General features: G+C 39.3%; 5 protein-coding genes, 1 long non-coding RNA gene and 1 other non-coding gene across 14 annotated transcripts; 2 read left to right on the plus strand and 5 right to left on the minus strand.

The window, feature by feature from the left end:
* Positions 1–15,804: 15,804 nt before the first annotated feature.
* On the minus strand, positions 15,805–42,442 carry mafga (v-maf avian musculoaponeurotic fibrosarcoma oncogene homolog Ga). Its single transcript, XM_077230640.1, has 3 exons — positions 42,296–42,442; positions 18,916–18,989; positions 15,805–16,971 (listed from the first exon to the last, which is right to left on the minus strand). The coding sequence occupies exons 2-3, from the start codon at positions 18,949–18,951 to the stop codon at positions 16,564–16,566; spliced, it is 444 nt and encodes a 147-aa protein (XP_077086755.1). The 5' UTR covers positions 18,952–18,989; positions 42,296–42,442; the 3' UTR covers positions 15,805–16,563.
* A 7,210-nt stretch (positions 42,443–49,652) lies between these two features.
* Positions 49,653–84,260, minus strand: LOC143738601 (sterile alpha motif domain-containing protein 9-like). Its single transcript, XM_077230593.1, has 4 exons — positions 84,172–84,260; positions 83,983–84,075; positions 55,231–55,292; positions 49,653–55,146 (listed from the first exon to the last, which is right to left on the minus strand). The coding sequence occupies exons 3-4, from the start codon at positions 55,232–55,234 to the stop codon at positions 50,564–50,566; spliced, it is 4,587 nt and encodes a 1,528-aa protein (XP_077086708.1). The 5' UTR covers positions 55,235–55,292; positions 83,983–84,075; positions 84,172–84,260; the 3' UTR covers positions 49,653–50,563.
* An 18,991-nt stretch (positions 84,261–103,251) lies between these two features.
* LOC143738600 (sterile alpha motif domain-containing protein 9-like) lies at positions 103,252–120,365 on the minus strand. The gene is made up of 4 exons (XM_077230592.1): positions 120,277–120,365; positions 120,098–120,179; positions 108,559–108,622; positions 103,252–108,474 (listed from the first exon to the last, which is right to left on the minus strand). Exons 3-4 carry the CDS (start codon positions 108,560–108,562, stop codon positions 103,799–103,801), a joined length of 4,680 nt encoding a protein of 1,559 aa, XP_077086707.1. The 5' UTR covers positions 108,563–108,622; positions 120,098–120,179; positions 120,277–120,365; the 3' UTR covers positions 103,252–103,798.
* Positions 120,366–122,586: 2,221 nt separating this feature from the next.
* Positions 122,587–167,940, minus strand: ern1 (endoplasmic reticulum to nucleus signaling 1). Its single transcript, XM_077230594.1, has 22 exons — positions 167,718–167,940; positions 160,394–160,514; positions 155,872–155,905; positions 154,670–154,742; positions 154,369–154,441; positions 150,996–151,118; positions 149,411–149,512; positions 149,071–149,332; positions 147,736–147,814; positions 146,792–146,957; positions 145,829–145,944; positions 143,905–144,093; positions 140,809–141,055; positions 140,113–140,203; positions 139,113–139,302; positions 138,627–138,726; positions 137,626–137,825; positions 137,260–137,407; positions 131,559–131,686; positions 125,769–125,892; positions 125,282–125,349; positions 122,587–124,596 (listed from the first exon to the last, which is right to left on the minus strand). The coding sequence occupies exons 1-22, from the start codon at positions 167,787–167,789 to the stop codon at positions 123,979–123,981; spliced, it is 3,324 nt and encodes a 1,107-aa protein (XP_077086709.1). The 5' UTR covers positions 167,790–167,940; the 3' UTR covers positions 122,587–123,978.
* Positions 167,941–169,766: 1,826 nt separating this feature from the next.
* Positions 169,767–170,639, plus strand: LOC143738559 (uncharacterized). Its single transcript, XR_013203904.1, has 3 exons — positions 169,767–169,977; positions 170,217–170,252; positions 170,440–170,639. It is a non-coding gene; the product is annotated as an uncharacterized LOC143738559 (long non-coding RNA).
* Positions 170,640–170,710: 71 nt separating this feature from the next.
* On the plus strand, positions 170,711–170,843 carry LOC143738704 (small nucleolar RNA SNORA50). Its single transcript, XR_013203954.1, has one exon. It is a non-coding gene; the product is annotated as a small nucleolar RNA SNORA50 (small nucleolar RNA).
* A 969-nt stretch (positions 170,844–171,812) lies between these two features.
* tex2 (testis expressed 2) lies at positions 171,813–241,322 on the minus strand. Of its 8 annotated transcripts, none has more exons than XM_077230614.1 (12): positions 241,120–241,322; positions 199,078–200,602; positions 191,078–191,278; positions 189,608–189,926; positions 186,882–187,090; positions 185,979–186,122; positions 185,791–185,890; positions 180,810–180,930; positions 180,160–180,264; positions 177,288–177,497; positions 175,222–175,342; positions 171,813–173,866 (listed from the first exon to the last, which is right to left on the minus strand). In XM_077230614.1, exons 2-12 carry the CDS (start codon positions 200,575–200,577, stop codon positions 173,738–173,740), a joined length of 3,159 nt encoding a protein of 1,052 aa, XP_077086729.1. In that variant the 5' UTR covers positions 200,578–200,602; positions 241,120–241,322; the 3' UTR covers positions 171,813–173,737. The 8 variants fall into 8 exon arrangements, with proteins under 8 accessions (XP_077086729.1, XP_077086724.1, XP_077086727.1 ...); XM_077230609.1 differs by having other exon boundaries at positions 180,160–180,270; XM_077230612.1 differs by lacking the exon at positions 241,120–241,322 and adding an exon at positions 240,431–241,090 and having other exon boundaries at positions 180,160–180,270.
* Between the last annotated feature and the right edge of the window lie 4,784 nt (positions 241,323–246,106).

Consider the following 246,106-nt stretch of genomic DNA (forward strand, 5'->3'; position numbering starts at 1 on the left):
ACATAAATCTAATAAGAACTCCAATAATAAAATGTTCACACATTCAGTACACATTCAAACCCCAAAACAGTAAACAACAAAACAATTAACAGCGTATAAAATGCAATGAATGATATATAAATTAATAAAATAAATAAGCAAATAACATAAACATATGTAAATGCAAAAAAATAAATAAGAAAAAAGGGAAAACATAGATTCTAAACCCTAAAAAAACACAAGCTTTTTTTTATTCATACACAAATGAATAAAATAAATAAGCAAATAACATAAATATAAAATAAATAAATAAGAAAAAAGGGAAAAAAAACTACATCCCATCTCCTTTTTATTCCCCTTTTCATTCTAATGACTTTTTCTATCAGAATTTTTGACTTGCTTCTTGAGTTGCAAAGTCCTCTGGATGTCAATGTTAAATCAATGGATGTTGATTTAATGATATAATGGATGGATGTTGAATATTGATTTTGGACAGGTTTGAGGTAACCCTAAGGTTCATTAGTTAACATTAGTTAATTACATTTGTTCACATGAACTAATAATGAACTGTACTTATACAGCATTTATTAATCATAATTAATATTAATTTAAACATTTAGTAATACATTATTAAAATCAAAGTTGTATTTGTTAACAAACAATGAACAGCTGTATTTTTATAAACTAACATTAACAGAGATGAACTTAAAATGAGCCATAAATTTGTTACTGTATTTGTTAATGTTAGTTAATACATTAACTAATGTTAACTAATGAACAGTATTGTAAAGTGCTAACGATTTGAAATCTGAATGATCCTTTTTGACTGGGTCTCAGTTCTTGTGGCAGCGTCATGTTTTGTCTCTGACTGTATCAGTTTGGTAACGTATAGACTCAATGCTGATAACTCTACTCATATTTTCGGGATGGGAATCTTGTCTCACTCCATGATGTGAGATTGATCTGGACATGCTGGTTAAGAATGGCCCATATGAGGAGCAGTAAAGTAAACACAGACTGATGGTCTGAGAGAAATAAAGTCAGTCTGGTTATAATAAGTGCAGCTGGTAATGCTGTATGTGGAGTTGTTTAATCAGATCTTCAGAGATTTAATGTATTTTATCTTCAGTTCATCGAAGGCTGTGCCTGAAGAAAGTTGTAGTTTGTGTTCTTATTTCTCTTTCTCTCAGTGCTTGTTCACAGCCGGTGTTTGAATGATTGAAAGAATGTTTCAGGAACATTATACTAACCTTTAAATAACATTATATTAACATTCAGGAAACTAGACATTTTTATGTTCTTGGAATGTTACAAATCAACGTTCCTATAATATTTCATTGTTAATGAAAATGAAGTTAAAGAAGCGTTTGAGGAACATCACACCTTCTAAAACACGTTCCTCTGACGTCAAGACATTGTTTACGTTCCCAAAACCAACACTGGATATTTGGAGAACGTTCTTGTAACAAAACTCAGTTAGCTGAGAAGTTGTAAAGCCAGAGAAACTGATGATATCTACAGATGCTTTGCTGAATCTGCAACCATTAGATTTAGGGTGTGTTCCTTCCGCACGGAGCATGAAGTGAATTCAACTCAATGAAGAAAGGCCAAGGCCAGTGCAGTCATACTGTAGGAAACCCAGAAAGTGCTCTTTAATCTCTGGATGTTGACGAGGACGTGGTGATAATTCTGACAACAACATCCGAAAGAGCAAAAGAGATTCGTAACATCTTTAGTTGATTGGAACTTCTCCATTTCCACCATCAGGGCAAACATTACGATTTTTAATGCTTTAGCTATTGTCTTACAGCCACTTTCTATTACCATAATGATTTATTCATGTTTCTTTTTATTTGAATTAATTATGTATTTATTTTATATTTAGCCTGCCTCTGCCATCCAGCACCACCGTATCTTATCTTATCTTATCTTATCTTATCTTATCTTATCTTATCTTATCTTATCTTATCTTATGTAATATCCAATATCAAATGTCATAATCATTTGTTAACAAACAAGTATTCATTACTTAAAGCTGCTTTGAACCAATCTACATTGTTAAAAGCGCAATACAAATGAGGATGACTTGACTTCAATGAGCTCATTGTTTCTGCATTAAATTATTATATTGTTTAAATTAATACATTTTTAGCTAACTGTGATTTTGTATATGTACATTTCTGAAATACATAACTTAGACAGTTTCCTCTAATGACAGATCACTGTAAATTGTAATGTGGACTCATGCACTTTCTGTAAAGCTGCTTTGAAACGATGTGTATTGTGAAAAGCGCTATACAAATAAGTGTGAATTGAATCTTGCATTAACAATGCTGCTCATATTTTACTTATTTGAGGAGATTCCCACTTCCATATAAAGCCCTTTGAGTACCTAGAAAAGTGCTATATAAATGTAACGAATTATTATCCCGGGTTAACAATTGATCCTGAGTTAGCTGACATCTCACATTGTACATTCCTAAAACCTGGGTTAATTTCTTATTTGTCACCCGTCAGTGTTGGTCGGCTCTCGTTATGCATTTGTTGGGCCATGGAGTTTCTGAGAAGTGATTGTTGGCATTGTTTGCGTGAACTGGCCTTTAACAAGTGTGTGTTTTAAATTCACACATAAAAACCGAAGCACCAGCCATTATTGTGAAATTTCAGCAAAGATTTATTGCATGTAAATCTTATAAAGTCAGCATTGGCATTACATTTTATTTTCCATTGCTGGCAGCCTCCTGCGTCCTAAATTGTAATTTTATTAGTTAGGGTTAAAGCATTGATTTATTTTCTAAGTTTTAGGGTTTGTTTCTCACCTTAAAGGCAAAGTTCACCCAAAAATAATATTATGTAATTTACTCATCCTCATGTTGCTTCAAACCCATATGATTTTCTGCTCTTGAAAACGAGAAGATAAACAGAATGACAATATTCACATCACTGGACTTAATGACACAATGTTACATTTTTGTATGAAAATCCCTTTAAGACCACAGGAGAAGCAGACTTTATCCAGCAGAGGGCACTCTTGGTTTTCTTAAAAACTAATCTGCTTTAAGCAAATATCTTAGTTTATAAGTTAAAGAGGATAACTAAGGCTGATAAGAAAGTAGATTTTTCACCTTTAAATCAACCCTAAATAAACAGCAGATGATAATAATGACAATACTGGCAAGTGGGATAAATCACAGAATGCACAAGCTGTGTTTAAAATAGATTACTATTATTCTTCTGCTTTTTTCACTATTTCTGCTATATTTTCAGTGTACACAGAATATTTGTACATATGTTGGCTTGACAAACCCATACTGACCTACTATTTAAGCTTCTACTGTTTCTTCTTCTGAGACCAAAGTTTCTTAAAGGGATAGTTCACCCAAAAATGTAAATTAGCCCATGTTTTACTCACCCTCAAGCCATCCTATGTGTATATGACATTCTTCTTTCAGACGAACACAATCTTAGTTATATTAAAAAAATGTCCTGGCTCTTCCAAACTTTATAATGGCAATTAATGGGAGCCAAAAATTTGATGCCCATAAAAGTGCATCCATCCATGATAAAAGTGCATATATCCATCATAAAAGTTCATCTATCCATCATAAAAGTGCTCCACACTGCTCCGGGGTTAATAAAGGCCTTCTGAAGCGAAGCCATGCGTTTGTGTAAGAAAAAAATCCATATCTACAACTTTATAAAGTAAAATATCTAGCTTCCAGCGCTTATAAACAAGGTTTTGTCTGGATTATCTGACTGTGAGGTTTATTTGCACGATGTGGTTTTTTATAGATATCTTTGGGAAATCACCCGGCAATGGGGAAATTCAACATTTTCCCAAACAACTACAGATTTTCATTTAATTTGCTCCTGTCCTGATCAACCTGCGGGAAGTGGATTTTATTGATGGAGTTTAAAACATTTAGGAGACTTTCTGTGTTGTGCGGCCCCAGGACATTATCGTTTTTGTAATTGAGGATGGCAGTGTAAACAATTCAGAAATGTGCATGTCTTGTGTTGTGTGCATTACAAACTCACCAGATGTTTATTTGGGGCTAATTGAGAACATTCCAAGTCCAACTGAGAATTTAACAAAACAACAGATTCGGGTTTGGAAAAATGGTGCACAAATTATTATGTTTTTTGTAAAAAACATTAAAAAGAGCTGCAATTGTTTTTTCCTAATATATTAAAGTTTTGTTTGTGCTAAACAGGTTGTAAAATTTGCTTCATTTCAAGCAAATTGTTTTCAAATTAGTTCATTAATAAAGTGTCCAGATTACTGTGTTACTCTTTTGCGAACAGTGACCTGAGTTTGGAGAAATATGTCAAATCAATTGAGAAAAACTGTAAAACATGTTAAGGACATAGCCTATTCTTATCATGTTTTAGCAGTCTGCTAACAACATTCTTAACAGCATGATAAAAATGTGCTAAATGTATTAACAACATGCTAAAACATTGTAATGTTTAAACTGCTAACAAAACCTAACAACATGCCGGCGACTCATAACTAAGAGTCTGCTGTTGTTTCTTAACATGTTACTGTCTAAATTTAACTTAAAAATGCAAAATAACCATTTAATTTCCAAGATGATAACCAGACTGAACATCATGTAGCACACTATTGTTTGCTACAAATATTGTTGCATTATGTGATCCATTTCACATACTATTTGTTACGAATCTTTAAGCATTTTTAGTTCCTAAAAACAGCCAAACACTTTTATTCCTAAACACAGCCAGACACATGCTATTTTTCTAGGGTGCTAGAAAATAGCAGCTGCTAGGGTTTTAGATATGAAATGAAAATCTTTATTTCGATCTATTAAAAGAAAGAATGATAAGCTTAAATAAAATATAAAAACAAGTAAAAAAAAATAAAAAAAAATAAAAAAAATTAAACAAAACAAAATGTCAACAAAATACTCAACCCGTTAGAAAAGGGATAGGTAGAAGCTTATTAGGACCCCTAATACTTACCAAAACCAAATCACAATCAAACAAGAAAAAAATCAGGCATACTATTTCAAACACAAAAATACTAAACCAATTTACATCCTACTTTATCTATCTATTAAGAGAAGGAATAATCAAACAAAACCAAAAATCAAGCAGCATTAACAAAAGTCCCCACTTTTGTACTTTTTAAAAATAAATATTTTGTACCTTTTTTTTTAAATTGCAGCATATTTACACTTTGTTTAACCGATTTGTTCAGGCTATTCCACAAACGCACCCCACAAATCGAAATACAAATACTTTTGAGAGGGGCTTTAAATTTGAGACGATCGAAAGCTCGAGTTATAACCCCCCTTTCTATCTCTGAAAGTTGTTGTTTCCAGGCAGCTGTTTATTTTCTGATATGAGAAGAGATGAGGAAGAGTGAATGTGTAGGTGGTGATGGTGGTGCTTGAGCTCCATTAATCGTGCCAGTGTCTCCAGGCTGAGAGATCTGGGGCGAGCACCTGCTGCAGAAGTGGGTGAGAATGACGAATGCTGTCCTACATCACCTCTCATTTGGCATGAGCCAAATTACTCACATGAGGACGGAGAGCAGTCTGGGCTCTCCTCTGGGGGACATCGTTTCTCTCCGTCTCACGAGCTGTTGATTGGTCAGCCACTGTGCCCTGTGGTCATGTGTGAGATGTTTCATTCTTAAAGGAGTAGTTCACCCGAAAATGAATATTAGCCCATGATTTACTCACCCTCAAGCCATCCTAGGTGTATATGACATTCTTCTTTCAGACGAATATAATCGGAGTTATATTAAAAAATGCCCTGGCATTTTGAATGGCTGTTTCGGTTTTGAAGTCCATAAAAGTGCATCTATCCATCATAAAAGTGCATCTATCCATCATAAAAGTAAAATCCATACGGCTCCAGGGAAGGCCTTCTGAAGCGAAGACATGCGTTTGTGTAAGAAAAATATCATTTTTAAAACTTTATAAAGAAAAATTCTAGCTTCTGGCCAAACGGCCATAGGCAATCTACTTGCACCTAAAGCGCAAGTCACGCAACTCTTGAAGTTGTAAAGGTTTGTCCAGATTACTCTTTTGATCTTGTTTAACTGAAGGTAAATTTAAATTTTTCAGGAATATTGACATAAAAGCGTTATCATGTGGAAATTCTGAGGTATACAAATCTGAGAAGTTTACTGAAAAGTAGAATTAATTTCTTGGGGATTCACCGTAATTTATTGACATGTTTTCCTAATCTTGGGAATAAGATGGGATGCTGATTTACTTTTTAACTATTGGGCAAGAAGACGACCTACCTTTTCGCCATGTTGACAGATGCATTTTTATGATGGATAGATGCACTTTTATGGACTTCAAAACAGAAACAACCATTCACTGCCATTATAAAGCTTGGAAGAGCCATGGATTTTTTTTAAATATAAATCTGATTGTATTCGTCTGAAAGAAGAAAGTCATATACACCTAGGATGACTTGAGGGTGAGAAAATCATGGGCTAATTTTCATTTTTGGGTGAACTATCCCTTTAAGAATAATGTTTCGAAACAGTACCAAATTAGGGTTTTTCGGCTTGTAACAATAGCAGAACCCTTTTTGGTGCTAAATGAGAACCCTTTTTCATAAAGAACCATCCTTTGAAAGTACGATATAGGACCTTAATTGTTTTATAAATTACCTTTTCAACAATATTTATTTTCAGTAATATTAGTATCTTCATATAATGAATACTACTATTGTTAAAAGTAATGTAGCACACTATTGTTTTTTAGACTGTATCATAGTACTGAGACAGCTCTCATTAGAGTTACAAATGATTTGCTCTTATCATCCGAGTTACAAATAATTTGCTCTTATTATCCGATCGTGGTTGTATCTCTCTCTTAGAGTTCCTCGATCTTAGTGCTGCATTTGACACTATCGACCACAACATTCTTTTGTATAGACTCGAAAATTATGTTGGCATTAGTGGAATTGCACTAGCATGGTTTAAATCATACTTATCTGACCGTTATTAGATTGTAGCAGTAAATGAAGAGTTGTCTTATCAGTCAAAAGTTCAGTATGGAGTACCACAAGGCTCAGTACTAGGACCGTTGCTGTTCACTCTGTACATGCTACCCTTAGGAGATATCATTAGGAAGCATGGCATTAGTTTTCACTGTTATGCTGATGATACTCAGCTCTATATTTCTTCACGCCCTGACGAAACTTACCAATTCACAAAATTAACGGGATGCATAGCTGATATAAAAATTGGAAAACTAGAGTTTCTAATAATTGGGGGGAAAAAAACTCTGGACGTAATAACCTAGAATACTGTTTAACACTTGATGGCTGCTCTGTTAAGTCTTCGTTGTCGGTTAGGAACCTGTGTGTGCTCTTTGATACCAATCTTTTATTTGAAAGCCACGTTCCTAGCATCTGTAAAACCGCATTCTTCCATCTTAATATATAAATTACGACATATGCTTTCAATGACAAATGCGGAAAAGTTAGTTCATACGTTCATGACATCAAGGCTAGATTATTGTAATGCTCTACTGGGTGGTTCCCCTGCACGCTTGATAAACAAACTACAGCTGGTCAAAAACGGAGCCGCTAGAGTTCTTAGCAGAACCAGGAAGTATGACCATATTAGCCCGGTTCTGTCAACACTGCAATGGCTCATTAGATATATATTATTTTATTCATATTGTTTTTTAGTCCTCTATCTACCTGGTCTTATTATATCTTGTTGCCTCTAGGTTAAACTGGTAAAACAATAATTGGAAATCCAATGAAGAGATCAGAGTAGTTGTCTAATCTGACTGGTTCCCTGTTTATTAATCACTAATCTGAATATTAGGAGTGACCAGTTGCCCCTGGATATCTATGGTAGTGGTATGGTAGTATACATTTGAGTAATTTAGAATACATTTAAAAAAATAAATATATTTCACTCAGACATTTTTCAAATACTAAAGTATCACTATTGTACATCAAATTACAGTTTTATTTATATTTTTTAGTGTTGCATGTAGCTGCCTTAACATGTATATAATCAAGCCTTAATAATTCGGACAAGTACCTGAGCCTATTTTTATTGCGATTCAGTTTTTAGGCCAAGTTTAAAAGCTGAGTGGAACAATTATTCTTCTAATGAGAAGGATGCTGCATTTTCTCCATTTGAAAGAGGCTCCGGGCCAGTGAACAGCTTCTAAAGATAGAGGGAAAAATTGCCTTGTATGCTACCGACCCAAATTTAGGACAGACGCACCTCAACATCGCTCATGACTCCAATGTTTTAGTTGCGTCATGCCAAAAATATGTTCTCAGAGGTTGCTTGAACTAGGTCAACTGACATCTTTTTTTGGATCACAGAGAGAGAAATTGTGCCATCTAAACGATAGCAGTCTCCTTAAACCAAGATGAACAGCAATAAGCCTTCCCTGACGGTTTATTTGGGTCAATGACAATACCATGGAGAATAACCAAAAATAACAATACCATGGAAAACAACCAAAATTTTGTTATTGGGTGAAATATAACAATAATTTTTCTTGAATTTATCTAATGACAATTTAAGAGAAATTATGATTATACATATTCCCTGAAGTTCGAGATCTTTCTCAAAACATTTTTATTGGTCATATACAAAATAAAAGAAGCTGTAATTCAACAAACATACATTATATACAACAGTACATCAATAAATTAGCCACATCTGAGAAATGGTTAACTGCATGGTTCAAATCCACAGTCATTAAATAGGAATACAGTGTTGTATCTAGATTGCAAAAAAGTACAACAATTTAATCAATAAATAGTTACAATTTACCCAATGTGTTACTGTGTTTCATACAAAGCACTGCAATATATCTTATTACAACCCATTGAAAAAATAACCAAAACATATTCTATCAATGTTCACCAATCATAAACTCACATAGCTTTATTTGATGACTCACAAATCTAGTGTCAAATATAAAAACCTGTACAGTCACTTGCTTACCAAACAATGCGATGAACCATTAGACTAAAGATTGAGAACATTGCCATTACTTACTGAAAAAACTTTGCTTTTTAATAGGATTCATTGATAGACCCATTAAAACAATGGCAGGTCCTGTTGCATAGCCTAACATTAAATTAATATAGTCACACAAGAATAATATAATAGCAATGACAATAGCTCTGTCCCAAAACTTAGTGAGCTTCCATGTCAGCTGCTCACACAGGTGTTTGCGCAGGTCATTGTTACTGATTTGACACAAATGGTGCGTCTCACAGTAGGTGCGTAAGAGTCTCTGGTTACAACCGATTCTGACATTAGGGCCTTTCCCACTTTTCCATTGTTTTCCTATGTAAACACACTAGTTTGACCATTGCACTCGCATCTTTTGCAGCATCTCACAGATGACGTGCCGCTCTAAAACAACGGTACCCAAGTTAAAACAAGTTTTAAAAAACATGTTGAGACCTAGTGTTTTTTCCAAATTCCATTGCCAGCATATTGCGTTTTTCAAAGCATAAACGCATTTTTTATGGATGGCACCTACACCGTTTCTACACTTGACTGATTATAATGCATTCTATTGTGTTTTGTCTAGTGATGCTGTCTACACTGGATGCCCTGTTCAATTTCTGAAGTACTTCAAGCACTTGCGCTACTTCTGACGTAAGTTACACCATGTTCGCTGACAGTTCAGCCGCAACAGCTTAATTCGGTCTAAACTGGATGTGACAACTGGTAAACATCGCTTGACTGTTGCAAATCCAATTGTTCTAATGTCAGGAGTAGCATGAGCACCATAGACTGTTAAAAAATATGTACATTTATATATGCGTCACGTCACCCTTATGTTTCTGAAGAGCATTTTTGAAGCCCATCTTGGCAGCACGTCACTCCCGGATAAACGAAAAAGGGTTAAAGAGGCAGATTAGCTGAGGTGACGTGACACTAACATACAGCAGACAGACGGCTAGTAGTAACATCAGCGGCAATCCACTTGTCACTCAAGTGGCCACGCCCTTAATTATGCAGAACTTTAAGGCTTAATATAATTTAAACACATGAGTAATAAAAAAAATTCACCCCCCTCACAGTTGTCATGAAGGGCAAAGTTAGCTTTAAAGACCAAAACCACTTTTTGCACCAGGCTGTAAACATGTTTTTTTCTGCTGTAAAGTTGGGCATTTTAACATAGGCTCCAGAAGAGAGTCAATTACATAGAACCCCCTGTCTCTAGAGGCCTTTCGATGAAATGTAGTTTAAGTCACTTTTGTGTTGGATTCAAGAGAGGGAAAGGAAGGTTGTGAAGTACGCATGAAGTACGTCAGAAACAGAGTGAGGCATCAGTTTAGTCTGGGATTTGTCGTGTTGCCACATCCAGTGTAGACAGCATCACTGATTAAAATGGGTTCTGTCTGCTGTTGTAACCGCTCACATCTAGTGTTGACACGCTGTTAGAGCCGGCTCAGTTGAACTTCTTTTTTAACTTGAGTGACAGCGTCATCAAACACATCCGTCTAGCACAAGTTTACATGGAAAAACAATGGAAAAGTAGCGTAGTGGAATGGAAAAACTTTTGTGTGAATGTTTAGCACACTCTAAAAAATCCTGGGTTGTTTAAAAAAAAAAACTTTTTTAAACCAACGGTTAGGTTTGTCCATATTTGACTCCAAGATGCATTGAAACAACCCATCATTTTTTAGTGTATGTTTATCTATTATGTCCAATACTGAATAAAACAAAAGTATGCTTTAAGTGTGAAATATGTCCACCATGTTTAATTCATTTTTTTGAATGAGCTTGTCAAAATGCATTTTGGGACTGGATATACTGTATTTGGTCAAATCCGGTTTTCGTTGTTGCGTACCTCTTGAAACAGAGTCAGGAATGGGTCTACGATGATACAAGCTAGGGTTTGGAATAGAGCTAATAAACACACTTACAGAACATTTACCTTCACAGTGGTGACTGTATCTCACTGAAATATCTTTCTCCTCAGCACTCATTTTACAATAGTGCTAAAATACAAAATACCACAAACATAAAAAAATCAATACTACAGTATATGTGCACATAAGTGTACAGTGTGGTACTTATCCAAGAATACATTAAACACCACACAATGAACTCTAACAACAGTCATCAAACTGCTGAAAACGTTGTTTCCAGAACACTGAAATACTGACTGGTGTGGCCTTGAATCTGTGATGTGAGGTGATGTGTGATGTGAGGCAGTGCATTCATGTCACAGAGAATCAGTTTCAATCGGTTTATTTTCATCTTAAAGCAATAGTCCATCCATAAATGAAAGCTGTCATACTTGCCCCTCTGGTCATGACTGCAAAATAAGGGCGATCAAGATCAGGCGCCATTTTCATAAACATAGGCATTATGTTAAGACTGTCTGACTGACCAACTAGCAGTGCCAAGAGGGAAGCAGTCTTACTTTTCAGTATCAAATTAGGCCTACTTTATGTAACTGATTTAAAGTTATGAACAATAACAAAAAATTAGGGTTGCACGATATATCGGTCATCATATCGGTATTGACCGATATTTGTTCATTTTTAATGTTATCGTTATCGGCCTGATAAGAAAATGTAGCAGATATATTAAAGCCGATAAATAATGTGTTATTTCCTGCAGTTGAGACACTTCAGATGCTCATGTTCAACATGATGGTTTTGAATTGCTTAAAATACGATTAGAATCACTTTAAAAAAAGAAAATACGGTAAGAATAACTTTAAGAAAAGAGAATACGGCAAAGTGTAACAGTCTGTCATATCGGCTACATACATTTATAATGAGAACATCATAATTGTGTGTTTGGGACATGGATTTTAATGGTGAGACTTTTGTTTTGTAATCAAGCTCTCAAAAATTATATAAAATTTTTAATTTTGATTTATCAGCCAATAAATTGATTATCAGCTTTCAAATATAAAGATTTACCGGTATGGCCAAAATGTACATATCAATGCATCCCTACAAAAAATTTATGAATAAATTGTAACAATGACACCTTAAAATAAAGTGTAACCAACTTGTCTTACAGTGTAATTATATATTTAAGTACGGAGTAATATTAATTAACTACATGTACTTACTATAGGGTTAAGGTAGATTAGGATTTGGTTGAGGGTTAGTTGCATGTAATTATGCATAATTTACTGTTATGGTAAGTACATGTAACAAGGACACTGTAAAATAAAGTGTTACCGACAAGTTTTATTTAGTTTAAAACTCTTTTATCACCCTGAATCCTTCATTTTGCTGTCTGTACATTATTCTGCGTATTACCCGATTGCTTATTACTTAATATTCATCAATATTATTGATTTGAATGCACTGACACTATCGGTCAGCTCAGTTCAGTTCTCATCCAATAATGTTTTCTACAGAGCTATGTTAGAGCTGAATTGAACCAATTTCATTATCGATGAACTTTACAGTTATTGAACCAAACTGAATCAACATTGAACTGATTTTAGCAGAATATTGTCTCTTTAGAGCTGCTTTACAGTAGAATTGAATTCTGTTTGCATCATTGATCGTTATTTTCCTGTTTATCTGTGTAAAACTGCTTTGAAACGATCTGTACTGTATAAAGCACTATAGAAATAAAGGTGACCTGACTCGATTTTGAAATTACTTAAATTTCATCGTATAGCCACAGATGACTTGAAGTTATAATGAAAGCATAGTGTGTATACTTGTGCCTCTATATTCCAAGTAATTGTTTCCTTTTTGGAGCTTGGTAATAATAAAAAAAATCAGTCATAGTGGTTTGGATCAACATGAGGTTGGGTGTATGGCAGTTTTCATTTGCGGGTAAACTATCACTTTAAATCAACTGCAGTCAATGATCTGAAAGTTCTCAGGGTTTTAACAATTTGCCTACATCAGGGCTATAAGTCGAAGAACTTCTGGTGCTTTTTGTGTGTGTAAATCACACTGAACATTTGTCCTGAGAAAACAATAGGGAAGAGCATCTCAAAATAAGCCCATTTCATTAGTGCATTTCACTTACCCTGATCAACTCTTACAGAGAAATCTCATTTCAAATGCCTGTACATAGTCAACATCTGTCCATCAGGTCCAGAACATGACCAAGACAGGGTTGACAATCAAATAACGTTTGAAATATTATAGCTCTGTTCCAAACCCTAGTGAGGGAAAGCCTTGCTATGGATCTGAAACGCAGCCTTAAACTGATCTGTACTGAAATGAAACAGAGCAACACTGTACTCAATATCTGCAAATTCAATAGAGTTTGACGTTAGCATGTTGCTAAGCTAACGCAACAATACTTCTAAACAAAATAACAATAAATAAATACCACAAACAAATATTGTATAAAAGAATTCCTTACGATCCAGACATCTGAGCAATGATTACAGTTACCATAATGTAAAAACCATCCACTTTTCAATCCCTCCCCAATCAAATCAACTCCCAATGGATAAAAGTCCCACTCTACTGTAATTTTTTCTTCTGCATATGTCCCTCAGTAAGTATATAACTGATATTTAAGGTGTATTTTTCCCTGCCTATACAGACCAAGATGATGGGAACGAGCCGGCCTTACATAGGACGAGCAATTTGGAGAATGGATGGATAGATTCTTTTATTTTTCAGTGAGCTTGTTAACTGTACGTGAAGGACACATGCAATGTTCTTAATTTGGTGTTTTTATGTTGGGGGCGCGGAAACCAGACAGAAAGCCATTATAATCGGAGATGCTGTCTACACCGAACAGTAAACGTATGCCATTTTTTTATTCAACCATCCTGTGGAGACACCGTGTGAAAATGCTGGTCAGTTCACTAGGTTTTGGAACAGATCCATATCTTCATCGCTTTGCAGAGGATTTAAACTCAGCTCTTGTTATTCTTGTTCAAACGTTGTCCCAAAACAGATAAATTGTGTTTTTCCAAACCACCTGTGCTGGAAGAGAACCACAAACTGGCTACGGTAAAGTTTTATCATCCAACAAAACCCAGATGTTCTGAGATATGGAAGGAGCCAATATGAATGTACACAGTCTATATTACGTTATAATATTCACTAAAGAATACAGCAGGACACTTACACAGTGAACAACACTGTCACCTGACCACATACACACACAGCACGCCCCATTGCACGTGTCTATTTACTAGAAAAGCAATCAGACTTCAATAATAAGCCACTTTTGGTACAATTGCAAAATTGATAAAACAATTTTTTTTGTTCATATAAATAACAGTTTTTTTTTCCTGTTTTCATTTTCACAACAAAGTTCTTTAGTTGAAGACAGACATCAGAAACCCTTTTGCTAACGATTCAACAATAAAGCCTGTGTTAAGTTGCTTCTGGAAATTAAATGCGACCAGCCCATCCATACAAAGCACAGAACAACAAAACTAGAGCTCTACGACTGAACAAAGCTATGATCAACACTTTACCAACACGGTTTACCAACTAAAAGCAAATAAATGCCTCATCTCTGTGATGTTTTTCAGGAAAGACTTTTCCTCATAAGTCATGTCTGCAAAAGATGAACGTCACCTGCCAGACTGCTCTCAATGCATAAAAACTGTAGTTTATTGCCTCTCCTGCTCGTATTCCTCAGAATATAACTTGTAACATCATTCCACTAATGGAATTGAACTCAACAGGAAAGAAATTTGATAACTGAAAATAATTGTTACTTGCTTTGTGAATTACAAGATCCTTACTTCTTATACCATTTCTGATAGAACAGTGAATACTTTTAGTTTTTCCCATCAGTATATCAGTCAGTGGACAATAACAAGCACAGGCGACTCAGGTTGGAGCTAAAAGTGGACCCAAAAACTTAAACCTGCATGACTAACTTTCTTCCATGGGAAAAGAAAAATGGAAGTTTTCGCAGAATGTCCAGGCTCTTTTCCATACAATGAAAGCATCTAGTTACCATATCTCACATAGAGGATCACTACAAGGATTAAAAAAGTACCATGAAATGATATGACTTGCACTACATCAATCTGATAGTTCTGAAAACATCTGACAATCCATATAATAGTTTTCCATCAGGAAAATTCAAGTGGTTATTCATGAAATATGAACTTCATCAGTGCTTGCACATTAGAGGTCTTCACGGGTCCACATTGACTGGAAAACCCGAGGTGCGACCCGACACTCCGAGGGTTTGAGTCCAAAACTTTGACGAGAGCATCGGACACGGGTCAGGTCTAATTTTAGTTGCCCCGGTCTCGGGTAATTTGAAATAAATGTGCTTTTACCAAATAGACCAGAGAAGACTAAAATTATTTTAAAATGTGCCAAATTTCCATTATTAGTTTTGTGCGCTTAATATTGTATTATTTAAAAGAAATACATATTAAAAAAGTCTATGAGAATGTTACTCAGTCAATCTGTTCTACTGTGTGTAAATGCTTATTTGCTTATTAATATTAAGTGCAATATAGCTGTTTATCTACTTGTTCGCCCAAGCGAGGTACTCAAGCGATGAACTGTTAAAACATCTAAATGCAGGTGATGCCAAACTAATCGCAAACAATTAAGCCATAACTGTTTTGTTTGAAGAAAAACAAGAAATGATACAATGTGTGAAATCCAGAAAAAACATATTCTGCACATTTTTGAAGTATAGGCTACATAATCTGGGAAATGGCTTACTTAAATGTTGCACAGATGGATTGGAGAATGAACTTCATCTACAAATACGCTGAGAAGAGATGGGCATACTTTTACCTTAACAAGTGTTTCTCTTCATTTTCAACCTGTCAAAGATGCCACTGGCGTACAGGGATGCAAGCATGTGAAGCCTTGGGTCTAATATTATTGGGACTGGCTCTGGTTAGGTTTTTCTTTTTTATAAATGCATTTATGCATGTCATGTTTGGGTAGAGAGTGATTCGGGTCGATCCATGCCGGGTACAGATCATGAATGAATGAAGAGGCATTTATACAGCGCTTTCATATGTGCTACTGTACACCCACAGCGCTGTACAATTATACCAGGGACCCGGGAAGATCTCAAATGCACATATTTGACTTTGGTGTGCCTAGACGTTCCTCGTCAGGTCTGATGTCAGTGACGGATGGTATCAGTTTTTGTCTTTCTTCAATCACAGGCTGTTTACATGTGACTTTTCTGTTTGACTTTCTCTGGTCAGTGTATGGAAAAATAAACCAGAACAAAAACTTCTCCTTTTGTGTTCTATGGACCAAGTAATACGGGTTTAGTGCCCAACGATAAAACACAACTCACAAGTCTGTGTAATATTCTAATTAATGAAATATTGATACAAATTGAATCTCGAAAAAAATGATAAGTCCTTTATCTTTTTTCTGAGAGTTTTGAGTGTTTGTTTACATTTCAAAGAGTAGATTTCTGAATGTTTTAGCGCGAGTATTATTTGATCTGATTAATGAAATGTTGATAAAAGTTTGACAAAACAAGGGTTGTGACTGACAGATTAATCTCTAAATAGAACCGATAAGTGTGTATATCTTTTTCTGAGAGATTCTGTTCACACTTTTCTGGACATAGAGTGGATTTGAGCATGAGTAAACCTGTGCCTGATGGATCCCCTTACAGAGCGGCTCCGGGTCAGTGCATTAAGACCGTGCTTGAGTCTTGGACTTGACGATGGTGATGACGCTGGTGGTGGCCACTTTGGTGACGGGACCCCTGTGGGCCACAGTCCTGGCGAAGCTCTGGAGAGCCTCATATTTGGAGCGCAGCAGCTCGAGCTCTGCTTTAATGCTGGCGTTCTCCGAGACCAGCTGCTCCACCTCGTGCTGGAGCTCGATCTTCTGCTTCTCCAGCTCCTCCTTCTGCGTCACGCGCTTGACTCGACAGCTGGCGGCATAGCCCCGGTTCTTCAGCGTGCGGCGACGCTGCTTCAACTGCAGGATTTCATCTTTGGTCAGACCGCGCAAGTGCTGGTTCAGCTCTCGCACAGACATGGACACCAGTTCATCATCTGTAAGACTCGTGCCATTCTCACCTGGCTCACGCTTCACCTGCAGATCAAGACACCTTCATTTATATAGCGCTCTTAACAACATAGATTGATTCAAAGCAGCTTTACAGTGATAATAAGTAATTGATTATATTAACTTTGCAATCTCTGTTTCTTTAGTGTAATTTCTGTTGGAGGAGCATCACGATTAAGAGTTTGCAGACATTAAGCAACCAGTCTACTAATGCTCTGACTTTGCAACTACAAGTCAACTAACTCTCATCAGAGCATTAGTAGACGGTCTGTTTTAAAGGTGCAGTGTGTGATTTTTAGCGGCATCTGGTGGTGAGGTTACGAATTGCAACCAGCAAAAGTTACGGTGGCCGACAGGAAATGATGTTATCGTCTGAGACAGCAGAGAGTAGCCAGTTCAGCAATGAGGTTTCTTTACAAGGAAACATTAAGAAATCATGTTTACTTAATTATTCAGTAAAACAATATGTTATTGCGAATATTATTGTTACTTGTTCATCATTGTGTCAGTGTTTTATTCGCTGAACTAAGCTTGCTTCCTTGCACGAAGAGCAACATAGTAACGAAACGCGTTTGTCCGTTTAGGGCCACTGTAGAAACATGTCGGCGATTTCAATGTAAGGGGATCCGCGGTGTATGTAGACAGAAACTGCTCATTCTAAGGTAATACAAATATAACGGTTCATTAAGTAAGGTCTTTATACACCACTGAAAACTTATTTTTCAAGGTAGTGAGGAAACGCACTCTGTAGCGCTGTGTGTTCACTGTCGGCTACGGTAGAAACATGACGACACAATATGTCGGCCTCCTATGAAGGGGGGGCCCACGGTTATGGAGATATAAATGTCTCATTCTAAGGTAATAAAAACATAACGGTTCAATTATGCAAGGTCTTTATACACCACTGAAAACATAGTTATGGATCTTATATTGCATTTCTGTCAATAGATCCTCAGAAATATTACACATTGCACCTTTAATATCTGCAAACTCTTTATTGTGATGTTCCTCCAACACACTTTATATGGACTACAATTAACTTTGCAAGTACTTGTCAACTTATTCTAACCCAAGCCCTACTAATACTCTATTAGTAGAGTATCAGTAGAGTATTAGTAGAGTATTAGTACTCTACTAATACTCTAATGAGAGTTAGTAGACATGTAGGTGCAATAATACTTATAGTCAACAAAATGTGTTAAAGGGACCATCAAAATAAAGTGAAACTGATTTATATTAAGGGATTGGAAAGCCACTGCTCCCTCTCCCTGTTTTCAGAGATGGCTTACTGTAATGGTCTCTGCTTCAATAAACCCTATTTTTTCAAGGTTTAAGACAAAGTCTCGTATTAATTTCCCCAAGGTCTGGGGTCGCTACCTCCAACATTTACATGATAGCAGAACTTAAAGATTTTAACATGTATTACTATGATTTTTGTGATGATTTCGATCCCCCTCTTTACATGATTTATCTTTCTCCTTTGTACTTTATTTAGGCACTTATGTCATTAGTAATGTTGTCTGGCTTTTTTCTTTTTTTTAGGGGGGAGAGTGTGGGATATGGTTGTTTATGTTTGTTAACTTTTGTTGTTCTTCTAAAACTAGTAAAAACCTAATAGATCAAAAGACCTAGCGGCGAATTACACTTCCGGGTTCTGACGTCATATCTGCAAATAACTAACAATGAACAAATGGCGATTAATTGATGTTAAATTCATCATTTTCGAACACATTTTTAAAATGAAATTTGCATTTGAATTTGTTAACCAGCATGCACTAACATGGACATGGTTGAGACATGAAGTTTTTATTAACTTATATTAACAACGATTTATAATAAATGCTGTAACATTTTTAGTTCATGATTGCTTCGTTTCCTGTTACTAAAAGGAAATATGTTTTCTTAAGTCTTAAGCTTTGAATTGGGATATGGAGACACTTGCATTTGAGACCTCACGTGAACATACAGTACCTTGAGTGCTTTGTTTCCCTTGTTTGTAGTAGTCATACCACGAGAGCCGCTCTCCACTGCCCCGCTCGACAGGTCTGAAACACAACAGAGATACGGTCACACACACGCGCTTCTCAGATCATCAAGCTCACAACTCTATTCAAAAGGTCATCGAAATGCATGCAATGAAATGCTATGTTCATCTAGAATATGTTCATTTCAAGCAAAGTTTGAAACAAGAAACAAACAAGGTGTTTAACTTTAGTGTAGTTCTATTTTATCATTTGCTAAGTGAAAAAAAAAAAAGCTTAAAAGGTAATTGTACATCTCTTCTCAACAAGCCACGCTATTTAGGGTATCATCCATGTCAAATCACTAACCCCAAGTATGAGCAACATTAGCGGTGGGTATGATATGACCAAAATCTTATATCACGATATGAGTAATTTTATTTCACAAGATATTTTTACTTTAAATAAGGTTTTAATATAATTTCTTTTATATTTTTTGGATTCCCGTCAATAATTTTAATATCACAAAAAACGAATACTTGCATAACCTTGGTGTAACGTACCACATAAAACAGAACAGCAAGAAATAATGTGGGCCTGAACTGTGAAAATATGTACCGTTGCCTTGAATAGCATTACTAAAGAGAAAATTCAGTAATACTGTTGCTTTGGGTGGACGATATACAGACACGATAAACCAGTAAAAATCTATTAAACGGTTGACATTTTTGATTATCGTCTCCTTCGCAGTTACACTCACATGATGTTGTGCTGTGCCATCACGAAAATGTCTTTGTTGCATGCATTTTTAAGCCTTGCGGTTTAAAAACAAGTGATTTGAATCCTTTCACACGCAATAAGCAGTGAAAGGGAACTCGTTGGGTATATGCACTCTGAGAGACGGTTTCTAAATACACACCTGAAACCCGCGCACATACAGCACATAAAGAGTACTAAAAGGAGTTCTGGTTGGTGTCTTATTTTGCTTGAACTGTGAAATACAAAAACGTATGTGTCAAAATACCCATCTTTGCGAGTATCCTCATAAACACAGTCGTTTATATCTTATTCCAATATAAACTGTACATATGTATCAGAATATTAAATCAGTGCATTCGGTCTTAAAGTGACAAGAGCCTAATATTCCTGCTGCTGTTTTTGTCATTAATGTTAATCAAAAAACAAGAGAGAGAAGCTCTCTCACTGCTCTCGACTGAATCACTTTTGTAACTTTAAGACGTCACACACACACACACACACACACACACACACACACACACACACACACACACACACACACACACACACACACACACACACACACACACACACACACACACACACACACCTCCCCCTGTAGGGTTGTAACGTGAAAGGAACAGCAATAAAAAGCAGTTACTGCAAACAACCAAAAGTGTCTCAGAAGCACCAAACTGATGCCATCTGGGAAGATCACAACTAAAAGCAACAACACACTGAACTGAAGCACCAAGAATTTACCCATTGTGAATTCAATTCTTCTGTGGGGATGAAATTGAAGCAGATGTGTCACAGTGGGGATGTTGCAGCAGCATCTATCAGACATGCTTCTCTTTACACACACACACACACACACACACACACACACACACACACACACACACACACACACACACACACACACACACACACACACACACACACACACACACACACACACACACACACACACACACACACACACACACACACACACACCTGGTTCAGTGGACGGCACATTACAGGGCTTAGTTTTATGGTAGGTGTCCTCTCTGACTGCAACCGTGGAGAAAGGTGTGCTACATTTGATTCAATCTTGATGGACTAGCACAATCAAATGTCCAACACCATCAGAGAAGGATGCAAGAACAACTGACAGATTCCTCTTAGAGAGTAAGAAGACCTCAAGTACCAAGTACCCAGGAAGAACAGGACTTCTCAATGGTCCACAAGCAGTTTCTGCCAATCATGTGACTAATAATCCCTAAGGTTTAGGCCCGGACAACCATAACAATACCTTAGGACCTTTTGGATGTAGATTACAGCAGTGTTAGCTGAAACAAAGACAGATCACAATGATCCATCCAAATACATTCATCACTATTTTTGAAAACCTTCACATCACTTCCATTTCCATTTCCAGACCTTAAAACTGATGTAAACTACAACAAATTAATTTCATACTTATTCAGTGAAATAAGTATTCTCAGTGATCGCTATTTGTATAACATCTTGCCATGAACCCATTTGGTTTAAACAATAAGAGTATTTTGCTGAGAGAGAAACAGATGTATGTGTGGAAATATCATATATTGTTTTTAAAAAAACAGTTCCAGTCTCTTTATTTTCTATTAATTTATTTTAATCTGTTTTTGCTTTTTTTTTTTTTTATCAGATGATAAGGCATCCTGAGAACATCCTTTTGCCGTTTACCGTCACTGTCAGGGACTTCTTTTCTAGCAGAAGGATGACATTCATTGGTTTAACTTAAAAAAAGTAGCCCATTAATGCATTAATATTGCCTTTAATACACGGTAAATGCATTGTGTTTAACCGTAAACACTCCATGTCGTGCCAAACAAGTCCTTTTAGCTGTTCTAAATCAAGTTCAGCGAAGGAGGAGGCGGGAACCAGCGACGTTAATCACAAAATAAACAAACCACTAAATAAAAAGGAAAGCGGCAGAAACAAAACAACAACATAAAGTCCAGGCCTGGGGCCTATACCATGAAGCCGGTTTAGGTGGCTAGCCAGCTATGTTTCAGTTCAGTTTGCGTCAACCCTGGGTTTTAGGGACCATGAAAGTGGTTTGGCTTTTAACAGTGTTCATCGCCATAGTAACTTACGCTCCGCGGCTAACCTGGTCCGGGGCAGGTTATGTTCTAGGTAAGAGGTTGCAAACTGAACTTGGACCAATCAGCTGTGAGCAAAGTGACACATGTATGATGCGATAAAGTGACTCCACCTGTTTATACTCCAAATTAAAGGTCACTACATTGCAAATGATTTTTAAAGACAAAATCGTCTGGTTTTTAGTGATGCTTATTTAGAATAATAAATTGTATGATTTAGATATTATTTATGTAATTATTATACCCTTTATCAATCACACAGGTACAATTTTAGTTCATCAAATATTATTACGCAGTTTAAATGAATAAATATATAAAAGGTAATATAAATACGCTTTAGCATCAATAGATGAAGCTATAAAATGACTACATGTGAGCTTAAATCTTCAATTCTCTCTATACCTTTATCAGCTGTATAAAATAACTTCACAACTTTTACTTGCACTGATAGAGTAGCAAGACTTTTTCTTTTAGTTGTCCTCTTTCATAGACAGCTGTTTTCTTCTTGCTGTGTAAATTTGTTTAAATTCTTACTATTTTAATACTTTTATTTAATAAGTGAATTGCGCTGCTTCTCTCGCGAGAAATTAATCAAGGTTTCACTCTTTCTCAACATGTGATTGGCTGTTCGCTACTGAATTCACACTTAAACTCCTAAACTCAGGATCAAAGCCTGAGTTGGCAGAGAAAGTTGATGATCAGCATCATGGTACCAACAAAGCCTGGTTGGATTGGTTTGGTTTTCTCAACTTTAAACTAATCCTGTAACCCTGAGTTTGTTCAACTTCCATCATGGTACAGGCCCCTGGTCCTCTCTCTCCATCACTTTCATCACTCCTCCTTTTATCCTTCCAGAGCTCCTCTGTAATGGTGTGTTCACACCAAAAGCGGTACTCGCTCTAGATTACTCGCGGGATGTTTCTTGTTTCTCACGCCAATAAAAACATTGCACGATTAGGAGCATCAAGCACATCAACAACAACATTTCTTTCTGCCATTTTCTCCAGTGCTACTGGAGGATGACATGTACCCAGTGCACAGACTTATCAAACTGATTAGCTTGCGCGACAATGTGTCATGCGAATTTTACACTCAAGTTGAAATGTTGAAGACAAACGATTGAGGCTAATATGTGTCAGTATATGAAAGCGAATATGAAAGTGTTTGCGGAAACCGTGTCGCCCAATTCCCGTCTATTCGCGTCTTTCCATTGACTTTGTATGTAATCTACTTGCGCAAATATTTAAATTTGTGTTTGGTGTGAACACAGCATACCACACAATGCGCAAGTGATGCTCATTAGCACTCGTCCCACCAGTCTCGCTCCGTTCTGCTTGACACGCACAGCTACACAGGGCTTATTGCTTTAATCTACCGCCCATGTCTTAACCCGCTTTGCGCTTGACATGGCTTTCGATAGTTTCTGCTAGGAGGAGAACAGAGAGCACAAGATAGAAGGGAGAAAAGTTGTTATCGGAACATGTTGTTTGCCAAGCCACATTATTTTTAATTTGCTGCGTATGTGTTGTAAATAGATTACCCAAACCTGATGATATTATGCTTGTTTGCGACCCTATGCTAATTAGCGCTGCTCTTTGTAGATTGCGTCAGTCATAATGAGCTGTATTCTTTAATTTGCGCATTATCAGTAGATTAGCTGCAGAACTTTCCACTCCAATCAGTGCTTTAATTGGTCTTGATTCTAATTTGCCTGTTTAGTAAATCTGGCCCTTAAGGCCGGGGAATACTTCATTTTTCAGCCTAGGGCTGTGAAACAATTAATCACGATTATCGGATCCAAAATAAAAGTTTGTGTTTACATAATATATGCGTGTACTGTGTATAATTATTTAGTGTGTGTATATATATATATATATATATATATATATATATATATATATATATATATATATATATATATATATATATATATATATATATATATATATATAAAATTACACACACACTCTTGACAGAGGCCTTAGCAAATTCACACTTTTGGAGATTTAATGTTATAGACGCAGCAGCTAAACGGCGAAACACATCTTGAAGTACTCGTAGTTGATACATGTTCAGCCCATGTGCACGAACAAATGATTATGTCAGAAGTGCGCTCTGTTAAAGGATCCTGCCAATAACCTTTCAGAAGGTCTAACTCCGTAATATACTTCACTGCCCCAAGGTTGTCAATACAGTCATCAATACACGGTAGAGGGAAAACATCAGGTACAGTGACAGAATTAAATTTCCTAAAATCAGTAAAAAACTATCCATCAGCTTTGGACCCAAGATGCATTGGGAGCTCCACGGCTACTACTCAGGACAGCAAAATCGTTTTGCAGTACTACACGTTTCATGTATTCTCTCTTACTCACCCTACAACGATATGCATGCTTTATTGGTAGTGCACCAATACCGACATCGATGTCATGATGAATGACAGAAGGACATCACTGAAGAGATTGTCCTCTTATGTCCTCCTGACTCTTTTCAATAGACAAATAAGACAGTTGAGTGGAAAGCTTTGATAAAACTTCAGAGTTTTTCAAACAACCACCTTTTAAGACTTCCATGGATACTTTCAATCCATCATCATCATCGGTAGGCAATGAGTAAGTAATTGGGGTGTAATGATACCCTCATGTCCCGATTCGATTCATATCACGATACTGAACTCACAATACAATATTAAAAGGTTAACAAAAAATGTACTGTTGAAAATGCTAGATTTGGTATGACATTGTGTGTGTAAATGAATAGTCTTGGACTTGGTGCTGGAAACCCAAAGCACAGGACAATAGAGACAACAAAATACACATATTTATGACTATGAAGCTGAAACCACAGAATAATTTTAGACGAATATGCTTGCACTCTTTCACTGACTAGATATATTCAAAATAATGTATAGGCCACTTTTTACTAGTAACATAAAACATTTGGCATTATCAGGGCCCTCAGATACTCCCCCATTGCATTATTATACATTATATTCAACATTATATATAGTAGTTTAATGTAGTACTGACACCAAAACGCCGTAAATTTGAATTTCTTCACACAGTACTTTTTTATTTCGGGTGAACTATCCACAATACAGGTTGTCACTATCCACGATACATATTGATGCATTTTTTTATTGCGATATACACTCACCTAAAGGATTATTAGGAACACCATACTAATACTGTGTTTGACCCGCTTTCACCTTCAGAATTGCCTTAATTCTACGTGGCATTGATTCAACAAGGTGCTGAAAGCATTCTTTAGAAATGTTGGCCCATATTGATAGGATAGCATCTTGCAGTTGATGGAGTTTGTGGGATGCACATCCAGGGCACGAAGCTCCCGTTCCACCACATCCCAAAGATGCTCTATTGGGTTGAGATCTGGGGCCTCATTTATAACCATTGCGTACGCACAAAACAGGCCCTGAAAGAGGCGTACGCCACTTCCGACGCACAAGTTGTGATTTATAAAAGCAAACTTTACGGGAAAATTTGCGCACCTGCTCGCAAACTCTGACCCATGCGTACGAACATTTTGGAGATGGAGCAGTTTGGCGACACCGATGGTGAGCTGGAGTTAAATGTCTTTTTGGTCACTTTTGGACAGAAAATCTAAAGAAAATTATATACAGAAAGATAATACAAATATAATTTCACTCACCAAGCCTATCACATGAAGCAAACATCCATCCCTTCTTAAATGTCTGCGACAGCGAGCGCGTTGGGTCGTTTAGTGAAACTGATGCATATATGCCTATCTAAAACCGTATCTTCATTATAAGTCCTAATCATAAATACAGTGCATGTTCACAATAACAGTTTAAATAAATAAAAGAATGATTTAAACTGTTTTACTTCTGATGTAGACATCTAGATTAAATATGCCATTCTGATTAATGGAGTCAAACACTTAAATTACATGAAATCATTACTGAGAAGTTACAATATTTTTTTTATCTTCAATAAATAGAAATATTTGTTGTGGATGCAATGCTTTCGAACACTTTTCCTCTGGCATGCTGTGTTTTAATGTTTTATCTACATAGATAATTGCTTATCATGATAGCAGATTGTCTGAGAAAATAGTTTCGTGCAAATAATGCACAACAATGTCTATCTGTTTCCATTAAAAATATAAATCAATTAAAAATACTCTTTGGCCAGTGGGAAAGTTTGAGAAAAACTTCCTCTGAAATGTATTTTACACTATTTGATTTATTTATTCAAAAACAAGGCAAGGATATGCTACTAAATGTTTTTTATTGATGTAACTAATGTGACAGCAAATCCGTATTTCATATTTTCCTAATGTCTTGCACCGTTAAACATGTTATCACGTGGATGAATAATCATATGCAAATGATACGCAGATGAGGATATACATAGTAAAACTAGGCGTTCTAAGCTCCATATATGGTTGTTACGGGGAGGAGATGCATGTGCGCACAATCTTCCGCTAACTGGGATTTATAAAGTGAATTCTGCGCAGGTTCTGGCGTACGCACGGTTTTATAAGTCTTAATATTATTTTGCGTACGCCATTTTTGGCTTTCTGGCGCACATACACTTTTAGTAAGGATCCTACGCACAGTTTTATAAATGAGGCCCCTGGTGACTGTGGGGGCCATTTTAGTACAGTGAACTCATTGTCATGTTCAAGAAACCAATTTGAAATGATTCGAGCTTTGTGACATGGTGCATTATCCTGCTGGAAGTAGCCAACAGAGGATGGGTACATGGTGACCATAAAGGGATGGACATGGTCAGAAACAATGCTCAGGTAGGCCGTGGCATTTAAACGATGCCCAATTGGCACTAAGGGGCCTAAAGTGTGCCAAGAAAACATCCCCCACACCATTACACCACCACCACCAGTCTGCACAGTGGTAACAAGGCATGATGGATCCATGCTGGGTCTTCTGCTGTTGTAGCCCATCCGCCTCAAGGTTGTGCATTTTGTGGCTTCACAAATGCTTTGCAGCATACCTCGGTTGTAACGAGTGGTTATTTCAGTCAAAGTTGCTCTTCTATCAGCTTGAATCAGTCGGCCCATTCTCCTCGGACCTCTAGCATCAACAAGGCATTTTCGCCCACAGGACTGGCACATACTGGATGTTTTTCCCTTTTCACACCATTCTTTGTAAACCCTAGAAATGATTGTGCGTGAAAATCCCAGTAACTGAGCAGATTGTGCCGCCTGGCACCAACAACCATGCCACGCTCAAAATTGCTTAAATTACCTTTCTTTCCCATTCTGACATTTAGTTTGGAGTTCAGGATATTGTCTTGACCAGGACCACACCCCTAAATATATTGCAGCAACCGCCATGTGATTGGTTGATTAGATAATTGCATTAATGAGAAATTGAACAGGTGTTCCTAATAATACTTTAGTTGAGTGTATTGTGACACTATACAACCCCCTAGTAAGTAAGCAATGAAACGCTCCTTTAACTCAATCACTGGTTCACATACAGAAGCATTAACAGTCTTGTCTTTTACATCACAACATAAATATGGCTTCAGCATATTCACATGACATGAACGAGTTTTTCGCCTACCTTCTGGAGTATTTATATATGTAGTCTGTCTCACTATCCTTATTTTTAATTACATAAGGACCCGAAGAATGTAAGAGTACATCCAGGAGTAGGAATCAATACTAAAACTTTCTCCCTTGCTAGAAAATTACACACAACTGCCTTTTTTCATCTAGGCAGTGTTTCATTTTCTCCTGCGAAAGGGAAAAAGCTTCTTTTGCTACCGTGCAAGCATTACATAAACGTTCACGAGTATCAGAGACAAAATCATGAACATTCGTCTTCTCAGACGGACATGTACAGAGAAATTCCTCCTTCAACATTTTTAAAAGGTCCTCGAACATTATACCCAAACACCAATTCTGAAGGACTAAATCCAAGCGAATCCTGTCGTGCCTTGAATAAAACTAAGGCAACTTCCTTGTCCCAGACCCTACGCAATACTTGTGTAGCGCAGATTTTAACGTCTGATGCCAGAGCTCCAAAGCTTGACACTACGTGAGACACTCCGAGAGCCATTACCGCATTAGGAAATAAGCGACATAAGAAATTAGAACCTTAATCCGTTTACGGTAACCCAAAAGTCGTGAAGAATTTCGTAAGAGCTTTTGTCACTGTTTTACCAGTTATATTCCTTAACGGAATAGCTTCTGGATACCGAGTAGCAACACACGATCGTCAATACTGACAACCGGATTTAGTGCAATCCACAAGAACACATTCAAACGGTTCACCTACTACAGTTATAGGACAGAGAGGAGCAGGCGGCAGGAGCTGGTTAGGTTTTCCACTCACCTGACAGATATGGCTTGTTTTACAATACTACGAGACATCAGTTTTTAATCCTAACCAAAATAAATGTTGGAGCAACCGGTTATAAGTTTTGGTTATCCAAATGTGTCCAGACCAAAAATGATCATGGGCCAGACTCAAGACATGTTGTCGGAATTCCAAGGGCACCACAATTAACCTATCGGTAAACCCCTCCCCTCGAACGCAGATGAGCCAATGGTAGTTGAGAATCAGTTGCACGGGTACTGAAATGCAGGCATCTTTCGGTTTTAGCGCTATGGAGAAACATTGGAAGATCCAAAGCTCTCATCGGTTTAATGGGGTTTATGCTAGGAAATGCTAAAACTATGAGCCTGAGGTACTTGTAACACTGATTCCATGTATTCTGAGAGGATGGGCAATGGAATTTATTTTATTTCATTTCCTAAACCAAAGCAAGAAAGAGCAAAAGGTCTGCTTTGGATTAAGCTGTGTATTAATCCAATGATGTGGGAGCAGTGACCTGGCTCCTTAAAAGGTGGGATCAGTAGTTTTTGAAAAACGCTTTTGTAGGGACCTATAAAATCCGTTTTCTTTTTTTCCAAATTCAGTTTAATTTTTTCCCAAATTCTGTTTTTTTTTTCGTTTTAATTGGGGAATTCAGTTTTTTTTACCCTTTACTGTTATTTTAGTCGTAAAAAGAGTGTGCTTTTAATGTTAATGATTAAAATTTACACAAATAAAACGTCTCAGGTTACGTATGTAACCCTGGTTCCCTGAGAGGGAACGAGACGCTGCGTTGAGACGCGGTGGGAACGCTCTGCGTGATTGCGTCGTGAAGCACGTGTATAATCAGTCCAATGGAAGAGCGAGACGTCATAGGCGGTGACGTCATAGACCAGGAAGCTATAAAGCACACCAGAAAACAGACCGCGACAGCTTCTGAAAAAGCCTGAAGCAAGTCGATCAGGGCATGCAGGAAGTATGGCAGGAGAACGCAGCGTCTCGTTCCCTCTCAGGGAACCAGGGTTACATACGTAACCTGAGACGTTCCCTTTCAAGGGAACTCGAGCTGCATTGCGACGCTGTGGGAACCCCATACCCACTACGCCATAAGACAAATGCCCGTTCTGTGTGAAGTCCTTGCGCACACTAGAAGCAAGCAACCTAGCCCCGGGAGTGGAGAGGTGTAGGTCATAAAATCTGACAAATGTATGAGGTGAGGACCAGCCTGTCGCATTACAAATATCCTGAAGGGAAACACCCGAAATTAAAGCCTAGAGGCAGTCATACTCCTTGTAGAATGGGCCTGAACAACCACAGGTGAACGCTGTCCGGCCGCTTCATAAGCAAGTGAGATAGCCTCAACTACCCACTTGCTCATTATCTGTTTAGATGCAGGGCAACCTATCTTAGGTTACCAGAAGCAGACAAATAATTGTTCTGATAAACGCCACTGAGCAGCTCTGTGGACCTAAGCATCCAAAGCCCGGACAGGGCATAACAGATTTAAGATTTTCCTGATCTGGGGTATTAAAGGTGGAGGACAGAAGGCCTGGAGCACAAATGACCCGCACATTTAGTAGGGACCTAGAAATACAACCCGATCTGGGGTGAAGAAATACTACCACCAACCAGGTGCAAATCCAAGTACGTGCAGGCCTCAGCCTCATGTACCACGGAGAAGACGAAATTAAGGATCTCTCCTCAGAGATAGCCCAGCAAAGAAACATTCATTACAGAAATCAAGTACTGTACCAACAGGGCAGAAACGAGATTCAGAAGGCGTTCTCTGCACCAGGCAGAGAACAGCATATTAGTCTTCTCGTGGAGGGAGCTCTAGACTGGAGTATGGTCTCCACGACCTCAGTCGAGAAACCTGAATCTATGAGCTGGGCCCCCTCAGAGGCCGAGCCCACAGTATCCACAACTCCAGAGCTCCCAGAAGCAAAGATATCGGGAAAAGCGTATAGGTGTAGCGGCAACCACACCTATTACATTACATCCAGTCCAAGCGGAGCTGGATGCGTGAGGGAGAACCACAAGGGCAATGCATTGTACAAGCGATGCGAAAGGTCGACTTGTAGTTTGACCGAAGTTCTCCCTAAGAAGCTCCACCACCTCGGGGTGAAGTCTCCATTCCCCGGGCCACAGCCCCTGCCTCAACAGGATATCTGCTCTGATATACGAGACCATCAGTGTGTTGTCCGGACCCTTTGCCGACCAACCACTCATGATTGCCCCCGACTTGTGAGAGAAACATCCGTCGATAGCATTATGCGTCGACTAGAAGCCCCCAACACTGGGCCTGGGCTTCGGCCCTGAAAGCAAACCTCAGGAACCTCCTGTGATGAGGATGGATAGATAAGTAAGCGTCCTTTAAGTCTATTGTGACAAACCAGTCCTCAGACTGAATCTGTGACACAATCATATTTAGCGTAAGCATACTTTGAACTTAAGATTCTGAAACCTGCTGTTTAATTGACGCAGTTCTAGAGTAGGACGCAACCCCTCATCCTCTTTCGGAACAATGAAGTAATGGCAGTAAAACCCTGACTGTCTGCCGGGAGGAGGAACCCCTTCTACAGCTCCTTTTGCAGAAGTGTCAGTACTTCCTGCTCCATAACCAAAGCCTGCTCGGGGTCCACCACAGTGGGTAGGACCCCTAGAAATCTGGGCGGACAAGAACCGAATTCTGAACCCTTTTCTATAGTGTGCAGGACACACCGATAAATATGTGGCAGTAGTTTCCACGCTGCCAGAAATTCTACCAGGGGAACCAGTCTCTCAAGACTGGCCTCTGGATTTGGTTGAACAGTCACTACGGTGCCCTGAAGCGGCGAACCGGCAGGGAACAACCGAACTGACCGTTCTACGACCCTCCTCGGAGGATCGTATGGGGACGCTGACACCTCGGTGCCCTGAACGGCGAACCGGCAGGGAACAACCGAACTGGCAGCGCTGCGACCCTCCTCAGAGAGTCGCACCCCAGAGGGCGCCGAGGAGAAACGATTTCTCATAACCGTCCCTGCCCCGGAGGAGCCCTCAGAAGCTTTATTAGAGATGACGACAGTCCTCAGATCTTGCCTCCCTTTAAATAACTTAGTTCCAACGACCCTCCTCGGAGGATCATTGGAAAAAGCAGGCACCTCGGCACCCTGAAACGGCGAACCGGCAGGGAAACCGAACTGACTGCTCTACGACCCCCCTCGGAGGATCGTTTGGGGACACTGTCACCTTGGTGTCCTGAACGGCGAACCGGCAGGAAAACCGAACTGGCAGCGCTGCGACCCTCCTCAGAGAGTCGCACCCCAGAGGGCGCCGAGGAGAAACGATTTTCTCAAAACCATCCCTACCCCGGAGGGGACCACCCTTTAGAAGCCTGATAGCCTCGGCGTCAGGGCTTCCTATTGTCCAAGCTTTTTTAGAGATAAAATAGTCCTCAGATCTTGCATATCTCTAACTGGCTAGACTGCTACCGCCACCCAAGTCCCCTTCGATTGTGGAGGAGCCCAAATGGCGATGCTCGTTCTTGCACTCTGTGCTGCGAGGAGCTTAGTAGACTGAGACTGCTCCGCCCAGCAGTCTCAGGAACATTAGATTGGTGAGGAGGAAACCTCTGGAACGCCGCTGAACGGTTTATTCTTAGTTTTTTGTTTTTTTTTGAAAGCGGAGCATCCAGAAGAACAGACATAATTTTATCTTATTTTTCTTTATTTTTAAATCAGAAAAACGTATATATATATATATATATATATATATATATATATATATATATATATATATATATATATATATATATATATATATATATATATATATATATATAAATATATCACTCCGTGGCCACCAGCAGGAAAACAACCGAACTGGCCGTGCTGCGACCCTCCTCAGAGAGTCGCCACCCAGAGGACGCAGAGGAGAAACGATTTCTCGAAACCGTCCCTCCCCAGTATAGTTTATCTGTTTTTGCACGACGCAATTCTCGAATAGCGTCAGTGCTGACAACCTCACATTCATCCATGTCTTCATAATTTACCGTCGGGGTAAAAAATGATGACGCCGACTCGGGAGACGGCTTAATTTTATTATTTCTTAATATCTTTATATGTTTTGTTCTCTTTTTCTAAACACTAACGATACCAATTCCTCGGAACTGGAAATCGCCAGCACTGGATCTGGCAGGTGAAAGCTGAGATAGGGCAGGGCCCGTCCCAACCCCCGCTGTCAGATCCGTTTGCGAACCCCAAAATGCGAGTCGCCGCCGTGCATCGGCAACAGCGGGACCCGCACAGGGAGCGCGAACCGAACCGTCCTCCTCGAAGAACGCCCGGCGGGAGCGGAGCGTCCTCACGGACAGCTTCTCGCAATGCTCACAGAAAGCCCCCTCGAGAACTGACTGTGGCATGCTCCACTCCCAAATAGTAACAAAAAGCTGATGTGTGTGTCCCCACCCGTGATATAACGTGGGCAGGGAACAACACAAAAGCTGCTTGCTCTCTTTTGCCATAATATATATATATATTGCAACTTGACAGACAACAATAAATATGACAAGGACAGAATACACAGATCGCTTGCTGAAGGCAACAGAAGCTGTCGCGGTCTGTTTTCTGGTGTGCTTTATAGCTTCCTGGTCTATGACGTCACCGCCTATGACGTCTCGCTCTTCCATTGGACTGATTATACACGTGCTTCTCGACGCAATCACGCAGAGCGTTCCCACCGCGTCTCAACGCAGCTCGAGTTCCCTTGAAAGGGAAAGATCACATTTAGTTTTCAGGACAAATACTGCATGATGCAAACACTGCACTCAAAGTACTTCAGGTAACAACAAAATATTAACGGTTATGAGCTTTAAATTGTCCAGTAAAATAAATTATATTAGTTTATATAAGTTTAAATAAAAGTCACACAGTCTCGGCCTCTTGCGCACTATTGAGTGCGCTCTCGGACACACTCTGTTTCTCTTGCGCACTATCGAGCACGCTCTTGGACACACTCGGTCTCACTCACGCAGTGTTGCTCGCGGAGTTCGCTTCGCTTTTGTCCAGTCCTCGGAGTGCATGGAGGGAGTGTGAAATGAAGTGAGAGAGACGCGTGAGTGAGAGAGACGGAGGGAGAGCAGGGAAAGGAAATGAATAATAAAACGCAATATGTGACAGCCGGTGTTGATTCTGTGGTGCATTAGTCTATTCGCGACGAATTAGTTTATGTGTGGGAAGCACTGCATAAAAGTCACGTGGGAACTGCTTGGCATGGAGGGCTTAGCTTCAAGTTTCTTAACTTTTTCGCTGACGAAAGGAGAGCCGTGGAGAGCCACTTCGCCATACTTTCGTTGTTTTGAAGGGGGAGAGGCAGCTGAAATGACCGGAGGGGTTGTGCTGCCCAGATTTGCTTCCCCCGGTCTGCATTTTCTCCAGACATACGTTCTTCTCCCACACAAAAACATAATTTCATTCCAAATATTTAAAATTCCACGAAATTCCACATTAACACTAGATTCCGCGTTAATTTGCCATTTCTGCGATTCCGTCCGTGATTCCATGATCGCGGAAATTATAGGGCCCTACTTTTGAAAACTCTGTAGGACCGAGTACCAAAACACACTTGTAACCAATCAACAGTAAGGGGTGTGTCTACTAATGACAACTACAGAAAGAGAGATGGCAGATAAAAAACAAGATAGTGTGAAAACCTTGTTTTTCACAAAAAACCTAACAGCTGTGTGCCATTTGAATGACATTTACCAACTCTGTTTGTTTGTCCAAGTTCGCAACCGTAACTAAGGGGGGCAGGGCTTACGATAGGTCAATTTGATGCACCACATTACAATCATCCGTCTGCTCAACGTTTAGAGATCTACACCATTTACGCATCAACACAGCATCATTCCTGTAGAACTGTTGATTATGCGGTGACGACAAACTATTGTCAGCACTCACAACATTATTCTAACGTCAGATCATTTTTCTGCGCATCAATCAAAGCTTCACATGATACTGATGCATTAGCAACGAAATCAAAACAAATGGGTGAACTTGCGGCATTTTAGCTGCATCCGAAAACTACGGAAAAGTATTTTTCCCCAGAATTTCAGGGAAAAGAGAATCGCTAAGGTTATTGTTCTCTTGAACATCACGTTTATGCATAATGGCATACTCGTCTGCTAACACAGCAGCTTGTGACACTGTACTGACTCTGTTAATTTAGATACAAAGCAGTACGCTCTGGAACGCAGTTCTTAAATTCTTCAATCAGCATGAGCTCATGCAAAGAATTATAATCCGTTACTTTGCACGCTTTAATCAACTGTCGGAAACTCGATCCAACGAGTTTCAAGAGCAATCTCGACATAGGTTTGAGATGCCGATTTCTACATGGTACGAAACCCCTGTCGATCATGCTTGGGAACCAATTCCAAAGAATCGCAATTTTCAAGCCATCGTACTGAACCCCTTCTTCCATAGAAAGAGATGCACACACCTCTTGCGCCTTACCGGTTTAGTTACACTTTAACATTAATGCCCAAACCTCAGTTGGCCTCAATACGCCTCAACTTCCTTCTCAGGGAAAGGTGGATCTATAGCCACATCAAAATGTGTAGACGACGGCACAACTATAGAATTCAGTACCAGCCGAAACAGAATTACTAGAGACAATAGCCACAGTTCCTGGAGTGTCCTGATCACCGACAGGCAATCGTGAAGGAGAGCTTCATGCAAAACTTGTCACTGGACCAGATACTTGTGCTTTACTCTAACTTGCTCCGCTCCACACCAATCAAATCAATTGAATTACTTACTGAATTACTTGCTGAAGCCTCGGGACACAATAATTACAAAGAATGGGGACGAGCCCCCATTTATGTTACGAACCCCTCTCGTAAAGTGCTCGTTAGACAAGGCGATAAGCAACATAAGGACACACAAGACAAAAAGATAGTTTAATTGTTTATTGGTATGACTGCGCGACTCACGTATCACCTTCTTTAGCTCATAACAAGAGCTTAAACAGTGACCTTAACAATTACGCGTCTGGAAACAGGTAGTCGAAGCACAACATCAGCTCTCCCTCCCGTGTCGACACTCTCCCATCTTATATCCAACCCAGAACGTCATTACCGAACAGGGTGCAGGTGCAGAACTTAACCTCATAAGAGAAAATGAACTATATCAGCACAGAGAAAAAAAAACTCAACAAACACACAAAGCTTAGGCTATAACAGTAGTCTTCACAACTATTACAAAGGTGCGTATTGCCACCAAGTCAAGTCAAGTCACCTTCATTTATAAAGTGCTTTTAACAGTATGGATTGTTTCAAAGCAGCTTTACAGTGACAATAGAAATTACCGTAACAGATTGTTTAGGCTTTACCACAGCTCTAAGATAAAGTTATTGTCCAGTTAAAGTTAGTTTTGATTGATTCACTTCCATTGCGAAGATCCTTAGTTATTAACTTAGGGGCAGCTAACCACACCGTTCTAACAGAAAACCCTTAATGCGCTCCGGCCGCCCATCCGCATAAAACAGTGCCTGGTGTCGAGAACACACTCCCTGAAATAAAGGAGTACCAAGTGGACTCTTCGGTCTCAACATTTGCCTAGCGCATGCGCTGTTGTACACGTGCCATTCGCATGGGAAAACAAATTGGTCTGCACGTGGACGCCGTGAGTGTATATCTTCTGACCCTCCTGATGATGAAAATTACAGCAAGCTGACCTTCGCAGAATGTGGAAGGTTGAAGTATGCTTTGTGCTTTAAATCACTTGTATTTTATGTATCTTATTAAACTTTATTTCTCTATCATTCATGGTATGCATTTATTAATCGGAGTCTCCAGGCTCACGGCCCTAGAATGCTTGAACCTGAATGAAAACACTGAGTTAAGGCATTAACAAGAGGGCAGGTGAATAAATGAAGAGAAACAGAAAGGAGGAGAAATAAAAGAACAAATAGAGCAAGGGAACATGGGGGAGGGGGGTTGGTTGGAGGAAACAGCCTTGTGAAAAATGCATCCTCAGCACATTTGGGCTAGCTTGCAAAATGAAGGGTAAAAACCACTGATCTCAGCAAGGACCCCAACCAAGGCACCAATAAGGAAGTTGTGTAGCTGAACTTAAATGACTAGAGCCTTCAAACCCTGGCAGCATTCATAAATTTAGAGGATGCAAAGATACATAAATGACACTATGCATACATATGATAAATGCTGAGCCAACAAAAGCACCGTGGCCTTGTGGCCCTGTGTCATGTGTTAATGATTGCTTTCCTTTACCGTGGCCTCAGGGACTAGTCCACAGATGGATGCCATTGGGCCGGGCTATGCTAAAGAAACACTGACCTGCCCCATTTACCTGTCCTCTACAGCACAATGTGACCCATCAATAAAAAAAAACACTGAAGATACACACAGCTTTGTGAAGTATTTCTTTATAACGAGTGTAAAACCACTTAACCACTCCCTCATATGACTCCATGATTGCTTCTCACATGATAAAGGAGCATGAAACAAAAATCTGAGTTGAAATAAGCATAATTTTGTAAATTGCCACGTAATAAGCACATTAATATACAATAAAGTCATTATTTGATTATTGCTGCTTTGAAACAATCTGTATTGTAAAAAGCTATATATTTAAAGGTGACTTCTCAATATACTAATGTATATGAGTGTTTAACAACAATAATAACAAATTATATTAATACAATGTTATAATAAAATAGTATTAACAGAATAGTTGTTATTATTATAACAATAATAATAATTAGTATTATCATGATTTCATTTTATTTTACAGAGCTCAGTAAAATCACAATGCTAGCATTTATGGTTGTCCTTAATTTCTTTACTTTCAAACCTTAAACCATTGAGCTTTTATTAAAATACCGCAGGAATTTTTTGAGATGTGAACAGATATTTACAGGCTGCACATCACTGAAAACACTGAAAACACTCATAAATTTTATTAATAAGTGGAAATTGGTTATTTTTCGGAGCAATTTCGTTCTTCCAGGTTGAAAAGTAAAGTCGAAGTAACATCACTAAATGGTAGAAGCTGGTAGAAGCGTGCCAGGCACGACGTCAGGTCTGCCCCAAAAGCTTTTCCAATTGTCTATGAACCCTATATTATTTTGCGGACACCACTTAGACAGCCAGCCATTGAGTGAGGACAGTCTACTAAATATCTCATCACTCCGGTAAATGGGAAGGGGGCCAGAGCAAATTACAGTGCCTGACATCGTACTTGTGAGTTCACACACCTCTTTAACGTTAATTTTAGTGATCTCCGACGAACAAGTCGAACATCACTTTTAAATTTGCTTTGATGTCAGGCGCTCTGGCTTCCAGCAAACATGTAACTATGGTGGCTGGTGTCTCTATTTTCACGTTCCGTGTAATAGAATCGGCAATTACTAGGGCACATTCAACAGGATTCACAGTGGGTGTTTCACTGAGTGGGTAGAATCTGTTTAATGTTGTAATCGGAACAGAAGAGCGGTGTTTTGTCCCGCGACTACAGCGTCTCACCGTCACCCAGTTGCCCTGCTGCACGGGCTCTACAGCCGGGACCAAAAAACAAGGCTCTCAAGTGTCACGAACTGAGCGTGACAGTCACTCATTTCAGTCTTTTGTCATGCACTCCTACCACACATTGTATTTCTCACGCGGAAAAACTATTTATAATATATTTAATATGCCGCAGCTGCATGTGTAGCCCTCATCGCTGACAGAGAAGACTATACCTTACTATGCTATACTATACATGTGGCAGGCAGTGAAAGTGACAATAAAAGGAGAAGACCTGACTCAACGTGTTTTTTTATGACCCGACTCACCACAGTTGTTTGATGGACTCGTAAAAGTCCATCAAATGTCCATCAGCGTGAGAGAGAAAAAAGACTGTAAGCACGGATGGGAGGTTAACATGCTAATGCGTTGTGCTAGAGATTTAGATTAAAGCTAGCGATGTCAGATTATTGGGACAGACAATATTATATATATTGTGATGATTAGGTTATATTAAGACATATAAACAGCAAGGAAAGATAGGAAATAGAGATTAAAAACAAAGCTGTAGTCCTATGGAGCAACAAATGCAATCCACTCAGGAAGACAGGAAATCAATGTGCAACAGAAGAAAGTAAATCATTGAGTTTTGGAATGACATGAGTGCAAGTAAATGATGACAAAATTATCATTTTGGGGTAAAGTAAGCCTTTAAACCCCATTAGCCCATCCCTAGTGCTGTTCATGATACAGAGCACAGCTAGAGAGAAGTACAGTGAACGATCATAATGGAAATAGACGTTTAGTGAAAGCCATTATCAGGTTTCAGGATACTAATGTACATGCAAGTCATTTTCTAACCTGCTGACCTCTCAGAAGCCCTGATGCCCCTTAATGAAGACTGCCACTGGCTTAGAAACCCTGCACTTCATTTCATGCATGATCAGCACCTCTCTCTGATCTGCCTCAAGTACAACCAGAAAAGATAAAAAGAAGAGGAAACGAGTAGTTTTATGCAGATCTAATCACCTCTCCTTTCAACAGAGTCAAGTCAATTATCAAACAAGCTCCGTGTGTCGAGCACCATTTCACTGCAAATTAAAAATCAGACTCGGCTGATGGCTAGGGTTGTGTTTCTTCAAGACGGGCATCAATTTATGCACAGAGAGCAGGGAAGCCGTAAACTAGCGGCTATTCAGAGCGTGAAAAGGAGATGCAAATTATTCTGAAGTTTCAGCAGTGAAGAAGCGACTATGCACCATTAACAGTCAATAACCCAACGGTAGCACTGTTGATAGACAGTGATAGAGGAGTGGGGCTGGCCAAAAACATCTCGAGAAGTTTTCTCTCAAAGTCAATTCTGCTTACATTGCAGGAAAAAAGCCTCATTAGTCAGCTGTAAACACAATGGACCCTAACTTTTGTGAAGAGATTGAATTTGAGCACTCAATGAAAGGTAGATTCATTATTGACATTTGGAGTCACCTTCAAACATTGTAAAAAAGATTAGAGTCTCTTTCTAATGCTGTATTGATTTTGCAGGGCCACCCGCACACCTGCGTAAGGCTTGGAATGCAAAAAAGCTTTTATAAACTATAAGCTAACATTTATTTTCGGAGTTAAAATACAGGGCAGAAGTTTGGACTTCTGGTAAATCTGGCAAATATTACTTGGCAGGGTCAAAAACCGGAGTTATCAAATAATTCAAATGTACTTAGAACGGTGTTTGAAAAAAAAGAGAACAGGACACGAGATGTTTCATAGCAGCCTTTAATAAACAAGTCTGAATGACCTGTTGACCAGCTAAAAGAGGTCATCGGCAAAAAAGTACTGATGATCTGACATTTATGTTGAAGTTTAGCGTAGCAATGTCCATTGTACAATTCTGCTGTAATGAAAGTGTCAGTGTTCCCTCTCGAGGTTGCATCTTCAATTTGCTGATACTCAATCTGCGAGCGAAACTTCTCCGAAAAACTGGAATAAATGCAAACATGAATCTCGACCATATTGATTGCAATCAAGGTTGGTGAATAAATGCACTCATGCAACCTTAAAAACGTAACATTTGAAATTATTGGAATTAATATTAGGAACCACCGTTTTTCTATTATTAGTATTATTATTATATCCGTTTTAGTCCATGCGCCACCTACAGGCCTATTAAGTGAAGTGATGTGAAAGTATATAATAAAATTATATATATTTGGTCTTTTACTCGATACAACACTGAATTTTCATGTTGTTTGGTTCCATTAACAGTTCTTGAACACCTCAATGAAAGTACATGGTATGTGGGGAAAAGTAAAATAATAGTTAAGGACCTGAAATTACAATATAGGAACCAAAATGGTTAAATTACCTAAGATTTCCAGTCTTATTCCAGACTAGCTAAAACTAGAAGTTTTATTATTTCTGCCATATATTGTAAGTTATTTGTCTTTAAACCCAATTGTTTGTTAAATTAAAGCTCTTTGGTGCAGGCTACTTCTTCATTAATTATACAATACATTAACAGCTTTGAATAGAACATTCTTGCACAGTGTTACATCTCAAAGAAAGAAAAAACACATAGCAACAGCAAGAGAAAGACAACTGCGGTAAAAATAAAAAAAGCCGCTCTCACTTACACTGGGTTTCATCAGACACCCCTCCCAACGCCCCCCAAAAACACTATTGATCTCTCCTGGAGTCCCGAGCGCTGCATTCAGAAACCACTGCACCGAAGGACTGAGAGACTGTTATTTCTGCAGAGACCGCATTAGAAACGCAGATTTCAGGAGCACCTCCTCCACTCATTAAACACTTTATTTAGGTTGCATCAACTCCTGTCCCAGCAAACCTTCAGCCGATGAATGGTAGAGCATTTTGAACAGAAATACCAGTCTCAGACAAAGGGAAAGCTGGAATGATGGAACCATAGACCATAGTACATCTTTTAAATGAATCTAACCCCCTGCTGCTTGAAGAAGGCGCTCATCTGTTCAGGTGCAATTACATACAGCTGGATGGGGTTTATGACATGCTTATTAATGCCAGGCAGATTCAGGCTTGCCCAAAGTCATTGCTGATTAGGTCAAAAGTCTCATTACACAAATTTATCCAAACACATGAATGTGGACCACACAAAACAACACCTCATTCAAAATCCTCTGAAACTGGGATAATTTTTTTGTTCCGTCTTCCAAGCTGAAATTTCAATATCTTCATATTTTTGTAATAGCGAGTGCGAACAATAAAATCACAATGGCATTTGAATAAAAGGTTGAACTGTGTTCAAGACATTTTCATAGCATTAGCAGGTCAGGGCAAATAAAATTGTAAAATATTTTAAATTACAAAATTTGTTGACTATTTCTGATATTACAATATTTGTTCACATTAAAATGATGTAAAAATGTATTTATGCTTGTCATAACTGTATTGCTGAAAACCCTACAGTTGAATGACATTCAATTCAATTGTTACAGCTTATATCATATAGTGACAACATATACCACATTATTGGGCATGTTGCTAATGTGTTTATTGATTTTTTTGTGTGTTAGTTTTACATGTTTGTTTTTTGTAGCAATGCAAAACTCCACAAAATATAATGCCAGATTAGAGCCATGTTCAAATATTTAACTCCTATAGTGTAAAAAAATAACCCAAAATCAAACATATTACATGCATATTTCCTAAATTAATGAGCAATATTTAAAAGCTTTTAGTCACTTTTTTTTTTACAGTCTCTAACCATCAGCTCAATACAGATGCTAATTGCAATAATGAGTGCTGGAGATGCTCGGATACATGTTTTATGCGTATGATATTGTAACAGCAAGCAAATTCAGAGAAGCAGCCTCAGATAATTATTAGGATAATGATCAAAAATGTATCATTTAAAACGGAACTCACTTGAGACAGAATTAAAACTCTGCAAACACACACGCATTCAAACAGGTCTTTTTTAAAGGTCTATGAAAAACGCTAAGCAACGTTTATTAATCGAAACGATATACCCACTAACAACAACCACTGATATTCATCTGTTTTTGTGTGTGTCATATATAAAGCACATGAACATCACGCCGACAAATTTGGAATGTAGATCCGGCAAATGATTCCTGAGCTGAGAAAAATTAATAAACCGAGCAGCATTATGATGAATCAGCATCTACATTCTGATTAAATCTTCTTTCACTCGGAAATTTACCTAGATCTGAAAAACTGCATAGTAAAAGAACAAATTCCCCCTATCAGAAATCAATATATCTGAATACAGCATCATTGCATATTGACAAACACACGCGCCTTACCTGGTGCTGGAACACACAGCGCCCTTATGATGAAACAGCAGCTTTGTACTGGTGTGTGTGTGTGTGTGTGTGTGTGTGTGCTCGCGCGCACCAATCCAAACATTTCTGCACATCCCCCTAGCTGTCACTATAATACCTCTAATTCACAGCAACACACACAGGGAATCCCCATAGACCGCGCGCCTCTGATTCCAATCACGCTTATTAAATATGTTTGCGACGCAAAGCGGCTCGTTTGCAGCTGTGAATCAAAATAAATGCACGTGCGCATATATAGAGCAGCTTCAGGTATATGCTATTGATATAATATGACAGTAAGTGGAGGGGTGCATGCACACTCAGCACAACAACACTCTCACACATTTCGCGAAACAATAATCGAGTCGACTCACCTGAACAACAGAAGCCTTTCTCTATGCGGGTGTGGAGTGAGTACAGAATCCAAAGTGTGTTTGAGTAAAATCAAATGTGTAAATGTGTTATTGTTGCTCGGATTCTCTTTCTCTTGTACTGAAATCATCAGACGTCATATGATGTTTGATCACGTGGCTTCATTCATGTAGGCTCTACGACACCGCTCATTTAAAGGAGCAGTCTTCAATACAATTTTAATCATTAAAATGATACATTTTTGGTTTTTAATAATTCCTCATTTATGGTATATGGAGGGTGCTTCTAAGTAACAACTCAACATACCAAAACCTTTTTTTTAAATTAAAAATACATAAGAGTGGTTAACATTTTACATTACGTGTAAAGGTGCATCAATTGTTTCATTTTTTGGGGGGGATTTTTTTTATTCCTGAGAGACGTTTTTTATATTTTGTTTTATAATTGATATAATAAATTACACATTAAATACTGTGCAAATGTCAGTTTAATTGAACCGTTGATAATATACAGACGATTCCCATACAGCAATATAGTGTTGGCCCATATCCGGCCCACATCTGTGACCGTGGAATACGCATGATTTTTTTTCCCAAACCACTTCAGCGGAAATCCCGCCCTGCAGCCGATATCATTGGTTTAGGTTACATTTACGGGTAGGTTCGTTTAGGGATCAGTGTTTGGTGTAGGCGATCAGTACAGCGATTGACATGACCAATGAAAACTTTAGAATCAGCTGCAGGGCGGGATTTCCATTGAAGTGGTTTGGGGGAAAAATCACGCGTGGAATCCACATGTACCAAATGTGGCCCGGATCTGGGCCGACACTATATGTTGCTGTCTGGGTTGAAGTGTCACGCCACTGTAAATTGACAAAAAAGAATTACAATCAGTGTTTGTTAAAAATGACAATTCAAATTAGCTTCCTAATTGCAAAACACCTCTGTTCAATCAGTTAGGAAAAAATTTTTTTGGGTAAGCAATATCTTTTTTTAAATCAAAGGCGTAGCTGGCATGACTTCCTTCAATATGTGTTTTTTTTAAAGAGTACATTTTCTCTGTCCGTTTAAACAAACTCAAACAGTATAATCTAGTTTGTGCAATTACTCTCTCTCTCTCACACACACACACACACACACACACACACACACACACACACACACACACACACACACACACACACACACACACACACACACACACACACACACACACACACACACACACACACAGGGTTCTTCAGATCGAGCAGGACTCTTAAATTGAAAGTATCTAGTAGCTCTAGTAGTTTGCTGCTACTGGCTTCACATCATCACCCAGAGTGAACCACTTCATGTGCTGACAAAAGTGATGTGAGCACACTGAGTAGAGTTGCCTCCATAAAATTCAGAAGAAAGAAAAAAAAACTTTAGACCAGTTCCGTCTGCTGGGGAAGATGCTTACTTTGGATCTTTGATAGGGAATATAAACACGTTGAGTTGATAGTTCACTGGGGAAAAAATGAAAACTGTCACCATTTACCATTCCAGACCTTTACGCATCTGTTCTTTTGTGTACGGAACACAAAATAATTTATTTTCTAAAAATGAGGCTGAAGAAAGAAATGCATACAGGTTTGGAACAAATTTTGAAAAAGTTATAACTATCCCGTCCAGTGTTGGGGAAAGTTACTTTTAAAAGTAATGCATTACAATATTGCGTTACTCCCCAAAAAAGTAACTAAGTACGTTACTTAGTTACTTTTTATGGAACGTAATGCGTTACATTACTTTTGCGTTACTTTTTCTCACCTGCATGGGCTTGTTTGTTTGTTTTTTAATAACAGCTAAAACAATCTATTTTTGCCAATTGTTAAGGCACTTTCACATCAAAAGTTAAATGAATAAGCCTAAGGCTGAAGGAAATGCATATTTACTACTGTACAGTAGAGGGCGCCGCTCAAACAAACCTTTCAGCTGCTGCTTTTCTTGATTAAATAACAATAGGATACAGGAGAAGGAAGTTCAACACTCTTATTTCTAAACCTAATCTAAAGTAATTTTTGCTTATTAGTATGGTTGAATTAGATCATTGTAGGTCAGCAGCAAAGACATTGGTTAATAAAGTGAGATTAAATACATAAAGTATATTTGTGTAATTTAACATAGGTAATTATAAAACTTTTGCACAAAATTCTGAAGTTGCATTTGACTGTTTTTATTCATTTTGAGGAATACTGAATGTTTTTGTGCAAGTGAGATGAGTAAATGCATGTTCAATGCAAATGCACACAACACCTCACTTTATTTCTCTCAACAAGGGGACAGGAGAGCTGTCAGTCAATAAATGTGAAAAAGTAACTAGCGTTACTTATTTGAAAAAGTAACTCAGATATTTTGTTGTAAATTGAAAAAGTAATGCGTTACTTTACTAGTTACTTGAAAAAGTAATCTGATTACGTAACTCAAGTTACTTGTAATAAGTTACCCCCAACACTGATCCCGTCATGAAAATCCTAAATCTGACTTCTTCAACACGGAAAATTCAAACAACTTCCAGTTGTTAATATAATAAAATAATATACTACAGTACCTTGAGGTAATTCCCTGAATACTTACTATTTAAAGGGATAGTTCACCCAAAAATGTAAATTTTGTATTTAATCACCCTCATGTTGTTCCAACCCCGTAAGACCTTCGTTCATTTTTGGAACATGAATTAAGATATTTTTGATTAAATCTGAGAGCTGGATCACTCCTCCATAGACTTGCCAGCCCCGAAAAGTTATTAAAGACATTGTTAAAATAGTCCAAGTGACTACAGTGGCTCAATCCTAAGTTTATCAAGTGACGAGAATACTTTTTGTGCGCAAAAACAAACAAAAATACTGACTTTATTTCAACTATTCATTTCCTTCTCTTTGGGCCTCTAGTCAGTTAGCGTAGTGTAATAGCGTAGAGCTACGTCACACGTAGGCTCACTATTGGCCGACGCTTGGTCATGTGTGTGATACGTGTGACAACTGAAGCTTACGCTGTTACACTAGTGAACTGACTCGAGACCCACATAGCAGGAAATTAATAGTTTAAATAAATTCGTTATTTTTGTTTGTTTTTGCGCACAAAAAGTTTTCTCTGTCTCTGCAGTCTTTTGAGCTTAGAAACCTTAGTACTTCTATTCCTCAGCTGCGCAGCAAACACCTGAAACGACTCCCAAGTTGCTTTTGCAGGAATGAAGTTTTATTCACGGCCGGGATACCACTGGTCTCAAGGCACCTTCATTTATATAGCGTTTTTAATAATATGGACTGTTTCAAAGCAGCTTTACAGTGATAATAGGAAATTAAAGTAAAGGAAATTGTTTTGGCTTTACAGCAGCTCTAGAATAAAGTTATTGTCCAGCTAAAGTTAAGTTTGATTGATTCACTTCCGTCGCAACGATCATTAGTTATTAACTTAGGGGCCGCTAACACGACACCGTTCTAACAGAAAATTCTTTAATGCGATCCGGCCACTCATTTGCATAAAACAGTGCCTAATGGCTCTGAGAATTTTTTATCGCTTCTGCGTAGCCACGTTAATTGGAATTATCTCGACAATGTTTTATCAGTACAGAGGTAAAGGGAAGGAGGCCTTCACTAGGGAGAGACTAGTGACACTTCAGGGATGAGTTGTTGACGTGTCCAGGTGCAGGTCCTTCATCAGATCCGGATATGGCCTGGATCCGGCGGACTGCGGTGAACCTCGGGATAAACAGAGAGACTAATATTAGTGTAGACACCATCCTTCTTATGATGTACCAAGTACATCACGATTTATGGGAAATGTTCCCGGTTCCGGCTGATCTAATCTATGCAGCCTAACATTGAATTATAGAAGTCTATAATGTGTTATGTGTATGCTAAGCCAAAGAAATGTGTTTTTAGTCTAGATTTGAACTGACAGACTGTGTCTGCTTCCCGGACAATGTTAGGAAGATTATTCCAAAGTTTTGGTGCTAAATAGGAAAAGGATCTACCGCCAGCAGTCGATTTTGATATTCTAGGTATTATCAACTGGCCAGAATTTTGAGATCGCAATAGGCGGAAGGACTATAATGCGTTAAGAGCTCACTCAAGTACTGGGGAGCTAAACCATTTAGTGCTTTGTAAGTAATCAGCAATATTTTAAAATTTATACTATGTTTAATAGGGAGCCAATGCGGTGTTGACAAAACCGGGGTAATATGGTCATACTTCCTGGTTCTGGTAAGAACTCTAGCGGCTGCGTTTTGGACCAGCTGTAATTTGTTTATTAAGCATGCAGGGCAACCACCCAGTAGGGCATTACAATAATCTAGCCTTGATGTCATGAACGCATGAGCTAATTGTTCTGCATTTGTCATTGAGAGCCACTCAAAAAAATGATTCAAGCCCTTCTTAGAGGTGACACATTTAAATCTAATTTGCTTTATTTAAATATATCTATTTAAGATCATATGTGTAAATATATTTAATTGGTTTAACTAAAAATGTATTAATAGCTCCACTCAAAAAAAATATTCATTGGATGAACTCAATTAGGTTGTAGGCAGGATTTCCATCCAATAAATATATGTAGCCCCAACTCAAACTGAGTACATCCATTCAACAGAATGTAAATCAGTTAGCCTAACTCATTTGTAATAAATAGATGCAAAAGAATATAAACGAGAGAGGCTAGCTTATTTTTATCAAATACTTATTACTAACCAGAATTACTTTATTTCTGTCAGATGTCTACAAAAGTTTTTTTGAAAATTAACATGTAAGTTTTATTGAGAATTCACAGGGGTTCTTCTCTGTTTTCCATTTGAAGTCACCATAACAGTGATCAATGATTTCATTAGTTGGGCTCTTAACTCTTATTATATCTATTGACTTTTTTGGCTGCTGTGACAATGTGTTTGTTAAACACATTTGGAGCAGCAAAGAATGCTAAAGTGAGATGACATCAGCTGATGATGGTTAACAGTTGATGGTTTTATAATCATCATGAAGCAGACTGATTCCCTGAGGTATTTTAATCTAACCATTATGTTTTTTTTTTCACAACAAACCATGTGTTACTGCAGCATGCGATCAAGCATTATTATAACAATAAGTTTGAAGACTTTAACGAACATGAACACAATAAATCAGTTTCTGATGACACACACAGACATCAACAATCAGCGTATGAATCTCAACAATGGTGACAATCACAAATATTTAGATAAACAGATTAATTCAGAACATAACTGAAAAGCTACTAATTCACAACAAATACAACAGCATAAAATAAAAGCAAATATTTAGAATCAAACAAAATGATAGGACAGTTCAGCTGCATAATTTATTCATGTTGCAATGCATGCTGGGAGTTTTGTACTATGCTGGTACCCAGCATGCATTGCAGCAAAGTACTTTTGATTGTCACCATTGTTGAGATTCATACGCTGATTGTTGATGTCTGTGTGTGTCTTCATAAACACTTTTTTGTGCTCATGTTCGTTAAAGTCTTCAAACTTAGTGTTATAATATTCATTGATCTCATGCTGCAGTAACACAAGGTATGTGTTGTGAAAAAAACGTGACAACATAATGGTTAGGTTATAAAAACCTCAGTAAATCATTCTGTTTCAAAATGATTATAAAACCATCAACAGGTAACCATCATCAGCTGATCTCATTTCACTTTAGCTTACTTTGCTGCTCCAAATGTGTTTAACAAACACACTGTCACAGCAGCCTAAAAAGACAATAGATATAATAAGAGTTAAGAGCCCAACTAATGGAAACACTAATCACTGTTATGGTAACTTTAAATGGAAAACATAGAGTTAAACCCATGTTAATTTTCAAAAAAACTTTTGTAGACATCTGACAGAAATAAAGTCAGTCTGGTTAGTAATAAGTATTTGATAGAAATAAGTTAATCGAGTCACTCGTTTATATTCTTTTGCATCTATTTGATACAAATGAGTTAGGTTAACTAATTTACATTCTGTTGAATGGAGGTACTCAGTTTGAGTTGGGGCTACATATATTTATTGGATGGAAATCCTGCCCACAACTTAATTGAGTTCATCCAATGAATAATTTTTTTGAGTGTATGACGTAATTTAGATTTATTTTTAAGATGGAAGAATGCGGTTTTGCAGATACTAGACATGTGACTTTTAAATGAAAGATTGGTATCAAAGAGTGCACCCAGGTTCCTAACCGACGACAAGGACTTGACAGAGCAGCCATCATTAGACAGTATTCTAGGTTATTATGTGAGGATGTTTTTTGTCAATAATTAGAATCTCTGTTTTTTCAGAAGTAGTAGGAAATTACTAGTCATCCAATTTTATTTATTTATTATTTATTAATATATATCAGCTATGCATTCCGTCAATTTGGTCACAGCAACCAAGTGAGTCTCCTGAACAGAAAGACATTTAAGTCATACCGTTGAGTAAAAATCAATGTCACTCAAGTCTTCTTCACTGTGATTTGTTCTGGATATTGGTTTGTAATGATCTAAGCTAATCATATGACTGGTAGTTTTACTGTGTTAAGCACTTTTGGGTAAGTCCACATGGTCTCTGACCTGAAAATCCTTAGTCAGCATTTTTTTGTTTTTTTTACATTTTATGTTGAAAATACCTTTTTGACCACTTCTGAGGCCATTACATTAATGTTAAAGGGATTGTGATAAAAATATTTTAAGGCACGTAACACTTCCTGGACTTTTAAATATAAATTCCTTTATTCTTATACAAAGCACCATCATTCATGAGATATACTAAGAACTTTAAAAAAAAAAAAAAGTAAAAAAATTACATTACAATTTTTGAAACAAAAACCTGCACAGACGAAAACAAATAGTCAAATCAATTGCCATCCATCCTTATTAGTAGGTTTTTAATTCCCCAAGAATCAATTCCTTACGATATCAAAAAAGAGCTACAATAATCATTTGCAGTGTCTACAAACATCTTGCATTTAAAGTTTTACTTTGAAATACAAATCTCAGTATATCTATATGCATTTATGACATCTGTGAGGGAAATACAATTAATTGTACACAAAATATATCAAGTTACCAATCACACTGAACAAAATAACAAACAATTTCTCACTATCAATGTACAGTGCTAATGTTAATATACAAGGGAAAAATTCTTTTCAGCTAAAGCCTGGTTCACACGGCAGGATAATTAGGCCGATTTTAGCCCCGATTTACCCCTTCCGACAATCTTAAGGATGCTCCGATTATCGTAAAATAATCTGATCAGATATTCCTGCCGTATGTGGTGTGTTGAGACTGCTCTCGTCTGCTCGGAAGGACGTCGGGACCGCTCCGATCTCAAAACGGGGATATCTAACATGTTGGATTTTTTTGGACCGATTTCTCCTCGTGTGTGGTGTCCCCCGGGGACAAACGAGCCTGTGGACGGTGGCGTGTAGCCAATCAGAAAGCAAGGTGACAAGGCGCAGATGAAGCACCGGGAAACAAAATCAAAACAGCTGGCAGCATGGCGCACCAGAACACTAACACTTCTTTGACCATCGCCTTTTCCTTTAACATTTTTTTTTTTCGGTTAAAAAAAAACTACAAACTATCGCCAATGCATCCTCTTCGTCCGCCATGAGTGTTTACTCTGAAGTCACGTTTGATCTCGAGGGATTTTCCGTCTGACCTGGGAATGCTCGGGAGTCAAATCAGTTTGTGTGTGATGTGCTGATTTTGCCGTTTGGCTGCGCACCACACACTGTACGACCAAAACTGTTAAGGCTGATTTATACTTCTGCGTCGGACCTACGCCGGAGTCTCTACGCTATAGACTACGCGTTGGTTTTCATTTATACTTCTTTATACGTTGTCCGCGTACTTTTACCGCACAATTACACATGCAGAGGGAGCATGTGAAACCCGAGGGAGGGGTTCTAGCAGACCAATCACAGCGCTTGCGGCCGCGTAGAATTGACGCGTAGTTACATTTTTGGAGAGGTGCCCGTCAGGGTACGCCGAAGGGTACGCGCGCTACGCACAGCCTACGACGTAGCTACGCCGTGAGTTTGATGCAGAAGTATAAATTGGGCTTTAGACCCGTGATTTTTTTTTTTTTATCGCCGTGTGTGGGGTCTTTCAGGTTTGGAAAATCGGCCAACAATTTTAAAATCGTCCCGCGTGAACCCAGGCTTAAACAGGACTTAAACATTCCCTCCACATTAAATGTAATTTGCACCAAAGGACAGATATTGGGTCATTTGCCTTGTCTATCCCAAACATACATAAGTTTGTCTATGTTTGTACAGTAATGTTGTATGCAACAGGTCCTTTAAAAGTGAAGCCCAGGTAAAATGTGACATTCTCATTGTTATGGGGTACTGAGGATGACTTGAGAGCTGGGATATGAAATTTCATTCCTTTGGGACCCTCTAGAAAAACCTTCTCATCCTCCGTCCAGCCTGTGACACATCTCAGCAATTTAGAGATTTCAGGCATTTTCCATACTTCTCCACTAAACCATTTCAGGCGTTTTTCTGAAACAGACAGCAGTTTTGTGATTTTTTCAACCTTGCTCTTGTGGACAAACTTTTCAAATCCAGTCCCATTGCTCAGGAAGAAATGAGTGTAGATCCTCTTTTTCCTTGGAGGGATGTCCTTCAGTTTCTTGTTGTAGTTTCTCTGGAGATGTTCAACAGCAGAGAGAACAGTTTCATACTTGTGTTCTTTCTCCACTTCTGTGTCATGCTCTTCTGGCCAGAAAAGTAGGATGAGTAAGAAAAGAGCACTTGGCAAGCATCTCAGTTTCTCTTTAGGGAATTGGTGACTCAGTCTTTGTAGATCCTGAAATGCAGCCAGTTTAGAAGACTGAGTTGAGAGGCAACTTAAAGCAAAGTGGGATGCTATGTACTTGACAACGTCTGCTGGTAGCATTTGTGCCCTCATAGGATTGCTTGGGTAAAGTGAAATAATGTGTTCCAGAACGGTCACAGGGTTGCTATCTTTCTGGTTTGTTAGGAGGGAAAAAATTGTTGTGATGTTTCCCCCACCATGATAATAAATCAACATGCGTTTCATGAGAGGACTTAAGTTCCCTTGGTTTTGATCTGTAATAAGAGAAGCACCACTGAAATATTTGCCATAAGCAGAAGACTTATTCACCAGCCAGTGCATGGGATACTTTATGGTCCTCTCAACAGTGTCAGATTTCTTCTCCTCATCAGTGTTTAGGTCAGTCTGGAAGTAACTCAAGTCTTCCGAAATCCATTCCAGTGCTTCCAGCATTATTTTTTGGAGGTTTTTCAGCTTCCAATGATAATTTTCCCATGGTTCTTCTATCTCAACAGGAATGTAATCTGTAAGAAGGTATTTAATTAATTCTGAAGGCTGCCTTCTTGAGAACACACGAAGAGTGCGCATTAGATTCAGCAATGAACATCCTACCTCTACTACTCCAAAAAAGCCAGCATTGTTCATGGTGTCATTGTCCTCAACTGCTGCATTCTTGCATTCCTGGAAACATTCAATGGCTTTGAGTGCCGTTTCCAAAGCATCTACTGTGTTTTCAGGTGTTTTTTCATCCTGCTCCATGGCTTTACATTTAGCTGCAAACCACTGCCTGTACACCTGACCTCTGGTATCAAGAATGTAGGAATTCTTCGGCCTTTTTTCTACTGCAGTTTTTGCCCACTTTTCTGCTTCTTCAAATCTGTCATGTTTGTAATTGAGTCGAGCCAGTTGCTGAGCAAAAAATGCATCCTCATTAAAACGCTTGTAAGCTGCTTTTAGAAGCTCAATGGCTTTATCTGGACACTCTATCTCTCTCACATGCTCAATTAGGGGAGAGAAAAAGCTGTCAAATTTATCACCTTTGCTGATCCTGTGGCGTGTCATAAACAGATCTCGCAAGAACTTCATGTACTGATCTTTACCAAACCTATGCTCAAAGAGCACATCGTTGTTGAGAAGATCCAAAGCAAGATCACTTTGTTGTTGTTTGTCACCCAGAAATTGGAGGATTTCCTTTGCAACCAGTGGATGAATGATTCTGACGGAGTTAATGTAGGTGTTTTCATCCCTCAAGTGTATTAAGACCAATTTAGCCTGCTCACTTAGAGAAGTCTCAAAGGCATGTCGTCGAAACCTATCCACACAGATGGACAGAGCCAGGAGAGCTTCGCAATGTGACTGAGAGATGAAAGAGTTCTGCACGTAAGTGTTGAGCAATGCCACATACAGAACAAGCTTAGTAACCACAGACTTGTGGTCAATGTCTTGCAGTAAATGCTTGACAAACTTCTTCACATATTCAGCAATTTTGTGGCTCTCGAATTCCTCACTCATCAGGACAAATGTTAGAATGAATTCTGGCTTGAACTGCTCTTCAAGTCTTTGTCGTTTTTTGGAAAACTGCTTTTTTTCAGTCTCTGAAAGTTTATGAGTAATAGAAACATTCTGTTGAGGTGATTCCTTGCACATCTTCTCTGGATTGTGCGATCGCCTACAACTTAACAGAATGAAGCAGAGAGTTCCATGTGCTATTTTCTTGGTATTGACAGCCACTTCCAATTCATTCTTTATATCTTCTAAATACTCCTGATCACAGTCTTCAAACAGCAGGAGAACAGGGAGGCATTTTTGGGGATCCTTTTCTTCGTATTCCCGAAGCCAAACGGCATCTTCTGAAACAACCGATGCAGATTTTGAATGATTTACAACGGCACACCTTAGATCCCTTCGGTTATTCCACAGTACTTGCCTTGCCACTGTACTGCCACCACTGCCAGGATGATGGTATATGTTGATGCAGCTGATGGGTGCCCGATCCAAACTCCAACAAAGACAGTCTTTCATCATATTGTTGACTTCATTGTAAGCATCTCTTTGAATAACCTCCCCAATTATTTTTTTATCCGCAAGCCACAGATTCATCCAAGTTACTTTTCCTCCATGGTAAAACTGCTGCTCAATCTTCTCCTTTTCAGATTCCATGACATCGGGACTAGTTTCTTCACAGTGGTTTAGACTCAGAATCTCCAATGAACATCTTGTTTCCTCCTCTCGAGTATCAAGGAAACACTCCCCTTTGACATGGATCGGTAATCGTTTGGTGGCCCTTGTAGTGGTTGGCTGGACCTGTTGGAGGGTTGCATTTACCTGACTTATTGTCATCCCAACAACACTTGAACTGTTTACTGTTTCCATGTCACAGGATCCTAGAGCAAACCTCTGCCAGTCCTTGAAATTCTCCTCCGATTCAGCAAGGCAGATAATGTCTTCATGTCCTTCCATATCAGTGAAGAACTCATAGAACGTGTTGAGGAATGGTATGTCAACAGGGGAAGTAAGAAGGAAGATCACTTGAAAGGTTCCTTTTGGCAAGATATCTTTGCAGATCAATGACACACAATCTTTTAGAAGAGTTCTTTTTGTTTTGACCCAGGTCTTCTCATCACAGGGAGGCTCGTTGCCTTTGAAATCGCTCCGGCCATTGCAAAATATCCAGCTGGTTTGATCAAACAGACGCAGATGACTCTCGAGGTCACGGATGCTCAAGCCGCTGGGAATTTTGTAGTTCTGCATGAAATGGCGGTTCACTGCATGGTGCTTATTGTATTCATGGCATAACCCAGACACATTGGAAGCTGGATCAAAGTCAAACACACAGAAGATGTTCATGTTCAGCAAAAAATCAATGTGTTGCAGATCCTTCTCCTGAAATCGATTGGTGACAAGTATGTGCCATTTTTCCTTGTCCATTATTTTCTTTCCACCTGTTATGAGCATTTTGAGCTTTTTTCCCAGGTTCTGGCACAGTTTTGGTGCTGTGAAATTATCAGTTTTCTCTGCCTCTTCTCTCTGGGCATCCCTAAACTTGATCTGTTGGTAGAATTCAATTAGGTCAGCCACTGGTTCTGTTTTAGAACCCACTCTCCGATAAGCAGTCTTCTTCTCTAACTGAACTTTGTTTGCCTTCTCATTAAAATTTGGCAGGCTAACGGAGAACACCTTATTCTTCACTATGCTCACTGCTGGCTTAATATCAACCTCCACAACATAGTGTTCCACATTGCTGTTTGAACAAACTACTTTAACAAACTGAGGTTCACCAATACATAGTCGTACAAGTTCGCTATCAGAGCTCGAGAAACTCCTCTCAATGTAATCTAATGAATCATAGTATACATCTTTTTCCTCGACAGGAACACCAATGATTTCACCATGTACATAACCAGAGTCACCTCTACTGTCCATGACACCAAAATGTATTGTGCCATTTGTACGAACATTCATACAACCAGTAGCAAACTTCAGCACTTCCTTTGCGAACTTGGCCTGTAGTCTTTGGCGGTCCAGTGTTGCAGCAGTGGCAAATGACTTGTACTCATGACATGGAGTAATAAAATCACTAACCCCTGATTCTGGTAAGAGTACACTGTTCTTAACATATGTAAAATCAACACCTTTCATATCAAAAGGTCGTAGTTTTGAATCTCTCTTTGTTGTTACCACAAGTACAGAATCTTCTTCCTTGTTGTTCTCTTCATTGACATCGGCTCTTGCGTCAATACTTTTAATTGCACTTGCTCCATTGTCCTTTTTCCCAGAAGACTGTTTGTGTAAATTATCATGTTGTCGTTGGGCTTTTTGTGAAATAATTACTAACTCATCTCTTTTTTTGATGATCAAAAGCGCAGGCCCGGATTTCATTCCAGTCTCTTTTTTCAGAAATTCTTCAGATAGTTCACGTAGGATCCGACCATCTACTTCCTGTTCATGAAGTTTTTCGATGTATGTTTCTTTAATTCCTATTGATCTTAACCAGTTGCTCACCATAGACTCATTCCATGTCTCCAGTGGAGGATCCTCTGGCTTTTCTGCAAACCAAAAAATAGCTCAAGGTGAGATATTTTACTTCAAAACAATGACTGGTAAGTGTTATAAAACAACATTATACTTGCCCATTGTTTAATTAGTCTTCTAATGATCACAGTGCAAATGCAGACACCTTTACATTGCAGACCTTGAAGAACAGAAATGACATTGTTAAAGCAGAGACATTTTAAAGCCGTCAACAATACATTTATCTGTATTTTATCTGGCAACAACTGGGATGTATTTCAGATTAATTTCATCATTAAATAAATGCACAACAAGGGGTGTAAACATAGAAAGGTGCATCCATTTTACTTATCTGTTAATTGCTAATGCTTCAAATTCACATCTGCATGAACAAAATGCATGGTATAGATTCAGAAATAGGCATAACCATAAACAAAGTATGAAAAATTCTAGATTTTCAATATCAGTTATTCGGGTGATTGCATGGACATGCACAGGAGCATGGAGAACGTAAGCACATTTTTATCTGTACTTCTTGTGTATACAGTATATTTCACTACTTGAGGTAGCATCACTGATATTATACACTATATTGCCAAAAGTATTGGGACTGTTTTTTCCAAGGTTTTTTTTCTTTTTCCATTCTGTCACTGATGGAGTTTTGGTTCCTTGCCACTGTCGGCTCTTTCGCCTTTCTTCGCCTTTGTCGCCATTGGCTTTTGGCTTTTTTAGTTGGGGACATTTAATTTTATTACAACATTATTTTCTTGTTATCTCTGTAAAGCTGCTTTGAAACAATCTGTTTTGTTAAAAGCGCTATATAAATAAAAGTGACTTGACTTGACACCCCTCCAAATCATTGAATTCAGGTGTTCTAATGACTCTCATGGCCACAGTTGTCACCTGTGCAATAAGTCCATTCATGAAATTTCCTTTCTACTGAATATTCCACGGTCAACTGTTAGTGGTATTATAACAAAGTGGAAGAAATTGGGATCAACAGCAACTCAGCCACAAAGTGGTAGGTCATTTAAAATCACAGAGTGGGGTCAGTGCATGCTGAGGTGCACAGTGCGCAGAAGTCGCCAACTTTATGCAGAGTTAATGCTACAGACCTCCAAACTTCGTGTGGCCTTCAGATTAGCTCAATAACAGTGCATAGAGACCTTTATGAAATGGGTTTTCATGGCCCAGCAGCTGCATCCAAGCCTTACATCACCAAGTGCAATGCAAAGTGTCAGATGTAGTGATGTAAAGCACACCTCTACTGGACTCTAGAGCAGTGGAGACATGTTCTCTGGAGTAACAAATCACGCTTCTCTGTCTGGCAATCCGATGGACGAGTCTGGGTTTGGTAGTTACCAGAAGACTGGTACTTGCCTGACTGCATTGTGCAGAGTATAAAGTTTGGTGGAGGGGGTATTATGGTGTGGGGTTGTTTTTCAGGGGTTGGGCTTGGCCCCATAGTTCCAGAGAAAGGAACTCTTAATGCTTCAGCTTTTTGGACAATTTCATACTCCCAACTTTGTGGGAACAGTTTGGGGATGGCCCCGTCCTGTTCCAACATGACTGCGCACCAGTGCACAAAGCAAGGTCCATAAAGACATGGATCAGCTAGTTTGGTGTGGAGGAACTTGACTGGTCTGCGCGGAGTCCTGACCTCAACCTGATAGAAAACCTTTGGGATGAATTAGAATGGAGACGGCGAGCCAGGCCTTCTCTTCCAACATCAGTGCCTGACCTCACAAATGCGCTTCTAGAAGAATGGTCAAAAATTCCCATAGACACACTCATAAACCTTGTGGAAAGCCTCCCCAGAAAAGTTGAAGCTGTTATAGCTGCAAGGGGTGGGCACACTATATTAAACCCTACGGATTAAAGTGTAAATTGCAGGTTAACCACCACAACCAATTAATGTGTAAATTAAAGTGCTCAATATGTATATATTTAAAAATTTCAGTCTTAAAATACGTTAAAATAAAATTTATTGGGGTTTCTTCAAAGGTAGCATGTTTTTTTACCGTAACTGGGTGATGACGTCATAAGAGGTAGTAGCAACCCATACTCTGCTAAATTCCTACTGTAGGGTATGGACCAATCAGACACATACTATTTATTCATTATTAACAAAGGTTTATGAAACTCCTCACACAGCCCAAATGAACAAACACAAGTGAAAGAAACAGTGTCATGTTACAGGGCATGATAAGGAGATTTTACGACCTCCGAGGAATGTGGCCACATACTCAAGAGAGAGACTATGAAACAGAAACCCTCTTTAAAACAGACTTTGCTGCGTTAATCATAGACTAACTGATCTATAAATGAACATGCATAAAACTGTGAAAGAAACAGTGTAAATGGTTTACTGTCTCGTGTACTATTAGGTATATATTATGGTATGTATCCTGGTATACAACCAACTAACGATCAATGTAACCTCACCTGTATAATGCCTCCTACCTAAATAATCCTCATTTAATGACTCACACTTTGATGTACATCACCTCCTTCTAGAATGCAGTGTGGATGTGTTATAGCTATTTTAGCATTAATGAAGGTATAATCATATTATGGGACAAAGATCCTAAATCAACTAAGAGCCACTTTCCCTCTCAGACATGTCCCCTTTCTGATTGGTCGAGTTCAACCCTTAGGGGAGGATCTTCCCAAGCCTTATTAGAGACAGTCCACATGTGACCTCCCTCTCTTAGTTCTTTCATCCAGCCGCAACACTGTTCTGGGGATACTGGGGAAACCCCTCCCCCTCCACGGGGGCCCAAGGGCCCAGCAGGCCTCGATTCCAACCAGAGGTGGGCTCAGGCAGGAGAGAGAAGACTCTCTCACAAAGAACCAAGGACAATCTCAGGAGTTTTGGAACAAAGACTCCAACCAACAACGACTCCAATCACCCATCCTTTTGACTTCCTCACTTCTCCTGGGTGCTCGGCGTGGCCTCAACAGAGTCCCAGGCCTTGACCAAACCAATCATGTGTTCCTGGAGAAAGAGAACGCTCAACCAACTTCCACTTGACGCTGCCGGAACCATCAACGACTTCAATTTTCAACAACTTCAAGAATTGTTCCCATTACAAATGCAAGTATTCAATTCAATGAAATGTGAAAATGAAATTCTGATGGTTCTCCTCATAGACCCTCTTCCGGTTTCCAATTTCATCCTATCACTAACCTATTTATGTATTCATGTGTGTATGTTGTTTAGTTTATTTATATTCATATAAATATCTATATTTAGTTAATAAAACTTGTACATAATATGTATTTGGTTCTGTTTTGTTTGCAATACAAGTCACTTTACGATCACGGTTTTTGCTACTGGCTCAAAGTGCTGTACAGGCGAAGAAATAATTATTCTTCTGTGGCCATGGAAGATACCCTTTTCTTAGAATAAATTAATAATCAAAATAGTTCTTTGGACGAACTGATTAATTGATTGTAATATTAATTCAGCCACATCAAGTTAATCCAATTAACTGACCCAAATATTTATAATTAATAATAAAAAGATATTATTGATTATTAATGTTTCCAAAAAGCTGAGTTCCTTACATATATGGTGGAGAATTTTAAGGCATCGTATTAAACATTGTATGCAAGCAGACAGTAATCAATCATATGTTGTCCCATAAGTTTTATTAACATCTCATACATGCACGTACAAGTTTCTGAGTAAATCAGCAAAACTATAGCTTGAATATGCCTTCCTACGAATGGCAGAAAGTTCACAAATGCTATAATGCATATTTAAATCGTACGATAAGAAACTCCTGATATTAGCGAAGAAAGCCTAATTTCAGATATAAATCGAGCATAAGCCTTCTCTGACGAAGAAATCTCAGATTAGCCGCGCGCATAAATGGTACCAGAACTAATTAACCTGATATGGACGAAGAAATCTCCATTTTCAGCATTTTTGAATGTGATCTGAGCGATGTTCCTCAATCACCGATTAAGGCCTTATTATGCGTTACGTCATTGTATTCATATTAAACCGCTGAAGCGCTCATATGAAACAATCGCGTCGAATTAGTGGTATAAATTCTAGCTTAGCTAACTAGTAATTTGCCATTGTCTGTGAAAGAATGGTGCTGTTTTGATTTGTTAAAAAGAGTCACTCACACGCAACGTCGTGTCTAAGCGAGAGACTCAGTGCAAACTGTCAGCACAGCTCGCCCGCTGCTCCGGCCGATCAGTGTTGTTGGTTGGCATTGCGTCCGGAACGCGAGCAGGCGTTCCTATCTAGTTTTTCTGACAACAGCACCAATCTCACAGACCCTCGTGTAAACAAGCGACGGTTGTAGCCAATAGCTCCCTCAATCCTAACTTACACGCATGACTTACAAGTAAAACCCTCTACCTCGAGTGATAGTTTTAGCACCGCCTAAAAACTTAGACACGTTAGAGCGTAAAGTGTAACCTTAAACCAAAGACTATAGATTTTGCGTGATTTGAACTGAGTGATTTGAACACGAGTAATGAGAGTCAAAGCTCTTCGAGGCTTTGAATCAAAGGAGTCAACTGAGTCACAAATGATTCTTTGTTTGAAGCGCCCTCGCTGGCGACCCCTGCTGGTCAAAACAGTGGAAGTGTAGCGGAAACTCAAATCAACGGAACACCTTTTACAAACCAATCGCAAAGGTTTTATCAAAAGGTGTAATCAGGTAATGGCAATCCGCGAGCTACCTAATATCGTTTAATATGAGGTGTCTTTCAAGGCATAATATCTTAGTAAACCGTAGGGCTCGTTTTATGAAAGCTTGACTTGAAAGTCAATCAGACCCTTTATCAAATGCGTCATTAAATGTGTACGAATCTATAAAGTGATACGAGATCACATAGAGACCAGATACACAATGGTTCACGAACCGTTGAAATTTAAAACAATTTCGAAACAGCTATGACGCGTAACGAAGCCCAGTTTAATAAAATCACGTGACCTTAGCAGTGATACACTCCGAATGATTTGAGACGAATGATTCATCCTGGTGTCAGAGCTTCACGAAGCACGTCTCATAAGAGGGTTAAACCACCCTCTTCTCTCTCTCTTTCTCTCTCTCGACCCCTTCCTCTTGGTTTCACTTTCAGATTGAAACCCAGATACTTTGGGTTTTTATTTGTGTTTCTTTTATTTTTACTTAAATCTACCCCTATTTTATTTTGTGTATTTACACCTGTTGAGCCTGAATAGTCCTATTCAGTTAAATTGAATTTAATTAAATTGGGAATTTAATTAAATCAATTTGCTTAGTCAAGTTCCCCTCTAGTTACCAGAGCTATGAGAACACACAATGTTTACATACATTTTTTTATTTTTTTTTATTTTATTTCAATTTAGTTATTTACGTTTGTTTCAGCCTGAATTCTTATATTCAGCTAAAGAAAAAAAGAAGGGCTTAACTAAATTTGAAATTTAATTAAATTACTTGATACGCTTCCCTTTCCTTTTAGTTTTCTTAGAGCTATAAGGACGTTCTAACTTTACCTTTACCTTATTTTAGATCACTAGTCACTATCCTCATCTTCTCTCTCTCTATAGGATTACAATATCTAGCGACTGTTGTTTCCTTAGCGAGTTACACAGGTCATTAATATCCTACTTCCTGTCTGTGTTTTACCCATCCTCACTCCTTAGCACCAAGCTAAGTACATGAAGTACGGCTAAACACAAACGCACAGTAGGCCCCAGACAGAACTGGAAACACTTCCCATTGTTTCTTCTTCTTCTTTTGGACCTTGAGATGTCTGATGTGTGCCTGGTAGCTTAGTCTAACAGCAGCATAACCCATAAGTGACTCCTGTTTACCTATGTCTCCTAGCTAAACCTAAATAGGTAAAACACTCCTTTCTTCCTCTTCTTTTCTGGTTTCATCCCATTGTTTTATTTTGGTTTTGCTCTATCTGTTACTCTCGTAGCACAACATGTGAGAAGAACCATCAGCATTTTTGAGTAATAGGTTATGACATGTAAGAGCCCAGTCATCAGTCGATGCTGCTTAAAGCACGTCAACTAAGATACTCAAAACTTTTTTTTTTTGTTGTGTGTGCTCACCAACACTAAATTTTAGCTGCTCCACATAGCCATTCTCCCACACAGATAGCTCACCACCTCTGTAGAAACTTGCATTTGCCTTTGCCATTTCTCTCTCGTGTTCCCACAAGTGTTCCAGTAGGCCCCAGACACCCAGCCCTGCCACCAGGACCACCTGAAGACCCGGCAGAGCAGTGTCATGGACATCCTTCAGCCTGAAGCAGGCAACGACCTGCCACGGCAGAGGAAGGAACAGTTAGGCAACAATGAAAGCAGACGTCTGACACCCAGCCTGAGCCACCAAGAGCTGACCAGCATTATCTTCTCCTTGGCCATGCTCCCGCAGGCCTCAAACAGGAGGTAAATGAACTAACGCTGCCAGCCACAGGACTCCACAGAGAACGAACCCTGCTCAACGGGAGAAGGCACAGGACAGATGCAAGGACCCTGACAGAGCAGAGCAACTGAAAGAGATCATCAGTTTTCAGGCGGACGACAGCTCTGAGCACCTGCAAACCGACGGGTAAAGAACTGTTTCACTCAAAGAACTTAAAGAAATGGTTGAACTCAAAGAGAGCTAAAGCCATCAATGTGCAGCGGAAGTCCGAACACTGACTTAGCGATGCTGTAACATTATTGACGCACTCCATGTGGTCCAAAGAGAGCTGCAACAGTCCAACCCACTGCAAATGGACGACACAAGAAAGATGGACCCTGCTGACCTTCACATTAGCAGCGTAAGCTTCCCCAGCCCTGCACAAAGGGGGGGAGGAGCCAAAGCCCTCGGCTTAACACTTCACCAGACAGTGTCCTGAGAGCCCCTGCAGCTGCAGGAGGAAAAGGTAACTCAGACAATCCCTGAAATGGCACATGAAGTGACACTCAACAATCTCAAGTGAAAGGTCAGAGACATCCCTGCCAATCCACGAGACATTGATTTTCACCTGCAGTCTGCACCTGCAGCCGGTGTGGCACACCGAGACAGACTCCATCTGATCTAGACACATCCAGCCCAGCTGGGCCCTGCCCAAACACCAAGCAGGACAGACCTAGAAGGGCCTGTGCTACCACCACCGACTCCGAACGAGTTTTCTGTGGAACTTACAACGAACCTGTGACGGAGGAGGACACCAGCTTCAAGAAACTTTTCCTCCAAAACCAGTTAGTCACCATATTTTCACCTGCCCCCACGCAATGCCCACTCAACGATGCGTGACCTGATGCAGAAGGCCTCTAACACAGAAGGCCTCCCCAGAAAAGGTTCCTAAGACCCCATTGATTCTGAACTGCAAAGCCAGAAGGCACACAGCATGAAAACAATGCAAGACTCTGCTAAAAAGTCCCTGGTCAACATAGGACATAAAACGTTTAAAGTAGATGAAAATGTGTGCTCAAAGAGCAGCAAGACTCTGCATTAGTAAAAGTAGAATTTTACTGATATAAAGAAAATCTTGAATGGACGTGTAAGCCTCACCTGCCAACAGACTATGCACGACTCTTTTGAAACAAACATTTGCTACATGCTGGTTGAATTGGCACTGCTACACATTAGTTTCCATGACAATGAAGGGTTACAGGAAACACTAGCTCCAAATAGGGCATACCTTGACGCCATAGTGTAGGAAAACCACCTGAGTTTTAAATTACTGTTAACCTACAGGCGTGCATTTGACCATTGCGGTCCAACTGGAACACAACATGCGATACGCATTTTGATCACTGGTTGCTGGCTTGTCTAAATGCAGATAAAACGATAGCGGGAATTGACATCTCTACTGTAAGTGAAAGAGTCTTAGATTTCCAACTGGTATCAGTAAGTTCAGCATTAAAGCGTAAGTCTGTTTGACAAAGGAATCTCATCTCAGCAGCTTGTAAACTGTACCGATATCTATCCTGCTTTGGTTAAAGAAATCCAAATTGCAGTATTGCTAAACCTGTTTCTGACAAAGAAAGCTCAGGACAGTGTTATATATACGTAGACCTGGGTGACGCTCCCCTTTCTACAATGTAAAGGCCTTACAAATTATTGTTAGATTGATGTATTTCACCTAAATTTTTAGCTGCATCCACAAGCAGAGAGCTACCTAGTGATCAAAACTGTTCACTCGCTGAAAAGTCAGCATTTATGCATGAGAGGGACGTAACTATATAGGCTCAGACAAGCTTTGACTTACAGCAAATCTATTTCCTTACTCTGTAAACAAATAGAATAAGTTGTGTAAAGTAAAGAGAAGAGTTCCATGAGTAAAATTAGCAAATGCCAAAACACATTAGCATTTTACTGAATGTAACATCAAGTTCTTGAAAGACTTAAAGTATAGGCGCCCCCTTTTAAACCGTTTAAACATTCATAACTCAGTAAAATGTGTAGACATTCTTCAGGTACTGTTGAATTGTTCTGACATGCACTGGTTCCCATGACAACGGCTTGTCACAGGAAGTGCTAACTCGTGACGTCATTTTGTAAACAAACCAGCCTAGGTGGCTAAGCTAACTTAACCTAGCGTCCATCCAGCTTAGGCTAAGCTAAGCTAACCTAGCATCAATCCAGCTTAGGCTAAGCTACATAATAACTTCTACAGTTAGCGGTTAGCATCATTTACTTGAAGCCTTAATTACAGCTTTTATGTATACAGCGCAAAGTATTCTAAAATACTTTCTTTAACCCCATTTAGGGTTTCTAATTTTTCTCTTTCCTTACTTTCAATTCTTCTCAGCTGAATTTCACCTTCACTAGTTTAGGCATAGTCCTTGCTGAGCGCTGTAGGCTAAATTTGCAGATGCCCTGTCAATTAAACCCAAGTTTAATTACATGTAAGCTGTGTAGCTAGAGAAGAATTCTTATAGTTATGAGAATTTTCATCAGCATGTTGACTAAACCTTTGGAGGGACACACACGGTGTGGTCTTAAACACGCAACAGCTGTGACCCACTATGGAGTGTTGGTCCAGGCAAATCTAAAGGTTAGTCACTAGTGCTATTGATTACTCTCAATTTCAGATCATTCCGGCTGTTTTGATCACTTACTTAAGTCCTTTTTATTTTTATTTTACTTCGATAATAATAGCAGTCAGCTATTCACTTGTCTATACTGTCATGTATATGATTTATTTCCATTTCTTCTCTTGTTCAAATGTGGTTCCATTTCCCATAGGGCCCAGAAAGGAACCAGAGACACCTTTATTTGTGATTTTGTTTATTTTCAACAAGTGCACTAATTTTTATGACCCTGCAACACAAGTAACTTCAACGATTACTAGGGCATAACTATAGTCCTGAGGATTGATAATAAGCATAATTTGAATAGGAAAGTTGTCCTTTTTCCTCCTATTCTTCACTTCGTCAAGCCGTAGTGAACCACCAGTTAAGTCCAGAGAAATATTTTAGTCATAAGAACCATCTTAAGTCATTTATTTCATCTCGGCTATGCCCTTTCCAGGAAATACTCTCGGAACCACACAAGTCTTAGCCTCCTAACATTCACAGCTAAGATGATAAGGATACAATACACACTTCACTAGCTAGCTACACATGAAATACCTAGCTTTATGCTACATATCTAGCGAACCCATTAAACCGTGGCTCTGAACTTTCTAGGGTCATGCATTAGTCTCTCACCACAGGTGTGCCAAAATGTTGCAGATCCTCTGCCTAACCTGACCTTAACCGGTTAGGAGAACGAAAAGACTGACAAGCCATCGCGAGGAACACTGTTCCACCCATGGCTGCTGACATCCGACCCATGACCCAAGCCAGAGTTACAGCCACACCGGGGTGATCAAGATTCTCATCTCCTTACCCCACCTTATGGGTATAAAACAGAAGGTAAACAACCTCACATAATAGATCACAGCGTCCCACAAGGAGCGGACCTGTGCCCAAAGCCTTACAGACCAGCTAGACACTGAGGTTCGAACCAGATTCAATGCAGCTGGACTGAGCATGCCCAGGACCAGCACAGAACTGTCACCATGGCAACAACCCAGGTACCAGCCAAGCCCCTTGGAGAAGCCATGGAGGACAGCACCCTCAACCTGCAAACACCACAGGAAGACCACGGCTGTCAACGACAGCATCCTCTTCCATACCCTTCACACAGGTGTCAATCTGAGGCTCCGCAAGGACAGCTGGACGCACCTGCCTCAGAGTTACTGGAGCCGCTGACACATGCAAAATAGCTCCCTGCACAGGACTCACCCGAGGAGTCCTGTAAGGTACAAGCTTCCGACTCCTTGCCCACCCCAGCTTAGGCAAGCTTGCGTCGGCACCACCATAAGGACAGAACAACACTTCAATCCTTCAGACCTCTCGTGACTGAGAGGCTAACAACCACCTTCTGACCTCCGGCCACCAGCACCATGTCAGCTTGAAAACCTCTCTATGCTACATAGAGGCCTAACCACTTCCTGCAACCACAAGGAAACACCTGCCCCAAAACTAATGAACTTCAGAATGTCCCAACACCTGCTACCTCAACACCTGCTGCAGAGACCTGGACTTTGCTACTGTCCACATCACCAGCCGTGGAACGACCACCGCTCCAGAAGACACGAGCAACCAGAGGCCACCATGGCCTTCCAGCCTTCTATGACAAGTGTGTGTCCGATCTCTCTGCACTTCCAACTTCGCTCGTGGTTGTCCTTGAGGGGGGACAACAACGATCGAGAGGGGGGATCTGTAGGGTATGGACCAATCAGACACATACTATTTATTCATTATATACAAAGGTTTATGAAACTCCTCACACAGCCCAAATGAACAAACACAAGTGAAAGAAACAGTGTCATGTTACAGGGCATGATAAGGAGATTTTACGACCTCCGAGGAATGTGGCCACATACTCAAGAGAGAGACTATGAAACAGAAACCCTCTTTAAAACAGACTTTGCTGCGTTAATCATAGACTAACTGATCTATAAATGAACATGCATAAAACTGTGAAAGAAACAGTGTAAATGGTTTACTGTCTCGTGTACTATTAGGTATATATTATGGTATGTATCCTGGTATACAACCAACTAACGATCAATGTAACCTCACCTGTATAATGCCTCCTACCTAAATAATCCTCATTTAATGACTCACACTTTGATGTACATCACCTTCTTCTAGAATGCAGTGTGGATGTGTTATAGCTATTTTAGCATTAATGAAGGTATAATCATATTATGGGACAAAGATCCTAAATCAACTAAGAGCCACTTTCCCTCTCAGACATGTCCCCTTTCTGATTGGTCGAGTTCAACCCTTAGGGGAGGATCTTCTCCAGGCCTTATTAGAGACAGTCCACATGTGACCTCCCTCTCTTAGTTCTTTCATCCAGCCGCAACACTGTTCTGGGGATACTGGGGAAACCCCTCCCCCTCCACGGGGGCCCAAGGGCCCAGCAGGCCTCGATTCCAACCAGAGGTGGGCTCAGGCAGGAGAGAGAAGACTCTCTCACAAAGAACCAAGGACAATCTCAGGAGTTTTGGAACAAAGACTCCAACCAACAACGACTCCAATCACCCATCCTTTTGACTTCCTCACTTCTCCTGGGTGCTCGGCGTGGCCTCAACAGAGTCCCAGGCCTTGACCAAACCAATCATGTGTTCCTGGAGAAAGAGAACGCTCAACCAACTTCCACTTGACGCTGCCGGAACCATCAACGACTTCAATTTTCAACAACTTCAAGAATTGTTCCCATTACAAATGCAAGTATTCAATTCAATGAAATGTGAAAATGAAATTCTGATGGTTCTCCTCATAGACCCTCTTCCGGTTTCCAATTTCATCCTATCACTAACCTATTTATGTATTCATGTGTGTATGTTGTTTAGTTTATTTATATTCATATAAATATCTATATTTAGTTAATAAAACTTGTACATAATATGTATTTGGTTCTGTTTTGTTTGCAATACAAGTCACTTTACGATCACGGTTTTTGCTACTGGCTCAAAGTGCTGTACAGGCGAAGAAATAATTATTCTTCTGTGGCCATGGAAGATACCCTTTTCTTAGAATAAATTAATAATCAAAATAGTTCTTTGGACGAACTGATTAATTGATTGTAATATTAATTCAGCCACATCAAGTTAATCCAATTAACTGACCCAAATATTTATAATTAATAATAAAAAGATATTATTGATTATTAATGTTTCCAAAAAGCTGAGTTCCTTACACTACTGTTCGTGGCTTGACTATGGACAATTTTGAGCCAGTCAGGCATGAGAGAGGGGAGGAAATCCTAATCAGAGCTGTGTGATGCACACACTGCACAGGCACAATGGCGCTTTTGCTGGCATCTGCAAACAGAACACGATATTGCGTGTGCTAAATCGCAACTAATTAGCGATGCTCATTGTCAGAAAGAAAAAAGAGATTGCTGTGTTTGACAGGTGTTTGTGTGGGCTATGCCACCCAATGGAATCAGCAGGGGAGAGTATGTGCTGCCGTGAGGTGAACACGTTTTGGAGTTTAGTGGGGCAGCTCGAGCCGCGACCGGCAAACCTGACGATTTGTGCTGCCTTGTCGAAAAATGCTACCCAAGCGCGAATCGATCACAGAGAATGTCGATTCATTCTCTATTGTTTCCATAATGGTGTAAATCTCACAATATTATGACATTGTTATATCATTTAAAACAGGTTAAGTGTATGGGGAGCATATTTTGACATTTTAAATGTACTAGCAATTATCACATTTGATATAACAAGTAAAAATGACATTATTGTATATTACATTTTAGCTGATTTAGCTGATGCTTTTATCCAAAGCAACTTATAATAACATTGATTATTGTTACAATGGCACCTGTCGAGGGGTGGGATTAATTAGGCAGCAAGTGAACAGCCAGTTCTTGAATTTCATGTGTTGGAACAAAAATGGGGTTCCAAGTGAAAAGGTGTGAGTGACTTTGACAAGGGCCAAATTGTGATGACTAGATGACTGGTCAGAGCATCTCCAAAATGGCAAGTCTTGTGGAGTGTCCCGTGGTTAGTACTACTAAAAGTGGTGCAAGGAAGGACAACAAGTGATCCAGAGTCAGGTTCATGGGCGCCGAAGGCTTACTGTGTGGGGAGCAAAGGCTCTCCTGTCTTGTCCGATCACACAGAAGAGCTACTATAACTCAAATTGTTGAAAAATGTAACGCTGCCCATGATAGATCTTCCTACTTCCGATCGATTGGCCAATCGATTGCTCCTGACTGCTTTCCTGCTGGTTTGCGTCTGTAAGCACCATATAGCTTTCTGCTTTGAATCTCTATTTACTATCATTCCTTGTTGTGTATATTGCTCAATATAAATTGCTCATCAACATATATTAGATATAGTATAATATTGCCTATCACCTGCCATCCGTGCTTGCCGTCTTTTTTTTTTATTCGCTCGCGCCTTTTACAAATCTATCAAACAACTGTGGTAAGTAGGATCAGTCAACAAACATAATAATGTAATGTCTTATCCTGTTATTGTCACTTGCACTTTGTGTCACATGTATAGTATTGCCTTCTCTGTTAGCCACTCAGTGAAACACCCCCTGTGAATCCTGTTGAATGTAGAGACATCAGCCACCATAGTCACATGTTTGCCAGGAACCAAAGCGCATCACATCAAAACAAATTTAAAAGTGCTGGCTAATGCTAATCGTAAATTCTCTACGATTATTATTCACGTCGCCACTAATGATGTTCGACTTCGCCAGTCGGAGATCACTAAAATTAACTTTAAAGAGGTGTTTGAACTCGCAAGTACGATGTCAAGCACTGTAATTTACTCTAGGCCCCTTCCTGTTCGCAGGAGTGATGAGATACTTAGTTGACTGTCCTCACTCAATGGCTGTTGGCAATTGTTCGGTTTTTGTTGACGGGGGGGGGGGGGGGGGGGGGGGGGCTTACATGCGCTTCATGAGGCACACACGCACATTTGCAAACATACGTAAGGTCTCTCGCTCTCTCCCTCTCTGCCGCGCACGCTACACGGTTTGGAGCTCGCAAGCTCTAGATTCAGGGAGATTTGAACTAATTTGCTGGCATCAGAGAGCCGCTATCAATATGCGGGAGACTCCTGGAACTTCCGGGAGACTTGGGATATCTGTGAATGCATACCTTTCTGTCCAATCATCTTTCAAAACTCTATTTTCTTCGTCAACTTTTCTTTTCCTGGACAATGACATCCTCCACACCCATTCAAATGCTTACTGCGGTGAAGTGTCGAGTCGCGCCCGATTACGTCAAAAGTCATACGTTCACTGGATGTCATGGCAACTAAATCACGGAGGAAAACTTTAAATATCTCGCCTTCATTTTAATTTCGGACCATCTCAAAAAATACATAAAAAAATAAACAAATGATTTTAACATGCGTTTATTAAAGTAGGAAATCCACACTTTTAATCCCTTACACAATTAGTGCTCTTGAAATACGAAATGGATGCGGGTCCGGATTGAATTCCCTCCGGGTCCGGATCCGGACTGGTGTCCGGACTTGGAGAAGTACTGATCTAGAGGGTAGGGATGCATTTTCGGTCAATGAATCGTGCCTGGAATTCGGGCCGGCTAACTCTCATGAGAATCTGAGACCCCGGGCTGGATATGTGCCCAAGGTTCCTACCTCTCCTACGGAGCCTGCAAGCGCTGCCCTGGAGGAGGCAGACCGAGCCCTGGCTTTTCTCTGTCCATCCGCTCCATTGCGGTTATATGTGCTCAGAATACAAAGCCTGGACCTCAGACCAGCTCTTGTCTGTTACGGAGACCAGTAGAAGGGAAGGCTGTTTCCAAGCAGAGGTTGGCCCACTACATGTTGGTTGCCTTCATCTAGGTGATTTCCCAAGATGCACGTGCCGACCTGGGCTCCTCCTAAGTGAGAGTATTGCTCCCTCCTAGGCATTGACACAGAGTGCCTCGCTGAACAGATGTTAATAGAGTTGGGGGTTGGGCGACACCTATCACGTTCGCTAGAGAACTAGCCTATGTGTCGAACCGCTGCTTCCCGTGGGCTCCCTTCACATGAAGCCAGTTTTACTGTAAGCCTGGTTCGAAGTGTCTGCTTGCTGCTCCATTCCCGACATTATGGACTGGATACGTGCACAATTCTTGCTCCAGGAGAGTTCGCTTTATTAGCCAAACCCTGTTGAGTTCCTCCATACCCTTCGGCAACGGACGTGGCTGAACGTCCGAAGCCAGGCCTATAACTCATATTAGGGCTGGGCGATATATCGCATCACATTGTTATGCGCATCTCCTCAGTAAAGCAGGTTCCTTGATTAGTAGTAAATCACCATCACCTGCTTTCAGATGGAGCGGTATTTACTACACAGCACAAACTCCAGTGTTAAATTAACACTCAAGAGTGTTAAAGTTAATGAGATAATTAAGTGATTAATTTCGTGATGTTTGAGCATTATTGAAGACACCTGATGTTAACAAGCAGAATCACTGAAGGAGAAAATCTCAAATTGTAAGCCATCGTTATGGCGATAAGTGTTTGCTTTAGTTGGGCTCTTAACCTTTATACATTCACTTTAAATTTGTTTGTCTGCTGTTATTTATTTATAACAGTCAAATGAACAAAAAAAGTGTGATCTGATAGTGTTGGTTGTGTTCTGGCATAATCATGCTGTGATCTGAAAATGAATCTTATTCAGATAGTTTGTTTTAACTTGTTGGCAACAACTTTTTGATTCTACAGCATATATGAATATAGTTATGTTTCTTATAATCCAAAGTATTTAATAAACATTGATCTGATCAAAACACTTTCAAATAAATTTATTTAGAAACACAGACATCAATAATCAGCCTGTGAATCTCAACAATGGTGACAATAATAAAGCATGTTGCAGTGGCTGCCACCAATCACAACTCATTAATGGCTCCCATCATGCATTGCGATTTGAATAAATTATGATCTCAATTTTCTATGTAATTTACTTTTCCTAATTGAATATTCTGCTCGTCACCATTGTTGAGATGCATAGACTGAATCTTGAAGTCTGTGAGTGCCTATGAGAAAGATTTTTATTTTTATTTTTTTAGAAACAACTTTTAAGAAATCCTTTATATTATAGCTAAAATTCTGGATATTTATTCACAATCACAGTTATGCTGTAACCAACAACATAAATCAAAATCATAAAGTTCAAATGATGATTGTAATAATATAACCAACACCATTAGATCACTTTTTTTCTTTGTTCATCTGGCAGATATAACTCAGATACATCAGCCAAACAAAATCTAAAGTTAATAATATAAGGTTCAAGAGCCCAACTAAAGCAACCAATGATCGCCATAACGGTGGTTTACAATTTGAGATTTTCTCCTTCAGTGATTCTGCTTGTTAACATCAGGTGTCTTCAATAATGCTCAATCATCACTCAATTAATCACTTAATTATCTCATTAACTTTAACACTCTTGAGTGGACTCATATACACTCACAGGAGTGTTAATTTAACACTGGAGTTTTTGCTGTGTACAAAGAGCCGTAGTTAACTGACAAGCTGAGCCATATCGCATTAATTATCGCTGGCGATACGTCCGCGATATTGATGCGATATGGCTCAGCTTGTCAGTTAACTACGGCTCTTTGTAGTAAATGCCGCTCCATCTGAAAGCAGGTGAAGTTGATTTACTACTAATCAAGGAACCGGCTTTACTGACGAGATGCGCATAACAATATCGTGCGATATATCGCCCAGCCCTAACTCATATGCACTGGTGGAACCATATGCACTGGTGGAACCTGTGTTAGGCTGGGTCCATATGTTGTGATCCCTACGGCGATCCCATATGTGTATTCTTCCACAGTACGGCTCCCTGCGGCGAGCCCGTGTCTTCCCTTGGTAGAACCTGCTCTGCCGTCACTGTCCGGTTGAGTCTCCCCCCCGTCAAAGGCTGGAGCCACCCCAGTGACATTCCATATGTTGTACTGCTCGGTCATCCGCCCAGTCCATGTGTCTATTCTCAACATATTACCTCCCTTCGGGCAGGATGTGACTTCTGCTGCGTATTCCTTTCCAACGAAAGAGAACTCTTTCCTAGTGATCTTGTGGGACAGCAGTGACTAACCTGGCCTAAGCCCTGTCCCTTCTCCGGCTCAAATAATGCGGGGGGATCAGAAGGCTTTTGTCTAGGCACTGGAAGGTGGCAGCACTGGTGGCATTTTAATTGGGATCTGAATCAATACGTTAAATGTGAGCGACTGAAAGGGAACGTCTCGGTTTACGTACGTATCCCTCATTCCCTGAAGGAGGGAACGGAGACGTAGCCCTGTCGCCACTATTGCTGGACCACCACTGACTCCGAGTTACGCTTGGCTTCTCAGCAGTGTTAATTTTGTCAGCAAATTTTGATTTAGTTTTAGTCTTAGTCTTTTGACTAAAATGCAATTTAGTTTTAGTCATATTTTAGTCATCTGAATTGTTTTAGTTTTAGTCTAGTTTTAGTCAACGAAATACAATAACATTTTAGTCGACTAAATCTACAGATTTAGTCGACTAAAATATAATGGGTTTAGTTCAATTGTAATGCATTAATTTAGAATTTCTCTAAAATTTCCAAACCCATATACTCCCGGAGAAAACATCTATTAACCTATTAATATGAATGATTTTTAATTTTGAACATGCAATACAGATACAGATTTAACTGCTGTTACTTAAAAAATATCTTAAAATGAAATAAAACCACTTTTCCTAAAGTACAACACAGTCTTCTTTACAATGAATGATATATTCATTCCTTATAACTACTTACACATCATTCTTTATTCTTTCAAGCAGACATATTTATTTGTATGAATTAAATATAATTAATCCTTATTAAAGCTATTAACAAACAGTGAATGCTTTTCTTTTTCTTTTGTTGCTTGATCAAAATTAAGGACACGGACCGCATTAGGTTTATTGCCACTGTCACTTTAAGACGTCGGATCATGTCCAATGACATGCGGATACAATTGCACTGATGCACATCCGACACACTCACAGTTTAAGACATAACCAGCATAGTTTACATGAATACTCTCCAAAAAGGACATTTAGACATACTGTTGTGTATTTCTCCATTCAGACATGAAAGAGAGCTCAATTCAGTAGCCTACTCACGCGCTGTAGGTGTATTGTGCATGACTGCACAGTTGGGGTTAGGTGTGTGCGCAAAGAAAACCGCACCGAATAGAGCTCTTTTTTGCATCCTCACTCTTATTCAGAGATCTATATGTCTGCTCTACTCATTCTCCCAGACGTTCACATTTTTTAACGTTTTATGACTATGTATGGTAGATCACGTTACAGTAGCCTACAAATGTGCGCATCTACCACACACGCAGGAGATCAGTTCTGACGGATCGCTTCCCAAATCGTCACTATCTAACATTTTCGTCTAGTTTTTATTCGTTGACGAAAATGTCAATAGATTTTCGTCATAGTCTTTGTCATTCAAAACTAGGTTTTATTTAGTTATCGTCTCGTTTTCGTCTGTGAAAAAATGTCGTTGACGAATAATTTTCGTCGTTATTTTCGTCAACGAAATTAACACTGCTTCTCAGCGAAAAACAACTAGTGCGTGCATCCACTTCCGTATTTATACCCGCGCCACGGTGCGATGCATTTCACGCACGCCAATGTGCATTGGCTCGTTTTAACAGTATATGAAGATGACAGGCTTCCTAAGTGTGATCCCAATCAGTCGACACGTCGACTACGTCTCCGTTCCCTCCTTCAGGGAAACGAGGGTTACATACGTAACCGAGACGTTTCAAATATAATTGTTTTGAAGTGTTGATGCTTAATGTAACACTATCTAGTGTAAATGATAAATCGACATTTGTGCCAGCTACTGTATATATGCCACCAGGGCACCATACAGACTTTATCAAAGAATTTGCTGATTTTCTATCAGAGTTAGTACTGGCTGCAGATAAAGTCCTAATTGTTGGTGATTTTAATATACATGTAGACAACGAAAAAGATGCATTGGGATTGGCATCTATTGGAGTTAGACAACACGTGTCAGGACCTACTCATTTTCGTAATCATACTCTAGATCTAATATTAGCCTATAACATGGAATCAATGTTGATGCCGTTGAAATTCTACAGCAGAGCGATGACATCTCAGATCATTATCTAGTCTTGTGTATACTTAATTTAGCCAAGGCTGCAAAGTCGACTCTGTGTTACAAATATGTTAGACCTATCACTTCTGCCACTAAAGATCACTTTATTAATAAAATTCTTAATCAGTTTCATCTCCTCAGCATCCTAGATAGCTTAGAAGAACTTGATATTGCGACAGAAACTTTTGACTCTCTCTTTTCTAGCACTTTAGACACAGATGCCCCTTTGCGCTTAAAGAAGATTAAAGAAAAGAGTCCGACGCCGTGGTACAACGAGCACAATCAGGCCCTTAAGAGAGCAGCCAGAAAAATGGAGCGCAACTGGAAGAAAACATAACTAGAGTTTTTTTTGCATTTCTTGTAGAGAGCACGATTGCGTACAGAGGTGGCCTTAAAAGCTGCTAGATCTGCTTATTTTTCAACCCTATTAGAAGAAAATAAACAAAACCCTAGGTATTTATTTGAAACAGTGGCTAATAGGGCTGGGAGAAAAAAATTGATTCACCAAGCTATAGCATCTAAAATAGCAATTCTAAAACTGATTTTTTTTATTTCAGAATCAATATTAATTCAAATTCAATTGCTTTATTTTTGTCCTTGCTTGTAGATGAGGTTAACAGAAGTTAGCCACTTTCGTTTCAACAGAGGATGAAATGTGTCGTTATCTATGAGTGACGTAATATCCCAAGTGGACACGTGGAAGAGACTTGAGACTGAAAGCACTGAAAAGCCCTCGAGCTACTAATATGCTGAGAGAGATATAAGACAATAGAGCTCCACGATTCATCTTTTAAAGACGGTGATCTCGATTCAAACACCCACGCGATCTTTCAATTCGTCTGTCTATTAAACTTTAACAAAATCATATTGCAACATTCAAAGCTGTGTTGGCGCTGACCCGGAGAGAGTTGTCATGAAACAGCTTCACAAAAAGTCTTTTCAACCTCATAGTATCATTATTTCTGTGATGCTATAGTTAAAATTATCATAGAGGTACTTGGATAAATGTGTAAAGTTCAAATATGAACACTGATGTCTACGATAGCGATCAAAAACAGCTTTTGATAGAAACTTGGTGCTTAAAATAACGCATTTATCGATTACATTGTTTCGCCACTAAGAGGCGACAAGTGACTGTTAAAAAATGTATTTGTTATTGAATAATTTATTCAAGAGAATGTAGTATTGTATGATGCTTCTGAAATAAGTCAGAAAGATGTGATTTGTTTTTGTAAATATGACTCATCTTATCCATTATGTAAGTGTATGATTTAACTTTCCCCTATATATAGAAATCGCAATACTTGTAGAATCGCAATTCTTAAAAAAATCCCAATACATATCGTATCGGCACCCAAGTATCGTGATAGTATCGAATCGGGAGATAGGTGTATCGTCCCAGACCTAGTGGCTAAATTAACAAAGAATAAATATTCAATCCCAGACGTTTACAAGCAGCACAGCAGTAATGATTTTATGAACTTCATTACTTACAAGATTGATCACATCAGGGAGAACATTTTAACTATGCAACCGTCTACTACAGTATCGCATGAGACTCATTTGAATTTGATTCATTCATTGCTATAGGAAAGGAAGAAGTTTCTGAACTCGTTAAATCATCTAAATCATCATGTATGTTAGACCCTATACCGACTAAGCTATTGAAAAAGATGCTTCCAGAGGTCATAGGTCCTCTTCTTAATATCATTAATTAATCTTTGTCATTAGGATACGTACCAAAAACTTTTAAGCTGGCTATGATTAATCCGCTTGTTAAAAAAATGCAACTTGATCCTGCAGAATTAGTCAATTACAGGCCGATCTTGAATCAACCTTTTCTGTCAAAGATTCTAGAAAGGCACTATCTTCACAACTATGTTCCTTTGTAAGTCAAGTCACCTTCTTTTATATAGCGCTTTTAACAATATGGACTGTTTCAAAGAAGCTTACAGTGATAATAGGAAATTAATGTAACTGAGATTGTTTTGGCTTTACAGCAGCTCTAGAATAAAGTTATTGTCCAGCTAAAGTTAGTTTTGATAGATTCACTTCCGTCGCAACGATCATTAGTTATTAGCTTAGGGGCCGCTAACACGACACCATTCTAACAGAAAACCCTTAATGCGATACGGCCGCTCATTTGCACAAAACAGTGCCTGGTGGCTCGAGAACGCAAACCATGAAATAGGTTCCAAGGTACAAGCCTTGAAAAATTTATAATACAGAATTTTGTATCGCTTCCATGTAGACACGTGAACCGGAATTATCCCGACAACATTTTATCTGTACAGAGATAAAGGGAAGGGAAGGAGGCCTTCACAGGGGAGAGACTAGATGACACTTCAGGAGATGAAACTGCGGTAAACCTTGAGATAAACAGAGAGATTAATATTAGCATAGCCATCCTTCGTATAAGGTAACAAGTACATCAGACTTTATGGGAAGTGTTCCCGGTTCTGGCTTACCTAATCTATGCAGACTAACATTGAATCATAGAACTCTAAAATACTATGCTAGGTCAAAGAGATGTGTTATTAGTCTAGATTTGAACTGAAAGACTGTGTCTGCTTTCCGGACAATGTTAGGAAGACTGTTCCAAAGTTTTGGTGCTAAATAGGAAAATGCCAGCAGTCGATTTTGATATTCTAGGTATCAAACTTATCAACTGGCCGGAATTTTGAGATCGCAATAGACTATAATGCATTAAGAGCTCGCTCAAGTACTGGGGAGCTAAATCATTTAGTGCTTTGTAAAGTAATCAGCAATATCTTAAAATTTATACAATGTTTAATAGGGAGCCAATGCAGTGTTGACAGAACCGGGCGAATATGGTCATACTTCCTGGTTCTGGTAAGAACTCTCTACTGCGTTTTGGACCAGCTGTAGTTTTTTTATTGAAACTAACGGTTTCAGTTTAGAAAGAAATAGTATCTGAGAGGATTTTCAGTCAGGATTTATACAGTACCATAGTACTGAGACAGCTCTCATTAAAGTCACAAATGATTTGCTCTTATCATCCGATAGTGGTTGTATCTCTCTATTAGTGTCTTAGTGCAGCATTTGATACTATTGACCACAACATTAAGACTCAAAAATTATGTTGGCATTAGTGGAATTGCATTAGCATGGTTTAAATCATACTTATCTCACCGTTACTAGTTTGTAGCAGTAAATGAAGAGATGTCTTATCGATCAAAAGTTCAGTATGGCGTACCACAAGGCTCAGTACTAGGACCATTGCTGTTCACTCTTTACATGCTACCCTTAGGAAGCATTAGTTTTCACTGTTATGCTGATGATACTCAGCTCTATATTTCTTCACGCCCTGACGAAACTTACCAATTCACAAAATTAGCGGGATGCGTTGCAGATAGCCTATAAAAAACTGGATGACTAGAAATTTCCTACTACTTAATTCTGAAAAGAACAGAGATTCTAATTATTGGATAAAAAACTTCCTCACGTAATAACCTAGAATACTGTCTAACACTTGATGGTTGCTCTGTCAAATCTTCTTCGTCGGTTAGGAACCTGGGTGTGCTCTTTGATAGCAATCTTTCATTTGAATGCCACGTGTCTAGTATATGTAAAACCACATTCTTCCATCTTAAAAATATATCTAAACTACGTCATATGCTCTCAATTAAAAATGAACAATTAGTTCATGCATTCATGACATCAAGGCTAGATTATTGTAATTCTCTACTGGGTGGTTGCCCTGCACGCTTAACCCTCTGAGGTCTAAAGGCATTTTTTCACTTTTTCCATCGATTTTACATATCTTATTAAATTCACCTTTTAAAGGCAATTACATAACATAATCCCATATGTTTTATATCAAAATGTGTAGAGAAAACCCAGCTCTCTTACTGGTGAGTTCCCCATTTGTCCTAGAGCATTGTGTAAAGAGAGAGAGAGGGATAATCTGGCTCTAAAAGGTGAAAAATTTAAGTCAGATTTTTGAAATTCTTCAAATCTCTTGTGGAAACATACCATTACTCATGTGGACAAATTATTTTGGTCTTTGAAATGGGTTTCCCAAAGTCTTAGCGTCACAAAACTAGTGTAATATATGATTAAAATAGTAGATAATGAATAATAATTGTCTAAAGTGACATTTTTGAAAAATCGTTTTTTAGTACAAGTTTTGTCACTGACTCTACCTTCACCAAATGTTAGAGGGACTGAGATAAAATAGGACTAAAATAACTTCCTACTACATATCAAGCTTCTCTCTCCATGTCAGCTGGTATTTTCCTCACTGTGAGGAGATGCGAGGGTACTTAGGGATTTCAACCGCATCTATTGGTTGGTTTCACACAAAATGCAGATAGGCCAGCTAGCCCACCAATCACGCAAGGTGAACGACCATTTTGTCTTCCCTCTTGCTCTCTGTGTGAGTCACGTATGATCTCGCGAGAATGAGGACGTTGAAGCTGAGAATCTACCGATTACGGCAAAATCAGAACCATTTATGTGTGCTGCACAATCGCGGAGATATTAATAGAAACATTTAGTAAACATCGAGTTGACGCGCCCACGCATCATCCAACCTCAGGGGGTTAATAAACAAACTACAGCTGGTCCAAAATGCAGCTGCTAGAGTTCTTACCAGAACCAGGAAGTATGACCATATTAGTCTGGTTATTTGCTCCCTATTAAACATCATATACATTTTTAAATATTGCTGATTACTTACAAAGCGCTAAATGGTTTAGCTCCTCAGTACTTGAGCGAGCTCTTATTGCATTATAGTCCTTCAAGCCTATTGCGATCTCAAAATTCTGGCCAGATGATAATACCTAGAATATCAAAATCGACAGCTGGCAGTAGATCCTTTTCCTATTTAGCACCAAAACTTTGGAACATTGTCCAGGAAGCAGACACAGTCTGTCAGTTCAAATCTAGACTAAAAACACATCTCTTTAGGTTAGCATACACATAACACATTATTGATTTCTATAATTAAATGTTAGTGTGGCAAGCAGGACGAGGCTGAGGGACCCACGAGACTGCGCTCTACTCCCCCCCCCCCGGCGGCGGCTGCGATCCCTGAGGGGTATGGACCGACGAGCCAAGGGAAACAGAGACGGAAGCATGAGGAGCGACAGATCCGAGAGAGGGGAGAGAAAAAAAGAAAAAAAAACTTGGTCCGGTTCCCACAACGTGCTGTCATCTGGTCCCCCACCAGCTGGGCGATGATCTCCGCGGTGTCTGGCGGTGGCGCTGGATAGCCCTCGGTGGACGGCTCGACACTCCTCCACTGCCTGGTGGACGGCAACCGCTCCTCCGGTTTCGGGCAGCCGGCAGGAGTCCCCCACTCCCGGCTCCTCTCCCTCCAACACCCAGGCAGCCGGCACCAAGCTCGACCGTCCCCCCGGCAACTCACTCCAGCGCACCGCCTCAAGCGTCCATGGACGGACTCTGCCCATCATGCTCGATGGCACCGCGGATTCCCCACAGCGGTGAGGACTCTATGACTGCGCGTTCCTCCTTCCCGGGACAACCAGTTTAAAGAGGTTTAAGATTAACGGAAGGAGGCGGGAACGAGCGAACATTTAACATTTTAATAATAAAATAAAACAAATACAAAAACAAAAGGATCCGCCAGCACCCCCTCGTGGATGCAGAAACAAAACACAATGTAAAATTAGGCATGTTCTTCTCTCGATCTTCACAGTCGTCGCTCCTCCTTTATGCTTCCACTCCTCCGTGAGAGATGCGAGATCGGTGCAACTCACAGGTGTCATACATTAAAGGTGCAGTGTGTAAACATTTTGAGTATCTATTAACAGAAATGCAATATGACATCCATAACTATGCGTTCAGTGGTGTATAAAGAACTTACTTAATAAACCGTAATGTTTTTATTACCTTAGAGTGAGACATTTATATCTACATAGGCGCGGGAATCCCCTTCTATGAAGGTCGCCATATTGTGACGTCATGTTTCTACCGTACCCGACAGCGAACAAACAGTGTTACAGAGCGTGTTTCGTCACTACTTTGAAAGAGAAGCCGCAGAAAGCTAGAAGAAGTTAGCCATAAACACCGTGAGTAGTGACTTTTCCCTGGTCAGTGGCGTAAATATGTAGTTGGATCGTTTCATGTTACTTAATTCTTCTCCCTCGCTGTGTTATGGCTTTGCTATGTGGGGATAAATGTGCTGGTTACGTTCGTGAGACAGCTGATTAGTAGGCTACTCTTGTCATTGACCGTAAAACAGTTACAGGAATCACCAACCCCGTCGATCTTGGAAGCATTTTAAGTCGAACGAGTTTCCAAAATCAGAGAAAAAAGCCTATTGTGTATAGTAAGTGGTGTCTAGGGGATGCGGAGGCGCCCACGCGCTGTTACAATCATGTCATTTTTGCCGCACGCACCTTTGGGCTCATGCGGACGCGTCGAGTATAAAAAAGGCTTAACGCTTTAACCAGCTCAGCCACAGTAACAGCTCATATTAGCAAGCTAAACTTTTACTACCCTGTTAGAAAAAATATATAGTTGCATAGTTTCATGTGGTTCTTCTCCCTCGCTATATTATGGGTTTGCTATGTGGGGAGAATGTGCTGGTTACGTCCGTGAGACTATTATTATATTATGTATTAAGACCCTTGATCCTCACCTGACTATGGCTTTGTAATCTTTATCCAAGATGTGGTTTATAATGGACTGTGGTACAGAAACTTGGTTTACTCTGGCTATTCTCTGCTGTCTCAGACGACGATGTTTGTCCCGTTTTAGCCACCGTAGCTTCTTCGAAAGGGAGGGGTGAGCAGTGGGCTGAGCCCTTACTGCAAACTCGCAACCGAACCGCTAGATGTCGCCAAAAGCTACACACTGCACCTTTAACTCTCATGCCACCGGCCTCGCGCCGTTCTCTCACGTTAGGCTGCATAGTTTAGATCAGCAGGAACTTTGAACACTTCCCATAAATCCTGATGTACTTGGTACATCATAAGAAGGATGGCGTCTACGCTAATATTAGTCTCTCTGTTTATCCTGAGGTTTACCGCAATCCGACGGATCTAGGCCATATCCAGATCTGATGAAGGACCATTGCATGGACACGATGACAACGCATTCCTGAAGTGCCAGCCTCATCAGCCCTGTGTAGTCCTCATGGACATCTCAACAAACTCGTCTCCATGCCGGCGGGATGACTCCGACCCCAACCAGATGAAACTTGATAAATATTGTGAAAGTTCTGATCCAATCTGACTTCTGACCTATAATGCTGCCTAAATCATAATCATACACTGTTGGTTCGTTGGTCAGAGAAGGACTGGACCCCTGACTGAGCCTGGGTTCACCCAAGGTTTTTTTTCTCCATTCTGTCACTAACGGAGTTTTGGTTCCTTGCCACTGTCGCCTTTTCGCCTTTCTTCTCCTTTATTCCACTGGCTTTTGGTTTGCTTAGTTGGGGACATTTAAATTTATATTTAACAATATTATTACAACACTATTTTCCTGTTATCTCTGTGAAGCTGCTTTGAAAAAATCTGTTTTGTAAAAAACGCTATATAAATAAAGGTGACTTGATTTGACTATACTGTATTCTATATACAGTACCAGTCAAAGGTTTGTACACATGAACGGGAAAGTGTGTCCAAACTTTTGACTGGTTCTGTACTATAATACACACATAAGTAATATTGCTATTTTATTATAATATACACAAAAATAATATCACCCGATATACCGTTATCTGGGTTTTTTTACTCCCTAATATTGGTATCGGCATTGGCTCCCAAAAATCCATAGCGGTCGGGCTCTGATCTTGACATTGATTTGTATGGTTTGTCAACGGACGTCAGCGTGTTGTCAATTCGCCGGGTAACTTTGACAAGAACGAAGAACATACGCATATCGCTGCCACTATACTGTTATTATTACGGCATTACTGCATGCAGCACCAACTTTACTCGAGGCTAGTTCAAATTCGGCAAATGAACGTCCTTGTTGTGCCAACATTTAATCGCCGCCGGTAGGAAAGGAGGAGAAGACTGCAAGTAATCCTGCGGGAACCACCGGAACTTCCTGTAAATAGTCTGAAAGTCCGAAGCATACTGAAAATGCTTTCACACTAGAAATGAACCAAACCTTTGTTCAGTTTAGTCCGGACCGAGACTAGGCCTACCTTTTTTCATCTGACCAAATTTCGTCTGTTTGGTCCGGACCGTGGTCCAGGGGAGGTTTCACACCTGTTAGTTTGATTTGGATCAAACTGAAAAGTCAGAAAATCCGGACAAAACAAGGTAGGTGTAAAGGGCCCTGAATTAATAACTAATGATCTTTGCAATGGAAGTGAATCAATCAATCAATCAAAACTAACTTTAGCTGGACAATAACTTTATTCTAAAGCTGCTTTGAAACAAAATACATTGTTAAAAGCGCTATATAAATTAAGGTGACTTGACTTGATTTAACTACTGTAAACTATGGTACAGTAATTTGTATATATCTGTCATATATTCATAATCAAGTTTATTTTTAGCAAGTGTTTAATAGAGACTTTGGTTACTGTATGCCTCTGTTTGAGGCCAACACTGGTAAATTAGTACAATGTGTCTTTGCATTTCCCCCCCCCATGTATGTATCAGATTGTATTGTAAGACTTGCAATGTTTTCTTAAATATTGACAAATACTGAATAAAAAGTTTATATGTGGTATAAACTGTTTTAACATGAATGTGGGGATAATTCTACAATACAGTTTCAAATGCATTCTGCAAAATAAAAGTGCTATTAGCTCTAGCTTTATTAGTACTCATTTGTGTTTAGATATTCAGCAGTAAATGAAATACACTTATTATATTTTTGTTTTAAAATTATATAAGGAGTTACAAGTACTTGTGTGCATGTTTTAGGGAACACGTACTGAACTTGTTCTGCAGGATCCCATGTAAGATTAAAATTACTGCAGATTTATCCAAAACGAACACTAACTATATAGCTGTATGACTCAAAAGAGGCACTTACAACTGCTTATATGTCGGTATGCTAGCTAGCTAGTAAGTTAGTGAAGGTAGGTAATAAATTGTTGGAAATCCTTAAGTGTGTAAATTAATCTTTTCGATTGTGCCAATTAAGTTTATTTACGTATTTATTTATTTAATGAATCAATCAATAACTCAAACTACATTTTGAATCCTGCAGGGCTCTTTTAATTTCATAGGATGTTATGCAATCCTGCATTACATGTCAGTGGACAAACCTAAAGGATTGCGTTCAGGTGTCTAAAAAATCATATTCAATTCTACAGGACAGTATGTCGACAAACCTACAGGACTATGGCATATAAAAAACCCTGCAGGAATGTACTCTCCTGTGGGATTTTCATTCTGTTTTGCAGGATTCCTGCATAATCTCTGCACAATCCTTCAGGATTCCTATGGGATTTTTTGTAAGGGAAAGTCAGAATTTGACGTTTTTAAAGCAAGGTTTAACAGTGTGCTGCAACCTGCAGATAATATTATCGCTAATCACGAAAGTCGACATTGCAACAAGATAGAAATCCCTTTTATTTGCCAAAAAAAAAAAAAAAAATCTAACGTTAACCAGTTTGAACAGGAACGCCGTACCCCTTAAAATCCACTCCTCGGACTCCGTCCCCAGATGATGCACCCCTCCATAGAATAAACGCCCCCTGTTCTGCAGTTACAAAATACGAAGCTTGGTAAACTGTATTTTATTATTAAACAAACAAACTCACAGTCGTCGAGTCTCTCCTGAACTGACCGGAGTTCAGCCGCCTCCTCCATCCAAATTTACATCCATCAAAGACGAATCTTCCAAAGGGACAAACCTTTGAACAATGAATTTAAAGCAATGTTGAACACCACCAGTGTAAATAAAATACATAATTCAAAGTTGATAAATATTTTTATATCACAAGGTTTACCCAATAAACGAAGAGCGTGAGAGTGCAGTTATCAAACGCGAGACTTCACTGTGTGATAGGCTACCGCCAAAGCCAGATATATCCGGCACGGAAACAACGCTCTTAACTTTCGATTTCCTGAGAAAGAAAGGAAGCGTTTCCTGTATGGGCTAGTCAATATGTTTTATATAAACAACAATTCACAATAATAAAGATACAATAAATATTAGTAACCGAAAAGAACACGAAACAAAGTAAAATGTTAAATAATAATTTGATAATAATAATAAAGCACCCAACCATAAATTAGGATTAGGCTTGTTGCATGTAATTATGCATAATTTACTGTTATTACTATAGTAAGTGCATTTAACGTGTAACAAGGACACAAAGTAAAATTTAAAAAAAGTTAAAAATAAAAAGTTTTCATCACAATCATTTCTCAGCTTTCAAATGTGTGCAGCCCTAATCCATAACCTATGATATTATCACCAAACACATGGTTTTCCATGTTAATATTGTGCATGTGGACTCTCAGTTGGAAGAACAGAGACAAGCCTCTGTTTAACCTGATCATTAAACTGATGACATCCAGTTAATGCCCACAGTGTTCAGCACTTAGTTCCTCATGTGATGCAATGGGGAAATGACAGTCTGATCTTGAATAGGATACGTAGGCTATTAATAAATATGTATTCCCACACACACCTCACCTTTCTAATGGCGAATGAAATATCGCGATAGTAAAAAAAATCCGGTATTTATGAGGACATCTTTATGATTGTGTTACTCATTTTCATGTAATCTGATGCATCATAAATACATTTTCCTTAATACAAATATTTTACGTAATTTCACAAGTGTCATTTCTCGGGCTGGCAAACAATTAAAAAACGTAATTGCCCAATACACAGGTTAAACAAATCACAAATAATCACATGCATTATAATTAGCTTGAGAAGGGTCTCCAAATGAAGATGACTAAAAAAACAACATTATATTATCGCAGCTAATTGATAGGAAAATGATTTATTATTGACTCTATTGAATTGCTTATCCTCAAAATTCCTCAATTACTAAATTCATAAATATTAATCCAGTTACCTGTTAATCTCTATGGGGAAAGCAAAGAGAAATATTTAGCTATTTTTATACAGAAATAAACTTGCAAAAAGTTTTTTATTATCCAAGTAAAGTGAATATATTCACTCTGATACATACACTCGCAATACACCATATTCTGGTGTGGTGGAAAACAGTATAATAAATTCACTTATTCTTCAGAGTAAATATATATTGATCATCGTCAGTGATTTCAGCTGTCACAACATATAAAATATGATGTATGTTAATAACAGGGGCGTCGTTAGGCCCTTTTTAGGGGGGCTTCAGCCTAGCCCCCCTAAAAATCAGTGGTTAATGTAGGCTACACAAATTCGTGTTCGCTTCAGTCTTGTTATAATCAGATTCAGCGCGTTCTTCATCTTCAATCTAGCCTGGTTAAAACCAGACCATTCTCAGTTGTAACTGAGTTAGGGTCTGGCAAAGCGTCATAGACAAATCATTTCCAGAGGGGCGTCACCAAAGGACGTCGCGGATAGACCTAAAACCAATCAGAGCGATGAAGGAGATGACGTATGCAGAGCGGCGGAGAAACATCTCCCGAGTGTTGTTCTTTGCTCGGTTTTTAACAAAAAGGAAACGTTCAAATCGCTTAAAACAGACGCGATAGCTGATTTGAACGAGTGATGTTCGATGGCGGCATCCATCTTTGTAATGTAGGTATAACCCCCCTTCGCCCGGGTCCCACTCGACCCGCTCCGAGCGGGCCTCGAACCCGAGTCTCCGGCATGAGAGTCAGGCGCTCTAACAAGGAGGCTAAAGACTGCAGCCTCTAACATCTGTCGCCAGAGCGTCTATTGAGATCAGAGGAGTGAGGTTTACTCACACAGCAACTACTAGCTGGCCTCCGTTACACTCACCCCCCTAAACCTCACTCCCATCCGGGTCACGGCACCAATGTAACCCCCCTTCACCCGGGTCCCACTCGACCCGCTCCGAGTGGGCCTCGAACCCGAGTCTCCGGCATGAGAGTCAGGCGCTCTATCAAGGAGGCTAAAGACTGCAGCCTCTAATATCTGTCGCCAGAGCGTCTATTGAGATCAGAGGAGTGAGGTTTACTCGCACAGCAACTACTAGCTGACCTCCGTTACATAGGCTACAAAATCTGCTTCAAAATCCCAGCGCTGTCGTCATCGTGTAAAGCCCGCCCCAACGTTTCTGATTGGTGCCTCGATTTCGACGGATTGGAAATGGGTTTGAATGAGCTCTTTGCCAGACTAACTTTCAGAGCAAATCTAAATTTGCCGGAAGTTGTCTGGGTTTTCCCAGGCTATCTTCAATCCGCAGCGGCGCCGCGCAGAGAGCACGTCAGAAACAGAGGACAGGGTGTGTGTGTGTGTGTGTGTGTGTTCATCTTAGCCTCATTGGTCTGTCACTGCTCGTCAATGTCAGAATATTTGAGATCACCAATCAAATCAAAGTAGGCGGGCTTTATGTTCACAGACGCTGCTGAGCGCGAATTTGCTGCGTTCACAGCGGACGCGAATAGCGCGTCAGGCGGGAGTGATTTCAATGTTAAGTCAATGCAAAGACGCGTTACGCGCGTAAAAAATTCCTGCGCCGCGAATGAGGCGTAGAGCACGGCGCGGTAGACGCGAATACGCCTCATTCGCGCGTCAAGTTCGAGCGAATGGCGCGAATTGAGCGTCTGGCGCGTTACGCGCGAATGGTGCATTTTGTGCATTCACGCGTTTGACGCGAATTCGCGTCTGCCGCCCGAGTTGAAAAAACTGAACTTTGCCGTCAATTCGCGCCGCGTTAACCAATCAGGAGCCTAGCTGCTTGCTGCTGTCACGTGGTGAAGTATCTGGATGCTTCAATACATTATTTTGTAATGGTTTTAATGCACAACAAAGCAACTATTTTATCACATAAAACTTGATTTCAATATATAGACATTCATTTTGTATTGAATGCTATTTATTCCATATCTAGATTATATTAAATAATATTATAATATGAAGACAAACATACTGCATTATAAGTTCATGTCTGGACAGTGTTGTGTGTGAGAGAGAGAAAAATCACAGGACAGATTAATCACTTTTGGAGGCTGGCTCCATCATCAAAACAAAAATAAATGACAGATTAGGTGGATGAGGCCGAGGGTGATCCTCGCTCCGATGCGGGACAACAGGTCATCAAGCTGGGCGCGGGACAGGCGGAAGTACCGCTGAAAGCGGCCGTCATCCAGGCGCAGCTCCTGGAGCGAGCAAATGGTGAAACTCGCCACACTGGGTCGAAAGGTCAGGTGGACACAAATACGGCGACGATGACCCCTACGCCGCCGTTCTGCTCTCCAGATCAAATACAGAGCTGTGACTCTCTCGGTGAATGCTCGATCAAGATAAAAAAGATGGCCGCCAACGGGTTTCGATTGTGTTTACGCGCGTCAATTTCGCTCTTGACGCGCGAATGGATTCAAAGTGGTCAAGCGTATAACTAGAATTTGACGCGCTATTCGCGTCCGATGTGAACGCAGCATAACAGTCTTGAAATGCACATCAGAGAAATAAAAAAATTGTACCCCCTACCAACCTCAAATTGGGGACCTCTTTGATTATAAAGCCCTGTCTACGGCCCTGTATTAGGCATAAGATCACTAATGAATGTGTAGCCTACATATTGTGAATGCATTTAATAAACTTAATTACCTTAGTAGCTTTCAGTAAATAACGCTTCTGAGAAAATGATTCAAAGACAAAATAAACCTATCACTTGACCCTATGTTTACTTTCTTCACTGATAGACAAAAATGAAAAGCCTCAGTCAAAGCTCAGCTTTAGGAGGGGAAGATGAAGGGCAAGAGAAAAACAAAGAGAAAAAGAGTGTGATGCTGATGAGGACAGAAAAATAATCAACTGCCCACTGACATGGTTTTAAAGCTGTTATCCAAATTTTTTGGCCTTCAAAACATCTTAAAATAAGTAGATCTGAGAAATCCCCCCTATCTGCCCTACCTCACATTTGGGACCACAGTGATTATAAAACCCTGCCTTTGCATGGTAATGAAACTGGTTAATAGTGAGCATTAGATCCTTAACTAAAGTGTTACCTTTTTTTATCATTTAAAAAACAAATCATATAATCATTGGGGGCTTAGCCCCCCTAAAATGAAAATCCTAGTGAGGCCCCTGGTTAATAAACCTGGTTAACCCTGGTTAATAACCTAATAAAGTGTACTCAAATGACTTGACCCTTGTGCAACCTTGTGGGCATTTTTGTCTTTTTCAGGGTTTTTTAAAAATAATTTTGGGAATTTTAACATTTCACCCCTATTTCCATTAATCTTTTGGTCAAAAACTAATCCCATTGAAACACATTAAAACAATTTTGAATCACAGGGCCATTTAACTATAAAATGATGCAATCTTTATTAACAGGCTTTCACTCTGTTGGTAAGGCTTCAAAATTTAAATATTTACTTTTTTTTTACCAGATTGTGCATTTTTTTCAGACTTGGCCTTTGTAAGGCCTCCCAATCGGTCCAACGACAGTTTCCGATAGGTAGGCCTATAGGTGAAGGTTTCTGTCTTTTCAGTCTGGCAAAGTAATTTAATTACCTCTTTGTTTCATCTGACTCCAAAAATGAATACTCCATTCATGGTTACTCCAATAAATTGATGTTTGTTAATCATTAAATTTTGGTGAATGTTTGATTAGTCTATTTAACACTTTATTGAAATTACATTAATTCATCCAGATTCTCGCACTGGCCGGGTTTACGATCTCTTAAACATAAGCTCGTCAGTCTAGAATATATTTATTATTATTATATATTTATATTTATAATTAAGGTAAGATTATATCTAACCAAAGGCCAAAGCCATTAATATCGAAACAAGCTGACCAACTTAACTACTTCTAATGGTAACTTTGTATAAACATGGATAATATTACAATAATCAGAGGTTGAGGCTCACCGAATTTAGATTGGTCTAACAACATTTTGTTGCTCCAAACAGAAAACCCATTATTAGCCTCTTCTTCAGTCTTAGTATACATTGATAAATGCCAATGTGTTAGGCGGAGCTCTAAAGCTTCAGTTTGCTCCACGAAACTGAGCGTTAGTCTGTTACTAACCTGAGCGTAGACTTATGGTGTTATGGACTTAATATAATCTACTAGAATCAATAATTTCAGAGTAAGTCAGAATTAATCCAAATGTAACAATTTATTATTAGTCAGGTAAATGTATCATGCCAATTATATAATCAATTCAAAGATAATCATTACAATAACACCAAATGCTCAGAGATAAAGAGTAAAAGATGTACTTGACTCAGGAAATACATATTAGTTGTCTGGAGGACACTCAGCATTATGGGTCGATCAAGAGACATTTCATTATATACTCAGACCAACAGACCAAGACAAAACATCCCCCAATGTGGGGAATGAACTTACAATAGGAATTTGCATTGACTAGAGTTATAGACACATGGAGTTCACACCTTGTTGAGGAACAAGAGTTGGGAAAAAGTGCACCACCAATAAGCAAAGTATCTCCAAACCCTTACCATTTGGTTTACTTCTGTTAAGATAAGACCATTCGCACTGAGACATTTCAAACCATACCAAACATGTCTGTTGAGTCACTTATATTGACATAGAACATTATAATTTTATATATAATCTTTGTAAGTGAAGAGAAGAAGTAAAGGGAAATAAGTTTTCCTGCTACTTTACTCTGTGGGTGTCGAGACAAATGGCAGTTTGTGTTTGTGTTGTCCATATCTCAGGAGATCGAAGTATCTGAGGTTCTGTTTGTCTTTCAGCTATAAAGCAAATTATCGCTTTATTTCTGTTTTCTGCTTCTGCATAGAGCCAATTTGATTCATTATACAGCTATAATTGTGTGTGTGTGTGCGTGTGTGTGAGTGTGGGCGTGTGTGTGCGTGCGTGTGCGTACGTGTGCGTGCATGTGTTTCAGAGTGTGGTCTGTATCTGTGTAATAAAAAGTGTTTGTGTGTGCGTGTAACTCTACTGCAAATCCAAAGTCTTTGGATTTGCAGTAGAGTTATACGCACACACAAACATTTTTTATGTTTGAAACGGATTTTATGTTTTTAAAATCCGTGAGTTTTGCTGCATCCAATGGGGAAAATCTGGTTCTGCTCCCAAATAAACTCTCACTGAAAGCTCATTTTTAAGATATCAACCTTGAAGATTTATAGCTTTGATTTTCTAGCAGTTTTACATAAAATATAAATATATATTTAATAAAATATATTTTATTTATTTTAAATATATTTTAAATATATTTTATTTAATAAAATATATTTAATAAATATATATATCATAAAATATATATTTTATATAAAATATTGTTCATTAATCATTTTCATAAACTTCTATAATTTTTTTTGGTTTCGCTTTTTAATTTTTTTTTACTTCAACAATAATCTACGACGGGTCTTCCTTAAAATTAGACCAAACTTAAGTCTGCGCTCCAAAGCTTCAAATTTCGATGATAGGTTTTTGACACATTGTTGACATTTTTGTCCTCTATGGACGTATGTATAGTATGTGTAACTCATTTAATTTGAGGAAATCGATTGGTCAATTGCCATTAAATATTTATAGTGTGAGCTTATTTCATTTAAGTCCATTAAGAAAAAGACTTAAATGAGTTAACTAGAAACATCAATTTAACTAAATCCTGCTAGTTAACAACAGGAAACATGCATGAGATGAAGAACGAATCAATGCATCAACAAATTCACAGTCACTGCCTTTAAATAAAGCAACACACAACATAACATCAGTGTGTCTCTGCTCATCCTGAACTGAAGCACTTGATCACTATGCATCACTGATTGATGATCTTTTTGTTAAGTTCTTCATGTGTGCTGTTGTTAACTAACAATTATCTGCAAGAGGATTGAGTTAAATTTATGTTTTGTTAACTCGTTTAAATTAATTTTATCTTAAGAAACAATCTTTTTTTTAGTGGACTCAAATGAAATACGATCACAGTATAAATATGAAATGGCAATTGACTAATTTAAGATAATTGGTTTCCTCAAATGTAATTAGTTTACACAGGTTTTAATTCATACTATAACAATTACAGCAAAGAACTGTAAATTCACAGGTGCTCTTGTTTTGCTGCTTTTACAGGTGTGCTGTATTTTTACAGTTTAATTATAGTTGATGATTTACGGTAATCTTGTAAATGTACAGGCTTTTACAGTAAATTTTTACAGTACATGTGAAAAGGCATTGCATTTGAATCATTTGTCCCTCAAAATCTGCTATTTAAAAATATTTACTGAACATTAAAAAACATGTAACATTATAAAAGCTCCATCTGGAATATTTCAGCTCAAAACGGCATGCCTTTCATGTCACAATGCCGTCTATGCACTGTACATCTGCTGGAGAGACATCTTCATAGATCTTTGAAAAAAAAAACGTCTTTCCTGGAATTTCAAAAAACCCACGAAAAGTCCATTAAAACCAAGAAAAATACACTCTAAAAAAAGATGGTTCTTTAGAGATTCTTTACAACAGTTCAATTTAATACGGTATCATCCTGAAGAACCTTTTAAATGCTGAAATGGTATTTTGTATTGGAGTTTAGGGTTCTTTGTATTATTGCAGATTTACTGCTCAACTATACAACTACAGTACACAGACTGTCAACATATTCTCAACAGGTTTTATTCCTTAGCCCTAAAATGGTCTTCATATCCTGTTTACACTTCTGGGCCAGTATTCATAAAGAATCTTAATGCAAAGAGTAGCTCCTAGTGACACAATTCTAAGAAAATTCTTAGAAATGTGGGCGTTTACTCTTTTCATTACTAGGATTTTTTCTTTAATTGAAAAGTAATTCAGAAAGCATCTTTACCCTTAAAAGAGGTCTTAAGGTCAAAATTGTTAGGAGCACGGACAAGGGCTTTTAAGAGGCTTAAGGCAGATGAGAAAATGGCAGAAAGACGAAGAGGGAAAATAAATGTGTTGCAGACAATAGATGACAGTGAGTTAATAAGACACTATAGATTAGATCGTGCAGGGAACATGTTTGTGACCGATTTTATTAGAGACACAATAACATCTCCGACACAGCGCAGGAATGGCGTAGTGCCAGAAATTAAATCACTACTGTACATTAAGATATTTGGCAGCTGGGAAAATGCATCAATGCAGCAGTGATGATTTGGGTCTGTCACAACCTTCTATAAGCAGAGTGATCACAACAATTACAGCACTTTCAGAACCTCTTATTGTGTCGCAGTTTATTTAGTTTCCAATGGACATTCCCACAATGCAGGCTCAAAAAAATGCATTTATGAATATAGCAGGCTTCCGCACAAGCAGGGGGAATGAACCGTAAATAATGTATTATTAACCGCTATAAGCTCCCACGTCTGCTTCTGTGCTGTGACACCCGGCCTGAATTTTCCTTTAAGGATGGCCTTGTGTTCATTCACTAACTGGGCTCACAGTAAACACTGTTCCTCTGTCCAGTTGAGCTTTCTTGTTTTTTTATTCAATGTTTGCTACATTAAAACCAACATTCAAACCAACACTTAAATAGACTGGAACAATTTTTATCATTCTAATCCAATCAAATAACTTATAGGAAATTAACAGTATGGTAAATTAAAAAAAAGGATTTATATACACATATATAATGTGTGTGTGTGTGTGTGTGTGTGTGTGTGTGTGTGTGTGTAGATGAGAATGGTCAAATAGGAAAAATTACGCATGTAATTTCAATGTGAAGGCTTAGAATAGGCCCTATACTTAAAATCACTCTTTTTTTCCTTCTTGGACAACCAACCAATCACAGTCTTCAAAAGATTGTGCCATACATAGCACCCGGTCAGCCCCGCCTCCTCACTAAGATAAAAGTTTTTGTCTTTTCCTTACTCAGAGTTGCTCTCAGATCGGTCCCGAATCGCTCTTAAGCTAAGACTCCTACGTAAACGATTTTAAGATAAATTAAGAGTTTTCTGAGAGGATTCTTAAATCTTCATGAATACGGGCCCAGGTCTTTGGGGTCCGTATGACCCCAAAAATTGATAGAGTAATTGTACAAAAAATATATACATTTTTAATCATAACAATAAAGTTTTTTTTGTTGTTGTTGTTTACTTCTCATCTATTCATTAATGTAGTGTGTTTTGGGAGATATGAAGCACTTTTTTTTACCTATTTACTGCAGAATTCCTAAAAAAAAAACACACATTAATGATGATCAATTTTAAATATGAGTTGTTTCTGGACATTGATCTAGGTGTTAGATGCATAATTCTGCCATCTGCTGGTAATATGTTTTTTTTTGTAGATAATATAGTTTTAGCTAGAAAGTGTAATTACCATATGCTTCCAGCAGAGGCTCCAAAGAGATCCATTCATTTTCTGGATGTGACTTACTTTTAACAGCTTTTGTTATGAATGTAAATATTTAAACATTTTAAAATACATTAAATCAAAGTTTAGAATTATTTTTGTTGTTGTTTGAGGTCTTTTAGCATGCCTTGTTATTGCAATAATGCTATAAATTTGCAGTAATGCCAAATTAATTTGCAATAATGCCACATAAGTTGCCACTGAAAGAAAATACTTGATTGCAATTACATATTATTTCAATAATCGAAATGTATAAAATTATTAACTTTAGAATAAGAAATTAATTTTTAAAAAGTAATAAAAACAAAAAACATACAGCTATAGGCGGATATGAACAGGAGTGAAGAGTAAACACACCTGTGTGTCTGTGTGTGTTTGTGTGCGCGCACGTGCATGTGTGTGTGTGTGTGTGTGTAATCATGCTCATTCCACATTATTTTTTTCTCTAATGCCAGGCCTTCATTTACATTTTTAGATTCATGCTGGAATAATTGATTTTATTTCCCAATTTCTATAAAAATTGTTGTGAATCATCAGACACAGTCAGATCCATTTGCAGACAGTTTATTCAGATTAGACAAGGTTGACAGGCAAGGGTCAGAACCAGCGAGAAACAGTGGAGCAGATCAGACAACAGCGAAAAGGAAACCAGGCAGGAGATCAGGGCAGGCAGCAGACAAGACGAGATCCAGGAAACAGGCAGGGGGTCAGTAGGCAGGCAGCAGTCGATCAGAGACGAGATACAGCAGGGTCGTAACAACGGGCTGAATAACAGTCAGGAAAACGCTCAGAAATGTACACAGAGTGACAAAATTTGGGTGACACACAAATATGTTGTTTGCTGTTGTGGAACAATATGATTCATGATCGACCTATAGGGCTGCTTAAGAAAACCGTGCACTCACAATCCAGACTAGATCAACCTGGATCAAATTAGTGGGATTGCGTTGAAACCGCTTTAGCCCCGACTTTTTGGCAAGGTAAGTTTATAGTTTAACCCTATATAGCACATTCCATACACTATGACAATTCAAAGTGCTCTACGGAATAAAAATAATCACAAAATAAAAGCAAGGAAAATTAAAACAATTCGAAATTCTTCACATAGAAAGGAATTAAAATATCACACAATGGCAATTTAAAGTCCTTTGCATAGAAAATAAGCACAAAATAAAAGCAAGGAAAATTAAAAATTAAAAGGAGTTAAAAAAGATACATGATACAGTTATAAAATAAATTAGAGTAAAATTAATGAAAGTAGTAAAAATATGATATATAGAATAAACTTCTCATCTGGCAAAACACTGGTGTATCTTATTTTGCATATAGTTTTACTCTGACACTGTGTCTGTGGTCTTTATTCTGCGAGCCTAAGAATTCTATTGGACGTCTCCGATGGACCTGATTTTTCCCTAAAATTTGGACAGGAGGAGGTCTAGGACAGACTCACGGGGTAACCTCGGGTTCACTGACACATCAGTCCAAACCCCAAAAACCCATTTGTACGGAAGCTCTAATTGAGTCGATCCAGTCAGCACCCCACAGAACCTCGAGTTTAATCACGTCAAACTCACTACTCCACCACAGATCCAGGTCATCATGGTTTCATCTCTCAATTTATTCCAATTAAGTAACTTATTTTTGTCTCTTATCCAATTTTCAGTGCCATTTCAGTTCAGAATCAAAAGGAGGATGCAGAAATAAAAAACACACAGTGGCACAGTGCTCATTCAGTAAATGCACAGCTAAACAGATGTGTTTTTTAAGTCTGGATGTGAATGTGACTGTAGGAGCACATCTGATCTCTTCTGGAAGAGTTCCAGCATAGTAGCTAAAAGCAGACTCGCCATGCTCACGGTGAACCCTTGGTGTTTATAGTTGTTGATGTGATCCTAATGATCTGAGTGATCTGTTGGGTTTATATTCAGTGAGCATATCTGCAATGTATTGAGGTCCTAAGCCATTGAATTATTAATATACCAGTAATAATACTTTAAAATCAATCCTGAATGTAACTGGGAGCCAGTGTAAAGAGCTGAGGACTGGTGTGATGTGTTCATATGTTCTGGTTCAGCTCAGCGTTCTGTATGAGCTGCAACTGTCTTATGGTGTTTTTGGGAAGGCCAGTGAGGAGTCCATTCCAGTCTTGACTGAAGAAAGATTGGGCACATCCAACTGTTGACTTCATCAATGCATTGGCACAGGGAGTCAATAGGCCTATGTCACGAAAAAATTGAAGACCTGAAGTACGTCTTTTAGTAGGGATACTCCTCTTCCGGTTTGCTTTTTACAATGGCGGAGTCCGATAGATACCGCTGGACCAAATCTCTCCGCAACCTGTTTTCTGATTTCCTGATTTCATACGAACTTATAGCTTCTACAGGAGCAAAAACCTTTGTTTCACAACCTCATGGCTCGTGGTCAGTCTACCTCGGATGGTTTAGACATTATGGCTGATAATCTAAATCCTTATCGAGAAATACTGTTGACCGGAAGTTCTGTATCCCTACTCCGTATGACCTGAACCATTTTAGGACTATGCCAGAAACCACTACCCAGTTTTCCAGCCTGTCAAGAATATGTTATGATCGACAGTGTCAAATGCAGCACTGAGTTCGAGTAGTACCAGGTCTATATGCTCAATATGTTGCAATCCAGATTGATCTTTTTCAGGAGGGGCTTGACAACTGTTTAAGGGAGTTTAGAGAAATAGCAGAGAGAAGTGAGGCATTTACCACTTCTAGGAGATCTGCTTCTAAACAGTTTAACACACTTGTGAAAAAGGAAGTGGGGATTGTGTCAAGGGCGCAGGTTGATATTTTAAGGTGCTGCACTGTTTCTTTAAGCCTAACATTAAAATGTTGTCTGACATATGAATGTTGGGGTTTGTCACCTAAAACCGGCAAAGCAGCTTTCATATACGTTCTCTACTGCTCATCGACCGCCACAAGGCCCTCCTGGGAGGAGACTCGATCCCAATCGCATAGGCAGACCTGTAAGAATTTCATGTGGGCTGAGGGCTGTCCTGGTCCCTTTTCAGGCTCTCATGGCCATCAAGACTAGTGGAAAGGCTTGAACGCGTGTCTTACCTGTTCCTGCCATAATTTTACGCAATTTGTTTTTTACAGTCTGACTTGTCCTTTCCACTTTCCCACCACGTTTGTGAGTGAGTTTTCAAATTTATTCTCAATCCGTTTGCCAATTCTGTGATTACTTTAAAAAATGTGTCCCATTATCACTGGACAATCTTTCTGGTACTCTAACCTTGGAATAACTTCTCTTATTAGAGCTTTATTATCCAAGAGCTGGATAAAAATCCAGTAATGCGCTCATATCAATTTCACAGATGGTTTTGTTGGGAGAATACAGCATTAAATCATCTACATACTGAATTAGGGTACTTCCCTTTGGGGAAAGGAAACTTTTCTATATTTTGGGAAAGTTCCTCTGAAGCACTTTTAGAATCAAAATGGGGTAGTGATAAATAAACCCCTGACTGAGCCTGGTTTCTCCCAAGGTTTTTTTCTCCTTTTTTTCACCTGATGGAGTTTTGATTCCTTGCCACTGGCTTTTTTTTGCCTTTTTTTGTGAAAGCCTTTGTCGGTATTGGCTTTTGACTTGCTTAGTTGGGGACATTTAATTTAATATTCAACAATATTATTGATCTGCCTGCATTGACACCATTTTATAAGAACTGAACTGAGCTGGACGATGACATTACTGTTTTCTCCAGAGTAGCTATATAAAAAAAATTAATTAATTTTATTGTAAAGAAAATATTTATTTTTATTTTTATTAATTTAGTTAATCATCACTGAGCTTACTTAAGCTGGACTGTGACGCTATTTTCTTCTGGAAACAAAATTTGTTGCAGGATTTTCTTGTAATCTCTGTAAAGCTGCTTTGAAACAATCTGTATTGTAAAAAGCGCTATATAAATAAAGGCTGACTTGACTAGTGAGCCAGACCCCTGCGTTTGCCCACAAACCTTCTTTCTTTCCCACAGAGATGTGGGGCTGGACTGGTGTCTGATGGAAAAGAGCAGATTTAGCTGGTGTTAGTTTAACGGAGAATGCAAAGTATTGCTGTGGTACCAATAATATAAGATACAATTTTTTTCCTGGTGGTCCATTAAACCATTCCTCCAATATACATTGTTCCTATCCTAGTCTAAAATCATGAGGTTAAATGCAGATGAGGTGGTTTTTAAGCCCAATTATAATACCAGTTTGGCGTAATTGGCATAAAAGCAGGTCCGGAATTTAACACTTCTATACCATTGTTTGTAATGCAAATGATCAATTCCGATTTGGACAATAGGCTAAATCTACAAGGCATGTTTCAGAAACCAGGAAAGAATGGGTCACTCGTGGCAGCTTGTTTGTTACCCTCAATGGCATAGTCAACTTATCAACCAATGGTATGCCAGATAACCCATATGTTTTTGGGTTTTGAAAGAATAAGCTAAATTGGAAAATTTTTGAGCGGTCTCTGCAGTGATCATAGAAAATGTAACACCTGTGACCAGGTAATGAAAGTCCTTCAACTTTCTTTTGTCTTGGGTTGTCGGTTATTTGTAGTAGTTGTTTTGGTTGAGTGTCTCCCGCCTTATCCTATTCGTGGTCTCTCACATTTGATGATGGAAACCAAGGGCTGTTGGAAGGAGGAGATAGTTCATGTGTGAGATATTTTCTCTCTCGTTGACAATCCTTGGCCAAATGTTCTCTTTCACCACAGACGTGACATCACAGACGCGACATAGGCTACGTTTACATGCAACCAAATAATCAGATTGAAGGCTCAATCGGACTGAAAAGCCTTTATGTAAACACCTTAATTGATCCGATTGAGCTCGATCCGAATAATACTTTGATCGGATTGAAAGGGGTGGTTTATTCCTTTTCTAATCCGATCGAGAGAACATGTAAACACTTGATCGGATTGAAACCCCAAACTGAAAGGACTGCGCATGTGCAATGGCGTTGAAATAGCGCAATGCAAATGACGTGAGTAATGAGCTGTTCTTCCTGATGAGTAAAGTGTAATATAAATGAGTGTCTCGTCATCCTAAACTTCTCCTTTCACTTTCTCTCAGCGTCAGTGAAGTGGAGCAGGACGACGGCCCACCAGTCCTTGTTTCAGACTCTCATCCACAGACGACTGGTTTTGGGCATTTTTACTGCGTGATAAATATAAGACGCATGGCAGAATGGTTCTTATGCTCATTGTCTCCAAATTAAGACCAGAAATCGATAAATATTAAGTCTGCTGTTTAAAACAAATAAAGAACCAATGTAGGAGAATAGTTATTATGCGCAAACAGCAGGAAACTCTACGCATGTCAAAAAATCTATCCCGATTTGAAGCTTGTGACATAAACGCACGCATCAACCCGATAACGTGTTTAGTGTTCATGTAAACATTACATTCGGATTCATCAATCGGAATGAATTCAGTCCGATTGAAACAAAAGTTTTGCATGTAAGCGTAGCCACTGATCGGCAGCAGTTTCCCACTGATATGATGTTCCTTGATGATCTCTCTTGGTGATGGCATACTGTCGGTCTTTTTGACTGTTTTGACCTCCTCTTCTTTTCCCAGTCCAACGACCTCGGCCTTTGACCTCTGTTCTGCTTCTTCTCTCCCTTCAGCTGCTTTGTTAGTGATTGCTCCCCAGTCAGGAAGTGTGGGGTATGCCAGCCTCATTCTAGCAATCATCCTTTTCCAAGCAGTCTGCCACCATGGAGTGTCAAGTTCATTCTGCATCAGCATTCGTTCTCATAGTGCTTGGGTTAACAGCATCTTCACAAGGTCCACATACCTCAGTCCATTTCAAACCGAGCTTGTTGCTGTAAATAGCTTCTGAGTCTCGTCCTGTGGGTTTGTATGTGGCATCGATGTTCCCCACTGCTCTGCCCTTTTCTGGGTCTGGAAGTGCAGCAGCCACAATTCAGAGTTCCTCTAAGTATCAAGGTTGTTCCACCCATATGGACCCTCCTTCTCCAGGAAAACTGAAGCATTGGCAGGTTGAGGGCTTCTTGACTCCCCAGTCTGGCCTTGGATCTTGTTGTTATATTTCTCATCAAGGTTCCTCACTGTGACTCCTTTTTATCTGAAAAGAATGGATAAAACGAAAGTCTCTTTACATTTTCTCTTACAATTTGAAATTGACTTGTGCAGGCCTTATCTTCCTCTTTCTGTTTCTAATTTGTAGTTTGTATAGCATTAAGGACTGCAGGTTCTGTGGCAGATTTTCTTTGCTGTTTTTTGTTGCTCTGCCCCTCTCTACCACTTGTTGAACAGGATCCAGTCTACCCCCTTTCGCTTCTTCGAACTGCTTTCTGGTTTCTTCTAGAATTGAAACACTGCATGAGTCAAAATACCCATTGTCAATTTTGACAACCATTGTATCTGTTCAATTTGTTCATTACTCAAATTCAAACTTTTTTCCAAGGTTCCACTCAATTCAGGGACCACATCTGGTTTACCACAGCAATTCCCCATTCTATTTAAGCAATTCTTCTTTGCAGAAAGGAAAACGATAGAAACTCACAATCAGTTAATTCAGTCAGTTAATTGTATTAACTTGATGTAGCTAACTTAATATTACAATCAATTAATCAGTTCGTCCAACGAACTCTTGATTATTCATTTATTCTAAGAAAAGGGTATCTTCCATGGCCATGGAAGAATAATTATTTCTTAGCATGTACAGCGCTTTCAGCATGTAACAAGATCAAAAATCGTATGAGAGACTTTGTTTTGCAAGCAGTGAAGTCAAAACAAATACATATTGTGCACAAGTTGTATTAACTAAATCACGAACATAACTAAACTAAACAAACATACATACATGTATACATAAATAGGTGAATGATAGGATGAAATTGGAAACCGGAAATGGAACTATGGAGGAGATCCATGTTACTATGAAAAGAACCATCAATATTATCATTTTCAAAGCCCCTTCTTAAATGTATACTTGCATGGCTTTGCAGTGGACACAATTCTTGGAAGTTGTTGCAAACTGAAATCGTTGACGGTTCAGTAAGTGTCAAATGTTGAAGTTGCAATCGTTTTCTTCTCCGTATGATGAACTTGCATGGGTAGTTCGACTCTGTTCTGGTTGGAGGTTTTCTGTCTCTCCATGAGCACATTGCTGAGCACATGCAGATTGTGTGACCTGCCGGCCCTGGGCTGGAGAGGCCATGCAGGCAACCAAGGAGTGAGGAAGTTGGCGTAGTTGGTTGCCCACTCAGTGATGGTAAAGTGGTAGTTTTCTTCTGAGTTGAAATGAAGAAAATACAGTCTGACTCTGTTAGGAGAGTGAAGGCATAGCAGGCTGTGGCCACAGCCTGCCGGGGCCCATGGGCCCCAGTGGGGGTCCCCCCCAGACATCAACCAGCAGTCGAGAAGCAGGAGCAAGAGAGAGCTGATCTTGTGATCAGTGATTTTTAACATGAAGATGTCACACCCTCTGGGGGTCTGTGAGCCAATAAGAAGTGTTTCCTTTGGATTGAAAATTTTACGACCCTTTGTGTTAGAGCAGGACATTTGAATCTGTAATTTCATTGGGTGTTTAAGAAAAAGAATCTTCAAGATTTCCCATGCGTCCCCAAGTTAGCAAAATGTAATTTAAATTAACAAATGGGGAACGAAGATTGGAGTTTATAGAGATCAAATATGCCACACATATTTGTATGCAAAGTCTGAAACATGAACCCATTAGATTTACCCATTTACAAGAAAACATAGGCCAAAACAATATCAGAAGGAAAATCATGAGATGTGAAAATTAGATACGTTTATACATTTCTCAAGTGGTTATATATATAGGTCCTTCTAAAAAAATTAGCATATTGTGATAAAGTTCATTCAAATATTGTTCACAAAGTTCAAGGTCTGGAATCGGTCCTTCTCCACAATCTTCCTCAGGGTCCGTTCACCTCTTCTCGTTGTGCAGCGTTTTTTGCCACACTTTTTCCTTCCCACAGACTTCCCACTGAGGTGCCTTGATACAGCACTCTGGGAACAGCCTATTTGTTCAGAAATTTCTTTCTGTCTTACCCTCTTGCTTGAGGGTGTCAATGAAGGCCTTCTGGACAGCAGTCAGGTCGCCAGTCTTACCCATGATTGCGGTTTTGAGTAATGAAACGGGCTGGGAGTTTTTAAAAGCCTCAGGAATCTTTTGCAGGTGTTTATAATTAATTAGTTGATTCAGATGATTAGGTTAATAGCTTGTTTAGAGACCCTTTTCATGATATGCTAATTTTTTGAGACAGGAATTTTGGGTTTTCATGAGCTGTATGCCAAAATCATCAGTATTAAAACAATAAAAGACCTGAAATATTTCAGTTGGTGTGCAATGAATCTAAAATATATGAAAGTTTAATTTTTATCATTACATTATGGAAAATAATTAACTTGATCACAATATGCTAATTTTTTGAGAAGGACCTGTAGAATATATAGGATTAACAGGGTTTATTTCTGCTTCTCAGGAGAATTAAGTGTCACATCTCTCAGGAATTTACTTTTTGAGGTCGTAAAAATCCTTATCTATGTAACAGGACACTGAGTTCTGCCAGTGGTGTTAGTTTCAGGGGAAGTTGGCCACATATCTTAGTTGGGAGAGTGAGTTTGCCGGACTATGCGTTAAATATAATTAATAATTTGTGTGTGATTGGTCCAGACGCTACATATAATAAAATAATATACTACTACAGTTCCTCGAGGTTATTCCCTGAATACTTACTATACAATACAATATTTCCCCTATCACACATGATTTCAATCACACATGAGCACACAGGTCTTTAGCATCTATACGCTCTCATCGTCCTTCTCAGGAGTACGCTGGTCCGACACAGGATCATTAATACTGTGGGTATTAATAAAGTATATGTTTATTTACACAAAATAAAGCATTACAGCCTCACCACGACAGACTCTAGTCTGTCTCTGCGGTGGTCTTTTGAGCTTAGAGTCTTTCGTACTTCTATTTCTCAGCTGCGCAGCATATACCTGACACGACTCCCAAGTTACTCTTTGCAGGAATGAAGTTTTATTCACGGCTGGGAGATCACTAGTCACAACAACCATAAATCATTAAAATCATACAGTTGAGTAAAAATCATTGACTATGTTTACATGCAGCCAATATTTGGGTTATGGTCGGGTTAAGGTCACTATTCGGGTTTCTGAAACATTAGGAATAACCCGTTTACATGCGTGAGCAGAGAGAGTTACTCCTGTATACATGGAATTGCAATATCCCGATGTAAACGGCGACACACGGTTAGCGTCTGGACGTACGGACAACCTTAAGACCCAATATGCGTAATTTCCGAGTCTTCTTCCTGTATCCAAAGACAACAATAACAGCAGCAGCACGCGGATAATGAATAGTTCAGGGCAGATAGCGATCGCCTTTGTTTTACTGTGTTAAGCACTTTTGGGTAAGTCCACATGGTCTCTGACCTGAAAATCCATAGTTTGCATTTTTATTTTTTTTACATTTTATGTTGAAAATACCTTTTTGACCACTTCTGAGGCCATTACATATATGTTAAAGGGATTGTGATAGAAATATTTTAAGGCACGTAACACTTCCTGGACTTTTTAATATAAATTCCTTTATTCTTATACAACGCACCATCATTTATGAGACACACTAAGAACTTTAAAAAAAGTAAAAAAATAACATTAAAAATTTAGAAACAAAAACCTACACAGACAAAAACAAATAGTAAAATCAATTACCATCCATCCTTATTAGTAGGATTTTTTAATTCCCCCAGAATCAATTCCTTACGATATCAAAAAAGAGCTACAATAAATCATTTGCAGTGTCTACAGACAACATATTGCGTTTAAAGTTTTACTTGGAAATACAAATCTCAGTATATCTATATGCATTTAGGACATCTGTGAGGGAAATGCAGTTAATTGTACACAACATATATCAAGTTGCCAATCACACTGAATAGAATAACAAACTATTTCTCACTATTAATGTACAGTACTGATGGTACAGATGCCAGGGAAAATGGCTTTTCAGCTACACAGGACTTAAACATTCCCTCCACATTAAATGTAATTTGCACCTAAAGACAGATATTGGGCCATCTGCCTTGTCTAGCCCAAACATACATAAGTTTGTCTATGTTTGTACAGTAATGTTGTATGCAACAGGTCCTTTAAAAGTGAAGCCCAGGTAAAATGTGACATTCTCATTGTTATGGGGTACTGAGGATGACTTGAGAGCTGGGATATGAAATTTCATTCCTTTGGGACCCTCTAGAAAAACCTTCTCATCCTCCGTCCAGCCTGTGACACATCTCAGCAATTTAGAGATTTCTGGCATTTTCCATACTTCTCCGCTAAACCATTTCAGGCGTTTTTCTGAAACAGACAGCAGTTTTGTGATTTTTTCAACCTTGCTCTTGTGGACAAACTTTTCAAATCCAGTCCCATTGCTCAGGAAGAAATGAGTGTAGATCCTCTTTTTCCTTGGAGGGATGTCCTTCAGTTTCTTGTCGTAGTTTCTCTGGAGATGTTCAACAGCAGAGAGAACAGTTTCATACTTGTGTTCTTTTTCCACTTCTGTGTCATGCTCTTCTGGCCAGAAAAGTAGGATGAGTAAGAAAAGAGCACTTGGCAAGCTTCTCAGTTTCTCTTTAGGGAATTGGTGACTCAGTCTTTGTAGATCCTGAAATGCAGCAAGCTTAGAAGACTGAGTTGAGAGGCAACTTAAAGCAAAGTGGGATGCTATGTACTTGACCAAGTCTGCTGGTAGCATTTGTGCCCTCATAGGATTGCTTGGGTAAAGTGAAATAATTCGCTCCAGAACACTCACAGGGTTGCCATCTTTCTGGTTTGTTAGGAGGGAAAAAATAGTTGTGATGTTTCCCCCACCATGATAATAAATCAACATGCGTTTCATGAGAGGACTTAAGTTCCCTTGGTTTTGATCTGTAATAAGAGAAGCACCACTGAAATATTTGCCATAAGCAAAAGACTTATTCACCAGCCAGTGCATTGGATGCTTTATGGTCCTCTCAGCAGTGTCAGATGTCTTCTCCTCATCGGTTTTCAGGTCAGTCTGGAAGTAACTCAAGTCTTCCGAAATCCATTCCAGTGCTTCCAGCATTATATTTTGGAGGTTTTTCAGCTTCCAATGATAATGTTCCCATGGTTCTTCTATCTCAACAGGAATGTAATCTGTAAGGAGGTATTTAATTAATTCTGAAGACTTTCTTTTTGAGAACACACGAAGAGTACGCATTAGATTCAGCAATGCACATCCTACTTCTACTAATCCAACAAATCCAGCATTGTTCATGGTCTCATTGTCCTCAACTGCTGCATTCTTGCATTCCTGGAAACATTCAATGGCTTTTAGTGCCGTTTCCAAAGCATCTACTGTATTTTCAGGTGTTTTTTCATCCTGCTCCATTGCTTTACATTTTGCTGCGAACCACTGCCTGTACACCTGACCTCTGGTATCAAGAATGTAGGAATTCTTCGGCCTTTTTTCTACTGCAGTTTTTGCCCACTTTTCTGCTTCTTCAAATCTGTCATGTTTGTAATTGAGACGAGCAAGTTGTTGAGCAAAAAATGCATCCTCATTAAAACGCTTGTAAGCCGCTTTTAGAAGCTCAATGGCTTTATCTGGACACTCTTTCTCTCTCACATGCTCAATTAGGGGAGAGAAAAAGCTGTCAAATTTATCACCTTTGCTGATCCTGTGGCGTGTCATGAACAGATCTCGCAAGAACTTCATGTACTGATCTTTACCAAACCTATGCTCAAAGAGCACATCGTTGTTGAGAAGATCCAAAGCAAGATCACTTTGTTGTTTTTTGTCACCCAGAAATTGTTGAAGGATTTCCTTTGCGACTAGTGGATGAATGATTCTGATGGAGTTAATGTAGGTGTTTTCATCCCTCAAGTGTATTAAGACCAATTTAGCTTGCTCACTTAGAGAAGTCTCAAAGGCATGTCGTCGAAACCTATCCACACAGATGGACAGAGCTAGGAGAGCTTCACAATGTGACTGAGAGATGAAAGAGTTCTGCACGTAAGTGTTGAGCAATGCCACATTCAGAACAAGCTTAGTAACCACAGAGTTGTGGTCAATGTCTTGCAGTAAATGCTTGACAAACTTCTTCACATATTCAGCAATTTTGTGGCTCTCGAATTCCTCACTCATCAGAACAAATGTTAGAATGAATTCTGGCTTGAACTGCTCTTCCAGTCTTTGTCGTTTTTTGGAAAACTGCTTTTTTTCGGTCTCTGAAAGTTTATGAGTAATAGAAACATTCTGTTGAGGTGATTCCTTGGACATCTTCTCTGGATTGTGCGATCGCCTACAACTTAGCAGAATGAAGCAGAGAGTTCCACGTGCTATTTTCTTGGTATTGACAGCCACTTCCAATTCATTCTTTACATCTTCTAAATACTCTTGATCACAGTCTTCAAACAGCAGGAGAACAGGTAGGCATTTTTGGGGATCTTTTTCTTCGTATTCCCGAAGCCAAACGGCATCTTCTGAAACAACCGATGCAGATTTTGAATGATTTACAACGGCACACCTTAGATCCCTTCGATTATTCCACAGTACCTGCCTTGCCACTGTACTGCCACCACTGCCAGGATGATGGTATATGTTGATGCAGCTGATGGGTGCCCGATCCAAACTCCAACAAACACAGTCTTTGACCATATTGTTGACTTCATTGTAAGCATCTCTTTGAATAACCTCCCCAATGATTTTTTTATCTGCAAGCCAGAGATTCATCCAAGTTACTTTTCCTCCATGGTAAAACTGCTGCTCAATCTTCTCCTTTTCAGATTCCATGACATCGGGACTAGTTTCTTCACAGTGGTTTAGACTCAGAATCTCCAATGAACATCTTGTTTCCTCCTCTCGAGTATCAAGGAAACACTCCCCTTTGACATGGATCGGTAATCGTTTGGTGGCCCTTGTAGTGGTTGGCTGGACCTGTTGGAGGGTTGCATTTACCTGACTTATTGTCATCCCAACAACACTTGAACTGTTTACTGTTTCCATGTCACAGGATCCTAGAGCAAACCTCTGCCAGTCCTTGAAATTCTCCTCCGATTCAGCAAGGCAGATAATGTCTTCATGTCCTTCCATATCAGTGAAGAACTCATAGAACGTGTTGAGGAATGGTATGTCAACAAGGGAAGTAAGAAGGAAGATCACTTGAAAGGTTCCTTTTGGCAAGATATCTTTGCAGATCAATGACACACAATCTTTTAGAAGAGTTCTTTTTGTTTTGACCCAGGTCTTCTCATCACAGGGAGGCTCGTTGCCTTTGAAATCGCTCCGGCCATTGCAAAATATCCAGCTGGTTTGATCAAACAGGCGCAGATGACTCTCGAGGTCACGGATGCTCAAGCCGCTGGGAATTTTGTAGTTCTGCATGAAATGGCGGTTCACTGCATGGTGCTTATTGTATTCATGGCATAACCCAGACACATTGGAAGCTGGATCAAAGTCAAACACACAGAAGATGTTCATGTTCAGCAAAAAATCAATGTGTTGCAGATCCTTCTCCTGAAATCGATTGGTGACAAGTATGTGCCATTTTTCCTTGTCCATTATTTTCTTTCCACCTGTTATGAGCATTTTGAGCTTTTTTCCCAGGTTCTGGCACAGTTTTGGTGCTGTGAAATTATCAGTTTTCTCTGCCTCTTCTCTCTTAGCATCCCTAAAATTGATCTGTTGGTAGAACTCATTCAGGTCAGCCACTGGTTCTGTTTTAGAACCCACTCTCCGATAAGCAGTCTTCCTCTCTAACTGAACTTTGTTTGCCTTCTCATTAAAATTTGGCAGGCTAACGGAGAACACCTTGTTCTTCACTATGCTCACTGCTGGCTTAATATCAACCTCCACAACATAGTGTTCCACATTGCTGTTTGAACAAACTACTTTAACAAACTGAGGTTCACCAATACATAGTCGTACAAGTTCACTATCAGAGCTAGAGAAACTCCTCTCAATGTAATCTAATGAATCATAGTATACATCTTTTTCCTCGACAGGAACACCAATGATTTCACCATGTACATAACCAGTGTCACCTCTACTGTCCATGACACCAAAATGTATTGTGCCATTTGTACGAACATTCATACAACCAGTAGCAAATTTCAGCACTTCCTTTGCGAACTTGGCCTGTAGTCTTTGGCGGTCCAGTGTTGCAGCAGTGGCAAATGACTTGTACTCATGACATGGAGTAATAAAATCACTAACCCCTGATTCTGGTAAGAGTACACTGTTCTTAACATATGTAAAATCAACACCTTTCATATCAAAAGGTCGTAGTTTAGAATCTCTCTTTGTTGTTACCACAAGTACAGAATCTTCTTCCTTGTTGTTCTCTTCATTGACATCGGCTCTTGTGTCAATACTTTTTTTTGAATCTCTCTTTGTTGTTACCACAAGTACAGAATCTTCTTCCTTGTTGTTCTCTTCATTGACATCAGCTCTTGTGTCAATACTTTTAATTGCACTTGCTCCATTGTCATTTTTCCCAGAAGACTGTTTGTGTAAATTATCATGTTGTCGTTGGGCTTTTTGTGAATTAATTACTAACTCATCTCTTTTTTTGATTATCAAAAGCGCAGGCCCGGATTTCATTCCAGTCTCTTTTTTCAGATATTCTTCAGATAGTTCACGTAGGATCCGACCATCTACTTCTTCTTCATAAAGTTTTTCGATGTATGTTTCTTTAATTCCTATTGATCTTAACCAGTTGCTCACCATAGACTCATTCCATGTCGCCAGTGGAGGATCCTCTGGCTTTTCTGCAAACCAAAAAATAGCCCAAGGTTAAATATTTTACTTTAAAACATTAACTGTTAAGTGTTATACAACAACATTATACTTGCCCATTGTTTAATGTCTTCTAATGATCATTCACAGTACAAATGCAGACACCTTTACATTGCAGACCTTGAAGAACAGAAATTACATTGTTAAAGCAGAGACATTTTAAAGCCATCAACAATACATTTATCTGTATTTTGTCAGGCAAAAACTGGGATGCATTTCAGATTAATTTCATTATGAAATAAATGCACAACAAGGGGTTTAAACAGACAGGTCTATTCATTTATTTAACAGTTTTTTGCTATTGCATCACATCTGCATTAACAAGGTGCATGCTATAGATACATAAAATAGGCATAACCATAATTAGAAATTCTAAACAAAGTATGAAAATCATAAATTTTCAATATCAATTATTCGGGTGATTGCATGGACATGCTGTGACGATCTGCGGCGGGAGTGCCCGCTTGAGCCTCTGGAGGGCACTCCTTCCTAGTTTATTGTTTCCATTATGTTTCACCCTGGACTGATTATGGTTTATTTGTTGCACCTGTTTTAGAATGAGCGTCCCTGATTTAAGCCTGAGTTTTCCCTTTGTTCGGGGCTCAGTATTGTAAGTGTTTGTATGTGTCTGACTGCATTACCTAGCCTTGTTCCAGTTTCCTTGTATTCTAGTGTTTCGGTTCCTTGATTATCTGCCTGTTCCCGGTTTCCCGTTTGCCTTATCCCTGCACGGATTTGATGTTTGTTTGGACTGCTTACCTGGTTTTGACCCCTGCCTGTTTCCTTGTACCTGTCTCTGGATTCTCCTCTTAATAAAGCCCGCGTTTGGATCACCTCTGTCCATGTTCCATGTGCAGTTTCATGACAGAATACTGAGCCACAACTGATCCAGCGGCTGAGAGGAACACGGACCTCGATATGGATCCCACAGCGCAGATCGTAAGCCTCCGTCAAGGAGAACGTCCTCTCAAGGTTTTTGTGACAGATTTTTTGAAGCTCTCTCGTCAGTCCTACTTGAATGATTTCTGTTTGATGATGCTCTTTCGGGGAGGACTGTCTGAACCGCTCGGCTCTGCTATACCATTTCCGTGTTCAAGCTGGACTCTAACCCAATATATTGACCTGGCCCTTTCCATGAGCGGTTCGGCTTTTACTGTGGATTTTTTGAAACTTTAGCTTCACAAAGGACCCGACGATTCGCCACTTTACAAGGTACCCACTGAATCCACGCATCAATTGTCTCCCGGTGAACCAGCGCATCACACGTGCTCCGCCGAGTTTGCGCTACATGAAAGCCCAGTTGAACCAGCGCTTCGTAAAGGGTCCGCCGTATCCACGCAACATGTGAATCCCGACGTTCTAACACTTCACGTAAGCTCCGTTATATTCCTGCCTCAAGAGTTTTCTACTGAGTCTGAGCGCGTGCCAGCTGAATCAAGTGAGTCAAGTGAGTCAAGTGCCGCCGAGTCAAGTGAGTCAAGTGCCGCCGAGTCAAGTGAGTCAAGTGCCGCCGAGTCAAGTGAGTCAAGAGCCGCCGAGTCAAGTGAGTCAAGTGCCGCCGAGTCAAGTGAGTCAAGTGCCGCCGAGTCAAGTGCCGCCGAGTCAAGTGAGTCAAGTGCCGCCGAGTCAAGTGAGTCAAGTGCCGCCGAGTCAAGTGAGTCAAGTGCCGCCGAGTCAAGTGAGTCAAGTGCCGCCGAGTCAAGTGAGTCAAGTGCCGCCGAGTCAAGTGAGTCAAGTGCCGCCGAGTCAAGTGAGTCAAGTGCCGCCGAGTCAAGTGCCGCCGAGTCAAGTGAGTCAAGTGCCGCCGAGTCAAGTGAGTCAAGTGCCGCCGAGTCAAGTGAGTCAAGTGCCGCCGAGTCAAGTGCCGCCGAGTCAAGTGCCGCCGAGTCAAGTGCCGCCGAGTCAAGTGCCGCCGAGTCAAGTGCCGCCGAGTCAAGTCCCGAGTCAAGTGAATCTAGTGCCGTGTCAAGTGAATCAAATGAGTCGAGCCAAATAAGTGAATCCAGTCAAGTCAGTGTATCAAGCCCAGTGACTCGCCGTCGCAGGAGGAGGAGGACTCGTTTGGTTCGCCAGGCTCCGGTGGGTGTTCCCAGACGCCTCGCCCTGCCGGCCCCGCCTCTGCGCCTCGCCCTGCCGGCCCCGCCTCTGCGCCTCGCCTTACCTGCGCCTCTAAAGCTTCGGGAGCCTTTTCCAGTAGCGGTTTCCAGCCCGGAGGCTTTAGCTTTCAATTTCCCCATGAACTTTTTTGGGGGGGGCAATAGGTACCCTAAGAGGGCCATGGAGGTGGCATCTACGTGGACCCTTGCACTACCACCTACACCTGAGAGGGTCATGGAGGTGGGGCCTACATGGACCTTTGCACAACCACCTTCGCCTGAGCTTACCATGTCACTGGTCCTGTCCAGCCCTGTGCTCCCCACGTCTTGGTCCCCTGTTAAGTGTACTCTGCCCTGGTCCTGTGTTATGTGTACTCTGTCCTGTTCTCCTGTCACTTATGCTCCAGCCTGTCTTCCTGCCAAGCATGCTCCGCCCTGGCTACTTGCGGAGCGTGCCTCCCCGTGGTCTCTTGCCCTGCTCTGGTCTCCAGGCCCCAGGTCTCTCCATGGGCCTGGCCCCCTGCCTCTCCACGGGCCTGGCCCTCCATCCCACCCCCCGTCGACCTCCCTCCGGAGCTCTTAGGAGCGTCTGGAAGCCGCTCCTTAGAGGGGGGGTTATGTGACGATCTGCGGCGGGAGTGCCCGCTTGAGCCTCTGGAGGGCACTCCTTCCTAGTTTATTGTTTCCATTATGTTTCACCCTGGACTGATTATGGTTTATTTGTTGCACCTGTTTTAGATTGAGCGTCCCTGATTTAAGCCTGAGTTTTCCCTTTGTTCGGGGCTCAGTATTGTAAGTGTTTGTATGTGTCTGACTGCATTACCTAGCCTTGTTCCAGTTTCCTTGTATTCTAGTGTTTCGGTTCCTTGATTATCTGCCTGTTCCCGGTTTCCCGTTTGCCTTATCCCTGCACGGATTTGATGTTTGTTTGGACTGCTTACCTGGTTTTGACCCCTGCCTGTTTCCTTGTACCTGTCTCTGGATTCTCCTCTTAATAAAGCCCGCGTTTGGATCACCTCTGTCCATGTTCCATGTGCAGTTTCATGACAGAATACTGAGCCACAACTGATCCAGCGGCTGAGAGGAACACGGACCTCGATATGGATCCCACAGCGCAGATCGTAAGCCTCCGTCAAGGAGAACGTCCTCTCAAGGTTTTTGTGACAGATTTTTTGGAGCTCTCTCGTCAGTCCTACTTGAATGATTTCTGTTTGATGATGCTCTTTCGGGGAGGACTGTCTGAACCGCTCGGCTCTGCTATACCATTTCCGTGTTCAAGCTGGACTCTAACCCAATATATTGACCTGGCCCTTTCCATGAGCGGTTCGGCTTTTACTGTGGATTTTTTGAAACTTTTGCTTCACAAAGGACCCGACGATTCGCCACATTACAAGGTACCCACTGAATCCACGGATCAATTGTCTCCCGGTGAACCAGCGCATCACACGTGCTCCGCCGAGTTTGCGCTACATGAAAGCCCAGTTGAACCAGCGCTTCGTAAAGGGTCCGCCGTATCCACGCAACATGTGAATCCCGACGTTCTAACACTTCACGTAAGCTCCGTTATATTCCTGCCTCAAGGGTTTTCTACTGAGTCTGAGCGCGTGCCAGCTGAATCAAGTGAGTCAAGTGAGTCAAGTGCCGCCGAGTCAAGTGAGTCAAGTGCCGCCGAGTCAAGTGAGTCAAGTGCCGCCGAGTCAAGTGAGTCAAGAGCCGCCGAGTCAAGTGAGTCAAGTGCCGCCGAGTCAAGTGAGTCAAGTGCCGCCGAGTCAAGTGAGTCAAGTGCCGCCGAGTCAAGTGAGTCAAGTGCCGCCGAGTCAAGTGAGTCAAGTGCCGCCGAGTCAAGTGAGTCAAGTGCCGCCGAGTCAAGTGAGTCAAGTGCCGCCGAGTCAAGTGAGTCAAGTGCCGCCGAGTCAAGTGAGTCAAGTGCCGCCGAGTCAAGTGAGTCAAGTGCCGCCGAGTCAAGTGCCGCCGAGTCAAGTGAGTCAAGTGCCGCCGAGTCAAGTGAGTCAAGTGCCGCCGAGTCAAGTGAGTCAAGTGCCGCCGAGTCAAGTGAGTCAAGTGCCGCCGAGTCAAGTGCCGCCGAGTCAAGTGAGTCAAGTGCCGCCGAGTCAAGTGCCGCCGAGTCAAGTGCCGCCGAGTCAAGTCCCGAGTCAAGTGAATCTAGTGCCGTGTCAAGTGAATCAAATGAGTCGAGCCAAATGAGTGAATCCAGTCAAGTCAGTGTATCAAGCCCAGTGACTCGCCGTCGCAGGAGGAGGAGGACTCGTTTGGTTCGCCAGGCTCCGGTGGGTGTTCCCAGACGCCTCGCCCTGCCGGCCCCGCCTCTGCGCCTCGCCCTGCCGGCCCCGCCTCTGCGCCTCGCCTTACCTGCGCCTCTCAAGCTTCGGGAGCCTTTTCCAGTAGCGGTTTCCAGCCCGGAGGCTTTAGCTTTCAATTTCCCCATGAACTTTTTTGGGGGGGGCAATAGGTACCCTAAGAGGGCCATGGAGGTGGCATCTACGTGGACCCTTGCACTACCACCTACACCTGAGGGGGTCATGGAGGTGGGGCCTACATGGACCTTTGCACAACCACCTTCGCCTGAGCTTACCATGTCACTGGTCCTGTCCAGCCCTGTGCTCCCCACGTCTTAGGACCAGGGCAGAGTACACTTAACAGGGGACCGTGTTATGTGTACTCTGTCCTGTTCTCCTGTCACTTATGCTCCAGCCAGTCTTCCTGCCAAGCATGCTCCGCCCTGGCTACTTGCGGAGCGTGCCTCCCCGTGGTCTCTTGCCCTGCTCTGGTCTCCAGGCCCCAGGTCTCTCCATGGGCCTGGCCCCCTGCCTCTCCACGGGCCTGGCCCTCCATCCCACCCCCCGTCGACCTCCCTCCGGAGCTCTTAGGAGCGTCTGGAAGCCGCTCCTTAGAGGGGGGGTTATGTGACGATCTGCGGCGGGAGTGCCCGCTTGAGCCTCTGGAGGGCACTCCTTCCTAGTTTATTGTTTCCATTATGTTTCACAATGGACTGATTATGGTTTATTTGTTGCACCTGTTTTAGATTGAGCGTCCCTGATTTAAGCCTGAGTTTTCCCTTTGTTCGGGGCTCAGTATTGTAAGTGTTTGTATGTGTCTGACTGCATTACCTAGCCTTGTTCCAGTTTCCTTGTATTCTAGTGTTTCGGTTCCTTGATTATCTGCCTGTTCCCGGTTTCCCGTTTGCCTTATCCCTGCACGGATTTGATGTTTGTTTGGACTGCTTACCTGGTTTTGACCCCTGCCTGTTTCCTTGTACCTGTCTCTGGATTCTCCTCTTAATAAAGCCCGCGTTTGGATCACCTCTGTCCATGTTCCATGTGCAGTTTCATGACACATGCACAGGAGTAGGGGTGTCACGATTTTCCAAATCCTTGATTCGATTACATTTTCGATTCTAAGGTCACGGTTAGATTCGATTCTCGATTTTTTTTTAAGCACAGGTTGCTGTTGCTCCTAAAAAGCTGACATCAGTTCATCGCAATCTCACACATCTCTGTTATTATCAGTGAAGCTGACTGTACAATGAATCTTTCATAGTATATATTCTACACTTTGTTTGTTATAATTAGAGGATTTGCCAGCTTACAGAATTCAGCACTGAACAAAAAGTCCGTTTTGAGCGGTGAGGAGAGTCTATCTTAAATGCTTCTGATTGGCCATAGCGTTCAAGAAATCAACACATATGTCTGTGATTGGCTAAATCGCTCAACGCTGCAAACATGTTATAAATAGAAACTCTGGCCTGTAAATCGTTTCTATTTTGTTTTAGTTGTTCTTGTTGCTTTTCTGCAACAGATGAAAAAAATGTATTAGTTTTTATATGTTTTATTCATAGATATTTCTAGTTTGCGGGAGTCCCGCGAATCGTTTTATTCTCCCGCACACACAGAGTGAGTGCAATACCGCCCGCGCTGGCACTCGGCCATCAAATCTAGTCCCGCGCCGCACTCTATTGCGTTGGGAGTGCACGTCTATAGATCAAGAGCCCTGCCCGAGGATAGTGACGGGAAATATCGGCCAAGTTAGGGCTCGGGCATAGAATCCAAGTTAGAGGACTCACAGCCTTTCAACACGTGTGTTTTTTTTCCGCGCCGTGATGAGTCGTTCATGAACGATCCGTTCATTGCCTCTGTCACGCGACAAATGAACAAAAGACTCGGAAGGTCAAGTAATTATTAATGTTCCCTGTAAATTACTTTTGACTGCATTATAATGATTTCTTAATTCAGAATATGATCAAGATTGTGTTGGTGGATGTGCTCGGGGAATTTGCCTGTTAAAAGTATAACATTTAAAGCCCCTGAAATGACTAGAAAAAAGATTAGTTAATTTTGATGAACGAGATTTAACAATAGAGTCAGTAAAACGATCCGAACTTTCCATCACGGGCGCGACATGGGGGCGTGGCAGTATCGACGATTCCATTTTTTATTTCGATTTTTGAGTTTGTGAATTAATTTCGATTTTAAATCGAAATCGTGACACCCTTACACAGGAGTATGGAGAATGTTTAGGTTACTATTGAAGGAGGGAACGGACAAGTTACGTCAGAACGAATTGGGATCTTGTCTGAGAGCCCATTCACCTTTGAGTGTAAACAAAACAAGCCAATGGACATTGGCGAGTGAGATTGGCGAGTGAGACCCCGCTCGGCGGTTTCAGCGGTGATGCGGCAATTGTGGTGACGGGACGTAACGTCTCTGTTCCCTCCATCAGGGAACGGGAGTTACAATAGTATTCATTCAGTCTTGTTCGACGTTACGTCAGAACTAAAAGTAAGAATTGGGATCCCTACCAAAACGCCACAATTGCTGACCTTTCCAGCGCCCCGAGTAAGCCTCCTGTATCCGCACCTGTTGGGACAGAAGAAAGGACAGGGCTCTGAGATAGCCAGTCACTGCTGTTTCTTTGACCCACACAGAGAGAATATTGGATAACACTGGGAAAGTGTGCCTATTCCAAATGGAAAGAGATGCTATGGAGACCCCATCCTGCCCGTAGGGAGGTAACATGTGGAGATTACACATATGGACTGACCATTTGGGCAGTGCTACCTTTGGAAGGTCTCTGGGGTAGAGCCAGCCTCGCTAAGGGTGGAAGTCAATACCGGCAGAGCAAACTCTGCCATGGGAAAGAAACAGGCTCACCGACAGGGACGCCGTACAGTGGAAGAATACACATGTGGGGAATCACAAGACATGGGCACCTAGTCTAGTAAAGGGGCTGACATTCTGGGCATACACACGAGTGCTAGACCTAGCATCAGGTCTCTGCCGCGTATAACTGCCGAGGCAGCTGGAGGAACTCTATCAGGATTCACCAGGTGGGGAACTCACCTGGGGAGCAATATAGGCGTTTGTATCCCATCCTTGAAGGCGAATGGCACAACAAGCAAGACACAGAGTGAGTCCCCTACTTTACTAGCTACTTGTAGCCAGTACATGGGATGGAACTGGAAACGGAGATTCTAAAACCTCGCAAACGTGTTAGGTGTCGCCCAGCCTGCAGCTCTACAAATGTCTGCCAGCGCCCAGGAGGCGGCAACACTCTTAGTCGAGTGAGTCCTCACTCCGAGGGGGCACGGCTTGTCTTGATACTGATACGCTAAGACGATGGCATTCACTATCCAGTGGGCCCACCTCTTCTTGGAGACCTTTCCCTTCTGACGTAACAGACAAAGAGCTGGTCTGAGGTTGCAAAGCAATTTGCCTCAGCAGAGGTAAGGTTGGGTCAGCCTCCTCCAGGGGTAGTGCTTGCAAGTTGGTTAGGAGAACCAGCTCCAGAAGTTGGTTCAGTTCCTGAAAGGAGTGGTGGGAACTTTGGGTACGTATCTATGTTAAGGGACAGGATTTTAAGCTCTACTGACTGCAGTGGCTCGAAGGGCACTCTCTTGCAGAGCCGCTAAGACCAAGGAGAGGTCTCAAGAGGACACAAGTTGAGGCAAAAAAATCCCCTCAGGAACAGATCAGGTTGTGCTTGCCGAGAGACTTACCCTCTACTGCGTCATGATGTGCAGCAATAGCGGCGACATACACTTTCAGGGTGGAGGGAGACAGCCTTCGCTCCAACCCTTCTTGCAGGAAGGAAAGCATAGCTCTGACAGAGCATTTCCAGGGGGTCTTCTCGGTGAGAAGAGCAACACTCGATGAACAGGTTCCACTTCAAACCGTAAGCTTCATGGAGGGCGCTCTCGCTGAAGTGATGGTGTTAAATACTGTTGGGGGTAGGTCACCTAAGTCCTACTTCCTCAGGGGAATCTGCCAGGGAGGGGCTGTTAAGATGAACATCAGTTCTAAGAACCTAGTCCGAGTGGGCCAGTAAGGCGCAATCCCCAAGACTTGCTCCCCTAGACTTGCTCTTCGTCTTACATGACCTCTGTGCGTGCAGGCTAAATGTGGGAAACTCATATTTGTGTAGGCCCTGGAGGGCCGGCTGTGTGCCAGCACACGTAACCTCGGTTCCTTGAGATAATGGGAATGAGTATTGCGTAGACGGTCATGCTATGACGCACACGACTTGCCGTTCGTCAATTCAGTCGAAGTAACCTGAATCGTATGGCGAAATGAGATGCTTCTATAGGCAGATGCCCCGCCCCCTTTGACGGGCTCAGCGCTCGGTTGGGTGGGATACATCCCTATTGGTTTATGCAGATGCGCTGCTTCGCCATAGGCTTGTGCAGTTCCCACTGCTCAGCCAATAAGCGCGTGCAGAGCTCTGCACTGTTATGGCAGTGCGATAGCACTGCGTTATTGAAAAAAAGACTTCAATAAATCAGAGAAAAAGTTTTCCCCATAGCATCTAGCGACGCAATATTTGTTCCAGTTATCTCATGAAACCAAGGTTACGTTAGTAACCGAGATGTTTCTGCTGTTTGTAGTGTGTTTGTAGTGTGGACACTAGGGCTGAACGATTAATTGCATTTGCGATAATATCGCAATATGATGAAATGCGATTTTGTAACCGCAAAAGCTGCGATAATACTGGTCACGTGACACGCGAGAGAAAAGCAGTCTGCAGATCAAGCATCAACTTGGGACGCTACGCATAGGTCTGGCATACAGGAAAGAACAGTTTATTTTTTATGTATGTGATATTGTGTTATTTATTCTCTCTCCAGCAATTCTGGATCGATTCAGAGAATTTCAGAATCGAGTCTGAGCTTAGTTTTTAAACACAGATGCGTGATGACGCTGCGGGTGCTTTAGAAACAACTGTATTCTGCTTGCTTCTAATTTCTCTCTCTCTCTCACACGACACCGCTCGAACCTTCTGAAAAATATACTATAGTATAGTATAGAATAAAGTTCGGGGTTTAAGCGAATTACAAGGACAGTCGCGGGCTTCATTGCACAGGTTTTGCTGCTTTAATGTTACTCTTGCAGTAATGTTGTCTTGGCCGCCGGAATTTTCCTTACAAATGCTCCACAAAGGCATTATTTATGTCTTTTGGAATGCAGTTGGCTTATATATTAAAAATATGAAAATCACTGAGAAAGCTGCTTTCATTTTAAAATACTTACGCGCACTTTGTGAAGAGTGCTCGTGCATGCGGCTGTGAGCGACTCATTGGTTAAATGTACTTGCATCTCAAAATGCTTTTGACGCAAAATTAATGTAAACACGGTCAGTTGTATCTTAAACCAACAGGACAAACCACATTTACAATTTAAAAAGAGATATGTGCATTAGTGTGAATGCAGCTTATCGTATAGGGGGAAAATCACTCCAGCTCTTGAATGGAAAACGTTCAGACAGCCTACTTTTAAATACTGAAAGCACTCTTTGTTTATTGCTTGTAATGTTATTTTTGGGTTCCTCTTTATTTACTAGCTTTTATATTTTGAAGCTATATTAGTTTATAGCCCATTTAAAATTCTTAACATGTAATTGGTTTAATTGTTTAATTAAATAAAAAAATATATATATATTTAAAGTATGTATTTACACATGTAATTAAATACATATTTTAAGTGTTATTAAGATTAATTAATAAGAAAAAAAATATGAGCTGCCTAAAGATTCCCATCCCTACTGTACAATGATTTATTGCTTGTCTTTGTCGACTAATACAGAAGGTAAAGAACTTAAAGTAATTGCATATTAAATCGCATTCGCAATATTGGTTAAAAAAATCGCAATTAGATTATTTTCCATAATCGTTCAGCCCTAGTGGACACTACAGGAGTTCCCTGTGGCGTTGAAAGGGTTATTTAACAGTCAATTAAGAAATGCAATTGTGTAGTTGCTGATCCGGTGAAAATATTTTTTTTTGTGGTCTCAAATGAAATAAGTTCACACAGTAATTATATGCTCACATTATTAGTGCATTATAAATATAAGTTTTAAGTTAGGTCGAGTTAAACCGAGTTTTAATTTAATGCATGGTATTTCAACATTAACACGCTGTAGATTACAGTAAAGAACTGTACAATTAACAGTAAATTACTGGCAGCAGTGTTTCAAGTATTTTACCATTAATTTGCGGGACAAAGTTTTACAGTGTGGGTTGCGTGTGTCTTGGTCCGGACTCGACTGATGGGTTTTACAACATTTTCAAAAGTCTCAATTTTGGAGGGTCATAAACTCCAGAGTAGTGTGGATGGCAGGTGTAACCGTAGCAAAAGTTATGCATTTTAAAACAAAAATGCACTAGTGTAAGTGTAGGTTTTCCACAGTCTGATTATTTTTCAATAATCAAAGGTAGTGTTGATTAAGTTAAAAATAAACATATTGAATATTTTAAAATATTTTGTCAGTTCCAGTTTGAATCCAGCCTCCTATAAAGACTTCAGATGCTCCAATACCTTTCAAGAGACAGCGCCAACTACTTCGAAGACTTTTTTTCTATCCTAATCATTTTTAACATACTACTTGTATTCATTAGCTACTTCAATGGGCTCATTGTTTCTGCCTTAAATACATTATTAGCCAAATGTGTGATTGGTATGTAAATTTCTGAAATGCATCACTTTTCACAATTGTAATGTAAACATGCATTTTCTGTAAAGCTGCTTTAAAACAATATGTATTGTGAAAACTAAAGTGCTATACAAATAAATGTTTATTTAATTACATTTTATTAAAATATTATTAATTGATAGTCAACAACAACAAGTTTAAATTTCACTGGACAATGTGAAGTGGAGCGGTTCTTTTCCAGTCAGTAATTTTCCAGATGGACAGACGAAGCGATCTGAATCTGCGTCGTTGAAACAATGGATGATAACTGCCTAAAAGCAGAAGCACTACACAAAACCAGGACCAAAAGACACATTAATGGTAAGTTGTAGGCTATTCAAGTTGTATTATGCACTGTCCAGGCGTCTCCAGCCCTATTTATATAGCTCTTTTAACAATATAGATTGTTTCAAAGCAGCTTTACAGTGATCATAGGAAATTAAATATTAAATTAAATACGAAGCTTGGTAGGCTGAATTTTATTCTAGGATATATTTTGGGATTAAACAAACAAACTCACAGTTGTCGAGTCTCTCCTGCACTGGCCGGAGTTTGGCCGCCTCCTCTTTACATCCAAAGACGAATCTTCCAAAGGGACAAACCTTTGAACAATGTAAAGCTATGTGTAATACGAGTGTAAATCAAATGTATCTTACAAAATTTGTAGATTATTTGCACAATGCACATCACAAGATTTACCCATTAATCGACGAGTGTGTAAGCAACAGCACTGTGTTTTCAGCTGACTGGTCAGAGAAAAACACAACGCTCTTAACTTTCGATTTCCTGATAGGAAACGTTTCCTGTATGGGCTATAAACTATAAACATATAAACAACTATTTAAAATAATAACGATCATAAATATTAACCGAAAAGAACATTAAGCACAGTAATGTAAAATAACTAAATAATAACAATAAAAAAGCACCCAACCATAAAGCATTGTTTGCCTTTTTGTTAATTATGAAGTTTTGGTTACACTTTATTTTACAGTGTAATATTTATGCAGGCCTACTATAGGGTTAGGATTATGCTAGTAAATTGTAAAATGCATCATTTACTGCACTAAAAAAAAAAAAAAATCATCAGGTGTTCAGGTGTGGAGACAAGGAGGATTCTGGGAAGTGTAGTGCAGACGAAAACAGACGGGTGGAGACGATGACTGACAGTAACTTAAGATAAATTAAGAATATTTTTTACAGTATTTTTTTTATATTTTTTAATATTATTTATTACTATAGTAAGTGCATATAACGTAACAAGGACACTGTAAAATGAAGTATAACCCAAGTTTTCATCACAATCATTTCTCAGCTTTCAAATGTATGCAGTCCTAGTCCATACACGACATTATTACCAACACATGGTTAATATTGTGCATATGGACTCGCAGTTTGAAGAACAAGACAAGCCTCTGTGTAACCTGATCATTAAACTGATGACATCCAGTTAATGCCCACAGTGTTCAGCACTTTAGTTCCTCGTGTGATGCAATGGGGAATTGACAGAACCTGATCTGGAATAGGATACGTATTAAATATGTATTTTCACATTCACCTCACCTTTCTAATGGCGAATATGCAGAAATAGTGCAATAATAAGAAAACTCTGCTAATCCGGTATTTATGAAGACAACGTTATGATTGTGTTACTCATTTTCATGTAATCTGATGCATCATCATGTGTATTTTCTTTAATATGAAAATGTCACGTAATTTCACAATAAACATGTCATTTCTAGGGCTGGCAATCAATTAAAAACCATAGTTGCATAATACATAGATTAAACAAATCACAAATAATAACATGCATTAAAATTAGCTTGAGAAGGGTCTCCAAATGAAGATAACTCGATTATTGCAGCTAATTGAAAGGAAAATGCGTTATTATTGACTCTATTGAAGCACTTATCCACAAAATTACAAATCCCACTCCAAATTCATTAATATTAATCCAGTTATCTGTTCATTTCTATAGGGAAAGCAAAGAGAAATATTTGGCTATATTTATAGAGAAATAAACCACACCAGAATATGGTGCATTGCGAGTGTATGTATCAGAGTGAACATATATTGATCATCGTCAGTGATTTCAACTGTTACAACATCTAAAATATGATGTATGTTAATAACATAGACTACTTGTAGTAAAATGTCACTTTATGGACAAATAATCGCTTTATTCCTGTTTTTTGCCTCTGCATATTATTGAGCCAATTGGATAAATTATGCAGCTATAATTGTGTGTTGGTGTCAGGTTGTGGTTTGTATGTGTGTAATAAAACTTTTTTGTGCGTGTAATATTTGAAAGAGAAAAACTCTACTGCAAATCCCCAATCCAGCCACAGTGTCCCAGTGAGTCTTGCTGGATCTAATGGGGAAAATCTGGTTCTGCTCCCAAACAAACTCTCAGTAAAAGCTCATTTTTTGAGATATCATCCTAAACACTGAAACAAAACTTTTTCAGATTTATGTCTTTGATTTTCTAGTACTTTCAACATGTTTCATAAAACATCTATTTTATATAAAATATTGTTCATAAATCAATTTCATAAACTTAAACCTCTATAACTTTTTTTACTTAAACAACAATCTACCACGGGTCTTTTTTAAAATTAGACCAAATTTAAGTCTGCGCTCCTTTTTGTCTTGTCAAAAACGACTGCGATGGGTCCAGCATTGTTTTGCTGTTGGGTGATAGTGCATCTAAATAATGGTAATGAGAATTGAAATTCAAAGTTTTGTGTAAACTCGCTTTATCTAACCAGTTTAAAAAACGTTAGGCTAATAATCTCTGTGTATTTTCAGGATCAATGTTTTGTGCTAATCCTTCTGTTTTACTTCACTACTGAATTGCAATGAGGTAATGCATACTGGTTCTCCACTACTGCATTATACACAGTGTAAACAGAACATGTCATTTAAACTAAAGGTCAAATATCTGAGCGATGAAGGGTGGAGTGAATAAGGTGAATAATAGTTCCTGAGGTTGGTAAAAACTCGCTTGGCTTTGCACAATAGCAGCTTTTATTAACACTACATGTAAAAAGGCATTGCATTTGAATCATTTCCCCCTCAAAATCTGCCGTTTAAAAATATATACTGAACATTAAAAAACATGTAACATTATAAAAGCTCCATCTGGAATATTTCAGTTCAAAACGGCATGCATTTCATGTCACAATGCCGTCTATGCACTGTACATCTGCAGGAGAGACATCTTCATAGTACTTTGAAACAAAAAAACGTCTTTCCTGGCATTTCCTAACAAAAAGTCCAAAGGTTTTAAATCAGAAGTCCACTAAAACCATGAAAAATAGTTAAATTACTTTCCATTATAATAACCATTTAAGAAAATCACCTAAAAGCTTAAAAACGTATCCGCAATATCCAGAATCCAAGGGAACAAATTCATAGTTTACCATGTTTTGTTAAAAAATGCCAACATATAAAAGTGAATGACTGAAGTTATGAGCACAATACAGGATAATAACAAAGTTTGTCATGAAAATACATCCAGAACTTTTGAAAGCGTAATACCTGTAATGTCATACAGTTGGTTTTATATTAGAGACATTGAAGGAATAGCTCACGCAAAAATTAAACTTTAAACCAGTAGTATCACAGAAGTAGTGGCGAACTGCATTTAAAGTTTCCTGAAGCCATACGATAGCTTGGTCTGAGAAACACTTGAGAATTCACGGATTATCGTTCACAAACATGATTCACGCTTACATATATTCTAGACATGCTTTGATGTGATTGATCACATGATGCGTGAGAACCAATGCACTTTGGCTTTATTGGTGTGACGTCTTTTCACTTTGAATGAGAATTAAGAAATGCAGTGAATAATGACTTAAATTTGGATGCGGTCTTCAGAAGATTTACACACAACGTTTATGATTATGTTTGGTAATTTTGGGGCTGTATGGAAACTATGAATTTTCATTTCTGGTTGAACTATTCCTTTAACATCTCTCAGCAGCAAAAGCATTTATAAAGCAAATATCACAAACATTAGACTCTCTTCAGAACTGAGACACAGTGTCATTTAAAAAAAAGGCACAATCAATGGCCACTTCAACCGATTATCAATGATCAAAATATGTACAAAAATATATATATTCAATAACACGTTCTCTCTGAACATTGCACAGTAGAATTTCTTGCGTTCACTTCAAGTGTTCAACAAAAAAAAAATCCCTCCACTTAAAGAAGGAAGGAATGAGTATAGGGTTTCTCTTCCAGCAAATGATCTCGGCTCATCTGGAATGAGCATGTAAGGCACTAAACGATGCGATGGCGTCCTCTGCGAGACACAGCCCAGACACTGCAGGCCCAGGCTGCACACACACACAGAACACATCCCAACAACGTTTGTGAACGGGTCATGTGACTCTACGGATCTACAGCCTCCTGTGGGTCTGTCTGTATGAGCATCTCTGTGCTGAGCTCAGGCTGAGTGGGCGGAGTCTCTGTGTGCAAGCTCAGAGTGGGCGGAGTCTCTGTGGGTGAGCTCAGAGTGGGCGGAGTCTGCGTGGGCGGAGTCTCTGTGGGTGAGCTCAGAAAGGGCGGAGTCTGTGTGGAAGGAGTCTCTGTGGGTGGGGTCAGAGTGGGAGGGGTTTGTGTGGTAGGAGTCTGAGTGTGCAGGGTCTCTGTGGGCGGGCTCAGAGTGGGCAGAGTCTGAGTGGGAGGAGGCTCTGTGGGCAGGCTCAGAGTGGGAGGAATCTGAGTGGGAGGAGTCTCTGTGGGCAAGCTCAGAGTGGGAGGAGTCTGAGTGTGCAGGGTCTCTGTGGGCGGGGTCAGTGTGGGCGGAGTCTGAGTGGGCAGAGTCTGAGTCACTTCAGAAGAGTGATAGTAAGGCTGGAACGGTCTCTCCGCTGCACAGGAACGCATGGCCAGATGTGTGTGTTGCAGAAGAAGAGGGAATCGGGAGGTGAAGTAGGAGACAAACTCATCTGGAATGGATCCCAGCGTTTCCTGGACTTCATCGGGTAACTCTCGGTAATGGTGTTTCTAGAGAGGAAAAGAGATGAGAGAACTGAGAACGCTGAAGAGAGAACGTTTTTGTGAAATGGTTTGCAAATATATATATTTTTTTGCATCATGGATGTAAATTGTAAGTTAAGTTATGAATTCAAATCAATTAATTATTTAGTAATTATGGTAACACTTTAAATAATGTTAACTAATGAACCTTATTGTAATGTATGAACTAACATGAACTCACAAGGAGCAATACATTTGTTACTGTATTTATGAATCTTTGTTAATGTTCGTTTTATATAAATATAACTGTTCATTGTTTGTTCATGTAAGTTCACAGTGCATTAACTACTGTTAACATTTACTAATCCGTTATTTAAATCAGAGGTTGTATATGTTGAAATGAATATTAACTAAGATTAATAAATGCTGTTTATGTGCAGTTCATCCTTAGTTTATGTTAACTAATGTAGTTAACTAATGTATGTTATTGTAAAGTGTTACCATAATTATTGTAACTGATTGTTTATTAACAGCTATTTGAAAAAAAAAAAACCCAAAAATAAAAAATATGTGATATCCAACAAAACAATTAGATACAATGTATTGAAAAAAAAACAATTTCATGTACAACCTGTACAAAAATCATTCCACGCCGCTGTAAACTGTGTTGCTATAAACACAAGATATTTGTGGTGTTGGTAAACTCATGTACCTTATTCCTCATGGCACGTAACAGATCTCTGACCGATCCGCCTTTGTACGAACGAAATCTGCGTAGATCTGTGAAAGAACACTATAATTTAATGGTTTGCAGAGCAAAATTTTCACACTAAAGATTCAAACAAGAATTGCATGTGGTTAATCTATTTACAAAGTCTTAAGGTCCTTGCACACCGAGTCCGAAATTTTTAGTATGTGTTTTTTTCGTATTCGTGATTCGGTGGCTTTGAATTGTCAAAACACCATTCATAATGCTTGTTACGGATGCGAAAAACGCAGAAAATCGAACCCGATCAGAATTTTTTTTTAAGACGCGTTGTTTCGCAGTCAGTGTGTAAACGTGATTGACACAACGTGAGGTCGTGTTTATTTTTTAACTTGTGAAAATTTTGGGTGTGAATTTCGGACTCAGTGTGCGAGGACCTTAAGAATTAAAAAACTAATAGTAAATCCAGTAATCCAGATGCATTAGTGCTCACCGGTCTGTAGAGGAACAGTGATATGATCCCTCCAATCAGTTTTGACAACAACCCGCCCTCCTCTCTCCAGCTGCCTCACGATTGGTCCATCTAACGGCTCCTTCTCGATCCTATCGCTCACATCCTGCGAAACAACACCAAATATGCCATTTACAAGCCATTTTAGGAGAATCTGCTGCTAGTTTTCTTTCCAGTTGGCTGAGTTTCTCTGAAAAATGATTTGAAAAGGACCGTGAACAGCATTTTTTTATTTTATAATGTTCATTGTCCACTTATAATGTTGGTTGGATTTTTATATCAGAATTTGTAATAATTTAGAAATAAATAGCCATTTATAATTTCTAGAAGAATCTGCTGCTATTTATCTTTCTGCTTTGGCCGAGTTTCTCTGAAAAACGATTTTTCGGTAACACTTCATACCTTGTTATAACACTTTATAACATGTGTCCTTGTTACACTTGTGATTAGATTTCAGGACTAGAGACACGCATTCAAACTTTAATCGAGGATAGTAAGAGTGCAAGGGCTTTAGATAGGCTACTAATTTAGATGCGACTGCCTTAGAGAACACTGTACATTGTTTGGTTACGGCTGTAGAGCCCGTGCAGCAGGGCAACTGGGTGACGTCGAGACGCTGTAGTCGCGGGACAAAACACCGATCTTCTGTTCCGATTACAATATTAAACAGATTCTCCCCACTCAGTGAAACACCCACTGAGAATCCTGTTTAATGTGCCCTAGATACTGCCGATTCTATTACATGGAAGGTGAAAATAGAGACACCAGCCACCATAGTCACATGTTTGCCGGGAGCCAGAGCGCCTGATATCAAAGCAAATTTAAAAGTGCTGGCTAATGCTAATCATAAATTCTCTAAGATTATTATTCACGTCGGCACTAATGATGTTCGACTACATCAGTCGGAGATCACTAAAATTAATATTAAAGAGGTGTTTGAACTCGCAAGTACGATGTCATGCACTGTAATTTGCTCTGGCCCCCTTTCTGTTCCTGACACAACACGTGTCAGGACCTACTCATTGTCGTAAGCATACTCTAGATCTAATATTATCACATGGAATCAATGTTGCTGCTGTTGAAATTCTGCAGCAGAGTGATGACATCTCAGATCATTATCTAGTCTCGTGTAAACTACATTTAACCAAGGCTGCAAAGCCGACTCCGTGTTACAAATATGTTAGACCTATCACTTCTGCCACTAAAGATTGCTTTATTAATAATCTTCCTAATCAGTTTCATCATCTCAGCATCCCAGATAGCTAAGCAGAACTCGATATTGCAACAGAAACTTTTAACTCTCTCTTTTCCAGCACTTTAGACACAGTTGCTCCGTTGCGCTTAAAGAAGATTAAAGAAAATAGTCCCACGCCGTGGTACAACGAGCACACCCGGGCCCTTAAGAGAGCAGCCAGAAAAATGGAGCGCAACTGGAAGAAAACAAAACAAGATGTATTTCGCATTTCATGGAAAGAGAGCATGATTGCATACAGAGAGGCCTTAAAAGCTGCTAGATCTGTTTATTTTTCAACCCTATCAGAAGAAAATAAACATAATCCTAGGTATTTATTTGAAACAGTGGCAAAATTAACAAACAAATAAGATTCAAGCCCAGAAGTTTGCAAGCAGCACAACAGTAATGACTTTATGAACTTCTTCACTTACAAGATTGATAATATCACAAAGTCAAACTGTTTACTGTGTACACAGTCTGACAGTAGTATTTAGGAATAGAAATTAAAAATTAAGCCTAAATGTAAAATAACACCATTTGTTTACTGTACTGTAGAAATTAAATATAGTTTAATCTTTGTTAAAGCTGTATTTTGTTGTTTTATTTACATTAATGACAGACAGAATTAGGAATATTAGGCTGTTGTCACTTTAAGACCGAATAAATAAAAGACCTGACACGCTTCGGGTTTCTTTCTCAACTGTTCACTTATGACATAACCGGGAGAATACTTGCTGGGACGGGTATTGAGACGGGTATTTAGATATCATTTTGTGTTTGTGTCCGTTCAAGGGCAAAGAAACGCGAAAGAGGAATCAATTCGGTGTTCAAGCGCCTCTCTCTCTCTTTTCTCTCTTTCTCTCTCTCTGAAGCGCGCGAGTCTCGATTTTCGCCTCTTCTTCTGCATTTACAATTGTTTGAATGTGTAAATTGGCAAGACAAAACACGTTCAAATTTATAAACTTTCACTCTATGATGGTTAAATTTAGCAGTTAATCCGCGAATCACACGCTCTGATCCGTACAGATCCCGATCAACTGCGATCCGTTCCACACCTATGATGTATTCTTTTCCATTATGTAATAAAAACCAGGAAGTAGTAAATGAGCCCTTTTTGGTAGCTAGCTTTCAATAAAAGCTGTTTTTGGACTAACAAGGACGTTTTGAGTTTGGAAAGGTACAGCATGTTTTTTATAGGGTTGCCCCCTAATAGTCGATTTACTGTTAGTCGACTAGTATTTTTATTTTATTATTATATTTATTTTATTTTAGTTTGATTAGTAATTTTATTCGTCGGTTAATTGCAGAAAAAAATAACTCCACAGAAAGTGGCAAAATCGAACAGCCTGTGACGGAAATATGCAAATATGGCTTATCAATTGAAACATGTAAATAGTAGCAGCTTTACATGTCCATGATTGCATTGCATTTAAACTTAAAATACTCCATCATTTTTCAGTCATACAGATAAGAGTAATGCAAACTGTAAAGGGAACTACTTTTATTTTTGTAAACTCACAACAACAAGAAAACGTTGTGCCTTTGTAAAATAAAAAATCGAAAAAACAAGATTTCTGCTGTCTCGGTCTGAGTGAACTTGAGCGTGTCACAATAATGAACCGAAACTCAGTGTATACTTGCCTCACAGACATGAGAAATATAACTATAGAAAGCTTGAAATGCTACTTTTGGATGGACAAATTCAAATGGAAAATAAATATTCTCAAGTTTTGTAATCCGTATGAAACAAGCATATGGTTAATATATGATATAAAATGTTAATAAAATGTTCACTACTGTGGTGACTTAATGTTTTTTGTGTTTTCGGCTGCAGAGATTATCAACAAATTAATAAAATTTTCCATAATGTAATGATAAAAATTAAACTTTCATATATTTTAGATTCATTGCACACCAACTGAAATATTTCAGGTCTTTTATTGTTTTAATACTGATGATTTTGGCATACAGCTCATGAAAACCCAAAATTCCTATCTCAAAAAATTAGCATATTTCATCCGACCAATAAAATAAGTGTTTTTTTAATACAAAAAAGTCAACCTTCAAATAATTATGTTCAGTTATGCACTCAATACTTGGTCGGAAATCCTTTTGCAGAAATGACTGCTTCAATGCGGCGTGGCATGGAGGCAATCAGCCTGTGGCACTGCTGAGGTGTTATGGAGGCCCAGGATGCTTCGATAGCGGCCTTAAGCTCATCCAGAGTGTTGGGTCTTGCGTCTCTCAACTTTCTCTTCACAATATCCCACAGATTCTCTATGGGGTTCAGGTCAGGAGAGTTGGCAGGCCAATTGAGCACAGTAATACCATGGTCAGTAAACCATTTACCAGTGGTTTTGGCACTGTGAGCAGGTGCCAGGTCGTGCTGAAAAATGAAATCTTCATCTCGATAAAGCTTTTCAGCAGATGCAAGCATGAAGTGCTCCAAAATCTCCTGATAGCTAGCTGCATTAACCCTGCCCTTGATAAAACACAGTGGACCAACACCAGCAGCTGACATGGCACCCCAGTTGACACTGGACTTCAGGCATTTTGGCATTTCCTTCTCCCCAGTCTTCCTCCAGACTCTGGCACCTTGATTTCCGAATGACATGCAAAATTTGCTTTCATCCAAAAAAAGTACTTTGGACCACTGAGCAACAGTCCAGTGCTGCTTCTCTGTAGCTCAGGTCAGGCGCTTCTGCCGCTGTTTCTGGTTCAAAAGTGGCTTGACGTGGGGAATGCGGCACCTGTAGCCCATTTCCTGCACTAGCCTGTGCACGGTGGCTCTGGATGTTTCTACTCAAGACTCAGTCCACTGCTTCCGCAGGTCCCCCAAGGTCTGGAATCGGTCCTTCTCCACAATCTTCCTCAGGGTCCGGTCACCTCTTCTCGTAGTGCAGCGTTTTTTGCCACACTTTTTCCTTCCCACAGACTTCCCACTGAGGTGCCTCGATACAGCACTCTGGGAACAGCCTATTTGTTCAGAAATTTCTTTCTGTGTCTTACCCTCTTGCTTGAGGGTGTCAATGATGGCCTTCTGGACAGCAGTCAGGTCGGCAGTCTTACCCATGATTGCGGTTTTGAGTAATGAAACAGGCTGGGAGTTTTTAAAAGGCTCAGGAATCTTTTGCAGGTGTTTAGAGTTAATTAGTTGATTCAGATGATTAGGATAATAACTCGTTTAGAGACCCTTTTCATGGTATGCTAATTTTTTGAGATAGGAATTTTGGGTTTTCATGAGCTGTATGCCAAAATCATCAGTATTAAAACAATAAAAGACCTGAAATATTTCAGTTGGTGTGCAATGAATCTAAAATATATGAAAGTTTAATTTTTATCATTACATTATGGAAAATAATGAACTTTATCACAATATGCTATTTTTTTGAGAAGGACCTGTATATATGAAAATATGATTTATGAAAATGTTTTTAAACCATTTTTTAAAACTGTTTTGTTTTGACAAAATTGGAAAATAAACAGTATACAGATTTTTTTTGCATATACATTTTTTTCCTTTCCTTTTCCTTTTTTTTAAATTTTTTTTTTACATTTTCTGCTTTGAACATCGTAAATGAAAAATAAAATTTTGCTTTATAGTGAAAATTTTTAATTTTCCTTAGTCAACTTTTCCTAGTTTCCTAAGACCTAGTTCACTAGTTCCATTATTCACTCACAGGGAAGTGAGAAACCAGACATAACAAAAGCATACATTCAATACATTTTTTTTTTTGGTTCTGTGAAGCTGCCTTTGAAAATCCTACATAAAAGTTTTGGTTAAAAGCTAGGTATTTTAGATATCTTGAATATTGAAATTATTATTATTATATATTGTCTGACACAGATAGTAATTACATATTTTCATCTGTAATTTGCAAATAATTCTGAACACTGTGATTTTAGCTTTTTGAAGTGTGTTTGGTTAGGGTTAGATGACTTTTAGATACACTTTCATGTTAGAACTAGAGTTGAAGTGCCCTGACATACAGAAAATAAATGTTTTTAATTTGTGTCTGTACAGTTGCTTTTGAATGGCTGTCTATGTGGGTCAAATTGACCCGCGAACATCACGAACGTAATAGTAATTTTGTTTGTATATGTCAAAACACATCAGCATGTTGAAACTTTGCATGCATGTTCATCATGATAAATGAGAAAAAGTCACAAAATATCAAGAAAAAAAACAAAGGTTAACCAGTATTTCCAACAACTAGAAAATCAAAATGGGTCAAATTGACCCGCAACATAACACAAGGGTTGAATGAATGACTAATAGTCGACTATAAAAGAATTTACTGGAGGGCAGCACTAGTTTTTTTTATAGTCCAAAAGCTCAAGGAAATTTGATTTCTCAATTCATGACCCCTTTGATAGTACGCTTCAAACAATACTGTCCTGCCCTCACTTCTGGAAATTGAAAGAATTGAAATTATCTTATCTATGGTATTTTGCTGTGATTTTCTGCGTTCCTGGCAAGGCATTGTTTGCATAAGATGTGTTTTCCCAGGATAGATAAGTGTGTGTGACTCTCACACCTGGAAGAAGTGCAGCTGTTTCTCCAGACTCCAGAAGAAGGGGTGTTTCAGCACTCGCTCAGACGAGGGCCTCTTCTCCGGGTCACTGCTCAACATCTGCTCGATCAGGTTTCGGCACACGATACCCTCTGCATCAACCAATCACATGATCAGAGACCGGTCTGAGATATACAGCCAAACCACAGTTTATTCACACACCTTATCACAGTTTATTCAGACTCCTTCAACATTTCTCACATTATCACAGTTTATTCGCTATAGTTTAGAAAATGGTAATAAAATATGAGATTAAATTAGTTGTTATTTCACTGGTTTTGTCCATCCTTCTGTTAGACTTCTCAGATGAATTATGTTGAATATCTGTCAGCTGTTAAATTTAACTACACAATTAGATAATACCAGTTCAGATCAAACAATTACATTGGTCGCATTAGCAATTAAAGAAAAAACACGTATAATGCGATTTCATGTTTTTCTTTTTCTTTAGTGTGTTATGTAGCTGTTAGTGAAGTATAAGCTCAAAGTGTCAGAGCTAAAGAGATATTCTTTATAAAAGTTCAGGCTCAGCCACACATTCCTAAAACGCTTCGTTCACACACGCCTCCACATCTCTACGCTAGTGTGTGTGAGGAGAGTTTTATAACACCGCCCACATGTACACGCAGAGAAAGAAGGCGTAACTTTTATGTGTGGTCAGTAATTGTGTCCCCGATGAAATATATGACCCCTTTAAAGGACAAGTTCGGTATTTTACACTTAAAGCCCTGTTTTAAGATCGTTTCTGATGAAATAGAACGGTTAAGATTGAAATTTGGACAAATGCTGCTGTCCCGAGAATTTTCGGTTTCTGTATTAGCACCCTGTAATCATAAAACGCATTTAACTTTAGTTTACAAAGACGTGAAACTCACCGAGTGGTCTGGGGTGTTCACTGATATGCTCACACAAAAATCGCTGCAAAAGATGCTTTCCAACAGGTTTTATCGTAGTTTTTGTCCAACCCCATTGACTTGTATAGGATGTTCTGTGAGGTACGGTATTACTCCACCGCCGGAAACGGAAATGGGGTTGTTTGTATTCTTTCTGCAGTCTTCCAGTCGCGGTATCGTAAGCTACGCTATCCAAACATTGGCAAAGGTGCATTATCGCCACCAACTGGGCTGGAGTGTCTATTATTCAAGTTCTCAACGGAAGAATGTCCGCTTGTGAGGCGTTTGGAAAAATAGGTCCGAAGTTTTACAACGAAAGGTAAAACACCTGTTGGAAAGCATCTCCTGCAGCGATTTATGTGTGAGCATATCAGTGAACACCTCAGACCACTCGGTGAGTTTCACGTCTTTGTAAACTAAAGTTTAATGCGTTTCATGAATGATTCTTCTAGTGCCCTATGAAACCATTGTGGAGGTGGGGGGGTGCTAACACAAAAACTGAAAATTCTCGGGACAGCAGCATTTGTCCAAATTTCAATCTTAACCGTTCTATTTCATCAGAAACGATCTTAAAACAGGACATTTAAGTGTAAAATACCGAACTTGTCCTTTAAGCAAAACATGGTCAGGTCAAAGTGTGTGTTTCTGGTCAGGCTTTGTTTTGAGTGTGTATTTTTGGACAGGGTATATTTTGAGTGTGTGTACTGGTACCGTGTGTGTTCGGCTAGTGTGTGATATGAGTGTGTGTGTACTGGTACCGTGTGAATTGGTCTGGGTGTGATATGAGTGTGTGTGTAGTGGTACCGTGTGTGTTGGGCTGGTGTGTGTTGGTCAGGGTGTGATATGAGTGTGTGTGTTGGGCTGGTGTGGGTTAGTCAGGGTGTGATATGAGTGTGCGTGTAGTGGTACCGTGTTTGTTGGGCTGGTGTGTGTTGGTCAGGGTGTGATATGAGTGTGTGTGTTGGGCTGGTGTGTGTTGGTCAGGGTGTGATATGAGTGTGTGTGTTGGGCTGGTGTGTGTTGGTCAGGGTGTGATGAGTGTGTGTGTGTTGGGCTAGTGTGTGTTGGTCAGGGTGTGATATGAGTGTGTGTGTCGGGCTGGTGTGTGTTGGTCAGGGTGTGGTGAGTGTGTGTGTGTCAGGCTGGTGTGTGTTGGTCAGGGTGTGATATGAGTGTGTGTGTAGTGGTACCGTGTTTGTTGGGCTGGTGTGTGTTGGTCAGGGTGTGATGAGTGTGTGTGTGTTGGGCTGGTGTGTGTTGGTCAGGGTGTGATGAGTGTGTGTGTGTTGGTCAGGGTGTGATGAGTGTGTGTGTGTTGGGCTAGTGTGTGCTGGTCAGGGTGTGATGAGTAGTGATCGACCGATATTGATTTTTATAACCGATACCGATACAGATTATTTGCATGTGTATGTGCCCGATAACCGATATGCAGAACCGATATTTATTTACTGTTATACTTCTGTTTTGGCACAATTATTACAACACAAATGAACTGAACAAACCATTTTATTTATAACAATCACTCCCTCCTTGCATACAAAAAAAAAACCTTTATATTTATACACAAATAAATAGAGGGGTCTGAGTCTAAAAAATAAAGCACAAAAACTATTCTAACATATTTGGATATGTTTATTTGTTTTCATAAATGGTAAACTAATCAAATTACAATAAAAACATTTATATTATTACATTATATAATTTATATCTAAATTATACATATCATTTATAAGCATCAGCAGCAACAATGTTAACAATAGGCAAAATAAATGTTAAAAGTCTAATGTTTTCATATGGAAAAAATAATTGACAGGGGAGTCATATCACCTTTGCAGAAATGTAATTCATTTTAAACAGTTTTAGAAGGTTTATGTGCCGTTTAATAGGTTTAAACTAAGAGTGAGGAATAATTCACTGGATAATATTAATTCACTGCATAATATTAGCTGGAATAGCCTATAACATCAGGAAAGTAACAAACAAAACAGCATATACATCATTGCATTTTCCAACTAGTATGTTATTAATTATTATTAATATTTTTGTCGGTCTAGATCATGAAATGCTTTATGACAAAGTGCTGTTTATCTATGCATTTACACATAACTATAACATTAGGCTATACGTTACTCAACCGCGATCGCGCGTGCAGATAATAAATAATTAATTTCCACAAAGCGGTAAATTTAGATGTGTATTAGCGAAATAATTGCTATGTAGTAAATGATAATATAATCTAGGGTGTTTAAACAAGACAATCTTGTCAAAAGTTTCATTCAGTGGCCGTGCTTGAGCATTCCTGATCATCAACCCAGTGAGTGCTCAGCAATATGAACAAACTTTTTTTCGAGACTAATGGTGAGCAAATACAACAGATAGAGAATTAAATTCAGCGCTTTTATTTTCAACATGCACTCATTCATGTCTGTTTTATTTAATTCATGTAAAGTTACGTCTTTATTGGGGAAGGACATGACGGATTACGCTACGTGGCTCAATGAGTTCGTCTCAATTTTTTAGAACCAAGCTGCATAAATAAACTATATCAGGCATTTATGTCTCAAATCTCATTTCTGCATGCATGTCTCTTATGTTAAATAAAGTTGAATAATTAAAGCAAAGCAAGTAGAACATATACTTTACCTGTGCACAGAGTTGTTATTGACTGATCTCCTCAGACGCGGGGTGCAATGGCGGAATTCTCAAAACGGCCACAAGATGGCGCCGTTTATCGGAAAATCCGATATTACAAAACCGATTCCCGATTATGGGAAAATGCTTAAATATCGGGAAAAATATTGGTAAACCGATACATCGGTCGATCACTAGTGATGAGTGTGTGTGTGTTGGGCTAGTGTGTGTTGGTCAGGGTGTGATGAGTGTGTGTGTGTTGGGCTAGTGCGTGTTGGTCAGGGTGTGATATGAGTGTGTGTGTCGGGCTGGTGTGTGTTGGTCAGGGTGTGATATGAGTGTGTGTGTCGGGCTGGTGTGTGTTGGTCAGGGTGTGATATGAGTGTGTGTGTTGGGCTGGTGTGTGTGTGTGTTACCGTGTGTGTTGGGCTGGTGTGTGATATGTGTGTGCGTTACCGTGTGTGTTGGACTGGTGTGTGTGTGTGTGTTACCGTGTGTGTCGGGCTGTAAGAGCTCGAGGGAGTAGGTGCTGGTTTGTGTGTGTGTTACCGTGTGTGTCGGGTAGTAAGAGCTTGAGGGAATAGGTGCTGGTGCGTGTGTGTGTCGGGCTGTAAGAGCTTGAGGGAATAGGTGCTGGTGTGTGTGTGTGTCGGGCTGTAAGAGCTCGAGGGAATAGGTGCTGGGGTGTGTGTGTGTGTTACCGTGTGTGTCGGGCTGTAAGAGCTCGAGGGAATAGGTGCTGGTGTTTGTATGTGTGTGTTACCGTGTGTGTCAGGCTGTAAGAGCTCGGGGGAGTAGGTGCTGGTGTGTGTGTGTTACCGTGTGTGTCGGGCTGTAAGAGCTCGAGGGAATAGGTGCTGGTGTGTGTGTGTGTGTGTGTGTTACCGTGTGTGTCAGGCTGTAAGAGCTCGAGGGAGTAGGTGATGGTGTGTGTGTGTGTCGGGCTGTAAGAGCTTGAGGGAATAGGTGCTGGTGTGTGTGTGTGTGTCGGGCTGTAAGAGCTCGAGGGAATAGGTGCTGGTGTGTGTGTGTGTGTTACCGTGTGTGTCAGGCTGTAAGAGCTCGAGGGAGTAGGTGCTGGTGTGTGTGTGTTACCGTGTGTGTCGGGCTGTAAGAGCTCGAGGGAGTAGGTGCTGGTGTGTGTGTGCGTTACCGTGTGTGTCGGGCTGTAAGAGCTCGAGGGAATAGGTGCTGGTGTGTGTGTGTGTGTATTACCGTGTGTGTCGGGCTGTAAGAGCTCGAGGGAATAGCTGCTGGTGTGTGTGTGTGTGTGTGAGTGTGTTACCGTGTGTGTCGGGCTGTAAGAGCTCGAGGGAATAGGTGCTGGGGTGTGTGTGTGTGTTACCGTGTGTGTCGGGCTGTAAGAGCTTGAGGGAATAGGTGCTGGTGTGTGTGTGTGTGTGTTACCGTGTGTGTCAGGCTGTAAGAGCTCGAGGGAGTAGGTGCTGGTGTGTGTGTGTTACCGTGTGTGTCGGGCTGTAAGAGCTCGAGGGAATAGGTGCTGGTGTGTGTGTGTGTGTGTGTTACCGTGTGTGTCAGGCTGTAAGAGCTCGAGGGAGTAGGTGATGGTGTGTGTGTGTGTCGGGCTGTAAGAGCTTGAGGGAATAGGTGCTGGTGTGTGTGTGTGTGTCGGGCTGTAAGAGCTCGAGGGAATAGGTGCTGGGGTGTGTGTGTGTGTTACCGTGTGTGTCAGGCTGTAAGAGCTCGAGGGAGTAGGTGCTGGTGTGTGTGTGTTACCGTGTGTGTCGGGCTGTAAGAGCTCGAGGGAGTAGGTGCTGGTGTGTGTGTGTGCGTTACCGTGTGTGTCGGGCTGTAAGAGCTCGAGGGAATAGGTGCTGGTGTGTGTGTGTGTGTGTGTTACCGTGTGTGTCGGGCTGTAAGAGCTCGAGGGAATAGCTGCTGGTGTGTGTGTGTGTGTGTGAGTGTGTTACCGTGTGTGTCGGGCTGTAAGAGCTTGAGGGAATAGGTGCTGGTGTGTGTGTGTGTGTGTTACCGTGTGTGTCGGGCTGTAAGAGCTCGAGGGAATAGGTGCTGGTGTGTGTGTCGGGCTGTAAGAGTTCGAGGGAATAGGTGCTGGTTTGTGTGTGTGTGTGTGTGTGTGTGTGTGTGTGTGTGTGTGTGTGTGTGTGTGTGTGTGTTACCGTGTGTGTCGGGCTGTAAGAGCTCGAGGGAATAGACTCCCAGCAGAATGTTGGCCTGTCGCTGTAAGGACTTCCCGAACGGGTGTTGTCCTTCAGAAAGCACGTAATAAAACACACAGCCTGCGGAGAAGATGTCCACCATGCAGGTCTGCAACAGAACAAACACCACAAGATAAAAAACATATATAAAAGACTTGAAACACGCCTCTAGAGATGAGCACAGCCCCTTCTCGTCTGCGGAGAAGTCTCTGTTTAAAACCCAGTTTTTTGAAAGACATTTTTGTCCTCAATGGACCTGTGTGTAAGTTTTTCAAATGGATGCAGAAGGGTTAAAGCCGCGGGACACACGGGCTGTTTCTCGCTCACCGGGTTGTGCTTGGCGTCCTCACTGAGCACCTCGGGAGCGATCCAGCCCTCGGTTCCCGGGACGCCTGACTTCCTGCTGAAGCTGTGTCGGCCCACCGCCAGCTTCTTACACAGCCCGAAGTCTGAGATCATGGCCTTCACGCGCCCGTGTGTGTTCGGCATCGACACCAGGATGTTGTGCGGCTTCAGATCTCTGTGGACTATCGACACACGAGTGTTACCAACTCATTCATTCTGATTACTTGGCCTAAAAAAGCAGACTAGTTAAAGGATTAGAATTAAAATTTCCTGATAATTTACTCTCCGCCACGTCATCCAAGATGTTCATGTCTTTCTTTCGTCAGTCGAAAAGAAATTAAGGTTTTTGAGGAAAACGATCCAGGGTTTTTCTCCGTATAGTGACTTCAATGCGGTCCAATGCATTACGTAATCTGGTTGAAAGGTCATGCTTGACGTAGGGGAAAAACTCAATCTCATTTTCTGCTCCAACTTCAAAATCGTCCGACATCGTTGTTTTACCTTTTATTTATATATTTTTTTTCAAATGGCGTTTGACTTAGTCTTTGCACATTGGCTTTGTAAACACTCGGTCGGTTCTTCCGTCGATGTCACGCTTGGTCTTTCAACAGTGTGTGTCGCGTCGCAGAGCTAGTGCAAGACGAGCGTTTGTGGTTAAAAAGTATATAAATGTTCATGTTTTTTATAAAATGTCCACTGGTTTGTCTAGATAAGACTCTTATTCCTCGCCTGGGATCGTGTCGAGACTTTGAAGCTGCACTGAAACTCACATTTGGACCTTCAACCCCTTGGACCCCATTGAAGTCACTATATGGAGAAACATCCTGGAACGTTTTCCTCAAAAACCTTCATATCTTTTCGACTGAGGAAATAAAGACATGAACATCTTGGATGACGTGGGGGAGAGTAAATGATCAGGACATTATAATTCTGAGGAGAACTCGTCCTTTAAGCAGCGTCACTGATGTCACAGATGATGTTACCTATATTAAGGGAATGTAAATGAGACAGTCCAGACATGGTTTGCTCTAGCAGTGTCACTGGCTCCAGTCCGTGCCGGTCAAAATCCTTTCGTTCCACGTACTAAAATAAATAAATAAGCAATTATTTAAAAATAAACAACAATATATTGCATGACACACACACACATACACACACACAAACATGTGTGTGTGTTTGTGTCAGAAACAGGTTGTGTCTCAGAAACAGGTTGTGTGTGTGTGTCAGAAACAGTGTGTGTCAGAAGCAGGTTGTGTGTCAGAAACAGGTTGTGTGTGTGTGTCAGAAACAGGTTGTGTGTGTGTGTCAGAAACAGGTTGTGTGTCAGACACAGGTTGTGTGTGTGTGTCAGTAACAGGTTGTGTGTGTGTGTGTGTGTGTGTCAGAAACAGGTTGTGTGTGTGTGTGTGTGAGAAACAGGTTGTGTGTGTGTGTCTGTCAGAAACAGGTTGTGTGTGTGTGTGTGTCACCTCCTGCAGTGTGTTGCTGCACAGCTCGATGGCGATGTACTGGAACTGCCGGTCTCTCTCAGTGCAGAAGTAGCGGATCACGTTCGGGTGCTCGTCTGACTCCCGCAGAAGCTGAACCTCACGGTCAGCAAAACTGAAGCATTCTGGGAGAATCCTCTTCACAGCCACGGGGCGGTTATCAAACTGACCCCTGAAACACACACACACCACACACTCACAATCGGAAAGAGTGAAGGCACATACAAACACTACTAAGATAGGGCTGGGTATCATTTTAATTTTAGCGAATTCGATTCGTATCGATTCCTAATTTCGATTCCAATAAGGCAAAAAAAAAGTCTTATTGCAAAACATTTAATTGTAGCTGAATATCATAAACAAAAATCAACAGGCTAAACATGAACAGTTACACACATTTAAAAATGGTTTAAAAATAGCATAGAAAAACAACTAGCCTAACTAATATACATTTCAAGCATTATTAAAGACAAGTAAACACTCAGTAATTAAAAAAGAATGAATAAAAAATTAGCAATCGCAACAATAGATACAACTGAACAAAGATACAAATAAAATCATTGATGACAGTGTTTAAAATTTTCAGGTATTCACGTACAGAAACTATAATCAAATGTAAAATAATTTCTTTATAAATAAAATATACATTACAAATATAGTTACAAACGTTATTCAGTCGAGAACGAGTGAATTTTCTCTCTGTGTTTTGTTGTTTGATTAGTGTTGTTATAGAGACGGCGGCAGCAATATTAGTGCTGTCACTTTAAGAGCTGCACGGATCCAATATACTGATACACACGCATGCAGTCGCCTCACGCTTGAATGGTTTAAAGTCATATTGAAATGCTCACAAAGGAGGAAGAGGAATCGAAATCGAAATTTTGATTTTATAACAAGTATCTGATTCCTGACCAGATCGAAGTGTTCGATTCTCGAGTTGGGATTGATTATCGATCCCCACCCCTATATGAAGGTGCCTTGCCTGTACACGATAGTTCCCTCCGCTCCATGTCCAAGCACATCTCTAGGGCTGAACGTGATGTTCCCAATCCGGGCCATGCTGGATTCTTCCTCTGACATTACAAAACAGAAGTCAACCAACAGACACACATCAGGCAAATGAGATTAACTGGTGACACACACTGCTGTTCCAGCGTTTTGGCTCGGTGAGATTTTTAATGTTTTTAAAAGTCTCTTCTGATCACCAAGACTGCATTTATTAAAAAAACAAAACAGTAATATTGTTAAATATTATGACAATTTAAAATAATTGTTTTCTACTTTCATATATTTCAAAGTGTAATTTATTCCTGTGATCAAAGCTGAATTTTCAGCATCATTACTCCAGTCTTCAGTGTCACATGATCCTTCAGTATGATATGATGATTTGATGCTCAAGAAACATTTATTATTATTAATGTTGAAAATAGTTATTTACGTTTTTATTTCAGGATTCTTTGATGAATAGAAAGTTCAAAAGAACAGCAGAGTGTGAGTGGCACACTCATATTAGCCCGGTTTTGCCTTTGGTAAGCACTCACTAATTACAGTTTTTAGTATTTTTAATCTAATAAATGCAGTCTTGGTGAGCAGAATAAACTTCTTTTAAAAACATTAAAGATCTCACGGATCCAAAGCTTGACTGGTAGTGCAGATTTCTGTGAGTGGCTGTCCTCACCGGGGTCGTCGTGCTCACTGGCGGAGTGTCCCGCCTCGGGCTGGGACAGGGTGGAGTGGTTGGAGGCGCGCGGGGTGATGTTGGGGCTGCTGTGGGCCGAGCTCTCGCACCGCGTCCGGCCCGCCTCCGGGAAGTCTGAGTCTGCCGGCGGCTGGAACACGAAATGCTGCCGCTGAAGGAGCTCCAGCTTCTCCTCCATCTGAGCCTGAAACTGCTGGTGCTGGAGCTGCTGCTGCTTGTGCACACTCTGAGCAGACACACAACAACACAACACTGTCATCAGAGGACGACACTCTGAGCAGACACACAACAACACAACACTCTGAGCAGACACACAACAACACAACACTGTCATCAGAGGACGACACTCTGAGCAGACACACAACAACACAACACTGTAATCAGAGGACGACACTCTGAGCAGACACACAACAACACAACACTCTGAGCAGACACACAACAACACAACACTGTCATCAGAGGACGACACTCTGAGCAGACACACAACAACACAACACTCTGAGCAGACACACAACAACACAACACTGTCATCAGAGGACGACACTCTGAGCAGACACACAACAACACAACACTGTCATCAGAGGACGACACTCTGAGCAGACTCACAACAACACAACACTGTCATCAGAGACACAACACTCTGAGCAGACTCACAACAACACAACCCTCTGAGCAGACACACAACACTCTGAGCAGACTCACAACACAACACTCTGAGCAGACACACAACACAACACTGTCATCAGAGGACGACACTCTGAGCAGACACACAACAACACAACACTGTCATCAGAGGACGACACTCTGAGCAGACACACAACAACACAACACTGTCATCAGAGACACAACACTCTGACCAGACACACCAGACAATAATGTCAGAGACACAACACTCTGACCAGACACACAACAACAGAACACTGTCATCAGAGACACAACACTCTGAGCAGACACACAACACTGTCATCAGAGACACAACACTCTGACCACACACAACAACAAAACACTGTCATCAGAGGACGACACAACACTCTGACCACACACACAACAACACAACACAACACTGTCATCAAACACAACACAACACTCTGAGCAGACAACAACAACACAACATTGTCATCAGAGACACAACACTCTGAGCAGACACACAACACAACACTGTCATCAGAGGACGACACAACACTCTGACCAGACACACAACACTGTCATCAGAGACACAACACTACGACCAGACACACGACACAACACTGTCATCAGAGACACAACACTCTGACCAGACACACAACAACACAACACTGTCATCAGAGACAAAACACAACACTCTGACCAGACACACAACACAACACTGTCATCAGAGACACAACAATCTGACCAGACACACAATACAATACTGTCATCAGAGGACGACACAACAGTCTGACCAGACACACAAACCAATACTTTCATCAGAGACAAAACACAACACTCTGACCAGACACACAACACAATACTGTCAAAACAATTTGTTCATGCGTCTATGACATTTAGGCTAGATTATTGTAATGTTCTACTGGGTGGTTGCCCTGCACGCTTAAAGGGTTAGTTCACCCAAAAATGAAAATTAAGTCATTAATTACTCACCCCCATGCTGTACCAACCCCGTAAGACCTTCGTTCATCTTCGGAACACAAATGAAGATATTTTTGATTAAATCTGAGAGGTGGATCACTGCTACATAGGCTGCCAGAGGGAATGAAACTTGACGGCCCAGAAAGTCATTAAAGAAAATGTTTAAATATTCCATGTGCCTACAGTGGCTCAACTATAAGTTTATCAAGCGACGAGACTACTTTTTTCCCGAAAAAAAAAACATAATAACGACTTTATTCGACTATTCCTTTTCTTCCTTGTGGGCCTGAGACGAGAGTTCAAGAGATTTCCACGACGCATGCGCGAGAACTGAGAAGAGAACGTTCTTCTTCTACTACTTCTTGTTCAGTTCTCGCGCATGCGTCGTGGAAATCTCTTGAACTCTCGTCTCAGGCCCAGAAGGAATGAAAAGGAATAGTCGAATAAAGTCGTTATTATGTTTTTTTTTCCGGGAAAAAAGTAGTCTCGTCGCTTGATAAACTTATAGTTGAGCCACTGTAGGCACATGGAATATTTAAACATGTTCTTGAATGACTTTCTGGGCCGTCAAGTTTCATTCCCTCTGGCAGCCTATGTAGCAGTGATCCACCTCTCAGATTTAATCAAAAATATCTTCATTTGTGTTCCGAAGATGAACGAAGGTCTTACGGGGTTGGTACAGCATGGGGGTGAGTAATTAATGACTTAATTTTCATTTTTGGGTGAACTAACCCTTTAATAAACAAACTACAGCTGGTCCAAAACGCAGCCGCTAGAGTTCTTACCAGAACCAGGAAGTATGACCATATTAGCCCGGTTCTGTCAATACTGCATTGGCTCCCTATTAAACATTGTATACATTTTAAAGTATTGCTGATTACTTACAAAGCACTAAATGGTTTAGCTCCCCAGTACTTGAGTGAGCTCTTAACGCATTATAGTCCTTCATGTCTACTGCGATCTCATAATTCTGGCCAGTTGATAATACTTAGAATATCTAAATCGACTGCTGGCGGTAGATCCTTTTCCTATTTAGCATCAAAACTTTGGAACAATCTTCCTAACATTGTCCGGGAAGCAGACACACTCTGTCAGTTCAAATCTAGACAAAACACATCTCTTTGGCTTAGCATACACATAACACATTATAGACTTCTATAATTCAATGTTAGGCTGCATAGTTTAGATCAGCCGGAACCGGGAACATTTCCCATAAATCCTGATGTACTTGGTACATCATAAGAAGGATGGCGTCTACGGTAATATTTGTCTCTCTGTTTATCCCGAGGTTTACCGCAGTCCGCCGGATCCAAGCCGTATCCGGATCTGATGAAGGACCTTCGCCTGGACATGATGACAACGCATCCCTGAAGTGTCACTAGTCTCTCCCCTGTGAAGGCCTCCTTCCCTTTACCTCTGTACTGATAAATACCTATCGACTGGGTGTGTTCTTGGGGGTGTGTTTACCTTGGGATAGGTGATGATGAAGGCCACCCAGCCGGCCAGGAGGAAGGTGCAGAAGATGATGGTGGCCATGTCCTTCAGCATGGAGTCCACTGGCGTCTCCACGCGCGGGACACGACCGGGCTTCTCCTGCAGGGACGACACTGGCGGAGGCAGCGGACTGTTGTCCTCCATCCCACTCTCATTCACTTTCTGAAACACATTTTGGTATTGACATATCAGTTTCAAAGGCTATTTCAAGGGAGATACAGATAATAATCGAGCATTCAATAAAATCAAACATATCTGTACAACACCTGTACAAATAAACAAAATTATTTTGCTGTACTTGTAATAGAAATTGTGAACGTTTTTCTGGGCAATGTTGCATGTTTTATGTTTTTTAGTCCCTATTCGGACGGTAATTGTTTCTCATGTGGACGACTGTACAAATAAATTTGATGATTGACTATTAGTGATGTACACCTGCTGTTAACAAGCAAAATCACTGAAGGAAAGAGAAACACAAGAACTACAACTGATTGTCTGCTGTGAATAAAATGTCATATGCTTGGAATAATACGAATACATTCATATTTAATTTAATAATATAAAAATAATGTCCTGTATATTATGTGATTATTTAAATCTCTGGTTTAAAAAAAAGGAAGCTAGACACACTATATTTTAAATGTTTTGCTGCAAATTACAGTGAAGTGCAACAGTTACGGTGCTTGCAGTGATCAAAAAGGATTTAAACAGTGAATTTTGAAGTGATCTCTTCTTGTAAACTCAGAGATGTGGATTGGGACGGCAGTTAAATCACCACATGATCTTGGTGTTTGTCAGAAAACAGAAGGTAATTCGGCCGGGGATTATTACGCGGATGGAGGGAGAAAAACACTGACGTTCTTGATTCAAACGGCAATAAAATCACAGAATAACCCTGTACAGTAAATGTTGAAAATACCTCACGACCCCATGAGAAATAATAACCGTCCGAATAGGGCTAAGGAGTGATACAATTTTGACATTTTGGTGATTCTTTGTCTTTCAATAAAATAGTCAGTCTGGGACAGTGACGCGATGCCTTATGTACAACATGTCTAGATTTGAAAGGTTAGATGCATATTTTTTCACCACAGGGTTTATTTCAAATAATTTGTTATTCTGACAATTTTCTGATGAGTATTCCAAAGCGTCTGATATAGCTGGGTCTGGATATGCAATTATTGTGGGGATAATATTGGTTTGTAAGCTTGATTGCGTAGATTTTGCTGTTATTAACTGCATACTCTAGTCAGGAATGCACTGTTTAGCCATAAAAGATCAGTGCAATTTGCATTTTCTTTTTCTACTATTTCTATAATGTAGTAATTAAATGCACTGGATGCTTTTTGCTTTAGATGAGGGATGAAAGTCATTTTACTATCCAAGAATATCAATGAACAGTTACAGGTCATGATGCAAGATAGGAGTGGATGCATACGGGGTTTAGAGAACTTAACTTAATCAATCATATTCATATTTTTCCCCAGTAACATATACAAACATCATCGCCAAACACCCTTTCATCATCGAGAGACGACACAATGCATTTGGGCCTCTAACATTTAAAATACCCTTTGTTTTAATAATAAACAGAATAGTGGAAAAGATGCAGCCTTGAGGCACTCCTTGTTCTCATGAATGAAAATGTGAAACTAGAAACGTCTGCCTCTTAGAATAACAGATTTACAGGTAGTCACATGCTTTCAAAGCCATCCTACCACACGTTGTTTTTTAGTACAACCATCACAGACATTTGACTAATTATAATAATCAGGTGATCTAAAGGAATCCTTCCTGTGAAAGTCACTTATCTGGTGTTTAGACATTCTCTCCATGGGTTTATTACACACGTGACTTCTCAAAGCCAGTGTGGTGTGATGTTGTGATGTCACTGTACCTCTTCAATGGTCTTCTCTGTGGCCGGAGGAATGATGTTGACGTGTTGGCGAGGGATGTTGTCCGGAAACTTCTCCAGGATCTTATTATGAGCGTCCGGTGGCGTCTCGTGGTGACCTGCGCGAGAGAAACACTGCTGTTGAGCACATGTCATGCCTTATTAAAAATGGGGCACATTGTAGACCGCAAGAAAAGAGGGAAGATACTTATTAACAACCATGAAATATTTACAAAACACAAATTGTATGCTTTTAGTAATGCTGGGCAATGATTAATCGCACCCAAAATTAAAGTTTCTGTTTACATGATATATGTGTGTGTATTGTCGTGTCTAATTAATAATAATAAAATAAATAATTATTTTGTATATATATATATATATATATATATATATATAAATAAATACACACATATGCATGTCTATATTTAAGATATATATATATTAACAGTATATGTATATACTGTATATTTATTTATATATAATTTATATTGTATATAAATATCAATATTTTATATATAAATAATTTTTTCTTAAATATATGAATGCATGTGTGTGTATTTATATATATAAAATAACTATACACAATACACACACATATATCATGTAAACAGAAACTTTATTTCTGATATGATTATTTAATGCCCAGCATTAGTTTTTAGCAAACAGATCGCTTTTGCATTCGAGCTTCAGCACTTTTCACACACGCACTTTTGAATTCTACAGCATGAAGATGCATTGTGACTTAGTTACTGTAAACTTTGTTCAACACAACCACAGCGTCTCCACTAGAGGGTGTAATGGACACACACACACACACACACACACACACACACACACACACACACACACACACACACACACACACACACACACACACACACACACACACACACACACACACACACACACACACACACACACACACACACACACACACACACACACACACACAGGAGTCTGTACCTATCAGCAGCAGAGAGTTCCTCATGAAGTTGATGCGGTTCCTCTCTCTCAGCGCTGCGCTGAACTTCACTGTTGTGCTGGGAGTGATCACACACTCCTGATCATCTTCCACACTCGAGTCCTGGTTACTGGGACCCTCCAGCATGGGAAACGTCCTGCCACGGGGCTGAAATACGCACACACACACACACATTTGTTATGAGCATACATGCACTAGAACAGCACTAGGGACTTTTCAGACCTAAATAAAAATGGCAAAATCTGTATTTTAAAGCAAATAAACAAACGAACAAACAAACAAAAAACAACTATTACTGCAGCACTCACTGTAAATATTTTCCCAAAGTCCTACTTTATTTCCGACATTCCATTGCTTAACACTCTGAAAATGATATATGGGATAATGAAGTAGTTATGATTAAGAAAAAGAAAAATCTGCTTTAAAACTCGTGTTCTTAGAAATCATGTTCAGTGTATTCATGTATACATATGCTTCTGAAAACCTCTCATGCCATTAACACACACACACACACGCACGCACGCACGCACGCACACACACACTTATTTTTTGAAGTCTTTGTAGTCAGATCAAGTTATCACTGACAATCACTTTATGCCCAAAACATTAATGAAAATAAATTAAACAAAAAATTAAAACATACTCATCATATAAAAAAAATCAAGTAATTGAAATGGCAATTTAGAATTGCATTTTAATTCACTTAATAAATAATATACAGAAATAAGAGTCCCAATGTTGACCTGTATTTAGAAACCAAAGGGCAATGCTATTATAGCCTTGCATGTGTTCAACTATAGACAACTTCATTGAAGACAAAAAAAAATCATCTATATATATATGTATATATTCTAAAATCAATCTAAGCATGTAGTCCCATAAGCATATGAGGAAACACATATCTGAGGTTTTTAAAGCTACTCACCACAACCGTAACCCCATCATGCACCAGTGAGGGAGACGCGTACAGACCAGTGGAGTGTTTCCCTACATATAACGTGGACCTGTCAGAAGACCAGACGAAAACAGCTAATTATTCAGAGCTTGTTTACATACTTTGCCTGTAAATAGCTTACCAAGGTTTTATACAATGGCTAATGTTTATTTATCCCGGCAATAATAATAATAATAATAAGAGATTGTACTACAATAGAAATACAGAGATTGTAAACCAGGCCTCGTCCAACATCAGGGCCTGCTGAACTCACACATGCTCTACTATATCAAATCAATGGGCAAAAGTTCACACAGAAACACACAATATCTTGAGGAAAGAGGAGTGGGAGCCGTTTATCTTTCTATTTTATTCAGTATTCTTGTATACTAGTGTGTTTTATTCTTGCCTTTGTTGGTCATTGTTGCAAAATTATGAAAAATATGAACTTTCCCTTTCAGACGATGTCATCAAGCCATCTAATTTTTCCAACTGCAAACAGGGACCAACTCAATATTAATGTCTGTGTATTATATATCAATGTGTATTGAGAATGCAATGTCATTACAGTCTCTGTCAGGTGTCCCATTTATTTTTTCCATACCGTGTGTGTGTATATATATATATATATCTCTGCTTTAAACAGTGTACCACAAAGAGGGTTTCTCCTCAAAGCTAGGGATGGACTGATAAAAAAATTTCATGTCAGATATAGATAATGCAAGCTTGAGTATCAGCTAATACTGATAAAAAAATAAATAAAATAAGTGTGAGTGTAGACCTCTAACTGCAGCAAATTGTGTAACAAGAGCATTCTTAAAATCTTATGAACAATACATTTGTGATTTGCGTATTACTACTTCATACTACAATTTCCAGAATCAGTTCTTCCCCACACTTCTCAAAAGACAGACAGGATGTTGTGGCTTAGATATTGGAGATGCAACTTGCAAGTCAAATCATGTCAGCTCAGCAAGAGCCAAGTTAGAGTAAAATATGGTTTTGGCAAAAGTAAACATAAAACAAAACCGAGAGGTTGCATGACATGATGACCAACACAGGTGATAAGCTTAAAACTATATTTTAAGGTGTCATTGTTACAGTGTAGTTATACATTTAAGTATTGAATAATATAAATTAACTACATGTACTTACTATAGGGTTAGGGTTTGGTTGAGAGTTAGTTGCATGTAATTATGCATGATTTACTGTACGGTAACTACATGTAACATATGTAACAAGGACACTGTAAAATAAAGTGTTACCAAATATTTTTGAGGAAATTAAGCCAAAAAAGAAAAAAAGCAGTACTTGGTGTTATCTTACAGGAGTTTATCTTTGGTTTTCTTCTCGCGAGGAAATGGATACGTCCACTGTGTGATGCGGCCCACCTCTCCCGACATGAAGGTGAGGTAACGCAGAGTTTCGACGGCCACGTTGGTGTGTGTGACCTTGCGAAGGCCCTCGCGCTGCCAGATGTAGATGGCCACCACCGGAGAGTTATAGTTCTGAACCCACTGCACGTCCCCGGACTCGCTGTCCACCGTCACCACCAGCCCGTCCCCGTTGGACACGAAGTGGGCCATATCTGGAGGAACACAGGAAAAACAGTGTTACGTGGGAGAGATCTGAACGGGTCTCCAAGCGGCCACTGACGGATCCTCACTGTGTTTGGTGTCGTCGTCTGGAAGTGTGTAGGCGTAGTCGGAGTAAGTGGCGTTCCAGCGAAGCTCTCGGCTCTTGGTGTCGTACATCGTGATTGTGTATTCTGAGGAAACACACAATCGGTGAATCAGCAAAGCACAAGACTGATAATAAAAAGCGCTATTTGTCCTCATGTGGACGTCTGTAACAAAAAATGTGCACGTCAGTGATAAACTCATGCATTCAGATGGAGATTTATTGACGGTGGAGGAGCGAGTTTTATAATCCCACGAACCTGGGAAGTCACATGATTGTCCTCTTATTTACACGAGGTAAACATAAAGCTGCTTGGTTCATAAATTTATTGTATATAATTGTGTAGGCCTCATACATTTTAAAATTGTATTGCTGTAACGGCCCATTTCAAATGTTTACATGCTTTTTTCTTCTTTCTGCTGTGGCGATCAAATATTGTTCTTGTTTCTTCCCAAGATTTCATAAAAGTGTACATCGTTAAAATACATGCAAATTACGTGAAGCTCATCAGTTATCATACGTGCGGTGCTCGGCAGTGATCAAAAAGGATTTAAACAGTGAATTTTGAAGTGATCTCTTCTTGTAAACTCAGAGATGTGGATTGGGACGGCAGTTATATCACCACACGATCTTGGTGTTTGTCAGAAAACAGAAGGTAATTCGGCCGGGGATTATTACGCGGATGGAGGGAGAAAAACACTGACATTCTGGATTCAAACAGCAATAAAATCACAGAATAACCCTGTAAATGTTGAAAATACCTCACGACCCCATGAAAACAATCACCGCCCGAATATGGCTATAGTCCGATAGACAATGAAAATCTTTTATTTTCACATCATATTTGACTCTTTTTGACCTAGAATGTCTTTCCATTTCAAACTCCAGTACAAGTGTGTTGGTATTCTGCAATGTCACGGTAATTAATATGCATGAAGCGTTAATAATTCTAAATAACATATAGCTAATTTCCATCAACAGGTTCAGAATACTCTTACTGATGGACTTTTTAACACGGTTTAACTGAATGTGGAGATTGACCGGAATCACATATTATAGAGAGCCATGTAATAAACATCTCTTAGTTTATTGTGCATAAAAATAATTTGTTTTTTTTTCAAAGTTGTAAATAAAGATTACTGGAGTACATTTTATAGGCCTACACATTTCAGACATTCTGCTCCAAAAGTTACTTACTTGTCCAACAAAATGACTTTCAGTTTCAAAATGTTTCTGAAAATGTTAATTAACAATGTGTTTAGAGGTTATGATTAGTTGCTTGTAATTATACTTTATATCATTTACTGTTAATACTATAGTAATTACATGTAACACGAGTATAAAGGACAATGTAAAATAGTGTTTCCATTCTGTTTATATGTACCCCACATTTTGCAATCTGATTGACATATTTGTTTACATGTGCATTATATGCATTCTGAACATGTTCAGCACACATTTTCTGGATCAACATATTTAGTTCTACATTCCTGTCTGAGATTTAAAAGTCATCTTTCAAGTTAGTCATAATTTAAAGATGGTTATTACTTCTGTACAGGTCTAGGTCTCACCTGTGCGTCCGAGGTACAGCAGAGATGACGATGGACAGAACATCTCCGCATACGAGGAGGTCAGCGTTTGCTGTTTCTCACCGGTCAGCAGATCCACCACATACCACACGTCCTGCTTCTTACCTACACACACACACACATCTCATGCTCAAACATTCATACACCTCATAGTTATTAATGCTTCAAACTCAAGATCAGCTCTAAGTGCAGCGTCTGTCATTCAAACAGTCATTGCAAAAAAAAAAAAATTTGTGTGTAAAACTCATCTTTGACAATCAAAATGTGTAAACTGTGAAAATAATTTCTTCATGCCTTAAAATACCTTGAATGTAACTCGACACCCATGCCTCATTTAGAATATGTGGTTTATGAATATGCAAATGAGCCCTACCTCCACTCACTCACACTCACAATGAACTAAAAAAAAAAAAAAAAAAAAATTTATTCACAATAGAAATGAACCATCACCGAGCTTACTTACGCTGGACTGTGACATTATTTTCTTCTGGAAATAAACTTTCGTGCATTATTTTCCTGTTTTCTCGGTTTTCTGCTCTATTTCTCTGTAAAGCTGCTTTGAAACAATCTGTATTGTAAAAAGTGCTATATAAATAAAGGTGACTTGACTTGACACCAACTCAGAATAACTGATCCACTCGCTCAACTTTACTGTAGTAAATGCTGGAAAGTGGAAATATTGCTTTAATTCAAAAAAATATGTTTAAACCAGGAAAAGTGGAAGGCGTGTTATGAAGCTGAGATTTCAAAGCGTGTTTTTGAGACTGTCTTTGGTTCACTGAAGTTTTAAGGAGAAAATACTCAGCATTGCTGTCGACTTATGAATTTACACATTGTTTGTCTTAAAAAAAAGACATGAACAATATTAAAAGCTTGATTTTCATCAAAAGGGGACTTTAAAAGCAATGTGAAGCTTGTATGTTTGTAAAAGCATATAATACCATACAGTAACATACAGTATTGTCTTTCTATCACACTAGCCTCATGTTAACATGTAAAATACCTTTGAAAACATTTATTCTGATGCATGTCTTGATTATTATCTTTTGTATATAAAGTATATGCTGTATATAAAGATCAACTATACTGATCCTTTAAAGGATGGAGCTGATTAGTTAGGAAAAATTAGATGGCTGGAAAGGGAAAGTTAATAATTTTGTATAATTTTGCAACAATGAACAACAAAGGCAAGTATAAAGCACACTAATATTCAAGAATACTGAATAAAATGCAAAGATAAGTGGTCATTTACATATTCAGTGCACGCTTTTCCCATGTGCTCGTTCTTTCCCCCATTTCATTTTGCCCTTTTATCATCTTAAAGATCAAAGGTTCAAAGATAACTGATGCAGCATGGGTAAATGTTCTCGTCAGGATGTGTAAACACACATCAACACGTCAGATCAAACAAACCACATGTTTATCTCTGGAAAGAAGTGTGGTTTAGAGTCAAACAGGGCTATTTCCTGTGATATTCAACATATGCACTAATGTTTTTGAACCATTAATAAATCTAATTTGGAGAGATTAACATTAACAGGATTAAGAAACTGTCTGATTTGATCACTGTTTGTCTGCTTCTTTGGGCTGGGTCGTGTCATTATAGATGTATCTGTGGCTTGTGATTACACACTCTTGGTGGTTTAGAAAAGGGTGGCACAGACACACATCTTATTGTGGTGTTTGCGGTGAGATTATAATGCAATCCCACAGTGCCCACCCACAATGAGGCAGCTAGGAAAGCCCAGTTCCTCAAACTATCATGTGGAATCAACGTTTAAAGTGCCTCTAGTCAATCATTTTATCACTTAAAACTCATCTTTGATCACCAAATTGACACATTTAAACGTTTTATCCTTGAAAAAATGCCTTAAAATATCTTGAATGTAACTCGACACCCTTGCCTCATTTATTGATTCTATGAATATGCAAATGAGCCCCGCCTCCACTCACTGAGCTCAGAGATTCACTCGTTGACGATCACACGTTGATCTGATTGGTTACAGGTTTGTGACGTCAGAAACACCAGCGATTTCAAACCATGTTTTTGGTTCACTGCAGTTTTAAAGTAGTTCACTTCAGAATTATAATTTCAATGAGAACAAACATATGTTACGTTGCTAAGAGTGGTTGCTAGGGGTGTTGTGTAGTGATACATAGAACCGTTGGATGAATCCGTTATAATCGTGTTTTATTGTGTTTAAAACACAGCTATTGACCAATCAGAATCAAGGACCACATTGAAGTCACTATATGGAGAAAAATCCTGGAATGTTTTCCTCAAAAATCGTAATTTATTTTCGACTGAAGAAAGAAAACATGAACATCTAGGATGACGTGGCGGAGAGTAAATTACCATTTTAATTCTGAAGTGAACTAATCCTTTAAGGAGAAAATACTCAGCAATGCTTTCAATTTATGAATTTGCACATGGTTTGTCTTAAAGCATATTAAAAAAACACATAGACATATAAGTAAGCAATAATAAGGTACGAGAGGCTGTGCTGTTTCGTGCATAAGTCACGGCTGAAGGGCGTTGTTATCAGAATACAGCACTAGCCTCGAGTACCCTATTGCTTTTATAAAACGGTTACCACACAATACAAATATTGAAGCCAAAAAAAATTGTGTCAATGCAACTTTCATGAAGCAAAATCACTAAAAGGCTTTCCTTCCGCTGGAAAAAATAGTCCCTGACTGTGAACAGCAACAGAAGTTACGTACATTATTTCACCATTAGATGGCGGCAAAGAATGTCTTTATGAGTGAGTCAGTCAGTAGAGAAGACTTTTATATTGAAAAGGACAGAACTTGTTGTGAACACGGAGAAGCACGACACAAATGACTAACGTTAGCATGTCAGAGCACGAGAAAGCCCTGTTAAAAGGACAAGATATCGCAGCGGACATTCAAACAGATTTTTTTATCATGGATAAAGGACTGAGCTGAAGGAAAATGCTATATCTACTGTAAATGCAGATACACTCACTTACTCTATCTCTCAATACTCTATAAGCTTTAATGAACAATATCAATGAGAACAAACATATGTTTGCGTTGCTAAGAGTGGTTGCTAGGGGTGTTGAGTAGTGATACATAGAAACGTTAGGTGAAGCGGTTATAATCGTGTTTAAAACACAACTATTGACCAATCAGAATCAAGGATGGGAACTAGCAGTTTTATAAACAACATTAAAAGCTGGATTTTCACCACAAAGGGACTTATAATCTAGGGTTCTGGGTTTGTTTAAATCTCTAGCAATAACTACAAGCTATAGTAATAGCGATGCTTGACTAATACCAATACCGGTGACAGAACCAAATTGAAACGAGGGTAACAGGAGGAGTCTCTCACCCATGTATAAGATGCCATCAGAACTGCGACAGGGCGATGCCTGGACCAGCTCAGGAATGGTGAACGGCAGTTTCTGCAACATACACACATATTACGCAGAATATTTCATGTGTTTCAACTTTTTTTTCAGCAAAAGCAGTCTAATCATCTAGTGTGGGTGCTACTATCCCTACTGACCTCAGAAGTTTCACCTCAAAATGATATTGCTCATTTCTAAAAATATCTTTACTAAAAATATCAGCATTAGCTTCCAGAGAAAGAGGAAGTCCTTCATGAGAAACAGAAAGAAGTTGTGTCTCACCGTCAGACCCTCGTTATTCTTTCCTCCGAGAGTGTACAAACTGCCATCATTGGGGTCCGGGAGAAACGCAGGCCTGGAAAACAACAACACACACACATTTCATATCTGCCAATGGCCATCCTGGAGAAAACAAACAAAAAACAAACAAAACAAACCTCTCAAGCATCTCTTGACCACTAGATATAATGCATGAACAAATGATTAGAGGTCAACCAATAGTGGATTTTACCGATACCGATATTTAGGTTTGACCGAACGTGGCGATAACCGATAATTCAACCGATATTTTTAAAATGGATACCGGATATAAAAAAAAAAACAAGTTAAACAGTGCTGAACTAAAATGTGATATATGAAATAAATATATAAATATGAATATATTAAAATGAGAAGTTCTACAGAAAATAATCTAAACATTAAAATATTACAGGTTTCTTTATTTGAGCAAGACAATTGTACCTTGATCATTCATGTTAGTTCATAGTACATTGAGTTTTAATTTTTATTTTATCTGTAAACCTTAATGTTGAAATTAACAAACTAACAATGAACAATACTACAAAATTTATCAACCTTAGTTAATGCTTATTGTAAAGTATTACCATTTCATATAAATCCAAAGAGTCTGCTATGCTTAAAGATGGCCATCTTTAAATATTTGCAAAGGCCAAAGCATTAAAACTGCATAAATGTATATTACATGTATAGTCTCTCACTTTATTTGCTTCTATATTAGAACACTTGATGATTATCTAATCAAAATAACAATATGTATTGCATTGATAAAAAAATAATAGAATCAAATGCGTTTCTGTCGGCTGCATGAATGTTGAGAAAGCAATCGCGTCACTAGCTTTTTCTTATTTCTTATTGTACCGATAACAACAACATTAAAAATGAACATATATCGGCCGATACCGATAATTTTGTATAAAGCTAATTTTAAAGAAAGACTCAAATTGGTCAATATATGTGTGTAAAAATATTCTATTCCCCAGAAGAAAACAAGATGGCAGCATTACAGGTTTGGAGCATTATAATTACACACTTTTATATAATTTTTTTTATTTTAATATAATTTTATAATTACAAACTTTTAATAAGTGCGCTTTTCATGTAGAGTGTTTTCATCATTAGCTTCAGTGAGATAATATCACTTTGCACATGCACAACCGCTCCGGTATAAAGGAAAGAAAGCTTACTCTGACACGTGCGTCGGGACTTGCAGAACAGGATCTACATTGGGAATGAGAGACATTTCAGTAAAGAGTTATTAACTTTATCAGGCAAATGAAGGGATGAGCAAACATGAAGACAAAACAAAGCAAACTAAGTGTTGGGCGTCAAACTTCACAGATATTAATCCATTCACATAAATAAATCCATTAGCACTTTCTGCTCCCAGTATCTAAGAGATTCATATAAACAACTATTCCATTTTATTATTACATATTTTAGAAAGACATCAAATAACACAAATGTAAAATTGACAATGCAAAATCCTAGTCTAGTTATACTCTCAAACAACTTCACAATGCGCATCATAAAACCTCATTGTTGGTTTAAATTCAAATGTGTGATGTCATATAGATAAGATTTATATCAGCCAAAGGCCATCCAGTAAAAAAAACAATCAAACCTGTATCTGTTGACCACTAGTTATAATGCATGAACAAATGATTACTAAAAATTATTGATATAGAGCTCAAGTGACAGGTGTGTGTGTGTGTGTGTATTACCTATTTTACATTAGCTGTGTTTCCATCCACCTATTTTTATGCACATTTTGGGAGATCGCATTAAAAACGCTGTATGGAAACGCAAAGATGCACATTAATTCTGAAAATGCGCATACAAACGTACACGCTCAACTGAGACGGATGAAGGTTTTATCCGATAAGACGTGCATAAACTACGATCGTGGAAACCCATTTACTGAATAAATCGGTATCAATAATTTTTTTTCTCTCCGATATATTAAAGCCGATAAATAATGTGTTATTTCCTTCAGCTGAGACACTTCAGATGTGCACTGTTCAACATGATGGATTTGAATTGCTTGAAATATAATTGTAAAAAAAAAGAAAATACAGTTCAGTACAGTTCAGTCTGTCATATCGGCTACATAAAATTATAATGAAAACAATTATAATGAGAACATCATTATAATTGTGTGTTTGGGACATGGCGTTTAATGTTGAGACTTTTGTTTTTGTAATCAGGCTCTCAGGCATGATATAAAAACTTGGATTTATATTTATCAGCCAATATATCGGTTATCGGCTTTCAAATATAATGAATTATCGGTTATTGGACAAAATTTTCATATCGTTGCATCCCTAGTTAAACTCGCAACTTCGGATGGAAACACAGCTAGAGACTTCAAATATAGTTAATCAAATTACATTTTTGGAGTAAAAACTCTCCAATATTAAAATGCAATTTATGAAACAGACGAAACAGTAAAAATAAAACTCTGGATGCTGCTGGTCAGTGCCGATTTCTAATGCTGCTAACATAGTAACCTTTAGTGAGAAGATCAAGGTCTTGAATGTCCAATTCCTGTGTGTTGCCTATATAAAAGTGTCGCTTACACTTTATTTTAAGGTGTCATTGTTACAGTGTAATTATATATGCAAGTACTGAGTAATATTAAATTAACTACATGTACTTACTATAGGGTTAGGGTAGATAAGGGTTTGGTTGAGGGTTAGATGCATGTAATTATACATAATTTACTGTTATTATTATGGTACATGTAGTATAAGTACATGTAACAAATGTAACAAGGACACTAAAATAAAGACATTGTTAAAAGACACTGTAAAATAAAGACACTGTAAAATACGGTTCCTTGCCACTGTTGCCTTGGTTTTTGGCTTGCTTAGTTGGGACATTTAATATTCATCAATATTATTGATCTGCCTTACTTTAGGTGGACGAAGACGCAATTTTTTCTAGAAACAAACTTTGTTGCATTATTTTCCTGTTATCTCTGTAAAGCTGCTTTGATACTATCTGTAGTGTAAAAAGCGCTGTATAAATAAAGCTGACTTGACTAAAGTGTTACCAAAGTGTCTTACACTGTATAGCACACATGTGAGAGCCGGACCACAATGACAATACACTTAAACACAGACGATCAGGTCCGACTGCACACTGTGTCTCTGTGTGTGTGTGTGTGTGTGTGTGTGTGTGTAGAGCAACGGCCTCTAACGTCCTGCGTGTTTGACTGGCTCAGCTTGTGCATCAGGTTTCTGAGGGACAACAGGAGGATCAAATGCATGTGAATAATGAAAAATAGAGGCAGTGATGGAAGATTTGACTCAATGCATGTTAATAAACACAGCAGAACATGCATTAAACCTTCATGTGCTGTTTTCAGAGAAAGCTCAGAGGAAATGAGCTGAACAGACGTGCCTGGCCTTGATGACACACAGTTTATGCATAGTTTAAAAATCTTATTGCGCAAGGAAACCTGCTATCATTCCAGCTGCATGCTGGGAAAAAAACACAATACCACCTTTTGTCATAAATGCAGTGAAAACAATTGCTTGATGCTTTTATTAATTCCCTTGACAGATATTACAAGTTTGTTAAATTCTCATTGGATGATGAACGGTCCGTATCACACACACACACACACACCTGTGAACAAGCATCAACTGAACTCTATATTAATGCACTATTATTATTATTTTTTTTTTTATAAATGGAAAAGTGAATTTCTTAGTTGTTATGACATTTTTAATACCATTTTTAAACACCTTGCATTCACTAAATGGTTCTGTTATGTGACACAATACTTTAAGTACAAATACTCCATTTAGTTTTAAATCCATTTAAATTAATATGAGGTCCTATATAAAAGAATTTGGAAGTGTTGTGTAAAATAATTTAAAGTTTTAGTTCGCCTAAAAATGAAATTTTCCAAACCCATAAAAGACTTCCAGTCATCTTCAGACAACAAAGATTTTTTTGAAAAATATTCTTTTCACAACAGAGATCGTAAAAGTAATCCATATGAATCAAATGCTTTACTCAAGTATTTTTCTCAAGAGAAACGATTTATATATATATATATATGAACAGATTGAGTTTATGATTTATTCACTTTAATCAGCACACACACACACACATAGACCTTTACATGTGGTAAAACACAGAAGCTCAACCGTGCTTGACATGCAAAGACAAACCCTAACTGGTTTTTGTGGAAGCTCAGAGGTGTGTGTGTGTGTGTGTGTGACACACGAGACTAAACCTCACTGCACTTCTTTAATGTGCTCTGTGTGTGCCTGTCAATCAATGTTTATATATAAAAGCCTAAATTAAATCTGCTCATCATATAAAGTGATCGTGTCTCTTCAGAATACTTGTATTAAACTGCTCGATTCTTATGGATTTCTTGTACAATGTCTTTTTAATATGTGAAAGTTTTGGTTGCAGAGACAGAAATCTCTCAGGTTTCAATTAAGAAAAAAATCTGCATTCATGTTTCGAAGAAGAACAAAAGTCTTATGGGTTTGGAAAGACACGGTCAATTTTGACTTTAGCGTGAGCTAACCTTGTATCCCGCAATGAGTGCGCTTGAAATCTATAATAATACTTTAAAAGTATAATAAACTGGTGAGAATATGACTCTATCATATTCAGATATATACCATATCCTGGTTGTTTTCTTTATTTTACAAAAGCACAATCAGTGCTTCTGACAATTGTGTCAGTGTTCGCAAATAAAAACAGGCCTTTCATAGTTTCGAATGATATCTTACTCATATCTGTGTGACCATAAATGACGGAGTATTTTAAGTTGTCTACACTGTTAGAATGTGATTTCTTTATGCATCCGCCATTGTCATCGCATGTTAATAAACTCACACACTCAAAGAAATCAACAGCACAACACGTTCATCAAAACAATACGCTTGAAAACAGCCGTCGCATTTTACCGAGCAGAATTGGTCAATGTATCAATTAGAGGAACAAATCAACATTTCCTTCATTTGTCATTTCAAGTACTGGGGGAGGGATTTTATTCTTTTTTATTACAATACAATAACTAGATTTTGTTGAAAAATATACAGTTTTCAAAGAATCACAAAATGAATCATAAGCCGTTTTCCAGTGGAAAAGCGCCTATAGTTCATTCATTTGATATATCGAAACTCATAAAACTGTTTGCAAACACAAGCATTAAGCTTTGCCTCAATTACACCAGAGGAAATATATTCGCCTGTATGAGGGCCTTAGCTCAAATATTGTGCAATATTCCACTATTGTGCAGGCCTTTACGCTGAGAAACACTGATAACAGTTTTACACTCCTGCACACAATAGTGCCGGTGTTTCACTCTCACTGAGATCTGAACTCATGATCGACCTGCATTTAAAGCTACTGTATCAAACTTTACACTCTAAAGCGTACAAATACCACCATATGTTTGCATATATTGAGGAAACATGCGAAGCTCACACACTCGTGTCTCTGAAACACACTTCTACAGCCGGTTATTTTACTTTGAAATGTGTGTTTCCAGGCTGGAATGTGTGTTATTGTTTTGGTCTGTGTTATTGCACGTTGCCAATTTGCAAATTTTCATTGTCCAATGCGCTCGTTCCTGTTACGTGAGAAATGACCTTGATCTGTTATATTTTGACTATATTGATATCATTCTTACAGACGGCACCAGGTCATAATGCGTGTGTGTGTGTGAGTGTGTACCTTCTTTCAGGGTCCATTTGATGGTTCCCGATCTCTTGCTGACGGCGTGAAGGCTCCCGTCCAGTGTGGACACGAAGAGCAGACTCTCGGGCACAGACACCGTACTGCTGATGCAGGAGCCCTACACACACACACACACACACACACACACACACACACACACACACACACACACACACACACACACACACACACACACACACACACACACACACACACACACACACACACACACACACACGCACAGACACACACACACATCATCATCATCACTTTCTTATGCTTTACAACTTTTCTTAAAAACAGTAGTGGCCAAAAGTGATGTCTGGCCGAGGAGATCGCATCTTTACTAAACAGCTGTTGAAATTTTTGTAAGCATGTTGCGTAGATGTGTTTGTGTGAGCATGTTGTGTAGATGTGCTTGTGTCAGCATGTTGTGTTGATGTGTTTGTGTGAGCATGTTGTGTAGATGTGCTTGTGTGAGCATGTTGTGTTGATGTGCTTGTGTATGTTGTGAAGATGTGCTTGTGTGAGCATTTTGTGTAGATGCGCTTGTGTGAGCATGTTGTGTAGATGTGCTTGTGTAAGCATGTTGTGTAGATGTGCTTGTGTGAGTATGTTGTGTTGATGTGCTTGTGTGAGCATGTTGTGTAGATGTGCGTGTGTGAGCATGTTGTGTAGATGTGCTTGTGTAAGCATGTTGTGTAGATGTGCTTGTGTGAGCATGTTGTGTAGATGTGCGTGTGTGAGCATGTTGTGTAGATGTGCTTGTGTGAGCATGTTGTGTAGATGTGCTTGTGTGAGCATGTTGTGTTGATGTGCGTGTGTGAGCATGTTGTGTAGATGTGCGAGTGTGAGCATGTTGTGTAGATGTGCGTGTGTGAGCATGTTGTGTAGATGAGCTTGTGTAAACATGTTGTGTAGATGTGCGTGTGTGAGCATGTTGTGTAGATGTGCTTGTGTGAGCATGTTGTGTAGATTTGCTTGTGTAAGCATGGTGTGTAGATGTGCGTGTGTAAGCATGTTGTGTAGATGTGCTTGTGTAAACATGTTGTGTAGATGTGCGTGTGTGAGCATGTTGTGTAGATGTGCGTGTGTGAGCATGTTTGTGTAGATGTGCTTGTGTGAGCATGTTGTGTAGATGTGCTTGTGTGAGCATGTTGTGTAGATGTGCTTGTGTAAGCATGGTGTGTAGATGTGCGTGTGTGAGCATGTTGTGTAGATGTGCGTGTGTGAGCATGTTGTGTAGATGTGCGTGTGTGAGCATGTTGTGTAGATGTGCTTGTGTAAGCATGTTGTGTAGATGTGCTTGTGTAAGCATGTTGTGTAGATGTGCTTGTGTGAGCATGTTGTGTAGATGTGCTTGTGTGAGCATGTTGTGTAGATGTGCTTGTGTAAGCATGGTGTGTAGATGTGCGTGTGTGAGCATGTTGTGTAGATGTGCGTGTGTGAGCATGTTGTGTAGATGTTGTGTAGATGTGCGTGTGTGAGCATGTTGTGTAGATGTGCGTGTGTGAGCATGTTGTGTAGATGTGCGTGTGTGAGCATGTTGTGTAGATGTGCGTGTGTGAGCATGTTGTGTAGATGTGCGTGTGTGAGCATGTTGTGTAGATGTGCGTGTGTGAGCATGTTGTGTAGATGTGCGTGTGTGAGCATGTTGTGTAGATGTGCTTGTGTGAGCATGTTGTGTAGATGTGCGATTGTGTGCATGTTGTGTAGATGTGCTTGTGTAAGCATGTTGTGTAGATGTGCGTGTGTGAGCATGTTGTGTAGATGTGCTTGTGTGAGCATGTTGTGTAGATGTGCTTGTGTAAGCATGTTGTGTAGATGTGCTTGTGTGAGCATGTTGTGTAGATGTGCTTGTGTAAACATGTGTAGATGTGCTTGTGTAAGCATGTTGTGTAGATGTGCTTGTGTAAGCATGTTGTGTAGATGTGCTTGTGTAAGCATGTTGTGTAGATGTGCGTGTGTGAGCATGTTGTGTAGATGTGCGTGTGTGAGCATGTTGTGTAGGTGTGCGGTTGTGTGCATGTTGTGTAGATGTGCGGTTGTGTGCATGTTGTGTAGGTGTGCTTTACGTCAATGCTTTTATTTGTGGTGATAATGCATTGAAACATCAGTTTCGGCCAGGCAGAGTTACGAACCCATGCAAAAAACAACAGAGAACCAATGGAATATTAATAATAACTCATTATGTTGTAGTCAATGTGTGTTATGTGGTTTATGTGCATTTTGTATTTTATTTTTGTATAGTAAAATAAAACCTGTAGTTGTACTTTGCCCTTTTTTCCAAATAATATTGTCAGAAAAACAAGTTTAAAGAAGTTTAATGTTTTGTAATTCTCTCATATTTAAAATATTTTACAAAATAGAAAATATTTTCCTCATATTTTGATGGTTTAATCAAACTTGTAGGTTCATTAAAAACAAATATCACTTGTGCCCACTGTTGTAGAAAGATTGTAGAAATAGAAAGACTAGAAACAGTAGAAATACTTCTCAAATATGTGTAAGTAAATGTGTTTTAAACCGTTTCACGTCGGATTCACAAGATGTGTGGCCAGACAATTTTACTTTAAATAGAAACTTCTTGATTATGTAATACTATTATAATATTTTTTCACAAATAAAAAACATGAATAAAAAGGAAGCAAACACTCTAACCCACAGTAATCTGGTAAATCTGTGTAGACACAGTTTCTCATAGACCAGATATCACCAATTATAAATACAGTACAAAGTAAATATGACATGGCTATAATGGCCTCTCCTTCACACAGAGGACTTCAGGCATTATACGTAGGCTATACTTATAGAAGATCTGGATTTGATGAAGTTTACTGGCATTATGACGACTATTATCGGCTGATGCTGATCATTAAAAATATAGCTATGCCTTGGCAACATATCGGTCGACCACTTCTGTGTATTCAACCGTCTGAAACCTAAAATAAACATGATTCGATTGAGAACATATTCTACTTCTGCTGATGCCCGATGAAGACAGCAGTAAACGCTCTCGTCTGTTTCAGGAAACGCAGCGAGAGACCTGGACAAAACACAAGGAACTGAACATCGGACGGATTAGAGCTAGGGACTCAAAATCATTACCGGTTTGACATTTACTGTTTTTGTATTTTAGTTTACTGTGATGTGAAAAACTGGCAGGAGGGGTGGGTTATGAATCATTCATACCATTAAAAAAAATAATAATTCACTCAAATTGATTAAACATTTTTCAATGGACTTCAGCAATTAACATTTTGTCAGAACCTCTAGTAGCCTAAATTGCGTTATTTTTAGGGGATGCACGATATATCGACCACTATATCGGTATCGGCCGATATATTATCATTTTTAATATTATCGTTACCGGCCCTATAAAATTTTTTGTCTGATATATTAATGCTGATAAATATTGTATTATTTCCTTCAGCTGAAAAACTTTAGATGCTCATTCAACATGATGGATTTGGTTTGAATTGCTTGAAATATGTTTGAAATCACTTCAAAAAAGGAAAATACAGTAAAGTGCAACAGTCTGTCATATCGGCGACATACAATTATAACGAGAACATCATTAAATATGTGATTGGGACATGGATTTTAATGATGAGACTTTTGTTTTGAAAATTTGGATATAGATTTATCGGTTATCGGCTTTCAAATAGAAAGAATTATCGGTTATCGGCCAAATTATCGGCCAAAATTTCATATCGGCGCATCCCTACATTAAGTATTATTGTTTTTGTATTTTTATTCACTGCGATGTGAAAAACTGGCAGTAGGGGAGGGTTATGAATCATTCATTCAAAAACATTTTTTTTATAATTAACTCAAATTGATAAATTGTCAGAACCTCTCGTAAATTACATGCTATTTAGTTCGAGGGAGATTCGTGATCTCTATTTTGAAACAAACAAAAAAACGTGATTCTCAATTAATGCATGCAGCTCTAATTTGAGCAGAAACTTTTATCCAAAAGCGACATACACTGCGCTGAAAGTTCATGAATCAAATCCAAGACCTTGGCATTGCTAGCGCCGTGAATACCAACAATCTCTTTCCCTTTTTCTTTTTAAAATTGTAACTTGAGTTCAAAAGTTGCTTCAAACAACACCGAGTATTTGTACATTTAAAAACAGTGTTTCAAGCGAGGAGAAATACACAGTGATCACGCACTGAAAGCTAAACCCGACCTCTACACAGACAGTTGTTCAGTACAAACACAACCCGCTCACCTAGAGAAACTAGTCCGACTCTAGTGTGGCTTTCATTAAACAAAGAGACTTCCAGATATCACACACACACACATTGTACAGGACCACGTGCTGATAATGTGTTTGAGTGTCTTGAATCTGACGGTTAGTGAGTGCAAACATTGCACAGCTGTGAGATCTCTCACGACCTCACAGTGACCGATCACCATCGAAACACAGCGACACACACTCTTGGTTTCAGGAGAGAACAGAAAACATCTGCTGACACACACACACACACACACACACACACATCATCATCATCACACTGCAAACGTTCCTCAGAGTTACTTCAGCATGACATGAAAACAAACCAAACTCAACGGGAAACAATAATCCTCAGTGTTTTCTTCTTATTATAACGTAGGATATATCATAAATACATTTGTATAAATTTGCTAAATATTATTGGTCAGCAGGTTAAGCCCCGCCCACAAAACACATCATCGTCACAGTTGGCAAACACCCACATGGTCTTTCAGATCTGGTCACAATTGACATGTGTGAAAACAACTAAAGTCAAACCTAAAATTACAGCAGAGCAAAAGTGGAGTAATTCATTTAATAAACATTATGAAGCCAGTTTTGTGTCAGGTTGAGTTTTCCTCACAGCAGTGAAGTCTTTATAAAACATGTGATTCTCTTAGTCTTCCACATCCTCATTCTCCACGGCACAGCAGAAAAGGGAAATATCACACACTATTTTAATAGAGATTGCAACATATGTTGTATCAGAAATCTTTAATAACTGCACATCAGCGTCGGCCGTTATTTGTTCATTTTTATTGTTACCGGTATCGGCCCGACAAGAACATTTGTCCGATATATTAAAGCTGATAAATAATGTGTTATTTCCTTCAGCTAAGACACTTCAGATGCTCACTGTACAACAGGATGGATTTAAATTGCTTGAAATATGATTGGAATCACACTTTTCCTTCAAAAAAGGAAAATACGGTAAAGTGCAACATATCGGCTGCATAAAGTTATAATAAAAACATTATAATTGTGTGTTTGGGACATGGATTTTAATGGTGAAACTTTTGTTTTCGTTATCAGGCTTTCAAAAGATATATCAAAATTCGGATTTAGATTTATCGGCCAATATATCGGTTAGCGGCTTTCAAAATAAAGAATTATCGGTATCGGCCTAAATTTTCGTATCGGGGCATCCCTAATAAAAATTATATTAATCACAGATTATTTGGGTCTATAACAACAGCGAACAGAATGTATAATGCATAAAATGTACAACATACATTTATTTTATTAGCACAGCTGCTCTATTGTAGTGTTACTCTGGTGATTTAGGTGTTAGCACTACTAGTTTTGCTCTCTCCAATGAATCATTCTCATATGAAAGTCAATCAGATAAAAGTGTCTGCACATTTAGTGAATGTAAACTTGTGTTTATGCACATTTCTTTAGCTTTTAACCGGCACATTTTAAGATGATATTTGGGGAAAAGACGTTAAATGTATAAAAAACAAATGTTTTTTTTCTTAGATAATCAACATTATTTGATAGCTGAGAGTTGCCGTTCTAATACAGATCAACAAAAGAGTGATAATTAATACTGAATATGTGTTGAATGTCAAAAACATGCCACGACTGTGATGATAAGAGATCTATCCATCATGAGTCACACACACTTCCTGTGAGGTACAAGTCCACACACACACACATACACACACACATGATCGGAGTAACGGCAGGAGAAATAAACTAGACTTTATGCATGGATGAAATCATTAGACTTACAATCTTTACACTGTATAAAGGTTTTACAGTTATGCATTTTCACAACTCAAATTTGTTTAATTGAGTCTCGTTTTCATTTCTGTTAAAAAATCAAATAAAACATTTTAATAAATAGGCTAAACGTTAATAAAGAGATATGTGAGCAGACTGATAGTTGTGCATATTGTACGGTATGTACAATGCCATGCATTTATATCCAATATCCCTGGATTGTGTTGATCATAGGCACAATGGTTAAAGTTGATCTGCAAACCTTTTCCTTTACCAGCCGTGATCTTGAACTTTATCACTGATGTCTGAGGATCTGTTATCAGATCGAGGTGAAGACTAAAAAAATACAAGTTTGGTTCAAGATAAATAAATACTTTAAAATGTTTTAAATAATGTAATTGTTTGGATACTTCATTCATAACTTGCACATCATAACAGCTGTTATACATGTCATTTTTTGTATAGGCATTGCATTATTGTGCATATACATCCTTTTTCTGTTTTTTTATTGTTCTTCATAGCCAGTCTGTGACCAAACTTCTGTATGATGTTTAGTAGAGATCGACTGATATTGATTTTTTTATGACCGATATGATACAATTATTTGCATGTTTATGTGCCGGGTAACCGATATCTCATCTGTGCATTAACGGCCGTTATGTTAAATAAAGTAAATTAATAGAGGAAAGTTATTTTACCTTTTGAACACTGTTGACGCAGTGCTTTAATAGCGGTCTTGATTCCGATATCACAAAACCCGATTATGGGAAATGTTTAAGTATCTGTAAAACCGATTATCGGTTGATTTTCAGGTAAGTAAAAAAAAAAAGTGTGTTGTGGAAAAGCTTATATAGGCTCAGGTCCTGTGCATGACACTATAGACAAAGGCACTCTTCTACATTGTTAAAAAATACATTATAATATAGTCCAGAAAAGTACAGCAAATGATAGGAAGGAACCAGGATAGGAAAAACTTGTGTCCTACAGGACAAAACTGAAGATAACTCTCTCTAGACACAAGTGATCGGATCTACTCTATCACATAAAGCTATAGTACTGATGTTTCTGCTCAGATCACAGCATGCATATACTTTTGCATATCAGATATATCTTCATTGTCCATAAAGTCATATCAAACAGCAGGCTAACAAAGATCATCCGTATAACTGTTCAATGACAACCAAACTAACAAGCAAAAGTCTAGACAGGGTCACAGGTCAGATCAGCAGTGTGTAGACCCATGACTCCAGTGATAATGAACACAGTACTGAACTGATCAGAGATCAGTGAAACAGTGATGTTTACACACTCACCATCAGACTCCAGCATGTGAGCGCAGTTATAATCCACACCAGAGACCTGCTACACACTCCCCACGCCATCATACACACATACACAAACACGCGGAGTACACGGCTGATATCGGCTCGGTTTACGATAGTTCACTGAGTCATTGTAACGTTACTACTGAACAGACGGGTTCAATGCGTTTATCAGCTCGCTTCCTCTTACTGCTCCTGCGCATGCGCACAACGCGCTGGGGGGCGGGGCTGGGACACGACGTCACTTCACGATGGACCGGAAACGAGGAATCATATTTGTAATTTTTGTTGTTGTTATTAACGTATATTAAAAATAATAATAATAAAAAATACATAAGAGTAAATAAAACAAGTTATATTAATAATAATAATAAACGGGGGTAGTAAAATATGACCTGTAATATTTCTTTTTTGTTGTCGCAAAGAATCTCTTTTTGAAGAATTATTATTTTTTTAATTATGAATCTTTTTATTATTCATTATCCATTTGGTGACTGGTCTTTTTTGTCATGTTGTTCAAGATAAATAAATAAGTAAAAAAAAATACTTAAAAATGTTTAAATAATGTAATTTTTTGGATACTTTATTCATAAATCGCACATCATAGCAGCTGAATGCATCATTATTTGTGTATGTTTAGACATTATTCCATCATTGCTCCACTGTTGTGTACACATCCTTTTTTCTGTCTTTTTTATTGTTGGCTCTAATTACTGTAGTGTTTTGAACCACGTTTCGTTTTCCTCCACTGCCCTGTACTTTTTTAGAAATGACAATAAATCTGACTTTGACTTTCCAAGAATACCGTGGTCCCCAAAAACAGCTATTATTTTTATTCTTACTTGTCCTAATTCTCACCAGTAACTAACTTCATTACACTTTACTTATTTAACTGAACAACAAAAACAACAACCTGCGGTACACTAGGGGTTTTTGTTTTAATGGATGTCGATGTAAGAGAGGCTTCAGAAAGCTAATCAAACTGCTTTTGTGATGAAACTCTGCCATTATTGATGGGAGAAACGAAGCTTTTAAAAGCCTCGAATCAATTTCGAAACGACTCACTGTTTCGAACCGATCGAACGCCACACTCTGGCGAGGCGACCCCTGCTGGTGGAATAGTGTAAACGCAGCAGAAACACATGGGTAAAAACACCTTTTACAAACACATTTCAAATGTTTTATTGAAAGTATAATCTATCAAATGCAATTACCTAATTATCTAATACAATTAAATACCAAGAATATGTGTAATATGTGTTCTTTTATCAATTTTAAGGGGATGTTTTGTTTGTTCCATGGATGGCTCAAACAGGCCAGACTACTTCTTTTAATTATACTAAAGTATAATTAAAACGTCCACAAATGTATAAAACCGATCAGAGATCAGGTAAACCCCACAGTATTCATGTGTTCACAGAGATCATCGCCCCCCAGCGGCGAAAACCATTGAAATAACGAAGTTTACTGAAATCACGTGACTTTGGCAGTTTGATTCGCGTTCCGAACCACTGATTCGACACAAAATATTCTTCAAGGTTTCGAAGCTTCATTAATCTTTTTGAAAGCGCCCAACACTACTTACCATTTAATGATTCAAAATGAATTTAATCGTCAACTCGTTGCCAATGAGAATTTTGGATGTATCTATTATTGGAGTTTAGACCGGAAAAAATGCTGCTTTGTATTTTCAGACAGATAGGAATCATTTTACTGCCCGTCTCACTCTCATGTAGTGTGTCCTCAATCAGTGGTGTTTTTGTTTTTTAAGCGGAAACAAGCCAGGATATACACAGTATTGATCATTCATAATTCGACTGCACTGCAGAAATATTATGCAATATTACACAGTCTTAAATTAAAAATGGATCTTAACGCTTCATAGTTACAGGGTATCCAGATGTGCCTTTACTGGAATGTGATTGGTTATCAAGGAACACGTGATCCTCGTTGGCCAATGATTGATGTTGGCATCTCCACATATTAAGAGCATCTCTGATGTTCGTTTATTACACGCCGAGAGCGAGAGAAAAAAGTCGTTTTCAGACGCTAAATTCAGTGTGTTTTATAGGCCGGAGAGACTGGATCTGAAATGCTGAGCAGCTGTTTAGATTCTAGGAAGTGTTTTATCGTTATTTTTCTATCGTAGTTTCGAAAACTCCTGAGAAATATAAATTCGACAGTGATAAAACTAGTTTATCATGTAACGTTAGTCTGATGAACAAATGAGCTCGTGTGTCGACAAATCCAGGTGAGTAAACTTCCTAAGACTAGTCTTGCAAACCAATCATCAAATGTTTTTCTCTATTGGTGTAATTTGATAGCGAAAAGTAAGCCAAAGTCTGTGTGTGTGCGGCTGGCCTGAGCACGTGTTCGCAGCATGGCTGATAAACATGCATTCACAGGGAAATGAATCAAAGATTTAGTCGTGTTTGTTTATATGATTAATCTATAACACATGACTGATGACTTGTTTTTGTGCCCATACAGGATTATTCGCAGTCGCAGTGGAGCCAGTGGTTTCAGGTAAGGCCAGGCCTTGATTGATTGAACAATCTTCAGATGTGTATGATCTGGAATGATGATTTTGCGTTAGACTACTGATCAACATGATGATAACTCAAATCACTGACCAGACTGATAGAGTTCAGCTCGAGTCTCTGGTCTCAATGCTGGAGTTGATGTTAATAGTGTCTTTTTACTTCTGAAACAGGGTGAGAAGCTGAATTGGATGAAGCCGAGGTTTGTATGTCCCACATCTCTGTAATGACCGTGTTTAATTCTAGATAAATCTGAGTTAAGTAACTTATTTTCCATGTGTTTTGGGGATATGTATAACTTTATAGGGTACTAGAAACTTCTGTGGCTGCATGCTAAATTCTGTATGTGTTTTGAGTTTCTGTGCACAATAAAACAAAATGGACGTCTTTGCCTGTGTGTTTGCTTTTTTTGTTTGTGTTGCTGAGATTTTTTACATCTGTACAGCGCACTGTATCTGAACTCGTGGAGCCCCTTCATGGCTCATCGGGTCAAGCAACGGTGCAACAGTAACGCTTGTTATAACTGGAGTCTCTTGGTTTCCCCCCCAAGTTGCTCTTTTAAAAGCAAGCAACACCATTAGTTATACACATGTGAAGACTGTTTTTATATTTTTAGCTTGTGTATGGTTTCTTGTCATACATTAAAAACATTATCTGAACACATGATGTGTTTCTGTTATACTGAATATGTACTCTATCCATTTGAACAAACGAGTTTATATTAGCATGTAAGGATGCATGACAAACTTTAATGAATCTTTTTTTGGTAACACTTCATGTGATTGACAGCACACCTTATATACGTGAAAATCTTTTTTGTTCTTTAAGAGCCCAAGTTTAACTTAATTTATAAATTCACACAACTCGTGTAATTGAGGTTAAAGGCTTGAACTCAAAAGTTGAGAAGTGTAAAAGGTAAAGTTTGTAATAAAAAAATGATTATAAACATTCCCAATTTTTGTTGACTTTAGGATGGATGAATAACTCCTTCCCAGATATATATATATATATATATATTCTATTTTCAGAATTGGGTAGTTTTATTATTTTAGCATAATCCAGCTAGTTAATGAACATGTTTCAGGTTTTGCACAATGAAAATGTTGGGTTTTTTAGATTTAGAGCATACAAAGTTACATATTGATTCTCTATTGCAAGGTTAACTATTTTATTAAACTAAGCCTTTAAACATGGTCCAAATCACCTAAAATCATGCCATCCCATCACCCAAACTGGGACAAAATAAAAACAACCCAATTCTGAGAATATAAACATGAAATTAACTAATTGTTTTACTGATTTCGTTGCAGTAGTGCATCATATTCATGTTTCCATCAGAAGTCTGTGTAAAATAGTTATGACCTTATTAAAACTAGCAAAAGCTTGTCATTTCCCTCACTTCATGATGTCACACCAATGAGGGCATCCCTTTTTGATCATGTGGTCACTCATTAGGCGTGAAAATAAACTCCATAGTTATATACTGTCCCATTTGACCATGTCCCAATATCACCCTACATTCAAACAAAAAATAACACTGGAATTATTTTTGCAAAAGCCTTTTATCAATTTTCACACACAATCATGTCGTCAATATGGCCGAACATAATATAGGAAGAAGCGTTTGGCAGAGCGCACAAAAAAGATCAATTGTGAATGGCAATATTGTAGCACAAACGCATTCAAAGTAAACACATTGAAATCAAAGTACATGTAGGATTGATTATTTGGACTTTTATTCCAAAATGAATGTGGAAATAACCACAATTTACGTTCATTGACACCTCAGCGCCAGCTAAGATACAGACCTTGTCATGTTCGTTGGATATAAAACACTTTCTCAGATCTCTCAATACATGTAAAGTATCTGATAATGTATGAATGTCAAAATTCATTCATGATATTTTATTTGGCAAATCACTTGCCACTGATAATCCAACAGAAACTACCTACCTGATTTATTATTAATACACCATATGACCTGCAAGCGCAGTAAAAAAGAAAAAACCTGACGATGAACAACACAGATATTAACACTTGATGATAAAATATGCCAAACAAGGTGGACGAAAACACTTTATACATTCAACAATCTTCTCCACATGTACACAACATCGGAATAGCACTTATTTTTAGCCCAATAATCCACCACATAAAACACTGTGGTCAACGCAAAATCATGGTAATTTCAAGTCAATAATGACCATAATCATATCTTCTTCACTTTATATTAACGGTTTTATGGCGAGAGTGTCACACAACCTAAATAAAGCCATTCAGTCTTCAGGAGAATTGGTTTTCAAAGCCATGGGACGTTCCTGTGAGGTTTATGAACCGTATTTCTTAAGAAACACCACGAGGATGTTTGTTTATGGGTTGTACTCTTTACCAAGCAACAAAACAGCAGCTTCAAGTTTACATTAGATGTGTAATTTATGTAAAAATGTGATGTCTCTTTAGGTTATGTTTACTACAGATCTCATTTTAATCATACAATCCCAAAAAACAAACACTATTCTCAAAGCCAATAGGAAATTCCCAAGGGATAGCCATGGTGAATTATCCTTCCTTCATTGACCAACAGATCTTTTTGGGTTCTGTGATGGGAATATGCACCAAAATACACTTGATTAGATAACAAACTAAAGCTATACAATGATATGGGGGAGCATTTATGAGCCGGTTTATTTAGCTATCCTAAATATGCACATTAGCATTGTTAGCATGTTTGTTTGCCTGCAGATGTAAACCTATGAATCCACTAGAATAGGCTGTTTGAGTCGGGATCGCTAAGGAACGAGGGGTTATTGGCTGGTTTCCCTCTTGAGCACAGTGAGATTGATCTAATTGCATAATCGGACGCCACACAGAGGGCTCAGGCAGCGGTGAATGGAAGAAAAAAATGGTGTACTATTAGGTCTGTTGAGCCTAAACAAGTATTTGCTGCTTAGAAGCGTATGACAATCATGAGTAAATCAAAACTGGCTTTTAGGTTTGGTTAAAATGACCATTTACTAGTGTTTATAACGCATCATGTCTTCAAATATCAAACCCTCAAAAGCTGTCGTACTAAAAGTCCTGTGATATTGTGAATCAAATCAGCTGACCAGGCCTTAGGCCTATCACAGGGTAAGAGTTTAGGTTGTGCCATGCGACCCCGGGACTTTTGGTAAGTCAGCGTGCATCAAACCGAGGTAGAGTACACTTAACCAAGACACATATTGACCTGTACGCATCACCAAAACCTCTTTAATCCTGTTTTTGAGGGCCAACAGCATGTGCATTCGGGACTGTCCCAATCAAATCAAAAGCAAGCAAGCAATTTTGTCCTTTCTTTTAGTTATGGATGTGTTGGTATTTTTCACAGCTGTGTTCAATGGGCAATATGGCACCTGTAATCTTCAAGTCAGGTATAGTCTTGCCCTCATGGGACTTGAGTGTTTATCTTCCGCTTTCCACAGAAACGCACGTTCACATGTCATCCAGGGATTCCTCGGGGTCGTCCTCGTCCTTCAAGGCATTGGCATCGGATCGCGTGTCCATGGCAGAGTGCATGATAGGCAGCCAGACGTCATCCATGTTTGGCATTACAAAAATTTTCTGCGGAAGGCAAGAGGGGAAAGAGAATCAAGTAATGATGACAATACAAACATCATAAACTCGTCTATTATCAGCTAACGAATATGGAGTGAGGAACGTTTGGCGTTTATACGATTTACTGTGTTCATTTTGACCACTTTATTTTAGAATCCTTGTTACATATGTTACACGTAATTACCGTTGTAATAACAGTAAATTATGCATAATTACATGCAAACCAAACCTTAATCTACCCTTACCCTATAGTAAGTACATGTAGTTTATTACTCAATACTTAAATATATAATTACACCTTAAAATAAAGTGTAACCCTTTTTTATAGTTTCCTTGTTACACGTTACATGTACAGTTAAGTACATTTACTAGGTAAATTATGCCTGATTTACAATTATTATTAGAATAAGCACGTGTTGATAATTAATATACGGCACAGTATTTGTGTACACTATAACACCTTAAATTAAAGTGTATTTGAAGGAACATGCATGTATTTGGCGGGTAATTATGGGTTTGCAGCTCTTAATTACAGAAGTGAACCACTAATAGAGAAGTGCCGGTATGACATCACTTTGTTGGCTAAAATGAGTTAGCATTTTAGCACTTCCGGTCCCGAAGTCAATGGTTTTTTTGAACGGGGTTTTGGTTAAATGGCTGAAATAAGATCTGTGGTGAACTTTCACGTTTTATTCAACGACATAAAATACATCAGTATTAGCCACTGGTGTTTTTTTGGAGCTGTTACGCGTCTTGGAAAAAGGCGGTTGCTAAATGTGTTACGACAGAGTCTGTTGAAGAGATTAAACATCATCACGCTGGACAGGTAAACTCGCTATGCTTATAATTGTGCTCTTATTAACCATTCTAACGTTCTGGGAAAATGTTTTTAGATCATCATTAAGCTTCTGACAACTCTCAGTTTTTGTGACGCTGAATTTGTGGACCGTGGTGTAATTCGTTCATAATCTACCTTTAGCTTTTTACTTCTGGCGACCGCATTTAGGCTTCAAAATTCATTAAAGCTGCGATACTTATCTTGATGGACAAAATGTACAATTATCATAAACTTCTGTTGATCACAGAGCTTTTTTTTTTAGCAATAATCCAAAAGCCTATGGGAGAATCCTATTTTTTTTTTACTTCACCTTTATTTAACCAGGTTAAGAACAAGTTCTCATTCTCTATTGTGTTTTTGTCGAGGGAACTATACTATACTCATTTCTGTCGATTGGTCTATACAGTAACGTGATACACGACCAATAATGCCAAGGTTTCGAATGTTGTCCTGTTGAGCTTCAGCCTTGATCAAACTGGACCTCGAGAACCAATAACACCGTTAAGAAGACCAACCAATTTACCTGAAACTCCTGATCTAGTTTTTTCTCTATCCAATCTGTCACATGAGCAAAAGTAACCTCTCTCTCGCCCAGTTTAGGCCGAGCTTTCAGTTCCAGATGAGGAGGCTTTCTGAAACCATACCTGAAATAAACAAACACACACATCAGCACATGTCCACACACAAGTCTTCACTCTGAAAACAGTTTCACCATAAGGATGGTTTAAGGGATCGTTCAGCCAAACATTATAATAATGGTCACAATCACTCTCATGTCGTTCACAAACCTGTCAGGCTTTCGTTCATCTTGGGAACACAAATGAGAGATTTCTGTCCCTTCATTGACAGACTAAGCAACTACCACTTTGACGCTTCAAAAAGTTCATAAAGAGATCGTAAAACGAATCCATATGAATCGAGTCTCTTCAGAAAATTTCAGACTAAACCGCTAGATTTAATTGAGGGTTTTATTTACAATTAAACAGACAGAAGCTCAAACGTGTAGCAAAAATTAACCTCATTGGTTCTCATGCTTGAGCTTCTGTTTACCATAACAATCTGTGAGTTGATTAATGTTAAAGTGTGAATAAAAGCCTAAATTCAATCTGTTAATCATATAAAGTGATCGAGTCTCTTCAGAAAGTTTGGACTAAACCACTGGATTCATATGGATTAGTTTTACGATCTCTTTATGTCATCAACTTCATTAAACACATTTGTGTTTGGAAGATGAATGAAAGTCTTATGGTTTGGAACGACATGAGGGTGAGATAATCTTTGGGTTAACTACCTAACAAGTTTACTGTCAGAAATAAATCTTAATGGCCCATAAAAACACATATTTGAGTAAAATATAATTCCTTATTTCTTACTTTTGATTTTTGGCAAAAATTTTTCTTTTTTGAAAGGTTTCGTGAGCTTCATCAGTGCAATGAACTCTTTAAATCCAATTAACTATCATGACAGGTGTCCTGAATGATGACCAGCAGAGGGCATGATAGCAACATTAAAGATGCTGGCTGCCTTATAAACACAGATGTGTCGCCCTTGCTGCCTTATCAGGAAATTACTTTACACGCATGACGGGATCTGACGAAACTGAGGTAGCATAACGTCTGATGCAGCGTAGCGGTTTAATGATCTACAGCACAATAGAGCTTCAGTGAGAACTGAGCTAATATTTAATTACTACAACAGGAATTTCCCGCTAGATATGACATCAGAAGTGGAAAACATTAGTTAAAAATGTACATTTACACACAAACTGACGACCAACCACAACTTTCAGATGACATCTTTGTTTTTTAGAAGGGAAAGCACAGGATTGTGGGATATCAAAGGCAGCGAAGGATACATACAGGGTTTGAAACGAACACCCGCCAACACGACAAAAGCGTAAAAATCAACTGTGTTGGGAAGCGCTGTCAAATCACGAGCCAATTTGTCGTGTTACTTATTATGTTACTCACTTTGCTGGGGAAGTTCGTGTAATCAAATCTGCACAGATTTAATGCAAATACTCGCGAGTCCTCATGATATATTAAATAAAGTGTATTGCACAGAATCTGATCATATCTAGTTTACTCGAACACACACACACACACACGTCACTACACAATAAATACCGGCACGCTTGTTCATTTATATTGAAGCAATAGAGAAGATTAAAAAGCATTTAGTTAACAGAAAAGACATATTTTCCAACATCCAATTTTTTTTGTGCTGTATTGATCTGTCCACCTAAAACACATTTATGTTGGAAAGGATGAAAGAGGAAGGGAGGAGATACTGGGTGACAGGATTTTGTTTGAATAAGAAATTATATATATATATATATATATATATATATATATATATATATATATGGGAATAAGTTTGAAAGATAATGAAATTTGAAAGATAATAAAGATAATGTTTGATAAGTGAGCTCTCTGATTGTAGTCCTTGAAAACCAAAAAAGTAGTGCTTGAAAAGTACCTAAAAGTACTTAAATTTTCATTTTCCAGTAGGCCTATCTGTAGGAACGCTGACTCTGCACGCATCTATAAGCGCATGTACACGTGTGTGTAGGACATGAATGCAGTGTACCAGATGCGGTCAGTGGGAGGCGGTGGGATGTTGACCGCGAGCGTCCCCTGGCACTCCTGGACCTCCACTGTCAGCACCAGCGGGGTGTTGGACACCTCCTCCATCTTCTTCTTGATGAACTCCGTCTCTGTGGCTTTCTGGAAATACTTGGACTTGGCAATCTTGTCCACAAAGCGCATGATTTTGCTGGATCGGTGTCCGCCAACATAACTGTGAAGAAAAGAGTTATTCAGGCAGTGTTTTCTACAGGTGTGTGGCCATCTTTGATGGGCTGGTTGGCGTTTTAATGCCATGCAAGTTTCCTTGGGTATTTTCACAGTAACAAGTTGAAATACTATAAAAGAGCTCTTATATAAGGATTACAAAAATTGCTTTAGATAAAAACTGGATTCAGGGTTCGCCCATCTTTGGCTACGTTTACATGCACAACTTTTGTTTCAGTCGGACTCAATTCATTCTGATTGATGAATCCGGATGTAGTGTTTACATGAACGCTAAACGTGATCGAGTTGATGTGTGTGTTTATATGTCACAAGCTTCAAATGGGGATAGATTTTTTGACATGCGTAGAGTTTCCTGCTGTTTGCGCATAATAACCATTCTCCTACATTGGTTCTTTATTTGTTTTAAACAGCAAACTTAATATTTATTCATTTCTGGTTATAATTTGGAGACTATGAGCATAAGAACCGTTGTGCCACGCTGCTTATATTTATCACGCAGTAAAAATGCCCAAAACTAGTCGTCTGTGGATGAGAGTCTGAAACAAGGACTGGTGGGCCGTCGTCCTGCTCCACTTCACTGACGCTGAGTGAAAGTGAAGGAGAAGTTTAGAAGGAGGGGACACTCGTTTATATTATATAACACTTTATTCCTCAGGAAGAACAGCCATTTCCTCACGTCATTCATCATTGCGCTATTTCAACGTCATTGCACGTGCGCAGTCTTTTCAGTTTGGGTTTTCAATCCGATCAAGTGTTTACATGTTCTCTCGATCGGATTAGAAAATGAATAAATCACCTCTTTCAATCCGATCGAAGTATTATTCGGATCGAGCTCAATCGGAACAATTAAGGTGTTTACATAAAGGCTTTTCAGTCCGATTGAGCCTTCAATCCGATTACTAACGAAGTATTTGGTTGCATGTAAACATAGCCAATCCACAGTCTGTGGTGAAAGAGAACATTGGGCCAAGGATTGTCAACAAGAGAGAAAATATCTCACTAATGAACTATCTCCTCCTTCCGTCTAACAGCCGTTGGTTTCCATCATATCCTTTAGGCGTGTTGAGTGTTTTAAGGTATTCATTAATTTAAGATCTTTTACTCTTTCTTTCGTCCTCCCGCTCTCCTCCCAATCCCCCAAACAATAACAATAATCATCAAGTAATGCGACTTTATGACTTTAACGTGCAGTATCTGTGCACACCCAGAAGTACAAACACACACACCCAACCCCTGGACGGCACACCCGCGCGGATAACACTCAATTTCCTCCCCCACTGTAAGACATAAAGTGTATGCAGCGCACACAAAAAACGTTTTTTTTTGTTTGTTTTTTTCTCCTCATCATCCTGGCGATGAGATGTGATGCTGCTTTGGAATTTCAGGGGTATATAATATAGGGACTGTGTGTTCTCTCATGCACTCACTGTGACTCCACACATTGCCCAAATAGAGGAGGAAAGGAACTCCATCGGATTAGAAGAGAAATAAACCCCCCCTTTCAATCCGATCGAAATCTCTTTCAGATCGAGCTCAATCGGATCCATTAAGAGGTTTACATGAAGACTTGAGTCTGACTGAGGCGTCAATCCCATTACTAAGGCCTCGTTTACACTGCAGGTCTTGAAGCCCAATTCTGATTTGTTGCCTATATCTGATTTTTTTGACCGTCCATTTACACATTCTTTCAATTGTGACCCATATCTGATTCATGTGTTTACACTTGACATAGAGCTGAAACATCCCGCATGCTTAAAGTGGTTCTTGCACAGATAGACGAATGCAAAACATGCTTGATGCTAGCTCTGCGATATATACAAAGTTCTCCAAACATCAGCATGATTTTGAGGCGTAGGAGGAGGAAAAGGTCCATCATTGCAGCTGTGCATGTGCTTCAGTTATTGTGTGCGAGAGAGATCTCAGGACTGCTGGGAACATACAACACGATCTCACGAAAGTGTTTATCTATACCACAAATTGTTATCTCGTGCCATTTATATGGCAAAAATAGTTTTGCGTGCATGTAATCCCTTGGGTAGGATTAGGGGTGTGTGGAGTGTGCGTGTATTACACGCCATAAAGTGCGTATCATATGCACGCGAAAACTGCGTATCATATGCATGCAAGACCTAGTTTTGGCGCAAATGGCACGAGAAATAAAATGTGTGTATGTAGATAGAAACTGCTCATTCTAAGGTAATACAAATATAACAGTTCATTAAGTAAGGTCTTTATACACCACTGAAAACATAGTTATGGATCTTATATTGCATTTCTGTCAATAGATCCTCAGAAATATGACACAATGCACCTTCAAAAGCACGGAGACGTAGCCTAGTGCCTCAGAAAATCAGATCTGCCTGTTTACATGACAGTCGCATTGCCACATATCTCATTTATATGTGATTTATCTCCACATATGAACAAGGCCTGAAACCGATTTCGAAATATCCGAATGCATGCGTTTTTTTCCTGTTCACACGGTCGTAGAACACATCCGATCTGTGTCGCATATGAGCAAAACATCTGAATTGGGACACATTTCACTGACAGTGTAAACGAGGCCTGACAGATTACTTTGTTGCATGTAAACGTAGCCATTTTGACTCTCAGACCGAACTGTTAAACACAGAAAAAAATAATCTCACCCTTCCAATCCGGTAATCTCTGGCACTTCGGCAGTCTCTTCCTCATCAGAGGATCCTGCACTCGATGACTCTTCATCACTGTCGGCCAGGAAGTAAGCGCGCGGTCTGGGTCTAGTGCATCACACAAACAGAAAGAGCTTAAGCGCCATATTTACATCATAATTGGCTTTTTGAGAGCAAGCGAATGTGCTAAGCTCTTGCAACACACCTAAAATACAGTAAAAAAAAAAAAAAAAAAAAAAAAAAAAATTCTCCATAAAAATGAAAGGTCTGTTCCAAACCCTTAGTGAACTATAACACTTTTAGGCATCATTTGAGTGTTTCAGATAAAAAGCTTAATCGAGGGTTTGGAAAAGAGCTTCCGTGAGCACATGCAGAACATTTGTGGAAGAAAGCAGGGAAAACATGTACAACATAATTAGAGACTTCAGAAAAGCCCTGATTCAACTCACCATTAAGAGATCACATCCACAAAGAAATGAGTCCAGCGGAAACAGCAAAAAGAGTAAATGATAAATACATCCAACAGAAAAATAACCCATCAAAAGAACACAGGAAAAAAAAAAAAGAAGAAGCCTTGATATTTGGAAAAACCGTGGCAAGGAACGTCTGACAACATTGGTCTTCTGAAGTGTCAATCATTCTCTTACCCTTCTTTTCCCTGTTCTCCTAAGCTTTCTCCCTCTTTACCCAGTCTGGTCAGGTTCATCTTGGTTTCAAGAGTCATGAGAAAGGAACCGTTGTACGAGATCTCCAGGTCAAACCAAAGGCCTAAGAAAGGAGACATTTGGTCACACTTAAAAATGAATGTCACTGCATTAAATGTAATGTTTGTTTATTTCAGGTATGGTTTCATCTGCAATACTCCACTAACTTGTCATGAAACAAGAACCAGAGAACAATCCCTCATTCGGTCTTATATCCTGAATTGTGAATAACGTTTGTATACATATTCTCTAAATTATATGATATATTTTCGTAATGTATGTATATTATTATTACACTTTTTCATCATCTTTTTATAATTAAAGGTAGGCTAGGCACTTTGTTATATAAACATTTAATAAACACTTTTTACCATTACACTGGTTGAAACTCTGATAGCAATCATTAACAGGAGTGGTCTAAATATTCAAACATGTACATGTACACTCACCTAAAGGATTATTAGGAACACCATACTAATACTGTGTTTGACCCCCTTTCGCCTTCAGAACTGCCTTAATTCTACGTGGCATTGATTCAACAAGGTGCTGAAAGCATTCTTTAGAAATGTTGGCCCATTTTGATAGGATAGCATCTTGCAGTTGATGGAGATTTGTGGGATGCAAATCCAGGACACGAAGCTCCCGTTCCACCACACCCCAAATATTCTCTATTGGGTTGAGATCTGGTGACGGTGGGGGCCATTTTGGTACAGTTAACTCATTGTCATGTTCAAGAAACCAATTTGAAATTATTCAAGCTTTGTGACATGGTCCATTATCCTGTTGGAAGTAGCCATCAGAGGATGGGTACATGGTGGCCATAAAGGGATGGACATGGTCAGAAACAATGCTCAGGTAGGCCGTGGCATTTAAACGATGCCCAATTGGCACTAAGGGGCCTAAAGTGTGCCAAGAAAACATCCCCCACACCATTACACCACCACCACCAGCCTGCACAGTGGTAACAAGGCATGATGGATCCATGTTCTCATTGTTTACGCCAAATTCTGACTCTACCATCTGAATGTCTCAACAGAAATCGAGACTCATCAGACCAGGCAACATTTTTCCAGTCTTCAACTGTCCAATTTTGGTGAGCTCTTGCACATTGTAGCCTCTTTTTCCTATTTGTAGTGGAGATGAGTGGTACCCGGTGGGGTCCTCTGCTGTTGTAGCCCATCCGCCTCAAGGTTGTGCGTGTTGTGGCTTCAAAAATGCTTTGCTGCATATCTCGTTTGTAACGAGTGGTTATTTCAGTCAAAGTTGCTCTTCTATCAGCTTGAATCAATCGGCCCATTCTCCTCTTACCTCAAGCATCAAAAAGGCATTTTCGCCCACAGGACTGCCACATACTGGATGTTTTTCCCTTTTCACACCATTCTTTGTAAACCCTAGAAATGGTTGTGGATGAAAATCCCAGTAACTGAGCAGATTGTGAAATACTCTGACCGGCCCGTCTGGCACCAACAACCATGCCATGCTCAAAATTGCTTAAATCATCTTTCTTTCCCATTCTGACATTTAGTTTGGAGTTCAGGAGATTGTCTTGACCAGGACCACACCCCTAAATGCATTGAAGCAACTGGCATGTGATTGGTTGATTAGATAATTGCATTAAAGAGAAATTGAACAGGTGTTCCTAATAATACTTTAGGTGAGTATATATTCTCTGGAAGTCTCAGGAACAAAAAAACGTTAATCCAATTATTACATTCGGTCCAAATTCAATGATAGGATGTCCTACCTGGCTGTCAACATATGTATTGGAATATGTATCACAGTTATTGTTAATGTAAGGAGATGTAGTCGTAGGAAAGACTCTTATACAGTGAGCGGCTCATATGAGGAGTTTCTGGGAGTTTCTCCCTCATTTCTGCTTCAAGATCTTGATAAACTGTGGCATTTCTTTGTTGTTTTGTGATTCTTTAGTCTTTTAGGAGTTTAATGAACAGCCGTGTCTCGTCTTCTGTCCAAATGTACGTACGTACATCAGGTGACTGTAAAATTGCAGTTTTGTGAAATATTCCTGTTTCGAATTGCCTGAAAAAACACCTCATACGAGCATTAAAAAGTTTTTGCGATATATGGGAGTTTTTGCAAAATTGACACGTTTCTATTTGGTGTATTTTCAATTTGCACAATTTGAAGGGTAAATTGAAACGCGGCTTATGAGTGCCGTACAGTTTCTACTGAACCAAAACCTCAAGCTTATGTTGCGTTCAGGCCATGTCGTAACCGTAATAACCCGGGACATTCAAAACAGAGCTGTTCACGTCCTCAGACTCGGGTTTATGCGTTTCTATATCAACACCATCAACGCTGAAATGAACCTGCAGCAGTCATGTGGCTCTGTAAGATGTTTACATTCATTATTATTGTAATGTAATGTGCTTTGAGACATAAGGTAGTTTAACCGTTTCTGCAGTCTGTGTTATCGTGTTTTAAAGGAGACGTGTCTTTGGAGACGCTCTGAAGGGACTGTGGGATCTCATACTTTCAAAGCTAACTTGTTATCGCTAGCCTCTCCACAACTGCATACATTAAGTTTCACACGATTACTTTGGTGGCTTGTTGAGTCAGAAAAGTACAGAGTCAGTCACCTGTATAAATTTGCATGTTGTCCCCTGAAAAACATGCACAGCATTACTTTTCTTGACATTTCCCTGATTCAAACATCACCCCCGAAATGAATCTGGCTGAAGTCTACACCCAGCATGAGGACACACTGATTAAACCGATGCAGGAGTCGCTAGTGAACCCCTGGATCTCCTCCGAGCGAGTGAAAGGTCAGCGCAGGAGTTTGCTCCTCTCTGATTGGCTCAGACACACACTGATCCTCTAAACCCAGCGGGCCGCTTCCTAGATGACGAACGAGAAGTTTAACAATTATGGCAGGGGTCTGGCCTTTTCCCAAATCACACACACACATCCACCGGAGCAGTAACTGCAGGGGTGCCGCTCCATCGGCACAGTGCGTAATAGGCATAGACACACACAAAAATTATGTATTATGAATTTTTAAGGCCTGACTAGTAATTTGGTGAGGTCAATTTGTAGAGAAAGACTACACGCCTGCGCACATATATATTCAAACGCGCATAACGCGGAGATAATGTTTTAAAAAAATTATCAATGCTTGCACATCGGATCCTGTTTCAAGGTTTGCGTTCGAGCACCAAACACAGTTGTCGTGCAAATAAACGGCCAGAATGCATTAAATGTTTTCAGTTTTCTGTTAGAACGGTGTCGTGTTAGCAGCCCCTAAGTTAATAACTAATGATCTTTGCGATGGAAGTGAATCAATCAAAACTAACTTTAGCTGGACAATAACTTTATTCTAGAGCTGCTGTAAAGCCAAAATAATCTCTTTTATAAATGAAGGTGAACTGGCTTAACATTGAGTATGAATAGACATTTCTTTTATTAAGAGATGAAAAAGATCATAAGACACTGCTGAAAGAACCAAAACTTCAAATAAAATGTATGAAAATGTAACCAATAGCTCTTGCTATGGGCCCAGGTAATACTTATTGGTTCTGGTTCAATACTTAATCATCAATCAATCATTTATATCTAGAGCACGTTCACAACCAAAGTTGACCAAAGTGCTTTACAAAGAGTAAAATAATACATATTTACCAAACAAGCTAAAATAAGTAATGAGCATCAATAGAATAAAAGAGAAACCCAGGATGACAAACTATGGAGTGTTAAAAGGCAGAGTGAATAAATAAGTCTTAAGATAAGATTAAAAAATTCAAACATATACTAATATTAACCAGACATAACCCTAATACTTTAAATCTCCTTTCTCTGCTGTTTTAGTATTATAGTCCTCCTATAGCTCAAGAGCAGAGCAACACAGAGGGCATGGGCTCCAGGGAATGCAGAAACTGATGAAGTGTAAACCTTCAATGCTTTGGATAAAAGCATCAGCCCAAATGCATAAATGTGAATGAGAGTGTTCTGGTGGTTGAAGAAAAAGTTATAAATCATGAACAAAAAGTGCATGCTGATTACTGCTACATGCTCTTAAAAGGTGTTGGATCAGTATATTATTATAGTGTCTACAGCGTTCACTGGCCATAATTTTGACATCGATACATAGATATTTTTAATATCATCTAATAATTTGGCGGCCGGTATATTAGGCTACTGTCACTTTAAGACCCGACACACGGACCCATTAAACTGTTTTATATTGCCAATATACTTGTCTTTATGAGCCGCACTTTGGGTGTGAGCACACAATTTTAATTATAAATTTTAATTATCTCACATGCCTTTTTAAAAGACTACAATGGAAAAATGTACATTATATACAATTCAACCCACCTAAGTGGCTATTACACGCATGTGGATGTAAAATTGAATGTACACGGACTACTACTACACGGATAAGCTGATCCATAAGCAAACTTTACATGTTGTCAGAAGTTTCAAGAAGGTACACTAAAAAAAATTAACTTTTTGAGATATCTTTTTTTGCACTGACTGCATTAAGTTCTATTTACTCAAAATATTAAGTATGTACAACTTGTCGAATTTAAAGTTATTTGAACTTATAAAGTTTAGTTAGAATAACTGTGAAAGTAAGGTGAACTTTTTTTTTAAGATTTCAGTGCAAAAGTTCACAGTAAAAGTGATTTTGTTCACTTAACTTTCTGTTTTATTAATTTCCACTGACTCAGTTAAGTTGTATTTAGAATATTAAATGTTTTATTAAAGATTAATTATATTAAATGTATTATTTCACATGCCTTTATGTTTCACATGCCTTTAAGAATGTATATTATATAAAATTCAACCTGCCAAAATGGATAATAGGAGTGTGTTGCTGAAATACACACGCATTTGGCATGGTTTTTAATGTCAAGCCCTGATATAATATAATATGAATTCAGGAGTCGAGACCAGGCCTTACCTCTGTGATCCACAGATGGTTTGGAGGAGCTGAGGATCTTGGGAATGGATATCCCCATGTCCAGCTCAGTGAGGGTCAGCTCATTCATGAAGTACGGGAGCTGTAATTAACAATACACAAAGTTACTGTTTGAAGTGAAACACACAGTCAGATAGTCTGGTCTGAGATGTACACCCATAGGGACTCACCCTGATCTTACTCAGCTTTTTCTGGATCTTCTTGGACACCACGTCAGCCCAGTATTTCTCTCCAAGAAAGTCCCAGAAAATGCGACCCAAAAGAGCATTGACCCAGGCCTCGGACTCGGCCTCCTGCTCACGACTCTCTGAAAACTATGAGACAAACACAACAGAACATACTTCACTGGAAGATACTAAAGGAACATCACACACTACAAGAGCGCTACTAACTTCACTGTTTTCTGGCAATGAGGAAGCTTTGCACTAAGTGTGCGTAATATTTCTAAAAGATACCCAAGTGTTTCACCAAAATACGCCACAAGAGGCTAGGTGTTAGCATGGTTAAGCACAATGCGCTGTTTCCAGTTTCTAGAAAATGTAACAAACATCAAGCATGTTAGAATATGGTATCCAATTTGTATGATTTCAGGTTATAGAAATGTTTCCGAACATGGGTTATCCAATGGTACACCATTACAACTAAGGCTACGTTTACACGGCAACGATATGCTTAAAACTGAAGTTTTTCCTTTGAGTTTTCCGAGTTTTCCGATCATTCTCAAAACGATCCCCATTCACACGGGTCCATGAAAACGACTAAAAACGTTGTATTCTACTGCCAGGCCAGTAGATGGCGATGAAACACTATAGACTGAACGCGTAATACGCATGTGCATGATGTCATCGTCTTAAGAGATTCACGATTTTGTCGTTTTACATGGACAAAACCCGTTTTTAAAACTTTGCGTTTTCAGGCTGTTGTTGTGTAAAGGAACGGCCAAAGCGCATACATTTTTTTACGTTTTTAGTTGAAAACGGTGTCATGTAAACAGCCCAACCCAACACCATTAGGTTGAGTTGGTTTATTTGATGTGTGGTTTTAAAATGTAAGATGCTTTGTGATTAATGGACCTTTTTAGCGGTTCCCGGGCTGTTTCCAGCACTCTGAACAGGGCTTGCGGCCGGGCTGCCGGTGGACTGGCTCACGTATTTGGCCATGTAGACGTTGTACTCCAGAACCTTCTGTTTGACACTGGCACCGAGGTCTTTCTGCCTGGGATGAGACTGGAGCACTTCATCCAGACTGCCACGACTGCTGCTGCGACTCTGAGACAGACAGCCTGAGGAGAGAGAGAGAGAGAGAGAGAGAGAGAGAGAGAGAGAGAGAGAGAAAGAGAGAGAGAGAGAGAGAGAGAGAGAGAGAGAGAGAGAGAGAGAGAGAGAGAGAGAGATAGAGAGAGAGAGAGAGATCATTGACATAATGCTACAGACTCTTTACAAAGAGTATTTGAAATTAACTTTCACTCACCGGCCAATTTGGCTACTAAATTTGTAAGTTACCGGCCATTCAGAACTTCGACTAGCCAAAAAAGAAAGAAAAAAAAAAAGAAAAAAAAAGGGGGTGGCAAAAGAAATAAACCACTACGTCACATTTGTTTTATTTCTTTTTTTCTTACACATGGAAAAAAAAATTATATCAATATATATATATTATAAAACTTGGATTTCATAGTCTACATTCATTTCTTATTAAAAGAAAATCCTGTCATCCTCCTCTCTTCCTCTTTCATCTTTTTCACCATAAATTGGTTTTAGGTGGACAGATCAATACAGTACAAAGAACATCAAACAAATGTAGGATGTTGGTAAATAAGTATTTTCTGTTCACCAAATGCTTTTCTAATCTTCACTATTCCTTCAATGTAAATGAACAAGCGTGCCGTTATTTATTGTGTAGTGACGTGTGTGTGTGTGTGTTTGAGTAAGCCAGATATGAGCAGATTCTGCGTAATATGCTGCATTTAATATATCATGAGGACTCACGAGTATTTGCATTAAATCTGTGCAGATTTGTTCACACAAACTTCTCCAGTAAAGCGAGTAACATAATAAGTAACATGACAAATTGGCTCGTGATTTGACAGCGTTTCCCAACACAGTTGATTTTGACACACCCGGTGTGTTCGTTTCAAACTCTGTATACAAACAGATATAAACCTCAACAAATGCTTCATTTGTAGAGTATTTACATCATTACTATAAACCCTGCTCAGAGTAAAGGCCATGATCAATTTAAATGTGAACAACAGCAAGAAACAGTCCTTTTAATGGGCCTCATTCATAAACAGTGTTAGTTGTGGTATCATGACAAATATATTTTATCTTGCAATATTTGGATTTTCTGCGATATGAAAACAATTTCTCCAGATGGTTTGAACAGCTATATTTGTAAAGAATGAATTATTCTAGGATAATTTGGGTGATTTTGTTGGAGAGTGCATCTGAGAGTGCATTTATTATGCATTATCAAAATGATAAACTAATTGAAAGCATAGATAAATACAGCAGAACAAAGATACAAATGAAATAAGCAGTGCTTTATCTTTGAGGAAAATCCAACTGTCAGGTTCAGACATTGAATAATCAAATGTGAAATAACACTGCATAGTCTTCGCTGTATAAATTAAATAAACAGCACAAGACAAATAAATAAATAGATAAAGCTACAAAAGTAAGTTTCTATTTGATTAACATTGGGGACAGAAAGCTGCAGGTTTATTAGGCTGCTGTCACTTTAAGACGAATGCACGGATCCAATATAATGATACGCATCCGTTTTCTTGTTTACAACACAGAACCGACTGTGTTTAAGAGGATACTCGCTGAGACAGGCATTTTGACTTAATTTTGTGCGCACGTGTCCGTTCAAGCGCAAAAGAAGAGAAAGAACATGTATTGCGGCTGCGCACAACGCAATATCGATGCTAAAACGATACATCGTGCAGCTCTAACGTTCAGGATAATACCGAAAGAGCCATTCTGTCAATGTGTCATGCAAAGAAAAGGGATTCATTCAAACTATAGTCTCACATTGCCAGATCTATATGGTCTGTAGTTTGATATTTAAAAAAATTCATCATGTCTTAAAATAGCTTGAATGTAACTCGACACCCTTGCCTCATTTAGTATGCGTGGTTCTATGAATATGCAAATGAGCCCCGCCTCCACTCACTCACTCATTTAGCTCAGAGATCCACTCGATGACGATCACACGTTGATCTGATTGGTTACAAGGTAGTTTGTGACGTCAGAAACATCAGCGATTTCAAAGCGTGTTTTGAGACTGTCTTTGGTTCACTGCAGTTTTAAGGAGAAAATACTCAGCAATGCTGTCGACTTATGAATTTACACGTTTTGTCTTAAAGCATATTAAAAACACCACATAGACATATAAACAACATTAAAAGCTGGATGTCCACCACAGGGGGACTTTAACTGCTGCTTTCTCACCACTGACATTTTTATTGTGCGTTTATTTTGTTAAATTATAATTTAAATAGCAGGGTGGGCATGTTCGTTAAAATCAAAGCGCTGCGAACGTATTTCCAACTTTTACTTTTAAGCAAATAAGGAAAGAATTTTGCCCCGAGTATATCAGGGTCGTTGAATCACGGTCAGTCTCTTGTACGTTACGTTACGTGTGCACGAGTGTGAGTTTCAGCTGCAGTTCACTTAACGGCCACCGGTGTCGCTAAAAACAATTTTCTGAATTCTACATACAAGCCTCTTTAATGAAAGAACTACTGATCTGAATGAAGCACCATTATTATTCAGAAAAATATGAACGTCACTCTTACTTGTAGGCAGGCCCGAGGGCTTCTTGGCTTCGTATTTCAGTTTGGAAGCAAACAGCATCCTTCTGAACCATTCCTCCTTGTCTCTCCCGGTCCTCCCGAACAGGTACAGCACAGGTTGTGTGTGTGCTCTCTTAGGTTCCTCATTAATGCCCACGCTCTCGGGCTTTTCTCCGAGTACAGGGGTCTTCTCCTCCAACGCCTCGCTCTTCTCTCCCTGAGCTTTGGCCATGAAGTCGTCCTGCTTGGCCAGCTCAATGCAGATCGGGTACTTCTTATTCCACACCCGTTTCCTGGCCAGGCTCTGGGGCACCAGGTAGATCTGCAATACCACAACTCAAACTGAACCTTCATTTGTTATATAGTATGTAATATAACATTAATAGTGTCTATTTAAAGGGTTTAAATAGTTTTGTTTGGCAAAAGAACAATGTTTTTAGTGAAATGCCATGGAAGCTTGTTTCCGCCACAGAATAAAAAATTTTTAGTAGATAATTGCGAATCTATAACACACAATTGCGACTATATCATGCAATTCTCACTTTATATCACAAAATTGCAACTATATCACGCAATTCTCACTTTATAACACACAATTGTGACTTTATATCATGCAATTATCACTTTATAACACACAATTGTGACTTTATAACATGCTATTGCGACTTTATATCACGCAATTCTCACTTTACATCACACAATTGCGACTATATCACGCAATTCTCACTTTATAACACACATTTGTGACTTTATATCACGTAATTCTGACTTTATATCACACAATTGCGACTATATCACGCAATTCTGGCTTTATAACACACAATTGCAACTAGGCTATATCACGCAATTTTGACTTTATAACGCAATTGCGACCATATCACGCAATTCTCACTTTTTAACACACAATTGCGACCATCAACCAATTCTCATTTTATAACACACAATTTTGACTTTATATCATGCAATTCTCACTTTATAACACGCAATAGTGACTTTATATCATGCAATTCTCACTTTATAACACGCAATTGTGACTTTATTCCATGCAATTCTCACTTTATAACACACAATTGTGACTTTATATCACGCAATTCTCACTTTATAACACACAATTACGACTTTATATCACACAATTCAGAATTGCGAGATGTAAACCCGCAAATTGTGAGAAAAAAAGTCAGAATTGTGGAGATAAAGTCGCAATTACCTTTTTTATTTTTCTTTGAGGTGGAAACAAGCATCCATAGAAATGCTTCATCAGAGCCGCTTAGATGCAAGGAAAAAAACATTCCATCAATGAAAGTTAAACTTAAATTTGTATTCGACAAAAAAAACTAGCATATAACAATAGAATACTTACAATTCTCTACAAAACCAAATTTAAAAGTGGCCTGTACATTTTAAGCTCTGGGCTGAAATCATTGCAGACATTTAACACTCGGTTATATAAGAACAGTGCACAGAGGGACCCACCTTACTGTTGGTGAGATCATAGATCTTCTGGCTGACGTAGGAGACGTCGGGCTTGAGCTCGCTGAAGGTGGCCCGGCGCGGGACGTTTCGGTTGGGTTTGGACAGGCGCAAGACCGAGCCCTCCAGACGCACATACACTGAGTGTGTGAGCGTGGCGTGATACGTCTCCGGGTCGTAGCTGTAGATCTCATTCATCCAACCCTGAGTACAGAAACACACAACTAAACAAACGGGCAACTCAAGCAAAAATAAGCAGTATTACAGTTTTTCTCAATCGCTTCAGCACGTTTTTCTAAACGAAGTTCTAAGCTCAAGTGTCACAACTGTTTGATGGAAAATCACAACTATGACCATTGCTGGGGGTAACTCATTACAAGTTACTTAAAAATAAATAAATCTGAAAAAGTAATCTGATTACATGACTCAAGTTACTTTGTTTTCCCATTTATTGACTGACAGCTCTCTGTCGAAGTGCAGAGGCGTTGTGTCGAAACATGATGGTTATTGTAGTTCTAGATTAAATGTGAGCATGCATTAAAAAAAAGATTCAATATTCCTCATTATGTATAAAATCAGTGAAATGCAGAATCAGAATACTATGCAAACCTCCAATAACTAAATATGTTCAATAAAACAAACTTTTATGCATTTAATCTCACTTTTGACCAATATACTTGCTTTTGACCTTCGATAATTTAGTATAAGCAAAAATGACAATATATTTATTTGTTTTTATTGGTAAAGTAAGTGTTAAACTTTTTTTCTCCTGCATCGTATTCTTCTGTTATCCAGAATAACCCAGCTGAAAAAAGTAACGCAAAAGTAACGTAATCCATTACTTTTCTACTTTTCTAAGTTACTTTTTAAGGGAGTACAATTGAATATAAATGTATTAATACAGTATTGCTGTATCTGCTGCTGTTTAGGTATGTATGTATATATATATATATATATATATATATATATATATATATATATATATTGTACAATGTATATTATGTACTAAATTTGATTGGTTGATTATGAAATTGTGATAACTATTCCAAAACAATGTCAGGCTATTTGCCACTTTAACAGACATTACAAACATTCCATGTCAGATATTTATGGAATATAAATGCATGTCTGACAGATTTTTATCACTAAATGCATAATTTTGCATGCAATGAAATAATGTTTAGAAGTTGTGAAGAGTTTGACAATATCACTGAGAATCAAATCATCATTTTTGATAAACAAGCCATGTGCAGCTTATGCAAATTGTAGACAACTGTACTTACGCTTTTGCACACATGTGCTAAAACACATGCAATTTGCTTGCATCAATAAGAGATTCAAATCTGATGTGAACAAGAATCTAATTAATCAGAGATTTGAATTGATTTTTTTGAGAAAAAAAAATAATTCGAGAATTGAGCCAAAGCGATTGAGAAAACCTGTGATTAAGGGACTGAGAACACCCTACAGCTTCCATCTTCTGAGAAATTAAACATAGCAAGTGGACAATCAACACACAAAAACATTGCGGAAAAAAAATGCAACTTATGAGTGGTTTTGAATACAAAAAAAAATAAAATAAATTCTAAGCGATTCATTTTTCTCAGAGAAAATTATATGGTTGTTTCTCATTTTGGGCAATTTTGTATTTAAACACTTTAACTGAAAAATCTAAATAAAAGGATTATTTGATGGCTCGTATGAAAACCACCTGACCATAATATGGTAAAAAAAAAAAAAAAACTAATCAGTGCTTTGCATCTAGGAAGCAAACTAGAGAAAAATACCCTTGAAAAGCATTGCTTGACCAGGACCAGTAATTAGAAATACAGATAGGCCTGACAGTGTTAATATTACACAGGAGATCAGCCTGTGACACCACACATTACTCTTCAGCTCAATCCCCCAGTTTAAGCGGAGACAAGACTCAAATCATTAGCGGTTCAACTGAAAAAACCCAACAACCCAATTTTCACTGGTTTGTTTGTGATTAAAGCTTAAGGCACACTGAGAACGAAATACTAAAAATACTAACACAACTACTTTAACTATAGTAACTATGTTACTACTAGCTATTACACCAGCAGGAGATAACGCTCTGTGTATTCAAAGCATGTGTTCTGTCAATATAACTTGCTTTAAAGTTGGATGGACTTTGATCGTTATTATCATTAACTCTAAAAGCAGAAGTGGAAAGTAAATTAACCACTCGTCAGTATTTGACATTCTGTCTAGAGCTAATTGTCTCACGTATAATAAACCCAACCAACGTATCTGACAATAAGACATAACTATCTGGTTAAGTAAATATGAATAGGCATATATGAGATGCTTCTCTCTAAAGTTCATGAGATATTCTCAAACTGTTTTATTGATATCTTTTAGGGCTGCATGATATTGAAGAAAAATGCGATATGCGATAACTCATTATATAATGCGATACTCGAAATGCGATACGATAATGCTTAAAGTGTGTAAAATAAACTTAAATTATCTTAAAAATATATTTTAAATGATATAACCTACACTCATGTTTCGTTTTGTGACAATAAAACATCCCTACAACTTCTGAAAGTGTACAGAGTGTTTTATTGTAGCAATAGAAGTGTTATTTTAATATCAGTGTAAACCACGGGGTTTAGGGTTTCAGGAAGGCGTACATTGTGTTTATTTAACAACAGAAACTGAATAATCAAATGTAAAAATAAAACTCTGCTTAGTTTTCACTGTATGAAAAACTACAAAAGTTATTCAGCCAAAAACAGGGAGTGATTTTATCTTTGTATTTTGTTCATGACCCCAGTTATTGCAAGCTGTTGCAATATGCATATCGCGATATATACATTAGCGATATTTCGATAAATTGTGCAGCCCTAATATCGTTCCACAGTTGAAACACTGGTTGATGTAAACCTATCGATCATAGTCTCCTTCTCTCTTCTGGACTTTTTACTGTTAGCAAGCAGTATTACATTACCGTGTGCCTCCTTCTGGATTGGAGAGTGGATCACTTGTGACTGACTGTATTCATCGAATACACAAAAAAACAAACAAACAAAAAAAAAATACTATATATACACACACACTACCGTTCAAATGTTTGGGGTCAATACGAATTTTTTTTTTAAAAGAAATTAATACTTTTCTTCAGAAAGGACGTACATGTATGTATGTATGTATGTATGCATGTATGTATATATATATATATGTATATGTATATATATATATATGTATATATATATATATATATATATATATATATATATATATATATATATATATATATATAGTAATGCAAAAGTAATGTAACGCATTACTTTCCATAAAATGTAGCTAAGTAACAATTACTTTTTTGGAATGTAAAACAATATTGTAATGCATTGCTTTTAAAAGTAACATTCACCAACTCAGATAATAATAGTAGTCAATGAACTGGGTTAAGCGTATGCATCTAAACACAAACATCTAACATAATTTACTTTTAAGTTTAAGTTAAAAAGAAAACAATAACATCCCTGAATGTTCTATATACAGTATATGCAGTAAAATTGTAATATTTCTAATATTATTTACATAAGTCATAAAAGAAGCTAGACAATAAGGTGCCTCTTTTTCAGTTCAGTTCGGAGAACAACCGATGACGACAGATGACCACATATATAATTATACTCGTGCTCATAATTACACTCATGCTCATATTTACATTACCTGATCCAAGCTCTCCTTCAGATATACAACATGTGCTGTAGTGCGACTGAATAATCGCTAATTATTGGTGTCTGGGAGTTTTTAAAAGCTGTGCTACCAATAAATAGTGCTTATTAACAGCTGTTGAGAGAGTTATGTACCGAGTTAATGCCTTTTCAAGATCTAAATACTGCCGTTTCAATCAATTCTGTTTGTTTTTAAACATTTGGTTAGCAGCGACATTTAATCATTACACACTTTTCTAACGAACGTTTCTTTATAGTCGTCTTGTTTTTAGTTGAACTGACCTGAAAACATTATCGAAAGGTTGATGCACCGCAACTTAACAGGAGGATTAAATGTCTGAACCGGTAAGGGTCAACAACACTTCGTTTAGGGAATATGTGGAATATATTCTGATATATTCCTGTGGAAATAGAGATATTCACACAACTTTCCTTGAATTTGCAGAAACACACTGAGGGAAGGAACTCAGGGTTCGTACGGATACTGTAAAATGTAATTCCAGGACTTTAAGCACTACTTTTTTGGTTTTCAAGGACTACAATCAGAGATCTCACTTATCTTTCAACTTCAGAAAAACAGGTAAATAGATCAATAAAAATAACCCAATAAAACAAAATGGTACACATAAAGTGCAGCTAGATGCAATGACTGGTAACTTTACCCATTGAAAGGACACTATGACAGAGATATCCACCCATGAATATATGATTGACCTGAAGGATGAAAGCTGTATCATATACTTGAATATTTATGTGCAATATTACACTCATAGCCATGCGAAATGGCTCTATATCAGAATGAGCTATTGTTTTATCTATAAAATTAAACACTAATTTCATATATATTGTCTATCAATAATTCAAGCACTTTTCATAAATGTGGCTGTTTTCAAGGGTTTTCCAGGACTTAATTTCAAAAAGTCAAATTCAACCCTGGTAACTTCAACAAACTGGCTAGCAGAAGCTAAATATATGCTGGATAAGTTAATTGAGCCAAAATCGTCAACTGTAAGTGCAATATGCAGATCACACACCCTAGTTAATACTGTTAAACACGTATAAACACAGTTTTCAGGGATTGTCCTGCATTGAAACATGTAATCAGCAACATCCAACATGACCTGATGCAACTGTCAAACCCCAAGGGCTGCTATTTAATTACATCATTGAATAAAAATGCCATATAACGCTCGCCTAGCAGGTGTAGCACAACATGGATCAGGGCATGTTGAGAGCGCTTTATCATCATGAAAAGGAAAATTGACAAAAATTCCACTGAAAGCATTGCTTTATTATCATTAGAAGCAAACAAGTAGGCTACATTTTAAATGAGTTTCCATGTAAATCATTAGCTTAACTGAGGAAAATGCTGTACATGTAAATCTACAGTCAGTTGGCTAAACGGGGCTTATGGACGGGGGTTTAAGGGCAACTTCACCGAGTTGCAACCAGTTCTGTATGATTACAATGTTAATATGAGTAAACTAACAATGTGTTCTCTTTCCCCATGATACTACAATAACATTCAGCAATATTATTGATGTCCTGCATTGACACCATTATATGAGAACTGAGCTGGACGATGACATCATGGTTTTCTTAAGCTGGACTGTGACGCTATTTTCTTCTAGAAACAAACTTTGTTGCATTATTTCCCTGTTATCTCTGTAAAGCTGCTTTGAAACGATCTGTATTGTAAAAAGCGCTATATAAATAAAGGTGTCTTGACTTCCATCCAGGAATCCCAGTCTATTTATGCAAAAGTCGTCTAAAGTCCACTGGATGACGCAAGATACAAAACTTTTTATGGCTGTCTAAAGTCCACTGGATTAGCTAATAATACAGACATCGCAACAATACAACGCTGTCTGAAAATCTGCAAAGGTGTCCTTTAAATGTCAAGTACTGAGTTAATGCCTTTTCAAGATATAAAAAGTGTTGTTTCAATGCATATCTGTTATGGTAAACATTAGGTAGTTATTTTTTAATGACAGTTTTCTAATGAAAGTTTCTTCATATGCCAGTTTTTAGTTGAACTGAAGTCAATTGTAATGTAAATATTTAGATAGTCATTCAGCAAACTCCTCTATTTTTTAGCACTTCTACTGGCAGTAGTACTTTTACTTGGATACAAAAAGTCAGTCTTCTTTCCAGCTCTGCCTGAAACTAATCCCATGACATCATTCCTCTGTGCCATTATCCCTATAGTTGTCTTTATTCTCGAGTCTTAGAGTTTATGGTTATAGTTATCATTCTTGGTCTGAAAGGACCATTAGGCTCTCTCAAATCCACCTAATATTGTGATATTTCATTTGTTCAGGGAATAATTTTTGTCCAAATTCTGAACATAAAAGGGAAACCAAACCACAAGTATACTATTGTTTTTATATAAGCAAAAAAAAAAAAATCATAAATAAATTATGAGACAGAATGGATGCAGTCTTGAGTAATCTGATAACTAGGCATATTATGAAAATTTTGCCCGATACCGATAATTCTTTATATATGATATCCGATAACCAATATATTAGCCCATAAATCTAAATTTATGTAACTTCTGAGAGCCTGATTACAAAAACAAGTGTCTCACCATTAAATCCATGTCTCAAACACACAATTATAATGATGTTCTCATTACGCCGATATGAAACCAAAACCATCATGTTGAACATCTGAAGCGCATCTGAAGTGTCTAAGCTGAAGGAAATAATACATTATTTATCGGCTTTAATATATCAGACAGATTTTCTTATCGGGCCGATAACAATAACATTAAAAATGAACCGATATCGCCCGATACCGATATGGTGGCCGATATATCGCGCATCCCTATACAGATAACACTGTGTCTTTACATCTAAATTATATTTAAATAAACCAACACATAGAAGTGTTGGAAGACTGTGGAAATACACGGCCGGTTCACAACAGGCTACACAAAGTAACTGTGTAAGCTAAAAAACAGCAAGCAACTTGAATTCCTCGTGGGTATTAGGGACTAATATAGATAGTAAACTAAATATTCTTTTTGTTTTCATTGCTATTATTATGCATTTTTTTTGGTTAAATTAGCATTTGTAGAGGCACTTATTAATTGGTATGAACAAATACCTCATTAAGAACACGTGAAATGCATAGGGAATTAACAAAAATATTGGCAACCTGCTAGGGACACTGCCGGTCAAACGTTTTCGATCGGTAAGATTTTTCGAAAGAAGTTTCTTATGCTCACCAAGGCTGCATTTATTTTATTAAAAAATACAAGAAGAAAAAAACAGTATATTGAATATTGTGCAATATTATTAAAATGTAAAATAACTTTTCTATTTGAATATATTTTTAAAAATGTAATTTATTCCTGTGATGCAAAAATTCTTCAGTGTCACATGATCCTTCAGAAATCAGTATAATATGATGATCTGATGATCAAGAAACATTTATTATTATTATCAGCAATGTTGAAAACAGTTGTGTAAAAAAAATTCTCAGGACTATTTGATGAATATAAAGTTCAAAAGAACAGCATTTATCTGAAATAGAAAGCTTTTGTAACGTTAAACACTAACGTTCAAAAGTCACAGTAAAGACATGTTGCAACGTTTAATGTTGCAAAAGATTCTATTTCAAATAAATGCTGTTCTTTTAAGCTCTCTATTCAAAGAATCTTGAATATTTTCAACATTGATAATAGTCAGAAATGTGTATTAAGCAGCAAATCATTACATTAGAATGATTTCTGAAGGATCATGTGACACTGAAGACTGGAGTAATGATGCTAAAAATTAATCTAAAACAAGAATAAATTAGATTATAAAAACAGTTTTTACATTTTAATAATATTTCACAATATTACTGTTTTTAAAAATCTTACCGAGTAATGATGCTGAAAATTCAGCTTTACATCACAGGAATAAATTACAGTTTATAATATATTCACATAGAAAATAGCTTTTTAAAATTTTGTAAATATATTTCTTAATATGTGTTTTTTACTGTATTTTTGATCAAATAACTTTCAAAAACATTTAAAAAGGCTTAATTATTTCAAACTTTTGATCGCCAGTGTGTTAGCAAATTAACTTATATTTTATAACTTATTATATTATACAATACTTTCCTAAAACGGGACATAGGCTACTTGAAAATTAAAGTTGCCCGTTTTAAAAAAAAAAGTTTGCCCGTGTGAGAATGATATTTTGAGGTCTTATGAATAATTTTTAAATGATTGTGAACTTGACTTCAAACTGTATCCTTGATCACTGCAACAGAATGATCTTTGATGGGCCTCACCTTGTGTATGGCAGGTTCGATGATATCCAGAGGAACCCGGTTCCAGTTCTCTCTTCTGTTCCAGTTGCTGTTACGACCCCACGAAGGCTTTCGCCTCGCAGACAACCACACCATCAGAATCGCCAGCATGAACCCCGCCACCACTCCCGTCAACACCCAACACACATAGGCCGGCAGCGGCAGCACAAAGTAACCGTAAACCATCGCTATCAGAAGAATCAATCTGTTGTGGGGAACTCCTGGAGGCTCGTCTTCCTCCTCGTCCTCCTCACCTCCTTCAGTCGGTTCCTCGCTGCTCCCTCGTCGGGCTTGAGATGAGTGAGGTTCTTCCCCATCTAACTCATTGCAGAGCTCGAATTCTTCAGGGTAGAGCTCACAGAACTCTTCATCTTCCTGACGAGCAAGATTTGACATGACACACCGGTTTAATCCGAGAGATGGCGACCTGTGAAGAGGCAAGTCAACACTCGCCCCCTCGAGAGGACTTTCCCCGTCCACATCTTCCTCTTCTTTAATGCAGTAGTTGTTGTTGCTTTCCGAGTGGCCGTTGAGAGCGGACAAATTTGAGAGTTCAGATGCGCTGGACGAAAGGTTTCTGGAGCGATAAGAGACTCCCGCGGTCGTGCTACCGGTTTCCTCGCCGATTATCTTGCTGAGAAGCTGAAGAGGCTCGTACATGACCTCGGATAGACGGCGCTTCGTGTCTTCGATTCGTGCCTCCACCTCTTGAACTTTAAAGAAGGAGCGGCTGTCAGGAGAGGTTAACGGGGATGAAGGAGCGGTTTTGGAGTCGCCAGTGACCGCGGGAACACGAGTTTGGGTGAACGGTTTGAAAAGGTGCAGATTGAGGCGTGAATCCTGTGAGCGATGAGTTGAGGAAGACTCATGTTCGGGTCTAGCAGTGTCCGTGGATAAAGACTTAACAAAGCTTTTCATTAAATGTCGGTGTCTTATCGATTGGGGGGCAACAGTGGGTGCCTCCACATCAGTGGAAACAGACTTGACTAGGCTTAGGAACGGCTTCGAAGGTAAAGCAGAAGCTTTAGCTGGGGATGAAGTGGATGAAACCGAATGCGTGGTAGGCACCGGTGCACTCGACCTTTGTTCAGAAGGCCATGAGAAGCTAATAAGACTAGAAGAGGACGCTGAACCTAAGCTAACGGAGGGGTGTGTGATCGCCAACGCTGAACTGTGTGTTTGCGAAGCCAGTCCTGTAACCAAGTCCACTCCCAATCCTTCAGAGAGAAGGTCCTCGCTGGCCTCCTGAGCCGTGACTACGCCCTGTTCTTCGGTTTCAAGGCCTGACGGGGAAGCCGCGAGCCTGTAAAGGTCCTCTTCCTCCTCCTCTTCCTCATGTCCTTTGGCTGAGAAGTGTATGGTGATGGTGTCCTTGGAGAGTGAGCGCTGGACCTGCAGCTTACGGGCTGCTGAGGGCCGAGCTGAAGATGAAGATGTGTGGGGGTTTAGTCTGTCTTCATGGTCATCACCCTGACTGGTCATGGCACCACTCAAAAGAGCTCACAGCCTGTGGACACAGAGAAGAGAACGCTTCAATGTAACACACTCTTCATATCGTCTTATTATTCATACTGAAAACAAACATACAGTTCAGCTCAGTGCTTCCCATTAATTTCCCTGAACATTTTTACACTCATAAGCCCTATTCGGACGGTTATTGTTTCTCATGTGGACGTCTGTACAAATAAATTTGAAGATTGAGCATTAGTGATGAACACCTGCTATTAACAAGCAAAATCACTTAAGGAAAGAGAAACACAAGAACTACAACTGATTTCAGCCACAGCAACAGCTTTAAGCCCTATTCGGACGGTAATCATTTCTCATGTGGACAACTGTACAAATACATTTGCATCTTGGTGATAAACTTATGCATTCAGATGGAGATTTATTGATGGTGGAGGAGCGAGTTTTGTGATCCTACCAATCCGGGAAGTGGCATGATTGTCTGCTGTAAATAAAATGTCATATGCTTGGACTAATACGAATGAATTAGTATTTAATTTAATAATCGGAAAATAATGTTCTATTTATTATTTAATTCTCATTTTTTAAAATAAGAAGCTAGACGCACGTACGTATATTCAAAATGGTTCTTATATTCTTGCATTGTATCTCAAATAGATGTCATTTTAAAAATATGGAAATTAGCAAAAACAAGTTAATGCAGCCTCTTATTTACATGATAAAAACAAACAAAGGTAAACAAAGCTGCTTGGTGCATTTCTTATTGTGCGTAATAGCCTACATATTTTAAAATCATATATGTATCACATATATTGCTGTCACAATAATGGCCCATTTCAAATGTTTACGTGCTTTTTTCTCTTTCACCCTTTTTGTTCGCTGAGGTGGAGCGGTGATGAAATATTGTTTGTGTGAATACTTTCCAGCATTTCAATAATAAAATTGTACATCCAAATAATTGAACATATGTTATCTATTTTTACTTATTTACTTTAGTTATTTATCAATTCAATTTTATTTTTGTTAAGTTTTTGTATATGTTGGGGTGGGAAAACGTTGTCCTGACCTGTATCTGTATTGTTCTTGTGTGTTTTTTGGACAATTAATAAAAATAGAGTAAAAGTATACATCTTTAAAATGCATGCAAATTATGTGAAGCTCATCAGTTATCATACGTGCGGTGCTCGGCAGTGATCAAACAGGATTTAAACAGTGAATTTTGAAGTGATCTCTTCTTGTAAACTCAGAGATGTGGATTGGGACGGCAGTTATATCACCACATGATCTTGGTGTTTGTCAGAAAACAAAAGGTAATTCGGCCGGGGATTATTACGCGGATGGAGGGAGAAAAACACTGACATTCTGGATTCAAACGACAACAAAATCACAGACTAACCCTGTACAGTAAATGTTGAAAATACCTTATCACTCATCAAATATGCTCATCACCCATAGTGAAAAAAAAAAAAAAAACAGCTTTAACCAGCCAAGCCAGTTCAGCACAGAGTTTCTTATTAAATTCCTAGTTTGGGGAAGAATATTTTACTCATAATAACATAAAAGATCTCTAACATTGTGTTTGTTGCACTTGCTTTTACCAATTAAACCGAAATGTAATCAAAGTTTGGAAAACAAAATCAAAGTTTCGCAGAGATTTGTTTTATTTATTTATTTATTTATTTTATTTTATTTTTTGCATGTTTTCATCTGAAGAAAGTCATAAACGTGAACATTCAATGAGAGAATTTTGACTTTTGGGTGAACTATCCCAATAGATGACCAATTAAAACTATTGCTGGATGTCAGTACAATGTAAGGGTTTGAAACTTCAGATGGACACCCATCAGGCCTTACAGGTCATACTAGTTTACAATACCAGCTTAACCAGTTTCAGCCAGTAACAATATCACTTTCAGGGGACTTAGAGTTGACAACTCAAGTTTTATTAGAATTGTATTATTTTTAAATACAAAAGCAACAATCAACAGACCAAAGCATAGACTTCACATATATTAAATTTTGACAAATCCTAAAACAAAGAGACTCACCAAAGAAGAGGGTTAAATAAACCCAAAGCAACACACCAGTCAAAAGAAACATGTGGGCTATGAATGAGCACCAGAACTAATGATGCAAACAAGGAACACCTGAACACAATCAAGACAGGAATGGGGAAGATGAGGGACAGGAAACAATGAACAAGACTGATCTATCAACAGCAAAACACTTCAAACTAAAAGACATGCCATAATAAAAGACATAAACAAACGTGACAACTCACTAGCACTGCCCATCTAAAACCAGTTAAATGAGTCTTGGATTGAGAAATAAAACGTTCCTTGTTCTTTTCACATATTAGACGTCATTAGTCTATACAAGCATACTGAACGTTTCAGGTAAACCCTAACGCTCAAAATAATGAACTGGTTTGAGTAGTAAAAACTTAAATTAAACTGATTAGTTCAGTCAAATGAACTTTTATGAGTACTTTCTTTTTCTTTCAAGGTCACAGAATGGATATATTTTAAGTAAACTGAACTGTTTTCATTGATTTGAGTTTCATGAAATTATTTCTTTTAATTTAGACGAACTTAAGTTTAACTGAAACGGCTCGGATGTCTATTTCCCAGCATGCTTTGCCGATGACACTCGAAAGGGAGAGTAAATGCTAAAATTAAGTGTAATATCATGTTTTTTTTTGTGTGCAAAATTAATGTTAAGTGGGTGATTTAGTAATGATTAATGTTTTGTTATGCTAATGTAGAAGAATTTCTGTTAATGTTGGTTTTAGGATAGTTACCATCATGATGACGAGTGGTGCATGAGCTTGATCTGAGAGCAAATAAAGACATTATATTGCTGCAAGTGCTACTGTATAACATACTATTGTTAACATGTTAAAAAATTTGTATGTTAGCAAACTAGTTTGTTAAAGCTAGCCAAGTGTATACTAATACAAGTGTTCACATTAAGATTACATGACATTTTAGGTAAAATGTATGAATTAGTGTACTCAAACATTTCAAGTTAAGAACAATTAAAATGTATACAAAATAAAAATCTGCCAGTTCTGCTTACTTAAACTTTTTGAGTTTTGCCAACTTATTCGGGTTTGCATAGTCCAAAAACAACAACAAAAGTTTTACAAATTAGCAGTGAAAGAGCATAATCTGTGCATACTGTCATAATTGTAGTCAGCGTTTTATCTCAAAATGTTTTTTTTCTGTATAAGCATCAGCATAAGCAAGCAATCGACTTGAGTTCACAGTCAGATGCACATGGTTTCTGATTAAATTATATACAGAAAGCGATCACAGAGACAGTAAGTATTATTATTTATTTATTTTTATTGGATTTATTTATTTTATAGTGCATGTCATAATTTTAGATGCATGGCAGGTCAACAGTTTTACTATCTATTGCTGTCCTCGACATGAGGCGTCTATCTAGTCGTTCACCACTCTTTCATGAGACCGAAACACATTTCCGTGATATCTTGTGTTTCAGATTTGATTGACGAGAGGGTCTTTCAAGAATGCTGATATTCGAACAACACTTTTCACCTGGGTTTCTCATTCTCGTTCTAGACAGCCTGTCAGTCTGGCTGCATTCAATATCACATATTTCCCTAGTAGGCGAAAAACAGTCAAAAGAAGTATATGTTCGAATTCGCAGTACAGTACAAAAAGTTCCTGGATTACCTACACTGTAAAAAATAATATGATCAATAAGTTGAGTTTTTACGTTGCTTTAACTCGTCAAAATAAGTTAAGCAATTTATAACCTTTTTTATGATCTATGCAAGATTCAACTCATTTTTAAGTCAGTTTAATGTAATTTAAGTTGAAATTACTTAAAAATCCAAGTTGATTGTACTTAAAGATTTAAGGCAGCAACTTTTTTATTTACAGTGTACTTACACTGGTTGATCACATGATGATATTGTGATATTGCCCATTTATACGCCCAGACAAACAATAAAAAAATAAAAAGAGTTGCTGTTTGGATTTAAATAGACAAATGCTGAATAGTCTGTGATTGGATCATTATTGCAGAGATTATTATGTTTCTAGCATGTTATATGTTTGGCAGCAGTTCTTCAAAGCCTCACTGATGGAGTGTGTAGCTTTTCATTTCTGAAACACACATGTAGGAAAAACATCATGATCATATTTCCGGATGACAAAGTCAAAATTCGTCAGACTCAAACTGTGAACGAATTGTTGTGAGGATCATGAAGAATCATTTTCACACATGAATTGATGCTCATCTGAGTCCAGATCTTAAACTGGTTGTGATGAGCTGGAGGAGACTTTACAATACAAGATCTTGACCAAAAGTTGATGGAAATAAATGATTTAAATACAATTTGTGGCATAATGTCTTGGACAAACTCTGCGTTTCTATTCTCTCCCCCAGGAGAAGAAGATAAATGTGTTTGTTAAGTCAACAGAAGTGTTTGTGTTTTCCTGTGGGAAAACACAAACAGTTTTCCCACAGGACTGCAGCTTGTCCTTTGTGGGAGAATGTGTGAATATTAATGAATATTAAAGAAAGCTAATGCAGCTTCTAAAACAAAACACACTAATATAAGCACGTCTCAATGTCACGCTTGGCCGCATATTAGAAATGCTTCAAAAATTATTGAGTCGATCTCCCAACATCTAAGAAACCACTTAATTAATCATCACATATTTCCACTAATTATACTTGGCAATTTGAGCTATTTTCCTACATATAATATAAATGATCTCTCTGAGCGGACTAAAACTCATCAGATTTATAATAGAGGCAGTCTTTGAAGGGAGTGAATCGTTTGAAGATTTCTGAAAAAGCAATGAAAAGTAAGAGATGCTGAGTTTAAAGCTGATCAAAGCAGTGAAGTACTAAAACAAGGACAGCAAAGAGAAGAGACTTCATATCAAATGTGTTTTCTTCAACGGACTGAGTGCTCAACTGCATCCACAGTGCTCACAAGTCCAAACTTATTCATTTACACACACAAAGTGATATAAAATTTAGCATTTTAATCAACAGAATTTTTTTTAACCTTTTACCATGTCTTGGAGTATCGCGAAATATCGTATCGTGAGTTCAGTATCGTGATATGTATCGAATTATGACATGAGGGTATCGTTACACCCCTACGATTGACAAAAACAAAATGGCGACAACATAATGGACAAATACATAAATTAAAATATCCCCAAATCTTCACACACCCTTCATCATACCTAGAGATCGGCATGGTGTTATTTCAGTTAGCCTAATAGCTGGTGTGATTTGCATTGAAAGATGATCTTATGGAAAGTTCCCCATGCCGATCTCTAGGTATGGTGAAGGGAATGTGATGATGTGGGATATTTTAACTCCAAAGGCCATGGGAACTTTATCAGGATGCATATTATCCTGGATCCATGAAATAACTGGCCTTTAAAAATAAAAATCTGCTGCCTCTATGGGAATTTAACATAGGGGTTTCCTGACTTATGCAATCTGTATTTTAAGGAAGAACATTTATTTATTTAAAATACATTATTCATTCACAAAGAAAATTGGTGTCCTTAAAAGTTGGATTTTTCCTAATTTTTTTTGATTAAGGCATTAAGATCAATTTCCAAAAGATGATTTTTTATTCCTCTTTTTATTCACTTTAGCATGGGTGTGTTCACTTATGCTACGCACTGCATATGGCAAGTTCTCATAAAATAAACATACAGCAAACAAAAATGCAACATTTTGTTGAAAACAAATAATATTTCTGCAAGGCACTTTTTAAAAGAACAGGGAATTTGAGGGAATTGTCTGATTCACGTGCTTGACATAAATGTAAGAATGAAACAGGAGAGAGAGAGAGAGAGAGAGAGAGAGAGAGAGAGAGAGAGAGAGAGAGAGAGAGAGAGAGAGAGAGAGAGAGAGAGAGAGAGAGAGAGAGAGAGAGAGAGAGAGAGAGAGAGAGAGAGAGAGAGAGAGAGAGGTCTACATCAGCATTACAGTGCTGATTTGCAGTACTGGCATAAGTTCAGCACTCGCATTCGATTAATGTGAGCGTCCCGACTCCTGTGCCGATCTGTTAGGTTATAAACACTGACATGATGAGAAGAACGTCTCTCACTGAGCCATTGTGGTGTTTATTTAATCTAAAGTGTCTCAGCTGAAGGAAATAATAACATTATTTATCGGCCAACAATGATAACATTAAAATTGGACATAAATCAGTTGATGCTGATATATATCCCTAAATGAAAGATGAGAGAAGTTTCTATTCCAAAAGAAAAGAGAAAGGCTCTTAATTGGATCTCGTCTATAAACCTCAGCACTGAAAAAAAGAAAAGAAAAAAACCCTCCAGCGAAGACTTTCTGCCCACAAACCCATCACACTGATTTATGCTCTTAAAGTCAACATGATACAGCATTCTCAATCCATTTCACCTCCGTGATAAAGCCATGATGCCTTTCTAAGTGAAACAAGATCTTCAGCAAGGAAATAATGTAGGGCTGAACTTCAACACAACTATCATGATTTCATTGGATGGTGATTTGAGTGGCTGCTACATACATTTGTAATCTAAATTATTCAACCCACATTGCAAATCAGGTTTATTGGCAAAATGTACAGACTTTTGGCTGTTTGTAATGAACAAATCAAACAAAAGTAATTGAAATAGCCCAAAACAACAAATGTTTCAAGTGGTTTCCCCAAATTCAACTGAAAATGCAACTTTAAATGACTTCTGCAGTCTCAAAATGATTCAACCCCCTGAATAGAAATCCCTCACAACAGCACACATCTGCAAAACAGGTTGTGTCTCACTAATCAATGGCTTCATTAGTTGCACCAGGTGTGCTTGACCTAGAACACACACACATGAAACACCTGAACTGAATAGATTTGTTGAGTGTCACATTTGACTGCATGTTAGAAATATGGCTAGGTCAAAAAAATGGCCCATAAAGTTAAGAGAAGATATCATTGCCCTTCACAAACAAGGAACAGGATGCAAAAAGATAGCGAAGGCAGTAAATGTTCCTAGAGTTCAAAGATAAAGGAACAGTGGTTACACTACCTGGACGGGGCAGAGAAAGGAAGCTATCAACGGCTGCAACCAGATTTATGAGAAGACAGGTTTAGAAAAACCCTCGAGCGACTGCAAAAGACCCGCAGTGAGACTTGGTGGCAACAGACACTGAGGTTTCAGCTTTCATGTGGGCTACTGCCCTCCTGAAACACTGCCAGCAACCATGAAAAACCAAGAAAAATCTGACCGGAACTTGGAGACTGAAGGTCAAGTTTACTCTAGAGCTTCCCCAAGCATCCCAATGATAACATTTCACTTCTTATCTATCAATATTTTCTGTTATTCTCAGAATCTTTATGCATTTTTCTTTGCCATTAAATTAAAGATATTGTAAGTCAGCATTATCTACACACTATTCAGGACAAGATGTCGTAATAGATGAAATTACAGAGGCATGTAGATCATGAGGGGTCTCATGGGTGCTTCCAACGGCTGCGGTGTGTGTGTGTGTGTGTGTGTGTGTGTGTGTGTGTGTGTGTGTGTGTGTGTGTGTGTGTGTGTGTGTGTGTGTGTGTGTGTGTGTGTGTGAGGGGTTCCTGAGACTGTCTAATGGAGCTGTCAGGAAGCACTAATGTAGTGAAGAACAGGTTGCAGGACAGTGGGAGATGACCTTGTTCAACCCACAGGCCACAGGGTGTGTTTGTGAAAAGACAACAGAGTAGATCAAAAATAGATACAAGGGATACAGAACACACGCTGTTCATTCAAGATGTGAATACAACACACAATAGGCAAGATGCCACAGAACAGAAGAGGGGCTGAAGGCTGAATAAGTGAAGCTCTAGAGATAAGAGAAGCATTTCTTAAGATTAAAATGTACTAATTTAATTAAACACTTACTAACTGCAATATAAATGGCTGGTTTTAAGGCCTTAAGGCCTCACCCAAAAATGAAAATAATCCCATAATATGTACCCTCAAGCCATCCTAGGTGTATATGACTTTCTTCTTTCAGCCGAAGTTGCCGAACACAATCAGATTAAATTAAATAATGTGCTGCCTCTTCCCAGATTCACTTCAGAAGGCCTTTATTAACCCGCTGGAGTCGAATGGATTACTTTTATGATGGATGGATGCACTTTTTGGAGCTTCAAAAACTCGAGCACTATTATCCAATGCAATAATAAAGCTTGGAAGAGCCAGGACATTATTTAATATAACTCCGATTGTGTTCGGCTGAAAGTAGAAAGTCATATATACCTAGGATGGATGGAGGATGAGTAAATTATGGGATCATTTTCATTTTTGGGTGAACTATTTCTTTAAGACTTTAGCATTTACTTAAGCATTTATTTAGCATCATCGATCGAAGTGGTTAATAATGATATTTATTAATTCACAATAAAATTCAATATGCAACACTGAAATAGTACAGTAAATTGGTAAATACAGTGACAATGAATAATAACAAACAATTGAAATAAGCTCATTCGGCTGTCATGAAACACAGGTGCTTCACCGATACTGATTTCAATATTCCCTGCTTATCACTCACTCATTTCCCTTGAACATGTTTTTTTTTTTGAGTTTGACTTTGCTTGAGCCCACGCAAAGCACACCTGCTCAGGAAATGACAACAACACTTCAGTATAAGACACAGACGGAGCAATCACAGGTAATAAAGAGCGCACCGTTTCTCCAGAACCAAAGGCTTAAGCTGCCGACACACAGTCGCCATCCCATCGGATGTCACGCCAACATGCCAATGCTGACAGGAAGAAACCCAGGCATGAAAGGAAATGAAACGATGTGTGGTAAACTGAGAGTGAAGAGGGGTAAAAACTAGGGGTGTAGCAATATATATTGCAATACAAAAATGCAACAATATGTATAGTGGATAGTGACAATCTGTATCGTGTATGGTTCACCCAAAATAAAACTTACTGTCTGAGGAACAAATTCCAGTTTTCAGAGTTTTGGTGTCAGTACTACATTAAACCACTATAGCCTTTATAATGTTGAATATAATGTATAATAATGCAATGGGGAGGGGGTATTTGTGCGTCCTGATAATGACAAATTTCTTGTTACCAGTAAAAAGTGGCGTACATTATTTTAAATATATCTAGACAGTGACAGAGTGCAAGAATATTCATCTAAAATAATAAGTGTTTTCAGCTTCAAAGTCATGAATATGTTTATTCTGGTGTCACTTTTGTCCTGTTCTTTGGGTTTCCTGCACCAAGTCCAAGCCTATTCATTCAGACACACAATGTAACACCAATACTATAAACACACTGTAGTTTTGTCGCCTCCCACTTTAAATGCTCAAACTTTTTAAAACAGGATAGATTCTGATATTTATCGGCTGTCAATATTTATCAACTGGGAAATAAAATCACTCTGAAAGTGATTTCAATGATATTTTTCCTCTGTGCCATTATCGTTTTATATTTGTGGTGTGAACTCCGATATTCTTTTACATTAAGAACGATTTTTAGAACTGTATTTTTATTGTTAAAGTTATCGTTCTTAGTGTGAACAGGCCTTTGAGGCCCGAAATCATGGGATAGGCTCCAGGATCTCTACATAGGACAAGCCCTTTGGAGAATGCATGGATGGATGGACTTAACCACCAAATACCACTTAGCGCTATCCAACTAGAACAAAATGAAGAGTCGAGGCTTGATCCTAAAAGACTCAGATCAAGTAGATGTTCAGAACGCATAGACTGTGGTCTTATTGGTCAGACTGTGCTAAATGTTTCTGTGCTAAAAGCCATCAACCAGCTTTTAACCATCAACTCCCAGACCTTTCTGTTGGTGTGTTTTCAGGATGAAAGAGCGAGGGATTAGGAAAGCAATCTTCAAAATGGAGAAGACAAGAGCTCAAATCACACACCTGACTGCTGGAAGACAGACCAATCACATTCTTCTTAACTGTTGTTTTCTTCTTAAGTTGAAGTTAAGAATACTCCCAAAAACATTTCTTAAGAAAGTTGAGATTGTTTTAAAGATAAGATTTCTAAAAGAAAATCTTTTAGTTCATGAAAAGAATGTTCTTAAAAATAGGGATGCACGATACATTGGCTATTATATTGGTATCTACTATCTAGCCTATCTATATATATTCATTTTTATTGTTTATTGTTAACGTTATCGGCCCAATAAGAAAATTTGAAAAATAATGTATTATTTCCTTCAGCTGAGACACTTCAGTTGCTCATGTTCAACATGATGGTTATGAATTGCTTGAAATATGATTGAAATCACTTCAAACAATAAATAGAAAATATAGGTTCAGTGCAACATGTGCAGCGCAAATCTGTCGTATATAAGCTACATTAAAGTATAATGAGAACATCATTATAATTGTGAGATAGGAACATGATTAGACATTTTGTAATCAGGCTCACAATAATTATATAAAAATTTGGATTTGGGTTTATCGGCTTTAAAATATAAAGAAATACCAGTTATCGGCCAAAAAATCCATATCAGTGCATCCCTATAAAAATCATAGTAAATAACCTCTAACAAGTTAGGATGCCCTCCAACTTGTCTTAAATAACCAAAGGTAAAACGTTTAATGAATTTATAGGTATGTTTCAAATACTAAACATTACTACATAACATTGGTCACATTATGCAAATCAATAGTAATAATATGTATGTATCCTACATTTAATGTGTCACTATTACATGGGATGTCAGCAGTGATAGAAAATGTAAACAATGATCGGATATGATTATGCGTGACATGACTAGGCTATTTGCTGAACAATCCCAACCATCATTCACCATGATGGTTTTGAATTGCTTAATATATAATTGGAATCACTTCGAAAAGGAAAATACAGTAAAGTGCAACATGTGCATGTGGGATATTGACTACATAAAATTATAATGAGAAGATCATTAAAATTGTGTAGTTGGGACATGGATTTTAATGGTGAGACTTTTGTTTTTGTAATCAGGCTCTCAAAAATAATTAAAAATTCGGATTTAGATTTATCGGCCAATATATCGATTATCGGCTTTCAAATATAAAGAATTATCGGTTATCGGTATCGGCCTAAACTTTCATATTGGTGCATCCATAATTATGACATCTTTTTTTGGCAGCATTCAGCACATGTGAGTGCACGTATACACAGTTCAATCTAGCAGTGAAAACACACACACACACACACACACACACGCACACACACACACACACACACACGCGCACACACTTGAGAAAGGTGTGTCGTGATTAACAATTATTAAGGCAATCTGCAGGCATTGTAAAATGACAGTCATGTGTTTTTCATTCAGTTGATAAGCGAGTCTTTGCCAAGAACCGCCAAACAATCAGCTGTTCTTCAGCTGAACTATCTAAGCATTTTTCACTGCTCTTAGGAACATTCTTACAAACTTATAAGAATATATCTTAAGGAATTTCTTTACTGATTTATTGAGAAGATTTTTGTGAATCTGGCCCTAAATAACAGAAGAGATACTGAAAGCTAAACGAAAGCAAGTACTAGAAAGAAGGGTGCTTTAACGTGGGCTGTAAACCAACGGTTGATAATATAGCATTCTCACTTGAAACAGAGTAAAGGAGAACTTAGCTATTTTAGAAAACTTTTTCAAGAACACGTGGAAACAAAGACACTACATAAAAAATTCAGTCCTTTTATAATCCAGATGGCTAAACAATTATTTCACATTACAAATGACAAAAAATTTAAATGTAGATCAAAGGTGTAACTGCAGTGACTTTCCCCATCAATGCTTGAAAAATAACTGTATATTTTATTTGTACTAACAGAAACTGAATCTTATAATGGCTAAAGAAACACATGAGCTAGATATGTTCAGTACTCACAATTCAGATCCAAGACTGGGTTCAGTTAGAGAAAGAGGACTGCAGAAAGTGAATGAATAAGACCTGTGATGCTCATTGCTCAGAGTAAAGGAGACGCTGATGTATCATGCAACAGCTAGACTGAGATTAGCGAGGAGATGCTAACGACCACCAGCCTAGCAACCGCAGAACAAGCCCAGCTAAATGTCATCTTGCCAGTCACACACACGGTCTGAAGTAAATCTGTGAAAAGTCCTCGAAAGAGTCAAATGCACTTCCTGGTCAAAACACTTGCGTTGCTAAGATATTATTGTAAATAAAAATTTGTCAACAAACAAACACCATGACATTTTTTCAACCCATTCTTACTCCCAAATCATAGTGACTATTGTTATATCTCTCTATTAAGACACTAATAGGAACTCGATTGCTTTCAATTGCTTGCCATAAGTGTCAATACGTTGTATGCATTTGTAAAAGTAGAAATGATTATTAGCCTATATATATTTTTGGTAACACTTTACAATAAGGTTTCATTAGTTAACATTAGTTAACTACATTAGTTAACATGAACTAATAACGAACTTCACTTAGACTATACAGGATTTATTAATCTTTGTTAATGTTCATTTAAGCATTTGCTAATACTTGATTGAAATCTTGTCAACATTAGATAATGCACTGAGAACTAACATGAACTAACAATGAACAGCTTGATTTTTATTAACTAACATTAAAAAAGATTAACAAATACAGTAACAAATGTATTGCTCATAGTTAGTTCATGTTAATACATTAACTAATGTTAACTAATGAACCTTATTGTAAAGTGTTACCAGATTTTTTACTTTCAAAGATACTTTCGAGCACATAACCACACGCCCCTAAACCTAAATCTAGTAACCACTTCTCAAAAATATAAAACATGTAACAGGTAGTCAAAGGTATTCATTGCAAAAAGTGACCAAGAAAAGAGAACAAAAGTATTACAAACTCATGTTGCTTTGATTCCAAGTCATCTGAAGCCAAACGTTGTCATGACATGAGGAACAATGATGCAATCGGTCACAAGACACACGAGAGCCAATGACATTTCACAATCAAAGATTGTTCATTTTGTTATCTTGATCATGATTGTTGTCATTTGCAATTTTTTTTTTACATTTCACCAGAATTATTGCACTTTCACCTATAATAAGCACAATCAAGACTCATACGCATGATTTATCATTTACTTATCTGCTCATCTAGTATCTTATCGTATAAATTAACAGGTTCTACAGTATATTATAAAAACTGGTAAAAAAATACATTTAAAAAAGCTCAAAAGCTAAAACAGTAATAATCCTAATATTCATATTTCCAATAGTCCCAAATTATATTTTTTCTTTTAAATGCAGTGAACTAGATCGATATTATAGTATCATATTAATAAAAGCTGGATGACTTGTGTTAGCTTAATGGCATGCAATTAGTTTTAAAATATATTGTATGGCAAAGAAAATGATGTATTATTGTCTGTTGCAACAAATAAAGCTATTTGTGATTATGCCATGTTAGCCACTTGATAAAATAGTGTTGTCTAGGGCTGCACAATATATAGAAATATAGCAAATGTATATATCGCAATTTTCTTCAAATATCGTACACAAGTCAACAAAATCTCAATACAAAAATCTTACATTTTGTGCCTTTAAGTTTTAAAGATTTAAACTATACTTTAGTCAAGTCTTTTTCATCCACAATACTGCATGTTGATATAGTCAGAGTTAATGTTTATTGATGGATTGTCAATATTGATGGTTTTGTCTTGTCTTCTCAGTCATGGAAAAAATTTTAATTTTTGAGGTACATAGTTAAATCTGCCTGTTATATCTTGTGTTTCACATTGTTTTATATTGACAAATGGTTTAGGGGTCGCGTTAGTGCTTAGAAATGTAAAGTAAATATAATTATTGTAGCCGTTTAAACTGAGTTTAACTACTTCAACATATACCATAATGATACAATTATACCTCAATAAATAATTTCATGATGATAAAATTCCCATGCCCTTCACATCTGTGTATTGACCCTAAAGGTTTATCATTAAAAAGCAATAAAGTTCCTAGTTCATATAGCGATGCCTTGTGAGTGAGAATGGGTTGCATTTTTTGCATTTGGTAATGTTGATTTTTTTTAATCCCAAAGTTATATTGAATTTAGCTTCTACCTTTCATTTCATATTTATTCTGTCTTCAATATGTAACCACATAGAATGTAAAATTGCTGCTATGAAATATATATACATTCAAAATATGAATAAACCCACGATGCAGGGATCTAAAGAGCTGTGAGTGGATTTGAAGTGTGAACATATGAATCAGATGAATAATCTGAGCAGAACAGAAACTGAGATAAAAAGAAGCAGAGTGAGAGACAAGGGGCAATCACTGCTTAGGTTCTCACATGACGTAATAAAACACACCGGCTCTGGTGCACAGTGCCAGAAATATACACACACGGCAGCAGCTCGATGCATTTAGACATATGGACATGATCAAGATGATCTGCTGAAGTTCAAGAGTATCAGACTGAGGAAGAAAGATGGTTTAGGTGACTTTGAACGTGGCATAATTGTTGGTGCCAGACGAGTATTTCAGAAACTGTAGTTTTTAAGTTGATCTACTGGGATTTTCACACACAACCATCTCTAGAGTTTACAGAGAAAGGTCAGAAAAAGGAGAAAGTATCCAGTGAGTGTGTGTAAAAATGCTTTATTTGATGTTAGAGGTCAAAAGGAGAATGACCAGACTGGATAGAGAGGCAACAGTAACTCAAATAAGCACTCGATACTGAGGTCAGCAGAAATAGAGGATCTCTGAACACACACAACACACCAAACCTTGAAGCAGAAGAGCATCTCTGAACACACACAACACACCAAACCTTGAAGCAGAAGAGCATCTCTGAACACACACAACACACCAAACCTTGAAGCAGAAGAGCATCTCTGAACACACACAACACACTAAACCTGGAAGCAGAAGAGGATCTCTGAACACACACCAAATACTAAACCTGGAAGAAGAAGAGCATCTCTGAACACACACAACTCACCAAACCTTGAAGCAGAAGAGCATCTCTGAACACACACAACTCACCAAACCTTGAAGCAGAAGAGCATCTCTGAACACACACAACACACCAAACCTTGAAGCAGGAAAGAGCATCTCTGAACACACACAACACACCAAACCTTGAAGCAGAAGAGCATCTCTGAACACACACAACACACCAAACCTGGAAGAAGAAGAGCATCTCTGAACACACACAACACACCAAACCTTGAAGCAGAAGAGCATCTCTGAACACACACAACACACCAAACCTTGAAGCAGAAGAGCATCTCTGAACACACACAACACACCAAACCTTGAAGCAGAAGAGCATCTCTGAACACACACAACACACCAAACCTTGAAGCAGAAGAGCATCTCTGAACACACACAACTCACCAAACCTTGAAGCAGAAGAGCATCTCTGAACACACACAACACACCAAACCTTGAAGCAGAAGAGCATCTCTGAACACACACAATACACCAAACCTTGAAGCAGAAGAGCATCTCTGAACACACACAACACACCAAACCTTGAAGCAGAAGAGCATCTCTGAACACACACAACACACCAAACCTGGAAGAAGAAGAGCATCTCTGAACACACACAACTCACCAAACCTTGAAGCAGAAGAGCATCTCTGAACACACACAACTCACCAAACCTTGAAGCAGAAGAGCATCTCTGAACACACACAACACACCAAACCTTGAAGCAGGAAAGAGCATCTCTGAACACACACAACACACCAAACCTTGAAGCAGAAGAGCATCTCTGAACACACACAACACACCAAACCTGGAAGAAGAAGAGCATCTCTGAACACACACAACACACCAAACCTTGAAGCAGAAGAGCATCTCTGAACACACACAACACACCAAACCTTGAAGCAGAAGAGCATCTCTGAACACACACAACACACCAAACCTTGAAGCAGAAGAGCATCTCTGAACACACACAACACACCAAACCTTGAAGCAGAAGAGCATCTCTGAACACACACAACTCACCAAACCTTGAAGCAGAAGAGCATCTCTGAACACACACAACACACCAAACCTGGAAGAAGAAGAGCATCTCTGAACACACACAACACACTAAACCTGGAAGCAGAAGAGCATCTCTGAACACACACAACACACTAAACCTGGAAGCAGAAGAGCATCTCTGAACACACACAACACACCAAACCTGGAAGAAGAAGAGCATCTCTGAACACACACAACACACTAAACCTGGAAGCAGAAGAGCATCTCTGAACACACACAACACACCAAACCTTGAAGCAGAAGAGCATCTCTGAACACACACAACACACTAAACCTGGAAGAAGAAGAGCATCTCTGAACACACACAACACACTAAACCTGGAAGAAGAAGAGCATCTCTGAACACACACAACACACTAAACCTGGAAGCAGAAGAGCATCTCTGAACACACACAACACACCAAACCTTGAAGCAGAAGAGCATCTCTGAACACACACAACACACTAAACCTGGAAGCAGAAGAGCATCTCTGAACACACACAACACACCAAACCTTGAAGCAGAAGAGCATCTCTGAACACACACAACACACTAAACCTGGAAGAAGAAGAGCATCTCTGAACACACACAACACACTAAACCTGGAAGAAGAAGAGCATCTCTGAACACACACAACTCACCAAACCTTGAAGCAGAAGAGCTTCTCTGAACACACACAACACACCAAACCTTGAAGCAGAAGAGCATCTCTGAACACACACAACACACTAAACCTTGAAGCAGGAAAGAGCATCTCTGAACACACACAACACACCAAACCTTGAAGCAGAAGAGCATCTCTGAACACACACAACACACCAAACCTGGAAGAAGAAGAGCATCTCTGAACACACACAACACACTAAACCTTGAAGCAGAAGAGCATCTCTGAACACACACAACACACTAAACCTGGAAGAAGAAGAGCATCTCTGAACACACACAACACACTAAACCTGGAAGAAGAAGAGCATCTCTGAACACACACAACTCACCAAACCTTGAAGCAGAAGAGCATCTCTGAACACACACAACACACTAAACCTTGAAGCAGAAGAGCATCTCTGAACACACACAACACACCAAACCTTGAAGCAGAAGAGCATCTCTGAACACACACAACACACCAAACCTTGAAGCAGAAGAGCATCTCTGAACACACACAACACACCAAACCTTGAAGCAGAAGAGCTTCTCTGAACACACACAACACACCAAACCTGGAAGAAGAAGAGCATCTCTGAACACACACAACACACTAAACCTGGAAGCAGAAGAGCATCTCTGAACACACACAACACACTAAACCTGGAAGCAGAAGAGCATCTCTGAACACACACAACACACCAAACCTGGAAGAAGAAGAGCATCTCTGAACACACACAACACACTAAACCTGGAAGCAGAAGAGCATCTCTGAACACACACAACACACCAAACCTTGAAGCAGAAGAGCATCTCTGAACACACACAACACACTAAACCTGGAAGCAGAAGAGCATCTCTGAACACACACAACACACCAAACCTTGAAGCAGAAGAGCATCTCTGAACACACACAACACACTAAACCTGGAAGAAGAAGAGCATCTCTGAACACACACAACACACTAAACCTGGAAGAAGAAGAGCATCTCTGAACACACACAACACACTAAACCTGGAAGCAGAAGAGCATCTCTGAACACACACAACACACCAAACCTTGAAGCAGAAGAGCATCTCTGAACACACACAACACACTAAACCTGGAAGAAGAAGAGCATCTCTGAACACACACAACACACTAAACCTGGAAGAAGAAGAGCATCTCTGAACACACACAACTCACCAAACCTTGAAGCAGAAGAGCTTCTCTGAACACACACAACACACCAAACCTTGAAGCAGAAGAGCATCTCTGAACACACACAACACACCAAACCTTGAAGCAGAAGAGCATCTCTGAACACACACAACACACTAAACCTGGAAGCAGAAGAGCATCTCTGAACACACACAACTCACCAAACCTTGAAGCAGAAGAGCATCTCTGAACACACACAACACACCAAACCTTGAAGCAGAAGAGGATCTCTGAACACACACCAAACACCAAACCTTGAAGCAGAAGAGCATCTCTGAACACACACAACACACCAAACCTTGAAGCAGAAGAGCTTCTCTGAACACACACAACACACCAAACCTTCTAGCAGAAGAGCTTCTCTGAACACACACAACACACCAAACCTTGAAGCAGAAGAGCATCTCTGAACACACACAACACACCAAACCTTGAAGCAGAAGAGCATCTCTGAACACACACCAAACACCAAACCTTGAAGCAGAAGAGCATCTCTGAACTGAAGGTGTCTCTAATAAAGTGGCCGGTTAGTGTATATTCAAATAATACACCCTTCATAAGTACCTCCATAAAACAAAAGAAAACCATACGTTAGACCAAACCATTTGCATTTGCATTTGCATGTCTGAGGAAAAGAATGTAGCCTCACTACACAATATAGTCAAATCTCCAAACACTAATGGACCGCTTGGCTAAATGTACCTGTACGAAGGCAAATGAGCTCACAATCAATAAAACCGAAGCCTCACAGCTTTACCACCGTCAAACAGGGAAGCTTATCGACTCATTTTTGTTGTCTGGAAATAATATTTTATATAATGACAAAGAATAATATTAAATAATTAAATAATTTTAAGTCTCAGATTTTGGAATTGTGACATTAGTTTTATGAAAAATAAGTGATTATTATAATGTGACAAAACAATTATATGTTATTTAAACCATATACATAATTTGTAGTATTTGTTGCACTGGCTTTAATAATGCAAATTTAAATAATTTTCACAAAATAAATTTGTATTAAATAATTTGAATAAAAAATAACTCAAAAGTAAACATCCAGACAAATGTGACCCTGGATCACAAAACAACGGGTATATTTGTGGCAATAGCCAACAATAAATTGTATGGGTCAAAATTATCGAAGTAAATATCAAGTTTCATGAAGATATTTTATAAATTTCCTAACGTAAATATATCAAACATTTATTTTTGTGAGTGGATACAGCACAATCGCGAACATTACAACTTTCAATGTTTCGATTTTTTTATAATTTTTTTTTTTTTTTTTGTATCACAGCTAAAAATTTCCTATCCAAATAAACCATACATCAGTGGAAAGCTCATTTACAGTATTCAGCTTTCAGATGATGTATAAGTTTCAATTTCAAATAATTGGCCCATGTGACTGGTTTTGCGGTCCAGGGTCACATATTATGACCAGCTTCTTCCCTAAAGCTATAAGACTGCTGAACCACAACTAATACACTACAATACTACTCCCACAATGTATACTGTAACTGTGCTTTTCTATGCTATACTGTTGTGATGCATATCATACATGTCGTCTACTCTTTTTACTGTTTGTGATATTGTATAGTTATTATTCACTGCCTGGCCCCCAAAAAAGTCTCTGTTTGGATTTTAATAGGCAAATGCTTAAGAGTCTATGATTGGATCATTATTGCAGTGATTATTTTGTTTCTAACCTGTTATATGTTTGGAAGCAGTTGTAGATTGGTGGAAATAAATGTTGTGATGTTATTTCCATCAACTTTTGGTCAAGATCTTGTATTGAGTCCAGTTCTCTGTAAAGTCTCCTCCAGCACATCACAGAGACTTTCAACCAGGTTAAGATCTGGACTCAGATGAGCATCAATTCATCTCTGCAATAATGATCCAATCGAAGACTCTTAAGCATTTGTCTATTTAAAATCACATAGTAACTCTGTTTTTGGCTGGGCAGGGTATATTGTTCATTTTTATACTGTATTGCATTGGTGTATAATAATGTACAGCTGCGATGTCTGGAGCTTTCCACACGATATTTGCTTGTAAATGCTGTAGTGATAATAAAATAAGTTTTAGGACGAATGTAGTTACTTGTCATGAAAATAATGTTACAAGGGAAGAAAACACTCCTAAAATATGCGTACAGTTAAAGAAACATGTTATTTTTATCTGTGGATTTTGGCCTGGGTTTGTTTTCCAGAGTGTGTTATAACATAATAATCACTGCAATAATGATCCAATCACAGACTTTCAAGTATTTGTCTATTTAAATCCAAACAGAGACTCTTTTTTTTTTTGGCCGGGCTCTGTATATTGTTAATTTTTACTGTATTGCATTGAGTGTAAATCTACAGCTGCAATGTCTGGACTGGACCAGGAACCTAAGCTTTACACACAACATTTGATAAATAAAATAAGTTGTAGGGCAAATGTAGTTAGTTAATAATGTTACAAGGGAAGAAAATGCTCCTAAAATATGTGTACAGTTAAAGAAACATGTTATTTTTATCTGTGGATTTTAGGGTGAAATGGGCTGGGTTTGTTATAATTCACTGCATTTGTTATGGAGTACAAAGGTCATGAGATGTTGTTTGGAAAGTATGTGTGACGTCATGAAAACACAGTGCCATTGTGTCTGTAAGCAACAGCTCATAATACACTAACTGTGTGTGTCTATAGTCCCAGAAGTTCTTTCAGAGACGGAGAATGTGGAGGTGGGAAAATTAAATGACAAAACGATCATGTTTTCTCTAGAACAACATGCACAATAAGAACGGGGGTGTTTATTCAGAAAGAAACTAGTGCCTGTTTTAAATAATGTTGTTGATCCAGTGTGAAGTTGTGCATTTTTTATTAAATCCATGAATTTGTTTTTTTGGTATTTTGACAATATCTACAAATCAATATTTTGGCTATATTCTACAATCATGTATAATAATACTGTTCATCTTCATTCTTGTTAGATCCTATGACTGCAAATACACCGTAGCTTTGAGAATGTGACCTGAATTACACCGAATATTTGTTAATTTTGAACTGAGGATGGGAAAGAGCAGCAGTAAGTATAGTGAGCTTTATATAATGAGCTCATTAAGGGTAAATGTCTAGAGACCTGACGAAGCTCATGAGTCCACGGGTCAAGAGGAATTAACCAAACCGTGATCCCATGCTAACCTGCTGTGCAATGTGCTTAAACACTCCTCAACAGTTAGTTAAACCAGCCTGTGGATTCATTTACTACGTGATATGCACAGGGAAACATGTTTATGGTAAAAACACTTACAATGCATGGCAAATAAACAACTATGCATATAACTGTTTCAAAAAAGCACAAAAACACTTAAACATTTCACGTTTTAACATGAGATTGATGTGATAAAACCTTCTTTGTCTAAAGTTATATCCCCGATTTCAACTTATGTAATGACAAGCTAAAACAGTAACGCTGGTTAGTTTTGCTGACTCATGTTCAACCAGAAAGAAACATGACGTAACTACAGATCCATCAAACACTGTTTACAGAAACATACCGAAACAGACTTCAACACTAGTTCTCCTAAATTTCTTTCTTTCTATTATGTATATTAAGCAAAATACCAATAATAACCAATAATGAGAAAAAATCAGCTTATTGAAATAACCTGTTGTCCCAGTTTACATGCAAACCAATAACCCGACAACACGAGTAAACTGCGTTTACAAGACTCTATTAATAAATCAGGTTATTTCCTGGTTGTGACGTCAAAACTTAATACATTTGCTTATCTGACTACATTAGTTATGTCGGTTGTGATGGTAAATAAAGCATTAAAAACCGAAGAAGAGTATTGCAACATGTCAGCGGAAACTTAGGCTGATATATTCTCCTCTCAAGCATGTTACAGATGTAGCATTTGGACTGTATCACTTCTATCACTTTCAGGAGAGCACTTTTATCATTTTTTGGGTCAAGAAAGAGTCAATATATATCTTTCTCCCTTACTGTAACGCTCACTCTGTCCGCATACGCTTAAATTAACAAAAGACTAATTAATAAGTTTAATTAGCTAAGATCTAGCTGTGACGATTGGTTTTAAGAAAAACGTGTAAACATGATCATGCATTGTCTTCTTATTAAGTATATAATCAGGTTAAGAACGTACATGTAAACACACTCAATAAAAACAGAAGGAAAGAAAGTTTTTGTTCATAATGCGGGAATTTTAATTATAAACAAGCCTGAAACACACCTCAGGATTCTGATTTTTACTTCTACATTTTTATAAAATATACACTCTTACAACCATCTACAACTTAACATATAAACACCATAACGTAAACACTATCATAATTCATCAACAAGTAAATGCTCGGCCTGTGGAATGCACAATAGATCGGTTGCGCTCACATCTATTTCATATAATTACAGCATTTTGGAGTTAATGTTTTTAACCCAACCAAAAATGTTGTTTGTGCGTGCGTGCGTGTGTGTGTGTGTGTGTGTGTGTGTGTGTGTGTGTGTGTGCGCGCGCGCGCTTGGAATTTATTCTGTTGAGTCATTTTTGAGACATTCAAAGAATGTAATGTAGTCCTTGGAAATGTTGTCATGTTTTTAACCCAAGCAAATATGTTGTGCAGCTCTGATGTAAATATTACAGCAGTGCTTTTTTCCTCTATTTTATTTTCCACTAGCCTCATCAAGTTTTGTTTGTATAAGATGTGCTATGTAAGGCAAGCAAAATTATCTGGAGGTTTTTGTTTTGTTTTTTGAATTAAGATAAAGACAAGTGTAATTAAACACTTGTCAACGGTGTAATTAAAAACACATTGCACCGTAGAGATGCCTGTATTTCCTTTCTAAAATAAAGCGGTACTTCACCACTGGCATAATGGGCTTTCAATAAAACTGCACAGTTTGTTTTAAATCAGTGGCACTGGTACCTGACTAGAGAAAACAGAGAAAAATGCCCTTTAGCAGAATAGGTATGAAAACTTCAACACCCATAATGCACTGGGCATGTTGCCGTCCAAGGCCACTGCCAGCAGTCTGCTATGGATACGCTTACCAGAGTCTAATACCGCCTTGCTTTAGTAGGAAATACCTCTTATCAAACTTTTAGTCATAATGGTGTTGATTATTGTATTGTTCCCGGATGCAAGATTTCAAAGACGTTTAGCGGGAGTGAGTTACTTTTGGTTTCTAGTAAAGGATCCAGCACAATTGTAGACAGCGGCTAAAGGCTGCAAAGAATCATAATAAATACAGAGAAAACGCCGCAACCACAAAATCTGACAATCCTTTGTTTTTGTAGTCAACTGCATGATCAGTATTTTAGTGCAAACTGGAAGAAACAGCTATTCTTTCAGTTCTGCCCGAAGCAAAAAAGCCACTGCATACAGGTAAGGAAGCTGTACATTTTTACAATGCTGTTTAATAGTAGACAAAGTACAAACCTGATAAACCTGCCCTTACACATCGGATAGTTACAGAAGCGCAGTTACAGGAACTAGCCACCAGGACGCTTCCCTGTGAACTACATTTTTCTCACTGCCAGTAGGAAAATTTGTGTTTACGTAGCTTTTAAAAAAAATATAAGTGTTTCATATGGCATGTGTCCGGCCAATCAACACACTTACGTCAACGGTGGTTCCTATATATATATATATATATATATATATATATATATATATATAATCGTGCTGGGTTAGACCCTACTCTGAAGTAGGAGCTTATTTAGTCCCACAAAAGTCGGTCCTATAACTAAATTCGTTCCCAGTTCCTGCGGTGCGAACACGCTGTGTACTTCCGCCATTAGCTATAGGAACTTGTGCTTTTATCTCCTCCAGAATGTCTCCCCACAGACTTCAAAGTAACCGCCATCGTAAGTGCATTACTTTGAGCACTTCTTGATCATTGTTATAGACTGAGGAACAAGCTGACATTATCATCTGGTAATGACAGAACGCCACAGATCTGTTACACCAGCCTAGACATCATGTTGAAAACCTGGAATATTCCTTTAACTGAAGCACATTAACACACAGTAAATGCTGAGTCAGACAGACTCATTGCACACACACATACACACAGAGAGAGGATTTAAACATTGATATGCATAATATTACAGAGCTCCGTCGTGTATCAGATCATGTCCTCACTAAAGGGTTTCTCCATTACATCTATTTAGTCATAAATCCCCTCCGTCACTCCAATGAGATGAAGACAAACTCAAATGAACAGAAAGAGGAACACTACTAATGCATTACACAAGCTTCTGTTTCAACATGCCGTGACCTCAAACATGTGCTCAGTAAAATTACTGTGCAATATAATCCGTTATTATCAGTTACTTGCACGTAAACTTATTCAAAGGTGTCAAAAGTTCTGTCATCAAAGTTCAGGACAATTTCCACACAAGTCTTTTCCATACAATTAAAGTATACAGTAATTATGGATTGTTACCAAAAAAAAAAAACCCACACAGAATAACAATATAGCTGCAAGCAGCAATCACTACTCGTGGCTCTAGATGCATTCTGGGTACATGCATTTAAGCCTATACAAGAGTCTTTCTTAAACAACTAAGTCTTTCTTAAGTTCGACACTTTCAGCTGCCAGGTGTTTGTGCTATAACTGTGACCCACAATAGCCACATTCACACTCTTCCTGTAGCCTTATTTCTTCTTTTTTTTAACCATTCATTTAATTCTTAGCCATGGCAACACCGTTCAAGAAATCAAAAATCTTCAATGTCTTGACTTAATGTTACATGAATCCACTTGGAGGACTATTTAAAAATTCAGATCCTGCTTTTTTTTTCACAAAAAATTACATTCAATCCAAAATGGAACAACTTCCTGTTGGGCTTAGCTAATGTCATTTTGACAATTGTTTGGGTTGATGATAAAATCAATACTATGTCGTAATTACGAGAAAAAGCAAACCTTGACATTCTCTACTCTGATTTGTTCACATTCTCGGACTCGCAATTATGGGTTTCTTTGGCAACACTGTCAACACCAATATATGAATCTGCAGCGGTCAGGTGGTACAAGTCGACGCTCTCAGATAATTATGGATTTACAAGTTGTAATTATGAGATGTACAAGGACGTGAACCGTTTTTAAGTAGAAAACGTGTAATTACGGTATTAATTGCGGTGTAATTACATCTTTAGTGATGGTGACTTTGGGACGCTATCACATTAGTCAAAAGGTGAGTGATACAGAAGCTACAGTTTATTTTACTCTATCCTGGTGGAGATGTTCATATTCACCAAACCCCTCATAGTGTGAGCACTCTCACATCTTGTGCATCAATAAAATTTGATCTGTTTACGTCTTCAGCAAGTTGAGACACCACAAATCAGAGCAAATGATTTTCAGCTAGTTCCAATCCATGGCTGATCGTTTAGAGCATTTCTAGAAGCTACAGGTTTTTGTGCATCCTTATTCCACCTCAAGGCATAATCCTGTCACTATCGTCACATTTGATGTAAAAATGCATCCGAGTGTCATGAATGTAAAGACCGGATCAATTCCCTAAAGGTGCCTGAAATCAATACAAGTTCACAATCACAATTTTAGGACAATGTCGAGACCTCTGCCACATTCAGTCTCCAGTCTGAGTATGGTGTCATGGGTCACACAACAAAAGCCTGCGGATGGCATAAAAACATAACACTACATTACAAACATTTCATATTTATAGTATATCATCATTATTATGGATGATAACAATATCATGCATCACAACACACTTTACAATTGCCAAACCGCGGCGAGGATTTAAAACATGGTAAATGCTTTGTAGCAATGTTCAGGGAAGAAGGAGGCGGGAACCGGCGAACAATCGAAATAAACTTTATTTAAAATAAAACAAACAAACTAAAATACCGCCAGCAGCCCCTCGCGGACGACTGCTGGCTTACCCAAAATAAAACATAACGGCCAGCAGCCCCTCGCGGACGACTGCTGGCTAAAATAAAACACAAATACAAAAACCAGAACAACTAAAATCAGGCCTGTTCCTCTCTCGATCATCAACGTCGTCGCTCCTCCTTTATGCTTCCGCTCCTCCGTGAGAGATGCGAGACCGGTGTGCTCACAGGTGTTGCTCATTATCAATCGCACCACCGGCCTCGCGCCGTTCTCTCACGTCCCTCGGCCGTCCTGTTCGTCACATACCCCCATCGCCCCTCACAGGCCGGGGGGTACCCACGAGCCTGTGCCTACTCCCCCCCGGCGGCGGCGATCCCTGGGGGGTATGGACCGACAAGCCGAGGGAAATGGAGACGGAAGCATGAGGAGCGACAGATCGAGAGAGGGGAGAGAGGAAAAAAAAAAAAAAAAAAAATGGTCCGGTTCCCACAACGCGCTGCCATCTGGTCCCCCACCAGCTGGGCGATCTCCTCCGCGGTGCCTGGCGGTGACGCTGGATAGCCCTCGGTGGACGGCTCGACGCCCCTCCGCCGCCCGGTGGACGGCGACGGCTCCTCGGGTGCCTTGGGCAGACGGTAGGAGTCCCCCGCTCCCTGCACCTCCCCTTCTCTGGTGGACGGCAGCAGGCTCCGGCCCACGGCGAGCGGCGGCGACTCCTCCTCTCCCTCCCGGATGGCAGCCGCCCCTCCAATACACAGGCGGCCGGCAGCGAGCTCGACCGTCCAACCGGCAACTCTCTCCAGCGCACCACCTCGAGCGTCCATGGCCGCGAGTCCCCCGCTCCCTGCTCCTCCCCTTCTGGCGGATGGCAGCAGGCTCCGGCCCACGGCGAGCGGCGGCGACTCGCGCACCATGCTCGATGACACCGCGGATTCCCCACAGCGGCGAGGACTCTCTGACAGCGCGTTCCTCCCTCTTCCCGGGTTTCGGCACCAGTGTAGCAATGTTCAGGGAAGAAGGAGGCGGGAACCGGCGAACAATCGAAATAAACTTTATTTAAAATAAAACAAACAAACTAAAATACCGCCAGCAGCCCCTCGCGGACGACTGCTGGCTTACCCAAAATAAAACATAACGGCCAGCAGCCCCTCGCGGACGACTGCTGGCTAAAATAAAACACAAATACAAAAACCAGAACAACTAAAATCATGCCTGTTCCTCTCTCGATCATCAACGTCGTCGCTCCTCCTTTATGCTTCCGCTCCTCCGTGAGAGATGCGAGACCGGTGTGCTCACAGGTGTTGCTCATTATCAATCGCACCACCGGCCTCGCGCCGTTCTCTCACGTCCCTCGGCCGTCCTGTTCGTCACATACCCCCATCGCCCCTCACAGGCCGGGGGGTACCCACGAGCCTGTGCCTACTCCCCCCCGGCGGCGGCGATCCCTGGGGGGTATGGACCGACAAGCCGAGGGAAATGGAGACGGAAGCATGAGGAGCGACAGATCGAGAGAGGGGAGAGAGGAAAAAAAAAAAAAAAAAAAAATGGTCCGGTTCCCACAACGCGCTGCCATCTGGTCCCCCACCAGCTGGGCGATCTCCTCCGCGGTGCCTGGCGGTGACGCTGGATAGCCCTCGGTGGACGGCTCGACGCCCCTCCGCCGCCCGGTGGACGGCGACGGCTCCTCGGGTGCCTTGGGCAGACGGTAGGAGTCCCCCGCTCCCTGCACCTCCCCTTCTCTGGTGGACGGCAGCAGGCTCCGGCCCACGGCGAGCGGCGGCGACTCCTCCTCTCCCTCCCGGATGGCAGCCGCCCCTCCAATACACAGGCGGCCGGCAGCGAGCTCGACCGTCCAACCGGCAACTCTCTCCAGCGCACCACCTCGAGCGTCCATGGCTGCGAGTCCCCCGCTCCCTGCTCCTCCCCTTCTGGCGGATGGCAGCAGGCTCCGGCCCACGGCGAGCGGCGGCGACTCGCGCACCATGCTCGATGACACCGCGGATTCCCCACAGCGGCGAGGACTCTCTGACAGCGCGTTCCTCCCTCTTCCCGGGTTTCGGCACCAGTGTAGCAATGTTCAGGGAAGAAGGAGGCGGGAACCGGCGAACAATCGAAATAAACTTTATTTAAAATAAAACAAACAAACTAAAATACCGCCAGCAGCCCCTCGCGGACGACTGCTGGCTTACCCAAAATAAAACATAACGGCCAGCAGCCCCTCGCGGACGACTGCTGGCTAAAATAAAACACAAATACAAAAACCAGAACAACTAAAATCATGCCTGTTCCTCTCTCGATCATCAACGTCGTCGCTCCTCCTTTATGCTTCCGCTCCTCCGTGAGAGATGCGAGACCGGTGTGCTCACAGGTGTTGCTCATTATCAATCGCACCACCGGCCTCGCGCCGTTCTCTCACGTCCCTCGGCCGTCCTGTTCGTCACATACCCCCATCGCCCCTCACAGGCCGGGGGGTACCCACGAGCCTGTGCCTACTCCCCCCCGGCGGCGGCGATCCCTGGGGGGTATGGACCGACAAGCCGAGGGAAATGGAGACGGAAGCATGAGGAGCGACAGATCGAGAGAGGGGAGAGAGGAAAAAAAAAAAAAAAAAAAAATGGTCCGGTTCCCACAACGCGCTGCCATCTGGTCCCCCACCAGCTGGGCGATCTCCTCCGCGGTGCCTGGCGGTGACGCTGGATAGCCCTCGGTGGACGGCTCGACGCCCCTCCGCCGCCCGGTGGACGGCGACGGCTCCTCGGGTGCCTTGGGCAGACGGTAGGAGTCCCCCGCTCCCTGCACCTCCCCTTCTCTGGTGGACGGCAGCAGGCTCCGGCCCACGGCGAGCGGCGGCGACTCCTCCTCTCCCTCCCGGATGGCAGCCGCCCCTCCAATACACAGGCGGCCGGCAGCGAGCTCGACCGTCCAACCGGCAACTCTCTCCAGCGCACCACCTCGAGCGTCCATGGCCGCGAGTCCCCCGCTCCCTGCTCCTCCCCTTCTGGCGGATGGCAGCAGGCTCCGGCCCACGGCGAGCGGCGGCGACTCGCGCACCATGCTCGATGACACCGCGGATTCCCCACAGCGGCGAGGACTCTCTGACAGCGCGTTCCTCCCTCTTCCCGGGTTTCGGCACCAGTGTAGCAATGTTCAGGGAAGAAGGAGGCGGGAACCGGCGAACAATCGAAATAAACTTTATTTAAAATAAAACAAACAAACTAAAATACCGCCAGCAGCCCCTCGCGGACGACTGCTGGCTTACCCAAAATAAAACATAACGGCCAGCAGCCCCTCGCGGACGACTGCTGGCTAAAATAAAACACAAATACAAAAACCAGAACAACTAAAATCAGGCCTGTTCCTCTCTCGATCATCAACGTCGTCGCTCCTCCTTTATGCTTCCGCTCCTCCGTGAGAGATGCGAGACCGGTGTGCTCACAGGTGTTGCTCATTATCAATCGCACCACCGGCCTCGCGCCGTTCTCTCACGTCCCTCGGCCGTCCTGTTCGTCACATGCTTGTTGATTCTCTATCATTAAATGCAGCAGCTGTATATGATGATCATACAGAAAAATCACAGACACACACTTAAATGAATCACAAATGAAATCTCTTTCATCCCTATTATGCATTTTCCGGCTGCTACCTTTCATGCAGTGTGTAATACAGCTATTTTCAAAAGTTGTTGTCTTGTAAAAGAAAGAAAAGATTCTGAACTGCCTAAATGAGTCGTCAGCAATTTCACTCTCACTTCCAGTTACCAACCTATGTCATAATGTAACAAATTTTCATAATGCAGAGTAGACCAATCACAACAGACTGGGCCATCTGACCAATCAGAGCAGAGTAGATTAATCACAACAGACTGAGCCATCTATCAATCAGAGCAGAGTAGACCAATCACAACAGACTGAGCCATCTATCAATCAGAGCAGAGTAGACCAATCACAACAGACTGGACCATCTGACCAATCAGAGCAGAGTAGATTAATCACAACAGACTGGGTCATCTGACCAATCAGAGCAGAGTAGACCAATCACAACAGACTGGGTCATCTGACCAATCAGAGCAGAGTAGACCAATCACAACAGACTGGGTCATCTGACCAATCAGAGCAGAGTAGACCAATCACAACAGACTGGGTCATCTGACCAATCAGAGAAGAGTAGATTAATCACAACAGACTGGGTCATCTGACAAATCAGAGCAGAGTAGACCAATCACAACAGACTGGGTCATCTGACCAATCAGAGCAGAGTAGATTATTCACAACAGACTGGGTCACCTGACCAATCAGAGCAGAGTAGACCAATCACAACAGACTGGGTCATCTGACCAAGCAGAGCAGAGTAGATTAATCACAACCGACTGGACCATCTGACCAATCAGAGCAGAGTAGACCCAATCACAACAGACTGGGTCATCTGACCAATCAGAGCAGAGTAGATTTATCACAACCGACTGGACCATCTGACCAATCAGAGCAGAGTAGACCAATCACAACAGACTAAGTCATCTGACCAATCAGAGCAGAGTAGACCTGTCACGGTAGACACATTCACTGTCCCTTCTAGTCTCGTGTTTATGTTGTTGTATGAGTGCACGTGTGTAGTGGGCGTGAATGTATGTCATTACCTAATCCGCTCCAGCTGATCATCATCACATCACCAGCTGCAGACTATCTCACCACTCTTTATATGCTCACCGCTGTTTTCTCATCCTTGTCAGATCGTTGTTTGATGTTGTCGGTGTTGGTGATCCAGTCTTCGTGTTCCTGCCTCGTGTTCCTGTTGCCCGTTGTTCTGTGGATTACTCATCGTCTTGTGGATTATTGTCGTCTCACTGTCTTCTCGTCTCTGCACTTCTTCACGGACCTGACCATTGAAGTCCCTGCGTCACCCACCACCATCGGCTTGTACTGTTTCCACCATTTGTCCCGTTACTGTGCACTTAGATTTAGAATAAAAGTTGTTACTCGCATTTGCTTCCTGTTCTCTCTTTGGGTATCCATGACAGAACGATCTGACCGTGGAATGGAAGCAGCGAGCGCGTCTTCATCGACCCTGGAGGAGTTCATTCACCACAGCATTCGGAGAATGGACTCACAAGAAAGAGAGATCGGCGACACGGGTCGCGCAGTACAAGCCCTGGTGACGCAGGTGTCCGAGCTCACCCAGCAGATCCAACGCCTACGTGGTCCCGCTGCGCCACCCACACCAGCCGTTCCCCCCACACCACCAGAGAACCCCTCCCAGTCAGAACCTCGCCTACCCATCCCAGAAGCCTACTCTGGGGAGCCGGCTCACTGCAGAGCGTTTTTGGCCCGCTGCGACATGCACTTCGCACTGCAACCGCGCACGTTCAACACAGAACCAGCCAAGGTAGCCTTCGTGTTGACTTTGCTGACTGGGAAGGCGGCACTATGGGGAACGGCGGTGTGGGAGAGCCAGCACGCGTGCTGTAACTCGTTCCGGACACTCTCCGCCGAGATGAAACAGGTCTTCGACCGGGCCGTATCAGGACGAGAAGCTGCCAGGGCGTTGGCGGAGTTACGCCAAGGTGAGAAATCCGTTTCCGATTTCTCAAATGAGTTCCGGACCCTGGCGGCGGAGTGTGGATGGAACGAGGAGGCGCAGTGGGACATGTTCCTGCATGGGTTGGCTGACCGCGTCCAAAAGGAGATCTACGCCCTGGATCTTCCCACCACACTGAATGGACTTATCGATCTCGCGCTGCGGGTAGACGCTCGGTTGTCAAGGATCGAGCGTCGAGCTCCGTCCACCCGCACGCTCACAGGATTCAACGATCCACGATCCAGCGGCAGGGACGTGGTCAGCCCAGTTTTCGATCATGAACCCATGCAGGTTGGTCGAGCTCGGCTTTCCCGGGAGGAGAGGGAGAGGCGGAGATCCCAGGGCCTTTGCCTGTACTGCGGAGGAGCTGGACACTATGCATATAACTGCCCAGTAAAAGGCCAAGCCCGATAGTAAATCTGAGGCTACTATCGGGTGGGATCTCCGCCAGGAAGCCCTCACCTACGTCTACATCTACCTCCACCCTCCTTCCGGTAAGACTAAGATGGTCAGTCCACCAGCACGACTGTCAAGCACTTCTGGACTCGGGGGCGGAAGGTAATTTTATGGACCACACGTTTGCACAGAAATTCATGATTCCCCTCAAACCCCTCACACACAGAATCGCTGTTCACGCACTAAATGGCCAAGAACTCCCCACCATTTCCTTTTCCACTGAAGATATCACCCTCATCACATCCGGCAACCACTCAGAAACTATTTCATTCTATATACTGGACTCACCCCTGGCACCCGTCGTCCTTGGTCACCCTTGGCTCATCCAACACAACCCCCGAGTGGACTGGCATCATAGAGCTGTGCTGGAGTGGAGCAAGGAATGTCATAAGTCTTGTCTTGTTTCTGCTTGTTCGTCCGTGCCTGTTTCTGTGTTTCAGGAGGAGACGGGGGATTTGTCTAACGTGCCTGCGGAGTATCTGGACCTGAAGGAGGTGTTCAGTAAGTCTCGGGCTGCTTCTCTCCCTCCGCATCGTCCCTATGACTGTGCGATAGATTTACTGCCAGGTAAGTCTCCGCCCAAAGGCAAGTTATATTCACTCTCTATTCCTGAGAGGGAGGCTATGGAGAAATATATTTCTGATTCTCTAGCAACCAAGTTCATTCGCCCTTCCTCTTCTCCGGCGGGGGCGGGGTTCTTTTTTGTGGGGAAGAAGGATGGTTCTCTGCGACCTTGCATTGATTACCGAGGGCTGAATAACATCACGGTAAAGAATACTTATCCTTTGCCATTGATGTCTTCAGCTTTCGAGAGGTTACAGGGAGCATCCATCTTCACAAAACTGGATTTGCGTAATGCTTATCATTTGGTCCGCATCAGGGAGGGGGATGAGTGGAAAACTGCGTTTAACACCCCTAGGGGGCACTTTGAATACTTGGTCATGCCGTTTGGGCTGTCCAACTCCCCAGCAGTTTTCCAGGCACTGGTCAATGACGTGTTGCGAGATATGATCGATCAGTTCATATATGTCTACCTGGATGACATATTGATTTTTTCCTCTTCTCTCCAGGAACATGTGCAACACGTCCGACGAGTGCTTCAGAGGTTGCTAGAGAATGGGCTTTTTGTCAAGGCGGAGAAATGCGATTTTCATGCACAGTCTGTTCCTTTCCTAGGGTACATCGTCTCGTCTGAGGGAATGCGGATGGATCCTGAGAAGATTAAGGCTGTGGTGGATTGGCCAAGCCCAGACTCCCGCAAGGCCCTGCAGAGGTTTCTGGGGTTCGCCAATTTCTACCGGCGTTTTATTCGCAACTTCAGCCAACTAGTCGCACCTCTGACTGCCTTGACCTCCCCCAGAACTACGTTCAGGTGGTCAGACACAGCCGAGGCTGTGTTTGCCAAACTTAAAGGCCGCTTCGTTTCGGCCCCCATCCTTGTCGCCCCTGACTCTTCACGTCAGTTCGTGGTGGAGGTTGATGCGTCAGAGGTGGGAGTAGGTGCAGTGTTATCCCAACGCTCTTCCACAGACGACAAGATGCATCCCTGCGCGTTTTTGTCCCATCGTCTATCCCCAGCTGAACGTAATTACGACATTGGTAACAGGGAGTTGTTGGCAGTCAAGTTAGCGTTGGAGGAATGGCGCCACTGGTTAGAAGGGTCGGGGGTACCTTTTATCGTCTGGACCGATCACAAGAACCTAGAATACATTAGGACCGCCAAAAGATTGAACTCCAGGCAGGCTCGGTGGGCACTTTTTTTCGGTCGTTTTGATTTTTCCCTCTCATACCGTCCGGGTTCCAAGAACATCAAGCCCGACGCTTTATCTCGTATATTTGATTTTTCCGAACGCCCGTCCACTCCCGAGTGCATTTTACCCGAAACCCTATTTGTTTCCACACTCACATGGGAGGTCGAATCGAGAGTCGAGAAGGCCTTAGAAGGGGTAACGCCTCCGCCCGGTTGCCCACCGAATCGTTTATTTGTGCCGGAGGGATTACGGTCGGACGTCATCCAGTGGGGTCATAGCTCCAACGTGGCTTGCCATCCAGGAGTCAATCGCACTAGCTTTTTAGTCAAGCAACGGTTCTGGTGGCCACTTATGGCTCGCGACATTCACGATTTTGTTTTGGCTTGTTCGGTCTGTGCCACTGGTAAGACTTCCAATCGACCTCCAGACGGGTTACTTCAGCCGCTGCCGGTTCCTTCGAGACCCTGGTCCCATATCGCTCTAGATTTTATCACCGCCCTCCCACCCTCCCAGGGTAACACAGTAGTTTTGACTGTGGTGGACCGATTCTCGAAGGCGGCCCATTTTATTCCCTTGCCCAAATTACCCTCAGCCAAGGAGACAGCGGTGACGATCGTGGACCACGTCTTTCGGTTACATGGCCTCCCTAGAGACGTGGTCTCCGACAGGGGACCCCAGTTTGTGTCCAAATTTTGGCGAGAGTTTTGTAGGTTACTGGGGGCGACGGTTAGTCTGTCCTCAGGGTTCCATCCCCAGAGCAATGGCCAGACCGAAAGAGCCAACCAAGATTTGGAGAGGATGTTACGATGTTTGGTCTCCAAGAACCCTTCCTCTTGGAGCCAACAACTGTCTATGGTGGAGTACGCACACAACACGTTACCGGTGTCGGCCATGGGCCTATCCCCGTTTGAATGTAGTGTAGGTTACCAGCCACCTATTTTTCCCAGTCTGGAGTCTGAGGTTGCGGTCCCCTCCGCTCACGCCTTCGTCCAGAGGTGTCACCGCACTTGGACTAGAGCCCGTGAGACTCTACTCCAGGTGGGGGCGCGCACCAAGGCCAAGGCCGATCGCCACAGGTCAAGGCCTCCCGTATACGTCGTTGGTCAAAAAGTGTGGCTTTCAACCAGGAACATTCCTCTTCGCACCGTCTCTAATAAACTTGCACCCAAATTTATCGGCCCATTTCCTGTCACCAAGATCATTAGTCCGGTGGCAGTCCGCCTCAAGTTACCCCCTGCGTACAGGAGGGTCCATTCCGTTTTTCATGTTTCAAAGATCAAACCCGTGTTTCATTCTCACATTAATCCGCCTACCCCGGTTCCTCCCCCGCCGCGACTCGTAGATGGGGAGACCACATATTCGGTTAACCGCATTCTGGACTCTAGGCGGAGGGGACGCGGATTTCAGTACTTGGTGGACTGGGAAGGTTACGGTCCGGAGGAGAGAAGTTGGGTGTCTGCCAGAGACATCCTGGATCACTCCCTTATCGATGATTACAATCGACAGGTAGGGGAGCCTGGGAACGCCAGGAGGCGTTCTTAGGAGGAGGGGTACTGTCACGGTAGACACATTCACTGTCCCTTCTAGTCTCGTGTTTATGTTGTTGTATGAGTGCACGTGTGTAGTGGGCGTGAATGTATGTCATTACCTAATCCGCTCCAGCTGATCATCATCACATCACCAGCTGCAGACTATCTCACCACTCTTTATATGCTCACCGCTGTTTTCTCATCCTTGTCAGATCGTTGTTTGATGTTGTCGGTGTTGGTGATCCAGTCTTCGTGTTCCTGCCTCGTGTTCCTGCCTCGTGTTCCTGTTGCCCGTTGTTCTGTGGATTACTCATCGTCTTGTGGATTATTGTCGTCTCACTGTCTTCTCGTCTCTGCACTTCTTCACGGACCTGACCATTGAAGTCCCTGCGTCACCCACCACCATCGGCTTGTACTGTTTCCACCATTTGTCCCGTTACTGTGCACTTAGATTTAGAATAAAAGTTGTTACTCGCATTTGCTTCCTGTTCTCTCTTTGGGTATCCATGACAAGACCAATCACAACAGACTGGGTCATCTGACCAAGCAGAGCAGAGTAGACCAATCACAACCGACTGGACCATCTGACCAATCAGAGCAGAGTAGACCAATCACAACAGACTAAGTCATCTGACCAATCAGAGCAGAGTAGACCAATCACAACAGACTAAGTCATCTGACCAATCAGAGCAGAGTAGACCAATCACAACCGACTGGACCATCTGACCAATCAGAGCAGAGTAGACCAATCACAACCGACTGGACCATCTGACCAATCAGAGCAGAGTAGACCAATCACAACAGACTAAGTCATCTGACCAATCAGAGCAGAGTAGGAAAATGAGAATCTTTGAACGCATCAACGACACTGTGAGAAAAGAGCTACAATGTATTTTATTATGAGAAAATTAAAGGGTTTTTTTACCTTGGATGCATGCAAACCTATTGTATGATACTCCAAAACAAAATTAGAAATCTTTAAAATAGTATAATTGTGATGCAGAGACAGAGTCGTGCGAATCCATTTGCAGAAACTTTATTAATGATAAGCAGGCAGAGAGAATTCAGTAAAGACAAACTGGAAAACAGGACAGATCCAAACTCAGCAACAATACCATGCAGGGGTCGAGGCAGGCAGCAGACAATCACACAGAGACCAGTTGAACAGGCAGAGATCAGGAAACCAGGAAAGTCAATAGAATATCAAACGCTCAGAGATGTAGGCCGTAGCTGGTACAAGACTTCGCAATGAGCACTGAGGGACATACATAGAGAGGAGAAGTGGTTGCACCTGTGCAGGTGATTAGGAGTGAGAATAGGACTGATGGGGAATTAAGGTCAATATTCATGTGAAGGTGATCTTTGATGACCTGAGCGGGACAATGATAAGCGATCTATGACAATAATAGAGAACATTAAAGTCTCTCCTAGACAGCAATGGAATTAAATAGTTCACCCAAAAGTGTAAACTCTGTCATCACTTTCTCACCCTCATGTTGTTCCAAATTTCTTTCGTCAGCGAAACATAAAAAGAAGTTCACATTATGAAAGTTGAAACTCACAATGTCAAACATCATCTCACTGCAAACCACGTTGGTTCTCACAAGTCATGTGCCCAATTCATGGCGTTTGAGGCTTGTGTCACAACATGGTTTGGGAATGAGAGCATTGATCAATGCATTGATTTGAGAGTTAATTAAGGCATTAAACATTGAACTGCTTATAATAAAATGTGTTGCTTCACAAGACTTTGAATATCCTAGTCGAGGCACATATGGATTAATTTCATGCTACATTTATGTCTTTTTTGGAGCTTGAAAGGGTTGGATCCCTTTGACTTTATAATACAGGCAAAACCAGCTGAAGCATTCTTCAAATTATTATCTTCTGTGTTCGACAGAGGAAAGAATGTCACACACGTTTGGAACGACACTAATTCATGACAGAATTTACATTTTTTGGAGGTTGAACTATTAAAGGTACGTTTCGAGTTTTCTGCATACATTGTCAAAACGATCCCCATTCACACAGATCTGAGAAAAACACTAAAATTGCTGTATTCTGCTGCCTGGCCAGTAGATGGCGATGAAACACTATAGACTGACCACATAATACGCATGTGACATCATCGTCTTCAGAGATTCACATTTTTGTTGTTATACAGAGACTGTTTTCAAAAACAAAAACGTGCACTTTGAAACCAGTTTTCAAAATTTTGCGTTTTCAGGCGCCCAAAACGCTGCTGTCGTGTAAAGGAGCGGCCAAAACGCAAAAAAAAGTATTACGTTTTTGGTTCAAATTGAAAACGGTGTCCCAAAAATGGTTTATACTAATAATAAACATTTTTTTAACAAAAAAGTCAGACATCTCAATACAAACTCAAACATATCTAATCAAATTCTCCCAAGAGCAAGCGATCGGACCCACTGTACTCTTATTGTGTGTCAACAACTGACTCTATTCACTTAATAATGTTGGGTTAAAAATGACCCAACGGGTAACCCAACTATAGCACCTTCCCAACTGTGGGTTATTTAACCCAACGGCCGGGTTATTACTAGAAATTTTTAAAATGACCCTACATATTCGGAAAATAACCCAACGTAGGCTAATGAATCAACATGCACCAATGCTACATTTTAATGATACATTCAATGCTAAATGTCATAATCATTTGTTAACAAACAAGTATTCATTACTTCAATGAGCTCATTGTTTCTGCATTAAATTATTACATTGTTTAAATTAATAAAGGTTTCGCTAACTGTGATTTGTATATGTACATTTCTGAAATACATAACTTAGACCGTTACCTCTGATAACAGATCACTGTAAATTGTAATGTGTGGACTCGAGTCATACTGTATACAATGAATATTGAATTGAATATACGACCCTATACAATTGCAATGAGGATAAGCGTAACCCAACGGTTGGGTTAAAAAAATAACCCAACGTTTTTTACTGTGTAAGATTTACCCTAAGCAATAAAAGAGCAAGCATTTCTCATTAAATTCTCCCAAGAACAAGCGATCGGACCCACTGTACTCTTATTGCATGTCTACAACTGACTCGATGACTACAGTAGAAGTGTGCTCAGATGCGCACTACTCAGGGTTGTTTGTTCTGACGGGTTCTCCCAAGAACAAGCGATCGGACCCACTGTACTCTTATTGCATGTCTACAACTGACTCGATGACTACAGTAGAAGTGTGCTCAGATGCGCACTACTCAGGGTTGTTTGTTCTGACGGGTTACACAAACGCAGGTTATAGCGTGTGCACTGACTGCAGAGAGCTCTGCTTTAGTCCTGTCACTCAACACTAACACACAGCAAATAAAGGTGCACTTCTGAATGCGTGTGTGAGACAGCATATATCAGTCCATATCCAACACTGCAGACGTCAGGAGTCTAATGTTCAAAGAAATGAACTCTATGCTGAAATGCAGTCTTAGCTTTATCAACACTATATTGTGTTTATTTCCATCAATCTATTTTGACTTGAGCATGAACTGAATGGGAAAGAGAGAGAGTAGTAGTTCTGGTCCCGGATGTAGTCAAGATGCACGTGATATTAGTATATTTTTCTTTTCTTTTACATAGTAACTGATTTTAAAAGCAACAAGTATTGTGAACTGTGAATTTAGAAATACAATACTTCCTCTGTGTGTTATCAAAAACATGTCAATGTAATAAATGGCCACTTAAAGAGACGGTTTCTATAATTTACTCACACTCATGTTAAGACTTTAAGACCCATAAGACTTTAATTGGACAATGTTTGATACACAAATTAAGATATTTTTAATTAATCATCAGGTAAAATCACATAAGAGCATCAGTGCGTGTTGATCATTGTTTAGATGTATCGTAAATAACCTTTCTGGATCTTTTAAGTTTTGGTCTGACCTTTAAATGAAGGGACAGGAATGTCCCGGGTGTCATTCAAATATCTTCATTTGTGCTTTGAAGATTAACCAAAGTTTTTTGGGTTTGGAATTATTGATCCGGGGTGAATAATTGATGACAGAATTATCATTTTTGGGTGAACCGTCACTTTAAATCATATTGCTTCAGTCATAAAAAATGTTTTCTTTTCTTTTTTCCTTCACAATTTTTTTCTATATGAATTTACAACTACTTACACTAGTGGTGTGGTACAAAATATTACAAAAGTTGATTAAAAAGCTCTCTCATGGAAGATTGAAATATGGACGGCACATGACAGCAATGATAGTAAAGTAGTGATGTAGACTTATTATATATATTTCTGTCATGAAATTTGTGCGTGTTTGGCATGGTTAATGGATATTACAATGTTGATCTGCTACGCTGATGCTGTTATTAATTATTGCTGATGCTGCGGTTCAACTATGTATGAATTAACCATAAATGTAAAGTACATAAAGTAGCTCTGACTCAATAAAATAATCTAAAACTCAATTAAGAGTGTCTTTGTTGCTTTCATTTCCACTCGCCTTGATTATTTAATTCTCTTTTTACGGTCATCTAAGAGATCACATGCAATACCATTTTTAAAATCTTTAGATTGGCTTCAAGGTAAATTTACAATTCAGTGTAAGATTCTTGTGATTGTGTTTAGAGCATTGCAGGGTTTATATAATAGAGTTGTTGCAACATTATAATTCCAGCAGGAATCTTGTTTGCCGTCCCTCACTCTCCCTTTGGATTTAAGATCTGTGGGGACACTTTTAAAAAGTTGATAAAAACCAAAAACCATCTGTTTATAATGTGTGTCACTCCTATTTTGATAACCTTTTTATAATTGGATGTAAATCACTTTGCTCTGGAAAGGTGCTATAGAAATAAAAATGACTTACCTACTAATCCTGGATGATTTATCCAACACAACTGAGTGTGAACACATCTCTCTAAGGTCCACACTGAATATCCCTTTCACTTTTAGTTTGTTAATCTGCTTATTGTTTTGAAAAGTAGGATATTATGGAAGAACCTAGCTGTTTTTGATAATAATGGACGGCTGAGAGCGAGTTACACCACAATTTTACTGTAACAATCACTGTGGTTTATATGGTATTTTAGTCAACCCATAATCTGACCGCCTGAAATCCTGAATATGATTCAATTAGCCAAAAATGGTGTTGTGAAATCACTAATAAAGTAACGTTAACGTAATGCGGCTATCATATGCTATCATGTTGATAAAACATATTCAGATGTAACGTTAACATGCTAATACAACGTTTCTGCTCACATAACATGGTAATTACAAGGTAGTAGGACACGTACCTCCTACTCTTTGAAGTATCGTGGATTATGAATATGATTATTATGCCATATACCACGGTATTACCTCCTGTAACTCATCTAACAGCTGTCAGTCAGTTTCCGACGCGTATTAATCGCACGCGATGCATCAACAGATCATGACACTCACAGGTCATCACGGTTGCTATGATACTCGACTGTCTCGAGACAGAGATGCGGCTTAGCAACGACACACTGATGATGATGATGATGATGATGGGCGTGATGGGCGCGATCTTACCATTACACTTCTTCATTATCCTGCCGAAACTAGACGCAGATTCCCATCCAACACGTTATATATTCGGACGAGCTTCCACAGTCGATCCCGCAAGTGGCTGCGATCATGTCTGAGTTTATAATGTTTATAATCCAGTGACAGCAGCACAACACAGGGAAGCGGAGCGAAAATAAACCTCACAGATCCCCAGACGAGAGCAATCGAACGATGATCCGCGGGAGATCAAGATACACGTCTACGTTCACACACTCTGTGCTGGATTAAAATGTCTGCTTGAAGGGCGTATGTTTGTTTTGGTGAGACTGGGCGAACCAAAGGGCATATGCGCCCTCTTCTGGGTTTTTTGTTATTATATTATATTATATTATATTATATTATATTATATTATATTATATTATATTATATTATATTATATTATATTATATTATATTATATTATATTATGTTATATTATATTATATTATATTATATTATATTATATTATATTATATTATATTATTATGTAATATGTAAACACTATAATTCCCATCATGTACGTTCTCTTCTCTCGCCTTTAAACTCTCATCAACTCTCTCACACGTCTCCTTATTTGAAAAGGAATATGTTAAACTTTCTTAAAAGCATTAGGATGGTATGATGTAGCTTAATCACTGATTAAACCAACTCTGCCCCCTTGATATCCACATTTCATAGCATTTAAATAAACTTCTTCAACACATGGGGCTGGATACTTTTGACATGCAATCTTTGGAGACCTGAGATTTATGATTTATTACAACACGCTGAACACATCACAACAGGTGGGCTATATCTATTACCTCAAAGTTTAAAATGATAAGACTAAGATGAGATGAGTTGTTGATATATTCAGCAGTTATAGAAGAAGAAGAAGAAGAAGAAGAAGAAGAAGAAGAAGAAGAAGAAGAAGAAGAAGAAGAAGAAGAAGAAGAACAGATTTGATTCCTGTTTGATTCTCAAGACTGCAGTTTGAAATAAAGCAGCTCCATCTAGTGATCACTGGTGATATAACACAATATGAGTAAAAGCTGTAAAGCTGAGAGCAATTAATGAACCAAAACTAAACTAACAATAAAAGGAGTTAATATAATATTTTCATTTTGTGATCGTATGCTGAATTTAAATGTAGCTGACAGCTATTTGCTTAAGCTAAACATTTTAAATAGGCACAGATGTGCTTTCTTTACGATACTTACTTGATTTACTTTTTATATTATTTAGTATTTCAACTAGCCTGTCTACATCCCTTGTGTTTAGATAGTAGCCTATTTCTTATTTCACTTGATGAACTCAAATCATGTGACTTGCGTGCGTGCGTGCGTGTGTGTGTGTGTGTGTGTGAGAGAGAGAGAGAGAGAGAGAGAGAGACATACACATATGTATATAATGTTCAATTTCTATGTTCAGTTGTTACATCATTTCTGTATTATAATATTGATTTATTATTTATTTATTATCATTATTTTCCCTATTTATTTTATTTTTAATATTTTATGTTATTATTATTATTTTTGCTCTATCTAGCTATTAATATATATATATATATATATATATATATATATATATATATATATATATATATATATATATATATATGCCTATAGTATTTTTTATTTAGTTTTATTATTATTATTATTTTCTGTACATAGGCTTTATAAATGTTCATGTTCTAAATATTTATCACTTGTTTTAATGCTTTGGCAATACACAATGTATTTTTTTGGTCATGCCAATAAAGCTTTTCTGAATTGAATTGAGAGAGAGAGAGAGAGAGAGAGAGAGAGAGAGAGAGTGTGTGTGTGTGTGTGTGTGTGTGTGTGTGTGTGTGTGTGTGTGTGTGTGTGTGTGTGTGTGTGTGTGTGTGTGTGTGTGTGTGTGTGTGTGTGTGTGTGTGTGTGTGTGTGTGTGTGTTTCCAAACTGCTGTTGTCCTGTTTCCAGCAGCTCAGTGTCTCTCAGAAAACATTTATCCGTGATCAAGATCAAAGTCTCAGAGACTCCCCCTGAAAGCAGGAACTATGATTATAATAAACTTCACACTTTAGTCACAAACTCCTCAGTGAACTAATAACTCAAAAGTAGAGACACACCTCTATTACCTGTGTATGGAGGAGTCATAAAAGCCCTGTTTTCATGACAGACATGAGGAATCTGATGAAGAAATGTTAATTGTTCAGTCATGTGACACAATAACAATGTAAATAAAGAATATATGTATATATATTTTTAGCACCAATAAGATTTTTTTTTGTACATTTTCATGACACTGACTTTCTTTACAATAAGGTTCAATGGTTAACATAAATTACTTTAGTTAACGTGAATGAACAAGCATTTATTAATCTTAGTTAATATTAATTTCAACATTGACTAATACTTTATTAAAATCTCATTAACATTAGTTAATGCACTGTGAACTAACATGAACAAACAATGAACAACTGGATTTTGATTAACTAATTCAGTAACAAATGTATCGCTCATTATTAGTGCGATGGTTACATTAACTAATGTTAACTAATGAACCTAATTGTAAAATGTTACCAGAAATTATTTTGAGAAATTAGAAACGCCCCTTGTATCTCTATACAAGACATAAAAGTCAATGGTAATCAAAACGGTTATATACCGTTAAAAAAATACCATTACATAAGTACTTATAAGAATGAGAAAGTACTTATACAAAATGTAAATAATGAAAATATGTGTGTGTGTGTTACATGTACCTACCGTAGTAATAAGAGTAAATTATGCATAATTAAATGAAATTAAGCCTCAAAACCAAACCCTAATCTACCCTAACCGTATATTAAGTACATGTAGTTAATTCATATTACTCAGTACTTAAAAATAAAATTACACTGTAACAATGACACCTTAAAATTAAGGGTTACACTTTATTTTAAGGTCTCATTGTTTAACAATTGTCATTAACGTTAACAGGATTAGAGTTTGGTTGATTGCATGTTATTATGCCTAATTTACTGTTATTACTAAGTACATGTAACATATGTAACAAGGGCACTGTAAAATAAAGTGTATATAACCAATATTTCTTATAGCTCAGGCTACTTTTGATTTTGCATTTTCTGAAACTATCCCATAAAGCCCTGCCAACTTGGTGACGTTTACTTTATGTCTGTCCATCAGCTGACCGCTCACACACACACACACACACACACACACACACACACACACACACACACACACACACACACACACACACACACACACACACACACACACACACACACGCGCGCACACACACAGAGCTCAAGGTTTTCAACAAGGCCTCACTTTGTTGTTTGTAACCTCTTGATCTTGAATAAGAGCACAGGGTGGCCGACGTGCACAGAGAGAGTCAGCGCAAGAGAAAGCTTGCTTTCATAATGAATGTCAGCTCAGATAACAAAGCCCCATTTGCATATCATAATCCAAATCTTTCCTGCTCAGATCAGGTGTGCTGTGAAGGAATATTTTTCTTGGTTGCTTTGAAAGTCTTTGATGTGCACAGCATGAATGAATATGAAAAGGAGCTGCCTTTCGATGAGGTCATGTTCTCTCTAACGCTCTTTCTCTACTTCTTTCTTCCTCATGTTTTCCAGAAGGAAACGAAATGTGCAGCGTGGATAACGCTATGTTTTTCTAGTGTTAAAACCTTCATGCTGTCTGTTCTAAATTAACTGGGATATTTATGTTTTCTGGTAAGTAGTTTTCTTCACACATAGTAATCAATAACTTTAGTTAATGCACTGTGAACTAACATATTTGTATTAACTAACATTAACAAAGATGAACAAATACAGTAACAAATTATTGCTCATGATTAGTTTATTTTAAGCTAATACAGCTGCTGTCACTAATACCGTATCCCCATATAGTGGGGATTTCATGTCAGTTTCTTGTTTGCGGTCCTCTGCTGCCATCTACTGGTTATAGTGGGGATTTCATGTCAGTTTAATGTTAGCGGTCCTCTGCTGCCATCTACTGGTTATAGTGGGGATTTCATGTCATTTTCATGTTAGCGGTCCTCTGCTGCCATCTACTGGTTATAGTGGGGATTTCATGTCAGTTTCATGTTACCGGTCCTCTGCTGCCATCTACTGGTTACAGTGGGGATTTCATGTCAGTTTCATGTTAGCGGTCCTCTGCTGCCATCTACTGGTTATAGTGGGGATTTCATGTCAGTTTCATGTTAGCGGTCCTCTGCTGCCATCTACTGGTTATAGTGGGGATTTCATGTCAGTTTAATGTTAGCGGTCCTCTGCTGCCATCTACTGGTTATAGTGGGGATTTCATGTCATTTTCATGTTAGCGGTCCTCTGCTGCCATCTACTGGTTATAGTGAGGAATTCATGTCAGTTTCATGTTAGCGGTCCTCTGCTGCCATCTACTGGTTATAGTGGGGATTTCATGTCAGTTTAATGTTAGCGGTCCTCTGCTGCCATCTACTGGTTATAGTGGGGATTTCATGTCATTTTCATGTTAGCGGTCCTCTGCTGCCATCTACTGGTTATAGTGGGGATTTCATGTCAGTTTCATGTTACCGGTCCTCTGCTGCCATCTACTGGTTACAGTGGGGATTTCATGTCAGTTTCATGTTAGCGGTCCTCTGCTGCCATCTACTGGTTATAGTGGGGATTTCATGTCAGTTTCATGTTAGCGGTCCTCTGCTGCCATCTACTGGTTATAGTGGGGATTTCATGTCAGTTTAATGTTAGCGGTCCTCTGCTGCCATCTACTGGTTATAGTGGGGATTTCATGTCATTTTCATGTTAGCGGTCCTCTGCTGCCATCTACTGGTTATAGTGGGGATTTCATGTCAGTTTCATGTTACCGGTCCTCTGCTGCCATCTACTGGTTATAGTGGGGATTTCATGTCAGTTTCATGTTAGCGGTCCTCTGCTGCCATCTACTGGTTATAGTGGGGATTTCATATCATTTTCATGTTAGCGGTCCTCTGCTGCCATCT

Source organism: Siphateles boraxobius, unplaced genomic scaffold, assembly GCF_051911475.1.
Source record: "Siphateles boraxobius isolate OS27281-9 unplaced genomic scaffold, OSU_SipBor_1 15, whole genome shotgun sequence".
Lineage (NCBI taxonomy): Eukaryota > Metazoa > Chordata > Actinopteri > Cypriniformes > Leuciscidae > Siphateles > Siphateles boraxobius.

Excerpts from the sequence above, each read along its gene's own strand:
- tex2 (XM_077230609.1), bottom strand. The coding sequence starts at position 200,577 with ATGACCAGTCAGGGTGATGACCATGAAGACAGACTAAACCCCCACACA. Across the intron at positions 189,927-191,077 it reads ATGATCTCACCAACAGTAAG|ATCTACCTGGTGCCCCAGAG; the intron begins GTGGGTCCCTCT and ends GTGGTATTGCAG. Across the intron at positions 173,867-175,221 it reads AACTAGATCAGGAGTTTCAG|AAAATTTTTGTAATGCCAAA; the intron begins GTAAATTGGTTG and ends TGCCTTCCGCAG.
- ern1 (XM_077230594.1), bottom strand. The coding sequence starts at position 167,789 with ATGATGGCGTGGGGAGTGTGTAGCAGGTCTCTGGTGTGGATTATAACT. Across the intron at positions 160,515-167,717 it reads TCACATGCTGGAGTCTGATG|GGCTCCTGCATCAGCAGTAC; the intron begins GTGAGTGTGTAA and ends GTGTGTGTGTAG. Across the intron at positions 140,204-140,808 it reads CAGTGAGCACGACGACCCCG|AGGAAGAATCCAGCATGGCC; the intron begins GTGAGGACAGCC and ends TTGTAATGTCAG.
- mafga (XM_077230640.1), bottom strand. The coding sequence starts at position 18,951 with ATGACTACTACAAACAAGGGAAACAAAGCACTCAAG. Across the intron at positions 16,972-18,915 it reads AGGGAAACAAAGCACTCAAG|GTGAAGCGTGAGCCAGGTGA; the intron begins GTACTGTATGTT and ends CTTGATCTGCAG.